The 288358-nt window shown below is 41.3% G+C and overlaps 1 protein-coding gene across 1 annotated transcript; it reads right to left on the reverse strand.

Annotated features, from left to right (window-relative positions):
- Window positions 1-28285: 28285 nt before the first annotated feature.
- On the reverse strand, window positions 28286-184180 carry ASAP1 (ArfGAP with SH3 domain, ankyrin repeat and PH domain 1). The gene is made up of 30 exons (XM_082499527.1): window positions 184077-184180; window positions 164505-164591; window positions 153153-153282; window positions 107660-107732; window positions 97858-98003; window positions 91330-91404; window positions 90906-90955; window positions 88548-88677; window positions 87695-87780; window positions 86223-86298; window positions 85019-85105; window positions 78458-78558; window positions 77991-78060; window positions 75147-75234; window positions 74006-74054; window positions 67908-68071; window positions 66214-66347; window positions 65043-65134; window positions 64055-64241; window positions 62615-62700; window positions 60083-60198; window positions 57407-57474; window positions 54748-54855; window positions 53162-53390; window positions 43225-43386; window positions 40010-40076; window positions 37762-37820; window positions 35000-35502; window positions 30962-31084; window positions 28286-28373 (listed from the first exon to the last, which is right to left on the reverse strand). The coding sequence occupies exons 2-30, from the start codon at window positions 164561-164563 to the stop codon at window positions 28299-28301; spliced, it is 3393 nt and encodes a 1130-aa protein (XP_082355653.1). The 5' UTR covers window positions 164564-164591; window positions 184077-184180; the 3' UTR covers window positions 28286-28298.
- Between the last annotated feature and the right edge of the window lie 104178 nt (window positions 184181-288358).

The following is a 288358-nucleotide window of genomic DNA, read 5'->3' on the forward strand; positions in this document are numbered from 1 at the left end:
TGAAATGAGGTTGTCACAGAAGCAGCTTGGGCAGAATGCCAGAAGAAGAGAAGTCCCAGTTCTGCTTGTGCTTGATTTGTGTGAGTGGGTAGGCTAAACTACGTGCTTGACATGACTTTTCACTTCTGCTACGGAAAGGGTTTTTTGCAGCTAGCAGATACAAATCTTGAACTGTCAATCGATGCAGCCTCCTTCCTGAGATGATGGCAGGCCACTACCACATCTACTTCTTCTCTGAAGCTGCAGACCTTTGAAAGTCTGTGTCCCAGGCAGGATGCAATCCAGGTCCCACTGAACTGAATTCAAGGGAAGCAGAATCATACTCTGAGTTTACACTGGCCTCGTTACCCTGTGGGCTTAATACAAACCTGGGGGCTCTCACCTCTCATTCTACAGAACTTTGTCCTGTTACGTAGAGCTACGGAAACCATACACCCAGCCTCAGGGATGAATGATCTTTGATGCTCAGAACATTAGAAAATGCTTGGGGCTTGGCAGGGTGGGGTGAGACAAGGAAAATTTCCTACAGAAACCATAAGCAGGTTTACAGTAATATTTACTCTTTAGGGCTCTCCAAAATTGTACGGTACCCATGATTTGGAGCTCTCACCTTTCAGATGTACCAGTAAGAATGCCCAGACCCTGAGCATCACTGATGCTTTCACAGCAGCTGTGTACTAAGACATCGACATCCCACATAATAAATGAAGCATAAGAAATTACGGAACACTCTGGAAAACGTTGCATGACTAAAAAACACACTGATTTTCTATTAGATCTGCCTCACAATTATTTCTTAATTGCGTCTTCTGCATAGGAAATTATTTTACCAGATTATTGCTGCGATAAATACAGAAAACAAAATTAGAGATTATATTTGCCAGATAGTATCATAAAATAAAGTAGTGGTAACAGAACATAACTGCTCTTATGCTGCTAAATGCCTGTGGAATGTTTTGCCAGTAGGAGTATTGCTGCCAGGTAGGTATAGCTGACACTAAGGAAAGAAAACAGGTCAGAGCATTTTCATAGAGCAAAGATTATTAAGCTCCAAATGTACTATTGGATGTATATGTATTGTATACATGTGCTTATATACCAGTGACAAAAGATGACTTTATTTTATATATAGATGGCCAAACAGGTAAATAAAACCACAGAAGCAAACCTGCCTTTAGGTGCCATGCACAGTTAGAATACTTGGGCTCCTTTTAAGCTTAATGGTAGCCTAGGGGAGAAAGTCCTCTCCCATTTGTACTCAGCGGGGACAATGGGGTGCACTGTCCGCTGACAACAGCCTTGTTTGTCTTGGGGGGGGTACACTAACTTGGGGGGAACACTAACTTTTCCATTATGTGGATGAAAATAGAAAGTAAGCATCCTACACCCAAAGATTATTATTATTTTTTTTTTAATTTTTTAAAGAGAGGAGATTTCTTACAGCAAAATGTCAAGAACAGAAAAGAGAGGCAGCTTTGTGGATCCCTTGTTACGCTGTTGTGCTTCATAGCACCTTTCAGTTCGGATAAAGCTAACATCAGGTTTTGCCCTCCCCCTTCCAGATTTCTCCACCTTCTCAAGTGCACGGCTAATAGATGAGGGATTGCAGAAGCAGTCACATTCACACTACAGTGCCCTTTAGGGCTTTCATTTTCGATAGTGCAAATCCTCTGATATAAATGTAGCTCTTCAGAAATATAAACATTTGCAACGAAGTATGAATGATCTACATAAATTTCGAAAAGCACAGACAAAACAAAAAGCCAAGGTCAAATCACTGGATGCTTACAAGGATGCCTGAAGTGCTTCCAGATACTATAATGCCAAACAATTACAATGTTTTATACTTGCATGGAAACAGGCACTCGCAATCTCAAAATGCCTTTCCCCCCAAAAAAGGTCATTTTGATATTTAGGTGGCAAGTGGGGAAATCAAGGCGCTTCAGGAGTTCATCCTTTTACTCTGAGAGACCAGGTGAAAGTCTATCATCTCCTCATGCTGTGCCCCAGTCACTTCACGTGACTAATTACATTAGTCATCTCCTCTTCTGCCACTACAAAGTCTGAGATTATTTTCAAGTTCTCTCATCTGTTGATGCAGTCGCTCCCCGCAAACGACCAGCACGGCCTCTTTGTATGGGGAGCAGCTAATAGATGCAACATGCTCTCAATTAAGGAATACTTCTCCAAGTCAAATGATGCAGGAGGGCTCAGTGTTGGACCGTAATCAAAGATAATGGTGATTTTACAATCTAAAGCTCTTTGGTTTTCACATTTTGCTGCCTTTCCTCAACAGTACAGCTCACCCGTAAGAGAAGGGGAAGCAAAAAGAGAAATGAAGAGAAAATGGCAGGTGTTAAGCCTGCATTAGAAAGAAGACTGCAGACCAGTAAGCATAAGGGAAGGTGGAAAGAGGAACTGCAGCTATTTTAATGATATTTTATCTTGATTGGAAAAAGAGACAGATAAATTAGAGTAGTAGACTTTTTACAGAATAGAGCAGAACATGGCATTAGACATCGAGATCTTTAAGCTGCTTATTAAAGTTTGTGAAATACGGAATTTCTTCAGTGACAACTGCATGGGCACCATGGCACTGAGAAGTACTTTGAACAATGGCAGTAGTAAAACCTATGCTGCTACCAAACAGGTGAGCTGCCAGCAAGAGAAGAGGCCTGCTAAAGCAAACGAGAGAATCCAGCATTACTAAGATCAGGAGGTCATGGCCACAGACTGCGCTGCCAAATGTATGGGACTCAGGTGAGGAAAAACCCAAGATACACCCATTCTTCGGCAGAGGTTTGCTCAGTGTAGTGGAAGAGCTACCATCGCTTCAGCAGGTGCTGGGTCATCACCTCCGCTCCTGTGAGCACCTTTTTTCAGCAAAGCTCCCTTGTATCACTGGATTTACTCACTCTGGGCAGCAGTTAATGCATGTAAGTAAGGGCTCCACTCAGGCAGGGGAGGCTGCTGAATGCAGGGGCAATGTAGAGTGGTGGATGTTGCACTTGACCTCCCATTAGCCCTCAGTCAAACCAGTTTATAAAACTAAACCACCAGGACCGCAGTAGGAAATAAACCATATATCTGAACTGGAACTTTCTCACAAGCTTCTTCCCCTTCTCCCCCACCCCCAAAATGTTTCAGATCAATCAGCAGTGCAATAGTATTCCAGTTAATGGACAGAATCAATGTTTCAGAGAACAGGGAAGGCAATATTTAAGAGGGCTAGACTGTTTCATTACTCTCTGGCAGAGAACCCAATTTTTTTTGTTTTGTTTTGGGTTGTTGTTGTGTTGTTTTTTTTTTTCTAAGCAAACACAACTGGGCTGCCCTGATGGAAACAAATATGCATCGATTTCATTGAGAATTCTGCCTACCTCAGGAGCATGAGACTGGTGTTTTACTTTGATCACATCATTTGTAGTGATGTAATCATTGGAGGTTTTTTGTTTATTGCTTTTTTTTTTTCCTTTTTTTCCCTAAAGTGCTTAATTCATTTGTTATTAGAAACTCTCAGAATAGCATTTGGCTCATAAGTGATTTTTGGGCTGTGTCTAGGTGTTGCCAAGGGACCTATTCAAGAGACCATTTCACTTTGTCTCAGCTGTTTCCTTTGCTACTTGGTTTCCTCTTCAGATCACAGGGGATGTTGCAATCTGTCGGTGGGGAAATAGGTAAGTTAATTAAGGCACCTCAGGGAAGGGCTATGGAGAGTGTCAGTCTCAGGGGCCAAATTCAAAATTCAGTGAACAAACACGGATTTCAAAAAACAACAGTGTTAGGCACCGCTGGGAGAGACACGAGCACGGACAAGCTGAGCCCTGAGGCTGTGTCCCATAGGATGTGTTCCTCAACCTCTGGTGGGACAACCGCGAGCTGAGGGTGCTCAGCACCCCACAGGGCTGCAGCGTCACTGTTGCCACTGTTATGTCCTTGCGCCACCGGTTTGGTCTGAAAGACCTGGCTCTTAGTTCCCAATCTGAAAACCAGAATTCAATTTAGCTGATCAAAACCTGGACTGGTTTTGCAACATTCACTTGAACTGCTATAAACCAAATTCATCTTCATTTGTGATTTAAGTAATGTTAAGTACAAGGCTACTAAATAATGACAGAAAAAAGACTATGATTTAGTTACTGGCTCACCAACTATATCTGTCTCTTTAAAATAACAGTTATGATACAGCCATCTGCTGTATCCCATTATAGTGTTACCTTCATGCAATTCCATCAATACGCTCCAAAGAGCAGCAGACATTACAATAATTTCAGTGCACCCAATTGCTGAATGTAAAGAACTTTGAAGAAACCCTTCCCCACTCATCAGTACATGTTTTCTTGTAGACCATCCAGTGACCTCATATGAAGTGGGTAGGTAGCCCTCTTTTTCTGTGGGATGAGAAACTCCCAGTCACCCATAACCCGCATGGTAGGCAAATTTGGTTTCCGAAGTCAAGTCTTTGGGAGTGATCTTTTTAAGAAGCCTGGGTAGCTAGAAGGACAAAAACAAAGTCCTTACTGCTCACATAAGCAAACGTTTCTCTAACTGCACAGAAGAGTTTGCTAGCAGAGGAAATGGGAAGCCAGGACTTTTCCCCATAGCGTAATCTGTGAGGGACAGACTGGGTGCAGATGAAGGCTGCCATAAAACAGACAGAACATTTAGGCGTGCACTTAAACACTTCCTTTGCTGAGCAACTGAAACACTGCACACCAGACATCTTTCTCTTCCTTTTTCCTGAGCATGAATATGGCACCTAGGACTAAATCTAGCACCAGATGCAGCTGTTTAATATTCAATTAGCAAGAAAAGGGACTGAAGCTGATATTGCACATTGCAATTACTTAAACTTACTCTGAGTTTACCCAACTGATGAAAAGATAATATTTTTTATGTCCAGCTGATAAACTCCATGCATGAGCTGGGAAACATTCTGTGCTTATTTATACCAGCCTGGAGACAGTCCCATTTGAGACATCTGTTTTCCTGGAGTCAGAGCTTAGGTGCATATTATATTAATGATCAGACTAGAACAAGCAGCTTCCCACTGTGACCACACTGCCTGTACAGGAATGCATCACAAACCAGTGGGTTTTTTCAAATACATGGTCATATACGCCTTAATAATAATAATAATAATCCATGTTCTAAATGATTCCTCTCTTAGGCAGTGAACAAGCTAAAAAGTGGAAGGAAGCAAAAGTCTTCTCTTGTGAGGTACAAGGCTGTAACTCAGAGAAGCTTAGACCATGTTTGTGGCCTTGGACTTCTTGTACGATGTCAAGCAAGACGACTAGGTAGCCTGTCAGTGTTACCTCCCATTCCGATAATTTCTAAGTGCCCAAAGTGATACCATCAAACTTCAATAACTTCATATGTAAAAAACTAAGTTGGAGAGATTTGCATGGTGCTTTCCAGAAACACTGGTGTCATTCCTTCTCCAAACAGCTCGCAGCTGAAGTCAAAGACGAGAGGAGAACAGAAATACTGGTATCTAGTTGTACACATTGTTTTTCAACCACTGTAGCAAGGTGTCTCCACATGGCAAAATACAATGTCCTACAGCAGTCACCAAGCTAGTCCTAGGCCAGCTAACCTGAGTACAAAAGCCGGAGCAGTACAGCGTCTCTATTATGTGCTCCCCAGGGAGACTGATCATTCAGAGCTGGCTCTAGTTTGCCTGTGAGCCCTTGGCCTGTGCCAGGTAGCAATTCTCCCTGTCCCAGGACGTATAGCTTGCTTTCCCCTGGAAATCTGGTTTGTGATGCTGGATGCTAAACAGCATGTGTGTACTGCCCAGTCAACCCGCATGTGTCATCTCCTGCCCGGCTGGAAAGCTGTAAAAGAGAGACTGGGGGGGACTGCAGCAGAGACACTGGGAGCATGGCAGGGAAGAGGAGAGCTGGGAACAGAGAGCAGCCTGGCGGTTTCACACTAAGAAAGCTCCCGTGGAAAATGCAGGGTGCACAGAACCCAAATCAGGAGAAAAATAGGATTCATTAGTTACACTGTTCACAGGACTCTATTTTTCAACTATACCTTCTTCTCTTCCAAGAGAAGGCAAATGGTACCTGCTTCTTCATGCTCCCATTATGTTCCTATTACTAGTTTAATCTTAATTTTTTACTTGTTGACTTTTACTTTAAAAGGATGGTAGGGACAGATGTACTGAATATAACATTTCTGTGGTTTGCTCAAAGAAGACCAGCTTAAGCAGGGATGTGAAAGGGCCTGGGGAGCCACGCGGGAGCAGAGAGAAACATAAGGGCAGTGAGACGGTCCTAAGTATGCATGCTTCTAAATGGTTTTAATGGGGTCACTTCTGTCCTAAGGCATAACACACTACTATTCGGATGACAGACTCTGGCCCTGAGCTCGTGAAAGGTTTTGCAGATGAGCGTGACAAGCTTGGGTTTAGTGCAGAGGGGACTGCACTCAGAGGATCTGAATGTGGCCAGATGACAATGAAGAGGCATGTGTCCCCACTGGAAGACTGAATGGCTACCATGAAATAAGGCACAGAGTAGGAGACTTCAGTGCAGAAAAAGACCTGTCAGACTGAAGCTTGGACAAAGGTTTAAGAAGAAACTGATTGTTTTGGAAAGGCTGCAAAGGGACAAAGTTACAATGTAATGACTGCTGGTGAGAAGGAATGGCTGCAGGTTTATTCTGCAATAAACCTTTAATTTGTTGAGTGCCAAACATTTTAAAACTTTCCTCATCCTCCAGAAGTACAGCTATTCCACCCAATGATTCTGTTTTCTCTTTTCAATGTGAAAATTTCTATTCTTGCAGAGAAATAGAAAATATACTTTTAAATTAGGAAACTGTAATTGGATAGATAATAAACAACATGGGGCAGTTAAAATACGTAGCAGTTTGGAACTCTCCTTGTTTACAGCCTTTCTTACAAAGGCATCTGTTGAAGCCTGTTCTCTCTGCACTACTGAGAGTGCACTACTCTCCCTGCCACGAGAAAGCGCAGGCAGTCCATAGAGAATTTTGTTAGAATCAACCACTGATCAACTTCATGTAAAGGCTTTATTTAATTCTGAAAGGTGCTAAGGGGAAAGCACATACACACACATGCACTCAGAGCTTTAGGATAAATGAATTAAAAACATGGTCATATAAGTTTCTGTTTCAGGGAAAAAAAACAATATAGGAATTTACTAGTCAATAAGGGGTTTGGGTTGGGGTTTTTTGTCTGTATATTTTTTGTAATCTTTAAAAATGTTTAATACATTGCTTGTGAGCTGCATGTTTTACTTAAATGCAAAGTTAACCATTGCAATTCATTAATTGACTTTTATGTTGCCATTAAATGTTGCAATCAATTCAGTCTCAATATCCTACACTTTTATCTGTGCTATAAAAAAAGTTCTATTAGCTTTACTTGGCTCAAAAACAATACAGTGAATTACCCTTAATTATTAATAATCTGTTTCCCCTTCAATAAAGCTTTTTGGACCTTTAGTACAGTCCGATGATATATTTATTTGGTGTGTAGGGTTCAGAGCAATACAGTGCACTCTCTCTGGGAAAGAACCCAAAAATAACTATCTACTTGATATCAACCCAAGGGATTTCCTAAGGGAATAAGAGTATCATTTCAGGGCCGGTCATCAGTGGTTTAGGAAAATTAGACAAATCTGTGTCTGGGGAACAGATGCCTCAGGGTTTGTAAATGTGCAAGAGAACCTTTCCCCTCTCGGTCACCAGTTCAGGTCCATCCAGCACAGCAGTAACTGGAAGCTATTAAACATCTAATGAACTTTTGGGGCCTCCTGAAACAAGGAGTGGGATTCCTAACAGACAGTTACTTACATCTTGGAGCCACTCCTACTCAAACTGCAGTCTCAACAGTAATACATAGACACAGAAACTGGGAATAAGCATGGCAGAGTAAAGAACATTTTATCTGCTAAATGCAGTAAGTCGTCTGCTTCTGGGCTGGCAATCCAGCTTTAGATTTACTACTGGTATTTTCTTGTTCTTTAAAAGAAACAAAACAATGTATTACAAAGCACTTTGTTATAACCTTTTCTCACAAACTCCATCAGAAGGGCCCAGAAGACTTACAAACCCACATTTGCCGTGTCTCAGACCTTGGGGAAGATAAAAGAGTAAAGAAGGGTTTGATTTCATGCTTGGAGGCCAGTTCTGGGAGTCCTGGGACTCCCAAAATGCTACATGCTGCACATCTAGCTTTGATGCAGGTCTGCTAGGAGAAAGAGGAGACAAATGCTGAGCATTACAACCACAAACCACAGCTGTTGATGGGACTTGGCAAAAGACCAGGGAATGCCGGGAAGCATAGATGGCCTGCAGCAGAAGGTAGGGCTGAGCAGGACTCTCTGACAGTTGAAGCTTTTTTACTCAGCTCCTGGTGCTTTTCCATCCTGGCATCTGTTTTCCGTGATAGCACAAGGGAGGGACAGTATGGTGCAATTTTATGGTATGTTCTCCTAGGTTATGTTGGCACTTCCTCGAGTAAACACGCCTTAGCGCAGGCTCAGGTTCACCATGCCCCTGGGTTCAAATTATTTGCAGCTATACTGTCCATTTTAGCTTGCTGATAGCTTGTTCCAGTTGCCCCCATATTTCATTTGAGGAGGAGGGGGTCGAGGCTTGCCAAATGTCCTCCTCCTTTCTTCTAACTCAGGACAGAGCCACACTGAGGAGCAGAGACAAGCTGTGGCAAAGCCCTGTCAGTCGGCATAGCCGCAACCAGAAGAGCATGTGATGGGGCTCATAGCTCTGTGGTCCAGCGCAGGAAAAGGTGAAGCTGAAGCCAGTCTTTGTGGCTCAGCTACAAGAGCTTCAAGAGCTACCCCGGTGCTCCCATTTCATCATGCCATTTTGAGTGGAAGCTCTTCAGGGCTTTCTTTATCCACTCATATGGTGCATGATTAAACTGTGCCCAAATTCAGACATGGGCTTCTGAATAGTGTCATAATATAAAGAGCATGCAAGATTTGATGGCTGAAGAAGGAGGAGGAAAGAGGAAAGGTTTTCTGTAATGGGATCTGCTGCTCACCCGCTTTTGTTACCAGCATGTGCAAATCTAGCTATTCCAGTCCATTATGTTCAACAGTCTTACACTCAGTGGCAGGTGAAATGTCATACCTCAGGGTAAATTTTCACTGCAGTAGGCAGAGAATTTGTCCTTTAAACACCCTTAGTATTAATGGGAAATTGATCCAGCAATTTAAACTCCAAGAGATGATACAAATGTCTCATGTGGGACCATTTTCAAATGTGTTGACATTTTGATTCACAAAATGAGACACTTTTAGAAACAAATGCAAATTCTTTTCATTCAGGATTTGAGGTCAGCTGGATACTGGAAGAGAAATGTGCAATGAATGTTTAGTACATTCATCTAATATCTTTTAATCTCTGTACACTCAAGGAATTAAAGTAACATCAGAGAAAGGAAGGGCAATTTCTAAAGTTCTTTGTATTAACCAGTACACCCTCTCATGGCGCTGGAACCTAAATTCACCTATTGCACTTGCAATAATAGTGTCTAGGGCAAACAGAGGCTTTGGGATAAGGGAGCAAGTTTCAGTGACCTCTGAAAAGATGTCTCTCGCGCTATTGGATATGCTTTCATCTCCGAAAAGCCCTGATCGTGCTGAGCTCCACCTGGGGGGGTTGTCAGTGTTTTACTGATGTCAGTGAAATTCATTGTAGGACCAAAGCCCAACAAAACAGCGCAGGAAAACAAAACAAAACACACCAAGAGGGGTTAGCTTGCTGGTTCCCAGGCAGAGGCTCTGGCCACTCTTCCAGCTCAGAAATTATTCAACACACTGTGAGAAAGACAATCTAAACAAACATTTAGGACACATCCACAATTGCTTTACAGATAATGAGTTCCTGGTAGGTCAAACCTTAATGAAACTGAGTGTCAGTTTGGGCTCCATCCTGCAGAAGAGGGTAGAACAGGCCTGGAGCAGCTTCAGAGAAAGACCAACTTGGCAAGTTGCTGGGTCTCAGCTGGGTGTTAACTACCACCACCTGCGCTTGGACCAAGGCTTGGGATGCACTGGCATGGCTGCAGCAGGGTACTGGGGGCAGAAACGTGGCTCACCTTCCTCCTCTCCCCCTGTACTTCAGCAGGTGGTACAGCTCCCAACAGAGGGGATTGGAAGGGGCATCTGCTCCCCATGCTGCCCTCTGGAAGGCAGGGCCAATGGGGGCTGGCTCCAGTTTCCCCCAGCACCAAGGACACCTTCTGGCTTCCCCAAAAAGTCTCCCCAGAGGCAGGGCTGAGGAGAGGCTGGGGCACGCCACACACGTGGGTAGTAATTCAGGTGTGTGTTATTATTTCACAGGGGGATCTCACAGGAAGCCCATGGCTCCCCTTGAGTCGACATGAGCATCCCCTGTTGCACAAACCCCATCTGGTGAACATCCCATGACAGAGGGAGCATGAGGAATCAGATCATCTCATGCACGAGGAACCAGGGGAGGAGAACAAACATAGGGGAAGTTCCTCGCCGAGATCCCCCCGCAGAGCAGCCTCTGCCCTTCCCCTTCCCCAGCAGGGTTGGCGGAGAGGGGAGTGCGTTTCTGGGAGCCACTGCCCAGGGGAAGTTACATGACTTTGGGGGCTGACTGAGAACGCTACTTCCCTCACAGACATACGTACAACAGCGCCCAACAGAATTAAGAGGAAGAGGAAAAGCCCAACCCCTGCGTAATATGGAAATGACCATATTCAGCTCTATGAAAACAACTGCCTAGGAACAGCTCCAAACCCACACAGCATTGGGCAACATGCTGATAAGCCACGATCGTTTTGGTGGCCTTGTATTGGATGGTCCTCCCCAAGGGCTCTGGATAAGCGCTGCAACCTGCCAGTGGGATCAACAGGCACACAAGGTTACCAGGATCAGTCCTTTTCTACATGCTCACTCCAGCACAGTATTTTCCTTCTGGGCCCCCACTCCCTCCTCTTGCTTCCTCAAACTGACTGACATGCTGCAGGAGTTGGGGGGGGGGAGGGGGGGAGAATTTACTGGTCCTGTACCAGCTACATGATCTCATGGCAGCCTGGTGCAAAAGCATGCAAGGGTTTGCAATCTCCACCTGGGTGGCATTGCCTCACAGAACAAGAGTTCTGAGTACATCCACCAACAGTTTCTTACATCAAGTAGTTTAATTTTAAGAAAAAGATGACAGACAAAACAGAACCTCAGTGAATAAAAAAGACCATTTTTTTGCTGTGAACAGCAGCTACAAGTCTTAGGCATAATCATACCTCAAATACATAAACATATTTTAGAGGCACTGATTCATGTTACATCCAGGCTTACAGCTGGGTAGCAGCAGACCTAGAAAATGTGCAAATGGATGTAAAGAAATTTTTGCTCATAAACCCAACGACGGTGATGCCAATAACCAGAATGTCCGATAAGCTGTGCCCAGAGAAGGGCAAGGAAGCTGGTGAGGGGTCTGGAGCACAAGTCTTATGAGGAGCGGCTGAGGGAACTGGGGTTGTTTAGCCTGGAGAAAAGGCGGCTGAGGCGAGACCTTATTGCTCTCTAAAACTACCTGAAAGGAGGTTGTAGCAAGGTGGGGGTCGGTCTCTTCTCCCAAGTAACAAGCAACAGGATAAGAGGAAATGGCCTCAAGTTGCACCAGGGGAGGTTTAGGATGGATATTAGGAAAAATTTCTTCACCAAAAGGGTTGACATGAATTGGAGCAGGCTGCCCAGGGAAGTGGTTGTGCCACCATCCCTAGAGGTATTTAAAAGACAGGTAGATGTGGCACCTGGGGACATGGTTTAGTGGTGGACTTGGCAGTGCCAAGTTTACAGTCCTTTCCAACCTAAATGATTCTATGATTCTGTCCTGGGTGCAAGAAGTCCTGGTACAAGTTTTGGAACTCGGAGCCATACCTAAAAAAACAATCTCCTTTCAAAGTGGTAATCCTGAGAAAGAAACTTGGTCCCAACCCTTAAATAGAGATGTGAGTGGCTTCTTCATTCACAGGGAATCCTACCAATGCTCTCAGTTGACAGATTGCTGTAGGCCACTGCGAGTGGGTATCCATGATACCCGGAGCGCACTAACACAAGAACACTGCCGCATAGAGTAAATGTTTCTTAAGGCTTCAAGATGCCAGACAGACCTACTAATGCACTGAAGATCATATTTGGTCATACGGCTAGTCCTTCGGAGGGAGTTAGGATTCACAGGCAGGAGCATCTGCTGTTCTCAGTTCTGGGACTGGCAGAACAATCTTGGGAATGGGGCTTATATTTTTTCCCTTTAAGTTTTGTTGACTAGTTCAGACCAACCACCATGAAAACCCAAATCATCCCTGGAGTTTGCAGATTTCAGAGATTCTCCCCATCACTCTACTTCCTGTCCCTGTGCCTCTGGCAAAATACTGAGTTGGGGGGAACATAAATCATCCATCATGTAACTCTACCCTGATGGCAGCAGCTGTCCACCATCAGGAGCACACCTCTGGATGATGACTAGAGGCAGGCTCCAGTTGTCCCTCCATGGGGCAGCTCAGGGGAGGCATGGCTCCGTGAAACAAGCCAACTCCAGGTCCTCTGGGGGCTGCTGGGGTCCTCCTGAGAACAGCCACGCGGCTGTTCCCATTGTGGGGTGGTCCCTCGGTGCTGCCTTTTGCCTGCAGCAGCCCAGGCACTTCACAAGCCTCCAGCACAATCCCCGCCAGAAGCTGCTGGGCAGCAACGTGCTTGACGCAGAGCAGCCCTCCCTGCTTTTGCACTCTGTGTGCTCTGATGGGAGCAAGGTGAGAGGGGTAGGAATCCAGCCCTGCCACCTAAGATGAAGCCCTGCAGTCACCGCTGGCTGCTGACAGCCCAACCAGAGCCCTCTCTCTTGCGCTCTTAAGGGAGGGAGGTCATCAGTTTAACCGCGCTGGAGTAATGCCAGCCCTTTGAGTAAACTTTTCAAAGCTGCACTAAGGCATTGTTTAATTTTGATTTCCAAGTGACCTCCAATTCCTCTGGATATGCTAGGAGTGGAAGAACTCCCAGGAATTAAATGATGCCAGGATGTAAAATGAAAAATGGACCTGCAAAGAACCAAACCAACCTAGAGTTATTCTTGTGATGTGAATTATTTCAGTGACTGGTTTATATTGCAGCCACACACTGCAACACAATTACAGTGGAGGAAAGTAAACCACAACTGGGGAGAGGAAACAAAAACAAGTGTCTTGGGGGCACCTATCTTGCTGAGGAAACAGTGGGAGGGCCCAGGCCCCCACATGGGACTCGGGCCACATCCAGGACTCTGACAATGAGCGACCTTAGCACGATGCATCCAAAGCTACATTTGCAGAGCCCAGCAAAGAAATTAAAGGACTGCAGTAAAAACACTCAGACTGTTGCTAAGATTGCATGGTGCTGAAAGTAGCATCGGTATTGGCACAAGGTTAGCAGCATCTGTACAGCTCTCTGCTGACTAGCAACTGAGCCCCACAGGGAAGAGGAGCTGCGAGGACAGGAGTGGGACAAGACGGAGGAAGTGCAAGCTGCAAACCTCTACTTGCCTTGCTCAGCATCAGATGAATATTAATTCTCTGCTGGTTTGCACTGCCACAAATAGGCCTGTTATTATTAATTTTATCAGGGCTTCTGACCTGGCTGCATTCTGGTCTGGGGCATGCACCTTCCTCAAACCCTACAAACGTGCCAGCCCTATGTGTCCTGCCATCTCTCAGCTGTGTACACACAGACATGTCACTGCGCCCCATCCTTGAGCACACACATAACCATCTGCCCTCTTCTACCTTCACTCCCACATCCACCCTGCTTAAAAGCCTTTGCTCCTCTTTCCCCAAAACACACCTGCACCCAGACTCCCCCTCTGTGCTGCTGCACCTTCTCCCTGCCTCTGCTTCTCCTCACACACAGATCTGTCACCCATCTCCCTGAGAGGTGAACACGGCAGATGAAGTGCTGAGCCTGCCCGCAATGGGCGGCAACCCTGCACATGAAACGTATGTGAAAAAGTGGTGAAGTGAGGAAACATTTTTAAGAGGAAGTGAGTGGGTGGAGGGAAAAGCCTGGAGTGAACAAAAATCAACAAATAACACATTGAAACTTGAGCACTGAGTGCCTGGACTGGGTAAAAGGAGTTTACAAAGTACTATGCAAATGCATGTATTCTATGCTAACATACGACTAATGTACGGTAGGGAACAAGAGGTGTACAAGTACTAAAAATAAAGAGGAGACTCAAAATAAAAAGTGTAAGAGCTAGTGCCCTAACAGCAGCACAGGTAGCTCCTGTGAGGGTGAGCAGGGAAGGCATCAGACCATAGATAATGGCCTCATTTTGGACGTGCATCTTAATGTATCCCAAAACCCAGCTAGTCACAGTCCAAATGAACTGATGGTGTCTCACTAAGCATGGACACAGAACTTGGCAGTTATTAATAGACTGCATGCCCCTGCACATTTTAATTTAGTACTTTCAAGTAAAGCACTTTAAAGATAATATTTTTTAAAAAAAGGAACTGTTATTTCTAGAACAATCAAACCGGAAGCCCAGCTCTGCTGTCCGTTTCTGATAGAGCGGTAGTTCCTCAGTTAAGATTTCTCCTTGTTAGATGTAGCAGTGCAGAGACCTAGGAATACGATTTCCAGTTTTTGAGCCTATTATTTGTCCATTCCCAATGTGTAAAACCTTCCTCCCTTCTCTAGCCTTGCAGAGCAAGATTGGCAGTGCTATGGTTGCAGTAACACACCACAGAAGATCTTGGTTTCTTTCCTTAAAGGACAACAAACTTGACTCAAGGGGGCCATACCAGAAGCCAGCCAATTTTGCTGTCTGAGAAGTAGCCCATGAAACCTCAGCTCACACTGGTGCCGAGTTATTTACACAAGTCACTCCTCTAACCACTCACCCATGAGTTGGTTGCATCCAAGTTGCTGCCACAGACAAGGTTAACGAGCAACTGACAGGTAAACAGCTATCACAACACGCAAGGAAAATTACCCAGCTTTGGTTGCATGTCATTTTCCTTCCCACACATTTCATACCAGCCTGTTCTGCAGGGATCGCCTGCAGAAGAGGATCACTTCCACACATAGTAAGACTGCCTGTGCCACTTTCATTTTAAAAGGAAAACAAAAGTGATCTGAGAGTTGTCTGTATATTATTCCCCAAATTTGGCAGTGGCAGAGCCCAAATGTACACACTTGGAGTGACACCGCTCCCTCTGAGGCTACGACGAGCGAGTGCTCTTGGAAAGCCATCAGTGCGTCCATGCCACGGGTTACAGTGATTGCTCCTGACAGGTTCTTCATGGTATCACAACAAATTAGGTCACAGATTAGATTTTCATAGCACAGATTACAACTAGTGTCTATATTTTTTTCTCAAATACAGAGGGTTGTGGCCCGGAGGTTTGAGCTCAAGATTGGCAACAAGGCAGATCAGGGAGGAGGGAGACGGACTAATTCTGGCTGAGAAAAAGGCTCTCTAGCGAGACTCAGATAAAATTCCTAGTTTTCTGCTGTAGTTGGAAGATTTGGTATTATTCCCTTGCTATCCAGCAAGCATTGGAGAAATAAAGAGTTTGTCCACTAGACACCTTGGAGCAGATCTTGCAGCATTGCTGCAAAGCAGGTATCAAACCCAGCTTTTTTTACAAATTGCATTTTTGATGACAGAAAAGCAGCTTGCATCATGTAAAAAACTGCTAGGAATGGAAAACAAAGCTACCTATTAGACTTATCCCACCTAATACCACAAGGTCACACATACACTCAGTCTCAGCATCTCTGGTGTAGAAAGGTCTTAAGGAAATACATTCATGTGTGCAGCATTCAATAACCAACAATAATAATAAAAAAAAAAAAAAAACAACCCAGCACCTGGGGGAAGAGTTTTAAAATATACCCAGTGAGGACAGTAATAGAACTAAGGTTCCAAAAGAAAAATCCAAGCTATATAAAGCTTCGCACAGAGCAGTGCAGAACAAAGGTTTCCAACAGCTGACTAACTGCAGGCACCATGCAAAGTGCTTTCTACCTATTCCGAGATACAGCCTGACTGCAAGTTTGAAATCCCTGCTCCAGCAACTGTATTCCAGCAGACTGCCAGCACCGCGCTCTGCTCCCAGCCGCCTCCTCCCCCAGAGCTGTGCTGCTGCAGGGGAAAGACGGCGCCTGGGAGCCAGGGAGCCTGATTCAGCTCCTGGTGGAACCGTGCAGATCTGCATGAGGGCAGTGATTCAGCAGATAAGCAAGCTCACAGACATGGCAAGCGCGAAAGGAAAACCTAAACCAGATGATTAGGGAGATAGGTCTTGGACTGAGCTAACCTCAGAGACAAGCCTTTCAAAGTCAAGGTTGAGAGAGTGCTACAGGAATGACCTTCGGCTTACAGCAACAGTCCTGATACCCATGATGGGATGACACTCTGCATCTACTTTGCTTGGGCAGACAAGAGACCCACAGTGGCTCTCAGCTGAGCCTCTGGAGCATGTATTTAGTCCATCAAGCAGAGCAGGCCAGTTTATACCTGCAAACAAACCAACCCGTAGTCTCTAATCAAGCTCTGGAGGCTGCTTGCAGGTAGAAGACACAGCCTCTCTTCCCGTTCCCAGTGAAGCAAGAGCAGCACATGATGCTGTGCCTGTTCCCCATTTGCAGGTTCAGACAGGCCAGGGCTCAGCGCCCTCCTCTCTGCCTCGGACCAGCTTGGCCAGCCCCAACCAGGTGCCAGTGCGGCTGGCCTGAATCACCACAGCTGTGACTCCAGCTCTAAAAGGATCTCACCCTTCACTTCAGCAAGTTTTTCACAGGAAATAAGCTTTTACTTTCAAAATACTCTTGGCCTTGCTCTTCTCCAACAAGCACCGGAAATATCTCAGTCAAACACCAGTCTTTATTCTTGTGAGACGCTGTTTATCCTCTGATACCTTTGAGTAAAAACAAATAGCAGTTAAGGGTGGCCGTGTGCTTCCACACTCTACAGGCGGCATAAGCTTTTAACTCTCCTCAGTGCATCAGCTTCTTCCACTGCTCTTACTGGGCACACTCACATTTAGAGGCACAGAATGAGGCCTAATTATTTTTTCCTCAAGCCTGAGCTGTGCCGTGTAGATTATTGAAAATCCATCGCACATGCTCCTGCCAAGCAGTCTGAACTATCGATCTCAGTTAGAGAAACAGATGCTCTAGACTTTATTGGGAATGTTTTTAAAAGTCTTTGGTAAGTGTTCCTGCTGGATCCTGAGCACTTCCTAGTCTCTGTGCAGAGCACTGCCTCAGACCCGCTCAGAAACTCCATCGTGCCGGGGGTGCTTCCCTTGCTGAGCTATGGAGGAAACTACACCACCAACCTCTGGTGTGCCCTGGGACAGCAAGTGCTGACAACTGTCAGAAAACACACTAACAAGGCCTCTGGGTTTGATCAGTGTTTGAAGTGAGCAAAAGCAGAGCAGCAGGTAAGAACTGCCACCCGCAACAGCAGCTTGAGAGCATCCTGCTGCCCAGACAGGCATGGGCTCCCGGTCCCTGACGAGCGGGGAAGGCAGCAGGAGCCATGCAGCGAAGCGTTGCCTCTCATAAGGCAAGATGACCCGAAGCAGCTCTTCGTGCAGGGTCGAGCACCAAAATGATCCAGGGTTCCTGTGTGCACCCAGGAGGGTCCCTCAGAGCTCATGAATGAAGCCCTGAATGCTTCCCCCATCCCTTCAGCGGCAGTACTGGCATCCTCAACATTAAACTGGCGGCAGCCTGCCAGCAGGCTTGGTTTCGGTCAAGCATTGAAACAGAGATGACGTTGCACTTCCAATGAAACCCCACATCTCTTCAAAACACTTCTCAGTTCAGGGTGCAGATGTGGGGTTTGCTTTGTTTGAAAAAAAAAAAAAAAAAGGGCCTCTCTCCTGTTTTACTCACACACCTAGCAAACACCAAATAAAAGCTATGCTCCTCATGGCCTTCTGGATCACGTATATTAAAGACTGACTATTAGAGATAAGAGTTCATTTTTAATTGGCAAAAGAGTAACGCCGCTCTAAACCATACAGCCATTTAATCTTCATGGGTTAGGGGTTGCTCTGTGCTATTTCCTCTCTATTTCACCACTGATCTTTTTGAAACACTACAACTTGCTTAAGAGAGAGGTAGTTTTCACATACAGTCATGATCACAACCACACCACTGTCCCTGCCCAGACGAGGAAGTACCACATCCTCCAGTCCAGTGCATTTCTGGCTGCTGGGCTGAACTTTTTAGATGTTTAAGTCAGGAGCAGGTGCAAGATTTGCATGAACAATGACCACTGAAAAGTCTGCAGCCTGGCACCTGTCCGAGCATCAGGGGACAGTCAAATGCAACGCACTCAGCTCAGCGCGCACAGCAGCCAGCTAACATTGTCACCACTGCTCCCAGGTCGGCGATAAGCAGCACCCATTGCGCAGCACCAAACCCTGGCTTCCTCCTGAAGCCGACCGCCCCAACTTACTGCTGCTCAGTTTCAACCTGGCAGCTGCTGGAGACCATGTTGGTTGGCGTGAGGGCTGTTACACCGCTGACTGGATCTGCCGCATCCATCCGCTGGTCTCAGAGGATCTCCCGTCCCCAGCCTGTCGCCCTTATGACCCCGCAGATGCGAGCGATGCGTCTCGGCACCTGCTGACCCGGGCGGCTTCACAGCCCCATGCGCTGAGGGAAACCGAGGTGGCGGGCCCAGCCTTCAGGCCCACACGGGGCTCGGTGCGGAGCTCCCCCAGGCTGCCCTTGTAGCCTGACAGCGGGCCCGGCGCTGCGGGCAGGGCCCGGGAAGGGGCAGGGGCGGGCATCCCGCGGGGCTGCGCCTTCCCGCCCTGGGGAGGGCAGCAGAGCCTTACCCCGGCCCCCCTCGGCTCCTCCCCGGCTCCCCTCAGGCGGTCCCCCCGCTCGCCTCAGGCTCCTCCCGGCTCCCATTAGCCGCCCATCCCTCGGCTCCCCACAGGCGATGCCCGGCTCCCCTCGGGTGCCCACCCCCTGGCTTCCCTCAGGCTCCTCCCGCCTCCTTTCAGGCGATCTCCCGCTCCCCGCAGGCTCCTCCCGGCTCCCCTCAGGTGATGTCCCATCCCCCTCCGGTGATCCTCCGCTCCCCTCAGGCGAACACCGTCTCCCATCATCCGCCCACCCCTCGGCTCCCCTCAGGCGATCGCCCGTTCTCCTCAGGCTCCTCCCGCCTCCCCTCAGCTGATCTCCCGTTCCCCTCAGGCGATGCCCCACTCCCCTCCGGCGATCACCGTCCCCTTCAGCCACCCCGCCCCGGCTCCCCTCAGCTGCCGAGGCAGGCGGGCACCCGCCGCCGCCCCGCTCCACGCTCCCGCCGAACCGCGCCCCTCCCCGCTCCGCTCCGCTCCGCTGCGCCGGCGGCGGGGGCGGCGGGCAGCCTACCTGCGGCGGCGGGGCGGCCCGCGGGGCGCAGCCTGGCCTTCCGGGTTGCCGGGCGGCGGCGTCAGGGCGGCAGGTTGGCGGCTGCTGCCGGCAGCGGGCGGCGGGCGCGGTGCCGCATCGCTATAAAAGGAAGCGGCGCGGGGGGAGGGAGAGGCGGCCCCGGCACCTTCGCCGCGCCCGGCCCCGATCCCGCTTCTTCCCCCCTCAGCCGCGGGGAGCAGCGGCTTCACCGCGGGCAGGGGGCACTCGGGTGGGCTGCCCCGGCCCTGCGGCCGAAGCGGCCGGGGAGCAGGTCAGAGCCCTCCGCCACAGCCCCTACCCGGGGCCGGGGCTGAGTGGCCGCGTCCCGGGGGGGCGAAGGGGGGACCCTTTGCCAGGAGCCAGCGGTGTCCCCATCCTTAGGCCTCGGACAGGCCGCTGCGGGCAGGCACGCACGAAGCGTGGGGCAAAGCAGCGGGTGAAGGAGGCTGAGCAGAAAAGGGAAGGCACCAGCGGTGTGCAGGAGCACCTCACAAACTTTTAAACGCGTGAGCACCAAAAACCCCCACCTCCAGCAGCCTCCTGGCCACAGGCCCGGCTGGAGCCCTGCCCGGGCCTGAGCACCGTCCCCCCGGGGGCCGGGGCCGGTGGCTGCGCGTAATGCAGGTGTTGGTCCTTGCTGCAGTCAGAAGCTGGTGATCCTGCTTGACGTTGCCTTTAAGACTGATCCTCCCAAACTAAAGGGGAAAAAAAAAACCCTCATCAAAGCTAGATTTGTCTTTCAAACCCAAACAGCTCCTTCCACTTCTTGAGCTGTGCTCGGACATCGGAGCGGCTGTGACATCCCTGAGGCACCTTCCTCCGTTTCTCCTCATCTCGTGTTGACAATTGACAGCATCTTGGTCACAGGAGGAGCGAGAGTCCCCCCAGGACACGGGATCCCCATCTGCCCACCAGGAAGCTTTCCCTCCAGCAACAGATGCTGTTGTTTGCCTGCACTGTCAATCCCTTTGAGGAAGGGATGGGGATTAGATGGGGGTAACGCATCTTAAGGTAATTTCTCTAAATGGCATTTTGCTGCTCAGCTTTACTGTCTGTCGCTGGCAGGGGGCTGCAATGCTCATTCTGCAGCCCCAGAGGCCCCATGCCACAGCACAGGTCTCACTGCAATGGCCACAATGGCTACAAGCCCCGTCTTTGGCCCAAAGCAGATGGAGACGTGGGCAGCAGTGAGGCTAGTGCAATAAGAAGTCAAGTACGCACTCATATGTAGAGTCATTACATACCTTCTTTTATATTACTCCACCTAGCTAAAGCTACAGCTCATGGGCACACCGGGCACCTGCTCTACAGAGAGGGAGGCAACAACCCCAGGCACACCCCAGTCTAAATAAACACTACCAGGGGCTGCATTTTGCATGAAAGACATTCAGGCAGAACACTGCCATGGGCAAGTGAGAGAAACAAAATTCTGTTCTCAAGGGGTTTTCCACCCCCAAATTTAATATTTTCATCTCAACTCTTTCTGCATCCCAGCAGGGAAGGAGGAAGAGAAGCTTTTCTGCTGGACCCGGACGCATCTCACTCAGACAGACCTGATGGGAATACAGGTGCTGAGTTAAAGATCCATCCCTAAGCAAACTGACCGTTCCAGACCTGCTCCGAGGAGGTAGTGAAGGATGCCAGAGCCACATCTAAGGTGGACCTGGGCCCTGTGTGGGGTTGCTGCCAGGGACTGGTCTGGCAGGACATGAGCACCTCCTTGTTTACAGCCAAATGCTCCTGCTCAATGGAACCTGGGCATGGCCCCTGCCTGCAGATCCAATGCTTATGCTGCTTCACAGGGCCCAGATACTACAGCAGCTACTAGCATAATAGTTTAATACCTTCATCAGTGACATAGACAGTGGCATTGAGTGTACCCTCCACAAGTTTGGAGATTACACCAAGCTGAGTGGTGTGGTTGACATGCCTGAGGGCTGGGATGCCATCCAGAGGGACCTGGACAAGCTGGAGAAGTGGGCCCATGTGAACCTCATGAGGTTCAACAAGGCCAAGTGCAGGGTCCTTCACCTGGGTCGGGGCAACCCCTGGTATCAGTACAGGCTGGGGGATGAAGCAATGGAGAGCAGCCCTGCCAAGAAGGGCTTCGGGGTACTGGTGGATGAAAAGCTGGACATGAGCTGACAATGTGCACTTGCACATTGACACATGGACCTGTTGAAGTGGGTCCAGAGGAGAGCCACAAAAATGATCAGAGGGCTGGAGAACCTCTCCTACGAAGGCAGGCTGAGAGAGTTGGGATTGTTCAGCCTGGAGAAGGCTCTGGGGAGACCTTATTGCGGCCTTTCAGTACTTAAAGGGGCTTATAAGATATAAGAAAGACAGGGACAAACCTTTTAGCAGGGCCTGTTGTGATAGGACAAGGGGTAATGGCTTTGAACTAAAAGAGGGAAGATTTAGACTAGATATAAAAAAAAAATTCTTCTGATGAGGGTGGTGAAACACTGGCACATGTTGCCCAGAGAGGTGGTAGATGGCCCATCCCTGGAAACATTCAATGTCAGGTTGGATGGGGCTCTGAGCAACCTGATATAGTTGAAGATGTCCCTGCTCATTGCAGGGGAGGTTGCACTAGATTATCTTTATAAGTCCTTTCCAACCCAAACCATTCTGTGATTCTGTAGTGCTGACCAGATGTTCTGACTGCCCTGCTGCCCTCCCTCCCCCATTATCATTTGGTGAGGTCTTGCTGCTTCTCCTGGATAAGGAACCTTCACCTCTTTGTATCACTTGAATCTCTGCATTATCTTGAGCTCCAAGGTGAGTATATGACCCACCTATAGGCACTGCTCACAAGAGAGCTGCTCACACCTTATGATTGATCTTCATATCAATGATGGAGTCGTTCATACTCTTTCAAAGGTGTCCAAGTTGTAGTTTGTGTGCCCCCATCCCCTGCTCTTCTCACATCTCCACCTTGTAGCACATGAGGAGTGCAAAGTTTTTCCTTATACTCTGCAGAAGACTCGAAAGTCCCCATTTTCCAGCATCACTCAGGGTAGGTTCACTTCACATGAAGCTCAATGCTCCTTGCGCTCCAGATGCCCAAGCTGCTGAACTTTCCCTTTTAAGCAGCCTAACAGCGCTGTGCACCCTGTAGAAGCAGGTTTAGCAGTTGTTCTCCTGTTTCTACAGAGGTCAGACCAGTTCCTGTAGGGGAACAGAAACTGAGGAAGATCCTGGGTCACAAATCTGCCCTTCATCCCCATGCTTCTACCCAGAGATCAGAACTACTGCAATGGTCCTGGAGTTGCTCCAGGTGATTGATTACAGGCAGTGTAATCTTTACTGATTTGAAAAAAAAAGTCTGCTTTTGTCTTTGAGGTGTCTTTGAAGCAGTGTGTGGCTACTGGTGTCACCCGGTCACTAAGGAAGTCTGCAGGCTTTAACAGAAAACCACCGCAAACCCCCTGCTTAACCAACAAACAGCTGCTGACCCTTTCTGTGCACGTTCAGCTCAGGAGGTAGGTTGTGTTTCTGCAGTCTAAAGTTCAGGAGCGCGTTTCAATCCCTTTCGATAAGTAAGCTTTTGACTTTTATTTAAGAACTCCAGCTCAGAGCCATGATGACACTTAGAACCACAGCAGGGATTTGGGAGCAGGAAGAGCTGAAAAACATTACTAAACTACTTTTGAGAGTAGCTTCAGACTTAAGCTATTGCACACTACTCCTTACTCTTGTGAGTTTACAGGCAGCTGTAGTAAGTTCTTCCTGTAGTACTCCCCCAGGGAAGAGAGTGAAGAAATTAATTAGCTACCAAAAAGCCCAAGCCTATTGCTATTGCTTTGAATTGAACAAAGGTAAATACAATGAAACCACCTCTAATGCAGCCATTCTGGAGCAGTCTAGTTTGAGTGTTCAAGGGTGATTCATCTGCAAAATATGACTGTAAGAGAAAATCAGATTTCTAAATTTCTGGTGGTAACTGAAGCACAAGAAGCATCTTCAAGCCTTGGGGAAAAAATCCCATGGGGGAACAGACTTAGTCCCACACCGCCTTTCAGTGAAAAGTGACAAGCACAAGGGGAGGGAATGTTTGTGATCAGACACTACAAGAACCAAGACCAAACTGGCAGGAACTGCAGAGTAGCATTAACACTGGATTTAAAGTTTCAGGTAAGCTTAAAGCTCATTCAAAACATTTTTCAGGTGGTACAACAACCAACCTATCAGCTTCTCCTCTCCTCTGACATGGTTAGCAGATGTGACAGCTGTCACAAATTGCTTGTCCCCTGCCCCTGCTGTTATAAAAAGAGACCAGAGCAGACATCCGCCACACTGCAGACAGGAGGATCTGTTCTGTAATTTACAGAGGAACAAGGCAAAGCCTGTACCGTGACACACTATCGTTTTTAGTGTTGCTCGAACAGCAGCTGACAAGAACTAGTCAAGACTCGCAGGTTTTGTGCACGCCGCAGCACAGGGGCTGTAAGCTTAAGTATGAGTTGACAAACAGCACTTAGCTTATCTCAAGAAGAAACTTGAGCACTCTCAGCAGATGACTGAGCTGTAAATCATTTTATGTATAGTCCTGAAAGTATCATTAGGACAACTTGAAATAGTTAGTTTGCATTAGATAAGAAAATTTTTGGCTTGCAGCTATATAGATGAAAACATCTTGGAGTCCTGTGTGAATTCTGTATCCATCTGAACAGCCTCCAGCTGTGTTTTAGAAGGGCTAGAGTGTCCGATAAAAGCACCCCCAGCAGCCTTAAACTCAACACTAAGTTGATAAGTTGTCTGTAAGAATTTAAGGTCTGAAGCTGAACTTTATTTACTTAGGGAGGTTTGCTCCTCTGTCATATTCTGGCTTCTTGGCATAGGAGCGTTACTGGTCTAGGGTGTGAATGGCCTGAAACTATACATTTATAACAGGGTAGAGTGTGGGGAAAGTACAGTTATTTTTTGTTGATGCTCAGGTGAACTGTCACACAGAACTACAGAGTCTGGGGAGGAGGGAAGCATCTGAAAACAATCATATTTATAGGGTTGGAGTATTTGACTTTTTGTTGGGTGGGGGGAGCTATTTCTGAGTTTCACTGATTGGTATTTAACATTTGCATCACTTCCACTGGTTTTGATTACTAATCAGTCTCTGTTCAACTCTGAGCTTTAAGTTTGCCAGGAAAAAGGGAAGCAGACTGAAGCTTTGAACAGCAAGGGAGTTCTCTGAGCGTGCGTTTGTCTCGGTCTCTTCTGCTCCAAACAGTATAAGAGATATCCACCTTAATTTCGACTCGCAAAAGGAAAGCAATACTTGCCACTGAAGAACAAGTGATACAAGCAGAACAGAGAACTGAGGATACGGGAATCAACGGATCTCTGAATGCTGTTGCCTGAAATACTGTGACAAGGTAGAAACAGAGCAAGAGCAGAATATTTAACCAGACTGCTTCCGCTGCCCCACGTCCATGTTTCACACACTCCTCACCCCATACATTTAGCCTATGTAAATTTAAAAGCCCAAAACAAACCAAGGAGAATATTCTATGATGAACCCAGGCTATGCCTGCGCTACAATTCAGCGTTCGAGAAGCTGTCTTATCACAGCGGTCTCCCAAGCGCTGTGCTGTTACTATTTTTGATACAAACCAGGTCTGATAACTCTACATTCCAACTCTTCCTCTGGCTAAAGGATGTTCTCATTGCTTTCCAGCAATTTCAAGTGACTTGTTCTTTTTGGAGCAGTTTTGAGAGGTGAGGGTGTTGACTGAAAAATTTCCAAGAACAGAGTCAGGGAAAAAATAAACTCTGCAAGCTGGGTTGGAGCTGAAAAATCTAAGCAATAAAGTCACCCCATCCAGGAAAGGTTAGTACTGCCCGAGTCTGTTTGAGAGCTGCTGTTGGGGTTGATAATCCTGCCCAGGGACGGAGGAGGGCCGTATTGGGGCCAGAGGGCCATGCTGAGTGGTCCTTTTCAACCCAGAGGGTCAGCTGTAGCAGACAAGTCACGCCGGGCTGGCTTTCCGTAGAGCCTACTGAAGCCAGCGAGAAAGCAATCGAAACTCATGGACGAAGTAAGTGTTTTGATGCTAACTTTAGTAAGTAAAGTTTTCCAGATAAAGGCAATGGCATCCATATTTAACAGCTGTTAAAGAGATACACACTTAGTTGCATTATATAAGGGGTGCTTTATAATGAAGAGAAAACATTTCAAGTGTTTTATAGTTCTACCTGTTTGGAATCCAGACTTTCTCCCTAGAAGATATTCCAGTTGACAAAAGGGCCTTGTTCAGATATCTGGGATCAACTGAATACATTTATTTAAAAGCAATTTTAAATATTAAAAAAGTAGAAATTAACACATACAGTACTCAAAAACTGTCACATTAAATACATGTGAATAGACATGTGTACTGATGTTTTACCTTAACATTCAATGAGAAGTCAAGATTTTAACTAGTGGCATGACCAGATCTGATTTCTGTACACGTTGATGTACTATGTAATAAAAAAATAAATAGCAACTGTTGTTCAACAGTAAATAAGACATCATCTGCAGAGCATACTTCCCCCTCTGGGGGCACCTTCCCCTGCCCCTCCCCCCAACCCCTTATCAGCTAATTTTCCATAAAGATTTAGACTTTCCAAATACTATGTCATGTACAAAATTGCAGACAGTGGCTCATTGAGTTCAAATATAATACTGTACTTAAACTCAATCAATATCATACATTTTCAGATTTCTTATGACCCACAATAAGCCAGAATAAACAGAACTATTGTTCCCGATGGAACTCATTTAATTTTATAAAATGCATATGTATACTATTTTAAAGAGCGTAGAAAAGAATAGACATTTGACTCTACATAATTTTACATGCCTAGGTTTTCTTTATATGATTTGCTTTTATCAGTTTATTTCAAGATCACTTAAAAATACAATTGACCACAAAAGTGAATAGGTTTTGTTCTTTAATGCAACTTAAAATATTGTAGTAATGGATAAAATGGAATGCTAAATAAATGCTAATCCTGACTTCCTTTCCATAAAAAACAGAATCAAGTCTGAAATACTGGAGCTGGTAATACTGAAGATTAGATGCCAGCAGGCTCGCTCACTCCTTGCGTAATTATTATTTTTCCCAATAAACTTTCGTTATAAATGATAAAACCATTAACAGTTGGTAAATGTTTTGCATTTTTTCTATGAGGGGTTTAGACTGATATTTGTTTCTATCTTAACCACAAACAGAATTAAATATTCACTGACTACAGGCTTGTAAAACTGAATTAAAAATGAAAGCCTTCAGAAAGACTGAGATGTGTTTTTATGAAATGTAAATCTTTCCATGCAGCCAAGACAATCTGCTTTGACATAGCAGTACCAGGTACTGAAGCCAAAATAACATTTAAAGCAAGTAATACAAAACTACATATGAAAGTCATGGAACCTGCTACGGACAAACTATGGGAAAAACACAACTGCGTTATGTTTCAAAGTTAAAAAATGATGTTGAAAGTGACATAGGAAATGAAAGTTTTCAATAATACGTTTAAGTGTTTTCTGGCAATGCAACTTTATACCAACTTTCAAGAAACCTCAGGTCAAATGCAGCCATCCAAAGATTTTTCTTAGAAATTAGCTTTATAACAGTATGTCTGTTACTTGGTGCTTTGAATTAAGACTATTACAGTTACAGTTTAGTGAACTCTACTAAAACCAGCCCGATACTTGTGATCTGAGTTCTACTATTAACAACCCGATCAACTGAACGAGAGGTCATCTTAACTTCCACTTTTTAGAGCAATTAAAAATAGTTTAAATTTATCCTTATATCACCACTTAAGAAATTTTATTTTAGGTAACTAACTTTTAGCAAGGTTGAAGACAGAGGAAAAAAAAAAAAAACCCCACAAAATCATTTTTCAAAGAGCCAATTTAGCTATAAACAAATACTGTTGCAAGCTCACATTAATCTGAATAGCAATTAAGTTAAAATGTTCTTTTCCTCAAATGTAGCTATATGACTACAGTACTACTTTTGTACAAAGGCAGGTTTCAAGTAAGCATCTAAATGCATGCATAATGTCAACAGTTAACATTTTCTAGTTCTTGGTTACTAAGAATTCAGTGAAAGAAACCAGCAAATTTCACATATATCTACTAAAGAACAACATGACTAACCTTCATTAAAATAAGTTTTTGAATGAAAGAAATTTGTAACTTTTTTATAGTGAGGTAATATCACAGGGGAACTGCAATCACAGTTTGGCATAGGTCCACATAATATAAACATGAAATGCCGTATGCACACCATAAAACATTACTGTTATCTGTAAAGTCAGTGAATATTTGTCTTCATAATTACACTTAACTGAGCACTATATTAAATAAATACTGAAGTGGGTTTTATAGCTGTAAACTGCATACACTTATAAACTGCAGACTGATTTTTAAATTGTCCAAAACCATTCACTCGTTCTAACTTTCTGCTAATTGTATACTGAATACCGAGTTATTAGGAACAGTCATTTCTGTACAGTTACATGGTTGACGGAGACCACCTATGTTTGGAAAGCTGGCAGTTCCTACGTATTCTTAACAGCATAGACAGAGATGTAAGTGCTAGATGCCAAGGATGGCTTCAACGAACCCAATAAGGCGTGCCAGGTTCCAAGGCTACCATAATACTGGCAAAGGCAGAATAACACAGTATATTTACAATACATATAATTCAACCTCATGAGGTGAAACTTAAATGAATTCTTAATTTGTAACAGCAGCTATATATACAATTGTGCACAGGATTACAGGGAGGCAGCAGCGTTCGCTTTTGCTAAAAAGCCCGTCTTGCATGAAGAATGTGCAATGCTCAAGTTTAGGATTGTTTGTTTGTACTAGTCTGACAGAATGTGCACAAAGGACACTGGAAAGACCCCTTTCCTCTCTGGCTGTCCTTCGATGTGGCCGATCTGCAACACAGGAGAGAAAAAAAACGTACATAGATACATGTGTACACATAGACCTCGTAGACTGCATTTACTTCATTCGGAAGCAGCAGAACTGCACGGATCCTACAGAGCATTTGCAAGTTCTTGGACCTTAGTTAACAGTTCAATTTGCATAACAGAACGAAGTAAAACCATACGAACATATTATAAGTAAGACAAATTAAGCCGACTAAATCTAAAGAGAACAAACCAACTACAATTGAATACGGAAACCTAGAAGGGCAACGTAGACCACTGAATTTCAAGAATCTCACCAAAACAGAAGCCTTACTTTCTTCTCTCTGATATATCTTGCTACTGCAAGTTAGTCTATGTCTTTCAACCCCCTTCATCTTAGTTACCTGAATAAATCCTAAACATCTCACTGGAGGGAAATGTCTGCTACAGTTGTGACGTTACTTATGATAATCTGCAGACTTCACTTGAAGTGATACAGACACAGCTATTGAATTAGTATGATTCCTAATGATTTCTGTGCATACTAGTCTTTATAACAAATCACAGAATCATCTGATTGAATATCCTTCATGTACATCTTCTTACAGGTTTTGCATAATAATAATTTTTAAAGAAACAGCCAAGCAACGTTAAAAAAAAAGGTACCTTCTATATGAACTTTACATGTTTAAAATGCATAATTATAAACAACTATCAAACTGAGAGCACTGGAGGACCAGCCTTGACTGACCACATAACCCTCTTCTCACCCTGCTACAGTGCTGCTCACTACTTTCAGTATAACAGTGTACCTCCTTCCTCTTCCACAACCTAACAAAATGGGAAGGGGAAACATGCAGGGCTGGCCATTTCCTCTTGTAGAGCCAAATTTTTGAAGCATATGAGTCAACAGCCCTCGTTTCCCTTCTCAGAAAGGCTCAGACTGGAACACTTCATGGAACTCGTCAGCCGTGTACCCAGGGGTCTTAAAACGCCACTTCACAAAACAGATTGAGCAACTAATGTGACCATAATTGCGGGCAGGATGCTATGGTTAACACAGCAGCTTTTCCCCGGGCATTGCTCTTTTACGACCATCTTTTCAGCTGAACATTTTCCACACTTAAATGATGAGGGAGAGGAAAACATGTAGCTGGAACCAAAACAGCAGGGGTTGCGCTGCACTTGGATTAGGAAATGATAGGCAGCATTGCGATAAGAGTTTGTTTTAATCAAAATGAAGTCTGTCTCATTTTCCCCAGGAATAATTCTTAGGTAGGGTAATATGATGTAGCGGGGCTTTGGAGGCAAGAAGCAGAGTGTCAAGGGAGGACTGGAGCCTTCAAGTGGGGTTGAGAAAAACCTGGTGTTAGCACTCAAGAAGCAAAGACAATATGCAGTCCAGAGGTGGGGGAGTATGAGACAAACCAGTGACAAAGGAGGGAAGAAGGGAAAGGAAATGTTAACAGCCTCTCATTTAAGGTGGAAAACCATCAGCTTACAGCACCCGTTACAAATAGTTTTTCAGACTTCCAGTAACCCCTGTAGGTATAACTTAACATTTCTAGTGAACTGAAGATAAGTACCTATCCCATTTTTCAGGAATGGTGTAAGCATGCTAAATGGCGTAAAAACTGCCACTTCTTCATTTAATGAAAGGCTATTGTTCAGTACTGTCCTGGTTTGAGCAACACAGGACTGATTTCTCTTCTAACACCTGGGAAGGCTGCACTTTTAGAAGACTCTAGTGTCTGCATTTGTGAAGATATTTACTTTACAGCCAGCTATGGAGTGTGGCTTTCAAGGTCTCAGTGTTTGAGGTCTCCAGGTGCAGGGATGAGGAGCAGTGAGACCCGGGCACTTGTTGACCCACACTGGCCAACAGGATTACTTCATACCATCAACATCAATTCAGTATAAATTAGAGAGTTTGCTGTGAAGGCTCTCCCCCTGATGGCTGCGATCCCGAAAACTTCTTGCCCCAGTGCTGGACCCCTGAGCCCTTCCCTTCCCCCCAAAGCAATAGCGCTCAGACATTTGCTGTCACTGCTGGAAGTGCACAGCTTCCTGCTGATAGAATGGGCTGAGTATAATCCTTGTATATTTTACATTGATATGGGGATCAATATTGGTTCTTTAGTGATATTAATGTTAATTATCTAGTCTTATTCTATTAAATCTGTTTATATTTCAACCCGTAGGTTTCCTTGTTTTTTCCCCCCCCCGATTCCCCCTTCCCAAGTGAGGAGGGGTCATCAGGTGATAGAATAATTGTCTAAACAACAATAAATTGTTATGGATTTCTCAAACTATAACAAAGAGTGACATATGTAAATATGCATTGTTAGGAGCCAGCAATAAAGCCAAACCTGGTCAGGATTGTTCTAGCAGACTCCCAGGAACAGACAGACCCTACTGGAGAAAGGGGGTGTTCTCCAGTACGAGTTTAAGGGCTGGATGTTAGCTCAGGCAAAAAACCTCCCCAAACCCAACAACATAAAAAACCACCACCCACAAACCAAAATAACACCCTCCCCAAATTTGGAAAAAGAGGTTTTCCTTTAAAAGTCATAAAGAAGTTATGTGGAACTGTAAAAGGAAAAGATACATACCCACCACTCTTGGTCCTCTTCACCAGTTACAATAATTACTTCTCCTTCAACAAACGTGAGCTCATCATCATTATCTGCCTGACAGTCATAAATGGTCTTGACTCGCCTAACTTTGTTTTTCCCCTAAAAATAGAATTGATGTTTTAGATGAAGGACACAAGGAACAGTGAAAGCATTTATTTGATATGAATTTTGCCTTTTAGTTATGTTTTATTTTACGAGAAGGTGAAAACTACCCAATTGCTTTCCGTTCAATTGGGGACATAAAAATGAAAAAGTCTCTGCTTCAACAAGGATATTAAAAAAAAATAAAATAAAAAAATTATCTACACAGGCATAGGTTTTCTTTTTCCTAAGATTCAGAACTCCCAAGAAACTTCAACATGTAGTGCACGGCTTAAGTAACCTGTGCTTCCTCCAGTAATGGAAGTTTAAATAACATCTTTACATGTTCCTGTCAACAAACACCCTCTTTCTCCTTTAATATATACTTCATGAAAAAAAAATCACCACAAACAGAAAATAAAATCCAGTCAGTCTCCTCTGAATGTTACAAGAGGGGTAAGGGGTGAGGAAAATGCTGCGTTGAAATCCCAGTATTCCCTACAGTTTTGGGTTTAGATATAGTCCAAAAATATAGTATCCTTTGATTTCAGATCTGCTAATAGTTATTTTTTGAGTGATTTTTCATCCGGAATGTTAGCAATTTCTTACCAAAAGAATCTTGATTTCAGATAGCAGTACTATTTTGTGATGATAATTCACAATAGATATTCTCACAGCTCTACCATTCCGAGGCCAAGTATTTTCTAGGTCATACTTCAGTGCATACTGCTAATTTATATGAAAAAGCCCGAGCCATGGGCTCCTCCCTGAACATATGTTTCTCACAGCAGGGAAAATGCTTTAAATTATTTTCAAATAGAGTAATGAAGCAATATTCACAGCAAAACACTCCTGCTACTTTATATTCCTGTATTTTCATACCCATGCTTCTTCAAAAACCGGTTACTACTTTGAACAGAAGTAGTCAGATAATGAGAATGCAAAAAACCAAGAAGAGCCCAAGGAGATGAGAAGCAGAAGGGCTACGAAGGAAAAAGTCAGCAGGTTTAGAGGAATTTGGCCAAAAGTTAAGTTCACAGAGGAAGTTTCCTAGGGAGCCTTCTCTGCTATTACCTACCCACTTGAAATACCTCTATGCTTTGGCAAAAAAAAAAAAAAAAAAAAAAAAAATATTTCCCTGCAGATCAACAGCAGAACAGACACACAGCAAAGAGCACTCATAGTACACTCAAGGTACAGAAAAATAACAGTTATAGAGGGATATAAGGGACGAAGCAGATAACATAAGACTGAAAAAAAAAAAAAAAAACATACTCCAGACAAATGAACAGAAATACCTGAAGTTCATATGAGATCAAAAAGGTTTTTACAGCAATGCTTTGCTGCATCAAGAAGTTACTTCAAAGAACGTTTTCTCTCTTTTTTTAAACAAAATCATATGATTTGAACAAAAATCTCAACTATCACTAGGGATTGGAATTCAATATTAATGGGTATTTGGAGCCAGTCCCAGCTTTCAACTCCAGGGAACCTTTACAAACTAAGAGTGCTTCCGATCAATCCTCAGTGATGAAGGGAAGCAACTACTGCCAGAAAAAAATTGTCTCATTCAATAAAAAGAAAGTTAAATTCCTCCAAACTTAGAGAACTGTATGCAACTCAGCTTGTAGGAATAAATGAAAAATCACAGCAATTGCTCCTGGTTCCTTCTGATTAACACCACAGATGACATTTTAATATTCTATTCCTTTCACTTAGGAGAGTGCTAAAAAGCAGAATTCAAGCCCAAGGTGTATTTAATCTTAGGAAGGTTTAAAAAAAAAAAGGATGGATCTGAAGAGAGAGTATAATTTCTGTAACCCAGTTTGGTGCACTGGTATGTAAAGAAATGGAAAGAAACAGAAGCAATTCTTGGAATTGTAATTTGTAAATAAATGTAAATAAAACAAATACCACCACCACCACCTCCTTGTATCCAACATTAGTACTTATTAAGAAGAGACTTCTATGCTTAAGACTGAATAATAACCAGCTGCTGTGATCATTAATAATCCCTCCACGTTCTTATTTACCTTCAACATTTTTTTTGTTTAAAAAGAAATACTTCGTGTGTAGGAGCAGGTGTTCCTGCTCCGACAGGGGGATTGGACTAGATGATCTTTTGAGGTCCCTTCCAATCCCTAGCATACTGTGATACTGTGATACTTTGACTCCTTTATAGAAAACACACACACGAACACTCCAGTGCTCAGTGTGATTTTAGAAACACTCAGAGCAAGTTTCGTTTCTCTAAAAATATCCTTTCAAGTTATTCTATATAACAGCATTGGTATTTTTTACCTTATAATTGCCAACAACTGATTTTCTGAAACTTCCAATAAAAAAAATTGCGCTCATGTGTTTAGTGGCTAGCGAAACCCACGAGTGAAGTACCCAGCGGGTGCTGTCAGGGGTCTCACTGTTGGGTTGTGATGTAGCATTTCACCAGTTTGCATGGAGAAGGCATAGCCAGAGGATGAAAATAGAGGCAAGACACATTTAAGAGGAATTCTTGCACATTATTACTTGAGCAAAAAAAGACTGCCGTGAACAAGAAGAGATACAAGTGTGCATGCAATGATGAGTAGAAATCTGGAAAGTGATTAACACAGATAAATCATAATTTTGATCACTGCAAAACAGCAGAACTATTTGATTTACTGCACATGTGAAAATGGATATATTTGGAGAATACTGCATTTTTCCTTAGAATTCTTCTGTATAAAGTAGGGTGAGAGTTTAAAAAAATAACCAAAACAAACAACTAATCCACTATTTGCTTTCTTCTTTAATAAAGTGACAAATAGCTGAGAATATCCAGCATCACTGGGCTGCTTATGCTCAAAAGTACATGAGTAAACAAATCATAGTTGCAGACACCTTTTAATCAGATCCCTGTATTATTTTATTTAACCTCCACAAGGCTCAGGAAGCCCAAGCAACAGCCTTCTTGTTCTCAATTCAGACAAGTCCATGACAAAAGCCAAGCAGGAATGATGGCTCCAGAGAAAGAGCGATCTTCCTCAGACAAGCACAAGAGGGAAAAACTCACCCTCTGCTTTCACTACAAGAACAGAAGTCTTATTTCCTTTTACTTAAGTGCTTTGCATAGCTAATTTGACAAGCAAAACCATCTCCTTTTTGATGTATTCTTAATGATGAAAATCTTAAGAGAGACCTCTGGATCCAGTTTCATAAAATGATTTCAATATACATATGCATGAAGAATCCTCTGTTGGACGGAAATTGCACTGGTTAGCAAGATGAACAGCAAGATGAATTGGGGGTTGAACAAGGAGACTTGGAATCTAGTTATAGTTCCAGCTCTGCTACTACCTACCATCCAGCAATGTCCATTTTGCCACTTCAGCAATAGATTGGAACCTTTGTTAACCACTTAGGCACGCCGACATTAAATACTCGTGACAGGAACATTTACTAGTTTGTCACAGTCGACTTGTACTTTAATTTTTTTTATCTACTAAAAGTAAGTCCAAACATTAATTCTTAAAGATTACAAAAATCAAATATATAAATATTCTATTAATCTAAGACATACAAAGCAGTGAGTAAAGACAGCAAAGAAAACTACCAATCAGTTATGAAGTATGCCTGGCACAGATTAAAATGCCCACGTTTCCTAATAAATCTAAATACACTGTCATGCTCCCAAGGCTACTGCTTGATGTTACTAGCATTTGTTTCAGCATGCAGGAGGCCTTGTAAAACCCCAGCATTTGCTGAAGCTGCTTGGGAGCACAAAAGAGCTCCTCGTTCCCCACCCCAGCCCATAAGGTTGTGTTGCTTTGTGTGTATAGCTCAAGGGTGGGTTGGTTGTTTTGTTTTGTTTTGTTTTGTTCCCCCTACCAGATAGTCCTACAGTAACTTCAAAGCCTTCAATGGAGACTTTCAACTAGCTGGAATAACACCTACCATATTTATTTTCCTGGGAAGTGGCACAGGGGTTTCTGGCAGGGTATGTGTTATGTCATTCGACTCTTCAGACGCTTGCCTTTGGACGGTGTCTCTAGATTGTACGTTTGGAGAAAGATCTAAGGAGTGAGATTTTTGATTTGCCTCTGAGGGCTGAGGCTTCGGTGATGCTTCTCCACCTTGAGTTTTCGCCAACAGCTCTCCTAGCTGAGGTTTTGGAGGAAGGTCCTTCATTTGCGGCTTTGGAGGTAAGTCTCCGAGTTGTGGTTTTGGTGGCAGGTCTCCTAGCTGAGGCTTTGGGGGCAGTTCTCCAGGCTTTGGGGGTAAATCTCCCACTTGAGGTTTCTGAGTTAATTCCAGAGGCAGAGGCTTTGGGGGCAAGTCTCCAGGTTGTGGTTTCTGTGGTATATCGATGGACAGCGAGGGCTTCTGAAAGATTTCCGTGTGTTGATGGGATTTATCTATTGAAAGATGATGACTGGTTTCTATTTTTCTTAGTGCCACTAAAACAAAAGAGGATAACAATGGTTTTTCACAATCTCATTTTAATATTAAAGAACTTAGGCACATATCAAAACTGCAATTGTGTAAATAACCACATGTCCACTGAGCCCCGATAACTGCCCACGTGTCCTCCTAGTCTATGACAATGCAAGATAATACAGCTTTATGTAACCCTCTTTCACTGAGGTCTCATTTCATTGCTCCTCCTGGGGGCCAGGAGCGCTTAATCCAACAGCTACTAGGTGTCAATTTATAGATTAACTACTTAAAATGAAATAAAGTGATCGCTTTTTGGTTCTAAACCAAAAATTATTAAATATAAGAAAAGGCGTATTTTGTAAAACAACCTATCAACCCACTGATGTGACTGCAATGCAAATTCTCTTTAATGATGATTAATCATATATACAGTTGAACTCCATACAAAAAAACCCCCAAGTCTCAGGATTAGCACCTGTAAAATCTTTAAAGAGAGCGAGTGAGCGTGGATGTCTATACAGTGTCTAGAATGAACCGCGTTATAGACAGTCAAACCAAAACTAATAAAAAATGAATTATTGTAAATATTTACAATTTAGTAAAGATGAAAAGTTTTAAATTGTGTATTTTGTAGATTTCATGGAAGGAAATTGAAAATAACTTTTCAAATAGTTTTTTTCTCAATGTCATGTATTGTTTCTACCGCTAAGTTCTCTAAGAAAAGTTGACTGAAATCCACCTTAAAAACAAAACCATAAGAACACAACAAAAAAAACCCAACCCCCTAAACAAACCACCCTATACTAAAACAGATGAAGGGGGGCAGAAAAGAAAAAAGTTACGACCCCCAATGAAAGCAACACATTTTGACTAGAAGGAATAATTTCCTATTATATTCAGCATCACTTTAGTATCATATTCTGCCAGCCAAAAAGGAGGCCTGACATTTTACTATGAAAGCAACAACACTCGCATAAGGTATCACCTACTGCAGTAACACTTCCACGCTAATTTATGGTTATTTATACAAAAAAAACACCACCTTTTCATAATTTCCATAAATTGTATAGCTACTATCTGATGCTTGATAAACTTTTTAAAAACTGTGTTGATATCTGTGTATAGCTTTGTCTTTTAGACTGATCCAGTAGCAAATGCAGAAGCACTGATCATCCACATTTACTTACGCCTGGAACCAATAATATGAATAAACTGATAGTAACCCTTATCAAAGTGCTTTGATTGAGCCCATCTTAAATTTTCACCTTTATCATTTTAAATCAAGGAAGTGTTGACTTATTTTGCAGTGGTACCCTATCACGTCACTGGTGTCTCTTTCAAAAGATGATACCATGTCATAATAATTGTAATTTATTAAAGCTGAAATTTCACATTTGCATTTTCTATTAAAATTATGTGCGCTCTCAATTTCAGTCATCTAGCTTCAGAAGTTTGGACAGGCTTCATTCCCTCATCTTCAGGGTCTGTAGGGATCATTCACTCATACAGATATAAAATATTTTTGATGGATTCTGTATCAGACAGAGCTACGAGGTAGGTCTGCTTTCAACTTTATAGTCAACTGCTGCAAGAACTCAAAAAACTAAATAAAACCTGCTGTATGAGTTTAAAGAGAGACTAGAAAAAAACATTTCTAAAAAGAAAGGGCCATAAGGTGTTCGCTGGGATGATGGTCTCAGCAAGTGTGTCCCCGATACACAAGTGAGCATGTAACAGTCCCTGATTCTTTTCAAAGCAGTTATAAAGAAAACAAACCTGATTACCAAAACATGGCAATGGACACAACTTGCTTCAAGGGTATCAAGAAATTGGACTTACGGATATTAGGAAGAAAAAAGAATTTACCAGCGAGAGTGGCCAGAGATAGAAATGGAAGCCCAGAGAGGTTATCCATGGAGATACTCAAACCGCGACTGGGCACGGCCCTGCGCAACCTGCTCTCATGTCAAAAAGCTGACCCTGCTCTGAGTGCGGCATCGGACCGGTTGACCTCCTGAGGTCTCCTTCCAGCTGCAATTAGTTTACATTTTTTTTTTAATTTCCTCTTTATGTTCCATAGGTCTAACTTTTTTTTTTCCAGTTTAATAAAAACCTTCCCCATCTTCTAAAATCCTTTCTGTTTTGCTAAGCTTTCATGGTTTGTGGCATTGTAGAAATAAAAATTCTGCTGAAAAGATCCATATATTTAAAACAAGTATCCACTTTCACACACATCCAAAAGATATCATTATGTCAATACCCACAAGAAGAACTCTTACCTTTTTGAGGTAGTTTGGGAAGAACTCTAGGGCCAAGTGCAGTCTTTGCGGTCCCAGTGCTAAATCAACAGATATGAATTATTAGTGCTTACAACTGTTAGAAAACATACTTTTTCTTTTCCTTTCTTTCCCCTCTACATATATATAATCTAAAAAAAAATAAAATGCACATTTATTTTGCTTCTTTTTTATAACCAATTTGTCATCTTGTCTGCGGATCAATCCCGAAACTCAAAGCACTACTAAGAATGAACTGCTTTTGCAGAGAAAAAAACCACACAAAGCCCACGCAGCTTTAATGCTACAGGGCAGATTTATTCTATGAACTATGGTATGTGCAAAAATGTACTCTGAAAATAGGTGAAGCTGAAAGACCAGCTCAGTGGGTAGATCCTGGACTTTAAGGAAAATTGGGTCTTTAAAATAACAATACTGAAGCATTCAAAACATAACCTGTCCTTTATGTCAGTGGTTTGTGTTTTTCCAGGACTGAGCCTCTACCTTGTAGCCTACGCATTAGTATGACACGCTAACCACAGCTGCGTTAGGAGACAAAGTCTCTGCTACTCTACGGAAAATACTGATAATTGTGGGCAAACAACATACTTTACTCTGACAATCTGTGTTACAGCCGTGTTAGCTACTCGTAGTGGTAAACAACGATGCAAGCAGGAGAGTTGTGAATAATTAATTAGAGCATAAAAAACTGACATAGTTGCATATTGCCAAAACTTTCCACCTATGCTTTCTGTTGTAGACATTTTTTTCAGAATTAACACCAGACTGGCTCAAATTTGCAAACATGACATGTGAGGGCAAAACACATTACAAGTTTCAGCAAAAAAACACGGAATTTCTTCCACCCAAACCACATCCGGGTCACTTTTATAGAATGGGATTGTGGAAGAAAATAAGAAAGCCAATTGATTTAAAGCATAAAAATCAAACAATAATCAAATAAAAATCAGTATCACCTCAAAATAATTACTCAAAAAACAAGGAAAAAGAAAAAACAAGTGAGGAAGTTACCAGATTACGTTCAGTAATGCAGAGTCTTCTGCCTTAACAGCCTTGATGCTGGTATTTCTCTCTGAAGCTAACTTTTCACAATAAGTATGATGAAACAACTTTTATCTTAGTTTCCTAGCTTTTTTTAAATAGTCAAAATATATCATGACACAAAAATGAAAGAACAGCCAAGCTCAACCTTGATTCAGTATATCAGCCTTCATCTCGTGCCATCGAGCAGGAGCACCACCACACTTTTACCCTTGTCTTACAAGTATCAAGTATGGCACCAGCTCTTTGTGCTGTAGAACATCACTGCCCTCCCTCTGCACACCCAGTGCCACTGGGATGGATTCAGCAAACATGGCAGGGCAGCCGTGCTACCAAAACCACATCCACTGCCTGTCCTGACTCAACAGATCACAGACCGAGGACTGTCCAGAAACTCGACCTGCACATCTTCGACTGTGATTTGTTTGACATTACACAGCCATCTCCAGCCATGGCCTCATCACGCACACTTGTGGTCGCGCAAGGTCCCCATCGTGTTGCCCGAGGCACACGTTTATTGGCATTAACGTGCTTCGAACCTCCTCAGGACTTTAGAATCACAGCACAGATAAAGGAGTAGCAGACACAGGAAGGTATGGCTATCCTTACTATGCCAGCTGCCGAAAAAGACACTCGTGACATACGGACCTGGAGAACTACGGGCTCAAAGCAGTTTGTGTTATTACAGACTGCACGTCAGCACATAAGCTGGACAGAATGGAAAACAGCTAAGCTGGAAGACTAAAATGAATTCTCTTTTACTGAGCTATCTTCGATGCCAGCCTAGACCCAGAGTGACACTTCTGCAGCTACAGGCATGAGACCTCACACTGAAGCAGATAAAACAAAATGCCAGGAGACACGAAAATAAAACTTTTGTCCTGCTGGACTGCAGTCTGAGGCAACATTCCCCAGCTCAGAGCGCACTTCTGTAGGAGCAGTAGATAGATTCCGGTACAAACCGTTCTGTCCATCCTGCTCAAAGGATGAATTGTGTATGGACAGCCACGAACACAGCGTAGGAGGCTCAGTGAAGCCAAAGTATTTGTATGGTAGAAAGGCATGCAGAAAACTAATGAAGAAACATAGCTAGGATTTTATTTCATATGAAAGGCAATTTTTTTCTAATTTACAAATTAGTTATGTTCCGCTAAATTTTCGTCTTTGCCTTCATATACACAGGTTTTACCTGGACTGCTGAGACATCCCCTCAAACTTGTTTGCAGCCTTAGTTGAAGGTGGGCCCAAATCATTACCTGAGGTAACCACAAATAAAAAAAATAAAAAAAAAAAAAAACAACGAAAAAGATCATTAGGATAACTGAAATACAATCAGCAGAGGATGCAACTTAAAGCAAAGTACACATTCTTTGAAGTGTCCTCTATACAACATAGAATGGTTTAGGTTGGAAGGGACCTTGAAGATCATCTAGTTCCAACCCCCCTGCCATGGGCAGGGACATCTCTCACTAGACCAGGTTGCTCAAAGCCCCATCCAACCTGGCCTTGAACACCTCCAGGGATGGGGCTTCCACAACTTCTCTGGGCAACCTGTTCCAGTGTCTCACCACCCTCACAGTGAAAAATTTCTTCCTAATATCAAATCTAAATCTAAATCTACTCCCTTCCAGTTTGAAGCCATTCCCCATGTCTAAAGATTTTAAAGATCGTTCTTTATTAATAATTTTGTAACTGAAAAAGCAGCAGGGACCATAATAATCCAACTTGATGTTTCATATAACTCATTTTAAAACACCTCACTAGTAGCCCAGATCTGCTGGCAAAGAAAGACTGAATGCCATTGCTGAGGTACTGCTGTAGGGCATTTTTAAAAAATATTGTGTTTCAATTTTCTCTACAGGCCAGTATCAAATAAATTTATTGCAGATGTTTACATTCTGTGGCACTTTTTTTTTTTTTTTTTTTTTTAAAACCATCATGAATTTGATTTTATTCACGAAACATCAAATTTCTAAGGACTCGTATTTTATCCTATGTGAAGAAGAGCCTTTGCCCAATCAGTGACTGAGTACGTTACCATAACCTGAACGTTAAGTGTTGGTAAAGATCCTGGGTACACTCAATTCTGGCAAAAGGCAGCGAAATCCAAACTCAGGTGCTTCTGAACTGCTCCAGCAGAAGGCTTCTCTTTCATTAACCATCACCATTCCCAATGCACAACCATTCTATTTCGGTTTAGTGCCTTTATCATTCCCCCTTCCCTCTTCAATTACAGCATGTCTAAACAATCTTAGAACCGACTTCAACAACCATTAGTAAATTTTGTCACTGAAATAGATGTAAAGTGACATTTAATGATCCCAGAACACAAAATACTTCCCATGTGAAAGACAGACGTTATCTGCCTAGATACCATTCTTAGTGCATTGAAGTCTAAATGAAACAGAAGAAAAAGCTCATGCTGAGCCTTGCTAAAAACATGTTTATATTTAAAAGTGGGAAAAAAGAAAAGAAGAAAAATAAATGTAAGGCAAACAGCAACTCTTCACATGTTGATCCTATGGATAAAGCAAAGAGAAATATCGCATGGTTGCTATGGAAATCTGAAATAACCTGAACAATATTTTTAGAACATCTTTGAATAGTAACTTAATTTGCGTAGACATAAGCTAAGAATTGCTCTGCTTGAAACTTCAATTAATGCACAGATTAGAAAACAAATGCTGAAATTCAATGTAACAAGAAATATAACACCACAGAAAAAGCAGCTTCTGAAAGGGAAAGCAGTGAACATCCAACAATATTCTTAAACCAAAAAAAAACACGCAGGCAGATACAAGAAACGCCCTCTTTTATAAACACAAAACTTCATACTTGCTTAAAACCCAAATGGACTTTGAAACAAGCTTTTGAGCATATCTCAGCTAAGAAAAAGGGAAGAAGAGGCCCCTCTTCCATCTACTGAAGTTTAATATGCACTGTAGAGCAGAAAAGAGTCAGAATTAGCAGTGTTCTTCTCTGGCCCTGCTTTGAGGAGCTATTCTACTGCTGTAGAATTCTTCATCCTCAACTCCACACCTGCACCTTTCCCAGATTTTCCTTTTCCTTCACCTGTTGTCTTGTATTTTTAAAGAAAAGCTGGCACCAGCTTAGCATCTGTTCCTACCCCGCTTTTCATTCTAATAGCATTACATTATATAGTATGCCAGTTATTTTAGGTGCTGTTTATGACTTAAATATTTGGGCTTTAAAAAAAATAATAATAAAAAAAAAATAAAGTCCAAGCTCTTCAAAATGTCTTTACTGCCTCTGAAAGAGTACAGGGCTGTTAGACTCCACAACGTAGGGAACGTTTTTTCCATGTCCCAGACATTGGAAAAGTAGAGAATTGAAGAGATCACCATTATTTGTATTCCTTGAGAAAAAGATTTTGCTTTTCATTGGATTCTGTACTTCTCTTCATATTTAATCCTAGATCAAATCACATATTCTACACAAGTACTCCATGATTTACCACATTTAACTCAATTTGTTGAAAAAATGGTGCTTTTAGGCTTGCAATTTTTTTGGGGCGGGTTGTAATTTTGTGTTTATATTAGAACAGAGAGAAGATAGTGCTAAGATAAGTAGTGTATGAATGACCACCCTATGTAAGCATTGGATTCCAGCTCTGGATTTTACAGATTTATGGAAATCCTGCCACCAAGACCGGAATTATATAAAATTACACGGGCCTGAGATTTATAGCTACAGTGAGAAGTTGACTGCATAGAGCAATGTTTATTGAGAAAAGGAGCAGTCCTTTCTAAAAAGCTTCTGTTGGAAACCTATCCTGTTTAAAAAAAAAAAAAAAAAAAAGTGCTGTTTCTGTATAAATTCTGCAGGTAGAAGGACGCAAACCTATCAGTCTTTGTGGATGTACAGACATCCCAAAACCCGCAAGCGTACCAAGACACCACATTCCCACCAGCGAGGCGTGAACGCTTTACAGGAGAGATCAGGCGCGGAGCCCAGGGAAAGCAGCTCTTCTGGCAATCAGGAGAACGGCACGGGTTCATCAAGGTCTATCTGCCCCGACTCAAGACCCACCCAGATGAATGAGGAGGAGCAGGGGTGAGGAAGCAGGTGAGGAGCAGATGCAGCAGATGAGGGGGCCGGGGTGAGGGCAGCCTGGGCAGCTAGGGTACAGAGAGGGAGGCAGCAGAGGAGATTGAACTGGGCCCCAGGGGAGCGTGGAATATTTTCAATTTTCTCAAGTGAGGCTCAGATACAGCAGCCTGGAAGGTAGAGTGACAGAAGACAGAACTGCCGGTTTATCTGAGCGGACGTTACATCAAGCTGCAATCATTGGAAAGCAAGCACCAGGTAAAAGAAATCAAAGATCATATATCATCCATCATAAAGGTTTTCCCCTGCCCTTTTGTTTTGCGTTTCAAAACTCACCCCAAGGAATTGGGCCCTTATTCTGGGGTCCATGAGGTAGTGGGCTTGGTGGGTCAGAGAGGGTTCTTTTGTGTCCTGGGGGTGGGGGAGGTGGTCTCTTCTTGGAAAGAGTGGAGCTGCCACTAGAGGTTTGGGTGCTTAGAGGGAGGGTTGAAGGTGGGCCTGCAAAATAACAAACAATCTTCTTACAAATACATGTGCATAAACGTCAAAGCAGCACTGAAAAATTCACAGTCAGACCCACAGCGAAGTGCAGCAAAAGACTAAAATAAAAAGACAAGCCATGCCAAAACACCGTTTAGATTAAACGACACGTTCACCACATTTTTAACCATCTTAGCTGTGGGAATATAAGCAACTTGACAATAGAATGACACATGTACTTATGTTTAAGAAATACAGGGTTAATCACTCCAGGAGTTCTAATTTTAGGCTTTTTTTTTTTTTTTTTTTAAGCATGAAAACTTAAAATTAAGTAATATTTAGCATGTGGGGTTGAAATTACGATTCATTTATACCAGAATGACACAGATTTCTAGATGCTCTATTACATGGGGATATTTTTCCCCTCGAGATCATTCCATACAAATTATGTTCATAAACTTGGGGGGCAGGGGAATAGAAATCTACAGATTTTCTTTGCATTTTGAAAATAGGACTGTAAGCTTAATAAGTTTTTCTGTAGCTATTTCCCCCCTTTTTTTTTTTCCTGTGGCGTAAGTACATCAGAATATGCATTTTTAGAGCGATGCAAATTGTTGTATGTAGCATGTATAAAATAAACATCAGAAAAGCCCTTTCTGAAGCTGAGATTAGATACTCAATGGTAGCATCACTTGTAAGAACTTATGCAGTTACACCTGCCCTTAAAGCCTTTATTTTGCCCTGCATCAATGTTGGCACAAGTATTATTCAACACAACACATGTCTTGCAGGATATGGGAACAGATACAGAGTAAAAGACAAAATAACCCAGAGGGAAGACGAGAGTTTTTCCTAATCAGCTTCACCATTCACCTTGTCTTTAATAAGGAGCTCGAGGAAACAGGCAGCGCAGGGCACAAACGTGCAGTGAGGGGACAACTGCTCAAATCAGCTGCCATTACCACCAAAAGAAATTACTTGTAACACTTATCTAAATTAGTTCTACATTAGGTTAGAACAGCTTTAAGGTTTTTTTTGTTGGGGTTTGGGTTTCGCATGTAAGAGAGCTTTGCCATCACAGACTCTGGATAAATGCAGATGATCGACAAAGTTTTAAATACAAAGTTTATTTATACCTGAAATTTCAAGTCTATTGTCATGTATTTTTCAGCACTATAGAACATACTTGCCTATTTTTGAAAACCTAACTTTTTTGAACAGTATTTCAGAAAAAACTTTGTTTTGTTAATCAGCATACACCATAACCTCCACACAGAACTAGAGCTGCCTCTTTAAAAATATTTATGACCTACCTGTAGGTAGGTAGACTGAAAATTACCAAAGTCTGCCTTTTTTCCCAAATTACCACATATCATAAAAGTATTAAAATCAGTGAAGAATAATATTTGCTAAAATTCCTTAGGTGAAATACTAAACACTGAAAAAAGTAACTTCAATTATCCTATAAGTGTGTGTACGTTTGCCAAATATTTTCAGCTGGTGACCTCCCTCTTTCTTCTTAACCCCAAAGAAAAGATTAATAAAACTGCCCATAATGAGTCAGTGATTCAATCTATTCTTTTCCAGATTCAAGCCTGGAAGGCCTTTTGCTGCTCAGGAGAATCTCTCAACCACAACCCCAGCCCTACTTTGGGCCTGGCTTTCAATTAATTGCTTACTCTTGTAAATCAAATTATGTATTTTGTGATTGTTCCTCTCAATTTACTTCCAAGTTCACCAAACCATTAATTGACAAGGAGTCAAACGGCAGTGCAAATTAATAAGATTGTTCCCCAATTTGTATCCTTTCTCATTTTAATTTCTTCCATGACCTTAAGAAAGCGAGCTAATTTAAACCATGTATTGAAATGTTTCTGCGAGCAAAAATAAAAAAAACACACCAATTTTTCTCATGCTAAATTTTGACTGACAATACCCTAGAATTTTGCAAGTTATAAATTCTTTAGTTCGCTTAACAAAATATGAATCAAAGAGTGTTCTATAAAACATAGGTCAGAGTATATCTAGGAACGGTGAGGGAAAAAGGAAAATTCAATATCCAGTCTTAACAGTGACATTACTTTTAAAGCATGTAGAAAATATACACAGTTTGTCAGTACAGTATTTTTTTTTCTTATCTTGACATCTCGAAAAAGAAGTTACACACTTCCAAAATGTCTGCAAGTGGGAATGGCCACCACGGCAGAGGTTCTGTCCTACCCCCACCTAGTGTCCTGCTGGCTGCACTGCACTACAGCCCGGCCACTCAAGGCCACCAGGATCTCCAGCCCCGCCACAAGTGACAAAGAGTTCAAACTTGGCTTACAGGGAGAAGAAAAAAAAAGAGTGGAGGAAATGCATTGAAATAGTATTGCACACTGACTGCGAAAATGAGACTTCAGACAGGAAGTAAAATGCGCACTTTTTATTGTTAATAGAATGAAAACACCTTCTCTACCAAAATAAAATTTAGTAGTATTAAAAACTCTTTAAATGTGGTTACGTGGACATATTTTATATTTCACACTAATACTGTATTTCCAGACTTCACAAAAGAGTTGAAAAACATTATCACTTTGTAGCTTTCAAAAGTTCACATGGCATACAACAGTTACAGGGAAAAGGTGTTCGGGTATTAAAAACAGTTCACCTTTTCAGACTCCTCACATTTGTTCCCATATTAATTTCATAGAAGGAATAAAAATGAATTTAGAAGTCATGCACTACTGATTAGATGGTTGAAATACAAAATAATTTACTTTCAAATAAACAGAAAATAAAGGAAAACTTCAGAAGACCTTTTAAGAAAGAGGTATAAAGTCACGTAACGCTTTGTTTCCTACATTTGCTTTAGTCATTCTGGAATCTAAATCAGTTTGTGGAAACAACTCATGGAATAACACAAAGATCTGATGACATACAAAGTGTAGTAAAATTATTATAAAATACTTGTATTACATATATAGATACAAATCTCAAAAGAATTCTTAAAATGGTAATTTTAACTATGCAAGGCTAGCCAGATATTTTTAAGTAATAATCCGAGTGGTTATTTTCCTAGATCAAAGATATTTTGTAATTCTAACCAGGCAGTAAGCCAACCGTTTCTTCTCCACTGTCATCTTAATGATGATTTCTCACACAGTTGTGAAGTTCACTTTTCATGTAAATAGTTTTCCCTCACACAAGCAAAAAAAAAAAATCTTGACCTATTTTTTTTTTTTTAATTTTGCTTCCATTGTGCTTTTTTTTCTTCAGTTAGCTGGGGAGCAGTTGCTTCCAGTAAGGCTGTTGTCATCTTTTATGACTTTTTTTTATTACAAAGATCACACTTTCATGTGCAAATATACCAAATAATCTCAAATTTGTTGTAGTAAGGTAAATAACTGGAAAAGATCTGCAATTAATAGTGCACTGCCCTTCAGCTTTCGTGCAGTTAGTATCGTACTATTAATTTGTGTACTTGTGAAACCATGCAAAGCTGTTACCATCCACACAAGAAATGGTGGGTTTAGAGTGTAAAAACCTGACATTGGTATTTATTTTTACCACTTAATGAGAGATATGGATCAACCAGTACCCCAGTTAATGGCAGAACAGGTACTGCAAAGGAAAGTAAGTTTATAATGAAAATACTATTTTTAATAACAAGTGTTGTTATACTTATTTTTCATGTTCTTATCAGCGATATTTTTGCAGAGATATTACTAAAAGCATTCTTCAGTGGCTTACTTCAGATCATATATATATTCAGTACTAAAAATAAGACCATAATTAAAGAAAAAATTATCACAATCACACTGAACAAGCAAGCTAAGACTATACATTGAGTCAACGTTATCATCTGAATTATATTCTATAATTAATGTTAACAAAGCCTATTATGGTACTAAAAACACAATGAGTGGGATAACTAGGATTATTTAACTACAATGTACAACACATTTATAAGAATTTTTTAAAAATTAAGTCTTTAAGTGTATGCAAGAGAGCTGTAGAATCCTGTAAGTGTTCAAAATAAACAAAAACTGGATGACAAAGGCTGAGGTAACAGAAATGGCATTAAATACAATAGTATATACAAAGATAAACTTCTAGACTAAAAAAGCATTTGTACTTCAAATTAGGGACTCCGGTTGACAATGGTAGTAAAGGCTACCTGTGTACTGCCTGATATGCCATAGTGCGATACAATCATGAAAAAAATAAATAGGCTGAAAGGATGCTATGATGTAGTATTTATTTCCAGCAGAAACAGCAAGGTTTTAATGCTGTCCCTACACTTCCAGTCACTTATATTTAAGAAAGCTGATTTAACGAGGAAAGGTACAGAGAAGGGCTGGTATGATGAAAGGACATCTTCAACGGTAAGAGAATAAAAACACTCTTCTATCAGGAAAGGTGAAAGATGCTTGGTTTGTTCAGTCTAACAAAACAGAAGTGGAGACCTGTGTGATTGCTCTCCAGGTAGTGCCTTCATACGGACGCCAGTGACAGACACATCACTGAAGCTAACTGACAACGCTGGGACAGGAACAAAGGAATTTAGCAGACTTGAGAAGATTTCTAATCCTGTGAGCAACACAGTCAAGACAACTTCTAGAAGTTACTAGTAAATGCAAATAAGCTAATTTGGTTAGAAATTGAGTCTGATCAAGTGAAGAAGCAGATTATATGACATGGCGTTTGCAGTAGCAGTGGACTGGAACCACCATGAAGGAAGTGCTTTTGGGTTTACGCACCTAACATTAGAGCTGTGCAAGAGAGTGTAAAATATGCAGACTTGTAAGTACCGAAGATCCCAGTAAGTACTGAACATCCATAAAACTGATCCCTGACCTCCATGTTCATCCCGTATGAGAGAAATAGGCAAAAGCATTAAAAATCATTCAGATTTCAGCTAAAATTAAGGAAGCTTGTCTTAGATTGCCTAACACTTCTACAAAACTAGTTAGCAATATTGCCCTCACATTGGTTTTGCAATTAAGGTTCTGCAAAGGTTTATTTAGCCACTGTGCTGAGTCATGCGAGTACTTAACATGTGGAATTTTTTTAAAAAGCTTTTTGTAAAATAAGAGGCAGAAGACGTGCTAGATGTCTGGAGCCATAATGCCTCAAGGTGTAAACTGGAAAGATTAATGAAAAGACGATTTTCAGAATGTTACAGACTAAAGACTTGACTGACTGCACGAGTTAAGTTGCACCTGAATAAGGTTAGATAAACTACGGGAAAAGGCATCCAGCGGTTGGCTTACACAGACACTCTGTAAACGTACTCTGTGCTTTTCATTCTATAAGAATTAACTAAAGCTGTAGCAGAGATGGCAGAAAGCAAGACTAAATCCACAAATGAACTGGTTTAGTGTATAGAAACACTGTCTTAGCCGATATTCATTATCAGTTCAGGCTGGCCCATCAGCCTTTGCACAGAGACAGCCGATCGGCAGGCACATCGTTCACCCTGTTGTTACAGGAACCTTCAACTCAGAACTGACAGCAAATACTAACGGAATAGTAGTAACTTAATCATCACAGCTCTGTGCTTTGTGAACATAAATAAACCAAAAGACAAATCTTCCTCCAGCATTTTTAAGATTTTTTTTTGAAAAGTTATCAAACTGGAAAATCTGAACTTACATTATAATGATATATGGTGAAACTTAAAAAAAAATTCCCCATATACACATGCTCCAACAATCGTACCTATGCAATTTTTACAATTAATCAAACTAATTTTTAGACACCACAGCCATTAAAAATCATGGGCAAGAGTGGTGCGCATTATGCAAATTGCTCTAAACTTACCTCCTTTCCCCAACACAAAGTTCAGACTTGGTGGCTTCCAGTCCACTGTGGCATCTCAGCAAACACCATGGAACCTCGCTACCAAGAACGTCACTGGCAAATGAAGCCAGCTTACACAGAGCTAGCGGGAGGTGTTTTTGTCTAAATATGCAACATTATTTTGAAAAGTTTTACCTGTATGTCTCAAAGGATAGAAAACATTATGAAAGTTTAAAAACCTCTGCCTCTTTCTAACATATGGATCCCAGCAGCTGTCCACTCCCCACAGACTGTCTCCATGTTCTAGCAGGGTCCCACAGTATCTGCTGGGGCCTCTCAGCAGAGCAGGGACAAAAATCGGATTACGTCTGGGGACAGAAGGTAAGCTTTAATTTTATTACAGATTCCATGCTCTTCTTACTCTTGGTATTTAGGGAACTTAGCATAAGATATAATACTATGTTTTCATATCTTAAATCAAATAGGTAGCTATTAAAATGAACTTTTCTAACAAAAAATAGCATTTGATAAGTAAGCTTCTATGTTAAACTTAGATGTAAGGGATATACTCTATTACTACCAATCTCAAAAGAGAATATATATTCTAAAGGATTATTTTCTTTTTTCTTACAGAAAAAAAATTATCTCAGATTGCTTCAAAATTAAGATGTGTCACCAGTGTCTTATGGAAGTGGTGAGTCTCTGCTTCTTTTTCTTTTAAACAATCTGTTTGGGAGCTGGAAGCGGGGCAGGGGAGGAGATAACAAGTAGCAGCACAGTTTATAATGAAGCATGAGTTTATCTGCAGTGACGCTTCTAGAGTGACTTTCCCATGCTGGTGGATGTTCTATGCACTCATCACTTTGTTCCCCTGTCATTTTGAGTCTGTTAAATCATTCCTGTATCACAGGCATGTATTTAATTGCAACTTCTAAAATCTGATTTAATACTTTACAATATTATTGAATGGAAATCAACTGAAAAACCAGCATCATTCACAGACTGCAGACTTTTGGTATGTTTGAAGCAGAGAAGCCTAGTGACTTTAGCAGAACAGTAGTTCCATTCAACCTCCCTCTCTGACTTACACTGTGAATCTGACATTTTCCACTCTGATCAATGTTACTGCTACCATTAGCAGGCAATAGTTTGCTGTATTTTGTGATAATATCATAGTATTTTGCTGTAATATAAATAAGGATTTCTTTTGCATAATCCTTGACACGACCAGACACAAGAACTCAATGTTTCATTTCTTTCCAAGTAGCTTTGGTATTGTGTGGATTCACTGATCTGGGAGTTTGCAGGAACACCTAGGAAAATGTCTAACATTCCCAGAATCACAGAATTCTCAGAGTTGGAAGGGACCTCTAGAGATCATCTAGTCCAACTCCCCTGCCAAAGCAGGATTGCCCAGAGCACATTACTCAGGACTGCATCCAGGCGGGTCTTGAAAATCTCCAGAGAAGAGCACTCCACAGCCTCCCTGGGCAGCCTCTGCCAGTGCTCTGTCACCTGAACCGTAGAGAAGTGTTTCCGTGTATTTGAACGGAACTTCCTGTGTTTTAACTTGTGCCCATTGCCCCTCGTCCTGTCACTTGGAACCATTGACAAGAGCCTGGCTCCATCCTCCTTCAACCCACCCTTTAGATACTTGTACGCCATTCTGAAACTTGAATACATACTTAGAATGAAATATACATGTAAATATTCCCCTTCCTGCAGAAAAAGACAATTTTCTGAATAAGTCCGTATGACAGCTACATGACAAAGAAATAATGTTCATTATAATCCATTGAAAGCTGACAACATATTAAGCAGTGTACAGAGAGATACAAAACACAAGCTCCTTAACCTTCTTAAGGAAATGGGATTTATCATTAGTTTCCAAGTCTTGAAACTTCACAAGAAAAAAAAAAGTCATCCTAGGTCAGAGCGAAGGAATGTCTAAGCCAATATTCTGTGTCTGACAATGGACAATCAGTAGCAGACTGTTAGAGCATGTAAAAAAAGATGGGGGAGAGGAAGGAAGAAGTTAGAATTTTGTAATGCCAACACGAAGGTCAATGAAGTTACAATGAATACAAATGAGTCCCCAAAGAAACTGATATAAAGCAACCTGGATTATGAAATCTCATGTGAAAAAACGCATACCCTAGCAAAATTGCGTTGCCTCTTAATGGAAAATAAACCCGTTTAAAAAAGGGACCCAAGGGATTAATTTGAAAGTTGCCAGTACATGACAAAGACTGATGGTGGACTGTTCTAAGCACAGCATCTGAACCATGTAAAAGCAGCCATCTGATGCCAACCCACTCTGTTCCGGCCCTTTTACTCTTTCATATTTTAGTGAGAGCATTTCTTCATTTTTTTTTTTTTTTAAAACAAAGTTAACTACTAGTTGAGCAAGTGAAATATAAAGTTATAGCAGTGCTAACAAAAGGGAGAATTAGCATAACTGCTGAAGCCTTAAACTATACTGTAGCCTTCATCGCAACTAAAGTTTTCTCTAACAAGTCTACCATAAAAACAAAATTTGGCTATTTTTAAATTAAATACATAAAAACAGGGAAAAGATGAAGGTTTTTTTTTTTTTCTAAAAAGTAGCTTTGCACAAATTCTAGTAAAGTAACAGGTTTTGTTCCATAAATACATCCCCTAAACTTGAAAATTATAGCTACCTAGGTCAAAGAACAACGATCCACTACAGCCGCGAGAACTTCTCTTCCCTTTCAAACACTACCAAGAGTGTAACTATTCCTATCATTAGGAAGAAAAAGCACCTCATTCATTTCAACTGAATGTAGATTGCAAAAGCGATCAAACTGCAGCACAAGCCTTGCTTATGGAGAATTCTACAAGAGCAAAACGGTGGTTTCACTCAGGGAAGTATGAGTGATGTTTAGATCTTCAGTGCCTAAGTGACTTAACTATCTGGCAATAGGCTTGGTATTTTTTCCTGCAGTTCTTTACAGCCCTCTCACTCAGCAAAATGGAAGAAGAGAGTGTTGATGCACTGAAAGAGAAGGAACTTTAATACCAACCTGCTTAGCACTTCACAGGTTATTCTGGTATTTTTCTTTTTCCAAACTGTCTGAGTGCAAGGAGAGGGGGTCTTCTTACACCTCCTCTCCTCCAAAGCTTTGTTTCCTCACTCTCTCTGCCAGACCCTACACAGCACATCATCGTATAGTGCTATGGACCATCAGCCTTTTTCTAAAGCATGGGTATTTTTGTGACTGTCCTGGTTTCAGCTGGGACACAGCTAATTTTCTTTCTAGGGGTTGCTGTGTTTCAGATTTGCTATGAAAGGAATGTCAATAATGCATATTGTTTTAGTTGTTTATATTTTTCAAGGACTTTTTCCAGCTTCCCATAGAAGGCGAGAAGGAGCCTACACAGAAAGATGGAATGGCCAATAGATGGTCAAGCTCAGTATATAGATGGGGTTGGCTGAGAGGGTGGATACTCGTGATCATGTTAATTCACCAGGCGGTGAGAGTGACTTGTGTCATTATTATTATTATTATTATTTTCCTTTTCTGTTATTGTTCTGTTAAGCTATCTTTATCTCAGCCCACAAGATTTCCTTTCCTTTTCCCCTCCTTTTCTCCCTCTTCTCCCAGCTCTTCTCAGGGAAGAGGGAGAACCGTGCGAGCAGCTGTGTGGTCATAGCTGCCAGCTGGGTTTAAATCACAACAGCGACTGTAAATGCTTAAAAATGCTTCTGCAAAATATGAACAGAACTTCTACATAAAATGATGCAACTTTTATTTAGCAGAGCATTACTCTATTTTTTCACCCATTCATGTACACTGTTATGAAGAAGTCCATTACAAAGTGTACGTCCCTTTTTTTATTCAGTTTTGAAAATGCATTGTACAGTACTACCACATCAATGTAATAAGAAAAACATGCTACACCTTGAAATATTGTAATGCATCTGGTTAAAGGAAGGACAACTGTGGAAAAATTACTGCTTGTAAGCGTAGTTTGAAGACAGACTTACCTTTGCCAGCATTTCTAGGAGGAAGAGGAGGAGCGTCTGCAGTTGGAGAGGTGGGTGAATCCGTGCTCGTAGAAGCAAAGATCTGATTGGTAAAAGCTCCATAGGAGAGTCGTTGCTTGTCTCTAGGAGTGCTAAATGAAGGATGAGTCAATTTGTCTTGGGGAGAAATGCTCGAAGAGTGACAAAAACTTTGGGGTCTCGGAGATCTTTCTTTTTTTATAGGACTAGGCTGTGAACAGAAAAACAAATACATTATGCAGCTGTCTAAATACTAAATATAGTTAATATGTCTGGGAAAGAATATAACGGAACATAGTCTAGTGAATACGAGCATAATTTCTTTATTGGACAAATAAGCCCACATTCCTCCCTTTCTCAACCATCCAACCTGAAAGATCCTCTCCTCTAACTGAAAAATAAAGACTGTAGCATCAACAAATCATCAGGTACACAAAGTTAGATTTATTCTTAAATCAGCAGACGCACTATAATAATATACTAAAAAAATATATTAATAAAAGCCTAGTATAGTTTTTACAATATAGGAGTAACTTTCAGTTCAAATAGCTCTACTCAGACCAGACAGTTCGCAAAGATCAAGTATATTACCCCACTGATGCATATTACAAGTAAATAACCATTTCTGACACATCAGATTTATTTGTCGACTGAACTAGCAGTATATTCAGTGGTATGTCTCCTCTTTTAAACATATATAATTGCTCTTTGAAGAAATTTTACACAGCAATTTTTGACTGCTGTATATTAATAGCTGCATATGGAGCACGATCTGTTTCAGTGCAGCTCTGGCTCAGACAGAGCTGTTACCTCCAATACAGCATTAGTCATCCTCCTGAGGCTCCTTGCACAAATAATCATTTTGTTCTCTACTGTCCTTGAGGACATGTAAATTATTTCAGTTTCTGAATTTTTCAGTCCCAAGTGTCACAGAAAATGAAAAGTTGACCACATTTCTTTCTACAGTACCCCTATTAAATAGGAAAGGTGTATTCGCTTTTATTGCGGAAGCAGAGCACAGAGTAATTAACTGACTTGCTAAAGTAGGACACTGAGGTTAAGTTTTCACGTGTTCTAGGCTGGCAATTATCCTATGCCCTCCAGTTTTTTCCTTCTGTTACTTCTTTTTTTAATAAGGAATAAAGTGCACGGCACAGTTTTTGAAAAACAGAGTTATTTATTCAACAGCTAGGTTTTTAATTAATTTATGGAAAAAATAAGTATGTAAGCTTTGGATTTCCTCCAGCTAAAAATGAACAGCCTAGAATTCAGACGGGGATAAAATGACAACAACTTAATCTGCATTTACTGATTTATATTACATTGTATGCCTTGTCAAAGCAAAACTTCTGAAACTCAAGTCCATAATAACTAGGTTGACAAAATGTATTCAAAAAGCACTTTAGCAGTCTTTAATACAGGCCTCAAAACTACACCCACCCCCTCACCCCCCAAAAAAATATCTATAAGAAAAAAAAGGTTGAACTGGGTCTCAATTTCCATTCATTTCCACAGAACAGGAAGTTTGACAGTTTTAGTGCAAAGCTGTTTCTGTAATTCATGCTTACCTTATCATCTAAGTCATCATCACTTTCATCAATTTCTTCCTGCCGAAGATTCCATTCATACTCTACGTGGACATGTGGGTTTAGCTTTCCCGCCTTGGCTTGAGAAAGCTGAAAGAAATAAGAGTTCTTGTTAGAATACTTGCTGTTCTTTTGATGTCAACAAAGTTAGTTTTGTAAAAGCAAGCAATAAACTGAAATATTTAGAGATTTAAAGCTTTTCCAGACATTAAAAAGAAACCATTTCAGGGCAATCACACAAACATCCTTCATTTATTTGAGGTATAGATAAACAGCTAAAAGGGAAGACTTTCTCAAAATGGGCAGAAGTTGCTATGTTTGACAAGCATTTGAAAAGATGACATGAAGAGAAGGTATCTGCACAAAAGCTAAATGCATCTGGAGGCCTCTTTTCCAAAAAGGAAAGGCAAAACCTATTTATAAATTCCAGTACATACAACTATTACCCCTCCAAAATCACAATCTTTGTGTTGGAATCAAAATAAAAGGTATTTAACCTTTATTTAAATATTTCCCTTCCCTCTCACTGCATGAGGCCAATGTGTCTTAGGCACAAAATTCCCCTATTTTGCCATCCCAAATAATGTATTCTTATTCTTTAAAAATCTACTACTTCAGTGCTCAGCAAAAAAAGAAAACTTCAATTCATGGTTATCCTTAGGAAATAAATTCTCCTTTTCAGTGCTTAGATTTCCCATCATTATTTATTCCTTCACATCCTTTGAAATGTAGTCTACGTGGTATTAGTTGATTCAGGAGAGCATTTAACCATCTTCCCGAAATAAAATTTGGAAGAAATAATACTCACATAACAGATTGAAAATAATTTAATGTACCCATTTGAGTTGACATTGAATTTAATTACACAGTTAAGACTCCAGCTATGCAACAAAAATCAGCTTAGTACATCTCCCATATCGCAAACATCTATTTATTTTGTCCTTTTTATTGCCCATGGTAAACAATATGCTCACTCTTATTTCTTTTTCACTCTTAACCTTATCTCATTGCCACTTTTGAGAAAAATGCAGAAATAATTTTCCTCTTCAAAAATGAAGAAAATAGAGCATTTACGCTTCTCCTATTATAGTTAAATGAAATACTCGGTCAGATGTTAGCAGAATTTCAGTTACAACAATTGAAACAATTAACTGCAAGATAAGATCACTGATAACATCCACCTGTTTTTGTTTGTTCCACAATATGATCAGTTGGTCCACATTAATGGCAGATGTTGCTTTATTAAATATATACTGCAAGGAAAAAAGCAATCTATACCAATTGTGTGTCGTACAGCTGATCTGTTTTTCAGCTGACAGAATACTTGAAACACTGGAAACGGCACTTACGCAGCAGACATGGGAGTAATTGAGAAGTCAGTGAGAGCTCCGCCTTATCAACCATAGCAAAATGTTGACTTGCATCCCCAGAAATATGGAAAATTATTCTGATTTGTGAAGGACAAGCTCTCTTGATTATGCAATAATTAATACATACATGACAAGAACTTTCAAGGAAAGGTATTAAAATTAACCAGCTGCAGAGAAAAATTAGATTTCCTCCTTGGAACATCAAAATGAGGCAAAATCGTTCTGATAAATAGAATCAAGCAGCAAGCGACAACTGTTTGGTAAATTCTTCTGGCTTTGTCTTGAATGAGAAACTGCCACACTACTTAGACTTTTTAATCCCTTGATAGTACTTGAATTCACTTGTCTACTAAATGCATGCTGGTGAGAGGCACCCTAGAGGGCTAAGAACAAACAAGATTGTTGGTCTCATGTAGAATCTTATTCCTGGCTAACTGCCTCAGAAGAGTATCTGGGGAAATCCTTTAATACCTTTATTTCTTGCAGTCCAATAATTTTCTTGAGTGGCGTTTGTTAACATCACTCACACATTCTCAAAATTCCAGAAAGCTTTTGCCTTCTAAATACACACAGAAGCTGGTGGTTTACATTTTTTGATACCCTAACTTCCAGACATTGCAGTTTTGCTTCCTTCTCCTTTGAGCAGGTTTAATTTTGAGTTGTTTCAATTCTCCTTGTATGCAGACTTTCACCATCTCTGAACTATCTGTCCCATTAAATAAAGTGGAAAAAGCCAAAGCAGGAAAAGTCAAACAAAGATCCAGACCTAAAAGGCCTTGACAGATTTAATATCTCAGGGCTCGTTTTATACTCCTGAGAGAAATGCCTCTAAGAAGAACTTTTGAGGTGATGAAGCTCAAGTTTCCTAGAATGATGCATAAAGAGGTATTCAAATACTTGATCCTCCAGTATTTAAGGTCTTCATATATGGTGGTTAAAATAAATAAGTACCTCCAGTGGAGGATCTTTTACTTAAACTATTACAAAGAAAATGACTGTTGTGTTGTGAAAGGCCAGGCTGGACGTGGCCTTGGGCAACCTGGTCTAGTGGTTGCCCCCCGTATGGCAGGGGGGTTGGAACTACATGATCTTCAAGGTCCTTTCCAACCTAAACCATTCTATGATGCTATGGTGGCACCTTCAGACTAGCATACAGCCAGCTGGCAATAACATCAAGTTTAAGATACAGTGGTAACAATATTCTAAGTAGATCACATCTTTAAGGACGTAAACTTCCTCCCCCCTCTGGCTTTTTCACCCCCAGTTCTTACCAGTTCCTCACACTGGACAGCTTTCGCTCTTTTTGCTGTGTCCAGAGCCGTCTCTCCAGCTTGGTTTACTACAAAATTAACAATGAAAAAAGAGAATAATTCTTTGACATGTCTAAAGAATCAAGTTTCACTATTTTTAGCAGAGTAGCTTCTAAATGTCATCAAAAACATCTATTTACTCTATAGCAGCTGCAGCTCTTAAGATTCCACTTTAAGTGGAATTACATGCATTTCATGTACCATCAGGTTCTTTCTGAACTGCAGCATCTGCTGGGACAGTTCCCATATCCCTCCTAACCATCCTAGCAGAGAATATAAAGAAATTTAGTCATTTCAATCTCTGCTCAACTCCTTTGCCAGTAAAACTCTTACATGAGTAAGCAGGAAAAGCAAGCAGACAGGGTAAGATAGCTTATGAAACTATTCTAAGATTTTTTTTTTTTTTTTAAAGAAAAAAAGAAAATGTTGATCCAAGCATGTTTTACTTTGATTAATACATAGTGGTTCGAAGCCTGAATTTGAAGACAGAAGTCCTATTCTAAGATGACATTTGAACAAGAGTAATTTTAAAACCTAGCTATTTTGTCTTTATAAAGGCTATAAAATGGTTTACATTTAAAAATAATGCCTGATCAGAAAGAAGATGGTATCCGAGCACTCTGGAACGTCCTCTGGCACAACATCCAATGCAATCCTTCCTAGATGCTCAATAGCAAATCTCAAAAAACAAAAACAACCCCCACACTCCAACCTTATGTCGACAAACCTTAGGTAAAATTTATTCTTACAGTATAGCTGTAAATGCCATGGAACTGAAAGAGTCTGCTCTGTATCGTATCCAGATTGTAAAGTACTTCTGTGATTGGGAACTGAAAACAGTCAAACTGAGGTCTCATAAGCAAATATGCCTATGTGTAATATTACATAAAGAATGCCAGTCATCAATTCTAGAAAACACAAAGTGGTCATCTAGAAAGGCCTATGAATTTGAAAGAAATAAGATCCCTAGGAGGAAGGCTCCTTATGGAAAGATCTGAGATAGTTCAGGAGTTTTAATATGAACAGAAATGAAAAGATAGTAGTTCTTAACTGAAGTTAACACACAGATAGCTTAAGAGACTACATAAATTCCACACTTTCAACCTTTAAGTACAAACCTGATGTTTCAAGGCCTAAGGAAGATATGCAGTTCATATTTGAAAGCATTAAAGAAAAAAAAAAAAAAAAAAAAAGACAGACCCAAAAAGGTAAGACTACTTTTCTGGCATCTACTTAGGAGAGAGTTCAATGGAAGGATCAGTAAACATGTTTAAGCTTGTTGAGATAGCTTTCCCATTTTCTTAATCAGGGACATATCTGAAAAAAAAGGTCACATCAAATTCTTTTGACTTCTGATAATATTAGACTATATTCTAAGGATGTATGAAAAGTCCAAGGAAACCAATGAACTTAAATTTATGCAACATGTTTTTTACTGGGCAGTGGAAGAAAATCATAGAATGGTTTAGGCTGGAAAGGACCTTGAAGATCATCGAGTTCCAACCCCCCTGCCATAGGCAGGGACAACTCCCACCAGAACAGGTCGCCCAAGGCCACATCCAGCCTGGCTTTGAACACCTCCAGGGATGGGGCCTCAACAGCCTCTCTGGGTAACCTCCTCCAGTGCCTTACCACCCTCAAAGTAAAAAACTTCTTCCTAATGTTTAATCTGAACCTGCCCTCTTCCAGTTTAATGCCGTTCCCCCTTATCCTATCGCTACATGCCCGAGTAAAAAGTCCTTCCCCAGCTCTCCTGTAGGCCCCCTTTAAATACTGATGTCAATGAGGAAAGTGGGAGGAATAAAAGGTTATACTCTTTGGTTTGCACCAACTGTTCAGAAAGCTTCCCTCCTATACCAAGAACTGACAGAATGCAAATGTTTTATAGACATGCGGATGACACTCAGCTCCTGAGTCTGACAAGCTGGATTCATGGAATATCTTCCTAACTCTGAAAACATGGCAGAGAAAGGAGAGCATTTAGTAATCAAGAGATTAACCTAAGTGTGCGAAAACAGTTTACAGAGATTCTATTTTTAATTACACTTTTTCTAAGCCATGACGAAAAATGGACTGATGTAGGCAAAGCAAGTGTTATATCTATCACACGTAGATGGCAAACAGAAGGCAGCTGAAAAGATAATCCCTTCCCGCATCAGCTACAGTGGTGGATAGAGCATGCTGGGTGAAGCCACAGTGCCAACTGACATTAATATTAAAAGAATTAACTGTTGTGTATACAAAACCTACATACATCTAGAGTGGAATTAATGTGAGCAGTCATTTGACGCATTATAACACACAAGTACTAGATGAATTTTACAGTATAAGCAACAAACCTACATTTCAGGACAATTACAATGCGTCAGAAATAAAACTCTGCAGAAAAACTAGGGTTTACCATTAGTATTTAGCATTAGAAAAATTTTGTCACTATTATCTTCTAAAAATTTAAGTTCTATTTTTTAACTGAATGCTTCCTTTAGGCTTGGTGGCGGTAAAGTCTTCATCTTTCTAATACAGTTTTATTTTTCCTTTTAAAATTTTACTTTAGACAGTGAGACATAAATGAGACATAAAATAATGGAACAAAATCTTAGGAGATCTTTATTTCCTAGTTTTAAATAATGAACTTACCCACATCAATAGTTGGCTTCCCCCTCAAAAGCAATTTCAGACACTCAGGCTTGTTATACATACTGCAGTAGTGTAGAACCGTATTACCCAATGCTGTCTGCTTATCCAGGTTTCCACTATGCGCAAAAGAAAAAAATAATCAAGGAAAGAAACTATAGTATGCTGTGCTAATCACTGCAGATCTAGCATCCTTATAAATACTGAATCTATAAATACTTTACTGGACAAACACGAAGTAGAAACAAATATTTTTACATTAAGCATGACTTTCAAAGACTATTAAGAATAGTTTCAAGCATACTAGAAATCCCTGAGCTGTGGCTGAAAAGGACTGAGCACCTACAGATGTTCATTCATTCAAAAAAAAAAAAAAAAAAAAAGGTAAAACTCAAAGATTCAAATCTAATCCTTTGTAAGGTCACACCAGTTGTTTTCCACCTGCCACTTTACTGGTATTTCTTTTTCAAACATGCTAAATTAGTCCAACAAAAAAAAAAATCTGAAAAATCATTTTCACACAGTTAGAATAGGTTATTAAGTCACACACATTCAAGGAACTATGAAGAGAATGGCTGTGAGGATGCACAGAAGTGGTAAGAAGGAATATAAAGATACACACTGAGTTAAGGAAAAACAAGGTGTGCAAAGGGGTTCACAAGACTTTTTAAAACTGCATTTCCTTTAACTTTCAGTTTCTAAAACAAGGTTTCTCAAAAAAAAGTTACTGACATATTTGGATCAATATAATACATTTATAAAAATGAAAATAAAAGCTTAAAAGATAACAGCTTTTCTTCCACTCAGTATTACCCAGGTTGCACAGTAAGTGCAGAGAGTCCATATGGTTGTAAAGATGCTCTTAAAGTTGAGATTGAGACAAAAATACAGACAGCTGACAAACACATAAAACATGATAGTTGTCTGAAGAAACTATGAAGCTTCATAAGTAAACAAAATCATTTTGAATAATCATCCAAAATAACAAATCGTTAATAATGTTCAAAATAATCATAGAATGGTTTACGTTGGAAAGGACCTTGAAGATCATGTAGTTCCAACCCCCCTGCCATAGGCAGGGACACCTCCCACTAGACCAGGTTGCCCAAGGCCACCTCCAGCCTGGCTTTGAACACCTCCAGGGATGGGGCCTCAACAACCTCTCTGGGTAACCTCTTCCAGTGCCTTACCACCCTCAAAGTGAAAAACTCCTTCCTAATGTTTAATCTGAACCTGCCCTCTTCCAGGTTAAAGCCATTAAAGTTTAAAGTTTAAAGCCAAGTCCTTTCCCAGCTCTCCTGTAGGCCCTCTTTAGGTACTGGAAGGCTGCAATAAGGTCTCCCTGGAGCCTTCTCTTCTCCAGGCAGAATTTGGGCTTCTAAAACATTTTTCAAATTATGATCTCAAACAGCCTGCCTTTATTAGTAGCTTATTTTTTATTTTATACTTAAAAAACACTCCTACAACGGTCAGCGCTCCATTTCACACAAGGGAGTAGTAGCAGAATAAAGTTAAAGTGAAGGTTACACAGCTAGTCCACATAGCCCAGGAGATGGTGCCAGAAACATTGATTTCAAGTCTCTGCTGTTACCAGAAGACCGAACTTCCCCTCTAACACTCTGTATATACAACACTACATAAACAGAGGGGAAGGGCAAAAAAAAAAAGTATTCACTGACTGCATTTCAATACCAGGTCTGACTTGCTATGCTGAGGGAAAATAAAAATTAAAAAATCCTCCAAGCAAGTTGTGGCAAGTCGTCTGTGTTTCTCCAACCCTCCTCTCTCGATGTTCTGCAAAACCCACCATCCGACACAGCAAGCGACTGCCGCTTCTTTCACTTTATAGCGATACTATAGAAGTGGAGTGGAATGGATCTCATTTAATTATATATTTCACAATATAAGTAATGAAGTATGTTGGACCGCTACACCACTTGATTTTTTTTTTTTTTTTAAGAAAACATTTTCATTAAGGTTTTTCACTTCTATGAACACTTCTCTTGACAACAAAGAATAGCTCAGCCAATAAACTAGATTGTTGAAAATTACTAATTAAGAAATTATGCTCTCAATAGCTTTAATACAATTTATTAACTATTAGAACACCTTTTTCAAAGTTAATCTAGCTTCTATTTATTTTTATGGGAAAGAGCCTTGTTTTCTACTTGTACAATTTCTTTGCACGTCCTATATTTGGAATGTTTGTCATCTCTCCTTTACCTGAGCTATTCATTTGCATTGTTTCATACTGCCATGTGTTCTAAATCAATGCTCCCTTTTGTTCTACATAGTTTTTCCTTTCATCCTCTTTTTAAAGAGCTCTTTCCACATTTTTAATCTACACTTCTTTCCCTTTCTCTACTCATTAGGAGCACAAAGGTCAACTCAAAGGTATTAAATTATGCTCATTTGAAACATATCTATGGAGAATGATTATAAGTGATGAACAATCACTACCCAAAGCACTGCAAGGATAGCTTTGAACACCTGCATTTTTCATGCACAATTTAATGAAAAATGAGCAATCCTTACCAGTTTTGTACAAGGAAGTCAACCAGATGGAGAGAGGTTTGGTCAGCAGTCCGGACTGCTAAATGAAGTGCTGTTTCACCTGGCTCCTAAACACATATAAATAGAAGTTAGATTTTTGTGTCTTATTTCTGCAAAGCTTATAATATCAGACCTACCGAAATGTAGGTCACTCACTCTTTTACAAAATTTCTAATAATATTTTTCCATTGAAAGACAATTATGACAAAACCAGTTATTTCCTTTCTGATCTCTGAAAGACACCATGTGCTTCAATGGAAAAGGCATCACACTTTCTGAGATCACAGCATTCCCGAAACCAGTCTTCCCTTTTTCCCAGATGGATGGAACAATCCTGAGGAGCCTTTAACCATTTTGGCTGCTAGTAACTGAAAGAGATCCTGTCAAGGAATACCGAGTAAGTTTACAGCACTTGTTGCTTTATGACACCTTGGTGAACACCAAGCACAGCCACAACACTATTTCCTATAAAACCAGGGAAAAAAAATCCACAAAAACCATAGGCTTACAAACATTAAATCTCTTACAGAATCACAGAATGGTTGAAGTTGGAAGGGCACTGTGGGGTTCATCTTGTCCAACCTCCCTGCCCAAACAGGGCCACCTACAGCCAGTTGCCCAGGACCATGTCCAGATGGATTCTGAATATCTCCCAAGGATGGAGACTCCACAACCTCCCTGGACAACCTGTGTCAGTGCTTGGTCATGCACGCAATAAAAAAAAAAAAAAATAAAAACTTTCCAGATGTTCTGAGGGAACCTCCTGTATTTCAGTCTGTGCCCACAGCCTCTTGTCCCGTCACTGCACACCACTGAAAAGAGCCTGGCTCCGTATTCTTTGCACCCCCTCTTCAGGCATTTATATACATTGATAAGATCCCTCTGTGCCCTCTCTTCTCCAGGTTGAACAGTCCCAGATCTCTCAGCCTTTCCTCATACACCAGATGCTCCAGGGTCCGAAACACCTTGTGCCTGTGAAGGCATCAGATTTACTCTTTCCTCAAATAGAGTAAACAGACTTGTATACAGTCAGTAAAGTGTTCCTTCAACAACTACTTTAAAAGCAGATATGATACTGTCTGTGATATCAGGTGACGCGGGGTTATCAAGTCAAGCCCTCTCTCTCTGGGCCTTTTCCTAAAAGGAACATACTGCAGAACAGGTGCTTTTCAACATACTATAGTTGCACCTAGAACAATGTATGATATTACTATTGCATTTCACACTCCTTTAGACCAATGGGTGACAACAGATACAGCCTCCTTTCCCTCCCCACAAGGATGCCATATTAAGGAAAGGAAGAAAAACCCCACCACTTTCATCTGTTATTTCTCTTGTGTTAGCATCTAAGGCAACAGCCCTGCATGTTTTCCAAAGAAACATTATTTAAAATATTCTGCTTTGTTTACCTGATAGTCTTACCTGTCCAGGTTCTAACAGTGGCTCCATTAGCTCTACCCCCTCTGCATAGACTTGAATTAGTGCAAGTAAATCCCTGGATTTGACAGCCTCAAGTAATTCATTCAGTTTAGCTGCTGCAGATGCACAAGTCTTCCTAGAGAACTTATGATCTACATATTTAGCAGTGATAAATTCTTTACGTGCAGTCCTGTGGGGTGTGAAAACAGATCTTGGTTTAGAAATTTTTAGAAAAATCGGTCATTAATTTAAATTTAAAATCACCTTGCCCAACTCGGGAGCTGAGAAGGGAAGAAGAAAACTATTTCATAAAGACTGTGTTATTTATTTTTATAATGCATGTCTTTCTTGCAAACGAGCCCAAAGATAAGGTACGTATTCAATTTCATCCTGCCTTCCTGTTACATATGAAAATTACTATGACTCTGGGGACTAAGACCAAAGCAAAAACAAAGCCTGAAATGTGATTTCTCATGGAAACACATCTACATGTTAAAACCAGGATAAGCATGAAAAACATGTTCAAAGCAGGATAAAAGAAAAAATATTGAGTCAGCTAGAAAACAGCACAATAGGTTAAAAGGTCTTCTGTGGCAAAACCACATCGGTTATCCTCTCTGTGCAACTCCTACACCAGGGAAAGGAAGAAAAAGCTTGTCACCATCTCAAGACAGTACCTAAAGCTAGTGTCATTTAGTCCAACTGTGTTTATCACCTGAGAATATAATACAAAACTCAAAAACATTCAAGATTCAGAACGAATCTTGAAACCCAAGCCTAAAGTTTTCTACACTGAGAAGCTGAGGTAGCTAAAATGCGACTACATGACAAGAGACTGAATTTTTAAGAAAGTCCACTGTTGGAGTAAAAAAAAACCAGTCTTTTGCCACGCTAGCCCTCCTCTGGCTTGGTTACTTTTTAAGACATTTTACATCAGATATATATTCCACAGTAAACTTAATGTTAAACCATTTAGAGATTTAAAACTTACATATCACTTGATGGACTGGGTTTAGGTGAAGGACTAGGTAAATTCCCCTCCATAATATCATTAAAACTAGTATTTCCTACATTCTTGGCCAGCTGCAATAAGAAAAAAAAAATATATATATGAGGGTGGGTTGTTTTTTTTTTTGCTCTAACAGCAATCTAAATATTGGAGTATTGATGTTCGTTTTCCACAATATTAAAAGATGGAACAAACAAGACCGTAAAAATTAAAGCATGATGATTACATTTAAATATAAAGCAATAAAAATATTTTGAAGTGTGAATCCTATCCTCCCAGAACTTGTACAATAGGCTTCACAGTCACATGTAATTTGTATTTCAAGACAATCTGTCTCCAATATAAAAACAGAATGAGGAACTAGCAACATGAACATTGCACCAGTGCTAGTACACTGATCAGGAAGTTACTTTTGGAAAGAAGCTCAGGTCTACTGGAAAGTCATGCTTAGTAAAATTTGATTTAAATGAATAGTAACTTTGCAAACCACTCAAGATTTCAAAAAGAGTACTAGTGCTAATGTTAAACCTAGACACAAATCCAGAACTGCCTTCTACCTTCTCTTACTTTTGCCATACAAAATCTCTGTAAGAAGTGCTGTCTCACAGGCCTAACACAGTTGGAGAGATAAAGCTGCTATAACTGGGTTTTTCTTGCTTGCATTTTTTTTTCTTCCTTCTTTTCCTTTTCAGTAGTCTCATATCAAACTCCTTTCACAACTTCAGTGTTACAGGATTTCTTCCATCAAATTAAAAGATTCATCCCAACACTTTTCTGTCAAAATTAGCAACAGTCATTCTCACTTGTCAAGTTAAATTAGCTTTCGTTTTTTTAAATCATATGACATTTTTAAACTGTCCTCATTTAGGGTCAAGATCAGCTAATGAGAGGCAACATTCTCACAGCACTAATCACAACATTCACTCTGCAAAACCTCAGGAAATGAACATGGGAAGCCACAAGTGGTCAAAAGCATCAATAATATGTTATAGTAAAAACCCTTCCTTAAGATACATAGAAAAATATGAAGATACTCTGCAAAACCCATACCTTGAAAACAATTAACCGGAAACTATACACCTGAATGTTTCCTATATACAGGTAAACACTTGACTAAAAAAAAAAAAAATAAATCCAAATTAAAGAAACTTACCAAGAGTTCAGACGTTCCTAATTTGTCTAATTCCAAAGACTGGATTCGAGAAATATGGACACCCATTTCTCTGTGTATTCCAGAACACTCAATGCAGGTTAAAATGCCCAAATTAGTTGATAGCCATGTTGGATCTGTAGAATTGAAAAACAAAATAATCAAAGTCCAAGAAAAGGTTTTCAATGGTGGTAAGAAATCCCAATGTATTCTGAAATGATTCCTCATTTAATGTTTTAACAAATGGAAACTTAAGAATTTTCCATACTTTTCTCCAAACTGCAGTGCAAATTTAACTGAAAATTGCTACCAATGGAATTAAGTTTCTCAGATTTAGGGACAGCCCCAAAGGCACTGAATTTAGACTTATAAATCCATATTGGATGACCACATTTGAATACATTTAGGATTTGTTTCTTGCAGAAAGAAGGCAAGGCTTTTGTTTCCTGTTTTTAAAAGGAACAGATCTCCTAAATTCCACTATTGGCAGCCTCTGAAGTTTTAATCTTTACTTCTTAAACTTTAAATAGACTTTTTTCATAAAGGATTAACTATAGCATTTTCCAATATGTAAAACGGTAATACGTTGTAGAAAATTTAAGGAACACTGGCTAGTCCAGCAAGAAAAAATAATAAATTGTTGTCTTAGAGGAGATCTGCATGTAATATTAGAATAGATCTATGAATGCTACATAAGAAGCAAGACCAGTTTTTTAAGGAAAAGAAAATGCTCCAGACGTATTTTGTATACCTACACGTCTTCAAATTAATCTCTTCCTTGATCTTAAATAGTGACCGATAAAGCATTAAGTCAAGAGTTTTAAAGCAGCAAGCTGGAGTGCAGAAGTGAAGCTTAAAACTTCACTATAAATTAAAAGATGAATGAGAACTATAATTGGAATTTTTTGTAGCTTTACATGATGAAAGAATTGAATGAACCAATTCCAGGATTTGACATAATGATATTCCACTTTGTATTTTTATCTAGGTATTTCTTACTTGGATCAGCTCTGTGTCAGTAAGCAGCTTGAAGATACATAATATCTACTCAGTTCCAAATGAGTATCGCCTTCTTGAAGTGTCTCTTTAGATGTGAAAGCTGTAACTGCTGCCAACTACCACATCGATTCAGTAGCTCTGTGACAAGTCGACTCTTCTCAAGCTCTAAGCGACATACAACTGACCTGTAACTCTACTTCTGAAGATATAATCTAATAGGATTGCAACTTTGGGCTTCGTTCTTTGCACAAGACTACTTATTCCGCCTCCGAATGTTTTTGATACTGCAATTCCAGTAGTCTCATGCCAAGAGAAAACCTCAGAGTAAGATCCTGGCCAGGTCAATTTTTCCACAACCATTGTCTAAGCATTACTCACTTCTACTTAGTAGCATGCACAGGATCAGTGATGCCAAGCAACTTCCATTCAAGTGCAACAAGCATCTAGAGACAGTGCAACAAGAACAGTTCAAACTCCAGAGGGGCTTGAACTGCTGGAAGTAAGCACAGACAACACACAAAAATATTTTAGTGAATTAAACAGAACTAACGTATGAAAGTCATATTTGTTCTTTTAAAAACAGGCTGAAGACTGATCAATACATCACTTAGAAAATTAGTTTGCACTCTACAAACACTTGTTTAAAGAAATTACTTTGCTCCCAACAAGAAGTTGATGACATGAACAAATTGAGATACCTGGTGAGCCACAATCACAACAGACTTCATTTCCGGGTAATCTCTGTATGTCATCAATAATGGCTTTTGTCAGATCCTCTAAACTGTTTTCCCCTGTGCTCTGCTCTCCACGGAATGCCATATTTAATGCTTCTTCTTTGCTGTTAGTCAATACTGATATCCATCTAGCACAAGATAAAGACCTTAATGAAGATCTGCATTTGCAAATACAAGTTAATCTATAAACTGTAGAAAGCTTGCCAGGAACAAAATATTAGTGGGAATATAGGGAAGGACTGTGTTGGGCGAGAGACTGAGTGGGGAAAACGCAAGAGACGGAAAAGAAAGTATTGAGAAAAGGAAAGAATGAAAGAATACAAAGAGAAAAAGTCTTAATTGTAACGTCCCTTTGGTGAACAATCTTAAAGTCAAAGCAATACAGTTCTCAGGTTCCTCAAATAAGCAAAAGCTGTGGAAGAGAAAGGGTGCAATTAAGCTCCTGTAAATTTAGCTGCTTTAAAAGTAGGTGCCCAAGATCTTCCTGAAGGATAGATCTATCCCATTATTAAAGGAGAAAATTATAACCACTGCTTGCTCCAAGGTGCATCTCTCTCTTCACAGAGGAGACTGCCAGCACATTTTTGAACGTGTTGATGTCTAGTTGCCTTTCAAAATGCAGGTCTCGGTTAACTAATCAGAGTCAGACTGTAACATCCAAATTAATGAAAATTGCCATGGCAACAAATGGGGTAAGGAAGAGAAGATGACAGGAGAGTAACGATATTGACAGCCAACATAAAATTTTAAGAGCAAATGTTGACTGCAACAAATCAAGACTCTTTAATGATATTTCAGGCACTAGCTCGCCCCCACCCAACAACTCTGCAAGTTTTTGTTTACACAATAATGCTGTCATTAAAACAAACAAAAAAGCCTCTCAGAGGCTGCTGCCCTACAGATGGAGGTAAAGAGGGGAAAGCAGTTATACTAAGGACAAGCATATTGCAGATGCAGTGTTGCCTAATTTAGAAACAAAGCAAGCTAAAAAAAAAATCCTCCCAGGTGTAGTGATTTTAGATGGTTTTAGATCTACTGCAATTACACATTTTTTACATAGAAATATTTTAAATTGGCAGTGTCCTCAATCCATTTCCTCTTTACAGAACCACAATTATCTGCAATCATCAATCTTCTGAAATGTGCCAAAATGGCTACAGTCATCTAAACAAATCAATAGAACTTCAGATCAAAATTCATAATTTCTCACTGAAATAATAATGCAAAGATAAACTTCAAAGTATTTCAGAGGGAAAATTATGTATATAATCTTGCAATACAGATTCAGAGCCTGAACTGGTACATGGGAACTGCTTATTATATACTTCATAGACCTATGGTTTTTTAAGTTTTTATGGGCAGACAATAATCCTAGAACTTGTAAAAATAAAAGAACTTTAAAAATTGTTTAAAAAGCAACTTTAAAGAGAAATTTAAAGATTTGAAAACAAATTTGCTCCATAGATAACACGCTGAAAACAATATATATTTACATGAATATCTCTCTCTTTAGTTACAGCATACAATATAAGAACCCACACTAGATGGCATTCTTCTGCAATCCTTCTGATGAAATCCAAGCTCATTAAAGAAAGAAGAGGTGGCAGTGTCTTGTTTCTAATATGATAGTAATGTTGTGTTAAACACACAGAGTAAAATAATCATTAAACTCAGACAGACGACATTTGTTGAGAATTTCTTTCAGGGTTACAATTTGATTAGTTTGTTAAAAAGGCAGAATTTGAATAAAACTCAACTATGCAGTAACAATTACAAAAATTATTAGATGCAATTAAAATAAACATGACATGACTGAGCCAGCTGTTAGTTTGATACAGATTTCCGTATTACAAGTTTCTAAACTGTAAGAGCAGTAACTTATTTTGACTGCGTTTCCTCATCTAGAAAGAGCCCACTGTCCAAGGCTGCATGTCACTGGCGTCATCTGTGAGACAGTCGGAGCGAGAGGCACCACAGTGACAGCTCTTCCCGGGCATCAGCAGCAAGGCCCATTTAACACAAGCGCAATGACTGGTGCTATTTATACAAATCCCCAGTTGGTCACCAGGCCTTCCTAGCATGCTGCACGCTCAGAAATAAACAAGGCACATCATTAAATAGGGCATATTAACACAGTGTCAACAATTTATAAAAATTGTCTTATGACTGCTGTTCTCCTTTTTTCTTATCTGCACTAGTCTTCTTTTTCTTCTTAAAAAAAAATAAATCTTTGCTTTATTTCACAATACCACCAGCGTCAAGCCAACAGCCAAAGCGCTTCTAGTAACACTTTGTACTGTTCTTTCAAAAAATTTAAAAATTACTCAAGTCTTACAGAATTACTTTGTCTTCAAAATGGGGCTTTGAGCAACCTGGTTTAATGGGAGGTGTCCCTGCCCATGGCAGGAGGGGTGGAACTAGATGATCTTCAAGGTCCCTTCCAACCTAAACCATTCTATGATTCTATCTAATGCAATGAGACAGCTTGTCCAATCTTCTACTACACTTTTTTTTTTATCTCAGCAGTTTCTTATGATCCTTTAAGCCATCTTGTTTGCTGGAGATTCCCAGTTTTGAAGAAAATCAGGAGGCTAAACAAAAATCTGGCAAAGGTGACTTCTGGATCCAATGAGCGAAACAGAAATATTCATTAATCTTGGGTGGGCCAATCTCTCTGATTCTTCTTATTTTTCTTCAGTATTTCTAAGCCAATACCCTTCCCTCCCCCTTTTTCAAATATTCGGAAACAACTTTTTTATATGGAAGAAGCAACAGAGAGTATCAAGACCTTCCAACTCAGTGTTCCCAAAGTAAAAAAATGCCTGAAGACTGTTGCTGAAATATTAGATGTGTGTTTCTTCAAAGCAAAACTTCTGAATCTAGCTGTGTTTATAATGTTTCCTACAGAAATGGATATACTCTTGACCTTCAAAAAGAAGGTAGAAAAGATCTAAAAGGTCATGTCCTGACTACGCTTGGCCCTATCCACAATTACCAAAAAGTAGAAAGCATCTATTATTGTATATGTTAAAAAAATAAATCTGGTTATTGTAGAGATCTGAAGTTATATTTCTTATAATATATACATAAATATATATATATAAACACACATATGCAGACACACTCCCCCCGGCTCCCGCACACACTGTACTTTATCTACTAGAGAAACTAATAATCCAGTGAGAATTTTGAAGGACAGTCAAGCAGTAACTAAAGGTCAACAGACAGCTGTCTGGATAAAAATCAAGAAATGCAATGGACTAAAGGAAATGTTTGTGGAGAAGCACTAATAAACCTATAACAGTATGTAGGCTTCAGTGATTTGTATTTTAAACTACCCACTTTTAAAAATTATTATTATTATTTTTAAGTAGGAAAATGTATGCAAGGTCAGTTAAACTAGAGTCTAAAGAAATGCACCTTGCTTTTTTCTCTGTTTAGATGTGATTCTGGAAGGAAAGTGCTTTGAAAAATCTATTTATGCATTTATTTTTCAACTGGGGCACAAAGGAAAAAAGAATAGAGGCAGCAGTAGAATGGTGGACAAAACACAAGATGGAGAAGAAAGGGTCAAGAGAGACACACATACACAAGTCAAGTGGAAATCGGAACAAGACGATGACAACTAACTGAGGAGCTACATCATGTAGTTCCTGCAGAACGCTTTTAAAATCAACAAGGCTGGAGGTGAAAGGGTGCTGTATGCATGACACCCTAGATAATAAAGCTGTTTAGGACCTACTCAGTGGCTGCACATGAAAAACAGAACATTTGGTTATATTGTAGTTTTACATCAATGCAGTAACAGTCATTCTGGTTGATGAACTTAAAGAATTGCAGAAATTTTCCCAAAGAAAAAACAAAAAAGTTTCCATCTGCATCTCAAAGTACATGTCATTACTTGGGTCACTTAAGTAATTTTCTGAAACAGAACACGTGCTGACTAGCAGGCACTACAATACCTTTTTGTTGGTGGCTTAAAGTGCCAATACAGGCAAAATACCCTTAGCTCTATTAGTTTGTTGGCATGTATTCCAACATTTCACAGAATCACAGAATTATCAGAGTTGGAAGGGACCTCTAGAGATCATCTAGTCCAACTCCCCTGCTAAAGCATTTGGATGCAACTAATGTCTCTTTAGCTAAAGGAAACTTTTAAACTTGCAAAAACATAAAAATACTCCACACCACTCTACACTGCACTGGTGCGTCCTCACCTCAAGAACTGTGTGCAGTTTTGGGTGCCTCCATATAAGGACATCAAACTATTAGAGTGTGTCCAGAGCAGAGTGACCGAGATGATGAAAGGCCTTGAGGGCAAGACTTACGAGGAACAGCTGAGGTCACTTGGCTTGTTCAGCTTGGAGAAGAGAAGGCTGAGGGGTGACCTCATGGCAGTCTACAACTTCCTCAAGGGGGGCAGCAGAGGGTAAGTGCTGATCTCTCCCTGGTGACCAGCAATAGGACACAAGGGAACAGAATGAAGTTGCATCAAGGGAAGTTCAGACAGGACACTAAGAAAACGTTCTTCACTGAGAGGGTGGTCAGTCACTGGAACAGGCTCCCCAGGGAAGTGGTCACAGCACCAAGCGTGTCAGAGTTCAAGGAGCACCTGGACAATGCTCTTAGTCATACAGTTTCGTTTTAGGTAGTCCTGCGAGGACCAAGGAGTTGACGAGTCTGTATTCCAGCACAAGTCATTTTCTCAGCCACTGGACTTTGAAGTGACAAACCAGACTTCAGTGGTAAACAAAAGGCTACTATGCTTCTAATGGGAAACAAAATCAGCCTGGAATTTCAAAATAGTCCAACAAGCAGCCAGATAAGCTAAATTTATTGACCTGCCAATCAGAAGAAGTATGTTAATGATGTATCCTCCCTCTACCTCGCTCATGCATTAAGACCAAAAAAACTTCACCTTTTAAACCAACAAATGTAGTGAAAACTAGTTTATGGCAGAGACACAAAAAACTTATGACTCATCAAGCATATTACTGATCAGAAATAACAGTATTTTCTTCTTGACTGAGAAAATTACTGCAATAATTAAGTTCCAGAATGAATGCAATAAGCACGACTAGCAAGTCAGCTTTGCACTCTAAGAGCCGACATAAAGCTGTGGGAGACTGGAAGGAAATAGCAGCGTGAAAAAATAATTCTCCAGCCTTCTCATTTCATCCATGCCTCCCAACGTGAAACTGCCAATGCCATTGTGTCCCAACACTACCAAACAACTGAAATACCCTACAAACACTCCCTGTACCTTTAAAATACACATGGAGTAACAGTCTCTTCTGTTAGAATATGGACACGTTACAGAATAGCACAACAGTCCTGAAGAACGAGGCAGCCTGGGAGGCTCAGGCTTGCTGCCCTCTTCACTAGTAACTTTATTCCTAGAATTGTCAGGTGATGAGCATTAGATTGTAATGTTCTGCACAACACACATTTGATGAAACCAAGAACAATATTCAGGTGGTAAAAAAAGTGGCACATGGTTGTCAAGACAAGAAGTAGTTCTGACATAGCAGGAAGAAAGATTGTTTTAAAGGAAATAAGCTGGTTGGAAACATAGAAACAGGATTCTTAAGTACACAAATCTCAGAGATATTTCCAGGCCCACGGTAAAAAAGATACACTGCCTCCAAATATATTCTATGTGTTACATGGAGATCTTTTACCTATTTATTGTTTTTAATTTAAAGGAAAGGGTATGATCAGGAAGAAAAGAAGTGCAAAATAGGATTGACACAGAAGATTTAAGAGGAATTTAAAAATATTTCATTTAAACCTTAATAACCTGATCATGCCAAGCAACTGCACACAATCTAAACGGGTTTTTGGTTGGCGCTTTTTTTTTTTCTTGTTTTTAATGTTACAAGGTTTTCAAAGAGCCCTGTGGTGTGACACAAAATAGTTTACATTTAGAGATTCACAACAGCAGAAAAAAACACAGTAGGCACTACTTCTGCATTAACTGAGAAAACTATTTCCACTGTTACGTGTGATTTTATACGTCTCTATTTGCAAAAGAAACTTGAAAAAAATGTAAACATTCTTACGCTACGTATTCCTGTTCATCTTCTGCTTGAAAGTGGTACGTTCTGTTATCTGAAATAAATAAATACATTCTTTTCATTTGGCATATAATAAATTCTAAAATATCAACATAGCCATTACTAAAACCTATTTGGCAACTAAAGCTTTTAAGAGCAATTGCTCTTAGCCAGCAACATTAATACTTTTCTCATAGCTATGAGAAACAATTCTAAAAAAAACCCAGAGAAAGATGAAATTGGGAATTTTGATTTACACCAAATGAACATGATTTCGGAACTCTTATGTTTAGGAACATTAAAGAAAAAAAGCATATGAATGAAACTTTGCCCTTCTGAAGTCAAATCTGAAACATAAGTAGCGGAAAAGGGCAAAATAAATTTGTTCCTATTATATAGTTTTCCCTCCATTTGGGTTAAGAAACTTCTTACTAACCAAAGGATGAGATATGAACTGGGTACTATCCCTCACATTCAAAGGTTTCATAGACTGTCCTTATAAATACAGAATGTCAGAACTGAACTGTTTGTTGTTTAATGCTATATGTGAAGACTGAAAACACTAAATTGGCTTATCGACTTCAAAAGTGTTTTTAAAAAATCAGACTGGATACAAATACCTACTATGCAAGACCAAAATGGAAAGGGAAATCACCGAAGCTTTAATGCTTAGAAGACAAGTCACTCCAACAGGAGCATATTTTAAAAGGAGGGTAAGAGAACAAAAGAAATTGAGTGGTCTTTGACTTCTTCACCCCCCCAAACAGCACTCAAAAAGCAGAACAACGAAGGAAAACCAAGATGAGGCCAAAGGTGTTTTCCTTTTCCACATAGATACAGCTTATGCATGTTCCACTAAGCTGTTGAACATCTCTCTGAACTTAGGAGAACAGCACATATGCTGCATTTCATGGCTCATCACAAATGAACAGTATTTATGTCCCACACAGAGAGAAAAGGTTCTATATTCATTTGTCCATTCAACCCATCTTCAAAACCAGAGAGATCTGAACACTCATGAGGCACTGCATGCATCTGGATATAGATCTGAATTTTTAACTGTAGCCTCATTTTTACTCGAAGTACCCTGTAATGACACTTTCAGAAATCCCACATAGTGCAAGATGGTACTTAAGTTGCTACATACGTGATATTAGATCAAAAGACTTCTTATCTTCAGCATTTGGCTTCACCTGGCAGGTCAGTAAATTCAGTTTAGCTGGTTGCCTGTTGGACTAAAAAGAAAATTTATTTTACTTTAAAAATGTCTTCATTTAGGATTATTTTTTCTTTCTGGGGAGTGGACATGTGTGATATTAAAGTGTGCACATGCATACATGTACACCTTCAAAACACTTGAGACCAGCATGACTTTGACTTGGTGCGTCAGAATGGACAGACTGCTAAATCTAAACTAAATCTAAACAAAACTAAAATCTTCACGGCAAGCCTTCCTCACTATTTGAAAAGGACCAAAGGAATAAACCTTTGTTTATAATATGCTAATACTGAAAGTTTTTTTATTGTATTTAATAAACAATGGTAAAACTATTATGAAATTTTTCATTACAATATGCCCATATTCTGATTTTCCTCCCATTTTAAGTAAATCAAAGATATAACCCTAAAAATTTAAAAGGGAAGTGGGACGCTTGAGATCCGGAGTTTCAGGACTTGGAATAAATACATCTACTAATAGTCTCTACTGTAATTAGGTTACTTAAGACCATAACAGGAAAGATGGGGACAAACTTTATAGCAGGGCCTGTTGTGATAGGACAAGGGGTAATAACTTTAAAAGAGGGAAGATTTAGACTAGACATAAGGAAGAAATTTTTTTACAGTTCTTTTTACAATGAGGGTGGTGAAACACTGGCACGGATTGCCCAGAGAGCTGGTCAATGCCCCATCACTGGAAACATTCCAGGTCAGGCTGGATGGGGCTTTGAACAACCTGATCTTGTTGAAGATGTCTCCGCACGTTGTAGGGGGAGGTGGACTAGATGGCTTTTGAAGGTCCCTTCCAACCCAAATCATTCTGTGATCATTCTATGATAACTAATAATGTCTTTAAAGTAGTTTGGGTTTATACAGGTTTATCAGGAACTATAGAGATATTGAATTCAAATTACAATAGCTGGCAGATATAAAGTGAACCTGAGATGTCAGTTATCAGTAAATACTTCTGAACTGAGTTTTGGAAGTTGCTCACATTAGAATCAAATATAAAAGTAACACAAAACCTACAAAAAAACCCAAACCGTCTAGAAGTGCATTTCCCACATTGTCAAATATTTGTCAGAACAAGTTTATCAACACAATATTTTTAACACTTAAGGAGCAACATTTCCTTGAAGGAGTAAATATGCAATTGCAGTCTCAGTTTTCAAAGGTTAATGTCACACAAACTATCATGATCTGAACTTTTCATCATTGAAAATGAGAAAATTACTTTCCTCTCAGCACTGCAACAGAAAAGAGCAAATGGACTGCTTTTACACAGCTACGCACAAAAAAAGGAAAACTACAACCAATAGCGCAATCCAAAGAATTCTAAATCGGCAAGTCTTGAGTTGGACAACACAAGTGTTTTTCTTTTTAAACAAATGGTGATAGCTGAATCATTACTAACCTAGGTATTACTAATTAATCATAAGTAATTTGACTAAGTGACTCCTCGAAGGAGTTGAGAATATCTTCCTAGCCATTAAAAAGAACCAACCGCCAGTACAGAATGTAGTAAGTTCCCTTTAACTTGCTCAAGATAGACAGTTAACTTTAGACACTGATACTTATGGCCATCAGTGGAATTTGGGGGAATTTGGGGGAAAGAAGGGTGATGAAATGGGAACATCTTTTTTTAACAAGAGTTAAGAGGAGTTATTCCTGTTTGCAACAAGCTTGTGTCATGCGGCCACAAGACAGTTTTAGGACTGCCTCCACCATGATAATGTTGTTGCTTCCTCATGATTTAGCATTCCTGGGAAGACACTTCATATATATGCCTGATTCCCAGAACTCAATATGTTCAAAACTTTCCAAAATTTCACACTTTTAGTTGAAAGCACTCAAAATATTACCACATTCACTCATCTGACAGACTCTATCAATAACATCTAATATCAAACACTTCCTGAGTTTCCAAATTACGTGCTTCACTGATATACCATGACAATGCTTATGAGCAAAATCAACTGAAGTATTCATTGAAAAGTCTGTTCAATATGGTTGCCATTTTCTTATCAAACTATTGATAAATACATTTAAGTATTAAATCAATTGTCATAAGCTATAGCGGGAGGTGAGGTGGGGCAGCGGAAAGAAAAATTTTAGAAGGCTAAAGAAGAGTTCGCTGACTTCATACAGACTACAAGAAGTTTCAAAATTAATTTCCAACCAGTCTTTATTTTCATTTTCTCACTCTGATTAGTTGAACAATTTTAATTTTTTTATAAAATGAATGTTTTAAATAGTTAACATCCTACATAGGAATAAAACATCTGCAATAGACATCTATGTATGAGCCAGTTATTAGTCTTCCAGTACAATCGACAGCCAGAATTTGAGCTTATAACAAGATATCTGACCAAATCTACCCAGACTCCTTTCACTACATTGACCAGCTCTCCAGTGGCTGAGAGAGGCGTCTACAGGATCTTGCTCTGATTCAGACAGCTACACTGTAGACCCTTCATTTTATTCAGATGAATTACATCCCATATCCCAAAGGCATAGTAAGAACAGGTGTACTGCTCCATTTAACCTGAAGCACTGTTCCCACTAGAGGTCAGCAGCAAGCAACTAGGAAAAATTTTAACAGGGCAACAAGCATAGCATTACTAAGTCAGTCTCCAACTTCTGATAATCCATAGAACTTCAGTCAGAAGCAGAAGGGGCATTTTTTTTTGTAATAGTGAATTAACACCAACAGATTCATGGGAAGGATAATGTTAATTTATTATTTTAATAAAAAGGTATAAAAATAACTTACCGTTGCATGTGATATGGTAAGAATTCCATTTTTAACAGTGCACTTCCTTCTTTGCCATACTTTCCTTAACCTAGATAACAACAACAAAAAATTCAGTAACTAGACATATTTCAAAACACGTTAATCCCATTAACATTTTGAGATGATTAGCTTTGAGAAACAGATGCAGTCAAAACTTTACTAAATGCCTCACCAAAAGTAACTTGAAAACTTATGACAGATCTTAATCACTTTTTAGAGACTTATAAAGACAATAGCTTTCTTTTTAATGTGACTGTTTTTTTTAGATTGCTTGTCATGCTTTTTATATTTACTATATTGAATTCAGATCTCTGTTCAGATCTGAACTGTGAAATTCTTGAGTACTTGTGGCACATGCATTAGGAGAATGGGCCTGAAGGACCCACACAGTACAAAACAATAAAAATCAGTGCAGTTCTCACTATGTATTATGTGCTCCAACATACCCATCGCTCTTCTTTAAAAGATAACCTTTCTTCTCACTGCCATATTCCTTATTCCCCTGAAGCTGATGCATACTGTATCCTCCTTGCCTGCTCTGTGAATCCTAAAAAAGGGGAAAACACCATTAAAGTTTCCTGATGTGCACAGTAAGTTTTCCTATCCTTTAAGCCTATTTTACTTTATTTCTCTTCTCAATCACAACTTCACAAATTAATAAGGATTAAAAAAAGAGAGAGAACTCCTAATGCATGTTTTACATCCATAGGAGAGCTTGCTTTTACATCACGTGATCCTGAACTGACTGCATGTTCAAGATTGAATTACTTCATCAGGTGTTTGAAGTATAGTATGGATGCAAATATGTATCTTAAAATAATGACTTTTAAAAATACAGAAATTTAATACTGAATAATCTTAGAATCAAAGAGTAAAATCCAAGACAAAAACTCAAAAAGAAAAAAATGTAATATAGCATGCATATGTAGAGAAACGTATATATAAACAAAACCAAATACTAATAATCACTATTTTTTAAAACCAATAAAAAATATGTATTTAATTGATGAGTTTTAGTGAATGAAGATAACTGAAATAACTTTTGGCCTGATCTAGTGAAACAATTAAGTGAAATGAATTAACTTTTTATAAGCACATCAGAAAATAAAAAAATCCCCAAAAGTTCATTAAAACATTGACTTACTCTCCTAGACTTCGATCACGAAAGGCAAAAGCAACAGAGGAAAGAGAAAGCAAATAATTTAAAACAAGAATTATTATTTTATTTAAAAAACATGTTCCTTGAACATAATTTTATAGCCCCCATATCTAGTAAAACAATTTTTCCCCCTTCTAACACCATCACTAAAAAGAAGGCAAGAATTACTTTTTTTAGGCACACTGGTGCTTTTTCTCATTAAGTAACAAAACATCATAACAAAATTCTGTGCAATCTTGCATATATGACATTGGCCTCAGAAAAGCAACTAAGATGACTACAGAATCAAATTTTTTTAAATGTCTTCCAGTCTATATTGCATTTAAATTGTCTGAAATGATAGCTATATTGCATCCTCCACCAAACTGGAGCGAGTCCTGAACTTCCACTGAAAGAGATCAGGCCCAAAGTTAACTTTTAATATTTGCAAGTCTATATATAGAAGGTATAATTAAGGACACGCTGATACAGCTTTAAATGTAGCTATGAAACAATTATCTGCAAAACATCTGAGAAAAACCCACAACAAAAAAACCCAAAAAACAAAAAACAAAGGGAAGCTCAATTACTCCCTTGGCAATAACCTTTTCTCTTCCAAAGTACAATTTTTTAAAATTACCACAACCAATATATATCGACGATTACTCCCTCCCATTGTATTCAGGGTCTTTACAACTCTTTTCCATTTTGTATCAAATTTGTCATAGGAGTTTAGAGAGAATTACTTTGGTAAAACCGGCAGTTGTGGTTAGAAGCAGCATGAAGGCTGCTATGTGCAAGTGTTTACAGCATCGCAGTAAGCAGCTGATCTGGTACAAGTGAATTTTGAACCCCCACTAGAATTAGGGTTCTATTTGCATTAGCACAGGAAAGAACATAATGAGATAGGACTCCTGTTCCAAAGAGCAAATCAGATGGAGATTTGGGGGAAAAAAAAAAAAAAAAATCAAAATGTAAAGAAATCGTTAACAAAACAGATACAAAACATGATTCTAAAAGACTAGCTATATTCAACATAAAGCTGTTAAGTTACATTTGTACCAATAATTAATACACAGAAATAGGGAATAGAAGCCTGTATTAAAGGCCTGGTTTCCTTTAAAATTTAAGCTTCTTAATACATAAACACTTTTCAACTTATAAAATAAATATGTTACACAGTTAAAATTACACTAGTATGCCTTAAAATATTTTTCCCCAAAGCTTTAAACCACACTGTATTCATGAAATCAGATAATTCTTGCACAAATTAACAGGCAAGAGGAGACATTGCATGTAACAGAGCCAGAGTAAATTGTACGTCCCGTAGCAAAGCTACGGCACTAGCACTTCTGCGCAACCCAAGATTCAAATATCGTCAAGATGTGCTTTTCCAAGAACCAGGTAATTGCAAAGATTACTGTAATAGTTATTTCATCGATGAAAGGACAGGTATGTCAGGAAAACGTGTAAGAGCATTACAGATGTCCATAAAGCTAAATAAAGACCTCGAGTGCATGCAACAGCAAAACAAGAGTTGCATTATGAGACCTTGAAAGCATTAAGGGAAAAGCTTAGCTCGTTTAGTAAATTAGTAGTTTTCTCCTAAATGAAAATATGGGTGCTGAAGAGTAATTTTTCCATACATACTGTTTTAAATTCAGAAAGATCCCAAATGCTGTAATAGATTTAACAGCCACACAGGAATCTCTTTTGTCATCTGTGACAGCAAGTCAGTCTGAGATGGGTAGGAAGTCTCACTTATCTAATGGCAACACCAAAGAGCTTAGAGGTGTAAGACCTTACAATATGGACAGGAATCACTAGTTTTAACTTCCTTCACTCGCACAAAGGGTCAAAGAAACTTAAAACTACACACAACCAGGGCCTCGATTTTATTATTTCAAACTGTTTCCCTGCCAAAGTTATTTTTCGTAAGAGTATTTCTGCATTTTTACAAATCCACCAGAGAAATTCCCACTCATTTCATATTCAATATTTCCATTAATCCATAAATTTTCCAACAGCGAGATTATAATGCGCTAATACAAGGAGGAGAATGTATTCTTAATCACAACCAACCAGGCCATCTGTCCCAGTAAGAAAGTCCAGCTTTAAATACTTGAAGATTTGGATATACACAATGATGGGGAGCTGACTGATGAAACTCAGGCCATGTGTTTGCAAGTTTCATTGTCACTTAATTAATGAGTAACGAATGCTGGCACTCTATTTCAGGATTAAAACACTGAATACTTAAATAACAGAGACATTGTTTTATCAAGCACATCAATATCTGCCAGCATCATTATGCTCTGACTCATGTAATGTAGCAGAATCACGAGCAAAAGTCCTCATGTTGATTTTGAAAGAAATACTTGAGCATCAATGTGATCAAATGCTTATTTTATCCAAAACAGTGGATTCCTTCATTAGATCTCTCTCCCATAATTTGTCTGAATATCTGAGAATCACAATATTGTTCCTTTTTTCTTTTAAGACACAATTTATATTCTCTTCAAGTCAAACACTTTATTTTTATATTTATCATATAACTTTTCATATAGATATCATACATACGCACACACTTTTTTCAAGAGTCCTAGGATTTTTCTACAGTATAATTAAAGTTAGAAAAGTTGCGTAGTCTATTTTGCTGATGCCTGTGAAGCTTCTTTATTACTATATGCATCTAAGTTTCAGAATCCAATTTGTTTAATTTTTATATTTTAAATGAGGTTACTTTCCACTGAAACTGAATATACTTTTTACTATTCATCCAGGGAACATGTAACCAAAAACTAAACACTATACTTCATTTGGTTATTCTACCTCATAATACTCTTTGAGCACCTTTTGAAACTTGACTTGTACTATATGTACAATACATGGCACCGAAGAAGAACAACGTGTTTGTCCTACTTTATTTCCAAGATCTGGCTGAATACCAAGTAGTTTGAATTTAACAACATAGGCAGCAGCCAGGACAAAAGGAAGTATTTTCTTTTGCTTCCCAGATAATCAGCTTGTGGAAAAAAAAAAAAAAAAAAGAAAAAAAGGTACCTGAGGAGAGAGCAAGAGAGCAGGTCTTGTTCCTCTGTGTTGGGAATCGATCCGTAAACACTTTAGAATGACAGACAGCTCTTGAAATCTAATATTCTCTGTTCAACTTTTGGGGGTGAGGATGGAGAACGAGCATGAGTGACCCTCAGAGTGATGTAGACACTAGGGAGACTACAGATGTAATGCATGCATGGGAAGCTCTGCAAGTACTATGGAAGAGGTCTAGTAGGTCCATGTGCACTTTGGAAATGGAAGGAAAAAAAATACCAAACAGAGCACTGGGAAAGATCGTAGACCATGAGTTAAGGGAAAACTGAGTACTACAAAGAGATGGCAATAAACTGGGATCTATTCAAAGGTGCTCTGTAATGCTCCTGTCACCTGTGACATCAAAGAAATTCTAAAAAACATGTATGGTGCGCTGTAAGGTTGTGTTGTCCTTTAGAACGATGGGATTAAAGATGCAGGGAGAGGAAAAGCCTTCTGGCCAAGGTTTATCTGCTATACAAAACCACCACTACACTGTAAGGAATGACTCATCAATCATTCCTTATTAACTGTGATTCCACCTGAAATAATGTACTAACTTTAAGCCATTCATCTGCATGCAATAGCCATAATTACAGTGTGCTCCCTACAAAATTACACAAGAGCCCATAAAAATACTTACTTGCCCCAGGTACCAAAATCCTATTTTTGAAGAAGTTCCAGAAGAATTCCAGGAAAGCAAAGATCAGTAAGCTTCACACCACATAAGGAACATTAATGAAAACTACTTCTAAGAGTACATTTAGTATTATAAATACTGGAAAATACTCAGGGCAGCTTTTGTACAGAAAGTTTACAGCTCAAAATTCTCCTGGAATTCTCTGAAGGAATCAGTAGTAGACATGTGAGAAATCAGACTGATACAGTCTACCGGGACTTTCAATGGGCACTTAGTGTTCCTTGTGGAAGGGAAAAGAATTACATTGCTACAGGATAAGAGGAAAAGCCCTCAAATGAGATAACAAGATAAAAGCGAAAACAAACAAATGAGTTTCACAGAAAGCTGTGCCAGCACATGCGGTGTCTAACAGTAAAACAATCTGGAAAAGGGTAAATGGTAAATGTCAAAGTTTGCTAGATGGTATTAAGTTATTCAGGGTACTCAAGAAAGGCTGAGTGAAGAATTTCTCTAGGACCTCACGATAGTGAGTAACTTGACGGTAAATGATAGGTGAAGATTGGCATAAACAAATGCAAAGTGAGGCAGAGGGAAAAAATAAGATATTGTGAGTTGACTATTAACATTCAGAAATAGGAAGATATGGTTATAGCTTTACAGCCGATTAAAAGTTTCACAGCTCCTTTCACAGCTCACTAAGCGCTTGTCAAAAAACAAGTCAATGTTAGGAAGTTTTATGAAAAAATAAAAAAAGATCAGAAATGATCTAGTCATGCTACTGTAAAATCACAAGCACTCCCATCTTGAGTAGGGCACACAGATCTAAAAGTTCAAAACAAAAGAAAAGGAAAAAGATTTTACCACACAACACGTAGCAATGGTGGGAAAGACACAGCTGTTAACAGCAGCTGATAGTTTACAGTGCTTCAAAAAGCAACTGCACAAATTCAAAGCAAGGAAATCCATAGGGTGGCAGAGAAACTGCAATGACAGTCAAACTACTAATGGGAGGGTATTCTGGGGAAGTATCACTGTCTTTTGCTCTGCGTTTTATTCTACACATCCATCATCGATAGTTGTTGGAAATTTGGCTAACTCGGTACATCTGGTTGTAAATTATATTCTTATATTTGATATTAGCAATACTGCCCAATCATATATGTGGATGATCATATACATGCAGCAGAATGGCATCTGTCTAATGTTTATTATTATTAATTCATATTAATAATAAACATTTAATAAGATGAGTAGGCATACAGCAAATACTACTGTTTTATCTACCTAAGAAAAAAAGTGAACAGATTGCAAGTGACCTTTTCCTACAGGAAAGCCGTCCCCTCCTGCCCACCCCCCCAACCCTCCAATTCACCACAGGAATTAACCACAGTATTTCTGACTCTCAGGCACTACGATTTGGAAAAAGTCACAATACTGTCTCATGTGAAAGCTGTGATATATACTACATCCTATTTCCAAGCTCCAGGAGTATTCCAGAACATCTGCAATGGGCATTGCATGTTGCCCCTTCACTGCTGATACCAGTGCAATTGACGATGTATTTTTCTTTTTAACTGCCCCGTCTCAGCCACTGCTATCTGGTTAACATAGAAATTTTCTTCCTTACAATATAGTATTAGCAAAAAGAGTTCGGGAAAGAGAATATCACCACAAAATCCATGTGATTTAGCAAATGAATAATAATAACAGAAACCATATGTAAAGCCAAGCCGCCAGTTCTTATTCTCGATCACCTAGGTCAGGAAAATCCTGAACACAATCTGGCTGGAAGATGGCAGGACATAAGAAGTGTGCATCGCATCCCTTTGTATTTTTTCCTGAACACTCATTACCACTGTCAAGGAGAGGATACTGGGCTAGATGAAGCATTTATCTGATCCATTACAACTGTTCTTACAATGCATTAAAGTAGTACACTAAAAAAACCAAAAAATTAATCTAAAACTATTGTTTGTTGATATGTGGGTTGAACATTCTAAGTATTAGTTTTGTCATAATGTTCAAAGTCCGACTCCTCTGAATCAATTAACTCCACAAATTGAGCCTCAATGAACCAATTTCTGAATACAGAATTCATAAATTCACATTAGCTCTAAGAATAACGTCTAAATTATTTACCTCCTTCTGATCAAGCTGCAGAGAAGATTTTATCAAATCACGAAGAGCAGTAAGTTGTTTCTTTTCTTCATCTTGTGTCTGCTTTATCTACAAAAAGAGATTGCCATTATATGCTTTCTGGATGCAACTTTAATTTTAAATTTTCATGCATTCCAATATACCATTTTAGGTGTCCTTAACAACTAGCTCAACTACTCTGCATTTCTGTAATATCTGAGTTTATTTTCATGGACTAATCCATTCTTACGTATTCACCTTCTTGGGTTATGCTTTCAACCTCATTTACTGCAATTACTTTTTAAGAAACCAGACTTTCTACCTTTTCTTAGGGTGAAAGAACAATTAGCAGAACACAAGAGCCTCAAAGTAGTGAGATGCAGCGTATTATAAAGACCATGAGCCAAGACCATACCCATCACCACAAGAGGCCTTTGATACTGCCTGTGTAATTCCCTTCCATGTAATTACATATGTGACCTGAGTCTGTGATTTCACAGAATCACAGAATTTTCAGAGTTGGAAGGGGCCTCTAGAGATCATCTAGTCCAACTCCCCTTCTATGCATGTATTACTTGAAAAGCAAGTTAAAATGAATGTACAACTCAGCATGCTCTGTTCTGTTATGCTTTAATGGTTCACTATACCTAATGCAACCAAATTTGTCTCTGAAATATTAATTGAATAACACCAATAAGCTTGACAGATGACCTAAGGAATGAAAATACAGTTTAATTTAGCCACAAACTACAAAAGCAAATGGGATTATTGTAATTCTGATTATAGAATACAAAAGCACTTGGGTGACAAGTGAGGTGTGATTCCACATTATTACTTGCTTTCAATGAACAACACAATTAATTTAAAAATTGTGGCTTGGTTTTGAAAAATGAAAGTTGCAGCTAAAATTGGCGCTAATAATGTAATCTGATTCAAAGATTAATACTTTAAATTACTTTTGTTTTTAATGCAACATTAAATTAGGATTAGAATGAGAGCTACTTTTCCTAATAACTCTAAAAACAGAATACAAAATTTAAGACAGTCAAGATGTTTTTTCCTCAGTCTACCTATATTTAAAGTTTCAGAGAATACACTTTTCATTTTTAAGATACAAATGAAATATACACCCTAGTAGTCATATCTAAAATGTATTCATATAAACAAAATATTTCCATTTTTAGACATTACTTATAAGTAAACTTACATTATATAAGTCAGCAGCCAACTTTTCAATGTATTGTTTAAGTTTATCAGCTGTTTTCAAGCCATCTTGGAAAAAACTAGAATGAAAAATACCTGTGATTTATCAGGAATACACATAATTCATAATACAAAGTAGATTGTCTTGTGGAGAAAAAAAGCAAAACCAATAAAACATATCCTACTCCTCCCATGTTCAGAAACAAACAAAAAAACCCTAAACCCACCCCACAGTAGTTTTAAAGCACAGTATCTTTCAACAGTGGAGATATACCATTGTGACTTTAACAAATATCAAATTAGAGAGATTATAGCTTAAAATCATGGACTGGTTTAGGTTGGAAGGAACCTTTAAGATTGTCTAGTTCCAACCCCCCTGCCATAGGCAGGGACATCTCCCACTAGACCAGGTTGCTCAAAGCCCCATCCAACCTGTCCTTGAACACCTCCACAGATGGAGCTTCCACAACTTCTCTGGGCAATTTGTTCCAGTGCCTCACCACCCTCAGAGTGAAAAATTTCTTTCTAATCTCTCATCTGCCCTATTCCAGTTTGAAGCCCTTCCCCCTCATCCTATCACTACATGCCCTTGTAAAAAGGCCCTCTCCAGGGATTTCAGATACTGGAAGGCTGCTATAAGGTCTCCCTGGAGTCTTCTCTTCTCCAGGCTGAACAGTGCCAACTCTCTCAGTCTGTCTTCCTAGGAGAGGTGCTCCAGACCTCGGATCATCTTGGTGGCTCTCCTCTGGACAAGCTCCAGCAGGTCCATGTCCTTCTTATGTTGGAGACTCCAGAGCTGGATGCAGTACTCCAGGTGGGGTCTCACGAGAGTGGAGTAGAGGGGCAGAATCACCTCCTTTGACCTGCTGGCCACACTTCTTCTGATGCAGCCCAAGACTTGGTTGGCCTTCTGGGCTGCGAGTGCACATTGCCAGGTCATGTTGAGCTTAGCTTATTTTATCGCTGTTAGTCAACATGTTTCCCCTTCGTAATTTCTAAAATCTTTTTCCTGTATTCAACTTAAGTAAAGTTCCTGTAGTTTGCCTCTGTGGTTCTACTGATGCCAAGGCCATATCTTGTCATCAGACCAGTTTTACCTCAACAAATTTAAAAGAAATTACTGGTTTTCACAATAGTTTTAAAATTTACATAAAACCCTAAACCCTATTACATAGAATAAACAAGGTATTTCTATAATTACATTCTAGATTTTAGGAACTAAAATTAATTTTCTATACCACATGCAGGGTTTTCCATGGGCCTCTTTCTCCATCACTCCTCTGCCCCACTCACTCGCTTTCATACTCTCTACTGAAAGACTACAGCCTAATAGGATGAAGTTGGAGCCACCTGCCAGATTACAATTATGATAAAAATTCCCCAATGTATCCAAAACAAATGCAAAACAAAGGGACACACTTTACACTTATGTAAAAAAAGACAATAATAACTAAAGCTTAAAAGCACTGCACTTACTTGCATTGTGCATGATAATACTTAATAAGGTTCTGCAGAAGGTCCACACCTTTTTTTGTCTTGATTTCATTAACCTTAATAAGATACTGTATAGACATTAAAAAAACATGGTGATAATCATGCCTCACAACCTTCAACTGTTTTCAATCAATAAAACATCATTTGCTCAATGAATTAATTATCTCTGTATTTAACCTGGGTGCTGACTTACAAGCCACCAGTCCACCACAGCTAAGCAAAATATAAAACACAGAACAGTGTATTTGGCCATTCCTAAAAAATTCAAACACTCCAAAACGTTAAAAAAAAAAAATCAGGAAAAATTTTAATCTTTTACAATTGTCTGAAGATGTCCCTTTTTAAATGCTACTGCAGTAATTACTGAAATATTCTAAAAATATAAATACCATGCAATTTAAAGTAATCACCACTAAAATGAAATAAAGGGAACTACTAATATAAAAAGCAGTTTTATGGAGCTAATGTATCACTATCATTTATCACTTTATTAGAAATTTTAGAAGGTTTCACAAAGTATGTGGAAGAAAGATATCAAAAATACTTCCCGAACAGCTCAACCATAAACTTAAAAAAAATAAGATATTTCCATCGTGTATTTTCAACCCGAGAACCTTACATACTAATCTAAAAACAAAGAAAAGGAATAAAACAAAAGGAAGCCAAGTTTTGCAGAGTTGCTAAAATAATTATCTTTGTATTGCTGTACTATGTGACATGGAAATAGTTTCTACCACAATTAAATGACGAAGTAGATTTCATCCCCTTTAAGTAAGGCCCACAAGGTACTTTTAAATTGTGGTATCATAATTAAAAGACAAAACTTGTTTCTTACTTCACACATCTGTAGCTGAAATAGCCGCCTTTCCTTCTCCATTTCCTCTGCTATCTCAGCTCCTGTTATTTCAGTTCTGATCATCCCATGCTGTTTTGCGTGTTCTCTTTTTTCCTTTTCAATTTTTGTGCTGAAATTTTAATTAGAAAACATTTTAGATAATTTCTTCTACTATCCTGTGATCTAGTATTATTTAGGAAAAAAAAATAAATCAAAGAAATACTAAAGTCGTTCCTAAGATGAGTTCCTCTATGACACCAAATCTTATGTATCTTTTTTTTTTCCTCTATAAGCAATGGAGTTATGAAGCTGCCCTTCCTTCCTTTCACCCTTTAACTCTTTTCTTTAGTTTGAGTGCTACTTGGGGAAAAAATAAAAAAAAAATCTCATTCTTTCTATATGATGTGCTCCATAACCTTCAACTCTATATACTGCAGTATAAAGCATACATATAAGAAACTACTGATTTGGCAGAACAATGGCAGAATATCTTAATCAAATATGCTTCATGCTTATAAGGCAGAAATTAAAAAAAAAATATGGCAGGATATGAAGTTTGCCACCTATGCTAAATGACATGACTTCCAGTCATCACATTTTCAGAGAAAGCCAACACTGAAATTCTGAAATAGAGAAATGCAAATATGGAACTAAGAGGCTGCCCGGAGACTTTAATTAGAGGTTTCCAGTCTGGCTGTCCTTACGTATCTGCTCTGCAGAATAACTGGATGCTCCATTTGTAAGCAAACTTAGATTTCCAACACAGGAGAAAAGTCTAAGCAATTTTCTCTCTTTTTTTTTTTTTTTTTAAAAAGTAATCTTTCCTCTCTAGCAGCCTTTTTGAAAAAAACAAGATTGAATCTGTACTTCTTTAAAACAGGTGACAAAGCACTGTGTGGTTATTAGACTGGTACTCCTTGCAAGGAAAACACCAAATAATTAAAAAGGATTACTTTATTTGGTTTTGAACTCGGCTTTTCTCCAGCTAAGAAAATATAGTAAAACATAAACATAAACACAATAAAACATAATGTTTACATGTAGAACAAAGCACTTTTCAGCACTGTGCCTCTAAACTGGACTTGATATTTGGTCTTGAACAAATTCTGGGAAATGAGGTTCTCGGAGAAATCTAAGGGACATCTCCCTCTTGGTCTTAATAAGCCCAAGTAAAATTTGCTCACAGGAGGGGGGCAGGGAAGAGTAACAAGACAACAGGCATCCTTCTGTAAATTTGCCATATTCAGAACAGAATCCCACAGATGATTCCATATATTGAGTCTGTACAAGATACCTCTGTCTCTTAAGTTCCGTTTAATGGCATTTCATATAAATAGACTGGCAAAGATATCCCCGATTTCACATACAGCAATTTGAGGGGAAGAACGGATTTTTTTTTTTAAACCAATTTGCTGCCTATAGAAAATTGTTCAATATATTTTTCAAAATATGCATTAAGAACTAAATAACTAAAAAGTAACAAAACCCAAATCTGCTTGTACATCTGAATGCTCTACTGACTATGATACTGTGATTCTGGGACAAGAATCTTTGTGCCTTGGATTAGTAATAATCTCATTTCTGCTTCAGTTGTTCACAAGGATTTTACACTGTAGTGAATTTTGAAGGAAAAAGTTACTATATGCAGGTAAGAAAATTATGATAAGTGTTTCAGCAGTCGTTAGTGGCCTGATTTTTCTTTCATTGCATTTTTTCCCCTCCTGGTTAGACATAAATGAAGCAAAGCTAATAATAGGATTAAAGAGGGGAATAAATGAAAGGGAAATAAATGAATTAACTCTTGAGAGCTCTTGAATTCTGATAAAGCAGCCGCCCATCACTTCCTTGAGAGTGTTCTGAACCATTCCACTTATGATACTACTTGTTTCCAAACTTCTGTTTTTATAAATCATTCTTTCCCCACAGAAGACAGCTATTATAGCAAGAAAGTATTTTTAATACCATAGATATTTTAGAAGTCACATCAACTGTACTAATATTCTTGCCTTGCAAAAACATACAGTTTTGCAATACACAACATATAAATCTTGTAATTTTTACTATCAATAGATTTTATGTATATGGTTCTAAGAATGTCTAAATGCCATCTGAAATCTCCACAATTCACTTTAAGATGTTCAGTATCTAAGCATTACCTTCCTTACACTAAAGAAACATTGGGCAGATGCATTTAACTACTTCACAGAGAATATAAAAATATTTTATTTCTTTTAGTGCAGAAGAGAGTTCCACAGAAGAGTTTCCCTGCTCATATTTTAATTTACATCTACAGATACAGGACAGTTTGGGACCAGGAGTGGAAATTAAAAAAAAAAAAAAAAGGAGAAAAATACTTACAATTTGGTTTCATAATCCTTCCAGGCTTTGTCAAAAGGCTTTTTGAGGTCCTTAGGAAAGAGAAAATTCGCTTAGAACATTTTTAAAACTTTGTTTTTACAGTTAAGACATCAGATTATAAATAGCAACAAAAAATACTATTTTCTTTTAAGACTTTTCAGACAGCAGCATTCTTCAACAGAAAAAATACTACTTTTGAATCTTGTAAAGTATTCCTTTCCTGTGCACCTTAAGACAGGAATTTAGACTGAAATTCTAAAGAAGCATCACAGTCATGCCAATTTTGAATTTGTTCTTTAGACCACATACAGAATATTAGTGGATGTCAACATAAGAAATAAATCTTATGGGTGCACGAAAAAGTCACATGACAGCTGAACTTCAAAACATTTCTCTAAATAAAAAGCTAATTTTCAACACTTACCCCTTTAACACCTTTCAAGTCTCCTTTTAAGAGAGAATCCAAAGTGAAAATAACATTGTGGCTTAAACCCTGGAGCTAAGAAGAAAAACATTATACGGTTATCATTGAAAAAGATTTATTATGATCTTATCAAACTACTGCCAACAAGTCTTTGAACTTCATTAATGAAGTTGCAATCAACTCAAAATTTCTAGATTAATAGCAAATTCAAGTCTGGGAAGAATTAATAAACGCTCACTTGGATCAGACACAGAAGCGTTATAATTAATCTTTACTTATAATATGGTGATATAAACCCAGAATTTTAAAAATAGCATAAGCAAAGTTCTGAAAGCACCTCAAGGTAACCTTCAGTTTCTTGAAGCAAACATTTGAATATTGCGTAGTTATTTAGGAAGCAAATTAGATTTGGAACAAATGTTTCTTATAGCCTCCCTAGCAAGAAGCAAAGACCTGCTGTGCTACAGGCAGGTAACAAACAAGGCACATGTTCATTCAGCCATGAACAAAAGGAGCGAAGAGAGACACCAGCTCTTTGATTGTTCCCAACTATTCGGGAAGACTGTTCCTTTCCTTGTCCAGCATGGAAATCTGACATCTGCTTAAACTCTAGAGAGTTTAAATTTCACCCTGTTAAGTTCATGCCTGGTTGATTACATATATGTGGAAATGTTCCGTTCGTCTTTCCCAGTCCGAGGGTAGAAAAAAATCTACTGCTGTGATCCTATCTGAACACGCATGGTGCGTACAGTTCCTGAAGAGTCATGACCACAGGAAAAAGATGTATTCCAGTCTGTTGCCTCTCCTACTCCCTTCGTTTCTCCCCCAAAACATTCCATGAATTCTTCATTTCCTTGTTAAGGAAGGATAGGGAGAGAGATGGGAAGGCTGCAAGACAGCAAATCTTCTGTTTGCAAACCAAAGCAGTAGAGAAGTGTTACATTAGCGGTTTTAATCTGCCATATATAGAAGAGGGGAGCTGGGCCATATAAGGTCTTCTGAGCATATTTTCGTCCACAAAACTAATTTAAGAGATTTTTGTGAAGTAAATGATCCATACAGATGAGAATATCAAAATGATCACTGAAGCTGATTCTCCACATACAGTGTTCCATTCACAAACCCCTTATATATTCAGAAGACGTATGAAAAATTAAATACTACATTTTTCTAAAGTGACACTTGGCAACTTTGCATACATGCATATAAAAAAAGAATTCAAAGAAATCTCACTCTTCTAACATGGTTTATTTCTTTCATAGGAGTAAAATAAAGTTGTGATGAAGCAAGGCATGACCTGCCTGCATTCGCTGCTGTTTGAAGAGCCAGGGTCTCTTACCAATTTACAAGCAGCTTTTCGTACCAGGTCATTCTTTACATTATCCACTATATATAAAATAGCGTATTTTCCTTCATTAGATTCACTATCAGTTTTTAACAGAAAAGAGGAAAAAAAAAAAACAAAACACAGATTTGCTTCATTCTCCCAATATCCTGGGCAGAAAAGATTCCTGTAAAGTGCCCTACAAATCACAGTTCTCGAACTTGATGTGCATTATCCTCTGGAAAGCACTGTGGTCTTGGCATGGCAGAGGGGAAGGTGGATCTTTTGAACACAGGTAATTATACAGCTACCTAATTATCATCTGATTGCTTGTCAGCCACCCTGAAGTTTTGTTATTTTCAGACAGCATGCAGATATCATAACTGGTAATTATTCTTACTATGAGATGGATTCAAATTCAGAAAACATGACACACGCTTGTATAATCGTGTTCAAGATATCTTGACAACTGTTTCATGTGCCAGTATTTTATACTTTAAATTCACAAAATCTTATATTCAAAATGTATTCAAAGCAAGATGAAGGACAGCCACTAGAACACCTTGAGCTGCAGCCTCAACAATAACATGAACACAGAGCAAAGGTTCTTCACAGCTTAAAAGGTCAAGATCTGAGAAGGGATTTTCTCCTTAATTGCAACAACACAATTAATGCTCAAATATTTTTTTTTATGAAACAAAAAAGCAACATGATCACTTTCAGTGATTAAAACCCCAAAAGACCTTTTTTCTTTACCTGGCTTCACTAAAGGAGTTTATAGTGGATAGTCTAAGCTTTGATTCTATTCAAAGAGCTAGGTTCTGGTTTTCCGTCATCTTAGCTTCAACATTTGCACATGACACCCTCTTCCCCAATATTATTTCATAACAGAAATAAAAGGAGACAGGGAATTTTGTAGAAGATTATACCTTTCTGCAATTTGTCATCTGTTGGCTTTTTGTCTCAATACATCACAACTAACAACTCTGTAGCAGTATCAAGGAGACAAGTATTGAAGAAGGAAAAGAACGATGACTATTAAGCCATTAAGTGATTAAGATACTACCTACTTTATCAATACACAGATTAAAGAAAAGGTATTATTGTTTTCATTCTCAACCACTTTAATCAGTTTCCACTTAACACTCTGAATTGAAGTTCATATCTCAAAAGTGAATTTTGAGAAAAAATATTCAGAAGATTTTAATCCCAATCTAGTTCATAAAACAGAAAGAACACAAATTTCTGCAATATGGATGGATATGGCAGACTTAAAGTAGTTATCAGTGCAGGCATGAACAGCAGTACACTACTGTAGCTCTTTTCATTTTTCCAAGTGTATCTGTTAAGGATAACCAATTCAAGCCATTAATACTTGGCTTGAAATTACTGAACAGTAGCCAGCTAGTGTGTCAGCTAGGAAAAAAAACCCCTAAATAACAGCATATGACTCCAATATAGTAAGATTTTGGAATCATTTATTAAGTAGTTGAAGACTTGATAAAACAGTGGACCAAATGAATTGGAAACATGTCTGATAACAAAGCAAAACAGTCACATATCTAGAGCAAAATAAAGGAAAAAGCCCTTAACAGATGGAAATACATATGATAATTTGGGGAGGAGGGATAATTTGCCCGCAAAGATTAGCTGAGGACATTTACAGGAAAGAGAGGCAGGAAAAAAACAAGCTTTAAACATTTGGAAAAAGCTAAGCATTACGCAAAACACACAACTAATCTGCAAGTGCTCCAAATGTTCTTCCGAAACCTCATCTAGATCAATTTAAAGATACCAACACACTCGGTTTCACATACATAGGTCCTCAAGCATGAATTACTGCATAAAGAATGAAACCTGGGACAGGAAAGGAGGTAGAAGTCTTAAAAAGCAGACAAACTGATTCTGGTGGGACACTCAGACATTGCTGAAAATGTAGACCAATGTTGACCATGGCCAATCACAATGTAATTTCCTTTACAAAATGTTACAGAAGTGATCATTGTTTGTCAATAAAAAAACCCCAAGACTCAGAAATAAAGCGTATAAATATCACGTTATAAGTTTCAGGTGTTACATTTAGTGATAACATCAAAAATTTATAGCAAAATTTGCATAGCAACTTGTTTTTGTTAAACTGATTAATGGATATATTTTTATTCTTAACCTTGTGCGCAGAACAATCATTTCAAAATCCTAGTTTCCAAGACTTGTATATGTAATGCAAGTTGTTGGCTTTACTTCACAGCAAGTGATCATAACAATTAAGTGGCTAGCACTCTCGAAGTGATCACTCTGTAATTCCTTCACACAGAAGAAAATAAATTATTCTGTACCCTCCTTCTCATGAAACATACATAATATCACAATTCACTGGAAAATATTCAATGAATCATAATTCAGGTTCAAAAGATTTAATAAAAATCAATCCAAATTTCTGAAGTATTTTTATTGCCTACTGTGTAGCTCTATTCCTTATTCCTCTTCCTGTCTTTAAAGACCATTCATTCTTTTATTGTATATCTATTAAATAAGACAGCAATAATCTGCTGTATGTAAAAAAAAAAAAGCCTATTAGCTTGCTATTCATCTTAATACCTACTGCCATTTTTTCCACTTAATTTTATTAACATAAGCCTCAGCACTTACTGTGGGGCTTTATCAGTGCCGTTATACAGTTCTCCTCTCAACTGCTTTTTCACTGGACCTCAGTGATATTTGATATTACAAAAATATTTCTTTCAGTGTAATTTTATTAATCAGAACAATATTTAAGAACAACAGTGGATTAACAAAGCAGAATTATCTATCTTGGAGAGAAGAAAGGTGAAAAGTAAGTTTTTTTTTTAAATGCTGAGACATTTGTAAAATAAGATCATTGTCTATTTGATGCTGCTGAATGAAGTAAATTAGGGAACAACTTATTTTAAATCCTGTCAACAAAAATTTAGACAGATAATACTTCATAGTCTAGCTGAAAGACTATAATGTTGTTTTGAATGAGTGTGGCTTCTTAAATAAAAATAGCCTTTTCCTCTCGATCAGCACTACTTTAAGTAAATAAATAAGCCCCCACTTCTTGTTTGCCAGTTGAAAGAAGTTAAAAATTTCTGTGGAAGCCCTGCAAGGAATGATGAGGTCCAGAAAGCTTCCAACAAACTTGAGTGCTAGTCCCAGACTGTCCTCAAACTGCACTTTAACACACATTTGAAAATACTTATTTTTAATTGTGTCTTAAATCAAGATTAAAGGAGGCCAAAATAATTCAGAATGACAAAAGTCTTTACAGAGGAAAGCAGGTCCCGCGCACATCTGCTGGTCTTTAAAACTGCCAACATTGAAACAAAGGATGATCCAGGTAATAGGCCAGCTCTTAATAGGCAAAGCTCTTAAAGAAAGCAAGCTTCCTTAGGGTAAGTGTGGTCATATTAAGCGGGTGACAAAGAAGAGGCAGAAGGCAGAAATAAGCCCAAGCATGACAGGTCAGAAGTGACAGTCCGTTTTCAGTGTTGTTAGGGCCTGTGCAGTCTGAGATGTTTGTAAGTGAATCTCAGAGGAGTGCACAGTCAGGTGAGAATGTCTGCTGACACTAAGCTATTTTGGGTAGTAAAGCAAAAGCTAGGTATAAAGAGTTGCATAAGAACCTTGGAAAATTAGCGCTGAGAGAGTGAAATTAAAGAGTGAAGTCTATGCTGAAAAATGTAGAGTGATGCATAAGGAGAAAAAACTGCATATAAAAATCACACATAATAAAATAACGATCACCAAGAAAAACGTCTCAAGGAAAAAATAACTTGAAGGTACAACACAGAATTGAAAACATCAAGCCCAATGCTCAGTAATCATAAAGCAATCAGCCTCTTCAGAAAAGGGAATAAGAGATAGAACCATCTTCACGTTTGTCCCCCTCCATTTCCAAAAGTACTAAGATACAGAAAGGGCAAACAAGAACAATTCAAGCAATGGAATAACTAAGACTCAGCTAGGAAAGTAATAGAGAAAGGGAAAGAAAGAATGATAGCTATCTGTTAGTTCCTGGGAAAAATCGGGAAATTCTTATATTTCTTGTAAGATATAAGAATCAGGGAACAATAAATGGAAGGATCGAGTTCAGAGACAGCAGTTCATTTTAGTGCTCTGGAGGAATCCACCACATTCTGTGCCAAGCATAGCACACATTTAAGAAATCCTTAGACAAATTCACAGAAGTAATACCTAACAAGGACTACAAAACAAAAGATACTGCCTCCAGCTCCAATGTTGTGGAGCTGAAGACTGTTTTCATGACCACAGTACAGAAGTTATCCCCATATGTCTTGTCTTCTCTCGTTTCTTCCCTAAAGATTCACTCTTGGGTGACCAGCAAAGCCAGAAGCCAGGGTGCTGGCTACATGGACCTTTGATGTGACCTTAAGCAGCAGTGCTCACGTTAGGGACTCTAGGAAAGAAACCCTGTAATATTGCTTATACTTTGCACACCAAAAAACTTGGAGAGAAGCCCAACTGTAAGAAAAACATAAAATTGAAGCTACCACTTTCTGAATACAACAGCTATCAAAATCATGAAACATTATTTCACAAGAAATGTGGCTTCATTACTTTCAGCAGTCAAAGATATTTGCTATAACTGCAGTTTTATTATCCAGCTTTCAGAAGTAAAAGGCCTAAGATGAACTTTAGATGAGACAACCTTTAGAATTCCTTCATAAGCCTAATATTTCAGCAATGGATGCTTTATATAACACGGGGGAATGGACTATTAACACCACTGAGCATGCTCCCCACATCATTATTTTTCTTCAAAAAAAAAAAAAGTTTCTCTTTTTGAGGTAAGACAAAACAGCCGTAACTAATGATACTGGATTTTTAACTTGAAAGACGTCAAGTTAGGGAACGATGTAAAAATTAATGCCCATAGGAAGAGATATATAACATTGTCAATCACGAGCGAATGATGCCTCAAGTGATGTCTGCACATTTATATTTTTCTTCTTAACTGTCAACTAACAATCAAACACAGTGAGTGTGTAATGACACCCTATAGAGATAATCTCTGCAAAAATTATTGTGTTGGTTTTTGAAAAAAAAACAAAACAAAACAAAACTGAAAGAGTCTCTAAAATTATCATCAGTAACTAGGATCATGACATTGTTGTATTGTATTTTATTTTGGGAAAAAATTAAAAAAGTTTGGAACTCCTCACCAGGTTCTTCAGCAGCGTTGATAATTCTTTAGTAAGCGTGGAAAACTTTACAAAAGCTGTGCCAAGATCTGGATTATCCCGACTTAAAAAGTTACTTCCAAATTTATCTAGTACTTGTGCATAGTTTTCTTCATTTTGAACATGATCTGCAAAGAAAAATTAAAAGTCAGAAAGTTTTCTGTAGACAGTAAATTATTATTTTAAGCTTATGTACTGCAATATAGTGACAAACCAACTGAAAAACAGTACTTTCAAAAAAGCTGTAAGTTAATGCATTTACTGAAAATTAGAATAATTTTAATATAAAAAAACTATTTAGCAATAGAGATATATATATACTTCTTTTAAACCAGTAACTTGAATTTGTAATACATCAATGAAAAAAGCTCTGTAGTTATTAATAAAGTAATAAAATCAATAAAAGATCAATCAATGTAAGTACATGTGCTCATTTTGGAAACAACATTGGAATTTATAATTGTCTACTGTAATACACACTTTTTTTATTGCGATGTAGGACACTTTTGCAGAACAAATAAAGTCAATAGTATCAGACAGAAAACTAAGGAGACCAAGTCTGAATCTGACTGCAAATTTAGAAGAAGAAACATGTCTTACAGACAAAGAATCCCTTTTCACCTGCTTTGTAAAACTGAGTTACCCTCCAGAATGGAATGTATATTAGTATATATCCAAACATTTGTTTTAGCATAATATAGAGAGGTCAGAACAGAGAAGATGAGACTGAAGCCAGTGCAAGCGAGCAAAGTCTTTAACTCAAGGATGAAGGATATTCTGAATTACAGAACACTGTCAGAACTGGTTTTCCTGCTTCTATAACTTTCCTTTTTGGCATCTGGCTTTTTTTTTTTTTTTTTTTATTATTACTCCCATTTTAGCATCTTTAAACAGAAAATTTGCCACTACAGCCCTTTGGGACACACTTTATCACCTCTACCTCTCTTAGGGGAATACTGTTGTTATTAATTAAATGAACATTTCACTGTAATGAGTTTTAATGAGTTTCCTAGTCTTACGATGTTGTTTTGTTTGTTGGGGTTTTTTTGTTTTGGTTTTTCTTTTTTTTGGTTTTTTGTTTTTTGGTTTGTTTGGTTTTCTTTTGTTTGTTTGTTTTTTCTGTAAGCCACAAACACAAAACCACGGAGCTATTCCAGCTAGAACAAGTTCTGTGCAATGAAAGGGGGGAAAGAGAGAATAGTTGTCAATAGGTATCATGTTTTTCACAAACGTTTTCTGTTCTTCAAGTTGTCATATTGCCTGAGAGCATTTCAATTACAAGGGGGGGGGGGGGGGGGGCAGGAAGAAAACTGAAAAGAAAGAAACAAAACCACCCAAAATGACATACGTTTCAAACAAGGTTTGAGGATAATGTACCACAGTGCATAAATCTACTTTTACATTAACTAAGAGCTGATGAAGAGTTAAGGAATAACACTTCTAAGGTTCTATGGGTACTCAAAACAAGGGTGCGCTAAAGCTTCAACCAAAAAAATGAAAAACTACTAGAAGACACAAAAAGAGTCACACTGCTTATTTACCAAAAACAAACTCCAACCCACACATCAGACAAGTTACATTCTAAAATCAGACATTAACACTGAGGTTTTCAAAATGCCAACTACTCAAACATATATTAATATGGAGTTGTAACTCAAACAGTATGTTTTTAATAGCAGTAATACTGTTTCAAAAGCATACTGTTTGAATCAAATAGCTTAACATTAAAACCAAGGAAACCACTATCTACTAATAAAATATGCATTTTGTTTTGATGTAAAAGCTGTTGCATAAATATACATAAATGACTTTATCTAAGACAGTGCTTTGGCTTATGCAGTCCTAAGCTAATAAAGCTCAGACTTATCCTACTGCTCTGAAGGAAACGGAAGGATAATGGAACAAGTTCGGAAAGAAATCTGCTAGATCATGGAAGCTCTGTCTTTGTCAGTGAAGCTCTGCTAACCCCACCATATTTCCTAGCATTTTGATTTTAAGTGCTCTGTTGTTTTATAGAGCATTTCAAAAATAGTTTTGTAAAGAGACTGAAAGAGTACTGAAGAAGAGAGTTTCCTTTATCAGTGGAAAGGCAAAAGAAATTCCCGGTCAGAAAAAGGAAGCAGGAAACGGATCATTGTCCTAGAACAATATATAGGAAATTCTCAAGAACCCCAGGTCGCAAATCACCTAAATCTAGACATAAGGCTTTGATTATGATGTAAAAGGAATACTTATGTAATTACTACACATACGCACACAAAATTAAAGTACTGTGTAAGAATAATAAATTTGCAATTTTTACATATCAACACAAGTCTTGTAAAAGGAGAAGAAATATTTTCTGTTGAAGAGGTAAGGGAGTTCCCTACTTGACCTTAAAGGCACATAGATGAAAAATTAAATCTGCAACGTAGTCTATGCTAAAATGCAACATATAAAACCCGACATGCTTAGAACGAACAAGAAGCTTTAATCTCCATGTAGGTGCATCATGCAAAACACAGAAATGACTTCCCAGCATCCTAATAAAATTTCCTTTGCATAAAGAAAACTATAATGTGCATGACTTGATGTTTACTTCCTTAGATACAAGTACTGTAGGAAGGACTTCAATAACCCTAGAGAGCGAGATATGAACTCTGACAGCAGTACATACAAATGATAATGTTTGCCTTCTGGAACTGGCTCTTGTCTTCTCAATATCGTAAACACAGCTGAGTACTGTGATGAAAATAGAAGAGCTTCCCCAGACAGATACCCTCTTCCTTCAGCAGCTCCCCAAGAGGTGCCAGAATCACGGACAACTGAGGATGTGCTCTGCACCCACTGACGAAGGCAGCTCCCTTCAAAGGGGCCACGGGCAGGGAAAGGGGCCTCACTAACCATCCCCTCCCCGATGGGATCTGGCGTGGTGGCCAGTACCCAAGCCCATGTTGAGGACCTCACTACAGAACGGCAGTATAGAGCAACATACTGGACTGGACACAGCAGTGGTATTTTCCAAGCTGAAAGATATGCATCTTCTCTTCTCCACAATTCACACCTTCAACTCAGAGAAACACTACTCAGTGCAGAAGTTACCTTTGTTTTGAGAAAACCCTGGTAGGGCCCAGTGCGCAGCGATGTTGTGGCATCCCTTACTGGTGTGCTATAACATGCATATTGAGGATCATGTATTAAGAGGAAATAATACAAACATGTCTGAAGATGCAGATCCAAGCAACTGAGGAAGGACAGACAGCCACAGCAGCTTACAGCAGCTTTTTGCTACTCCCCAGAAGCAGAGAGACGCTTACTCTGAGCCGCCAGCACTGCAGAGGCTCAGCCTTAAGGACTCCCAAGGATGAATCCCACCTTGTTCTGCTGCCCCGGGCAGTCACCTGAAGTTGTCTGTGCCTAAAGTTTACCACCTTGTGGTAAACTCTTCCCAGGACAAAGACAGAAGACTTAGATTCCCAAGGCATACAAAGAATTTGTACTCTCTCATTGAAACCCACAACGTTCGTGAAGTACTATGTTTCTTTCCCATTCAAAAGTTACCAGAATTTTAGTGTATGCTTCTGAAATCAGTGAAATTCACATCTACTTGTGCATATTAAGTAAGGAAACAGAGAAACAAATACTGTGAAGAGAGGTTAAAGAACGGCCTTTATATACACTGAAGCTAGAAAACACACCACTAAAATTAAAGCCTTACGTTTCCTTTGTCTAAAAGAGTTTTATTCAAATGTATTACCCTGCAAACACTGAAGAATAACAAATAAAAAAGTGTTAAATAGTTTATAGAAGAAAAATGCACAAACACAATGCTTTCATGTCACTGATAATATTTAAATTGTGCCCAAAGAAACCTGAACAATGTCTAAATTACTGAGAATTACTTCTGCATAACTGTTTAAGTCCAAAAAAACCCCAAAACCCAACCCATTCACATTCAGAATCCCGATCAACTTGAAACTATTTTTATAGTGCCCTTATAGAACAGCTTTGTTCCATGGGTAGCCAGAGGAAAAATAACCAAGGTCAGAGGGAAGCTGCATTTATGAATGGAAAAACATACACATGAAAAAAGACTCAGAAAGACTTTAGAACCAGCAAGAAAGCTGGCAAGGTTAAAAAGGATGGCAAAAGAAGTTATTTTAAATAAGAAAGCATCCTTTCTCATTTCATCCTTCACAAAGCTGAAATCTAATGAAAAAAATAATAAAAAAGAAAAAAATTGAGTACCATATTCTTATATGGACTTGATAACAATAATGCCTTCTGGGCTGAGATTGCTAAAGCGAGAAGTCATAAAAGCCTCTTTCATAGATGTCCAGAGCAAGGAGCATCTCAGCAAGTCTGCAAGGTTCTCCAGATCATCACAGTCTAAAAGCACTGAGGGGTAAACCAGCCCAGAAAGGTAAATGATGGATTTTTTTGCATCTGTGTTCATCGCTGATGTGCTTGAAGAAGTTCTTGTGGAATAATTTTTTTTTAAACTCTGCTTCAGAAGATTTATACCAAATCTAAGTGCTAACAGTAGAATTCATAAAAGCTGACAAAATGAGCAATGGCATGCCACTTAGACCCACATACAGAAGAATAAAATAAGCAAACTATAAATAAGGGGCTTTGCTTTGCAACTATATAACAGCCTCAATATAACAGGAAGAATAAGAAGCAAATATAATAGCTATTTTTAATAAGAGCTCCAGAGAGAACTGAGAATTCAAGTATGCACCGGTAGAGCAGTAATGCTTATATATTCCTCAGGCAATTTGTAGAAAATACAGCGCAGGACAGAATTGGTGGACATGTGGATAAATACAAAAACCTAAACAAGAAACACAGGTTTAATAAAAAGAAATTTTTACTTCACTCCCCCAAGGGATCAACAAGCATGTGGGGAGAGGAAATCCACTTTAAAAGATCTGGTTGGATTTCTGAGAAGGTCTGTCCCTCACCAAAACCACTAAAAGGAACTAAGCAAGTTAAGAGGGATTAGTCTCACACAGAGGAAAGACAGGTAAAAAAGATGTGGTGGGAGAAAGGAAACTCTCAGAGGGAGGTCACTAGTGAAGTCACGTATGAAACAGTGATCAGGCCCACATCATTTAAAAACATATAGAATCATAGAATAGTTTAGGTTGGAAGAGACCTTTAAGATCATCAAGTCCAACCATCAACCCAACAGTGCCAAAACCACCACTAAACCATGTCCCTAACCACCACATCAGCCCATCTTTTAAATACCTTCAGGGACGGTGACTCCAACACTTCCCTGGGCAGCCTGTTCCAATGTTTGACAACTCTTTCTGTGAAGAAATTTTTCCTAATACCAATCTAAACCTCCCCTGATGCAACTAGAAGCTATTTCCTCTTCTCCTATATATTTATGTATTAAATTATGTATTATATAAATTAGTTATGAAATAAGATTCATTGTGATAAACTCTGTTCTTCCTATCCATACAATACTATAAATTATTCAGGGCAACAGAAACAAAAGCTGACTCCTAAGGTGAGATTAATCTGCCCAAACACAGACTTCTACAACAAAAAGTTAGCCGTATTGGAGCTTGGGGTCTACCCTTCCTCTTACATTCAGGATAGGAAAAGTTACAGCTCAGCTCATCCTCATGTAAATGCAGAGGAAGTCAGATGTATCTCGCACTAAAAGTCTCTACATACATCCATAATTCTGCACAGTCTATGGCAAGAGGCTCCCATCTGGGTAACTCCTTGAATGGCCAATGCATCAGAGTGCGTGTGAGGCAGCATAACACACGAGGGAAAACACTCCTAACTTTAAGAATTTATTGTTTAACCAGACATTATAAAGAAAGGTTTTGGAGTTATATCACCTCCCCATTCAGTACCGAGCAAAACAAAGCTGAACATCAGAAATCATTAAGAAAGAAACAGAGCATGCGGTAGAGCAACATAAAAACATTACCACAGTGTACTTAAACCCTTAAATTTTTTGTGCAGTTGCTGTCCTTGTTGCCCAAAATTCACTCCTTCCCTTTTTAAAAAAAAGTCTATGCTGTCATTTTGGAGAGAGTGAGTAAGGGCGATTAAATGTATGTGACAGCTTCTGTAAGAAAAAAAAAACTAAAAACACATTTCCCCCCAAACCCCTTCTGGGTACTGAGTTCAGATGAGGGATATTGTGGAAACAACTTGATCCAGAAGTCTATTACAATAAATAGAATGAATGATACCAAATCAAGTTTGGATTCATCCACCAAAAAGTCCTCCAACACTACTCTACCAAGCCTTGGGACTTCAAAGCCCCCTACAGACCCTCGTGCCCCAGAACATGCATAAGTCCCTCAGTTTCACATCAAACGAGTCATTCTGGGAGGCTTGAGGCTAATCCTCTGGGACATGGACAGGACCAGACTCCTCAGAGGAGCTGAGGCCTGACAAGCATGCTTGGGACAACTTCACAGGGGAGCAAGGGTACATTTAATTAGATAAATGCAAGACTACAAATAATAGATTTATATGAATTTAAATTCCTTAGCCAAAATAAATTGTGAAAGTCCATTAAACAGTGTCAAGCATCACGATATCAGTCCCGACTCAGGTAATTCCTGGCCTTCATATCATTGTGAGCTGAGAAAGTGTCAAAAAAATGTAAAAATTTTAAAAATCACTCCATCTTTGCACCATTTTTCTACTCCTCAAACACCTGCTGTTGATCACTGAAGGAGATCACATGAACTGCGGTCCAGCTCAGTATCTTTGGCCTTGCATAGATTTTATGTTTTTATTTCTCTATTTTGTAAACTCTCTTGACTGTATTTGGGAGTTATACCAGGGAACTAATGAAAACAGAGCTATTAAAAATCTACAACAAAACTAATTGTGCAATCTACTGCTGTGTTACAATTCAATCCAAATGTTATGGGAAACCTAGTCAGAACAGATTGTCCATTAAGTTTAAGAACCATTCATGTAAGATGGGTTCCTAGTTACAGATGCAATCTATCATGCCAGAAATAAACAGCAAGCCAGATAAGACAAAACAGGGACTTTTTACAAGGGCACGTAGTGATAGGACGAGGGGTAAGGGCTTCAAACTGGAAGAGGGCAGATTTAGATTAGATATCAGGAAGAAGTTTTTCACTCTGAGGGTGGTGAGGCACTGGAACAGGTTGCCCAGGGAAGCTGTGGAGGCCCTGTCACTGGAGGTGTTCAAGGCCAGGTTGGATGGGGCTTTGAGTAACCTGGTGTCCCTGCCCATGGCAGGGGGGTTGGAACCAGATGATCTGTAAGGTCCCTTTCAACTCTAATCATTCTATGATTCTGTAAGGGGAAAGCGGTGAGAAAGAGGTATCAATCTGTACATCTCACTGGATTTCATAAACAGTACTTTCCCAAACAGTACTGTCAGATGGGGAAAAAGGGATGGGACCTTTCTAAGATTTCCACATTTCTGTGTTGGTACGTTTTCATTTCCACAGCAGTAGATCTAAATCTGACAAATGGGTGAGGGATGTGCACAAAAACCAAAAAGTGTTTGGGTGACATTTAAGTTCCCTTCATAACAGCAGAGTCCCTTGCAGTTCAGAATTCAGCAATGAAGAGGAACAAACCAACACGCCAGCGGGCCAGGGCTTTCTGAAGAACTGTATTTGAGACATTGCATTGTGCGAATGTCACTGTTCAAATGTTACTTCAGACAAAAAACAAAAACAAAACAAAAACACACCAATACAACCGAAAAAATCCTAGCTATGACTTTTGGTAGAGTATGAATTGGATTACTGAACTGCAGAGAGGATTTCTATTGCCCCTGAATAACCATTTCTCACCAGTCCAGCTAAAGTTCTCAAAGGATATTATGAAGCAGGGGAGTTTTAAAAAACATTTCCTACTCTAGGAGTCTAGATACAGTCTCACCTTCTAGCAAACAATTAAATTTGTAAAACAAAATACTGATTTTGAGTTCCCAAAATGTAGTCAGAGGCTTTCTTCTGAAATACAAAAATTGTCACCTAACTCCTGCTTGAACTGATAAATGACAACACATTTTACAGCTGGTTTTAGTACATTTTATGTGAAGTTAAACGTCAAGAAAATCTACTTTCATCACTGTAGCATGAGAAAATAGCTGGTTTAGCAATTCTCTTTGTACAAGCAGAGATTAAGTTTTAAATCAATCACTTTATTTTTATATTTATTTTTACAAGGTTTTTTCAAACGTATAACTTTTTTTCACATGTATAACACATGCTTTTTGTCTTGCTCTTACTAACCTTAGTTTACGTTTACCAATTACTGCATGAATTGCCTCCTGTGCATACCTTTTCAAATTATAACGTAGCCTATCACAACAGCATTCTGAAGAGGGAGCTAGAGTATTATTTGTAGTGCTTTCTTTATCCAATAGAATTTATACTAACTTGCACCTTTGAAAAAAAGGCTTGTTCAGAAAGAGGAGAAAAAAACCCAACCTAACAAAAAAACCCCAAAACCCTAGCTATCTCTGGTCCTTTTTAAGTACAGAGGCAGCCAATTAAAACAACCATTAACCAGTCTTCTATTGCTTTTACTCAATGTGACTAGTTCGTGATATAGTGTGGCCTACTTACAGGCACTGAAAACAATATTACTTTTATTACATGACTTAAATGAAATGATAGTTAAAATCCCTAGTATAATTGACATATTCCAAAACAAGCAGAACACCCTTCACGTGTTCTGCATTTTTTATCAGTTTTGAAATTCAGTAAGTACTTTCAAACGGAAAAGCTGCTTGGAGCATCTGAATACTTATAAAAGCATAAAACTAAACACGCGTGTACCAAATACTTCACAGTCTATTAGGAAAATGTTCATCAAGTGAAGTTACAGAAAAGCTAATTAAAACATGGTGCTAGTAGAGCAACAATATTAGTGATCGGCAGAAAGGTTAAGAATCTACAATACAGTAAAAAAAAACACATATGTCCATAAACATGGGGTAACGGGACAGCACACACCATACCAAAACAACACAGAAACTGAGGCCACTCAGAAGCTGTTCTGAATAAGGAAAATATTTGCTAAACTGATTATTACTGGTGGGGAATAGGAACTGGGATTTTCAAACCCCAGTATTTACAACTAGGTGATTACTGGAAAGTATACAGGTCTGCTACCATATTTGGCACAGTTTTAAGACTTTAAGAGAAACAGGAGTAGAAGCCAGGTATACTTCATAACATTTTAAAAGCCTAATTTATATATTGGCCTCTGTTTGATCATCATTTGTTACTGAACTCAAACTGATTATCAATTCATATTCCAGATTCCTATTCTCCCAGAGTTATTACTATAGCTTCAATAAAACACCAGCTGTGTCTTCAAAAAGCAAAACAATGATGGGAGAGCCAAGTATTGAAGCAACAAACATCTATCTGTAGATACTGGTTTTTATTTATTTTTTTAACAATGAGAACTTGTTAATAAGTTTATTTCACTTAGAACCACACTCCATGAATTCAATGTAGGACATTGCCTAGATCGAATAGTTGAAGGTAACTGCTTGAAATGTTATGACAGCAAGAAAATTTACCCATGTGAATTCTCCTAGAGGCCTTTGAGAAGGATTATGAGAGTGAAAGAACTGGAGAACACATTAATTTGATGTATAATCAGAAGCAAAGAAAGGAAATTTTTAAATTCAAACACTCCTAAACTGATAAGCATCTCTTATGGTACATACTTCAACAGGGTAAATTGCAAGACATTTCTCAAACTTGAAATGAAACGCTTAGGTTCTCATGTAAAACTGAAAACAATGTCATACCTTGCCCGGAATTATATATTGCTTTCACAGATTTTTTCACCTTCTGTAGCGCAGTTCTGTCTTGATCCAATGCCTACAATAACAACGAAATACACAAACTTTAAATATTTACTTCACTGTTCAATAGAATACAACATAACATTTAGAAAGAAACCCACAAAATAAGTAGTTTCACAGGCTGGAAAAAACTGCAGATATAACGTATTCGGTCTGCAGGAAGGTCTGAAGTCATTCAACCACTTCAAGACAAATTAAAGAACTGAGCTGAAAAAGTAGAGCAGCAGTGACAGTGCTAGAAGAAAAGCAGTATTTCAGTTTTGAAAGGGACAAAGCATTTATTCAAAATGTAATATATTTTGAAAAAAAAAAAAAACAAAAAAAAACAAAACACAACCAAGAAATAGTTAAGTAGATGCTTCTACTGCTATTAACTTGCTGGTTAGCTTCTACCGTTTTCCCACAGTAGTAGTCTTCCACCTACAGACACACATTATCTCACTAACCTCTTGTCCCAAACTCCACAACAGAATTTTATAAATACATAAGATGAAAAGCAGCAAATAAGAAAAGGACTAAGATCTGGTTTCATGCAATATAATGTGACTGAAAATAAATATTTATAATACTCCTCAAATATGCACTTGTGGGATTCTATCATTCTGAATTTCAAATTTTCTGCAATAGTTTCAAAATCCAGAATAAAATGGTATTAAGTCATGATGAATTCAGGATTAGATTTCTAGTTACCTTCTTTTTTAAGCGACGTAACTTCACCCTACCCACTTGCAATCTCATGTAAGAAATCAAATTAACATGAGAAAGAACTATTATCATAAAGCAAAACATAAAGTCAAAGTAAACATTAGTCTTAACTTGTGGAATTAAGAACCTTAAAAGCACCATACCAGTACTGTGTGCAGTGATCCAGTCAATTTCATTTCAGTGTGAGTTTTGGATATTCTGCATACTTAACGTGTTGTACTCTGTTCCCAGCTATCCATGGAGAACATACACAGAAGTGTTTAAATTATTTCCTGTACTTTTTCCAATTTAGATCACAGGCAATTTCCCATGACATAAGTAATGTTTGATCAGTAACCTCACTTTTTAATGAAGCTGGCAGTGTTTGCCATGTTATATTCATGTTCAAATCACTGAAAACTGGAGAACTTGTACTCAGAATGACTGCCAGGATAGCAGCCCAACTGAGCCTGTTAGCTATTGTAGACCACAAAGTTCCTTAGGTAGCCATAGTATCCAAACAGCTTAAAGCCTGGAGCTTCTGTGGGTCTGATACCTGAAGACTGGCAGACCAAGGCAGGATGGCAGTTATTCCTACAGCAGGGCGCACCTAAGACAGGGTCATCACCAGCAACACTATGAGTGTTCACCAATAAGTCGAGCTTTCACTCTCAAAGCTGAAATGACTGAATTATATTGCACTGGGCTCCAAAAAACCACAGCAGGAGCTCCAGGTCATCTAGAGTGTTAAGCACTGGAAATGGTCATACACGAGGGTACTGCTCCTAGGCAAGTTCAAAATGCTGAATGTTTTGGTGTATGCACACTTACAGTAGGAACCCATATAGAGAGAAACCAATTAATATATAATAGTTCTATTTCGGAGTGGCACAACTTTAACCAAGCAAAATATCATAGCTGAACAATATATGAAAGTCTAACAAAAGAAGATGTAGTGTTTCTGTTCTTTAACTGAAAACTACCATATTCTCAAATCATCACTTCTGTGCTAGCTAAAACTAGAGATTTTGGAACCACAGTATTTTTATATAAGTGCTTTCAAATGCTATTTATCTCTAGTTCTTCATTTGCAGCAGAACAATGGATTCAAATATTCAGAACTGCAAATATAATTTTTTTCTTTTGCTTCCCAGTAAAATATTGGATTTTACTTGACTTTCATTTTGCCAGAAAGAGTTGAAATTTTTAAATTTAATAAAATATTAGGAACTCTGTGTTCTTTTTCAAGACAGTGCACAGCAAGTGATTTTCCTCATTCCTTTGGAAACGCTGTCAAAAGCTTTTGCTTCTGCCTGCCTGCTACGCCAGACAGTTGTTACACATTTCTACTGAAGTTTCCCCATCTTCAATGACCAGAAAAAAATGATTCACTTGTCTCGTAAGAGTTTGAACACAGAATAGTACAAGAATTTGAAACCAGTATTTTGGAAAAAAGACAACAGTTAATATCGATGAGATTCAGACATAAAAGTTTGTAATATATTCTAATATTGAAGCAAACTGGACACTCAGGAGGAGAAAACAAATACAAAAACTCCAAGAAAGATGGTACTTGTTCCTAAAGATACTAATCTAGAAGACTAGGACCAATAGACTAGAAAAATCTTCCAAATTGGATTTGATATAGAATTAATTTTAATCACTAATATGGGAGCAGGAGGGAAGGGCACAGCCATTATTTTAAGAGAGCGATCACTGAGCAAAGCAATATTCAGAGATGACATCCACTGCCTGAAGGAGCCAGTGATCTAAGTCAGAACGACATCACAGGTCAATTTTGTATTTTTATATCTGCAAATACAATCTTTACGTGAACTAGTTCTTCTTAGTCCAAAGCTCCCTAAATGAAACAAATCCTCATAACTGTATATCCGGGCAGAGTGTAAAATGCCTACCGCAGTGGGAACCCAATCCTGTGTAGGATTCTGGGCATACAAAAACTGGTATCTAGGGTTCTTTTGGGTGGTTTTGAGTGGTGTTTTATATAACTGTAGGTAATCTCTTTACTAATATATTACATTCTTCTCTAATGTCTTTCACTAATAATGCTGTGCTCAATGCTCAATTCAATCATTATTCCAGAGTAATGTTTTAAGTATGTTAAACTAGAAAGGAACAGCCTTGCTTTCCCCAGTTCAGTGAAAGCATGCTTTTCCAGTATCCATTATTTTTATTTTCCAGTATTTAGAATACTAAATATTTTTACTCCTCATCTCAGAAAACACAAAATCTGACCTTCCAGTAAAAATGGCATACACTTATAATATTGAAAACCATTATGCCTCAGAGAGCCAAGGAGCCTCTGTGACAATCTGCAGGTATTCAGATGTGCTCCTTCCTACATACTAAATTCTTCCTCATCAGCACCCATTCCTGGAAAATGGTTCTTTCTTCATTTCTGTGATACCACCTCCCAGTACGCCCTTTTAACTTCCCTGGGAGAACTTTTTCTTACCTTCTTATGCATTCTGAAGAGAGCTTTGCTATCTCTTTGGCTGAACAGAGCTTTATTCTTGAAAACTGTCATATTGGAGACAAGCTCCACCTTCATTCAAAATAATGCAAATTTAGTGTTTGCAAAAACCTGAGACATTAGTGAAGAAATAAAGAAAAAGAAACCCACCATATTTAATATGCTTATATAAAATTAAACAAGGAAAGCTTCCTGGCCCTCATACTCAGCAGATTTGCTAAGCATTATCTCTGACATACGCCTTATCAAGGTTTTATCTTCCTGCATTCCCTTATATTGAAGTTTATGGCCAAGAAGAAAACCTCCTGACCATCGAAGATCGCTCTTCTAACTAATCAGTTGGGAATCCCCCAGACAGTCACCCCAGATTTAATCTCTCCTTTCTGCTAATATTTAGCTGCTTTGAACCTAGCCTGCAATTTCAAACCACCAAGCTAGTTCAAATCTGTATCACTAAAGAAAGTAGTGTCTCTCCTTCCTCATACCAGAGCATTCATGTTGGCTACATGGAGATCCAGTTCAGGAGCTGCTGTGGTGACCTCAGCTCCATGAAAACCAGGGGCTCTTTTCGAGCACTGCGGATTTATCTCCCCTTGCATCCGTGCACAGCACACTGATAGGAAGTTGTACTTAGAGTCTCCATTTCACATTCAGAGGCCAGACTGCTTGCAGCACCCTCCTTCTTTAAGATGTACATTTTCTGGCAGCTATTCATACCAATAGAAAAATTGGAAACTTGTCCACTGGAGGAAACAAAATCAAATTAATTCTGGGGTGGAGGGAAGGCGAGTCCTCCCAACAGATAATTTCACTTATGTAGATCACTGGGCAGCTGCAGGTACACTTTTACCGGCATAACACATCACACAAGTCAGTACTGGGTCAGAAAAGGTGTATGTTGACATGCCATAGCCCACACACCACAGTCTTCTCTGCTAGATGAGGCAGAGCCGTGCACCGCTGTTCACACAGACACTGCTTTTGCCACTCTTCAACCCTCTAGAACCTGAGCTCTGCTCAATAGAGGGTATTTCTATTTTTGGGCCATGCTCGGTTTTAATACCTACTAAATTTTAAGCCAGAAATTACACTACTGTGCAGTGTAGAAAGTGCTAGAATTTGGATTGCTATTTATCTTCGATGTACTAAAAACTGCCAAACTCCCATTTAGATAGACTAATTGTTTCTTTAGAACCTTGTGTCTTTTTATTCCATATATATATATATATATATATTTGTATGCATGCGTGTGGATGTAAGAGTCTGTCTACTGGAGATAATACATAATATCTGATGTACTTATTCCTAATAAACATGAAAAGCATGGTTTGAGCAAGGTAAAAAAAGACTTCCTTTCTTGAAGTGAAACTACTATTACAGAAACTGATCAAAGAAGTGTTTGTTACACATATTAGATATAGTTCTAGAAATCAGCATCATCCTAAAGGCACACACTCGCATAGAGGATGCTACGTCCCCCTTCAGCCCACTAGGTCTACTAAAACACCAAATATGTTTTGTGTACCTTGCAAAGACTTACAAGTTGAATAGGAAAAAAATACCCACTGATTTCTGTTTCAGCCTTACAATAATAAAAAGAGTGGCTCAAGACACTGGCAATCACATTAATATGTCAGCATACATGATTAATCCCTCAAGTAGATTATTATCCAGAGAAGATGTATTTTCCAACTGGAACAAACTGTTCATCCTATCAGAGGAAGAGAGATTTTCACTCCATTTTTAGGAGATTTGCCCTAAAAAATTCCATATCCTACCACTACCAAAACCCACCCACAAAAACAATACACCAAAACAGATGTGTTTTAAACAGTTACAATATCTTGCACAAGACTAACCCATGACAGAAACTTGAAGGCTAACAAAGCACGCACAATCTACGTACTCTTGACAAAAATCCCTCCATATGTTTTAGGAAATTATTTTCATATATTAAGAAAAAAAAACCAATCCATGCAGAGTATAAAATATTTGAGGTTATACACACAGATGGGTATAACGAATGCTTTGTAGTCATGCATGTATTGTCAGACACAAGATGAATTATTTCATGGAAAATACACATATGATCTATTGGCTTCGAGGAACTAAAAGAATTAAGTCTTTCACTTACCAGCTAACAAACTAATCCCACCCTGGCACAGAAGTGACTGACGTTTACTATTGGCTGTATTAGAAAATATACTTGCCACCTGCTGAAGTCCCAGTTACAATATCCATGTAACAAAGTAGAGCGATGGCACCTTACAAAGTTAATGCTGTTCAGCACCAGTATCAGTTTTCTTCACAATAAAATCCAGATTTCATCAGATGGGTAATAAACGCAGACTAGACAGGTTAGTAAGTTATTACATGCAACTGAAATTGCAACAACACAAACCCCCATAATTTCCCCAGTGAAATATAAACAAAAGAAGAGAGTCGAGTGTTGGTCTCCTGTAGCTTATCCACTCAGAAATGAGCAAACTACCAAACTCACTTATTTCTGTACATGGAGAAGTGATTCAAAGCACCCTTCCTGTCCTTCCCGCTCAGTTTGTATTGGCCCTGCCAGTCCCCAGTTTGAAGTCTGTTTCCAAGTGTTGCTTGCAGCACATGTCTACATGATAAAAATAGGGGAGTGGTTAAGAATTATCTAGAGACACATAATCCCCTCATGTAAAAGATGGATAAAGACAGGCACAGTTTGAATTTGTCCTGAATTACTTAAAAACTCAAAGGGTCCAAATGAGAGAAAGCAAACCAAACCAACACATCAACAAGGACTTAGCACTGTAGTAACTGCCACCAGCATCATTGAGGACACCATCATTTACCAGCCATTCCCAAAATAATAACAATTAAAAGATACTATTATTTTTTGAAAAATGTGGTTTCCCTGAAGATTGGAAACTTCAAGTGTTTTAACCACAAGCTAATGAAGTGAGCATCAGTAACCAAATTTAGGAAATAGGTTTTTCCAGAAAATACTTTTTTCAGGTAATGCCAAAGCTTAGCAGAGATCCCATCAGCTGAACTTCCCTCACAGCTCCTGCTGTTAGTTACATGGCCGGATGCAATGCAACAGCCTTTTTCCAAACTGGTGGACATGTGAAAAATCATCAGCCCTTCAGTGCTGTAAATGTCACATTAGATAAGCAAGCTCATTTGTGTAATCTCCAAAAAGAGTTGCAAAAATAATAGTCACTAAATTATTCTTCAAGTATTACTCAAATGGAAGCCCAGTAGACATTGCTTGAAATATCTCTAAAAAGTCCAGTATTGCTAATTGTAATTTGTTTTGGCAAATGATTTTTGGATCCCTCTTTGCAACCAGACCCCTACCCAGAAGCCTCTTCTACAAGGGCATGAAAGTAGACACTAATTGCTATCTATGTCTGATGGCTGTAGATAAAATGAAGTTAGCATCACGTTTTTCCTAATGAGCATGCAGCAGGTATTTGATTTCGTAAATGCGCTGACACCTTTGGGAATACTTAACAATATTTTGGGCAGTTCCTTCCTTTAAGTTCTCAATTGAGTTACATTGATATTCCTGAGTTTAGCTCATTTTGTGCAGAAGGTACATTTAGAGATAACTGAAAAATAAAACTATGAGATTTGTTTTCACATACGGTGATGACACAGATCAGATTCATTTTTTAACTGCTGTTGTGTAGGAGATGCTGAAAAGCCCACAACTCATGACAACACTTGAAAACATTGAGTGACAGATACAAAATTTTCCGCACAGGCTCTAAAACAGCCTCCACTGGGTAAAAACTAATCTTGGTGATAAAGATCACAGAATCACAGAATAGTTTGGGTTGGAAAGGACCTTAAAGATCATCTAGTCCAAACTCCTTGCGATGGTCAGGGACACCTTCAACTAGACCAGGTTGCTCTGAGCCCCGTCCAGCCTGACCTTGAACACTGCCAATGATGTAGCATCCACAACTTCCCCAGGCTCAGTGGGGCATCCACAGCTACTTAGTGCCAATATTCTTGTCTTTATACTGGCAACAACATACCCCGAACTAGGGACGGCTATCATTCACTATAACCAAACTCGCTTCATTACACTGGTCAGCTTTAATACTACTAATTAGAAACCCAAGACAGCAAAAACAGTGGAGAAAACTTAACCGTCTTCATGTCACCGCAGCACAATTTTACCTATTTCTTACTCCAGCAACGGATAAACACACTAGCATGATTAATGGGGTAAAATATGGTTAAAGCTCAGAAACCAGCAAACCTATAGCCATGCCCACAGCTCCCAAAGATACCACTGCACAAAATTCCCAAATTGCACACGCAAGTTTTGCCAGCATTAAAGCTGCATAGCACCAGCAAGTGGCTGCAAAGACCACAAATAGAGGAGTCCTCCTATACTATAAATGCTTCTGTGTTTAAAAATAAGTGTTTCTGTTACACTCTGCTTTTTAGCAAGTCATGGCATATTGTCAATCTTCCCCCCCCCCCAGTTGATCTTTCTTGTCCACATTAACAATCTGCTAAATACTGCTTTGAAAGCACAACGGGAATGATCTTAATCTAAGAAAGAGAAGCCTATTTTGTACCTGTGCTCTCGCAAATCCCTCCTTACACTTTTTTCAAAGTCCAGTGCAATACATTACTTAGAGTATTGGCTACCAAATACTACCCTCCAAAATATTTTTTTCCAGCATACAGTTCCATAGACATAGTATATAAATGAAATTTTTAATTAACTTATTGAAGATACATGTAATCTGAAAAACCCAATACACTATATAAAGTGCTATTCTCATTTAACAAAAATCTAACCTAAAAAGCTTATATGCAAAAGACATAACTAAATACAAGTCGAAAAAGCCTGAAATAGAACAAGGTTTTTTGATTGTTCTAGAAAATAAATAATAAATACATAAGACGACCATGAATAGTTGAGGTAAGGTAGCAAATTGAAGAGAAGATCACATGCACACAGCATAAACACAAATGCACTAAGTAGATGTGGCAGTAGACACAGATTTATTAGAAAGAAATGTGATTCTTAGCAACTTGAATAGGGAAAAAAAAAGCATGAGAGTCTCTGGAGAATTGCTCCCCCTCACCATATCTGACTGTAAGTTTCACTAACAGCAGAGCTCTTCAGTTGCCACACCAGTGTTAAATACCACAAAATATTTTCCTCTCATGTTAGCTCTTCTCTTTCTTTGTTTGAAACCACCAAATATTTTGCAGCATGCTCTGCATTTAAGCTGTTATCCCAATAACTCACAGGTGTTACCTAGTCAGGGAGGGAAGTTGCACCAGATCAGGACTCATGAGTTACGATTATTACCACCTTCTCAGGCAGCAAAATTCTTCAAATACTGTACACAGACTCTATTTATCCCCGAGTGCCATTTTTGAGCTTCATAAAGTACTCACTCCCTCATCCATTGCCAGCCTCACAGTGGTGTTGCAATCACCCATTACACTTACACCTCCTACCTCCACAAATGTCAATCAGTATTGCTATTTGCTGGTATATGGTATCAGCTGGCAGCAGAGATATGGAGGACATCAGAAATATGTTCATGTTAGACCAAGCCCTTTCAAAATGTTATTACTAATATTACAGACCCTTTTTTCTTTAAAAAAATTGCATCATCGGGGAGGGGATGGGGTACACATGGTCCCTTACTTGAGAACAGAAACAACCCATGCTCCTCCTCTTAGCCCCTGAAGAAATATTTAATGAACTATGAACAATTTAATGAACAATGAACATTTGGACAGGTAAGATGAAACAGTTAACCCAACGAAGGTTAAAATCAATAGCAATCCACATTCCAGCTGGTGTATTATGACCAGAAATAACAGGTCAACAGGCATCCCTGCAGGTTTCTGGAAAGCTGCAGTGCTCAGTTGCTCCACAGGACCCGAAAAACATGGTTTTCCTGTCTCCCTCTCCCCACCACTCATTGCCACTACCTCCTTGGTACCAACACACTAGCGTTCAGAAAACTAGAAAGTCAAGAAATTAGATCCAATGAAAGTTACTTTTTTGGGTGCATTATGGCCAGCACAAAGGAGGACAACTACACACGGGGTGGCTCTACCCCTTTCAATGGATGCATAAGTTTATACCACATTAAAATTGCCATGTGACCATAACCTGATAAAACAGATGTTATTTAATATTTCAACTACATTAAGTTCTGTTCCATCCCAGCTGCATCCCTTGCTTTCCACCTACTTTTGATCCATGAAGATACACTTTGAGACGGTAAAACTTGGACCCTTAGAAAACAACTCTGTGAAAAAGCAGCAATATTCATGCACGTAGGAGTTAAATTCAATTTTCTCTGTCAGCAGGGGTGACTCAGGCTACAGATTTCCTTTTTTAATCTCACATTCTTTCTCTTGATTTTAAAATGGTTATATCCTTCAGAAATTCAGTCAACTATTTAAAATACAGTAACTAACTGCAGTTCCTTATGCCTTTTCTCATGATCTTCACAAGCGCGTAAACCATTGCTGAAGTATGGACTGAAGTTTTACATTTGCCGCTATAGAGAATTACTGCACTTAATGATACCAATCAAGCAAAATCGGAAGAGCACTTTATGCAACTTTCAGTGTGCTGTATTATTAACTCTCTAGTAACCCATTATAAATACCTCCTGCTACTTTTACAGGACCATTTATCCCCTACACCACACATCACTCCAAGCACTCAGCACTTCCTCTCAGCATGCTTCTTGCTCAGAGAGAAGGCATTATTTAGTGAAGGTGAATTATTTCTAAAGGCTAGAAGCTACCTTTGGTAAGAGAACTAAACAGAAAGAAAACACTAAGTGATGCAACAAAAGTTGTAGGAAACTAACCGTAGCGTTTACAGAAATACTGAACTTGAATTTCCCTTCACAGAGCAGCCCCTTTAAAAGTCCCACCTATTCCTCCTTATTACCTGAGACACAAGGTGCAACCCTTCAGGTCTCTGCAGAGCAGCTACAGCAGGCACAAACTGCATCTCCAGAGACGAGCGCATGCCAAGACAGAGGCCAAGCACCCTGCCCATTCTCATAGCCCTATAAAAATCCCAAATGGTGAACCAGAGTGGATATCCAATGGCTGAACACAGTCTATTCCGACACAAAAGGCAGAGGACTTTAAACTAACCAGCAGGTAACAAATTCAAAATTAAAAAATAAAACTAAAAAATGGAAAAGCATAGTGCACTGCATATGGTAAGTGGTGGAACTCCTTGTTGATCATAAAGTTTTACATACTTAAAAAAAATATAAAGGAATAAAGTCATGGAAGAGAAATGCAGCATGACCATTAAACATAAAATTGACACCTTTGTTCTGCCATTCCCTGAGCTGCACATTACTGGAGACTGGGAGATCATACTGGAGAAGGTATCCCTACACCTCTGCCCTTTTCCTACACTCTTCCCTTGTCATCTGCTGTTGGCTAAGTCAGAAAAGAACCTAGGCTTTTATCAACTTCTGGACTATCTCAGCACAGCTGTTCTTCCACTCGCTAATGGTATTTCTGTTATGTAAGCTGCAATGAGAAGGAATTCACCAGTAGATAACCATATATGCACAATACCAAGCAACAGAGAAACCTTAGTAAAAAAAAATGGAAAAAAAAAAAAAAAAAACAACAAAAAGCCCTGAAGCAAACTAGGACGTTTTGTTTCTCTTCCTTCATATTGGTTTTGTTTTCTTCAGTTATCATTGCAAAACTCCCAAAAGCTATTTATATATAGAAGGGGGAAGATTTTCTGAAAGGTTTAGTAATAATTAAGTAGTAAGGTATTAACTGAACGATTATGCTCACCTGACCAGTGAAACATTTCATACAATTTGTTTTTTAAATGTACATAGCCCTTCAACATTAGTCCACATTTCAGAAGTTATACTGATGGGCTCTAGGAAAATCAAACTATTAAACTTAAAACAAAATAAACAGTTTGTTCAAATTGCCATTGTGTATTTTACAGTACATCTTAAACTCAAAAGAGAACAAAAGCTGGACTTTTTCATGTATAGATTGGAGAATCTTTGTTTTTACAGTCATAGAAAAAGAAAAGCTGTGATTTATTGCCAGTCTTAACAAGGACAGCTGTTTGATATTGTATCTTTTGCCCCATACCCAGAAAGAGTGAAAGTCAATTAATTTCTTTATATCGTTCCAGAACATCCAGTCTTTTATGCAGTGAATGGAAACTTACTGGACTAATGCATCTAACAAACACTAAAAGTATAAAGTCTTTTCAGAAAGCCATTTTGTTTTAATAAAAATCCATAATCCTCTACAGAAAAATGAACAGCCTGTTATTCAGCCAGCTCCTAGCCTTTTAAGAGCAACATTTTTAATATAGATTTTCTTTATACATACACTGCTTTGGAAGGAATCTTGGTGCATCAGACACTGAAGAAACCCAGCATGCTGAGTTCAGCCCTTTAGTGATCTCCTTACCAATGAGGGTAACAAGGTATGTTGCATTTGAGAAGTATCTCGCTTGACACAGAATATTTTGACAAAAAAAAAAAAAAAATTGTTGGTGAACATCTACCTGGCAAACCTCAGCAAAATTCCAGTTCACATCATCACAGGTTTAGATTAAATTAAGGGTAGGGAAAATAGAAATGGTAAAAGACATGGTAGTGATGCTGCCTTTAAGTCAGAAAGTCTTGGTTTAATCGCAACAGCTTTTATGGAACTCCAGCTCAGAATGTCCCTGTTCATAAACCGGTGGAACGGCATACCAAGACAAATATCACTGCATACTGTTTCTATACTCTTTCCACAAGTATCCATTTCCCACCTTGGTCAGAGACAGCTATGGGCCGAGCGAGCAAAGGTACATACATTCCCATGACCATAAATCTTTCCTTGTGAATTCACAAGAGAATATTGTAGGATTCTATTTCTGCCTTGGCTTATTGCAAGTTACCAGTAGGCAGCTAGAATGGAGTAAATCCTACACCTGGCAACTGCAGTCTTTCAGAGCTTTCATGAACGTCGCATTGTTCGGCTCTCTGGGAGCCAGCACTGCACAGAATGCTAAGGGCTGTATTCGGCAGGGCTGAAGGCAAGACACAAATAGAACGGCGCAGCAAAGGAAACTGTGTGCAATGATGCAAAAAAATCCTATTGCTGATTTGTATTCTGCCTGAATACGAGGAAGAAAGTAAGAAAATCTCCAGCTCATTCACATGAGGAATATAAATAGAAAACTCAGTAAAGAACTATTTTTCTAAGCGTTGGCATTTGGAACATATTCAAACTCTAGTTTTATACTGAATAATCATAAAATGCAACACTTGTTAATCACAAAATTTGAGAGTTCCAAAATTTGGAAATAGACTGATTTAATGCCAATGTTACATACAGTTTATGTAATGTACATAAGTAGAAATCATAGTTAAAGACACATAATACAGTAGGTGATGGCAACTGTAGATAACTATCTCCCATGGTAGATGCAATTTTATGGTACATTTCACAATAGTTATAAAAAGCTGAAAGGCAGAGCTTGAGGACCATAAACAAGAGATTATTTTACAAACATTCAACTGACAAAGTCATAGGCACTGAGGAAAAAATTGGTGTTACGGAAATAACACAGTGAAGCAAAATAAACAGCACAGTGGAAAAGCATTTAAATGTATACCACAATAAGGAAAAAAAAAAAACAAAAAACAAAACAAAACAAAAAAACATGAAGCAGATTTGCAATTTTGCAATCCAGAATCTTTTCAAGGGGTATTTTTTACTTGCAGCTCCCTCTTCAGGAGGGTGCACAAAACCAAAGCCACCTGAGAGGGCATGGGAAGGGAACTCCTGCCAGGTGAAGCTTTGCTGTTATTTAAAGGAGGAAAACCAAACAAAAAACCAACCCACACCATACATATTTGTGCCGTTTCACAAAATAAAGACTGTATCTCTAAACACAAGTAGAACATAATATTAGGATAGGACCTGTAAAACAAAATATACTTTATCCACATAAGATGCATTTCAGACAGGTTTACTCCAGACTAGATCTATACTGTTCTGTGCACTGAATACTCAGTAGCAGTTGGAATGCATCTTCCAGCTCATTTTCATCCAAAAGTAAACCAGTTTTGTCTACTATAAAACTGCTCCATGCCATGAGACACAGCATAAGAGAGGCAATGAGGAAATTCACTTCAAAACAACACTCATGCTCCAAACTAGAACACAGAAAACAGTGCTGAAAATTGAGAGCTCTATCAAAGACTTGTCGTCAGATGAGTCTGATTTTCAAAAGGCATTAGAGTTAGACAACCATATGCTTACTCATCCTCCAGTTCTTTAAATTTTGTGCTCATTTCTATACAAAATTGTACCCATTCATCGTTCCTTGGAAGGGGGAACTGTGCATTATTGGCTGTGCAGAAAAGGGCAGCTATCACTGGGCTACTATAGAAAGAGGCAAGAGGCCCCTCTTGATTTTAGATATGATCTTCAGAGAGCTCCACCAAAAAAGTAATAATCTAAAGCCAAAAGTGATAATTGTTACATCTCAATAAAGATTTGCTATCTTTAGACACGTAACTTGGTAAATAAACCTCTTTTGAATCAATATCCGTAAAAAGCCTCGTTGCCATGTTGAATATATCCCAACAGACTACCTTATACTATTTTTAGCCACAGCCAAAAGAAAGCAGAGGAAAAAGACAACCGGACACACAAACTCCATCCAAATGGGTTACGGGTTGCTAAATCCGGTAGCTCGATACAGGTGAGGTTCCATGTTCCTAGCTCCAGCCAGTACCAAGGTTGAGGTTGTATTTCGAGCAGACACACACAGCACGAAGGGCTCCTCATGCTGGTCTCCACTCCGGCTGACCAGGACAAAGGTACATTACTGCAGTGTGACATGCCTCATACAGAATCACAGAATTATCAGAGTTGGAAGGGACCTCTAGAGATCATCTAGTCCAACTCCCCTGCTCAAGCAGGATTGCCCAGAGCACATTACTCAGGAGTGCATCCAGGTGGGTCTTGAAAACCTCCAGGGAAGGGGACTCCACAACCTCCCTGGGCAGCCTGTTCCAGTGCTCTGTCACCCTCACCGTAAAGAAGTTTTTCCGTGTATTTGAACGGAACTTCCTGTGTTCTAACTTGTGCCCATTACCCCTCGTCCTGTCGCTGGGAACCATTGAAAAGAGCCTGGCTCCATCCTCCTTCAACCCACCCTTTAGATACTTGTACGCCATAATAAGGTCTCCCCTCAGCCTTCTCTTCTCCAGGCTAAAGAGTCCCAGCTCTCTCAGCCTTTCCTCATAAGGCAGATGCTCCAAGCCCTTAATCATCTTAGTTGCCCTTTGCTGGACTCGCTCCAGCAGTTCCCTGTCCCTCTTGAACTGGGGAGCCCAAAACTGGACACAGTATTCCAGTTGTGGCCTCACCAGTGCAGTGTAGAGGGGGAGAATGACCTCCCTCGACCTACTGGCCACACTCTTCCCTATGCAGCCCATGATTCCATTGGCCTTTTTGGCGACAAGGGCACATTGCTGGGCCATGGATAATTTACTGTCTACCACAACCCCCAGATCCTTCTCCTCCGAGCTACTTCCCAGCAGGTCCGCCCCTAACCTGTACTGGTGCCTAGCATTCTGTATGTATGTGCCATACACAGAGATGTACACATGCAAACACGTCTCTCAACCAGCCCGAGATCTCACTGCATCTCTGGTTGTTGGCATGGACCTGCTGGTCCCTCTAGCAGCCAACCAGCAGACCTGTTCTCTCAGTCTCTCCCAGATTTATGGCTGCTTCAATACCTGGCCCCCAAGCATCTTACCTGTTCTCGACCCTAATAATAGTCCTGCCTGATATTCATTAGCTTAATACTGCACACTGACATACGCAGCCACGTGGTATGCATGCATTCCAGTTGTTGGCACCCCAAGGCACACGGGTCCCTATGACCCAATGGTCCAACTCCAGTCTGGGTTGTGCTCTGACACTGGCACTTAGTGCTCCTTAATAAGTCCTGAAACTATTCCATGAAGCTCTTCCCCTCCATCCTATAATAAGTCTTATGGAACTGATCACCTTCATGTAGCAGACTCAGGAAGAGCCAGGTCAGGATGCTCCATTTCTCAGATTTTTAGGATTTCCCCAGCTATCACTGTTCCACTGGGTTTGTGGGGATGAACCTTTTATCACACAACCTAACATTCCCCTCAACTTAAAAGTAAAGCCAGAGATAATTGCACCATTGTACACTTTGTACCTCAAATACTCAGGAGTTAAGGTGCTGTGATATGAAAAAAAAACGTTTTTTATAAAGATTTATTTTAAAGACTGCATATCAACTTAGAAACTTACTAGGATGTACATGCCATTTTCTATCTCCTTAAAAAAAATGAAGAGATGAAATTAATTTTTAATGGCAAAAAAGGACTTACCTTGACCAATTAACGACAGCTTTCTCACAGATTATACAGTCAAAAAAAAAAAAAAAGGTTAAATTGTCAGCTTCAGCAAAGGCTGAAGTATTCTCACTTATATTACCAAAGTGCTCAAGCATAAGCCAAACTCCTTTGGGGTAAGAACTCTTCAAGTGCCAAACAAAGCCTCTGATCTGACAGAGGCAACACATGAAAGAAAATGACTATGCTTTCTTACACGAAGGAGGAGTACAACAAGACAGCCCTTGATAGCATGACAGACAGCTCTCTTTTCAAGTTCCTATTGGCATCATGAAAGAGAAATATGTAACATTTGAGCACACTCATAGGGAGTTCCTAGCAAGCAGAAGAGGTATCACAGAAGTCAAGGCAGCTCCCTTTAAGTCTACAACCAAATGAGCACAGAAGACCAGAGTCAAGGATGGACACAAGTGGAAGACAGCAAGAAAGAGACAAAAGGTTGAGAGAAAAAGTGGAAAGCTATAAGGTTACTCCTACCCCAAAGAAAAAAAAAAACAGCTGAAGATGTATATACAGGCAATCACAGCTATTTTAGAGGAAGCACAAGGCACCCATTTCCCATAGGAACAACCTTCAAGATAACACACATTCTTCATCTGTATCCCAGAGATCAATGAATTTTTCAAGTAGTGGATTAAAACAAAACAAAACAAACCTACATAAAAATCTCTGCAAAAGCAGACAATTTCACTCTCACCAAGTTCAGACCTTGGTCAGATCCACAAGTTCCAAGATGCTGCATTTCATGCACCTCTGGAAGTGCCTTGGTTTTTTGATGTCTGCTTTGCTGCATGCCCTTAAAGAAATACCACATTTGGTAATATTTCTTTTAACTTACTGACCTGAAAGATCTACAGCCCACATTGCATACAGACAAACCAAACAGTTGAGTGAATTCATAGATTCACGACAAGCTCAACATGACCTGGCAATGTACACTCACAGCCCAGAAGGACAACTGTATCCTGGGCTGCATCAGAAGAAGCATGGCCAGCAGGTTGAGGGAGGGGATTCTGCCCCTCCACTCCACTCTAGTGAGACCCCCACCTGGAGTACTGCATCCAGCTCTGGAGCCCTCAGCACAGGAAAGACATGGGCCTGTTGGGTAGGGTCCAGAGGAGGGCCACAGATGATCAGAGGATTGGAGCACCTCTCCTATGAAGACAGGCTGAGAGAGTTGAGATTGTTCAGCCCGGACAAGAGAAGGCTCCGGGGAGACCTTATAACAGCCTTCCAGCACTTTATAGGGGGCCTACAGGAGAGCTGGGGAAGGACTCTTTACAAGGGCATGGAGTGATAGGACAAGGGATAAGGGCTTCCAACTGGAAGAGGGCAGATTTAGATTAGATATTAGGAAGAAGTTTTTCACTGAGGGTGGTGAGGCACTGGAACAAACCGCCCAGGAAAGCTGTGGATGCCCCATCCCTGCAGGTGTTCGAGACCAGGTTGGATGGGGCTTCGAGCAACCTGGTCTGGCAGAAGGTGTCCCTGCCCATGGCAGGGGGGTTGGAACTAGATGATCTTTAAGGTCCCTTCCAACCTAAACCATTCGATGATTCTATGGTTAACTGACCACGAATTTAGAACAAATGAATATGATAAAATACAAACCTAAAAACTGTGCAGTTAAAAAAAGTCACTGTTCCCAAGTTAATATTACAAGCACTAATACCTAAATACAAGGGAAAAACGCAGAACTTCAAGTTTTGTTCAAGAAATGGTTTCCCAGTTATACAAACCAAATCCATACTGCTGCTGTGCCCTCCGCATGCACATCTGCATGTGGCACAAAAGAACTTGCAGCCCCAGGCAGCACTGCACCACTCGGGCTCATGAGGGAGAGCACCTTCACCTGGCCACAGTGCCCGACCCTGCAAGAACAGATGCTACAGAAACTTTGCCTGTCAAACTCTGAAAAACACTGATTTAGGTTTTGGCCTGTAATTATGAATTCCAAAAATAATAAGTTCAAACTTACATGTTTCATAATGCTAGTATTTACAGTAATACTTTTTCTTTAATCACTAAGAAATTTGATTTCCAATTTATTACACTAAACTACCTTGAGTTACCTTCACATGGCAACAGGGAAAGACTACACAGTCACTCAGGTAACAACACATGATTACCTGCTACAAGTACTGTGTACGTGCTCTTACATACAGAAATCATAAAATTAAAAGAGAACTTCACTGCAACATCACTATTTCACAGCAATTAGTAGCAACTTTGCTGGTCTTCTCAATTGTCCTGTGAGGGTAAAAACTAAAACTTTCTGAGCAACCTGCGGTACCAAGTAACTTTATAAATTAAGTACCTTAGCCAAAATAAGTGTTACTCCTATGATAAAGCGTCACCAAATTCAACTGATCAAGAAATTCAGAGAATCCTTGGTCTCATAAGACAGCAAGCCTTTCTATGATACAGCAGTATCTTCCGATCCCTACATGTGTCATTTAAAGTGAAGTAAGCTATCACAGACTCCTGGAGTTAGGTATGGGATTATAAAGTGTGTATTGGATGTCTTGGGAATCTTGGGGGGGGGCGACACATGGGGAATCTCAGTTATATTCTAAGCCTTGTGAAACTGAAAGAAAAAGCATACCAAAACAATTAGCTGGAGGCAGTTTTCTACTCTAAAAAAGGATTTTCCAAATATGCACTCATGAAGCTACCCAGAACACTCTTCCAGCATACATTTCCAAAACTCATCGCTAAAACCCAAATACCTTGTGCGCCTCTTAGTTTCACACTTAAGTAGTGCAACAGTTAATCTAAAATCCCAAAAGTAAAGAATTTTCCCCCAGTTCTCAAAAGGTAAAACTCAGTGCTGGTTCTATTGTTGCAATGAATCCAAAGTACCTTCCTACTTGGTAAGAAAACAGCTGATATAAATTTGACACTCCAAATTAAAACCAGCCTCTTATTAAAATACTTTTCATTTGAGAAAGATTGCAATGGAAGGGACAGTCACACGGCATCCTGCCTTTTTGACTATGGAAACTTGTACAGAGCCCTTATTCAAAAGCAAGGCTGTCAATACCATACCACTATTTGGTATACAGAAACAACACTATTTGAAATCAGCTTCTCCCCTTAATGTCTTATAGAATGCAGATGTCTTGGCAAGGTTGGCACTAGAAAAAAACCCAAGCTATTCAACCAGCTGCTTTGATTTTGTTATGCCTGAACAGTCACATGCTCCGTTGAGAACTCTATTCTGTTTATGCCTTGAGTCAGTATAAAGCTTTTTGTTGTTTATTAGCACAAGCAGCAGTTTTTAAACAATTTCTTGTGATACAAAGAAACAAAACAACTCCTGTAGAAATAATTCACACAAATTAATAAAAGCATGTCAATAAGTTTTTTAACAATGTATGAATGTCCGTAGACCATACAATGTCATTTGGGTTATTTTTTTTTTTCCAAACCGTAGGTATATAACCAACATACAGCATCTTAACAAGTAAAATTAAACTGAACTGTTACTAACTACCCCTGTGCATGCTCCTAGCCTGGAGCAAGTGAAAAAGTATCTTAGCCCGTATTTTTACGGGTTACCTTCCATTAACAGCACTGTACAATCATTGCAGCCACCTAACTTGCAGGCCTTAACTGCATCTGCACCACAGATTACAAAGGAGTATTATGACCAGAAGGTATGCTTCCCAAATCACCTAGCAGTTTCCAAGCAACTAACTTGTTAGGAGAAGCATTATTTTCAAAAAGTACCAAGAGAAACTAAAACATACATACCTTAAAGGTATCTTTTAGACACTCCAAAGATGAAACATAATTGTCAGCTTGGAGTCCAATCGATCCAAACTGTCTGTTGAAGAGGAAGAAAAACTAGCTGTCCATTCTTTTGCTTTGCCTATAAATACTATTGTCTGAGCCTTCTTAAGGGCTCTCAAGACCAATACATCTGTGTGGTCTTAACGTCAGGTAAGCCATCGCTGGTGCAGTTAGCATACTACTAAACTAAAAGAAATTTTTCACTTAACAGTGGCATCAGTAAACATAAAGGAGTAATTTTTTAAAAGGTTGTGCTACAACTCATTCATCCAAAATCACATCAAATAGGAAATATTTGCAACAAAATGTTTCTTAATATACAATATAAATATTTCTTCCAAATTGTATATCTTATTATACATTAAAAATACCCTTAAAGTATATGAGAGAATTCTTCAATGAGTTATTCTTTTCCAAGATGACGCTTTTGTTACAGTTGTTTTAAAAACAATTGAATACACCCAATCTTGAGAGAAGAAAAACAATTATGGATTAAAGCAATGGAGCTTTTTTGTTTGTTTTGCTCAAATATTCATTGAACAGCCCCCTTCATACTTGATAAGCATGTATGGGTTACCCTCTACTGTTATCATAAGCTTAGGAAAAACTTTGGAGGTCAGTTACCCCCAAAACTGTAAACTCCATTGTGGCTAGACTTAATTCAATGCCTGCAATGGTACATATTTATCCCATTCAGTAGCCTGTATAAAACATCATTGTTGGTGTACAGAGCAACAGGTCTGTACCACCAAAAATAGTTAAATCAGAAAGACTTCGCAGCGTAACATACTTAAGTCACAAAAAGGGACAGGAAAATTTTACCACACTCTCAGGCAAACGTCTTTTAATCAGCCTGTCAAATACAACAGACTCAAAGACAACAGACTAGTTAGCAAGATACCTTGACCCATATTTGCATCTCCAAGAAGGAAAGAAAAAATTGGAGAAAGATTAAAAGTCTAGAGCCTTCCCTTTTTTCCACCCACGACTTCAAGGATAAGATTAGTCATACACACAAACATTGCATCAAGACGGGTTGTGCTTTTTACCAGGTGCAGCAGGAGGCACTGATGAAAGAAAGAGTCCAGGACAGGCACTTCTCCAGCTGACTCAGTGCTAACTTGCAAGAGAGACCGAGAGAGGGGGGGGAAAAAAGCTGTAAGTGAAGTCAGGTGTAACTCCATGAAGTACCATTTTCCCTTTTTTCCTACATTATTCAGAAACATTTGCAATTCTGTTGTCCATTCTCAAAGTCATGATGAATGTTTTAAATTTGCACTCTATTTTACCCTGATTTGAGTTGACTGTGATTTTAAGGTAAAGCAATAGTAGGCTTTTCATCCCACCATGTACCAAATTACCAAAGAGAGGCATGCTACCAAACACTCCAGCTGCCTATTTTATCCTTTAGATGATTCAAAGGGTTATCGGAAGCACAAGTTCCCATTTCAACTGAATGGTTCAAGCAGTGAAGTGGTATGACAGGCTAAGAAACTCAGAAATTGTGTGCACACAAATTGAGGATCTTCTGCAGCCATCTAGATTTCCAGAGGTTTTCGTGACCTAATGTAAGTACTGGCTCACAACATGTGCAGCAGAAACTTCTACTGGCCTGTATATATTCAAGAATCTGGACAACAGCATCAATCATTATATCCATTCTGCAAAATCTACACGGCATGCACAGTAACTCCCAAAAGCACTGCATTTGTTATACACTTCCAGACCAACTCTACCAAAACCTTAGCTCTCCCAAAATTGTCAAACTTGCTACATGTGCAATAACCTTGGAGAACTGATTTAAGTGTCACGTACACTTATCAGTCAGACTAGTTCCTGAAAAATATTTCTAGGTAATTTCATGTTAAACAGTCTTAAAAGTATCGCACCATCAAACTGTGTGCTCATGTCAGGCACATTTTGATCAGTCTTTTGCTACTCTATTCTCTAATCCACTGCCACATGTGACAGTTGTTGTTACCACCATTCAGCTAAGTACATTTTCAAATTCAACATTAAAATAACTTTACTGCTAGGCAGATGTCCTACTTGGTGTATTGGATTTACATGGGAAAGTTTTGGTAGAGGGGCAGTGGCTGTAGGGGGAACTTCTGTGAGACGACACCACAAGCTGCCCCCATGTCGGACAGAGCCGGCTCCTATTCCACTAAGGACCCAATACACTTGGCAACACTTTTTCAGTTATGAGTGACTTTAATTTCTCTTTGACCTTGGGAGTATTTTTTTTTTAATGATTTTACAATTTCATTTATCATTCATTCAACTTTATCATGAAAATTATCACTTTCTTGCACTGGGTAAAGCTCTTCAGGTATGTTCCTTACAATCCCCTTTAATGAAACACCAGAACAACCAGTAAATACTATTCATTAAGAAATAGAAAAAATTTCACATGTGAAAGGCTACTGAGAATCCATACAAGATATGACTTCTCTTAGACAACCTGCAACATCTCAGTGGTATCACTGCTTGAAAACAACTGCTCTCAGCTGCCACCATGGTGCCCTGTGACCTCTTAAGACCAGCCTGGGTCATAATGTGACTACAGAGATAGGAATCTAGTTTATTTATCAACCTTCAAACAGCAATCCTCCTATCAGTCACACAAATTCACCTTGGTACATGTGTCTCATCTGCTTCTGGCCTAAGCTGAAACCTGGTAACTTCCTATACGTACTGTGTAGATGTTTCATTAATATTACTGCAATACTCTAACCACCTGTGCAAATTCCTTTTTCTATTTCAGTTTCTTTTAATCTGTTTAGTAAGCATGGGTAACACCTGGTTGTAGTACCAGCTTACCCACATTATTTGATACAGAAGTTTACAATGGAAGGACTAGAGAGGTTTAAATATATTGAGACTGGGGAACACAACAAAAAGCAAATACCAGACAAATCTATGCAAGCTAAAATTAAACTAACAGTTTCAATTTGCTGTAAGTGATGGCTTGCAGGGAATAACTACTCTTTTTCTTCCTAAACAGTATATAAGTTTGAATATGACACCAAATGTAGAGTTCTGCTAATTTTATGAAGTCATATCTTAAAACAGCAGAGTGATTCCATTACACTTTAACACCCCCCCCCAACATTTATTTAAAATTATCTGAAAGCCAAACACTGAAAGCCAAACACTGAAATATTTGGGACATAAACTGAAAAAAAAAAAAAAACAAACCTACAATTTACCATCTATTATAAGAAAAATTAAAAAAGCAAGCACAGAGCATGACATCAAGACTGTAATATTTTAAGTACTGGCCTTAATGACCATATGGGAATAACCTATCCATTCACATGCCATTATAATACTAACATGCTGTTAAAAAAAAAAAAAATTAGTGCTTTGTATATAACATAAAGAACATTCATTTAAAAAAAAAAATACTACGTTCTCCCTTGTGTTAAATTTAATCCCACAGAAGTCTGATAACCAAATTTTCTAAAGCCTAGGAACTGCCTGGGAAAGGAAAGCTAAATAAGAAACATTAGCACTTACAGGAAAAAGTATGAAACCGTAAGACTGCCGTTTGCAAAGGAAATGAAAAAAGCAACTGGATAAAGTAAACACTGCCTGGCACAGAAACAGAACTACTCCCCAATGAACATCAAAGGTCCCCGAAAAAACTATGCTCTCATTAGCTTCAGGTCTCAAACAAATTTCTTGTTAAGCCTAATGATGTATTTTGCTATCTCTGTAAAGAAAAGAAGAAACAATATGAGGAGAGTCAAGTGCTGAAGCTACCACGGAAGCATATTCCCCCACACTGCATGAAGAACTTCATTCCCCTTTTCATCCCTTTTCCTTTTTTTTCTTCTCCCAGAACTGCATCATTTTGCATTGCCAGCGCAATGCCACTCATGGGGCCAATGCGTTTTGGGTATTTTTTTTTTTTTCCACACTTAAAAACTGGCAGCCAAAACATCCAGCTCAGGAAACAAATACTATACTATAAAAGAACTACAGATGTCCGTTCAACAAGAATAAAATTAAGGAGAGGCAAATGAATTCATTCTAGCCCTTGCTACTGTACAGTCCAGTGCTGCCCACTCCCTGTTCCAGGCACACAAGCAAGTCGAGAAAAGCAGGCTGGGGAAGAGGGGCAATAGCAAATGCCACTCCTGCTGTACGCCCAACTATCACTGGCTAAAGGGGAATTGTGCAACGCCAGCATAGTGATTCACCTACCCTTTGATATAAGGATGTGTACTGAAACAAAGAACAAAGAAATGTCTTGGTTAACAAGTTAAGCCTGGAGGAGTACGCCCTTTACTTCTTCCATGTGTACTACGCAAGCGATCAAAAGAAGGAGATGAGAAAAGCAACCCCAAAGGCAATATGAAAAACCAAAGTTACCCTTTTCTTTGATTAACAATGTAACTATTAACAGTTGGCTACACATCTTTAAATCCTCAACTGATCTTCTCCACCTGAAGCTTGGTAGTCTGACCTTTCTCCCTCATCAACCCATTCAGGATGGGAGCAGAAAAGGTACATTCTTCCTGTCAAGAGGCAGAACTTCACACCAGCTGTGTCATCTACACAACCAACATCACAACTTCTCTTGCACTGCATGCAAAAAAAGTTTCCATTTCCTGTGCAGGCACCCGCGTGGTTGATGCAAGCTCCAGCAGCACCGGAGCAAAGACTCTGCCAGGCAGCAATGTGCTGAGGCACAGAGAGGAGAAAAAAGCGGCAGAAATCTTTTCGGTAAAGACACAAGGATGACTTTGTGAAAAACAAAGGGTTTTGTTTCATTTTTAATTTAACTCATCCAAGTAGGTAAGAGAAAAAGCAGTAACACTGTGAACCTTAACCCTCATTTTACAAAATTAATTATGCTGTTTTTAAGTACTATTCATTTTTTTTGTAGTAAACATCTACCCAATTCTCAGATGACGTAAGAAAGCACTTAAGACCATTTTCTCTGTAGCAGGATATTCTAATATTAGCTTCCCCACAGAAGTGCTGTCTAAGTCCCTGCTGCCACAGGGAAAGAAGGAAGTTTCCTGACATTTTGAATATCAGCTCAATGGACAGGGACAATGCATGGAAAGCAAGTTCACCGATCCCGCTTGCTAGGGGGTGTCAGAACCTCTTCAAATAAATAATAAAAGGAAATTTAGATGTTGGTGTCTTTAGCGTACTTCTAAGCTAAAATTCTTCCAAAAGTGTTCCAGTCTCACAAGTGCTTTTAGCCGAGACCAGCTGGTTAAAAGGTCATTTTCCTTTAAAATGTACTAGCATGGGCATTATTAACTCAATTGTGACAGTCTATTTCAAAACACACAAACTTTTTGAAAGTACATCATAATTAAGTTTAATGTGAGATGGTCTCCTGCTGAAACACTATAAATATTTAGTCGTACCAAATTAATACTCATATAATTTTCAGTATTACAGTGTTTCAGCAAGGTATGTTGAAGGAGATCTCCTATTCTCCCCGATATGCAACTTCAAGTCTTTGACAATAATATTTTAAGTGATTGCACCTAAGTAAATGAATGGCTGTCATTTCAGAAACATATCTTTTCAGAAAGACCACAATGACAAAAGAGCCAGTAAAGGAGATTACTAAAAGAAGACATCCTTCAACAAGTTGAAGTCATGGACAAATGAGGAAATTACACATGTACTCTTCAAATTAAATGTAAAAATCACAAAACAGGAGATTTATAGTAGCAATTTTTCTAAGTGCATAAAAATTAGTATATTTTTCAAATACATCCAAAGCAAAAAGCTTGTCTTAATTCTGCTGTGCATCTCCTCTCTCATTCACTCACCTCAAACTGACAAAGAAACTGACAAACCATGGGGAAAGGAGCAATAAAACTAACCCAAACCATGAGTTTTGTAAAGAGATCTCTCAAGATCCAAGTAATTTAATATACTATGTCCACTTTTTGGTGGACAAATAGGTTTGTTGGCAACCTATTTGATACATTCTATGTTAAATCCTTTGGGAAATTCATAATGTTCAATATGCAAGGTTCCTGAAAAAACAAAAACAACTGACATGAGATGAGGGAACCATTCTTCTGGAGCAGTAACTGTTTAAAAAGAAAGGCAATAGAATTAAACTGCCAGTTTTATCCTTCAAGAGAAGTCATCAGGAAGCAGCTCTATCATCTGTGCAGCTCAATGTATTCATACATTATCTAGAAAAGGATGTGAACAGTGACGTGACAAAGTTTGCTGATTATATAAGCTGTTCAAGTAAGAAAAATGAAAACTAGATGTGGAGAATACAGGTAACCATAAATACTAACTGCCCATTAAGACAGCAAATGAAAAAATATACAAAAGCATAAAGCAATGCACACAGAAAATACGCATTTTTGTAAATTTATATGTATAATGTGAGTCTGAATCCCCCATTACCAGAGTAAGCAAAAAAACATGTTGCAGTTTTAAGAGAAGTTTTCCTGAACTATCCCTTGAACATTCAAGAGCCACCAAACCATAATGCTGCAAGTCATCAGGGATGGAGTAAGAGCAGCACAGAGGGCATCATTGTACCAAGATGCACGTTCACAGTTGTCGTGGTTTGGCCTCAGCCACTGGGGTTTGAGTGGCTGCATTGCCTGTCACCAGGGTTTGAGTAGCCACAGTGCCTGCCACTGGAGTTAGAGTAGCCTCATTGTCTGCCACCGGAGTTGGAGTAGGCATAGTTAGTGCCTACCACTGGAGTTGGAGTAGGCTCCTTGTCTGCTGGTCTGGCTTTCCCCTCTTTCCCCTGAGGGTCCTGCATAGTACTGAGCAGTGTTTGGTAGATACTGGCCAGGGCCCAACACAGTGCCATAAGTTGTGCCTCTCTGGAATAGCCACAGCATTTTCCTTTGAAATATTCTATTACTTTATCAGGGTCCTGTAGTTGTTCAAGGGTGAAGTCCCAAACCATTGGAGGTGAGAAGTTCTCTAGATACCTGCCCATGTTCTCCCACATCCCATGCCACCCGACTATCTGGCCTTGGGACAGATTTCTGAGTGGTAGTCTTAAACAGCTGTTTTACCCTAAAAAAAACTTGAAAAACATTCAGGAGACATAGCAATAGGAACACGCTGGTTTGAGCATCCCAAGGATATTCAAAATTCTCAAGAGGTGTTATACCTGGCCCAAAGGAGAAAAAGGAGGCAAAAGAGCTGGGGAAAGTATCTCCCCCTGTTTCTCCCATAGATTGGGTGTGATTATCGATAACTTCTGAGAGACGGTAACCAAGGTATGGACAGGACAGCAATACTACATAGAAACCCCAACAAAGCCACTTGAATAGTGATGTTACCATATCATAAGCTGATATTGCACAGGACAGCAAAATTATAGTCCTGATCCCTCTCCCTGAGATAACAAACAGCATCACAGGGAGTACATACAGCATATAAGAATTTACATAACACAGCCATGTAAACAAACGAAGCAACATTGTAACCGGCAACTATTTAACTAATAGGAGAAATACATACAAGAAATCTGTTTTAACAAGCTCTGGTCAGATCTGTCGTTATTACAACCCTTCGAGCCCCACGTTGGGCGCCAAAAAGGACTGTCGTGGTTTGGCCTCAGCCAGCAACAGAGAACCACGCAACCGCTCACTCGACTCCCACAGCCGTGGGAAAAATCAGCAGAAAAGGGCAAAACTCGTGGGTTGAAATATTATAATTTAAGAGAACAGACAAAGGGAAAAAAGAAAGAAAAGAAAGAAAGAAAAACAATAACACCGGTAAAGGAATACAAGAACGCGATTACAGTACCGCCGCGAAGCGCACCGACCGGACCCGCACCGCCGCGACCCGCCCCCGAGTGGCGACTCACTCCCCCGCCCCGGCTAGCTCCTTTTATAGCGGGGCATGGGTCACGTGGTATGGAATACGTGCCTCCCCTGCCGGCTCCTTGGGGAAATTAACCCCATCCTTGCCGGAACCAGGACAACAGTACATCTGCATTTTGTTCTTTGTACCTCAAAAAGGTAAAAGATGGATAAATGAAGGCAACTAGCTTTACCTCAACTAAGAGAGGTGGGGTCACACAGACATACACTAAGAATCTTCAACCTGAAAAAGAAATGACTGATGTAGAACAAGAGGACTACAATCTGTAAGGAACAGAAGAAATAAACAGGGGAAGGTTACTTATTTTCTCATGCTATTAAAACTAGGGACATCAACCTAAATCTTCAGGATACGGGCTTCATTTAATAGTCTGCTTTTTCCCTTAAACATGTCCTAGGTAAGCTGCAAAATTTAGGTTTCCATGGATGCTAACAAATTCTTTCTGAACTCACATAATTAATGAGGGATATCCAAGACATCTGTGTGTTTCATAGTTCCTCACCTTCAGCTCAGAAAATTTCTGAGCTGCAAGTTGTTGGAAAAGTATCACAGCAAGTTTCCCTGGTCTTAACATTCTCCCCAAGGCATCTGTTATTGATCACTGTTAAAAGGCAGGATACCGGGTCAGGTGAACTTGGGGTTTGACTCAATGTGGTGGTAGTTTCTGGTGAAAAAAAAAAATTGACAGCCTAGAAAACTTTTGAGAATAGCTTGTGTACATAAAATTTTTGCTGTTTCAACCATAGCACACAATTCAACTACAGTTCTCAACCCACACAGTGTGTTTCAATTCCTACCAATTCACTTTTCTCATTTCTTAATACAGATGGTCATATTCATGTAAGCCAGGGAGTTTGAGAAGCTTTAAGCTAAAGCAGCTACAAAAATGGATAATAATAAAAAGTTATAACTAGTACAATTCAGACAGACATATATTGTCTTTTAGAACAAACTATCCAGAATCTACTAAGTTGTGAATAACAACTTTATTTCTGAAAAATAAAAGCACTTTTTATAGAAAGGGTTGTTACCTAAGTCTTCTGGAGATCTTGCCACAAGCACCGAGGTATTTAAAAGCCTTTCACACAGATTTGGTTATCCGTCAACATCAGGCCCCTCAAGAAGGGACAAGGTACAAAGTACAACAGAAGAATGAAAAGCTGGCTGGAAAGCATGAACACCAATGTAAAACTAAGTCAGCAAAAGAAAGGATTTTTCTGCTTGTAAGAATTTAATTTTTATACTCGGTAGCAAATATACTTAAATCTTAAGTAAATCTTGCAAGTAAACCTTATATCTGTAAGTAAATTGTTTACTATGGGCCGTAATTTAGTACCATCCAAATGTTCTGCTCAAAGTCAGAGCAGAAATTCATGTAACTTCATTATAACATACTATGCAAGTTTAATACCGCTAAGGTTTTTGAACATCACTTCCTCCTTCCTCACTTGAAATTAATAAGTTTTTTGCCTCTAACATTCTGGAGCAATGAGATGAAACATCACGCTATTCGTTACTAAACTATATCTGGTCCCCAGCAGTTCCTGGAACACGATCATAATCTTTCATCATCTAGCTTTTGCCTGACACTTCACCATAAAGCTCACACAATTTTTTGGAAAGCAATGTCCAAGACAGCACAACCCATTACACAAATATATCATGTGCACTTTAGGAGCACATCAGTTTGTCTGCCATTGAACTATCATTCTCTTGCCTGCATTTTTGTTTTTCTAGACAAATTGTCTTTTCAACCAACATATTCTTTTATTCCATTTTTTCAACTCTATTATTAGAAGAAAGAAAAAAATGCTTCAAAGGCTGCAAACTCAATGGGGCAGAACAGTAGATCTAAACCAGGCTGGAGGGGCCACCTACAACGTACAAAGTACACATCTGACCACATTTACTTTTATCAACAAGGTAGTAAGTAGGGCTTCTTCAAACTCAACTGAAAGCTTCCTTGGAAGACTCAAAATGGATCTGAACATTAATCCACAAAAAAAAGCCCAACACAAATAAAACCATTGATCACTGGGAGCCTGTTTGAGCCTACAACGTACTGCAATAAACCAATGTACTTGTACCATTGTATATTTTTTGTGTATATACCCTCACACAAAGGTAAAACAGTAAGATTAATACAGAACACATAAGCCCAACTGCAGGTTCCATTCACATCTTAATTGTTACTGTGTGTAGGACACAGACCCCTATGCTGCGTCACTAAATGACCATGTGTCTCTAGAGCCTTTTATTTTAACTTAGCCTGACCCACCTTGTATAAAGGCTGGGTGGTGCTTAATCAATTAACTGCTTTTAATGCATTTTCAGTCTGCTATGATCATACACTTCTAGGCTTGCATTCTTTTTCCTTCCTGTTAAAACTACATGCTGTTCAAACACCACTCTGAAAACAGAAATACTGTATTTCCTCTTGCAGTTTTATGAGACAGTACTAGAATCTCTGAGTTTTACAATACGAATGAATTTGCCCGCACTCCTGTCAAAAAGAGCAAGATGACAGATTACGGTCAAAATCTTCCATTAATGTTAAGTGCTCAATACATAAGCATTTTTATAAAATTTTATACGTTCAATGAATACACTCAAATGCCTTCAGGTGGAGACCTCAATATTCTCTTCCTTCAACTAGACTACTTGACTTCAAGGCAAACTCTCAGAAGCTATGAAATCTCAATTACTGGTCACCTGGAAAATGTGTTGTTTATATGAATTTTCTAATATCTCAGGCAAATTCATTAACTGGACAGGGACAAAATTCTCTTCTCTTGCACTCAACTGACAAAGATATCTTCAGTTCTTTTTCCTGCAGTTGTTCACTTGACATAACAGATTTTGAGGCCAGAAAGGAGATAACACTAAAAAGTCTTTCAACTTGTATAAGCAATAGTTAAAAATTCATACTATCAAAACCCAGAGTTATAAAACATTTAGTTCATCTAGAGTTGTTTTAAGAGTGATCTGATCTTTATTTAAAAAAATCTCAATCACGGTCAAGCTGTAACTTCCTTCATAAATTCTTCCAACAGAAGCACCAGAAACTCTCCACATGGAAGAGTTATTGAGGAGGTTGGTAGCACAGTGCATGTCGGTACTGACTGGGAAGTCCTTCAAGCACTGTGCTTCACACTCTGATGCTCAGGAATCACAAACAGATATCATGTTTCTTGCACCTAATATGTTATCTCCAGGTGCATTAACTTACTTTTAAAACCTCAAACAAAGCTCCAGCTCTACTTCACACTGCTTTATGACAAACAAAGTTCAGGTTTTCTTCCTCTAGCACAGATTATAGAATTGTTTCAGAATTAGAGACTCATATAGCAGCTTGATGAAAGATATTCCAAAATGCACTGTTGAGTAAGCCATAAGTCACAGCCTTCTGGTTTAACTTCTGGCAAATGGACAAAAGGTCCAGCCTGCATGTTTACAACGGGCAAAATCATTCTATCAGAGAAGTGGCAGCCATCCAAATACCTTTGCGCAAATACGTGTGCTTTCACCACACTACAACTACCAGCAGAATATCATCGCTCCATCCAGTAGTTCACCCTCACAGTCTAACTCATGAATCAGTGATTTCTTACTAATCCCCAAGTCAGTCACTGTTTCCTAGGTTTACAGCATGAACTATGCTCTACACCTTGCTAGACTGCCTGTATTTACTCTCCTTATTTCCCTTTGCTTTTCTCAAGGCAAACACACACACAGTGTTTCAAAGAAACAGCTGTATTGCTATAAAAATAATCACACTCTGCAATGCTCACTGCAAAACAAACAAGATGGTTTTAATAAATAATTCTACATGTCAATTTTATTGTATAATTATCTTAGGGTAGCAGTACACACACCTGGACCCAATGAATTAGCAGCATTACTTGTAGGAACGAGTTATATGACATGAAGCGATAGAGATAACAGGAAAAAAAAAAGGTAAGATAGCTTCTTATTGTTACCATCAAAAGACAGCAATGCAGTGGAAAATAAAAAATCAAATAAAAATGAAAAGGAATACACAGAAAGGCAGGTAATTGCTTTATTTGCAACCAGCTTTGGCCTTCCACACAAAAATTAAAGCTATAGAAAAATGTCCAAGAATTTTGTAAGATTCAAAGAGACATTAGTTGCTTCCCTATTTAGAATATGCACAATATACACTGATTCAATTTAAAGGAAGCTGCTTTGCTGCAACTTGTTGCCCAATTAAATAAGATGAGAAAAACAGGAAGCTATACTAAACTACAAATGAGTTCAGCAGATTAGGCTTTGCTGAAGTAAAGCAACACTGTTACAGATATTTTAACCAGAAAGTACTGTACCTATGGACAAAAATATTTTTGAAGAACCTATCCTAGACGTGGTGGAACAAAGCAAGCAAGGAAGCATTCAAAGCACTTCAAATTAAATGGGGAGACAAGGAAAGGTAGGCAATGAATTTGAGGGTTTAAGTCAGTAGCATCTATGACAAAGAGCTTCATTAACCTGCAAAATGTCAGCAAAGAAAAAAAAATTGTGTTTCTTCTCATTTTCCCTGCCAGTTTAAATAAGGTCTCCTTCCAAGCACTCCCTGTGAAAGAAACACTAGCTTGACAACAAAACTGCTGCCAGAGGACTATAAATATTTTTAAAAGAGATTTGAGAGAGAACTAGCATCTCTTTCCCTATAGCTGTACTAGTGAGCAGACAGTATTTTGGACACCCAAGCTTCTGTAGATGACTCTGTCCCAAAAGATGTTACTTCTCTTGTATGGTTAAGTCACATCAGTCATGCAACACCATCATTTTTTTCCAAATCTGTGTACAGACAGCCCTGGTATCACAACACTGAAAACGAATTTAAGTAGGTCTTCACATCAAAGAGCCTCTGCAGGCTTCTTTCATCCCTCCCAAAAGAGGCTACAAGGTGGGGAAGGGGAGAAACCACAAATAAACTCACCACGACCATCCCCCCAGAACACCCCCCCAAAAAATGACAGCAGCGCAGGTGCTGCAGACTGACAATATACTGAAAATTACAAAATTTATATATATCCCTGCCTTGCAAAAATCATTATTTTGCCCAACTAATATTTCCCAAATCAAGCTTAATTTTGGCAAGGCTTCATATGAATAACAATTTGCAAAAGAAATCAAAGCATCATTTAGAAGGTTAGGAAAATGTAGCGTGCAAGACCAGTTTTACGGTAAAAACAAACATCTTGTTCTTTAAAGTTGCTTTGAAGTTGCCTTGAATGTTTTGACAGTTAGTTATACTCGTTGTCTGTTACACTGAGTTCCATCTTAATGACTAATACACACAGCACAAACATTCTTATAGAATAAGAGGTTGGATTAGACAACAGACATAGTCAAGATATCCCACTTGCATTGTCATAGCCCTTAGTTTTACAGTTTTCCCCATAATTCTGACATGTAGTGAGTGAAGAAAAATACAAAACAAAACCACAACCAACGAGAATGTCAGTGTATCTACCATTTAAGCTACCTCCTTAAAAATTCTTAGTTAAAAGTCATCCATTCTGGCTGATTTCAAAAGCACTTACCATCACCATTGTACATTACATTATTAAGAACACAGGACTGGACCGTTATTGTCCTGTATGCTTACAACATGGCACAGAATTTGCACACTCTCTCATACTTTACAGACCACTTTTCTTGAGTTCCTAAACAACATCCTCAGCACAGAAGCAATGGCTTAACATGTCAAGGGACTTTAATTTCCCAAACCCATCCCAGCATCATTCAGCTTTATTAAAATTCAACAGTTTCATAAACTGACAATTAACAAATATCTTTTGAAGGTCCTAAACAGGCACTCTAGTCATCACTGAACAAAAGTGTACAAGTTTGTTTTAACATCACTGTTACATTTTTCTAACAGTTGTCTTCACTTCTTTGATACACACTAGACAAAACAACAGCTCAACTACTTTCATTGTATTGTACTTACAAGACAACAACATTGACATGTAGAAGCATTTATTAAAATAGTCTTGTTTGTTTTGCAGTGAGCATCACATTCACATACGTTCACTGTCATGTACTTTCATGTTATCTACCTTGACTTCTGTAAGGCCTTTGACATGGTCCCACACAACATCCTTGTCACTACATTGGAGAGATGCAGGTTTGATGGATGAACTATTTGACAGATAAAGAATTAGCTGGATAACCACATCCAAAAGACTTTGAATCAATGGCTCAATGTCCAAATGGAGATCAGTGACAAGTGGTGTCCCTCAGGGGCCCATATTGGTACCAGTACTGTTAAATACCTTTATTAATTACATAGACAGCGGGATTCAGTGCATCCTCAGCAAGTCTGTAGAGAACACCAAGCTGAGTGTGCAGTTGGCTTAATGGAAGGGATGTGTGCCCCAGCACAAGACATGGGCCTGTAAAAGAGGGTCTAGAGGAAGGCCACAAAAATAGTCAGAGGGAAGAAACATCCCTCCTATGAGGAAAGGCTAAGAGAGTTGGGGTTGCTCAGCCTGGAGAAGAGAAGGCTCTGGGGAGACCTTATTGCAGCGTTTCAATACCAAAATGGGGCTTATAAGAAAGATGGACAGAGACTTTTTACCAGGGCCTGCAGTGACAGGACAAGGCGCAATGGTTTTAGACTGAAAGAGGGTAGATTTATACTGGAGGTAAGGAAGAAATTTTTTTTACAATGAGGGTGATGAGGCACTGGAACAAGCTGCCTAGAGAAGCTGTGGATGCCCCATCATTGGAAGTGTTCAAGGTCAGGTTGGATGGGGCTTTAAGAAACCTGACCGAGGAAAGATGTCCTTGTCCACAGCAGGGGAGTGGAGCAGATGATCTTTCAAAGGTCCCTTCCAACCCAAACCATTCTATGATAACTAGCAAGCAGTGCTACTAAATGCTACATAGTGCTACATGCCACCTTCATGATTCAGAACTACCAAAAACAGCTCTACAAAAACACCGTGCAATCCAAATTTGAGTTCTGCAAAAGCATCACTTTTCCAGAAAATATGTAATAACCTAAATATTGCTTGGGCAAAAATAGTCTTCATTAACTAAAACCTGAAGCATCTCAGAAATCAAAGTTTCTACACCCAGAAGTAACACAACAATCTCCTCCTAAGATGACCTGAATACAACAAAACCAAATTCTGTTGATAGCATCAGAAGTATACACACTGAGATTTAAATACTGAAACACTTTCTCAGTGATATGCTTAATATCAAAATTTTTGAATTCTAAAATAAATGTAAATAATTAAAATAAAATGTGGAACTTTGTTTTTTTTATGCTCTGCTCTCATTAGATATATGTCAATCTCATTGTAATCATTACGGGGTTTCTGTCTTGTTTTAAAGAAACAAGGATGACCCTGAACTTGTTCGAGACTTGCTGCTCCAGCTGGATGTGGGTAAGGTAAGACTATGGGGTCAAATGGGATTCATCCCAGTGTACTGAAAGAGCTGGCTGATGTCATCCCAGAACCTCTCTCTGTTATTTTTCTATGGTTTGAAAGTCTGGAGAGGCCCCAGTCAACTGGAAGCTGGCAAATGTTGACCCAATTTTCAAGAAGGGTAAGAAGGAAGATCCTGGTAATTAGAGGCCTGCAGTCTCACTTCAGTGCTTGGTAAAAGTATGAAGATTGTTCTGGGAGTTATTGAAAAACACTTGAGACAATGCAGTAATTGGTCACAGCCAGTACGAGTTCACGAGGGGAATATCCTGCTTAACCAGTTTCATTTCCTGTTATGACAAGGTCACCCACCTAGTTGACCAAGGGAAGACAGTAATATGGTGGGTTTGAATTTTAGCAAAGCTTTTGACAGTCTCTCACAGTATCCTTCTGGATAAAGTGTCCAGCACTCAGCTAGGCATGTCCATAATACATTGGGTGAGCAATTGGCTGACAAGTCTGGCTCAAAGAGTTACAGCAAATGGGGTTACATCAGGTTGATGGCCAGTCACCAGTGGGGTTCCCCAGAGCTCAATTTTAGGGCCAGGGCTCTTTAATGTTTTTATAAATTGTCTGGATGCAGGAATCAAATGTACATTATGTAAGTTTGCCACCAATACTAAGTTAGGAGGAGCTACGGACTTCCTTGAGGGTAGAGAGGCCTTAGAGATCCGGATAGACTAGAGAGCTGGGCAACCACCAACTGTATGAAATTCAACATGAGCAAGTGCTAGATTCTCCACCTGGGACAGCGTAATCCTGGTTATACATACAAACTGGAAGACAAGAGGCTGGACAGCAGCCCCATGGAAAGATATCTGGGGATTTGGGTTGACAGCAAGTTGAGTATGAGTCAACAATGTGCCCTGGCAGCCAAAAGGGCCAACCATGTCCTGGGGCGCATCAAGCGCAGCATAGCTAGCCAGTCAAGGGAGGCGACTGTCCCACTCTGCACTGCACTGGTGCAGCCCCACCTCGAGTATGGTATGCAGTTTTGGGTGCCTCCATATAAGGACATCAAATCATTAGAGTGTGTCCAGAGCAGGGCGACCAAGATGGCGAAAGGCCTCGTGGGCAAGACTTACAAGGAGCAGCTGAGGTCACTTGCCTTGTTCAGCTTGGAGAGGAGAAGGCTGAGGGGTGACCTCATGACAGTCTACAACTTCCTTGAGGGTGGCAACAGAGGGGACGGTGCTGATCTCCTCTCTCTGGTGACCAGCAATAGGACACGAGGGAATGGAATGAAGCTGTGTCAGGGGAAGCTTGGAAGACTGGACGTTAGGAAAAGGTTCTTCACTGAGAGGGCAGTCGATCAGTGGAACAGGTTCCCCAGGGAAGCAGTCACAGCACCAAGCGTGTCAGAGTTCAAGGAGCATCTGGACAATGCTCTTAGTCATATGGTTTAGTTTTAGGTAGTCCTACAAGGAGCAGGGAGTTGGACTCGACAGTCCTGATGGGTCCCTTCCAACTTGAGATATTCTATGAAATGAAATGATTCTTAGGAATCTAACGAAAATAGGATATTTAAGTCCTAATGGTTTCATAACAAGCCACAACTCTGATGGCAAATAAATCATGCCACATTTTATTCCTTCTTGTCCCCCTCCCCCCCCCCCCCCCCCCAAAGTTTTTCTCAAGTGCTATGGAAAAAGACCAAGTTTTGTATCAAGAACTCTTCTTTAAGTATGTTTCCCTCTTCAATCCTAAATTCTGGCTTCATGATTCCATAAATCAAGAGACAATTTACCTGAAAAGTAAACTATAATACAAGAGGAAAGGAAATTAGTGTACCAAATTCAAGGTGGGAGCTCTAAAATTCAGATCATCTTTCTAATAGAAGTAAAGTTACTCCAGCAGAGATGTATTTAAGCTGTAACCCAGTCATCACTTCGCAGAATAAATTATCTGACTTTGTAGAGTTGCAGGTTGATAATTTTAAAAGAATCATACCTTTGTCAAACACTCAGTAACTGTTCAAACTATTCTTAAAAATCATGTAAAACCCTAAATTTGATAAACTTTCTGAAATGCAGATTTGTAAAAATGTGAGTAGTATTCCATTTCCTCTATTAAAGAAGTCTTTAATGGAAGAAAAAAAAATTTCAACTTTGCTTACATCAGTTTTACTAAGTTTAAACATGCTGTTTTTCTAAGAATAAGTTCAGCATAAACTTTTACCTGAAAACACAAAAAAATACATTCATGAAACTAAATGACCACTTTATTCTGCCTGCATATCTTCTTAAAGATTAAATTATGCAGTTGAAACACTTTTAAGAAGGACTACTTCTACAGTCAAGTGGAGTTTTGAATGTCTCCGTGGACAGAGGTTTCATAGCCTCTCTGGGCACCTGTTCATCAGACTCGTGGTTCAAAATGAACAAACAAACAAAAGAAACAACCCCAAAATTCTACTACTACTAAAAAAACCCCAAACAAATACACACACCCCCTCAAAAAAAACTTAAATCTAGTCAGAATTTCTGCCTTCTCAGTTTCCTCCCATTACATACTTGAAGAAGGCAATATGACCTTCCCTTAGCCTCTCTTCTGAGGTTGAAGAAATCCAGTCTTCCCTCCTTAAGGGACGTGCTCTAGGTCACTAATCATCTTTGTGATCTCACCTGGACTTTTGGCAGCACGTCATACCTTTCATTTATTGGTGAACCCCAAGTGCAGCACTTCAGATGTGGCCTCACAATTGCTGAATAGTGGGGAAGAACCAGTATTTTATGGCTGCTGGCTGCACTCTTACTAACGCAGTCCAGTATATGGCTGGCCTTTGTCACTGCCAACCCACATTCAATTTGTCATCCACCCAAGTCCAAGGTCCCTTCCTGGAAACCTGTCTAAGCCAGCCGGTACTGCTGCATGGGGCTACTCCATCCCTGATGCAGGATTTCACATTTCTCTTCACTGAACCCCACAAGGTTCCTCCTGTCACACCATTTTTCTGGGTCTGTGACTTTCAGAATGGTGATTCTGTCTGCCAGCGTATTGAGCAACTTGATATCATCCAAATACACTTGTTGAGATAACACTCCAGCCCATCATCCAGACAATTAAAAGACACCAAATAGTACTGGCCTGCAAATTGATCCTGAAGGGATGCCACTTATAATCTGCCACCAGCTGGACTTCACTGATCACCAGCCTCTGGGCTTGGCAACCCAGTCACTGTCCCACCCACCCTGCAGGTGACTTTATCTGGTCCACCTCTCACCAACCTCGATAGAAGACTACCAGAACAGACCACGTCGAAGGCCTTGCAGTCCTACAGACTTTTATTTCACAGCAAGTTATCTCCAGCACCATACTAGATTTTTAGCTCTTAGGCAAGGAAAAAAAACAAAAACAAAAGACTCTATTGGTATCGCAAATACCTACTTCTGCACCAGAAAAACTTCTGTATTTCTCATGATAACAAACGTAACAAGAGCAATAAAACAAGTAAGGTCAAGATAGAAGTGGCTATTAAAAAGAAAGAAAAAGCATACACCCTCTGGCTTAACCATTTTAACAACAGAACTTCAGGCCTGTCCTTTCACCAGTGAGTGAAGGAGACCAGGAGCCCGTGTGTGCATCCATGTGCACATCTATGTGTGTAAAGGGGGAAATGGGATACCAACAGCATTTTGTTGTTTTTTCACAGGAGCATTAAAGGAAAAGTTTCCCATAATCACCACAATCAAACCCACTGTCCTCAAAAATCCTACTTGTCACAATGCTTATACAAAACCTCAGCATTAGCCCACTGGTATTTAAAACGCAATATATATGATGCAGATCAATACTGTCTCTTCAGAAATATAAAATAACTGTTTGCTGTACTTCTCAGCAGGGAGTGTACTTCCAGCTGTACTCCTTCAGGAAAGGAAACTCATGCTATTATCTCAGGAATTTTCCTTCACACTCACCAATAAACTTTAGGCCTCTTGGCCATTATCAATCAAACCTGACAGAACAATCTCTAACAGGAGTACCATGGCATATACTATTAACTGGATTCTAAAAAGTTTCCCAGGAAATATAAAAATATATTATTGGTTTAGGGCACTTTTTTTAGAATGTGCTTATATTGGCTACCTCTGCACCTAAAACAATGCTAGTAATTAGCATTCTTGGCTTGATTCTGCCTAATGATTTTATTGCAATGTACTATTCTGTTCAAAGTAAGAAGTTATGATCTTTCTTACAGTTCTCTGTTAAATTTGTTTCATTATTAACAAACTATTAACAAACACCTTCATTCACATCAATACAAATCACAACAACAGTTATGAAAATTGAGTTTTACTCATTGGAGTGAGAAAAATATTGGAAGTCAAATCAACTGATCTAATTCTGTTCGGAATCATTCACCTGCAGTCTTTTATCTCTTTTTAACTACAGAAGGTATTTCCAGAGGACTCCAATCTAACCACTAAAACCAATTTTAAGTCATGTCACACAAGCATCCCTCTCTTCTCCATCAGGGCCCAAGTTCCCATGAATACATGGTACACTCTGCCAGGATTTATCTGAACAACAGAGTGCACCAAAGAGCACTTTCGCAGTTTCGTAACTGATGAGCAAATATGAAGAAGCCTTCTGGGAGTTCAAAACGAGAAGCAGTACTTCTCTAAAAAAACTTAAGAGCTACAAAAAAGCACCAAGTACTTTCAAAAATGTGTCTAAAATGAATACAAATTCTCAAAAGGCAAAGCTTATTAATCTGCTATGAAAACTGAAACTTTGAGCTACCAGTGAATTTTTTCTTGTTTTTCCTTGCATCACTCACATTTGGGTAAAAGCAGATTGCCTGCTTATTACAACCAAATGTTTCGACTGCTATCAAATGAAGGGGAAAACCAATTACATACTAAATGAATAAGTCCTGTAGCAGGTAAGTGTAAAAGCATCCTCAACTACACTTTTGTGAAACATGCTATTATAAATACAGGATATTGCTGTCAAGTCTCCTTCTTCATCACATTTTCAGTATCGTGATCAGGAGTCACCCATTAGCTGTCACTGCAGCCTCTGCATTTTAGAATGCTCACGCATTACGTCTTTGGTGCAATTTGCCGTTCAGTATAAAACCAGTAATAGTTATCCTGATTTTTATTTACTAGGCAAATAAACTTTTCTTGTCTGGTACTTTCAGGATGGTCTGCTACCAAAAGCATATTTCTTCGGAAACTGAAGATCGCTTGCTTGCTACTTAAGAACAAAGCTTAAGTACAAAGCTCTCTATGATCCAAGACTGTAGTAAGACTGCCATTGGTAACAGGATATAAGGTTAGATAAAGCTGGTTTTAAGTCCATTGCTGCTGGAGTCTCCTGGATTCCCCCCACCCCCAAAAAAATAGAAGTTTACTAAAAAAATAAAGAAGGATAAAGAATAGAATGTAATGATTTACCTGCCGTAATTATACAGAGGTGATGCTTCAGTGGAAATGAAGTGACAGAAACGACAAAGATTTCTTTCTCTTCAGACACACACACAAAAGAGATCTTACCAGTTTTCACAGCCCAGGCTAATGAGAAAAGTCTGCACATATTGCCAACTAAAACAAAAAACTGATTTAGAATGAAAGTGCTCTTGTTCTCTTGTATCGTTTCACCTGCCTCCCTTGATAGAATTCTTGGTCGTGGGAAAGGGATCTTGTGGCAGAAAGTGTATGAAATCACTGTAGATGAACTGACTGTATAGCGTTTTCAGTGCTACAGTAGTTTCTAGAAAATCATAAGGAGGAAAAACCCTGTCCCCTTACCTTTGTCCCAAAACTCTTTCCTCCAGTAGAAAAAGAAAATCTCATAGAAATTGAAGCATAAAGGGAAAGTTAGACACAGGAAACTGAAAATGATTCATATAAAACATATTTTCAAAGAAAATTTTAAAAAGGCAAAACAAAAAAACACCCATACTTTCCCCTTTCACATCTCTAATCTTAGATAAATGTCCATGACACAATGAAGAACATTAAGAAACTTTCCCCCTTCAAGTTATCTTAGATTATACCAGCCTTGCACTGCGAACGACAAAAGTTGTGTTTGGTTGAGCAGGAGCCAAACAGTCATTCTTTCACTGAAGTAGCATGCGTGCATCTGTTACGGGACCAGTCTAGACCAACATACCTCTAAGCTCGAGCAAATCAGCACAGTGAAAAAGAAAATGAGCAACAGCCATTGTAGGAATGGTGGTGTTTTGTTTTGGGTTTTTTTTTGTTTTGTTTTTGTTTTTTTAATTTAAGAAAAACACACAAAAAAATCCAAACGTAAGTGCAGCCATATTTTATCACACTCATCAGATAAAAATTTATTAAAAAAGAATGTATATGACAAGATCTAATTGGCAGAAAGCACTTTTTGAGTTTTCAACTTTTCATTGAAGAGCAAAAGAAATAAATTACATGAATCATTAAAGATGCTCAAGTATTACAAAAGTATAACTGTAAAACAGGCATCAGAAACAACTGCAGCTATTCTTTATTGTATCATCGGCTTCCAACTGTCCCTTCTTATCTACCAGCCTGCCTAAGGGGAATTTAGATGTTTAAGCTTAACCTCTGTATCTCAAGACAGTCCTGCAAAACATCTGCTGCTTTAGGAGAAAGACTCAGAACTGCCTGGTCATGATAACCGAGTTATCCCTGGAGTGCAAAGATGTCCTTTCAGCTGGAGCTGCGACACTGTGGAATGGTAATCAAGCCAGTCTTGTGGTGATCCCACATGTGCGCTACTTATTCTCAGAACAGATGTCATCATTCCCTAAAAATTCCAGCTAGCTCACACAGTAGTATCAACTCAAGGATTAGAATCAACTCTGCAAAATCTACTTGAGTAACACAAATCATGGAGGTACTGTGGATATAAAAGCATGTTCGATAAGAACAAAGCAAAGGCTTTAAGACACTGTACTAGTAATCTCTCTATACTATCTTAGGATTTAAACTTTTTTTTTTTTTTTAAGTAATTAACCACCCATCTACATACATAATAATCCACCTCTTCATATGACTATTATAAAAATCTTCTCCCAGTTTCATGCAGAAATATGAAGTTAAAAACGTCTTCTTTCCATATGTAACACGCTGAAGAAATCAACACGGAAAGAAGTACAGACTGCAAACTCTTAAACTAGGCCTAGACTACAATATAATGGTTTTGTTCCCTCCTCTTAAAGATTGAAAAAAAGAAAATAAAATAATTACTTTATCAATCAAATGAACCTTAAAATCTGTTTACTGAAGACCATTAAATAACACTCATACTTCAAAAAAACCCCTACAATTAAAAATGTAATCTCGCGGTTCTTCCGCAACTACTATATAAGATGCCTAAGCCTGGCTACAAAGATGACAGGGTCTTTTTTTGTCTGGTGTGACCAGATGACCAAAAAAAATATAAGTTTTGTCTCTTAAGAGGAAAAAAAAAAAGCTTGCAAATTTTCAAGATTCAGTAGTTTAAACAATGTAGCATGAAGCCTTTCTAATCAATAAACTACTACATGTCAGCATGTATTTACTATTTTCTCCTTTACTTATATTACAACATATTTTAATAAAGTTTGTGGTTTGGTTTGGGTTTTTTTTTGGGGGGGTGGGTGGGTGGTGCTTTTGTTTATTTATTTATTATTTATTTACCCACAAACATACAGAAGGCCTTTGGAGACTCCTTCCCAGGGTTCTGATTTTTTGAGTTTATCTTTGTATTTTGTTGGGCTTTTCTCTAAAAACTTACCAAATGAAAGTCATCAGAATCCATAAAAATGTCTGCTCTGATTTTTTGCCTGAAACTTGTCCCAAAATTGCATCTAACTGGATCCAAAGTCTCCTCTGAAAAGAACTGCAGGTATAATAGGAAAAGAGTCACAACTAAGAGAGAACGTATATCCATCCACCCAGCTGAACTAACTGTACTTCTACTGGAGGACAACCAAGTGAAAAAAAACCCCAGCAACTGGGTCCATCATCTATTTTATTATTTCAATTGTGATTAAGGAACAGTAAATTCACAATTCTGTAATGTCTTCACAGAACTACACAGAGACTCAGACACACTCACAAAACAGTCTGTTTCTTTTTTGTCACATTCTTTATGAAAGGTGGTTCCCATCTAACCACTGATCTGAGCTACAGTAGGAATTACGCCAGACTGAGAGGCTATGAAACAGATCTAACTTTTTTTAAATCTGTTTAATTTTCCTACCATTTCCGTTCAGAAAATAGTTCTAGTTCACAATCTTATTTGGAATAAAGAAAATAATTAGTTTAATCCACAAACCAGCTTACAGTCACTGAAGTAGGTGCAGGTTGTTGAATCAAGTTAGCTTTAAAATAATGACCTAAGATACTTCAGGCTGCAGCACCATAACAGCACAGATCTTGACACTGCCTGCAAAAGCCCAGTGAAGGCTCCAACCCACATGCAACATTAAGTTAAAAATCAAACAGCTGTAAGGATGGGATCACTCCCTTTGCCTTAATATAGTGGGCTCAAAATTGAAGTTCAGGAGCTGCTTGAAGAGCTCTTCAGTCATCTATGATGCATGGACAATAGCAGCAGTAATAATATCTACATAACAGGCACTTCAACCATTCAATTTCAATCCCCTGCCTCATACAAATCACAGCCTTCGGTAAGCAGATGCACAGAAACCTACCTAGCTTTAAAGTAGCAGCAGCAGAACTGTGCATGCAAGCCACAACAATAAAGACACACAGTCAAAGACTCTAATGGGGCACTTTGCCTACCAGATTCTGACCATCTGCATTTCTTCATGCAAATTAATACAAAAAAAATTTGGGAAAGTTGCAGATTTTTTGCAGTACGTAACAGTAGAGCATATTTATATCTTGTTTCCCATCAAATAAAGCTTTTTATATTTACAGATAATTAAAAAATAATAGAAAACAAGTCCAGAATAAATTTAAACTGCAAACAGTTTACATAGGGCACATAAAATAGTTATACAAACAAAAGAAATTGAAGAAATAGCAACACAAGCACTAGAAACTGTCACTATTCTCTATTCTTCTGACTTATTGCTGTCAAATCAGACATAAAAACTTTGAAAATGCACACAAGCCCCACAAATGGTGCAAAACACTGTGTATTTATCTTCTGTATTTTGGTTTTCTTTGGACAGACATTACCACACTCAGACTGTACTGATGTATCTCCCAAATCATGAAAGCATTATACTGTATTCTTACCCTAGAAGTCACCAGTGATGGCAGAATACATATTTTCACTTAACTCCATGAATGCTGTCAGCTGTACTAACAAGTATACCAATGGCTGTACCTATTCCACATAGTTAAGACCAGGGGGCAGCAATACTGTCAAACACAAACCAAAACAGGTTGATTTCTGACGAATCTAGAAGCAACCATGGCTTAGTTACATGCGAAAAAAGCAGTTATAATTATGGAAAAGTTACAGAAGTTAATTTAGGTTACATAACAAAATCAAAATATCTAATTTTAAGGGCAAGCTTACAATCATTCTATTACCTAGTCAGTTGCTGTAAACAATAGCACCGTTACCATTTTGAACATAGACAGTTTTTCTACCAAGCCAACATTAACTAAATTTAATCCTCTGCAATTTTATTTTCCATACCCAAGACTATCAGGAGAATGCCATGATTAACACTCTTTCCTTGCATACCAAATGCTTCGCTCATGTCAACACATTCGGCAAAACTAAAAAGAATCTATTAAATCCATCTCCTAGATATGCGCTGGCTCCTGAAGGACCAACAAATACTTGATGAACTAAGTGCACAATCCAAAACAACAACTAACTGCAATCTATGAAATAATAGCAGAAACCTGTCTTCTTTCAGTGTCATTAAGCTAGTACCTTCAGCCAAGCGCAGGGCAAGAGAAGAGCTACACACTGCCTTGTTTTAAAGTCATTTGGAAGACATTTCCTCATAACTGCTGACCTAGTCTATAGGAAATCGTACTGAAACCTTAAATAGGAAGCAGTGGACTAATATCCCATAGAAACCAGCTCTGAATGTTTACCCGTTTTCACACTCCTATTTCTTGATAGCAAAGCAGGATGAACATTTAAATGACGCTCATAATAAGCATTAAAAAAAAACCCAACACCGAGGCTACAAGGTTCAGATGCTGAGACTGTATAATCACTTCTGCGTTATTTTGCTCTCCTTCCACCACCTATTTTGTTTTCATGTTATTTTCCTCACTCGGCATTCATCCCTTCATCCTTACCTCATTTCTTAAACGAAGTCTCCCTTGGCAGGTTTCTGCAGTTAGAGTTCTGCACTGACTCGATCTAACGAGTGGCTGGGGAAAACCTCTGCTAATGCTCCCAAACACAACTCAACCTTCATCTTCCCTCTAAAAAATCCCAACATCCACACTTTTTTTCTACTGCAACAACTGACAACACCTAGAAGTACAACAACATTAAGTACACAGAAGTACAGCAATATTAAAGTTCAGGCAACTGCTTTACGCACTAATCTTTAAGAAGCCAGGGCAGGAAAGCTTTCTGTAACTAGCTGAACACAAGAGCAAAGTCCCACAATTAAAAGACCAGATTACATGCATACCAATGCCTCTAGCTCCCGTGAATTTGGGCGGGTGGTACTGCCCCGTCCTGATGCTCTTTCTCAAAGACAAAAAAAAAAAAAGGGGGGGGGGGGGGAAGGAGGGGTGATTTACCTCTTCCAGCAATGTGACCGTATTTCTGCAGTTCTGCAACCGGGTGGTGAAGCTGGAGGTGGTCGGGGAGTTGTAATCCTCTGTGGTCTCGGCGATGAACTCCGACACGGTGATCTGGTCCGGCATGATCCTGCCCCACCGGTAAAGCCCAGAAGGAGCAGAGCACACAGATCCGGGGGCGGGGGAAGCCAAGTTGTTGGTTTTTTCGGGGGGGAAGGATGGCGGAGGGGGGAGGAAGACAAGACAAGAGGAGAAAAAAAAAGACAGAGGGAAGATGTTACCAGCCAGCAGAGACCCGTAGCATCAGAGCAGCGGAGCCACAGAGAGAGGCTGAGGCTTCGCCCTCGACACCCAGCCTCTCCCCCGGCCGCCCCCTCCTCCACCCGGGCAGGGGCTGAGGGGGGGGGGAGAGGCCGCCCCCACGGCACCGCTCGGCCCCGCCGGTGGGGAGCGCTCCCTCGGCTGACTGCGGCCCCCCGACGGCTGCGGGGACGGGGCCGCCTCTGAGGAGCCCGAGCCCGAGCCCGGCCCCGCCGCCGGCGCTGAGGGGAGGGAGGGAGGGAAGGCAGGAGGGGAGCGGCGCCCGCCAGCCCCCCCCTCCCGCCGGGCTCAGCCCCTTTCCCCACCGGCCAGCCCCCCCCCCACCCCCGCCGCCTTAAACCGCCGCCAAGTTGAGCACTAACTTGTGCGGGCTCCGGCTGCGCCCCCCGGCCGGGGGGAAGGAGGGGACGGGCCGGGGGCGGCGGGGGGTGGCCGGGGCTGGCGGGGGCTCCCGCCGCCGCTGACAGTCACCCGGTGACTGACACGCGCTGCCCAGCGCCCGCCCGCAGCCGTTACGTGGGGCCGAAGAGGAAGCGCTCTGCGCAGGCGCCGCCGCCCGCCGCCCGCCTCCCCCTCCCCCGCCGGCCCCGCCCCCTTCCCGCGGCTTCGCGCGCGCCCCCCCCCCCCCCCCGCCCCGCCCCCGCGGGGTCCCCGCGCTGCTTTTTCATGGTGAAAAAAGGGCTTTTTTTGGTGGAAGCGTTGGGGGGGAGGCAGCAGAGGGGAGTTGCTGCGCTCCACCGTCTCCAGGCGGGAGACCGGGTTCGGCGTGGCGGTGGGGACCGTCCCCCCCCCCGTCCGCGGTGCGCCCCCGTCTCAGCCGCCGGTGAAACCCCGGGCGCGGCGGTGCCGCCGTTCAGGGGTTGTTGTTCCACACACACACACGCACCGCACACCCCTCCTTTCTTTTAAGGCCATCGCAGGCAGCCGAAGCCCCTTTGCATGGAGACCCGTGTGCTCCCTCCGTGAGGGCGTGAGGGTGGCGGTGCTGCAAAGCCGCCGCGCCGAGCGGTCCGTCTGCGGAGGCCTTTACCCTCCTCAGGTAATTCTTCAGACGCCTGGGTGACACCCTCGGAGCCGCTGTTCCTGACATGTGCCGCTAACTCTGCCCCTGAGCCGTCTCAGAGGGACAGGGGAAGGTGGCGGGTGGCTCTCGGGATGGCTGGATGGCGTTGGGGACAGCGGTGTCCCCGGTACCCCACCGCCTCTGTGGTGCTCCCCAGCCCTGCATGCTCTCACGAGCAGCATCTCCGAATAAGTCAAAATATCCTTTACCCGTTATTGCATCATGTAACTCTGGGAATTGTCAGGCAGCACTAATGAGTTGGGTTTTATTCCCCCCCCCCCCCCTTTTTTTTTTTTAAGCCTAGGTTTTGGGGCCCATATGTGCCTCTCTAAAGAAGGTTAGGTCTCAGGAGGCTCAAGTAATTACGGTCATCTGCTGTTTTGGTCTGATTTATTTAGTCATACTACGTGTTTTCTTCCTCTTTGTATTCGGGATTCTCCCCGCAGAAGCTGGGAAATTCAGGAATGGTAAATATGCTCAAATCTGAACAATTGAAAATGAACAATATCATATGGATGTGCCCATGTCAAAGGTTTTAACGTTCTGTATATAGGGTCCTACTCCTGTATTAGAATGCGCTTAGGCTTTTACAGGGGTTTGTATGTAATTCTAATAAAATGCCTCTACAACTCAAAAATAGTTGAAAATATCAACAAAAGGCTGCAACGCCTGAGTAAGCATAAAAAGGGAGACACCTGATTTGTGTGTACCCATAAAAAAACCTATTTGTATGCGGTTCTGCCAGCAAAAATATGACCAATACTCCTGAGACATGGTCCTGCCTGAACATGTTTCTTTGATTTCATTGCCTTAGCAGAAGCCCTCCATATGGCCATGTGATTGCTGCTGCTGCTGCTTTCACGTGATCCGGCTTTCCGGCACAAAGGCTCTGGGCTCGTACAGATGATTGTTAAACGTCATGAGACTCTGAAAGGTAGAGTAGGCAAGAGGAGTAGGAGGAAGCCAAGAAAAGAACCGTGTGGGAGTTGCACTGAAAAATGCATTTGGGGAAAAAAAAAAAATTGAAGCACTGAAGAAGCGACTGAAGGGGTAGGAAGAAAATCAATTGAGGTTCGTGTTCGTTAAGAGCAGTGGAGGAGGAAGAGAGATCAAGAAGATAAAAATGGCTGGTGGCATCAAAAGCAGTATGGAAAGGAGAGTGAAAAATTGTCGGGGGGGTTGGGCCAGGAAAGAGTTGTCCGTAGCATGGAAAAGAGCTGTGTTGGTGTGCCTAGCCTGCATGGAAACGGGATGGATTGGGGGCTGGGGTACGGCCTGAGGGCCAAACAGGACCTCTGTGGTCATCCCCTGTAATTTCCCAAAGAACATCGATCATGGGCTGTCACACAGCCGTTCCTGAGCCAGACCTAAGGTCTGTGGGTCAGCTACAGTGCTCACGTTGGAAAGGGACCTGACCCCTCTCCAGCAGATTGCAAGTGAGGATAAATCCATCGTACTGATAGGTAAACTGGTTTAATTAATCGAGTACTCTCACTGTTAAAGTTGAATTGTTCCTCTTCAGGCTGAGGTTATTGAGCTTGATCGCTAGTCTTTGGATTGTAAAATAACCTCATATGCTATCCTAAACAAATCCTGTGGACAAAAGCTGGACATATTGCTACAGACATGATTTCTTTAATACTATTTAGAGAAAATTTAAACTGCAGAGTTGAAAAGCATGTTCAGCAAAGAAAGGGAGGAGGCAGGCCAGGGAAACTGGAGCAGTGAAGACTGACAGAAATGAAAGCATAGCAGAGAGTAACAGCAGCTGAGCTTCTGTGTTTCCTCATCAGGATAAAAAACGATCTTTTAAAATAAAATATTAAATATATTAGAAATAGAATGAACACAGAAAAATCCTGGGGAAGAAAGAGAACAGCACAAGGCCTAAAGATGAAAAAGGAAGATCTACAGCTACGGATCATAATTGTCTATTGGTCTGTTGTTTTTGACAGTTCTGGAGTTAACTCTGTTAAGAGAATATAGTGCTCAGCTTTGCTGCTTTGAAGCAGCATTTCCTTTTCGCCTATACAAATGGTAGTAGAGCAAATAGCCCTATGGGCATGACCTCTTTAGGCTTGGATTATCTTCACTTCAACTCACTGGAAGCAAGATTAGTTAATTAATATGATGTTAATAAAAAATAAGTTATACAACTTGCCTGTAAAAATGTGCTTACATTTAAACTAGTCAAATTATATAACTGTTTCAGATAGCTTTTAGTGGATTTCAGATTTAACCATGTTTCCTGTTTTGAATTGTGATCAGTATCTGAGATTCACTTCTAAATGCGTAAGATGCACCTCTCTATAAATTGTCACTAACTGAAATCACTGTTTCACTTCACAAATGTCAAAGAATAATCAGCAGAGTGTGAAAGTTATATTTCACGGCGTCTGCTCTACCGCTATCTTAGTCTGTGCTAGATCCTGGGGGAGGCTGTGCCGCAGCCTTTTTCTCATGTAAGGCTTGCCAGTAGAAGTCGTGCTTATCTCACTCCTCCTGGTATTCTGATGTGAAATGCATCTCCGTGTCCATCCTGGGATGAGCTAGCACGGGTGGAGAAAGTCCAAGCAGCCCTGGAGAGCACGGTCCTTACTGATGGGACATTGCAGTCAAGGAAATTGTGCTGTCTTGCCCTCCACCCAGTGATTCAGTCTACAAATCCATTTGATTCCCTGGCCTTTTTTACTGCGAGTGCTAACAGCAGGCTTAATTACAGCAAACTGGTAATATTTCTGTGGTATTGGTGATAATGCTTCGGGAGAGGCTAAGGAACATAGCAACGACAGCACAAACTACTAACACAGGTGTTTTGCAATAAGCTGAATATTCACTATGGTATTTTTCATATGATAGTACTCTAGTCATATTTAGATTGAGATCATCAGTTCATTCACAAGAGCTAGGCAGTAGTCATCAGGTGATGATGACTACTATCATCACTGCGAACTTTCGAACATCACAGATATGTGCCAGAGGTGAACAGCTATATTGCACTCGTATAGCTTTTCTTGTCGTCAATGCAGCTAACTGTTTAAACCATACAGCAGTGAGGTAGAGAACAGCAAGATTATCTTTCCACTCCAGATAAGGAGACAGATACAGGAGGCTGTGGCCCTGCTGACCAAAAGCAGGGCTGTATTTTTGGCTGTCTAGCTTTAGTCGTGCAAAGTCAGCTCCTCGGGGTATCAACGCCTCAGCTGTGCCGAGGCCGGTGGTGGATCTCCCGTGGGATATGATTGCGCTGCCCGCACCGAGCAACCCCGAGGCCACCCCCCTGGCCACGCTGCACAGATAACGAGCTCACCGATACAACCACAAGTGTGGTTGCTGCTTGGTTTTTGGAAACAAGCTTGACCCAGGTCCCTGGCTGTGCACCAAATATGCTGTCAAGCATGCTCAGACAAGCTGCCTCCAGGGCTATTCGCAACCTGTCAGCCTGGCGGCAAAGTGAGTCGTTAGCTTAAGAAGGAAATCACCGTGCACATGGCTACTGCGCGGATGACTCCTCTTGATTAGTACAGACGTAGTCACGCCAGCATTTCATGTGGCAAATTTGGGTTTTTTTCTTCCCAAGTATGAAAGAGGTGATGCCACTTTGCAAATAAGGGTTTACACCTACATTCATTTCATTACTTTCAAGGTTCCCATCTTGGTTATTACTCCTGATAAAAGTGGTGTAGATCAGACAGTAGCATTTAATTAAAATATCAAATCATTGAAATACACATGCTTTTGTTAGTAAACTGTATAGTTGTTCTTTTCATGCTACTTAGCGTCTTCACAAACATGGAGAGTATCATCAGCTCAGCAGCAAATAGCAACAGAACTAGTGGCGTGCTAAAGCTCATCAGGAAAATATCCTTAGGCTACGCTGCTCTACTATACTGCTATTCTGAATAAATTTGTGGTTTCCATTTCAGCTAAACACAGAAGTCAGCATTATTTCCCATCCTCCTTCCTAAGCTAACTCACTGTATGGGCTCCTTGTATGGCATAAGGCAGCAGCGGCATTTGATCCCCGATAAATTAGTTTGAGATTCCCTGAGAAAACATCTATATGGTAAATTGATGTTGCTACATTTGTATAATTTCATTCTCAGATAACTTCTGACAAAATTAATGGGAAATGCTTATTTAAATTTATGGCCATAAGTCCTAGAATATCCACAAATATTTCTGAACATCAGCTCTTCTCATTTGAGTTGAATTTTGGGCTTAGAGGATAAAAGGAGCTTCAAATCAACAAGAATCTCAGCAGGCTGAGTTTGGCTTTTGGTTTTGGAGTATCTCATGCTAAAACTCGATAAACTTTTTTTGTTAATGGAACTCCCGTAGTTTTGTTTTGAAAAACAAAACCACCCCATTTATGTAAGGACATGTAACTTCATCACTTTGTACTTCAGCAGGAAATGTTTAGTCAGGAGGAGTTTCGCCTCCAGGAGCAGTGTCCTTTCAGAGGACGGTCCTTTCGGCTGACTGAGCCTTGTACAAAACGTAACAACTACATATTTTAACCTGCAGCATGTTTACACTTTTAATATCACACAAGTGCATGATGTACTCACAGGAAAAGGCAAAGTCTATTTTAAACACTGAAGCCTACATCGCACATTGTGACTGGTGCTAATTTGCTTGAAGGGAACTTATATGGTAAACTGCAAAGTGTTTCTGCTTGAGGAAGGCGGCTGTTGGATTTGACATTTGCAAGCAAATCTTTGAAATGATTGTTTTGTTGGGACAAAATGGTCAGGTAACTTTCCGGTCAAAAATAACATTCTTATTTAAATCGTATTGCTGTACATGCAGAAAACCAAAATCCAGATGCGGCAAACATGCTGCTTGCAATTCTGAATTTCTAAGTGACAGTATCTACCAGTCTGGCTCATGGACTACATGAGTTGCATCAACAGTTTGTGTTGCTGCTGGGACTGTTTTGAATACAAGGATCAGCTGATTTCAATTTTAATACTGGCATCTCCGAGCATTTGTCTTCATTTGGTATTTAAAATTAGATAAGAAAATGTAAGCAACTCTCTCAGAAACTACAGGATTACCTTAAAAGCCTTTTAGCACTAGCAATAGCGGCTTAAACAAAAGGTTCTTTTTGCATTCTTTCAATATTAATACCATAGCAAAAAGAAAACCCATTGTGTTCTCATTGTAAATGACATTTTGGTAACATTAAGGTCTTGCGGTTTTAACCCTATAAGTACCAAACAAAAAAGATTAAACCAAAACATCGGAAACATTCCACTGAACGATATATTTTGCATCTTATTTACTTAAATGTCCTGTGCAAGTAGCTTGATTGAATGATAGGTGAGCTCAAATAGCCATCTCAAAGGACAGCTGAAAATAATAGCACTGAAAATGAAGTGCAGCGTTGAGTTACACAAGATTAAGCTGACTAATCTGCTGATTCAGTTTTGCCTTTGTTTTTTGGTTTTGTCATGCAAGATCAAGAGTCACACAGACAAACACAGAATGGCATTCCAGGCTCACAGTAACAACAACAAGCAACGGGCTGTTCCCCTGCAACCTCTGCATCCTCCAATGAGGAAAACAGCAAAATGCTCACCAGCAGCAAGCAGCAAGACACAGCAGCAGAAGGACAGGGAAGTCGTGCTCTTTTTTTTCTTTTTTATTGCAGGTGTGTTGAATTTGGTATTTTTATTGCACAGAGGTTTTTTTGTTAGAGATGCTCAGTTAAGAAACCTTACTTCAGTTCATAGAAAGCGTAATACTGCACGTGTCAGAGAGATCAGATCCAAATAGATTCCTTGAAACATCTGCAGAATATAAAATTCCAGCAGTATATTCTTCTATAAGGATTATATTTTGGAGAGCCCAAAGTTATCAAACTCTAATGAATGTTGATGGATAAGAAAACTGTCAGTGGAGCCCCTGGCAAATTTAACCCTTGGCCGTGGTGCAAACGGGATCCTGCTCATTGCTCTCAGAGACAGTGGTGAAAGAGCTGCCAACCCCCCGAGAGCTGCACTCCCAGCGCTACCCACCAACGCCGTGTTGGTGAGGGTGAGGACCAGCATGGCAGAAGCCATGCGTGGTTAATCCCTGCATTGCTGACCCTCGGAATCCTCGGAGGACTGTTGGGAAGGGCACAGCAGAGACATTGGCGTGAGGTCAGGCCATGCTGGTGGGATTGCAAAGCACGAGACAAAGCCAATGTATCATGAAGGGGTACTCTGTGATTGAAACAAGAGAAATAGGAGTCCTTCCAAAGCAGGAATCATAGTAGCTGAATACATATTTTCTTTTTTTTTTTTTTTTAATATGAGAAATAGCAATGACTAAAATCCGAGAGTGATACTGCAGAAATGAACATGTTGCAGGGCAGCTGGCATAGCAGGCTCTCCAAAAGAAAAAGAGGATGAAATAAAGCCTCAACCCGCACTGCAAACATTTCAATATTTTCTCTTTCCCTCTGGAAACGATATGGCTGTGTCATTATCCAGGCACTTTTCTGGTTCTACCTAAGCTGCTAAATGTGTGCTGATAGCAGCATGCGTCTTGCCTGCAGTGAAACTGGAGGTTTGGGCCAAAATGAACCTGGGAAGCAGTTTGAGAATGAAATAAACGCTCTGTAGCCCTGGAATCATGTCCTTGAGCTGCCACTCACGGCTGTGACATGGCATTTGATCTCTGTGTGCATCGTTTCTCTATCTGTGGAATGCAGACAACTACATTTATTTTTCTAGGTGAAAGCACATTGGGCTTTTCCAGCTGAGTACTGCTATATCAGAACTAAGTATTTTTTATTATACATTTCAAAAAATAGTGGAAGGATGAGAAGGGCTCTCAGGCCAAACAATTTCATCAGCGTTTGATTGGATAGACAAAAAAGACTGGCAGGTAAATGAAAGGGTTGCTTTCTACTAGTTGTTCATGATGTGAAAATATAAAGCAGAGAGATCTGGTTTTGTGAGAGTTTTTTCCCCTCTATATTATGAATTTATTAGCATTAGAGCAGTATTTAGTGTAAGAAGCGGGACTGAAACCCCATCATGCTAAACAGATACACAGAAGTAATTTGTAGCTTTGTGCAAGCTTTTCTAAGACACAGTTTGCAGGTGTGCACGTGTATGGACCTACGGAGTTGAAGTTCAAAAGCTGGCTTACAGTGTTGACTGAGCATACTTCATTTCTGAATTTCCTAAAGAGCATCTTGTTAGAGAAGTGCTGGAAATAAATCTGCAGATGTTGGATGTTATAAAAAAAGCCCTTGCAACCACTGAACTTACCAGCACATCTGCATTTCCTTTATATAAGCCTCAATTTTCAAGGATGCATCACTTGGGCAGACTCTAGACTTGAACTTAGCATAGAAAAATTTTAAATTCAGGAGTGTCGTCTTTTTGGTGGGGTTTTGTGGGTTTTTTGGGGGGTTGTTTTGTTTTGTTTTGGTTTTTTTTGAGGGTGTTTGTTTGTTTGCTTATTAATTAATTAATTAAATTAATTAATTAACTAATCAATATGTTTGGCAATACATAAGACCTGAAACAATTTGAGGCATTTCTGCCTTAATGCTCAAAGGTTTGTCATCAAGCAAAAATTACTCACATTGAAAATTAGGATCTGAATGTTTTATTAAAGTAGACATTTGAATGTTGTAGTTGTGGGGTTCTGTTAACACCCAGGATGGCAGACAACCATCTGGGAGTTTTTGGAAACTGCTTTTGCTGCGTGGACCTAGTCACCGTTGGGTCAGTGTCTACATGGTGCTAAATGAAATAAAGAACTTCAGAATTTCAGTCTGGAAGTCCATCCCAGCAGCCCCTCTCTCTGATTACTCATTTGCTTCTACTTTTAAGCACTGAAATTGAGCTTGCTGGTTTCTAAGTTAACTTGCTCTCCATTGACTACGGTAGCGGGTCATCATCTGCTCATCTGTCCTGCCTCTAATGATGGCCTTCTGGCCACACTTCTGATGCAGCCCAGAAAGCCAACCGTATCCTGGGCTGCATCAAAAGAAGCGTGGCCAGCAGGACAAGGGAGGTGATTCTGCCCCTCTATTCTACTCTGGTGAGACCCCACCTGGAGTACTGCATCCAGCTCTGGAGCCCTCAGCACAGGAAAGACATGGACCTTGTGGAGTGGGTCCAGAGGAGGGCCACAAAGATGATCAGAGGGCTGGAACACCTCTGCTATGAGGAGAGGCTGAGAGAGTTGGGCTTGTTCAGCCTGGAGAAGAGAAGACTTCGGAGAGACCTTATAGTGGCCTTCCAGTACCTAAAGGGGCCTACAGGAAAGATGGGGAGGGACTCTTTATCAGGGAGTGTAGTGAAAGTATGAGGGGGAATGGTTTTAAACTGAAAGAGGGGAGATTTAGATTAGATATTAGGAAGAAATTCTTTACTGTGAGGGTGGTGAGACACTGGAACAGGTTGCCCAGAGAAGTTGTGGAAGCCCCATCCTTGGAGGTGTTCAAGACCAGGCTGGATGGGGCTTTGAGCAACCTGGTCTAGTGGGAGGTGTCCCAGCCCATAGCAGGGGAGGTTGAACAAGATGATATTTAAGGTCCCTTCCAACCTAAACCATTCTATGATTTTTTTTTAATGCATTGCTGATCCATGCAATTTTGAAAGGAGCAGGAAAGGTGTAAAATTTCTTCAGTTCCAAGAAGTTTTGTGGCAGAATAAAAATGAACAGAGGAAAAAGATGTTTATTGCCCCTACAGATAGAAAAGGCTCACTCTCATCTTGTTCTTTATCAAGAAAATCGGTGTAGAAGAAAGATCCCAGTCATGGGAAAAGTTTCACTGATGGTTTATACCTCCTGAGGAGCTGCAGTCAAGACACAGGTCTGTAGGAAATCAGGCTTCATTAATTTCAGTGATCTTACCACTACTTGTTTGCTTGTTGGTGGTTGTGTTTTATTTTATCTCTCCAAGAAAATCTAGGAGCAGTAGGACATAAAAATGTAACTGCTGTTTCAAAATCGAATAGGAATATCCAGCTTAATAGCTTCATACTTTTCAAAAGATGATTGTTTGACTTCTGAACTCTTGCTTATTTAAGGCATTGTGGACTTAAAAAGGAAAAATATGTGTAGCCATGTGACAAAGCAAATGCACCAAAGGAAGATTTATTCAGTTTGCAGAAGATCAGCAGCAGTGATTCACCCCTCTTGGCTGGGCTGGAGTGCAATATGGTCAACTGCTTCCCCCAGGGAAGAAGAAAAGATGAAAGTCCCACACTGCTGCGATGGCCACGCAGGGAGCAGTGACCTGTGCCAGGAGAGCTCCAGCCAGTGCACCAGGTACAAAGAAAACTTCAGCCTTATCCATCAATGTTATTGTTGTATGGCGTTCAAGTCAGGCAATCCAAATGTAGCTTTTAGTGGTTCAATGAAACACAGTAAAAACTTTAAAACAAGAGCACTCACCATCCAGAGACTGAATAAACAAAAGCATATTTAGACAACTGTGTGCTATTCAGCACTTTACATCACGAGAAGAAGAGAGTCCCTCCTCTTTCAAGCCCCCGCACAAATCTTGCCATAGATTTTTCGGGCTGATCTCAGAGATTTGTTGTTTTCAAAGTTAAAACAACATCAGTTACCAGATCTAGATGAGTTGAAAGGAGTTACAAAAAGTGTCCTGTTTATACCCTGCCCCCCTCATCCAGCTTTGAAATCTATGAAAGCAAAGCAAAATAAATAATAAATGTTAGTGTTTGTTCCAGCACTTGCTCAGGCAGTCAATGTTTTGTAAGGATTTACTGGTTTATTGGAATTTTTGATCCTTGGAAGGATCATTAGGTTAGACTTTTTCTGAAAAACACTCACTGTAGTAATGGCCAAAGTGGCATTAAGCAGAGAAAAAACCCACTGGCAGTTATTGCAATTGATAAAACCAATTTCTTTTAGGCTTAGTTTTCATAGATTCTGCTCTGATTTTTACTCTTTAAACCAGTTATTTATGTCTTGGTTTTTTTTCTTACCGATTCCATAGTGAATCTCTTGAAGAAAAACTTGAAAGCCTGGATGCTGAAGATCTCATGTCTCATCGGTCACGACCAGAAACCTACCTAGATGAGGAGAAAAGACCAAGTAAGTAAAACTGACCAAAGGTGTGGGAATGATAAGATCGCTTATTCAAACAGTCAGTTTGAAACAATGTCTGTTAATTCTTCAGTGATGGCAATTTATCAAACCTTATTTGATTACTGCATTTGCTATTGTGAATTTCATTGTGGTAAACTGATCCATCAGAAATCCCCAGAAAATAACACCTTGTTAAAAATTGCTACTCAAGGGCTTAGTTTAGCTGACTGGGAAAACTCTGGGTCTAACTCAAGGTGGCAACTACTCAGTCAGCTGCACTGAGTGCTGAGCTGCTAACATCTCCTGTCCAAGTTGTCTGACACTTCAGAAGACCCTGTTTGCAGATATAATTTCAGTCTAACCATTCAGGCTGAAAATTTCCATGTCAGGTGTATGCACCAGACTGATCTTTTTTGGAAGATGGAGATACGATTTGAAGGATAAAGAGACTGGGAGGAAGAAATGGTCTGATGGGGAGGAATCCTGCATCTAGGCGAGGGGAGGAGGGTGTGGGGAGACAGTCATATCAGGACATGGACAAGTGGTTTCACAGTTTTTCATGAGGCTTCTCCACCATTATATTACATACTATTTCCAGTTTAAGACTTGCATTGCTGCGGGGGAAGGAAGGTGATAGAGTTGTTGCAGGCCCTTTGGAGGAGGTGGGTAGGACTGGGACATACCTTTCACTTTGAGACCTGCTCGTCTGATCTCCACGGTAGGTCCAAAGGGACAAGGCGGAAAAAGATTGACCAGGGCTTGGAGCTAGATGTTGGTGCTGGGAAGGAGAAAACTACCTAGAAGGTGTTCCCTTTAAAGATGAGGTGGTAAAGCAAGGAGGCTGGGACAAGCCACACGAGACAGATAGATGTGGACTGGTAGGCTGGCAGGACAGGAGACATGACAAGGACCCATAAGGATGAGACTGGGATCGAACAGAGGGGCCAATGCAGATGGGGAGTGGGAGGGAGGCCACCTCCAGATCACACCCTTTGCTTAGCCAGCCTGCCCATTTCCATTTGAGCACACCACTTGACTCCACAAGGAAAAGCACATCTCCTCCTCTGAGAGTCTTTTTTTTTTTTTTTTAACCTTCTCTCAAAGAGAAGTCTTGTTACTTCTGTTGACCTATTTCCCCAGAGACTGCTGTAGTTTGTTTATGGCTTTTGTCCTGTTTGTTTTATGTTTCCAAATATGTCATGTGGGTCTGGAAATATGTCATGTGGGTCTGGAGGTTTGCCAACACTTAATATTAAAAACAACAGAGAATAATCCCTGTCTCCAAGATACATGGGATTCAATTAAAAATTGCAACATGAAAGTTTTTGGATGGGATGTTATTGTATCTCTTTTCCCATCTGTTTCTGCGCCTTTAGGATACTCTCCAGTGTTGTTGTCAAGAGCTCTTTTGCCATTAGGAGGGCTTGACATCTCTTTAACCAACAGATTTCAGATTTTTACATATGGGCTGGGAAGGATTTGAGATTCTACCAGGTATGCCACCAGCTTGGCAGGACAGGAGAAGAAATAGTTAAGGGCTCTGTCCATAAGGAAGAGGTGTGTTCTTTGGTATGAAGGCAAGGGTGTAAAAGGAGAATCATCTACCTTAAACCAAGAATGTTATGCTTGAATGTTACATTACATGCAGGAAAAAGTTATTAGAAGAAGACCTGAGTGGTTTTCATGGGCTGGGGAAGGCCTCCACCAGCAGACAGCCGAGTACCACAGTCTTACAACAGAATCACAGCCACTGGCAACCCTGGATCTGGCTCAACCCATGATGACATGTCTGCTTATTGTTCAACTTTACAGGACATCTGTTCCTTTTAATGATATTATCCATCTCCTTAGGCAAAACAGTCACCTTCATGATTATAGGTTTATGCTGTTCAAAGCAATGTCAGTTTAAAAAGTAAAAAATATATAATGTCTCATTGCTTTCTAAAATGAATGCTGACCTGAGTTCACAAGTAACTATGATTTACATTAGATTATGTCTTGAATTGATGGTCATTTATTTTTCATAAGTTCCAAAAAAGTCACAGAATCTCCTTACATCTGCTATGATAAGCTACTAAATGTTATTTAATTACCCATTTGCTATAGGCAGCATTACCAGCATTTGTAGTTAGAGCTCAGTGGCTCAGGATGATTATCCTGATTTAGTTGAAGACATCCCTGGTCATTGCAAGGGGTTTGGACTAGATGACCTTTAAAGGTCTCTTCCAATCCAAACCATTCTATGATTCTATGATTCTATGTTTCTATTCCCTTTCTAGGTCTCCTGCTCCTTTCCAGAAAAATATTCATAAAGAAATCAAGTTGGTTGAAGTTATCAGGACTGATTGATGAGAAACGACACTGAGAAGGAAACCTATGTGTTTCCCATTGAGAGATGATGCTCCCCTAGTGATGAAGATGCTCTAGTTGGTTCAACACCCTGTCTCAGTGACCCTGGACAAGTTATTAGAGCAATGTTCAGACGGCAAATTCCATAGTCTTACGCCCATGCAAGTGTTTTGTCTAGATAAAGAGTCTTTCGAGGCTAAATACAGCTTCTATGAAACTGTTGACCCAAGGACATTAGTAGAATTTGGGCTGCGTCAAGATGGCATCTTGACTCTGTTTCTCACCCGAAAAAAAAAGAAAAAGAGTGCTTCCCAACCGTCCTTGGCAATATGAAGGTAACACTATCAGATTTCTGTAAAGTCCTTATACATGACAGTATGTGAGTGGGAGCAGGGAATGAATAGTAGATGTAAAACCCCAGAACAGATAGAGAACAATGCAAACCTGGGGAAATATGATTGCCTTTTACCTAGGGACACCTACACCTGAAACGAGAAAGACTAGTTGGGGCTTAAGTAAGCGAAAGCGGCCCAGCTGAGAGCAGAGTGACATTAATGGCAGCTGGGTGACAATTCGATACAATACAATAATACAATAGCAAATTCTGTTATTCCTCACATGAGGAAAGCGTTTGTTCTTGTGCCTGATTATAAATACATACAATCATATTGAATTAATCGGTACAATCTAAGTGCTTGACTAATCCTAGCTCTTAACTAGTAAGTATAATGAGTTGAGTATCTATATTTTCAAGCTTTTAGAACTGGTTAAATAGTGTGGAAAACCAATGGATTCTCAGGAATGGAATATAAAAATTGCCAATATATTGGATAATAGTCAAGAAGAGAATCTTATGCAGAGATTTTACAGAGGAGAGAAAAAGATCAGGAGATATTTTTACAGATTTTAATTACCTGCATTTGATATTGCTTAAACTGTGTGTGATTTCATGTGTAAGTTGTTTAATGACCTATTTTGGTTTTCTTTTTGTTTTGGAGGATTTTTTTCCTTCCATAATAGAATACACAACCTGAACAGCAATAATATAAATATATATTTTGTGTATCTGATGAATATTTTAGGACAAATATTAACAAGCCAGTTTTCTTGTATGCTTGAACTGAAGTTAACCTAACTAGAAAAACTCAAACAAGCAAAAGTTAATATTGTTTCTACAGTCACTGATGTAACAATAATAGTAGTTGTACACCACCATGCTGAAAATCAACTCCCTTTATGTCCAAACAATAGCGTGAATCACAGAATTCTGACCTTGATATACAAATGTGATCATGTAGTAATTACAGCTCTTGTGCTTTCTGTATAAACAGACTACTTCATCTGGAAAAGCTGTAGGGTAGTGCTTCATTCTGCAATTTACTGCTAATGACTGAGCAGAAAGCTTTTATATCTCAAGAAGTTTTAAAATAAAGCAGGTAGAAAAATATTTTTTCCTGCAAATGAAAAAATTAAGCTCGTTATTTCAACTACAGGGAATCAAGTCATTGCTCTATTCTGTTGAAAATCATATCTTACAAATTTAAAGATTGTCTTCAAGATCACATTTTGCAAAGGCTATTGAAGCTATTTGCATAGGCAAAATATAGAATTAAATTACTCAGTCCGTGTGATAACTGACATGTTCTTGAACAACTGTGAGATTAAAGAAAATGTCTTTCATTTCGTGCCAAAATCTGCTTGTTCTGTTTGTGTCTGTGTTGGTATCATCCAAACAGGATGTGACAAACATATGTTCTTTGGCTTCACCCTAATCCATGATTTGGATAACGCTATTAGGATGTGGTCTAACAAACCTCAGTGAAGCAAATCTGAGGATACGTGTCTGTGAACAAGTCACCTCAGACTTGATTTTAGTATGTCCTAAGCAATAGAAGCTCCGTCCTGACCTCATCCATTTGCTGTACATGTTTTCAGTGCTTCCATAAAAATACACCATGACAATACTAACATGCTTATAGGCACGACCTGAACCCTGAGAGAAGTAATAATGGAAGAGTCATCACTGAATTGCAGTAACCCAGCATAAAGCCCAGGAGTGACCCTGAAGAGCTGACTGACATCCTCTTGATGATGAGTCTCTATTTATAATGGTTTCTGAGAAATGTCAATTGCTTAGTTTTTGATCTATTAAATAATTACAGTGATAACTTTAGATAACTCTAATTTCTTAATCAAAATGTTGTTCGGTGCCAGAAGTTCTACCAAAGTTCATAAGTATTACATCAATAGTCTAGATTTTTTTTCAGGAAAACTTAAAACCTCAAAAAATATCAGGATAGCTTTCTTGAAATAAAATATATATTCCTTAATTCCATCCTGATAGGAAAGAATTGCATAACTTTTCTCTGATTCTTTATTAATAGTGCCTGGAATTAGCCATTCCAGTGTTTTACACTGGATTGATGTCAGGCTGAGAGGGTTATTAATCCTCAGGTCATTCCACTGAACTTTTAAATATATTGGCAAAGTACAAGCTTTCTTCCATTCATTTTGAAATACCCACGGGTTTGAATATGTATGGAAAATCAACTTAAAAATTCAGATAGTTCATTGGATAGTAGTCTTAGAAATAACAACTGATTAAAAAAGAATCTAGTTTTAGGAGATGGTGTTAGAATGGAATTTACTGTTAGAATGGAAATTAGTTCTCCACCCTCATCTGATGATATGATCCTTATATGTTTATGAAATAATCATGATAGGATATTTGGGCTGTGCAAGTGCTATAGAAGAGTTGCACTGGACAGCTTAAATCTGTTTTAGGAATTTGTGCTGCTAAACATGACAATTCTAAGACTCAACAGTTTTCTAATGTATCACCGCTGTTGGTGTACGATGTTACAACACATTGCTATAGAGGGCCAGAGGGCTTAAGTGTATTTGTTAGGTAATTTTCTGCAGTCTCATTCAAAGGTGAATTTTCTTTAAGACTCAGATACATGACAAAGAGATTTGTGTAAGTATTTAGACTGAAGGACTCTCAAGCCTTTGAAGCCTGTCTTTTATTATTTTTCTCAGGGCTTCAGGATGATGGTATTGTGACTTAAATCTCCTTGGATCCATTTGAGAGTGACCTTTTTATCACTTCCAACTGCATCCATCGGCTGTTTCTTGGGCTCTGGGAAGAATTTTCATTTTGTGGAGGCAGCAGCTAATCAGAGTGTCTGCTGCCCGGCTTCAGACCTCTGGAGAGCTTTCACTGATCGTGTCAAGAGGATTTTTTTTTTTATTTGATGACAAGGCTGCCATCCGCAGTCCAAGATTTTGAGTTACTTACAATCCATTTCTGAAGACTGTGAGGGGCTAATAACACGAGAGGGTTTTCCACCTTCTCTGTAAGGCTAATCACTGCTTAATTATTTATTTAGTACGTAGTCTATAGCAAAATAGCCTGTACACAATATATGGATAATAGATTAATAATATAATCTGAACACAACATCAAGTCCTCTTGTCACTGCCCCCACTCATTCTCAACAGCCACTGATTGTGGGTTGAATTCAATATTAGATGTTTTCTGGACGTATTTTAATGAAGGAATCATTATAAAAATTGGAAACTAAACCTGGCGTAGCCATGTTTAAGATCAGCTTGTCCCTGCACGAAAAGTCTGGTGCATTCAGATATTCCGTGTCCTTCCTGCAGCCACTGTGTTGGCAGCTCTCAAGCAAAGTGAGCCACACTCCTTCTGCTTCTAGCCCTCATTGATTAGTCAGGCACTAACAAGGTCTGGCATTGTCCTTGTGTCTGAACACCTCACAGAAGTTAATCAATATGTTTTATATATATTTGTAGGATGAATATATATTCTTGTGATCAAAGCCTGGCTCTGTACGTGGCTTCTGCCATGAACCGGAGCCTGATGTGCTCATCTGCAGTCTGATGCCTCAAGTACAGAGCCAGTCTTTGATCACAAAGATGAGTCTTGTCTTGGGACTGCTATGCCCTTCAGAGTGCTGTGTTTTTCACATCTTCCCCTTCAACGTGTGCCAAGCAGTACCACTCTCCTGCTTAGGAGCCCTGTGAAAACATCACTTATTATAGCTGATATAATACTGCTAGCCATCCTGTCCTTCAGCTGAATGCAGAACTATCAAAGCATCTCTACAGAATATCCCAAAATACAAGGCACATAGAAACCTCAATACAGGAATACAAAGATGTTCCTAAGTATTCTTGTCTTTTGTTCTTCATGTCTGTATCTACCCCTACAGTGAGTCATGCCCAGATCCATGAGCATGCTCTTTGAAATCAAATGGACTATCTATATAGAACAATGAGATTAACCTGAAGTAAGTGACAGAACAGAGCCTTTAAAACTTGATCCAAACTCAGTCCATGTAAATGGGATTCTTCACATCCACTTTAGTGAGCTCTGACTCAACTCTTAGACTGTAAAAGTGGGATGTATCTGACGAAGTGTCTTTGCCCGGGCTGCTCACCCCAGGCTCCCTTTATTGTTACAGATGTCAATACAGACAACTGAAACTAGGTTGCAGCTCACCTCATCCTACAAAAGTAGATGTTTAAAATAGAGGTACTGAAGTAAATGTCTACAAAGGTCAGATGAATCACAGCCCAGACTGCCTCTTTCATTCTACTGACTGAAAGAGAGAGAGTAGGGTGCCGAGCCCAGGGGTAGACACCCAGCCCCAAAGATGCTGCGTGCCCTAAGTGCATTGCGGCAGGGCCGTCTTATTTCTGCCTGAACCTTACTGTGGGCGCATACAAGACCTCTAATTCTACATTCAAGAAGAAGCGTCAGGAGGAAGAAAACAAATTAAACCCCCAAAACTTTAAATGGAAATCCCCAGAAAGAAATATCTATTAATGCATTACCGTGGATGCTGGTATACTTTCCACTGGCAATCTCATGGGAAGTTGAGATGGTCTTTAGATTTTCTTGGATAGAAGAAGTTACACAAATAAAATACAATAAAATTATATGTCGTAATATAAGTTTTATATTTTTACCAGAAGAAGAATGATGCAGTTGAAAAAGAACCTTTTTTCAGTTTCATTTTATCAGTTTCCTGATCAAGCTCACGTGATGGTATTTGGACTTCCTTTCTTGGTGACAGCATGAATTTACACCGAGACAGAAGCAATCAAATCGTATAGTTTTCAAGAAGGTGGGAAAGCAGTGAGACTGAGTGTCTCCAGCCCCTGATGGTAGTGAAAAATACCGAATAACCCATATATTACACTCTCTGAACATCTCCTATTATTTAGTAAATCTCTTCATATATAAATGAATGTTACCAGTTTATTAATTAGTTAAACTGGCTAATAAGTTGCTAACAGCTCAGCAAGTGACAGTGAGATGACTATTTTGGATGCACTCAGATGTGTTTGGCTCACGTTATGGAAAGTAGTGGTGTGCATGGTGGGAATCATGAGGTTTCTTCTGTCCTTCTGCAGCTGTGGAGCTGAGCTGCCTGCTCGGTGAATACTTGCAAAGTGGCAGTGTTAAAAAAAGAGAAAAAAAAAAAAGACAGACAACTATTTCAAGGGCAATTATCTAAATGAGCTGGAGAAACCTGGGATGACAAAGCCCCCAGTCTCTGGAGAATTTGTTCTGAGCACTTTGATGAATATTAAAATGGTATTGCCTTCTGGGTTTTAATAACGCAGCCTTGCTCTTCTTCTGGCTCTAGGCAACTGTTGTTAAGTCCATTTTTTACAAAAGCCTAAGGAAACTGAGTTAATAAGGCAAAGTCACTAAACCCAATGTGCCAGGTGCCTGAGAGCAGGTGAGAAGGCAGATGTTTGTGTCACGCCTACCGAGGTGGGCCTTTTTTTCTGTCATGTTGGGGTTCTGTTTCACTTTTAGTTCACCAAATAAAATTAATTAAAGGAGGAAAGAGTTTCGGTATCTCTAGCACGATCAGTGGTAATTTATGCAACTTTGGTTTCCTTCCTCTGGTATATTCATGAACTGAGTATGGATCTTGACAAAACAAGAGACATCTCTGATTAAAAAAAACAGCAAGACCAATGGGAAATGTCAGTCCCCTTCACTGGTTTATGGGTTTAAGTCAGTTTCTTCAGTGAACAGCGCTAGAAGCACAACTGTTTAGCTGCTTGAGGTTGGAGTCACAAACAAATCTGACACCAAAACACCAAGACAGGTGTAGGTTTTGGGTGCCTCAATCCTTGGGATAATTCAAATGCCTGACTCAGCTGCCCATACGTCTCTTTAGCCAACACCTGGAAGGCTGGACACTTAAAAACGGATTCATAGAAGAAGACATAGTAAGAATCATAGAATCATAGAGCGGCTTAGGTTGGAAGGGACCTTAAAGATCATCTAGTTCAACTCCCCTGCCATAGGCAGGGACACCTCCCACTACACCAGGTTGCTCAAAGCCCCATCCAACCTGGCTTTGAACACCTCCAGGGATGGGGCATCCACAACTTCTCTGGGCAACCTGTTCCAGTGTCTCACCACCCTCACAGTAAAGTATTTCTTCCTTATATCTAACCTAAATCTCCCCTTTTCCACTTTGAAGCCATTCCCCCTCGTCCTATCGCTACATGCCCTAGTAAAAAGTCCTTCCCCAGCTCTCCTGTAGGCCCCCTTTAGGTACTGGAAGGCCACAATAAGGTCTCCTTGGAGCCTTCTCTGCTCCACACTGAACAACTCCAACTCTCTCAGCCTGTCAAGAAAGAGGCACCTAAACCACCTACCAAAGAACACTAGAGGTGCATCTGGACTTTGACTGCAGCCTTCCGGAATTCAGGGGTATCTCTGTGGCAGACCTGCAGTCATGAGCCTGCCCCTGGAGGTGAGAACTAGAACTAAGCCCTTCATATCTTGTAAAAATGCCGTGCCCCCTGTAACACTTGAGCAGTTCTTGGCATTGTGCTGGGGAGGCTCCCTCTTCAGGTCCCTCCTCTGCCTGAGTGAGACCAGGGCTTCCAGCCAGCACCTGTCCTCTCCTGCAGGTCCCTAAGGCCTTCTGCAAGGCCTAGAAATTGTTAGTTGTTACAAAACAATAGAGCTAAGCCTTCCTTTGTGAAAAACAAAACCAAAACCATAGAGCACCGTGAATCTAACTCAGATTTTTTCCAGGGAACATCTGATCCGATTTAATTCAGTAAGTCCCATTCCAGTCATTAATCTCCAGCCAAATTTTGTTTTTTATTTTATTGCACATTATGATTTACAGCGCTCTGTTCATTATTACTTAGAGAAGCAGTTGCTCAGATCCTCTTTCTCTTGATCTCTTGATCAGGAAAATGCTGCATAGATATGAACAGAAGTAAGACTATTGCTCCTCTGAGAGAACTCTTCCCCAATTAAAAATAGTGTCTGCGAGGGAAATTATGATCTTGCAAATAGCTTCTGCTTCTAAGAAAGACGACATTAACAGCACAAATGAGGCCAGGTTTCCTTACATCAGGTCTGCTATTTGCTGCAAAAACAGTGCAGTAACTGACACAATTAATATTGCACAAATATCCTGGGAGGGCTTAAAAATGTTGAAATCCCACACATGTATCCTTCAGTACTTAGAAGAACCTGATCTGCCCAGCACATTCCAGAATGAACCTATTTCCCTTTGGGAAACAAACATGTTGTTTGTTTTTGACATGCACAGGAAAGGATGAAGCAGAAACATATTTTCTCCTGTCGAAACCAGAGGGCGTTGCCAGCGTTCACACAGATGCTGCCTGGTCACCGTGGTCCTTCTTCCGCCTCCCTTGTGTTGGATCAGTGGGAACCAGGGCAAAGCTGGCTGCAGTTTGCATCTGGAGTGGGAGCTGGATGAGTCTGCTCCATTCTGGTGTTCGTGACCACCACTCATCTCCTGCTAAACCTGGTAAACTAATATATGTTGCAGATGGCTGGAGGCGCTAAGGAGCAAAAGCACTAACCTGTCCTTTCTGGGGATCTGAGTTTCTTTCCTGTCTAAGTTCACATTCTGGAGGGAGCCCGGTGTCTTTCTCTAAGACGCAAATTGACTTGTCTTCAACAGTCTGTCCCAGCTGATGATTTCTATTTAGAAAGGGCCTTGAATTATAAAAACAAATGTTCCACAGCTCAGAACTGAGATACTTTGTCCTGCACTGGGAAACCCTGGAGGAAGTGCTAAACTCTTGTCTACTGAAACCTTAATTAGTGGACCGAAATAACTGACCTCACTTTCAAAAGGACATTGCAATAATTTATCCAGGACTTTGGTATGAGCTAAGGCTCTGAATTTTAGGCAACGAGCTTTTGAAAATTAGTGATTTAAGCTTTTATCTACAATGGCCAGCTTTAGCAAGCAGGGTCCTCCTCTGGTATTGCTTGTCTAAGCAAAACGTTGCCGCTGTACTAGCAGCCAGCACTAGTATGCAAGCAATATCGATGTCAGGTTATTATTATCCCCAGGAAACGCTTTTCACATTAACATGGTGGTTTAATGGCCTGTGATATTGCAAGAAGGTATTTCGTCCAAGGAGAGAGAATTTAAGTACTGGGATAAATAACAACAGGTGTCTTTCACCTAATTGTTATTGCTCCTAAAGCTGCGCCGGCACACGCAGGTTTGCATGAACACCAAGAGGACTTGGGAGCACTGAAATCCCGCACGGGCAGCCTGAAGGGCAAATGCCTGTGGAAGCTTTTCCCCCAGGCTGTGAGCACAGCACTGCACTCCCGTGGAAATTCTCTTTTCATCTTACAGTAGTTGTGGCTTTTCCCTCGGGGAGGAGGTACTCAGAGGTTACAAATGGTGGGTTTTTTTCTTCTACCCATCTGCTTGTTTTTACAAAATATGTAGGAGCACTTGAGACCTCTGTTCCTCCATCTGTCTTGGTTAAGGGGGATTCAAAGTCACAGGGGGACATGTGCACACATAGAGCAATTGGCTCAGCTTCACTCGCAGAGACCAGGATACAAGTACTGCAGAGTTCTCAGTAACACGTTATTTAAACTCCATTTAAATGATCTCAATTTCTACGATATAAGTTCTTTTTTTCTCAGAATGTAAATCACGACATGAATAACATTCCCTTAAATGATAAGGTGTCCTTCAGCATCCAGCATCATGAAAAAGTGTTGTCTAACACTCCTTGTTTTCCTTAGGGTCGGGCTAAACCTGGTCTCACTGGTTGGGGTCATGTTCCCTCTTGTGCCTGATCTGTCTAATGGTGCAAATCTATTGCAGGAGATTTCCTGTAAGTCTAACTCCCTTGCTCAAGTTGTAGCAATTAGGACACTGCTGATATGACTCACAGGACATGGGCCTATTGCACATCCCAGCCTCGAGAAGGAGCTGCTCAGGGCCTTTGGGCTATTTGGGACATGAAACAGTCTTAAAACGGGCAGAATTAGTGTTAGAAATGATCTTTGGGGGAAGGAGGTTTCTGACTGAAGAAGAACCTTACAGCCAGGCTGTTCTCTGCACCTGAAGGCAACGGAAAAGACAAAGAATAGGAGTTTATGATATACCATGTGCACACATGTATATACCACCCTATAGGGGGGACCGCATAATTGCTGTTCTGACCTTCCTAGGAACACTGGGAAGAAAAACATAAATCTCAACAGTCGAGTGATTTCTCTAATTCAGCCCAGGTGCCAGGTAGGCTGTCGTATGGCTCCAGCAAACAGCAGCAAAACATGACTTACAATCAGCTTTTTATCCTCGTTCCTGTTGCTACTGAAGCCCTTTAAGTCTAATATTCTCAAAGGCAAGGAAATTTGTTTCAACTGAGCCAAATCCCATTTGTCTGTCTAGGTAGCGAGAACAAATAGCAGCCATAGATCATCTTGGGTCAGAAGTAGATTTTTAACCCCATCCTGGTCAACACGTGAACATGTTAGCTCCTTCTCAACCACAACTTCATAAACACAGAAAATAAAAATGATAAAGTTTAAATGACCAGTGAGATCTGGGATTCTGGCTAAGACCTATCTTACCATTGGTTAAATCTGGAGTCAGATTGTGATATTAATTCAGGACAAGTGTAAGATCAGAATTATACCCTGCTGGTTGATAATAATTTAAAAGATCTACATTTAATGTAGAATTATGGTACCCATTAGTTTTAATAAAATATCTTCAGAAATTATTCTACCAAGGTAGACATTCTTTTTGTTCATGAATATAGATAACTACTGAATTGTAGGAATTTCTGATCCTGACAAGCTTTGCTAAGTACTTAGCTACTAATTATGAACAGGAATAAAAGGACACATGCTGAAATAATTATTACAGGATATGCAGCTACAACCTGCCTCTGATCAGATGGATGGAGCCACTATCCTACATCAGCAGAGAATGCAGTCTTACATATTTTATGACAAATATACCATTAGGTAAATGATTACATGAGTAAGTGTACCAATTTGGGTGACTACTGAACTGCTTGGATTTGAATGCAGGATGAAAGTAGCAATATAGTTCCACGCTAAATTAAATAAAATAAACATTAGAGTTCCTTGGTGCTGGCAAAGATCTTATTTACACACAAATATATCTGGAATATTTCCATGACATTCAGTTTGTAGCACTACTATAAATCAGGTAGGAGACTAGGATTTGACCCTCACTGTCAGTAATGATTTAATAGCTGTAAATTCAAGGCAAAATTCCTTCCACGAAGTTGTCTACCCATTTTTGTCTACCAATTTGTTGTACCCATATAAGCCTTTTTTAATGGATGCTTAAAATATCTATTAGTTTAATTTAAAAAAAAGTTTACAAATCCATGTTGCAAATATCTGCAGGACGAGTACATTCTATGTATGAGCTCTGACTCAGAAAATCCTCCAGGTGCAATCCTGGAAAGCTGGGACCATAATCTGGGAAAATACCGCTACATGTCCTCCGTGTTCTTCTCTTGCATCCTACATGTCAGCCACCACTGGAGGCAGGATCCTGAAGTGTTGGCTCAGATGGTTTCATGCTTTAATATAGAACCACAGTATTATGCTAAAGGTTTGGTGTTATAGAATCATTTTGGTTGGAGAAGACCTTTAAGATCATCAAGTCCAACCATTAACCAAACACTGCCAAGTTACCACTAAACCGTGTCCCTCAGCACCACATCTACCCGTCTTTTAAATACCTCCAGGGATGGTGACTCCACCATTTCCCTGAGCAGCCTGTTCCAATGCTTGACAGACCTTTCTGTGAAGAAATTTTTCCTAATATCCAACCTAAACCTCCCCTAGCACAATTTGAGGCCGTTTTCTCTTGTCCTGTCACCTCTTACTTGGGAGAAGAGACTGACCCCCACCTCTCTACAACCTCCTTTCAGGTAGTTGTAGAGAGCGATAAGGTCTCCCCTCAGCCTCCTTTTCTCCAGGCTAAACAACCCCAGTTCCCTCAGCTGCTCCTCATAAGACTTGTGCTCTAGACCCTTCACCAGCTTTGTTGCTCTTTGGACACGCTGCAGCACCTCAATGTCTTTCTTGTAGTGAGGGGCCCAAAACTGAACACAGTACTTGAGGTGCGGCCTCACCAGTGCCGAGTACAGGGGGATGGTCATTTCCCGTGTCCTGCTGGCCATGCTATTTCCAATACAAGCCAGGATGTAAGCCAGGATGATGCTGAATCTAGATACCATAAAGCTTGTCCTGGCCAAAAGAAATTGCTTTATACGCGTTTGGCCAACTGCTTTAAAAAGGGCATGCAGATGTGCCAGCCTTGGCAAGAGACATCTCCCTCTTCTTGTCCCAGGTGTTTTGAGGAGCACATCAACTGTGTACCCTGCGTTTCCCCATCACACGCTCTTTTTTGCCTACTCCAGAGATGAACAAGAAGAAAGGAGGAGCCAGCCACGCTTCTCCTCATCTGCTGATCTGGGTAGTGCCATGCAGTGACTTGCTTGGGGTCACATTGTAATTCAGCACCAGCAGGTGGCAATCCCAGGGCCATGAGAACTAATTAAAACCTGATTTTTTTTCTCCTCAAACGGGAGAATAGATATGGAGAAATACATGTTGTTGCAGATCCTCTGAGGACCCTGGGGAACAGCTCGGTCTTGAGCTGCAATCCCACCCCATCCCTGTGCCACAAGGCCACAGCTCCAGCTGCCGTAACCGAGAGAGAAGACTTGGCAAGGCCTTATTTGCCCTTTTATCCAAAGCAGGTTGAATTTTCAACCTTAAGGCCACACTCCGAGTGTCAGTTGCTTTGCTGGATCAGGGGCCATTCTTGTGATTGTACAAATACAGTATTTTTACCTGATGAATTACAAATGAGGCTTGCAGCTGGGTGAAGATTAATTGCACTATTTTATTTGTGCAATGAACCCTTAGGAGCATGTCTGTTTGTAGCCAAGGAACGGCTCTCCTAATCACAGACTGAGGATGCACTGGAAATGGATGGAACTTAAAAGCCCGTGACCTTTGGGAGTCACAAACCACTTGCAGAATGTCTCACAGGCATCTCCTCCCATCGGGAAATGTTGCAATCTTCAGTTTTATTGGTTTCTTTAAGCCCCAAGTTCTTTAAAACTGGATGTTACTATAGCCCCATGGCTCTGTGATAACAAATGCTGTGGCACCATGCGGGTGTTGGGATCTTTACCTCCACAAGCACAACTGCTCACCTCCCGTTCGCACACGTCCTCCCTCCAACCTCTCCTCCCTGCCTAAAAAATTCAGGTTTGAGGGATGGAGGAGCTCGAATGGGGCGTTTTACCACCCCGAGCAGCGTTGCTCCTTGCCATCCCCGCTGGTGCATGGGTCTCCAGCCCCACGCTGACCGTCTTCCACCTCTTTCCCCGGGAATCACCCCACGCTCTCCAGCATGTTTGGCTTCGCAGCAAAGCTCCTCCAATTTGTTTGTTATTTTTCCTCCAGCTTTATTTATGAAAGCTGCGTGCTGAAACGCCCTCCCCTTAATCACCAACCCCTTTCTCTACCTTTTGTTTCCTCCCGGGTGTTTCACCCTGACACACCAAATACAGACACGAAACAGGAGGTGGGGAACATCTGGCCCCGGCTGCAGAGCATCGGCAAGAAGCTGATCTAGAGATAAAATAAGATTTTTTTTTTCCTTTTTGCGGGATCTTGCTGTGGGATGTTGAGGGCTTCCTGCCGCAGTCCCCGGGGCGGCCAGCAGCCCCCGGCCAGGGCTCCGCTCTCCCTAACGCAATTACAGTCTGCAAACGTTTAAAGGCAGTTTCTTTTGAGTTAGCCACATGCTTCAAATTGTTATGTGGTTAACCGCTGAGAACAAACCCCCACACAAATACCTACGGATCAACTTGCTCGAGCCAGGGTGGTAGCGGTGGGGGCGGAAGGGGAGGGGGGGAGGCTTCCTCATTTTGCTTTTGATGAGAAGAAAATAGAGTTTTCTTTTGACTTTTCCAAACTGCTAGCAGCCGCCGTGTCGCGGTACGCGCTGGTTGTTGTCATTTGCACATTTGTTCGCGTTTACAGCTGATGAAAGGAGCCTTGTTCGACAGCCGTGGCCATGTACACCATGGGCCAAGTCCTCCACTGGTGTAAATCAGCTCGTCTGGTGAATGGGAACTGAAAACGCAACCTCCTCTCCGTGCGTGCTGTGCAAACGCCAAGCCGGGGGAAGACTTCTGCGCTTTGACATTGCCCTATCCTATGTCCCTTAACTCTTATAAAAGCCGAATACTTTTCTGCTGACTCACAGAGGCAGATGGATTTTGTTAACTCCGGCAGAGATAGAGGAGGATACACGAAAAGCATCGCTGCCTCTCGGGGGAGATGAACCCGACTTTGGGGTTCAGGGGGGACCAAGCAAGGAACTTCACATCACACCCTGTTCAGCATGGATGGAGCTTGGCTCGTGGGTACCACATGGGAGGAGAGCGATATGTGGTCCAGGCTGAGCCCTGCTGCTAATCGGTGTCAGAAATAACGAACGGCACTGTTGTTCCCTCCCCCACTTCGTGCCCTCTCTCTGAGGCACTGCAGCTCCCCAAAGCCCAAGAGAGAGACTTAGAGCCAACAGCAACGAGAAAACAAACACCCCAAAACAAGCACAGAGCTCAAAACCCCTCAGTAACTCCATTGCCTCTACTTAAAGCTTCTTAAATTACCGAGTTTTTTAGTGAAGTAAATTAACTTCCCTTTGCTTGCATTGCCTTGTATTTTTGAGAGCTGCTGAGGAGTAAATTGTCTTACAAACCCAATCCTACATGGGCACCGTTTCCAAACACAGTTGTCATAGCTGTTCATGTAGCACTCATGAGAGTGGACCCAAGTGGAAATATAAATAATCATTTTGCTATGGGCTAACTTTAAGATCCATCTTAAGTTTATTTTCATTTATAAAATGGTGGAATAAAGACTCTGTAAAGTGGCTAGAAGAGTCTTGAGGGAAAAGCTGCAATCCAATGTGACCCACTTTGCTCAGGTACAACACAAAATTGCATTCTTTGCTTTTTGTGGAAAAAAGCACGAAAAGGAGGGGTTAAAAGCTTTGGATGTGGAGAACCGTTTCAGTGAAAGTGGTTTAGTTCCCCTGGTCCATTTATCGTCTGAGCAGAGAAACATCACTCTGTGTATGAAGTCAGCTCTGCAGGACTCCGTGCCTGTCAAAACTGTTTATCCATACTTGCCAACAACAGCAAGAAGGGCAGGAGGACTGGCAGTCATGACGGTGAATGAGTTGGAGACATGGAGTGAGGGCACATGAGTCGGACCTCCTCGCTGATGCAGAAAGGCAAAAAGAAGGAGGGGAAGAACACTAAAGCATGAAGTCTTAGAGAGTTTAATGGTGCAGTTGGTTACCAAAAAATAAGATCTTTTGCAGAATTTCTTCATGAGCAACTGAGTAGATAAGTCTTAGTGGCCAGTTAGTCCTCACGCTGCTGAAGGTACAGGAGTCAATGCCAGCAGAAACAGCTGCTGGGGCATATTGGCACATTGATGTTATTGGCCATAGGTAGTCGAGTTGGGAATATTGCACTTAGATAATTAAAAACTAATGTGATAATCACTTATTAAGGAACTATTTAGTGCTTAGTATAGTTATATGAAGAGGTATAAAAAGCTCCCACAGTCTAAATCAAACAGAATTTTAATCCTATGTGAGGGTTACCGGGCCAAAAAAAAAAAGGGGGGGGGGGAAGAGAATTCAGGTTTATAAAAAGAAACATGTACACAATGAGCTGAAGGTTGTGCTTCTGCGCTTCCTGGTCTGGGTGTGAGCAGAAGAGGAAATACCAAAATACCACCAGAAAAACTATTCCCACAGCATTTCCAACCTGACTTAAACCAGAAAGTTCTGACAAGTCCAGCAAAAAAAGGGGGAAAAAACCCCAATCGACCCAGTCCCAAGCCTCCAGCTCCTCAGACAGCCAACAAAATTCGCAAAGCGAGGAGATATGAGTAGACCTAGACAAGTCTTAGTGTTTCCCCTGAGTCCTCATCTGTACTCTGTATTTTCTGCGGTTCACCCATCATTAGTGATATTTTGACTCTTCTGCCAGCTTTGAGGGGAGCACACTTCTACTGTAGCCAGTTTAATCACATCCATGAGCACTGACCACCAAATTGCATGTTAAGCGGAAGGCAGGGCGCCATGGTCTGGTCTAACTCAGGTGAGGGGTTCCTTGTTCTCCCTTTTGTTTTTTGGGGGTCAGTCCCCTACAGTAAGAGTAAAAACCTATGTACACAGCAAGAATGGCATTTTAATGCATAGAATGCCATCAGTTTCAGTGTTGCCCCATGTTAATAATTAAAATTGAATTCCTGAAGCTTGCAGGCAGAAAAGACATGAGTTTGGTCTGGTTGGTCACACACAAACCTTCCACTGATACCAAAGAAAACTTTGGAGAAGAGCATCAGGATCACATTCAAAGGGCTGTGTGGAAATCCAACACACCAGGCAATTACTTTAAAACTTCAGATTTGGAAGCTCTGCAAAGAATTCAGAAAATGGCTCTTTCCATTTATTGGTATAAAAAAGGAAAGTATTGTCTCCTGCTAAACCCCAAGAATCTAAATGTTAAAGTCTCTTGATTGACGTGCAGTATTACACGCTAGGATTCAGGACATTTTCAATAGTGAAATGAAAATCAGGGCTAAAGTAGAATTTCTGTAGAAAGCTGTTTTCCCTATAGATGTTTCCTAACATCTAAGCAATTTCTGAATCAAGCTTTTTTTCCATAAAATTAGAGAACTGAATCCCTGGAGCAGCTCCAAGGAGCAGCTCAGGAATGTTCAGCGCAACCACAGCCTCCAGCTATGGGACAGAACAAAAGTTGCAACAGTGATGATGCTATATCTTCCACATTTCACTCCAACAACACTTCCGTGGGTGCCAGCAGTGAAATTGGTTTCAAAGAGGTGCAAAAAAGAAGACTTTTTCTTTTCACATGCTGAGTCACTGATTTTGAGACTGGTCAACTCATTGCATTTGTGACCGCGGTTTAACTAAAACCACGTAGGGCTAATAATGCCGTCATAGACTCTCACATCCAAAAATGAAGCTAAAACCTTAGCTAAGCCTCATGTCTGAATGCAGCTTTCCAGTTCATTCAGAGCAGCACAGCACTCAGCATTTTCCCTCCAACAGCAGAAAGCCCCTTTCTGGCCTCCCGGAACACTGCTGCATGAAACACGTTTTCACTCCTACTGCAAACTTATTTAAGACACAATAGGAGAAATAGTTGGCACATGGATTCTTCTTACAACTTAAATCTAGATCAACAATAAAACATAAAAGGCCAAGGAAGCATGCAAAGACACTCAGAAAAGTCTCATTTTTCTTTTAAGATTAATTTTTGCTGAGATTGAGACATTGCAGTTTTACTCAATGTGGGGCCCGTTCTGCAAGTCTTTTCTTGCATGAGCTCTTTTTAAAGTCACTGAGGTTGTTTATGTGAGTAAAACTTACTTACAAGAGTAAGGATTTGCAGAATCTGGCCTTATACATTTTCCTACACTGAAGCTTACCTGGACGTTATCTAGGCTGTAAAGCAGCGTGTATTTTTAGGAATTAAAAATGGACTTCAGTTGTTTTTTTTGGAAAAAGTTCTAACTTCAGCTTCACCCATCTGCTTTTTGCAGTTTGCTCAGCAGCCACATTGAATGGACGTGCTCAGCCTTTGTCCCCAGCTCAGAGCTGCTCGTTACCAACCATGCTCAGCCCCAACGCGCTGTAACTCACCAGGACATGTGCAGTCTGAATTCCCATTCCAGATCTGGTCCTGAAACCTAAGGCCATTATTCCATCTCAGACTAAAACATATTTTCCCATGGGCAGCTGAAAAAGAGCACGCTTCTTCAGGTTTTCTTGCCACAAAAAGATGAAATAAGGTGGAACAAAATAATAATAATAAAAAAGGAAATCCAATGTACGGCGATCCCCAGATTTCTGGAGTCTAAGAGTGTTGATCTGCATCCGTAAATGTCCTGACCGGTGAGGAGACACAGGCACTACAACTGGAAAGAGAGCAGGAAGGAAAACCTACCATGTGAGCAAAGTTAAAAAAAAAAAAAAAAAAAAAAAAAAGAAAGGGGAAAAAAAAAAAGTGAGAGAGAGAAAAAAAGGTCTGCTCAGTGGACAGCACTTGGGCTGATAGCAGGGATTTCAGGAAATCCAAACACTCAGACAGGAAATCTGAACACTGGATAAACATGCCATAATCTCCACAGATACAGTTAACGTGCTGCGTCTCCCGTTAACCCTTAGCCTGCCCATGGCTGAGCCTGAACGCAGATATGCAACGCCTGGAAACACAAGCTGCCCCGGGGGGCTCCGGAGTCTGAGCAGCAGCCCTGCGCTCAAGCCTGCCCTCTCCTTCCCTCGCTGCTCTCGCAGGGTATTTTCCTGCCTTTATTTCTACATAGTGATGCTTTTGTTCAAAAGTGTATGATTTTATCTCCTTGAGAAGAGGATGATATTGCGCCCTGAGCCCTGCAACAGCAGGGCAACCTGTCTGAATGCCTGTGTGCCACCAACCCGGGCTACCTGGTAGTCCTGAATTGGTTTTACCTGTTTTTCCCCCTCTCTTTTGCTGTAACACAAGATTTATATGGCTGTCTGTGAGATACTTGCAGGGTACCAGTGATGATTTACTCCAGGGCTGGGGCAGCAGGGTTGGGGGTGCACCTTAGAAATTGGAGGGAGAGTGTTCTTAAAGCCACAGAGGGATTCTAAAACTCCCTTTATGCCATTTTGTCAAGGAATTGAGGATCAAACTCTGCAGTCCTTAGTAAAAGTAAGATGAAGCATCCTTGGTTGCTTATTCCTGGAATATAGACTGTGCTCTTTGTGTCTTGTGGTTCACTCCCCAACATTAGCAGCATCACTCTTCTTTTGTCCTTTGAGCCTTCTTAATTGATTTCTTTTATATCTACCTTGGTTAAACTGTTAATGTAAAACTCTTAGCTAGCTACACCAGTAAGAAGAAGCAATAATATTTCGTAGAGCTGACCCCTTGCTCCCACAGATGTAATTAACAAAGTGACGTTCAGGTGACAGTTGTCCAATAGGAATCCATAGCACTACGAGCTCCCCCCCCCAACCAAGTCCCTGTGTATTTGCAGGATGGGGACTTCACTGTGTTTTCCGTAGGAGGACAACTGCAGGGTTCACCGCTTTTCAGAGGTCATTGACTCCTAAGGCAATGACTTAGACTTCCAAAAACGCTTCTTCCCTCTTAAAATTGGCTTTTTGGGATAGACCTGCCTATATAGCACATTGGAAAGAAAACACCACATCTTCAGATTTTCTGGTTCTCCTAGGACTTCACAGCGATAAAAAAATGATAAAAATTAGTACCTTGAATTTCACTTTGCTGTTTGCTGATGGAAGTGATTAGACACAGAGGTAATATCCACCAACTTGTGCCCTTGCTTAAGGCATTGGCAATTAACTCATCTGAAATAGCCTTAGTGTAAGTCCCACATGCAATATTAACCTATATCATTATATTAGGGTAGCCACCAGGAACAAAATAGGAGCATTATAGGAAAAGGCTTCCTTCAGCACCTTCTACTACTTACGGTGTGTTTCTGCTTACTATTTCAGAGACAGAATCTCTGGCCAACCAGCATCGGTTACAGCATTCCCTGGACGCGGCCAAGCTTGGAGATCACACCTGGTCTACGGAGATAGGTTGTGTTGGCCAAGCGACGTCGCAGGGAGCCTGGCAGCAGAGCTGGGGTGGAAAACGGGGCTTTTGGGGCATCCCTGCCTCAGGAAATCTCCTCTGGTCTTCAGCCCAGTTCTGAGTCGGGAAACATCTTTCAAGTTGGGTCCTCATGTTCCCAGTCATTCTCCTACTACTTTTTAAGGTGTATGAGGCCAGGGATGGAGGTTGGTCCCTAGGAGCGTGGCTGGAGTGCTGGCGGCAGCATCTGTGCAAATAGCTGGTAGAACAAAAGCTTGGCTTTAGAGGCATGAAGTCATTCCCCTTGCCTAGCACGTGCTACATGAAACAAGCACCGAATGGTTGCTTGATGATGTCAGGAGGGAACCGGTGGAAAAACAGGGAAAAATTAAAACATGTCAGGGTTGGACTTTCTTTTTTTCTTCTTGTTCCATGTGCTTTGCCAGTGAGCTATTTCAGTTATTCACTTTTTTCCATAGGAGTTCTTCTGTTTTCACGTTTTTTTTTTCACCTTCCCTTTTCTTGCATTTTCCCCTTAGTGCAACTCTTTCCAGTAGCAAAAAGAAAGCAAAGATAGAGGAAAAGAAAAAAGTGCAGCCTTTGCTTTTCAGTATAACTGGAAAAAAGAGAAAATATTGATAAACCCTCAAAATATGCACTTTGAAAAAAATACCTTTTAAGATTGAGAGACTTTTCATTTGAAACCATTCGAGCAGCTCTAGAAAAAAAAGGAGCTGAGGGAAGTGGGATATAATTTATTACCACTAACATCTGCTGTAAATCAGTTAGAGGTAGGCAAACATTCCCTGCCAGGGCACAGTTAGGTCAAGGTGAGAGGGGATAAAGCAATAATTAAAAAGACCAGCGTCCTCCAGCTACCTTCAATAGGCTGTAAGCAGAAGAGCAAGGGCTTGCTGCAAAACTGGTTTTTGTCTAGAAAAGTTTCAAAGGGGGGGGGGAAATCATTGCTATGTTCAATGGAAAACTATCAGTTTATAAAACAGCTCCAACAATTTCCCTACCGAACTACAAAAAGTATAATACTTTTCTGTTTTTCTAGTTAAAAAAATGACAAAATGTTGTGATTATTGCAAAAAGTTTCATTTGATGAGAAATCTCTGTTGAAAAACTCTGTAGAAGAGTGTTATTGTCAGTCTTGGTAAACGGGAGAACAGGGACAACATGGTGGGTAGAATAACAAAGCCGACAAAAATAAACCATGAAGAAACAGGGTAGAGAGAAAACTTCAAGCTCAGGCCAGCAGAGTTATCAAAGCTAAAAAGTGGATAAAGATTCCCGAAAAGGCACAGCAGCTGCAAAAAATCCACCATCACCTGAGAAAAAAGGCCAGGGCTTTACTCAATACAGATGTGAAGATGCTTGCTTTTAAATTGGAAAAAAAAAAAAATCTTCCACCACATCCACCCTTGATGTACCCACAGCAGCTGAGCTTTCTGCTCACTACTTCTATATCCCCGGGATGTCACTTTCTGTAGTCCTAGAGCTGATAATGAAATTCTCACTTCTTCCACGAAAAACTCTACAGCTACTGAATTAAGACAAATTAAAGATTAAAAGGGTTTAGCTATGTATGTGAAAGATAAAGCACATGGAATTATAATTGAGACTGTGAACAAAATGCTCGTGGAAGGGTTATCATTAACCTACGAGGCCCCAAGCTCTCTTATTTTTCATGTTTCAATGACAAGCCTTATCATTATAAATAGTAAGGAATTTTTTTTCCCAGTATAGATTTGAAACGAAGATGAGTTCTTTAATTTTCACCACCCTACTTATTGGATTTGGTAAAGTCTTCAACACAATAATTAAAACCTTTGGAGAAAAAAAAAATATGCAGGTCCCAGTTTTGTCATTCTTCACCCTTCAGTCACCCTGGGGCTTTACACCCTTGAAAAAAATGACTTAATATATTCACGTGAAACTAATTTACTTTCCCTTTAGAGCGTGGCCAGCCCTGTGTGCTCAGCAATCCCAGACCTCTCAGTAGCTACCAGAAACTGGATGCCAGAGAAATACCGCGACACGCTTAAACAAAGTTCCCCATTCACACTGTGACTCTCTGGATTTACAACAACATATGCTAAAACTTAGCAAACATTATAGAAAATGAGTAGAAAACACTAACCAAAACACTAACCATAAACACTGACACGACTTACCATAAGCTATAAACACTGTTTTTCTCACAAAACTTCAGCAATTAACTGATTTAGAGACTTCTTGCTGCGCTACAAAACGTATCTCTTTGTGCACTGGCTTTCAATTTTAACATGTTTGCTTGGAGATCCCTGCCAATTTTATTACTAGTCCGCTCCTTCCTAAATGAGCAGTCAAGGAGGTTTACTTTTGAGATCAGCATTCCTGCTGGCAACGTCGCGTTAGGAAAAGCACCGAGCCCCCTTCATCCAGCGGCAAACCATGCGCTCTTACGTTACACAAGAAACATTGCCACTTTCCCCACTGTTCATTCAGTGAAACACAGCAGAAGCTGTGTTCTAACAGGTTTAACGACATGTTTGTACATTTATTAAGCAAATAGCACCTCTTGATGTTACAAAAAGGTCCAGGCATCAGAAACTGCCTTGACGAGAAGCACTTGACCCTTGGTGGTAACTACAGGCTGTACCAACGCGCAGGAGGCTGTGCACATTTCATTTTCAGCTGTTTTTATTTTTTCATAGTTTTCTTTTTTTTTTTAATAGAAAAAAAAACCCCAACCACTGAAGCATTTCCTTTTTTGCCTTTCCTTTTCATTCATCCTTCCTTGTTGAAATGGAAAAAAAAAAGGGATTTTTTTCATAGTTCTCTTTTTCTCCCTGAATTTTTTTTTTTCCGAGGTGGCATGTGAAAAGACAAAACCAAAGACATGTCCAAACAATTTTTTCTAACCAGCTCTGCTCAAAATATGCTGCATAGATATATAACCAGTAAAAGGCACGAAGGAAACCAGCTATCAACTAAAGATGTCCCCATGGTGCGAGGGTAGTTGCTGGCTCCATTGTTTGTCAGAGATACATGGATACTCCAGATAACATTCAGAGACAACTGTAAGTTGAATTATATACCATAAATATCAGTAGTAATGAAAAGCTGATGAGTGAGGAAAAGGCTGCAATTTGAATTTCTGAGTGTCACTTTGCATCGTCTCTACAGGTTTTCAGGCCGTCAGCCGTGCTGAAAGGGCTGGGTTAAGGAGGACACCTTGGACTTGCTGTGAGCATCATACCCGGCTTGTTCTCCCTTTGCCACTAAAGTCTTCCTCAGCTTCCTTTGTGAAAATGGGTGAAAAAGATGCCTCCTCGGTGTGTTGTCATTGGTTTGTTGCAAAAAATTCAGATGACAAACACAACACGTGAATTCCAGACATTAATAAACACTATGACAAATCCCCAGATGATCACCAGATTGGTTTAGCAATTATAGGATTTTTTTTTAAAAAGAAATGTAAGCTTCTCATGATCTGAGTCTTTGTAAGTCATATGAGCAATAATTTTAAGCCTTTTTTACAAATGAAGACTAGATGCATACATAACATTTAGTGCTAAAATTCTTGTTAATCCCTTATCATCAGGAGCTGAAAATTTAAAAGTATGGATGGATACCATGAGACTTGTCATAGACATTTGAGAGCCAATACTGATATAAATGCTGCAAACTTCATGTGCTATAGGCACTGTATATTTGTATACAGCATAGACTGTATACAAAAGCTATTAGCCCAGGGAGTCTTAGAGGGGTCTGTATATCAAAAGGCCACAGGAAAAAAAAAAAAAAAAAAAAAAGAAGGTATTTCTAATTCCAATTACAGCTTTTGGAAATAGGTGACGACCATCATGGCAATATGCCTACAACAAAGAACTCAAAGCCAAATCTTCCCCCACAACTGTAATCTTTTAGGCCTGTAGCTTTTTATGCGTATGCAAACCCTCAAACGCTGTCGAGGAAACAGGACCGAGAAACAAAGCAGCATGGTAAATCCTGACCTGTTATGGCCCCGAAGTGTGTAAGTACAAATGAGGTGGCCCAGCAGCAGGTTGAGACTGCTGCAGGAAGATTGGACTTTTGCAAGGAGAATCCAGGATGGTGAGGAGAAAATGGTGTGGTTGCCTCCATTAGATCCGATGAGTCAGAGTGCCATACTCAGAAGGGCTGCAGTTTCTGCCCTCCACTACCTAAACACCGGGGACTATCACCAGAGAGGTCTGATGGCTCTTGGAGAGAAGAACATAATGACTAGAGAAGACTCGTTATTGTCACAGAAGGACTGCAGCACTTCCCTGAAGGAATAAAACGGTCTGCAGATGTCTCATTCTCATCTTTCTCCCCATCGCATCGCTGTTCTGTCTGGTTATGCTCTTGTTATAGGCCTCTCCTTGGGAGAGGCTCCTTCAGCTCTTCTGCTGGAGGTGGTAGCCACCTCCATCTCACTCTCACCTTGCTGCAAGTCCCTCTGTGAGTGCTCACTGGCTGAAGCATTTGTCCTGGCTCAATCAGGGTACCTCACTTGAGCTCTGATGTGTTGTCATCAGAGGTTTTGGATGCGGCAGTGTATTATGCTGACCACACATCTGTTTTAGGGCTACACCACACATCCGTGGAGGAGGGTCATACAACACCAAACATGAATTAAGCATCCAGCTAAATGACTCTTTTAGGGGTAAACATCTTGCTTTCCTATCTTTTAATTGCAGCACATACTGCTCCACTAGCTTTGTGCTTCAGAAGGAGGTACCTGTATCTCCTGGTGTTCAGGGCAACCATGCAATAGTGTTCATGTGGTGCTTCCCATACAAATGAGGGATTGTGCCCTTTTCCTCATGTGGAGGTCAGATGAATGATCTGCTATGCAGTCTTTGGTTACTCAGTGACTAAAAGCCAGGGGTCAATAACCTATTCCTAACACCTCAACACCTTCAGACCAGCCTTTCTGCTGCTTAGGGCCCAGCGGTGCCCATGACGTTTGGGGTGGCTTGCTCCTTCTGATCCCTTTCCAGTCCTTTCCCCATACAAGGGAAGCAGATTGAGTTGTTAATGAAGATTCATTAAGCAGAGTTATGGATAATGCTGAATTCAAGCCCTTATGCTGCCCTAGGGCAACTTACCCAGGCTTCATTTAAACTGACAAACCTCAAGGCACTTTCAAACTGCTGTGTCCAGTTGTGTTCTGGCTTCATCCCTACTTGGACCAGGACCCAGGGATGCTCACTAACCCCACTTCCCTCATATGCTGCCCCACACCTTCTGCTCAGGTCTCTCTGGCTGTGCCTCGTATCTTGATGAACTATGCCTCAGGGTGGGGTCCATTTTCTTGTTAGGTGTTTGACGGTTTTTTTTGTTTGCACTGTCTGTAGGTACTGCATCTCAATTTGCAGCTCTGTGCCTGAATTTCTCTGAGCGGTGAGCCCATGCTCTTCCCCAGGCCAAAGCCTGAGTAGAGGCCAATGTCTCATTGATGCAGATGATCAATAGAATAGAATATTTCAGTTGGAAGGGACCTACAGTGTTGATCTAGTCTAATTCCCTGACCACTTCAGGGCTGACCAAAAGTTAAAGCATGCTTTTAATGGCATAGTTCAAATGCCGCTTAAACACTGATGGGTATGGGGCAGCCTGTTCCAGTGTTTGATTACCCTTTCTGTAAAGAAGGGTGAGCCCCTCACTACAAGAAAGACATGGAGGTGCTGGGGTGTGTCCAAAGAAGAGCAACAAAGCCGGTGAAGGGTTTAGAGAACAAGTCTATGAGGAGCAGCTGAGGGAACTGGGGTTGTTTAGCCTGGAGAAAAGGAGGCTGAGGGGAGACCTTATCACTCTCTACAGCTACCTGAAAGGAGGTTGTAGAGAGGTGGGGAGGTTGGTCTTTTCTCCCAAGTAAGAGGTGACAGGACAAGAGGAAATGTCCTCAAGTTGTGCTAGGGGAGGTTTAGGTTGGATATTAGGAAAAATTTCTTTGCAGAAAGGTCTGTCAAGCATTGGAACAGGCTGCTCAGGGAAGTGGTTGAATCACCATCCCTACAGGTATTTAAAAGACGTGTAGATGTGGTGCTGAGGGACACGGTTTAGTGGTAACTTGGCAGTGTTTGGTTAATGGTTGGACTTGATGATCTTAAAGGTCTTTTCTAACCTAAGTGATTGCATGATTCTATGAAATACTTCCTAACGTCCAGTCCAAACCTCCTCTGCTGCAGCTTTGAACCATTCCCATGTGTCCTATCACTGGATACCAGGGAGAAGAGATCAGCACCTCCCTCTCCACTTGCCCCGCTCAGGAAGCTGTAGAGAGCAATGAGATTGCCCCTCAGCCTCCCTTTCTCCAAACTAGACAAACCCAGGGTCCTTAGCTATTCATCACAGGACGTGCCTTCCAGCCCTTTCACCAGCTTTGGTGCCCTTCTCTAGACACATTCAAGTACCTTCACATTCTTCTTAAATTGTGGGGCCCAGAACTGCACACAGAAATGTCAAATATAAGCTTGAGCCCTAAGCCAACACAGAAGCACAAACATATGTCTGCCTCAATTCTCCATGTATAAATGGAGGAAATTACAATTTATGACCTTACAACACATGACATGGATATCCTACAGGTCACAGGTTGCACAGATGCTTGAGGGATGGGATTTGTAAGACCTAAGCATGAGTTTAAAGACAAGATCCTATCTAACATTTCTGCTGTTATGGCTCTAGTGGTCAAATTGGAATCTTCACTGTACAGGAAACTAGAGAAAATGTCATACAAGGCGAACTGGATGACATCAGTTTTCCCTTTGTGGCTTCAACACTTTATATACATTCCATATGAAAGCTTGGTTTTGTCTTATAAGACGTACAAGAAATTTAGAAGAAAATAACATTCTTGTCTGGGGAGCTCCAAATTAAATGATTTCTAAAATGGGCCTGAAATCAAGAGCCACTGCTGTTTGCTGTGTGAAAGATGAGACGAATATTAACTTCTGTGGGAGGAGGAGCTGTACCTTAAAAAAAAAAAAAAGTTGCTATTGAATGCAAAGCTGGTTTGGAAAGCTCAGATAATTGGAAACACATGTTCCTGGCTGCAGGCATACAGCACATAAACTGCAGAAGAAAAATAATAATAGAAAAGACATAGAGTATTTGAAAATATTGCAAGAGAAGTCAACATTTTACAACTTGTTAATATTGACTATACCCGAAATGCTGTTTTTCTTTGTTATTGGCCTTAAGGACACAAATATCTATGTAGAGTTTCTGATGTACACCAACTTTAAAATAGAGATCCCAGGTATGTTGGATGATAGTATTACATAAGGAGAGTATTTTAATAAACTATCTGAGCAAAGATGACTCATAATGATATAGATGAATATTTTATTTTAAACACAAAATGTTGTGAATTACTTAGCACCTAAAAATAACACGCCCCCCTTTTAACTTTCAATGAACTGTGTTGACGTTACGGGAGTTTCTAACTTTGTCAGTATGGCAAATCATCCATCTTTTGTAGTCTGTTAACGCAAATATCTCTTTTCAGGCCAAAGCTGCAAAAATCAAAGCACATGTAAACCCCCTCACACCCACACTCCCTTCAGTTTGCAGCTTTTTGTTCCGCCTCTCTCCCTTCTTGGGTAGTAAAAGCCACAGGAGGAAGGAAAGGCTGTGAAAATCTGCACAGAAAAATAAAAATTCAGTATATACTGTAGAATATATCAGCCAAACTGTAAGGGAATGCACATCGGTCACATAAAGATGTGTGGGTGGAGCTGTTGCCAACCTGCCTCTTCTCCACTTTTGGCCACTAAGTTTCTTCCCATCCCTGCTGGTTATGTGGATATGTGTTTCTCCCTCCTTGAATCATCCCTGATTTGCCCTCTCTCACTTCTCAGCAGGGGTGAGTTTTGGAGCTCTCAGGTGTCTGCGCACTGGCCCAGTTGCGGTCTACGTCGGTCCTGCTCAGCTCTGGGCTGGCAAATCCTTTGTAGCAAAGGTGTCTCAGGCAATTTTTGTCATTGAAACCTAGTTTTTTCTACATTCATGCTGGCTTTCAAAGATGTGAAAGGGACACCTCTGTCTGAAAAGCCATTTTACAGTCAAATTTCAAGTTCTTCTAATGGAGGGAAAGAGTGAAGTTTGATGAACTAGGCCTCCACAGTGCTGTAACATGGGGGTGGGGAGAGGAGGTGGAAAAGGAGCTTTCCCTGCAACTTCATCATCGCAAATGACTCAAGCTTTTAAACTTCCAGATAGAAATAATGATTTAAAACAAACCTGCTTGAGACAGACAAGTAAGGTAGAAAATGTGGCACAGATAGGTGCAGCTTAATGAACTAATTTTCTTAGGGCTTTGATATGGTTGAGGCTATTTGAGTAATCGATGGTGCTTCCTGAAAAAGATTGTCATCCAAAGGCCACTGGAGTCAGCAGAAAACCTTCTCTCAGTGTCTGTGATCTTCAGTTCACACATCTGAACCATTCAGTGCTGTACTTTTTTATTATATTAATGAGGAATACAACATACATGGTCGTCAGAGAAAATACCTTGGTGCATCAAAAGCCAATTCTACCACTGCATCTCAGGTTTAGCATAACCTTGCATTTCACACGTTTCATTCCCTCACTTTGCTAATGTTGCTTAGCTTCTTTTCATTATGGGCCACCTTAACTGTGTCGTTTAATGTTTTGGTTTTTTTTTTTTTGGTTTTTTTTTTTTTTTTTGCTAGAAACCAGGTAAATTATCTCGTCTGTGAAAGAAAATGAAAGGATCCTTCAGAGTACAGATAGAAATAGATGTTGTATGCTTGAAAAGCAGTGACCAGGCTATATTTTCTTCCAGTAAGAGTAGAAACTTAATCCCACACCTACAGGTGTTTTCCAGCTTTTCTGCGACGAGCTCCGCATCTCAATAAAGAAATTGCCTCATGGGCACTTATCCTCCGAGTCATTGTGTAACATCCCTGTGGCAATTTACATTACATGGGAAACCATACTGAAAAAACATTTGTGCTTCTTTTTAAGAGGTCTTTAGAGGAATATGGGTATTGACCTTCCTGTAAAAGTTGACCATGGTTTCTGCTTTTGCTGTTTATCTCATCTCTTCTCCTTCCCTTGGCTCTGTTCCTCTCAACTGAAGTCCAGGATGAAAGCCAGCATACCGCAGGCACAGTGAGCTCACCAGCACGCTGTGGACCACAGCTAAGGAATCTCCATCCCAGTCCTTTTCTAGTGTGAAGATTCAGTGTGACATGCAAAGCGCTAACAGGATCACAGATCATATTTAATAAGCAAAATAAAAGAAAGACAAGTCAACACCCCCAGTGATTACTTAAGAGGGAGCTTTACAGCCAAGTATAACACCTCTCCCTGATGCATTCTGCTGTATTTTTCCAGGATCGTTTGCCCTGTTCTTCCAGAAACAACAGGATGGCACTGGGACCTGAACTCTGACTCTCTGCTGTTTCTGCTATTCTGGATGCTGATGCTGCTCTTTCACAACAGCTGAGTTGGATCCAGATGGAAATGTGAGTTATCTTTTCTTTAAAGAAACATTAACAAACCCCCTGACACTTTTATATAGTTAAGAAGTTGCTTCTGTCGTTTCTTGTCATGATAGATTGTAGACTATTAACATAGTCTAATTGCTTATGGAAATACCAAAACGTTTCTTGTTAAAGTAACAGATTCACATCAATTCCCACTCATTTTAAATAAATGATTTTCAGCACTTTCAGGTAAAGTATGTGTAAAGAGAAGGACTTATTTATTCTTGGACTTGCAGAGAGGGGCATGTTGAAAATTTCAAAATGCAATGACAAATAAAGGTGACATTAGTTATGACTGCCCGGGAAAAATATTTTAATACCTGGAAATGTATATAACTTTTGTGAACATCGTTCTCTTTTTACAGGAAAGACAAATCTTTAAAGACTGGTCTATTCTAAAAGGCTTTTTAGGACCTGTCAGATGTTTGCTCCTATCATGCCATGTAGGACAATCTGGGATAAGAAAATAATGTGACAGTGATTAAAGGTAGAAATACATGTAGCAGCATCAGGAAATCCCTATTAGCTGATGTCTATCCCAGCTCTTCAGCTGCTTATTGTCAATTTTTGTTGTCAGATTTTTAATATTTGTTTATGTTTTCAAGAAGAGTTATTGAACCAGTCAAAACATGTATCTGCATGAGTGGCATAAAGCAAAAGCTGAAAAATGAATTGCTGGGAGCAATCAAAAAAAAAAAAGAAAAAAAAGTCAAAGCTTTTTCATTTGGGACATTGTCTGTAATTGAGAGGATTTCCATGATTTCATACTACTACTACGAATAATAAATAATATGAGGAGGTGTCATCTGAGCATTCTTGATCTAAGGAATGTTGTGACAACTGCCTTAGAAGAAGGTTACAGAAAACAGGAAAAAGGAAGGAAACCATGGGTAGCCTTAATTTCAGATAACCTAAAACTTACGTGTCTGATTCCTTATCTGACCTTTTCCTTTCCAGGAGCTCCTGATGCTCAAGATGGGGTGTGCCACAAGGCATCAGGCGATGGCAGTGTTCACTCCAGAGCACTGGAGGAGGTTGGCCAACACCCAAGAATCAGAAGCCTCTCAAGCATGCTGCGTGCTGATAACAAAATGCAGTGGAGAAATTTTCCTATCTTATGTCCATAGGCAGGAGAACACAATACGTGCATTACTCGCATAAGATGCTGTACCATGTTCTCAGCTTTTCCCAGAGCTCAGTGTCAGAGCTGAAGCTTTTGATGGGATTAAAAGGAACCATTTGCATTTAGTTGTTCCAACATCAATGGATGCTGGGGAGCCACTTCACTGGAGCCAAGCATGCTGAGCAATATCTGATTTTAATGCAAACCGAAGCACTGCTCAGTGCAAGTGAAGAAGGCAATGTTGTTTCCTTGCATCATGCTCATTCTCTGATGGGGCCTGGGTCATCTGTTGTGTGTACAGAGGAGTCGTCCCTCACCCATCAGAGCTGCAGCAGCTGCTTGTTGGTGTTCAGAAATCCAACGGAAGCTGCAAGAGAGCAGGAGCTTATGCTGGGAGGGTGAACAGAGACCTGAAATTACAGCAGCTGGATCTGGGCCAGAAACACCAGAGTGAAAAACCAAACTCTCCAAAAGAGCTGCTGAGACCTTACATAGTGGCAGTCATGGGCAGGATATTTGTTTTCCATCTCCTCCAAGGGACGGCACAACCGGCTGTAGTTTCCCATCTTAAAGCTGTGCTGGGACTTTTGTTCAGGACTGACTCAGAGGAAAGGGTGCCACTCGGTGAATCACTGCGTGACTTCCCCCAGTTTGGGGTTTTTCCTTAGAGACCTTACAGCTCACTCTGGAGCCGTCCTGTCCGACAGACGGGAGCTGCCGGGATGGCACAAAGAGCGTCGCCCTCTGCAAGCGCGCTTGTCGCCCGGGGCCTGCTCCAGCAAACGCATACACATATGCTTAACTCTACACTTTTGAGGCATAATCCCATTAATTTAAATGGGATTACTCATGGGCTTAAATTCCTGCAGGATCATCACTGAGGTCTGTTGCTGCAGCTGCCGGGGGCAGCACAATTAATGGTGTAACAAGAGTTTTGCTTGTTCTATGACCAAGGACTCACTTGCTGAACATCACCACAGTTCATATCCTCAAGCCTGAAAAATGAGCCCTTCCTCAATTCAAAGGTCTCCTGGGTTTTAGTTTTGCTTCATCTTCCTTTACCCGGAAACCAGACTTTCCTAAATTGAACTCTCCTGTGGTTTCTGCCTCTTCTTCGTTGTCCCCAGGCTGCATGGGGGATTTTTGTGTCTACCACTGCTCATGGATCGCCTTAACCGCCTCGATTAGTACAGTCCGACGAACTCCTCCCCTCTGCTTATCTTCTCTAAACAAGCATATTTCCTCCTGCTTAGCATCTTTCTGCTAATCTCCTCCATCCTGCTGGAGCAGACTGCCTCTTAAAAGAAATATTGTCTCCACTCACCCTCAGGTCATTTTGGTCACTGGGCCCTACTGTCAGCCCAGAGATAAACCCATTGTCTGCAAGAGGAAAGTTAGTTAAAGCTGGGGAGGAAAAAATGTCCTAAAAGTGCTGCCCTCCCCACTTTTTACATGGAAGGTTATTTTATTTTCTAAGTAGTTGCTGCTTTTCTATCTGAAATCACCTGGTTGCTTATATTTTAAATGAATCAATAAGGCTGTGAAGTTAGTGATGTTTTTTTAATAAATAGCTTAGTAAATAAATGAATTAATAGCTTGCTTTTGAAATCCCATGCACAATGCGTGTACACGTAAGTACGCCTAACACATATAGGGAGAGGCAGTCTCTGAGGGAAAGTGAATTTCTTTTGTTTAACTTTAACATTTTGGTTTTAGAAAAAAAAATATATCTCCCACTGGAGACCTTTTATGCCAAGTTTGAGCCTGGAGCAACTTTTTACGGCTGAGTTGCAGTAACCCCTTGAATATAGGGGTTTATAATGGAAACTCTGACGAACCCTTAGCTAAAGCGCTTCTAACAGATGTTTCTGTAATGAAAGGGCTGTGCAGAATGGGCAACGGAGAGCAAACTGTACTTTGTATTCTGCAAAGATTACAGATGATTGTGCACAATTTATAAAACGATGATGGCTTTAACCCAAAGTTGCAAGGCTCACACCAGGCTGTACACCGTGTGTGTGCATACTTTAGCGACATAGCGTTTTAGTAACGCAACCAGCCGTTGAACGTAACTTGCTGCCTCTCTTGCATAAATTTGAAAGTACAGGTCACTTTTTGCTCTTCTGAACAGTGATTTGACCACCTGGTAGTGGTGGTGGTGATAGGTATGCTTTTCCTCAAAGTGTCCTGGAGATGGATGCCACCAGTGCTTCATCAAACAACTGGTCTGAGAGGAAACTAAATGTAGTCCTCCATAACTGATAAGAGCTGGTTTGGCCCCTCAGGGCTGTGTTGGCCATCTCCCTACCCTGTGGCATCTCCAGGGGACCTAGACGTGGCAGACTGAACCTCCTGGTCTCCTTCCCTGAATGAAAGCTGAGTGCCTGGGGTGTGCTGCGCTGGTTTGTGCCTGGCTGGCTGGTGGGCCCTGGGGACAGTGTGGATTCGAGCAGGTCTCTGGGGATAAAATTGGGCAGGGACTTGGGGAGCTGTGTCCTCACAGCACATTGCTAACCCCAGAGACCCAGATGTCTTGGCTCATGGTCATTGGAATGTTGAAGTCTGTCTTAAACCACAATTATTAAGAGAAGAAAGAGCTCAAGCCTATAGCTTCACCAGAAAAGGAGGTTTGATATCTAGAAATGTTACCAGAGGGTATTTTGGTTTTTGTTCTAATCCCCCTGTCAGCACTTCTTAAGTGGGGATCAGAGTCACTGGACCATCATCTGAGGGTGTGCTTGATGGCACTGTGGAGACCTTGGCAGCCAGCTGCAAGCCACGAGGCTTGCGGAGCCTTCATAGGCAGGATGCAAATGGCACTTATGTATGTCACACACACATCGATTCGTTCCAAATGCCTTCCTTTTTATGATCCTGTTTTGCCAGGCTGAATTCCTTTTGGGTGAGCAGCAGCGACAATGTGTAATTAACGTTCTCCTGGTTAATGCTCTGTTAATGCGCTGTACCCAGAAAAATGTCGTCTCTGGGGCGGTATTCATCACTGCCTTGCAGGTAGTTTGGAGTAACCGTGTTCCCTATGTGAAAACTTCACTCTCCTCCATCAGTACAATGAGCAGAGGCATGAGTTAGTACTGAAAGACTGAAACTGTGCTTACAACATCCTTCAAGCAACAGCGGAGAAAAAAAGCCCCTGGATTGACTTTATCAATTCACTTTTGATACCACCGTCCTGTTATTTTTAGGGCTTAGTTCACATGAAAGCATGTGGGTTCAGGAGTTCTTGTTGGACGGGGCTCCTCCCTGCCATCGCGTTGCGTGCTGCAGTGGACCCGAAAGGACTCCAGCTACCTGCTACCATGAAGCCACTTTACCTTTGCAGGGTAGCTTGTGGCATCAGCACGTCATCCTCTAAGTTGAGACGTCCATTTGTAAGTGTCTGGCTGAGTCCTTTTAACTTCTTGGTGATTCACTCCTTGGATATGGCTTGGCTGCAGCTCTCTACCCTTTTCCTGACTTTCTTTGTTTTGTTTGTCATGGTCCTGACACAAATTGAAGCAATGGCCTTCTTCTCAAAGAAGAAGGGATGCATCAGAGCCGAAATGGTGCTTCGGCTGTTCCAGGCTCCTCGAGGAGAGCACAGCCTGCCCTGGAGCAGGGGTTCCCTCATCGCCTGCCTGTCTCCTGGCTGTTCATTCCCTTGTTACGAGAAGCTCAACATTTTCACCAGCCTGCCCTTATCTTTCTGTGGTGGAGCTACCAAGAAGCAACAGATATAGCTTTTTTTTCTGAGCGAAACCAGTAAATTTGTCGTAATGGATTCAAATGTGGGAAAGTTATGTTTATCTTAGCTGAGGGACAAATAACCATAAGCACAGAGGAAAGGAAAAGCGAAGTGCAGTGCAGGAGCGGTCCCAGGAGAGCACTCTCTCAAGCTTGCCCTTCATCAGTCACTGTGGCTTAAAGGGATAAACATTTTATGCCTTCCTTCGCCTACGCCACAGCCGCCTCACCTGTTGGTGAATTTGGTCCTGTGCTTTGCTATCCTTAACAGACCCCTAATAATCCTCCTCCTGAGGACCTGTTTTGATTTTTAAAGGAATTGCATTCAGAGGGAATGAGCTGTAATCGAGAGTTCACTGCTTGGACTAAGGAACTGCTGATCTCTGATGTGCCTGCCAAAACTGACTTGGGGCAAGGCACAGACGTGCAAATTTTAGTTGCCAAAAATAATCAATGGCTATTTTGGACTGAAACTTTCACTAGCTCTGTTTCCGTAACTGTAAATGCAGACAGCCAAATTTAAGATCATGAAATTATTATGGTCATCAAAATACACTGGTGCTACATAAATGCTGTGTATATTATTTTCATAGGAGAGACTTGACAGTGTATTCTACTTACTCTGTAAGTGAATCATAGTTGCATCCGTCCTGAGTGATCGATACTAGGTCAAATCCGACCTGTAGCAGTGAATAGTGAGTAGTGACTTTCACTACTTAAATACGAATATTACATTTATTTCACCCACTGCAACGCTTTCGCCCGTGCTCAGTATTTTAACCTCCTCTTCCACTGTCTGGCTTCTTGGCAGAAGGCTGTGCAGGTTGACAGAGGAGTCTGAGTGAACTCATCCACCCATTTGCTGGCCATTTGAAATGCTGGATGTCTCCCAGTTATTTATCTGTTCCTCTTGCTAAGGCTCGTGTATGAACAATAAATTAGCTGAGAGTGCACAGTGACATACGCTCAAACTTTAGATTTATGTGTGCATTATTTAAGAACATCCATAAAAAGGCATTAGGATATTGCAGGAGCTGAGGGTGTGTTGCTGCGTTCGGTCTATACAAAGGGAGTCTAAGGTGCCGAGTGGTAGGGAATCAAACCCTTTTAGTGCCCAACCTTTTAGATTATGAATGGTAACGATAGATTTTAATTAGCGACATCATCTTGGTTTGTGATATCATTATCTTCAACAATTTATTGTATCGATGCAATTCATGGTAGCAAAGTGGCTATGAAAAATGAGGACCAAGGGTTAATTTCTGGCTGCCTTTAAGTTGATGGCAGAACTCTCAATGACTTCAAAGGGTGAAGATCTCACCTCAGTTTTCAGCTGGTGTAAGTTGACATACCTCCATATACTTCAATAAAATCAATGAAGCCTTGATGATTTATTGCAAGTGAGAGTCCAGCCCTAAAGCTATTAAGGCCTGTAATTTATAAAGCTATAATTATGGAACCATAATTCCATCAAGGGCTTCTGGCGATATCATGGACCAGAGTTAAGTGAATTGTGCAAATAAATGTAATGGTCTTGCAGTGCAGTGGAAATACCCCTCTCTCTAGATAGGATTCTTAGCACAAAGATATTAAAATATATTTTATCCACTCAAAGCAATAATTGGAAAAGAAATATTAGCTGCAGACTTGAGACTCCCAGGGCACTGAATCAAAACATGCATTTTGCAGCAGCCACTCCAAAACCGTGGACGGTACCCTGCACTGCCGTGATAACTCAAGGCATAAAATCTCCACTTGAATCTGATTTTTATGTTGGTTATCATTATACACTAGCTTTGATAGCAGGGCTCAAATTTCAAAGTTGGACACATCCGGATAGCACATAAGTGTTTGGGCTTGTATAACCTAGCGATGTAAGGTACCACCCAGGTGCGTGTGAAAATGCACCTGAATGGCAGAAGTGGATGGAGCCCAACACCAGGGAGGGGACAGTGGAGCCATTTGGGATGCAGGGGCATGGATTGCATATGATGGAATTGATAATCCAACCTTCTGCCTCTTTTCAGCCCTCTTTCTCCTTTCTTTTTGATAAATCTGTACCTGGATAATTAGTCCCCCAATTAGAAAAAGGCATATACAAATACTCAATCATGCTGTTCTTGCATGTATGAACTGAGACTGTAAAGATATTCGTGCACCAGTGGGTCTTCTCTTATTTAAAAATCTGCCTCAGATGGTCTCTCTTCTTCCCTTTTTGGTTTCTGAAACTGCAAGGAAACCCATGTGTAATTAGTCTTCATTAGGAAAATGCACCTGAATCACAGCCCTGAATCTTAAACAGTCTGGGACTTGGAGGAAACACATGGATCAAGGTTCAGTGTGGACCAGATGTGATAATTTTGAGGATAAAGTTCTCTCTGCACTAGGAAAGATGCACTTTTTGTGGCTCAGCCTCTTAAAATCAAGGCAGGCAAACGACGAAATGAAAAAAACCATGCAAAAGTAAAAAAATTTGAGTATTATATTTTCTCCTTCTCATTCACTCGTGTAACGGGATTTTTCAAGCAACATACTCAGCTGTAGGCGTGAGATATCAGTCAGAGCTCCAGAGATTTGTAACGTCAAGTGACTGAAAAATGACTTCAAGTCTCCCTTGTGCCACAGTAAACTCTATTTTGTCTATATTTGCTCTGTCAGGACTGTAAAGAAAATAAATGACAGATTTCCTCTGTGGAAAAGTCCTGCAGAATTTAATACTGGTGAAGCCATGAGGATCTTCCAGGATGAGGGACCATAGAAAAATCAGAACTAGCCCTGAAATTCGGTGGATTTCCTGTCTATTCTATAGCATTTCATATGTAATTTCCTATTGAAATTTAAATGATTAAAAAGCCCCAAACTAAGCATTAGAAGGCTGGAATTCCCTATAAAGTTGTGTAGGACTTTTCTGGCGGGGCTATGGCAGGTTGACTGTGGCAGCTGAGAGACAAGGCTCTCGCGTGCGATGGACGGAGTCGCGGTGAGAGCATCCGCCCTGGAAAGGCAGCGGCTATTTAGCAGCATCACTCCATGCAGCCCCTTCTCCAGTTTCTGCAAATGAAACGAGTGCAGCCAGGCCCTGAATCAGCAACACGCTGACCACGTCCTCAAATCAGTCTCTGGAAAATCTCATTTCTGAGTCTTGTTAAAGTCACTGAAAATGAGGCACACGGTCAAAGTCAATTACTTGTTTAAGCAGTGCTTTGCTGTGCCAGGCTTAGGCCTGACCCTAAAATCAAAGCACAGATTTTCGCCACCTTCAACGGACTCTAGGGCAGGTGCTATGACAGCATCTCCCTCACACCAGGATATGTAACGTGCTATTCCTCCCATTGGATTTCTCGCAGGATGCAGAAAAAGTGAGCGTAGCTTAAGCCCGAAGACGTATGCATTAGTGAGATAAGGATCATATCTGGGAATTTGCAATGAGACTGCCCTGGTTTATACAGCTGAAGATCTAATCCTTGCTATCTATGCTAAAGGAACCCCAAACTGTCAATTAGCTCAGTTTTTTAAAATATGCCAAGCATACATTTTAGATATCCGCATATAATTCTAGGGAAATGATTCATAGGGATGCAGGCAGACCTGCTGTGAAAACCACCTCAGAATAAATTGGACAGATGATAACATACATCAGTTCCTTTTAGGAACAGAAACCCAAGTTTTATTGAAACCCCAGAAAAGGAAGCGTCTTCTTTATATGGAAATCTCACCAGAACTGAGTGGGACTGCCTGCTTTGATACAGACTCGTCAATGAGTTTCTTTTACCATGGTATACATTACCGCATACTGTACCACACACTACATCACTGCTTACTGTAACATTGTTGGTTTAATTGCAACATGTCATCAGATTTATTAAGCTATGATGAGGCATATGGATACTTAACCAAAATATATTAAATTTTAAAAAAGCTCTAAATAAGCCTAAAGACCAGACTCCAGATACAGATTTTCTTAGCATTTGGAATAATCTATTTTCCAGTATAAGAAACAATGCGGAATGTTTGTGGGCCAGCTTTGCTTTGGGTTTCTCTTCAGCCCGTTCACGGGTCTAATGCCCGGTGAGTGCGAAGGCAGTCGCGCAGGCAGAGCAACCGGGCGGTGTGGAAGGAGAGGGCGCATCCCCTCGCTGACGCTGCTGGCGGGCGTCCGAGGCGCTGCTGGCAGCATCCCAGCGGGGCTGCGTGGGGAAACACCTGCGGTCCCTGGCGCTGGCTCCTTCCTTCGCGTGTGGGGAGGCGGGCTGGGGGCAGGGAGGTGGGAGGGCAGCGGCGGTGTGGGATGCAGTGTGGTGCTCAGCAGATGGGCAGACGGGCACTGAGAACCCCACAACCGCTGGCTGGGGCAGATGCGGCGGATGTGAACATGCTGAATAGACTCATGCTCAGATTAGTAATGGCTTTGGCTCCAGCGGGGATTGCTTTCCCCACAACAGCAGCCCTACAAAATTCTCCTACACTGTCTGGGTTTCCGAGCGGCTCCTTCAATCACAGAAGTCCTGCAGTCACCCGGGTATACTGAAGACGTTAAATCCACGTCTTGGCTGATAAATTAAATAGTGCCAGGGGATTTTCCCAAGCACTGGAACTTGTCTGCACTGTTATATTTTTAGAAAGGTCCCCAGCACGGCTCAGGAATTAGCATGGGTCAACCACCTCTCCCAGTAGGCAACCGTGAAGAGTTTACAGTGTTTTGGAGAGCAGAAAAGCTTAGGAGTATGGCCTCATTGCCAGACGAAAGTGCTGGGCATGTTTAATTTGCTAGCACAGGGGCAGCTACTGTGTCCCCTGGAGCACTGCGCATAGTGAGGAGCCCTGGCAGGGCATGGCGTGCAGGTGGGCATGGGGTGGACCCCCACCACAGGGCTAATGGGGACCAGTCACCATAATCCAGCTTCACAGGGGCTTCCCCATCACTCGCACACGGTCTTCTGTTCTGCAGCCTCTGGCTCAGGGTGGGACACCCCACAGAGGGCACAGGTAGGTGCAAAGGCATGGAACAGCCTGGCTGCAGTGGCTTCAATCAGTGTCATTAAACGAAGCTGACACAGGGCCAGGCGCAAGGGCGGGACAAGCAGATTTTTAATGAGGGAGCTCATGTGGGGCTCCACGCTGTGCTTCAGGGCGGCAGCACGGGCATAAGGTCTGGCAGGCAAAGCCACCGCAAAAGGGGTGCGCAGCTCATCCCGGCACCTGTGGGAAGATGGGCTTTCTGCTGGTGTCAGCCTTGCGGGAGCGCTGGGGGATTAGCCATCCCCGCTTGGGCGGGAGCCAAAGGTCGAACAATGCCACCCAAGCCTGTTCGCAAGCTCAGGCTGCATCCCTTGTTTAGTTTTTGTTTCTGCTTTTGGAGGATTAGGGAGGATTTGCCGCGGTGAGCGGCGCTAGTCTCTCCTGCACTGTCTGGATACACACTGGCTGACACGAACCATCTCTGTCGAGACTTTTGGGTCACTGCACAGCTCCAGCAGAGCAGCGTGGAGACTTTTCCCTTGCTGGGCAATCCCTTGCGAGGGGCTGAGCCCACGCTTGCCCTCAGTGTGAGTGGGAGCTCGGGGTCCTCTGTCCCTGCCCCCTCCCCCTTGCTCCCCTTCTCCTCCTCTCTCGCTTTTCTCATCCTCCCCCTGCAAGGCTGTGCTTCCAGTACAGTAGCTGTCTGCGAGCAAACCAAGGAGAGATTTTGTTTTTAATTAGTGTTTGATACTAATTGCCTTCAATGAGGCTATTTTCACATCACAGCTGACCAAAGACAGAAGACGTTAAGTCTGTCTCCCTAATAAATCATTCCTCCTGCTCCCCGGGGTTGGAGATGAAGAGTGAATAGGCAGCGTACACTGCATTGGCCTAATTGTCTCCTAAAATATGCAGGCAACTCCCACAGCAGTCAACAGAAAGGCACGTGTGCATCTAAGGGGGCCTTGTGTTATTACCGATGCTCTCACACCAAGGGAGCCATTGTCGGCTCCCCCCTCCCCCCCCAGCCCTGGCAGGGAAGCCTCCACGCCTGCCAGCCAGGAGGATGAGCTGGGAGCAGAAGAAGAGGAGGGGGTATCTCTTTAAAGTCAGACACAAAAAACCCCTCAGCCCTCCCCTCGTCCCCTTCTCCCTCCCCCCTCCAAGCTGTAAAACAAAGGCTGTGAATAAATATTCTGTTTCCGCCGACTGGCCAGGTTTGGAGAGAGAGATGGCAGCTAGAGATCTGTGAAACAATTAAAAAATAAAAAGGCTTCTGTGGATAAACACTGGTTTGGCACTGCAGCCTGACAAATCCTTCCCTAATCCACGCGAAACCTCCCAAACCAGGCAGGGAGACGCCTAGGGAAACTCGACTGCTCTGAATTTGTCCACCACCTTCACTGCATGTAGCCCGACTCCACCGGGAGCTCCCGGGTACCCCCTCCATAGCTCCAATCCCCAGAAGCCCAACTTTGTCCTCAAAATCCTGTCTGAACCCAGCTGCACAGCCCGGCGAGCCCTCTGCTCCTGCAACAGACATTGCCTGGTCTTGGCTGGTATAATTTTTACCAACAGGGAAGCCTTGATCCCTTGTTAAATAACAGACATCATAGGAAAATAGGGCAGGGAGGGACTCCAAAGAGCTGTCTGGTCTCTCTCCGTCGCCTCCAGTTAGCATCAGTGAGAGCTAACCTGCTCCTGGCAGATATGTGCCCAGTGCCACCGAGGTGATGCCCCATTGAGCCGAGCCGAGCGAACGCCTTCCCTTTTGGCAGCCTGCGCCGCTGATGGGTTTCTCTCTGCTTTGTGATAAACGTATTTTTCATCTCTGAGTGCTTATGGTAATTAATGAAGGCTGAGGGCCAGATCCCCACCTGGTAGGAGTTGGCAGAGCTCTGCGGAAGGCAGCGGAGCTCCGCCGGTTTAGATCAGACGGGAGCCCGACTGCGCTCCTGAAATCCCTGCAAGCCCCTCGAGCCGGTGCCGCTCCAGGCTTTGCTCATGCGTCCGTAGGAACTGCTTAATGCAGGTTCACCAAGGAGGAAGAGCACGTTAGGTGTTTAACAGCACGGCTGATGCTGTGCTCCACTTTGGAGCAGGAACTGGATTAGGGCAGGGAAATCAAGGAGAACACTTCTTTTCCCAGTCTCCTCATTTAAAATGGAAAAATATAAACCTCCTTATTAAAGAGACGAAGGTTAAACACACTCACACACACACACACACAGAGACACACACAAAAAGAAATATTAAAAGTACCTTTACATTTTCACAACGGTGGGGTTAGATTTCTGATTCTCTTATTTCACAACACTGCAAAGGATCTTAAAGGGATTGATGGCTCTGCAAGGCAGAGGCTGTGCCTCTATTTTCTTTGGAAAGTACCTCGCTGGCTCTTGGTTCTTGCTACCAGAGAGAAATAACAAAAAGCTGAAGGGATAAGACAAATATGCTCCTTCAAGAGTTTCTAATAAAATGATAACGTTGAGCGAGGCTGCCAGTATGTTCTGTGTCCAGATGCACTGCAGCAGAAGGGAAGAATTTAACATGTTTTGAAAATGCCAATTGTCTGTTGCCAAAGATGCATATGATCCCACTGCCAGCAGGGTAGGCGGCGGGGATTAAGATGTCAGAGGAGACGTCATTCTACCTAGGCAACGTTGATTTCACTGAAGAAGACAATGCAAAGACAGTCTTGTTTCCTGCAAGGAAGATTCCTTTTTTTCCTCATGGTTCATTCTGAATTCTCCACTGTGTCAAGGCTACTTATACAGAAGCCCTTTGTAATCCCTGGAATGTCATTGCGGTGACAGCAACCAGGATATAGGATGGAGGTACTTTTCCATCTTCAAAAAGGACCTCTGTGGCCCCTCATGTCTGAGAGCATCTCCTGGTCCTCCACTATCATGTGGTAGGCTGGGACAGATACTAGGGTCATCGTGTTGCAATGGGAACATAGCCCAAGGTAACGTCCAAAGCTTGAGTCAAAAGAACAAATGGACCTTGTGAGTCCAGGGCTGGTGTCCTCAGCATGCACCTGCCTCAAGCCTGTAAGCAGGAGGTCCACGTGGGAGTGGTGAAGCCCCAGGTGTCATTAACTCCTGGCTGTGCTGCTGCATCCCAGGGAGCTGTGATTGCCATGCATGTCTTGTGGTTGGGATCAAACACAGCTTGCATTTTTGGCTTTCTGAAGTGTCTCCAGACAATCCTGCTCTTTTCTTCAGACTTTTTCTTCCCCTTGGGGGTCTCCCTGGCACATTTCGTAGAGACTGGGTGCAAGTTTGGATCCCTTGTCTGGTCAGCCCAGACTCGAGGCCTTTTTGTAACCCCTGCCCCCAGTTCAGAGGTTTTAAGCGTGCGTCTGAGTCCCTCCCTATTGGGGCCAGCATTAACCACACGCTTAACCTGACACGTGTGATTAGAAACCATATTTCAGTGGGAGTTAAGCATATGCTTAAATTCTGCTCTCTTCTAAATGGATACTTTCTTGAACTGGAGCCTACATTTTTTTTGAATGATCCATCTTTGCTCCTCTGCATACCTTTACTGCAAATTATTCTGCAATACACATATGGCTCAGTAAATATATTGCTCTGTGGCTTTCACACAAAAAGCCCAATTGATACATCACATACTTAACCTCTTGAACAAAGGAGTTAACTTTACAGGATCAATTTACATGCAGGGGCCAAAGCTTTTGGATGGAAACTAGCTGTCATGTGGCGTGCAGTCGAAAGAGCAAACAGCTTATTCATTATGATAGCATTGGATTCAGAAACAAAACACAGACGGCAGAAAGAGCCTGCCCAGATTTCCAAACGTATCGCCTGTCCCCACACCGAAGCATGTTTATTTAAACCCTCTCTCTGTGCATGCAGTCAGTTGTTAGACTTAACTCCCAATCTTCTCACGTTAGGTGGTTTGACCTGAACCCTGCTGCTGACATTATGGTCTCCATCATGTAAGGGCAGCTCTTACCAGAGTGAGCAGGAATTGCACTTCTTTGTCAGCAGTACAGCTTTGACACCAGTGCTCAAATGGAGATCAAACACTGGGCTCCTTTGTCAGCGTGACGTGTTTGTGCAAGAGCACACGCCACTCATCGGATCCACAAACTCCCCAGCTTTGAGCGTGACTCTTTGAACGACAGTCCCATGCTCTTCATATGGTGTCTTCACTTCACCCGCTCAGTTGTCCGCCTTTTTTTTTCCCCTTTATTAATCATTCTCATCTCCAGGCACCCAGATGTGCTCATTTCACTTTCAATATAATGGATGCGCAGGCTATTAAGATGATGACTTAAGTCTGTTAGTGCTTGGCCATGCAAACTTAACCCCTGTCGGCAAATGCTCAGTCACAGAAATGGTCTCATTAATCTGTTACTGCTGTGTGCAAGTCCTTGCTCTGTAAAGCTCATGTGGGCTAATCCCGCAGGACACGATCCAAAATTTACTAAAGTGAGTGGGAGTTCTTCTGTCAATTTATTGGGCTTGGCACCAGGGTTTTAAGGAATAAAAAAGCATTATAAGAATGAACTCAACTGCTTTAGGCAAACGTTATTTATAATGTAACATGGCATCATCAGTTGCCTCCAAATTTAATTCAGCAGGACACCTACAATTTTTTGCATATCCACCTACGGTAGTATCAATCGGAAATACAAACCCAGAAATAAAGTAACTTTAGTAAGTTACTTTCCCTGTTTTTTGAAATTGGATTTAGGGAGATTTCTGTCCATTTCCTTTACCGTGTACCTAGTTTTTTGTTATTGATTGGTACTGCTCTGCAACAGCGCGTTGGATCAAACTTGGGTATTAAGCCCCACATTTATGGCTGTACTGCCGTGTCATCTGGAGTCAGAGCCGCAGTCAGGCTGCAATAAGGAGGGAGTCACAGCCGGGTGAAGCAAACACATGAACGGCAGGGAGGGAGCGACAAAAATAGGGAAAACATGTTTTATATCAAAACCAGCCATCTGGGCTCACTGCCTGTCCAGTGGAAAGGGGCTGTAAGTGGGACAGTACACGGTCTCCAGACTCCCTTACTAACTACGGGGGAATTCAGGTCCCGTTGGGAATTCCCAGTTTAGACTCACAGGCTCAGCACAACCCACAGCGCTGAGAAAAGTTAGCTTTGGACTCCCAAGTCCAAAGGGCTTGAGTCCCAAGTCAGGACCTTTGGCTCCACCTGGGCTAGTGACCTAAACAGGGCTGGAGCACAGGCTGGAGACCCTCTCCGTTGATTATTAATTGCAATCCTCAAAGGATTTGGCCTGTCCCAACCAGCGTTGTTCCAGATGCTGAGGCACAGCTCAGAGGACAGTACGGGCCAGCAGGCAGCAGGGAGGAAGCTCTTCTGGTTTGGGGGTGCAGAGCTCAATGGACTTAAACTGCATCACTTCACTTGCCCTTACGAACATGCGAAGTGGCCTGGCTTGTTTTGTTTACCAGTAAAGGTTTTTCCCTTCACCCAAGCATTGTTTTTTACATCTAGGTTGTGTGACAACACTGCTTCTAACTGACACAGTGGGGTCTGGCTCGTCCACTCAGGCTCATTAGCAGGAGCGTCCCATCACGAGGAGACAGACCAGGAGCGATGCGTTGCTCCCTTTGACCATGCCACCCTCCTACTTGCGGTGGTCATCATCTGCCTGCAGGTTCAAAGCACTGGCACTGTTCCTGCTCATCATAAAGTCCATCGCTCAGACAGACAGTTTACTGGTAGCACAGACCTGGGTCAGCAAACAGGCTTTCTGCTGCTGCACTGGAGGTGTAATGCAATAGGGACGAATTAGCCAGTTGGGTTCTGCTTCCAGTAACAGCACTTGGGATCATCACTAACAGATGGAAACCAACTTAAGATGCATCTATGCATTTCTCTTGAATGCCAGATGAATATTTATCTGTATCTGTAGCTTGTTCTGTTTTGGGATCTTCCTCCCGCAGAACAAGAATCTCTGCAGTGATTTTGGCACAAAGCCGACATGTATCTTGCCCTGGGCCAAGTGGTGAGCAGGGACATAAGCGTGCTCACAGAGGGCAGTTCATAGTGTGCCTGACAGTGTCCTTGCTGCACGCTGTGTGTGGAGAGCCTTTTTTCTTAAAAGTGGGCATAAGTAGAGGAATTAGCCTTCATCTCTTCCTGAAAAACCTCAGGAGGTAGGCACCTAACCTCCTTATGTATCTTTGAAATCCCAGCCACGGTACTCAACACCACCACTTTGACCATCGCTTGTAGCACCGTGAGAGGTGGTGATCAGATCTCTGATCAGATCAGAGGTGGTCAGATCTCCCTGGGTTGGGAAGTGCTACAGACATAGCCAAAAGCAAAATAACAGCTGTAGCGGTGCTAAAAGGCATAACTGCACAGGGTGAAGAGAGACACCGAGCCCTGTGCGTGACGTGCAACCTTGCTCTGCAAGCTTCAAAATGCTGCAGAAGGTAATGGGGGAGTGAAGCAGGAAACCACCTCTCAAAGCAAGTCTTCTGTGGCCAAGAATGGATCGGAGAAGTGTTTTGGGTCTTGCGCAGGTGGAGTTTTGCTGCGGCAGTCTTATGCGGTTAGAGCTTGTACTCCGGGGTGTAAACTGTGTGTAGCGCGCAGCAAGCGGGGGGCTGCTCCGTGTGCTCAGCGGCCGCGTACAACACCGTCCCCCAGCTTTAGCAGCAGCATCGCCCCCGTCATCCTCCTCTGGGTGAGTGCAACTGTGCGACTCGGTATTTCTGAAGGCTAACAGCTCAGGTACTGCCCCATCTCCGTGTTCTTTGTCCTCTGCCGTACTCTGCGGCAGACATCTTTGCCTGGCAAGGTCTACTGCATGTGAGTGCAGAGAAATAAAGAGAGCCTGAGTAGGCTGTTGTGGTTTCTGATTTGCTTGCCTAGATATTTAGAAATTATCAGTGTGTTCTGAGCAGATCAACATGACTCTAACGATCGGGATGAAAAGAAACAAACTCCCGTCATTAAGCGCTAATCACACAATTACTACTTTACATAGTCAGACCTGGCAACGAAATATCAGTCTCACCGGCTGCAAAGAGATCACCAAATCAATTTTTTGCATTAACATTTTATTCCTTCCCATACTAGGCATTTGTTCAGCTTGTTTATACTCACACCACATGGCCACAAGCTGTGTAGTCAGTAATAAATGAGTGAATACATTTATCTTTGGAAACTTAGGCCAAGCCAAAAAGTTGATAGCTTGTTTCTCTCGGAGAATAACACATGTGAGGTTTGCTCAGATAAATCCCATCAGCGGTAACGGGATTGCCTATGTTAATTGTCCACATAATAAATTCCGATAACAACAGCTAGGATTTTACAGTATACAGTGGCTTTCTAGCATTCAATAACTGATGTTCACAGCAATGTGGGGCCATTAAGTCTGTCTAAACAGAGTCTGGAGCTGGGTTCAGCCTGTTGGACACCAACTTCTAAGGCAACTTCTGCTAATCTCCTTTGCACTCAGGCGGTGGAGTCACAGCCGGACTGCCACCTCCCTGCCTGAGCACCTCGGGACCTATTGGTATGAGGATCCCTTTACAAAAGGGTGAATTTTTTTAGCAATTCCTACCCCCTCCTGCCAAACCATGGCCATGCTTAAGTCCACTGATGAAGGCTGACTGCGAAGCCATGAGAGGCCACTCCCAGGGGTGACAGAGTGTCCTGCTGTGATTGTTGAAGCCTGTTAACCTTCTCTGCTCTCCATTTTTGACTCGCTTTGCTGTGTATTTTGGGTCAATTCAGGACAGCCCGCGCATTCGGCGGGTGATGGCACCACCAGGTATGTGGCATGTGTGTGCCCACCCCGTGGTAGTCTCCCTGCCTAGGTGAATGGACGGATTTCAGCAATGTTGTGTGTGAACTGATGACACACAGGCTGTGCTTCTGCTGTGTTCCCCCCAACCCCCCGTTTCTCCTGTATCCACAACAGCAGCTCCCAGGACCCTTTTTCCCTTCTTATCGGGCTCGGCTTCCTTGTTTACTTCTCTGGCCCTGTCCCATGCAAAAGGCGACTGTATATGCACGAAGCAGGAGGTGTTCAGTACATGTCAAATACTGAAGCTTATGAGGCAAACGGGTTACGCAATTCTCCCTGCCTAAGCTGCTTAAACCTTACGAGAACAAAACATTCCAGCAACTTTTTTTGGAATAAAATCCTGTGATTGAGAGAGAGCACAATAAGCAGTTTGCGCACGCAGCCCCCGTATTATCTCCGAACTGGTTATTTTGCTGGAGCGCAGTTGAACTGAGCCCTCCAGAGCCAATGTGTCTTTGGAGGCACACATCTCTCCCCTTCTCCAACCTAAACCATTCTATGATTCTTGCAGCTTAGAACAGCTAACCTAAAACCTAATTTCCTGAAAGTCGCCATTCTCACAAACACGACCAGGGTGCCCACTCTACGACGAATCTATTTGTATCTCCAGCCTGAGTCATATGAAGCTACTACTCTAAAATCTATAAGGGTAAGTGGATCCGATACTCACGTGGACATGCTCCTTTTCTGCTGGGAAGCTCTTACACACAGAAACGTTAACAGGATTTACAAAATCCATCTGTTTGCCAAACCCGCATCTCGGAGTGCATTCAGTGCATTGAGTCACAGCAGGTGCACAGGCTGTGGCTGACTCACGCAGCGCGCAGCTAGCCTAGCGCTGCTCCCCGCTCCCCCTCGCTGACAAAGAGCACGTTTTCACTCCTCGGATCATTGTGAGAAGCTGATCCGAATTTGCCGAGTCAGAAAATTCAGAACTCGAATTATTTGAATCGGTGGGATCAGTCGGGAAATTTGGAAAGTCGGAGCACAGCAATAAGATACAAAGCATTTCTGCTGGCGATTCCAGAGCCCCTTATGGCTGAGGATCTCTAAGCTCCTTATAGAATTTAATGAATTAAAGCTACAGCATTCCTGAGTGCCGGGTAATTTTATTATCCCCTCTGCTAAGAGGGAAGCTGAAACACAGGGAAAGTGGCTGGCCTGCGGTTTGTCTGCTCAGCTGCTGGAGGAGGCGGCTTCAGGATTTCAGCACAAACCACATGGCAGCAGCGTTAGAGGAAAAGCTGTTGGCTCTTTCAGGGAGCGGGGATGGTATCTAGTGAGTAGTTCTCCTCTTGGGCATAAATGCAACATATTCCGCCTTTGTAATGGCACCAGAGGTTTTCTCTCTCCCCTTCCCAACCTCCCTGCCACTGGGCTTCCCAAAGGATCCCAGTGGGAGAGCAGTTGGTGCAAGTTTGCTCAGTATAGACTCCTCAGAGAGGGAATAAGGAGGGGAGAGCCTCAGCTGGCATTTATTTGGACTTAGTTCTGGTATGGCATAAAAAGAGCCCTTTCCATGTATTCAGCACTCCAGAACTGACCAGGGAATTTATCTTTGCAAACACAAGTGTGAAAAGCTCAGGGCTGCCAAGGCGGTTTCATTTTGCTGTTTTTCTGAACAGCCTTTTCTTTCCCCTCTATGTCTTTCCATTGACGTTTCTTTCATCCAGCTTGTTTTCATGTTAGATTTTGGATAGGTGTCCCATGCCAGCCCCAGCAAAGCAGAGGAAACCCCAATGCTTCAAGAAATAAAATAATGAAAAATCTTCAGGTGTCAGAAGAATTAGGAAATTATGAAACCAGACCAAATCTGACCAGTCTGGCAACATATTTCAGTTCCCCCAGTTGTTCAGTGGCTTTGATTTAAATGGAAATCTCGTGGCTGGCTTCATTCAGGGAACCATCAGTCGTGGACCTGGGGCTCAGTGGTCTCATGCACCAGCGGTATTGCAAAGTGTGCCAGCATGTAGGAAAGGGAATGGTCCCCTTCTGTTTGACATCTGCACCTGAGCTTGTCCAGTGTCCTCCCTGCATCGCCAATGGGGAGACATTAGCCCTCCAAGCTCCCCTACATCTGTTGCCTGCTTTAGGAGGGGTGAATTATCACCTCCAGGTGTCGGTTCCTCTCGTCTCATTACTACAAGAGACTCAGTGATGAGGTGAGATGCACCTCTCTATATTTTAATTACCTTTATCTCTTTGGATGAATCCCACTCTTCTTTTCCAGATAAATACCTGCCAAACCAGGGCCCAAATTTTAATTTACTCCCTGTCATGGTTTCAGCTAGGATGGACTTAACTTTCTTGCTAGCAGCAGTGTGGGGCTATGTTTTGGATACGGGATGAGAGCGGGAGGAGGAAGAGGAGGAGGAGGAGGAGGAGGAGGAGGAGGAGGAGGAGGAGGAGGAGGAGGAGGGAGATTCAGAATGATGGCATTTGCCTTTCCAAGTAACTTACATGTGATGGAACCCTGCTGTCCTGGAGATGGGTGAACACCTGCCTGCCAATGGGAAGCAATGAATGAATTCCTTATTTTGCTTTGCTTGTGTGTGCAGCTTTTGCTTTACCTCTTAAACTGTCTTTACCTCAACCCATGAGTTTTTTTCTCACTTTTACTCTTCTCTTCCCCCATCCCAACTGGGAGGAGCGAGTGAGAGGCTGCGTGATCCTAGCTGCTGGCTGGGGTTAAACCACGACACTGCCAACAATAGTACTGGTGAGATATGGTTCTTCATGAGTGCTGCTCATGTGAGGGCTGCAGGCAGTGAGCTGGGGCTCGGCAGATGTATTCAGCTGAGTTTCACTTAGCTACTAGCGGGATATAAGCTGCAGTGACACAAAACTTGGAAGCTCATTTACCCTCTCCCTTGGATGCTTTTTTGCAGGTCACTAAGATGTTTGCAGCGTGAATGTGGCCTGAGAGATATCTAATTAATAGTAGTTTCCTGGATGCTGAGATTCACCGTCCTCTTGCAAACACTAACTCACACTGCACCGTGCTGTTGTCTGTATTTCCGAGGCTTCTTCACGACAACCTTGTGTGACGATAGCATAATGAAGATTTGTAGAGCTGTCTGTAGCAGTTGTTTTTACGTCTTCGGTACTTGCTTATTTTCCTGCTGTGTTTCTGCGGTTTTCTTCTCGCTGTACATCCTTTTTTTTCCCTCCTACTTATTCTGGGAAAGAGATCTGTGAAGAAGGTGAGTCACGTGCCACGTGCACAGGAAGGGTCATGCTTACAGGCTCATTCTGTTTTCCTGTCAGGGGGGTTGAGTCAAGAAGGAGCTTTTGTCTGGAAACGTTTTATCACCAGCAGAGCTGGGTTAGCGAGTCGTGAATGGAGAGGCTTCCAGGCAAGAGCAGATCCAATAGCCACCTGAAATAGATTGGAAATGTCAGACCGCTGGGGTAGTAGCAATGACCTAATATGAAGGGTCTTTGGCTGGGCTGGCAGTCAGTTTGCTCCTCCATCTTTTAATTGTCATGGTCCAGCACTTGGTGCCCACTAGTTCATGTTCCCTGGGGAACACGTGGCATTGACACATTTGACATCCGTGCCACGATGCGACATGCTGCTCTGGCATGGTCTGGTCAGACGGCTGGGATGCTGTGGTCTGGTGTCATCTTTAGATGAGAAAAGCAAAAGATGGTGGTTGTGTTGGGACTGTGGAGCAGCACCGGTGGCTTCTGCTGTCCCTCTACCTCCATACCAGGCTGAAACCTGGACATGAGTGCTTAACCAGCCTGCTCTGCTCTGCAAGGAAGACACGTGGAAAGGGCAAAGAACAGAAAAGATCAGGAAATCAGGTTGCTCCACAACCACAGGGCTCAACGTGGTTTTGTTTGGCCGTGGCCAGTGCGTGCAGCCTGACAGACGCACCACCAGGACCTCTTGTGCTCTCAGCATGACCCAGCTTCCCATTCAAGGTGAAGAGGGGTGGTTTCTGGTCGAGCTGAAGATGGCAGTGATGGTTTCTCAGTGCTGTCCTGCATCCACGCAGGATGAGCCCAGGCCGCAGATGGCCTCATGATGATCTGCTAGCCATCAGAGGAGAGGCAGATGCCTCTGATGGAGGAAGTAGCCCTGTCTGGTCTGTGCCCCATCTGATATATCTGTGCCCCATCTGATATATCTGGACTCATTTTGAGGAAGCTGGTTTTCATCTCGCTGTGGCCTCTGTGGTGCTTTACATGCTGTACTTATTTTTTGGATTAAACAGGTGACACTTGAAAACCAAACAGAGAACTAGTGAAAGCCTCCTTCATTTTCTATTGCACTCTGCTAGATGCAAATTAGCTCTTTGGGGAGGGCACCTCCCCTTGGTTCTCAGCAGATGATTTTCCAGTGATGGGGAGGAGACAGATGCAAATTAAAGGTCTGTAAACCCTTTCCGCAGCTGTTAGCACTGTCTGATGTGCCACCCACATGAGAATGGCTCTGCCTCTGTGTCCCCTCCTCACTGCAGTGCCTGGAAGTACCACAGACTCCCCAGTTTGATTTATTCTAAGCTGCCCTAAATATTTTGCTTTCCTGTTCTGTTGAGTGCAGTATTTTTTTACTGCAGGCTCATGGCAACATCACAAAGATCTGGGGGAGCTGGAGATTTCTGGATGTGTGAATGCAATGAGAAGCAAGTGGGTGCTGTGGAATATGCCCATGATAATAATAATTACTGAGAGTTTTTTGTTAGTTTGGACAACACAGAAGTAATTAACAGAATTTACATTTATGTTAGATGTCATGATTAAAGTGCTTTGGCAACTTAAGGTTTGATTACAATGAGGTTAAAGGAGGAGAAAATATCCCTTCTGATTACAGACACAGCCCCATGACAGAGGTTCACATGTGAAATATTTTCTTTTTCAGCTGCTTGGGCTAGGAAATTGGTTTCTTTAAAAAATGTCATGCTTAGATTCTGAAGTCCAGGTCCATAATTTGATATTTTCTGATAATGTCCCAGGCCAGGGAACTGCAGAGCAATGAATACAGCAAACTCCCATATTTATGGAGTATTTTGCCCCCACTGTTGTCCTGGACTTTATTTTAAGCAAAGAACTTAAATAGTGACCTGCAAAGAGGGGAGCAAATAAGTCAGCCTGCACCTCTACTTGCAAGGAGGATAGGGATTTGTAATCATATTGCAGTGGGACTTCAGAAAACACAGCACTGATCTGTTTTTTCTTTCATTTGTGTTGGCCTGAGAGTGGTATAGCCCTAAACTTTTCCCTGAGGGTTTACTCCAGCTGAAGTACTTCCTAGGTGAACTCTATCTCTCTGGTGCCCTTCTGTCTGCTTAGTCACATCAGGGCTCGGTGCAGAGGACTGGGAGTAACAATGCTGCTCTCCTGGTCCCTGTTATAGATGGTGTTACCGGAAAAATCAGTTATTTTAAGGGTGAAGGCTGTTTCCCTCAAGGGATTAGTTTTATTATACCAACATAAAGGTAACTTTGCCAGTGTAGCTGCCAGTCTAAGAGGACTTGACCAGCAAAGCACTCCTGGGTTGAGGTAACCCAAGACCTGCTTCTCTTACAGCAAGGTGCACTGCAGGAGCTTTGTGAGGACACAGGCAGATGTTGAATGTGACTGCAATGGACACAGAGTATTGCTCAACCTTAGAGAATTTTTCCTTATGTTCAGCATGGCTTATTTTGGAGTCTACTGTTGCCAGGAAGAGCTGCAGTGGGGCAGATGTGGGGTGGCTTCTACCAGCATTTTGCTTATCTAATGCACCACCTGGTGTCGGACGTGATTTCTGAGGGTAACCTTTCTTTGGTCTGGTTATACAGAACTGTATCAGCCGTAATTTTATTTGGTGAAAGTTATTTTGCCAGATGAAAATTATGGCTCAGGCAACAAGTGATGGATTGTTTTTTTCCCTCTGTGTGTGTGACAAGTCCGCCCAAGGCTATCTGGCCACACTTCACAGCACAGCAGAGAGAACTTCCCTCTTCTCATGAATTCATCCAGTTGTCCAAGTTCTTCTTGTGTTGTCCCAAGCTCAAATGCTTCTCTTTTGTCTTCTAAGGCAGGAAGACTTGCCAATTCCCCACATGCATGTGCTCACATGAGCACAGAGAAAGCACTATTTAATACTCACATGCATTATATTTAACAGCTGCACAGCTTTAGCAAAACAGGAGTCAGACCAAAATGTAGCTCATTGTTTTTAATAAAAGGAATACCAGTCTTGCCAGATGTGGTGTATGCTTTTCCAAATGAACTAGAACAGTATCCACAGCTGAGTATGATATGGGCTTGTGCAATAACATCACTTGTTTTTGCATGCCCATGAATGGCAAGGCACAGACTGATGTTTAATCGAAGACACAAAGGGTTTTCCTCATGACAACAGAATGAACTTGAGGGAAATAGAGTACAGGCTGTTTGCTATACTGTTAGCTCTGCTACAGCAGTAGCCAACCCATGGATCAAGAGAAATTTCTCCCAGCAAATACAAACAAGGCTGATGGTCTCCTTTATGATGGCTATTGTCATGTCATACTACTGAAAGGTAATGGAACTGAAATATAGAGAACAAGCTGATGTGGAAGATGGAGTTGCAGTCCTTGAGGTGGTTGCTGTCCTCTTCTTGCAAAGATACGAACATCATAAAATGACCAATGTACAGAGCACACAGCAAAAAAGGGAGCCATGTAGGCTCAGATAGGTGTGTGAAGTTGAGCTGATCAGAGCTTTCCTCAAACAAAGAGAGGAAACAGGAAGCATCACGGATGTAGCACCTGGTCTCCACCAGGTGTAGACTGTAGCAGCATCATTGACTGTGCCTTGATCTTAAAGTACCATAGCGTTTCTAAAGCTTTTTCTCCTTGAGCTGTAGGAGAGGCAAAGGTTGCCTTGACACTCTTTGTATGACATCTCTAAGTCATCCTGGAGCTCAGGTTGCATCTCCGTAAAGAATTTCTCTCCCAACACCAAGGGTGGACGTGTGATTCCTTCTGTGTGACTATTCCTGCTACCGTTTGACATCTCTATCCACTGACAACCTCTGACATCTGGAATTTTCTGGGAGAGAAAAAACAAATATTCTTACAACACATCACCTCTGAAAAGGTAGGGACAGTCATTCTCTTTCTGGTTTGATGTTAGGGTTTTGCTAAATGGAGAGGAAAGGAAGGATGTTTGGGTCAAGCAGGCTGCTTGTATTCACCAAGCAGTGTAGCCCCCATGTTGAGCTCTGCACATCACAGAGCAGATGGGTCCTGGAAGAGGGAGTATGTTCAAGGGAAGTCTAGGTACTACTGTGCTTTAAACAAACTTCCCTTTTAACCAGCTTGTTTCAGTGCTGGCTCTGGGTAAACATCATCTTGTTTTAATCACCAACTCTCATGGCAGCAGCAGCACTTGCTGCAGCCACTCCAGGTCTCGATCCTGACATCATAAAAAAAAAATTTTCCTCTCCTTGCTGGTAGAGCGGTTCAGACTAAATAACTTCACAGCTTGAGAATGGATGCACTTAATTCACGTGTAGCTGGGTTTATGAAGTCAATATGCTAATCTGGTTATTATCATCGTTTTTTTAAAGCTAGTTACGGTGAGGGCAGCACAGGCAGGCCTGGCCACAGTGATTTCAGAGGCAGAGGAGAGTACATCCTAGCTCAGGCAGGAGCTAATTTCTTTCAGGCAGCCCCACTGCAGCCTGTACTGGAACCTCAGGGTCCTAACTCCTCTGGCTCCCCAGGCCTTCTCCAGCACAGCTTGATCTCCAGGATCAGCCTTTGCATTCTGTGTACGTCTGTGAAAGCCATTCAGTGGATGGAAAAGAGAAAGGTCCTATTTAGTGAAGACAAGGTCTTTAAAAAATGGAGTTTTGGAGGGAGGTTTCCCTCATCTGGGCAAAGGCATTGGTTCAATGTTTGGCGCAGGTGAGGGTGAGGCTGGGAGTTCAGATTCTGCCAGAACCAAGTAATTCTTCATCTGGGGTTTAAATGCCACTGTGTTATCTGAGATCTTTCTCAGAATTGCCATCGGAGGCATAATTAGCAGCAATCACATGTGATCCATCCTCCGTTCTGGTCCCTTGGGGAATTTGGATGGGTGCTTTCCATTGCTGTCACATCACAGACTCATTCCGTACCGAGGCAACTTCAGAGAAGTTTACCAGGAACAGGAGTGTGGGTTTAGAGACCCTCAGTGGCCTTGACCCCCAGGTCTTTGCTTTGAATGCTTCCGTGTAGCAGCACCAGGGAAATGCTGTTGCCACACCAGCTTGCTGCCAGTGGAGAAGTGACCTGGACTTTCTCAGAGGAGGAAAAAAAAAAGGGTTATAAAAGCTTGGCTGTTCTCATTGATGCTGAAGTCCATGGAGTTTTCTATATTCATGTTGTTTCCTCTGTCTCTTCATTACGGTGTGGCAGCCCAACCTTCAGGTTTACAGGACCTGCAATGCCTTGAGAGCTTCTTCAGTCCCAGGATGGATGAATCTGCCCTTCCCCACCTTCATTTTTATTCTGCAAGCTGATAAGTCAATATAAGAAGATTTTAGTTTGTGTTCAGGACCTGGAGGTAGATTTTGAAATGAGTTGCATACAAGGCTTTCTCCATAGTAACTTACCCATTGTCCGGTGCAGAGCAGCATTTAGCCTTAGGTTGTGTATGTTCCCATTTTATAGCAATAAGAGAGTCGTCAGTGTGAAAAGCTACTAAGAGCTCTTTAGAGCAAATGTTTCATACTTGTAGGCCATGAAAAAATAAAAGTCACTAAAAAAATTCAGACTGCACAATTCATAGCTCAGAACTCAGCAGCTACAAAACAGTGAGAATTAACGTCTCCTGCACAGGCAGCAGGCTGGTGTGACTGAATGATGACATAAACACAAAATAGTAAACATATTGCTTTAGTTTAGCTTCAGATACTGCTCAGTAGAGTTTTTCCTACTCTTTTCACTATGTTCATTGCCATAATAGTCAATTATCTGATTTTTTTCCTATGTTTTTCTTACAAATGTACTAGTTTTCAAGGCACAGTATTGGAGTCTATGATTACCGTTCATCAATTTTTCACCCAGAAGACCACCCTTCTTTGGATTAGTCCTGGAGTGGACCTCTGCACCTCAAAGGTATGTTATATCTTCTTCAAGTATAACTCTTGACAAACATTTAATCTATGGAAACTCTGTAGGAGAAATAGGTCCATTGTTCTTATGTGCTGGACGTGCAAGAGGGAAAAGTATGACAGGAATACCGCTACTATCCAGGTAAAGCGCATGTATGTAGCTATAAAAAGCCACATTTATGTTGATACCTCAGGCATCTTTACAGCAACTGCATAATTTCTTCTAAAGAATGTAACAAAACAAAGCACGAGAAAATTTCCAAAGAAAATGTACATAGAATGAAATGCAACTCTGCAAGGAAGCTCAAACCGAGCTCCAGGTAATGTGTGAAAATGTAGGTAAAGACCAGGCCATCTTATTTACCAACACTGGGCAGCATTGAGAATGTGCAGCTAAGCTTTATTTTTATGGTAGTCTTAAGGTAGTTATTTTTAATTATTCAGCTTAATAGCTCATTGTTTAAAAATGAGTTAAGTATTTGTAAGTACTCCTGATTTTACACCACCTTCTCACAGAGCTTTCTCACTCTTACATATCTGTATGGATTTTTTTATAATAAAAAATGTAAAGCTGCTGTTGCAACTCAAGGAAGAGGTCTTGGAGCCATTCTTGACAGCTTTCTGAAATAGCTGACTTAACGTTAAGAGGAAAAGAAGAAAGTCAATAAAATGCTGGACCTCATCAGGAAGGATATTGCAGTTATGACAAAGAGCCATTTTTCTGCTACATTTTTGGTGCTCCCATGCTCTGAGTCTTGTGTATGATCCTGGTTTCCACATGTCAAGGACATTAAAGAGTTAGGGAAACAGGAGGAAGATGGCCAAAATAACCTAGGGATTGAAGCTGCCTTATGAGGAGGCATTAGAGAGGCTGGGTCTTTTCTGGCTGAAGAGAACGCTGAAGGGGGGATACGACTGGGATTGACCACCTAAGGTGGTGGGCAATGTGACTGCAGAATGGTTACTGCCCACATCCCACAGTACTGAAACTACCCGACGCTCACTGAAACCAGTAGAGGATCTTTTAAAAACACATAAAAGAAAGAATTTCTTTACGTAGGGTGTACTGGCATTACTACTACAGGAGACTGTGAAACAGGCCATGACCAGCAACCAGAGGGAACTTGAACATCCCTTTTCCAGTGAGTGTCAATGCTGAGGGAGTGTGAGGGAAATGAACCACAGATAGTATCTGGGCTTGTGTGTTCTCCTTAAATAGCATCTCCTGCTGTCACTGGTGGAATAGATGGATGATGGATCTGACACAGCAGGGTATTTCTAATGAGCTTATGCTCTTATGCAGAGACAACTGATTCATTTTGACTTCTGAAGAAAACCAGGGAAACTTTGAGCTAAATGGAGAAAATTTCAGGGAGAATTTTTGAGAGATATTGATGACTTTAAATAGAAGCTTAGTACTGAAAAAAAACCAGGCATCTTTAATGAGCATGTTACTTCTTAATAAACATGCTACATAACATACTTTTCATTTTTAAATATCATAGAACCATGGAGTAACTGGGGTTGGCAGACACCTCTGGAGGTCTCTCAAAGCAGGGCCAGCTTCAAAGTTAGATCAAGTTCCCTGTTGTCCCTTTGCAGTACACCTCCAAGAAGTCTGGCTCTGTCTTCTCTGTAATGCTCCTTTTAGGAACATAATAATTCAGCGAGCAGGATAAAAGTGATGTGAAATTTTTTCCATGTGTATTTCAGCAATGGGCTGTGACCTTGCATTAATACAAGCTTCCTGTGGATGGATGTATTTTCTATGAGTGTTCCCTTCCCATCTCTCTTCCCCGCAGGACTTTATCAGGACAAGTGTTGAGTGTACAACTCATTTCCTTGGAAAATACACACCCCATTTTATAGGAAATTCCTATAGAAACATAAAGAGGAACCTCAGGTCTCAGAACTGCTTCCTCTTTTCTCCCAGACTTCTGCTATAAAGGTGGTGAGAAAACAAAGACTGATTCTGATCTGCTCTGTACTCTCCTCCTCCAGGTCCTGGAAATGATGATGCATGTGCATGGGCTGGTTCAGCGCATATGTAGGAGGGAAAACTGCCAAGGTTGTTCTCTTAAATAGTGCCCTGACAAGGGAGAAGTGGAGCTGCACCTTCCCAGGGTCTTGCCAGGATATCAGTGCAAACAGGAGTTCAAGGTAGCTGGAGAAAGGGGAACATGCAGGCTGACCACAGATCACGTCTCTTGAGTGTAAGATGTGATGACGGCTGGCTTTTGAGTAAAACAGGCAAGGAGCGAAAAAGGCTTTTTATGACTTTCTACTGTAAAAACACACATATGGACTTCTGCAGACAAGACAGCATTGTCCCAAGGACTGTGGGAAAATACATAAATTGCTCTGTGTCATTAGCTGCTGCTGGGGGGAGTTCAGAAGCAGGTATTATCGACCCTAAGCCCCTGCTTTCTATGGCCAGGCACTAGAGATACTCTGTAGCAAGCCACCGTCATGGCAGAATTCATACATTCATCACCTGAATACAGCCACCACCTTAACATATTAATGTCGCTAGACACCTTGGCTGTATAAATTCCATGGGGATATTATACAGGGTCCAATTACACAACAAATTGAAGGTGTGAGAACAAAGGCACATGGGGCAGCTAAGCTGGGTGACAAGAGTAGTGAGACAGGATTCGGTGTATTCTAGCAACTGGGAGTTGTCCCTCAAGGGTTCCTATTTGGTCTGTTGGCTCCACCACCATGCGGTCTTCGGTGCCCATGCTCATGCTTGCTGGATCAGGCCAGTATCTCCAGCTCTATGGAGAAATGCCGCTTGCTGAAGCAGAGGGCAGAACGTTGCTTTGAGGAATGTGGAGGCATTGCAGAAGCAACGATGGCCCTCTCAAAGTGACTGCTTTCATTCACTGTGGAGCAGTGCTGCTGGAAGTAATAACAGTTATAGCACTGACACAGCACTTCGTCCCAACATTGGGTAATTAATCTGCAAAGCAGCAGGAGATGCTCTTTGTGACTGGTTCTGTAAGCACGACTAACGGACTAGAGTGAAGAGAGCTATTAAAAACCATGCTCACATCCAAATTGTCCCTTGGCAACTAAAGAAAAACCTCCAGAACTTACCATGTCCTCTTTGTTTTATTAGCCCTCTTAATATTCAAATGAAGAGAAAGTTTTCCAGAGACAGTCCTCAGCCTGCTCAGCTTGCAGAAGCTTGGCAGACTTCAAAGGAGCTGCAACAATTTATTGTGGTTCTTACTCCAGACATTTTGTGAGGATGAATACATATTCTAGCTGGAAAACAATTTGCTTATAAAGATTATAGTATATCCCAGTTAGCAGAACACTGTAGATTGTCTGTTTTAATAGCTTTACCCCCTTCCCTCCCTTGACTCTTTGCAGTTTAAAAGTTTGGAAACAAAATTACTTTTGCTACTGAGTTCGTTTTCCATTTAGCGAGCGCTGACTGCTTTTTTCCCTCCCCCAGTGAAGCTGCTCAAGAGCAGCCGTGGGAGGAAGGAAGGAGAGTTTTGTGGTTACGGCTCAGATTTGGAAACTGGGATGCCAAGGCTCTGCTGCTGGTCCTGTCCTCTGTTTCCATACCACTCAGAGCAAATCATGTAACTTGCTTTCCAAAGCACTCTGTAGTATTTGCTCAGCGCACCACGTCACTGCATCCCGTGACTGCATCCTCTGACTGGTATTCAGGCAAACAATTTTCACTGTTTTTATATAAACTTCTCCAAATGACCACACCCATGTTTTGAAGGCAAAACATGCAGGGAGGGTAACTATTTGGCCTCCTATGGAAATGTTGGGTTCTCTTTCTGGTAAGGGTGCTTCCTCAAGAGTCTGAACTTTAATTCCCAGGAGTAAAATCTGGACTGCTTTAGGTCCAAATCCTCAGCATCCAAGGGACGTGGGTGACTGTCATTGTGCATTTAGAGCACCAAGTGTAGCTGAGGCAGCCCTTGGTTTAGGGACTCCAACTCTTTGTGCCGTGTGGGCAGGTATGAAGAGACAAGTCCTGGAGCAGAGCATTCTCAGAAACTGGCAAGATTAAGCCTCATTTCTCCCTGGTGAGGACAAGTCACTTCAGGCAAGTCAATCATTTTAAAGAGTCTCATCCCTGAGCTTCCCGGGGGTGTGTGGGTGGATAAGCACTGACTTGCAGCACAGCAAAGGCTCACTGGAAAGAGAAATAGTAGGATCTCCAGTACCTAAAGGGGGCCGACAGGAGAGCTGGGGAAGGACTTTTACTAGGGCATGTAGTGATAGGACAAGGGGGAATGGTTTTAAACTAGAAGAGGGCAAGTTCAGATTGAACATTAGGAAGAAGTTTTTCACTTTGAGGGTGGTAAGGCACTGGAAGAGGTTGCCCAGAGAGGTTGTTGAGGCCCCATCCCTGGAGGTGTTCAAGGCCAGGCTGGACGTGGCCCTGGGCAACCTGGTCTAGTGGGAGGTGTCTCTGCCTATGGCAGGGGGGTTGGAACTCGATGATCTTCAAGGTCCTTTCCAACCTAAACCATTCTATGATTCTATGATTCTATGATCTTTGCTCCAGTATCATAATGGTATAGGTGTGGATCTGGGGCAGATCCCTGCATCAATGTGTGTCGTCGCTTTGTATAGCAGAAGTGCTTCAGACAGGAGAGGTGCAAGTCATGCCATCCTAGAAAGCTTTATATCTGGCTGCTGTGGTTCTCTTCTGGATGGTGGGAGATGGCAGCTTAAAATCACACAGTTAAACTGGCAATAAGGAAAAGTGTCAACAAAGAGATTTCTGCTGTCTGCCATAATGGCAACTCCACAAGCCACTAGACATTACCAGGAGGAAGGTTTCTCTAAGGGTTTTGTTTCTTAATGTCTTCCTCTGAAGTTTAGCTGCTTTCCAAGCTCCACCCTGAATATGTATTTTCCTTCTGTTTGTACCTGTTATACCAGCAAAGCAAAGCCTTTTCTATACCCTTTCTTGGGGAGGATATTTAGAGATTTCAATAATCCTGAGTTAGTCTCTTTTGGTCCCTTGTTGTTGCTATCTTTTTCTGAATTTGTCTCTAATATGCCAACATTTAATTTCTCTATTACAGCTCTAATGATATCTAGCACATATAATAGTCAGCAGAATAATTCAGGAGTGCTTGTTCCCTCCATTAATCACCACACCCAAAAGTGGAAAGACACCTTCCCAAAGGATGTCCCAGTAAAAATGTGGAGTAGCAAAGACAAAGTGCTACGCAGACCATTATAAATGGTCCTGGTGCTCCAGTGACAGCTGAGAGAAGGTCATTGAGGTTCACGGAAAAACTGAGCTCTGAAGGAGATACAGAGCAATGGAGGTCATCGGCGGTTAGCAAGAGAGGGAGAAAAGAGACGAAGACCAGTTAGGATTGTGGTCGAGATGCCAATCTGGATGAGTGTTTGGGCAGCCACAGTGAAGCACGGGCAAACTACATTTTTTTTAAATGTGAATAAATGGGAATGCACTTTAAAAGCAGTCCCCAGGGTGTCGGTGAGGGAACGGGGACAGGCTCAGCTGGGCGAGGTGAGGAGGTGCAGAGAGAGGTGAGGCACAAACAGGACAGGTTTTGCTTGGCTCCTCTTGCTCTCAATTCGCCTTTTTCCATAATGCATCCAGGACTGTGGCTAACATCTGTCACACGCTCTTCCCTACTCCTGCTCCCCGCGGGGACAGAGCTGCATTCCTAGGAGTGGAGTTTGTTGTGATGGGTTTCCTGATGTCCTTAAACTGGTTGATTTTATCCATGTAAATGTTTCATATTCTGTTACTTGCTGTTTCTTTAAGGAGAAAGCTATCTCTGTGGTTGCCATGGAAAGCCCTGCATATCTCATGAGACTGAACCACAGAATATATAGTGCAGCCGCAGAAAATATCTGGAAATATGTTTGCCTGAGAGCTGCAGTCCTCAGGAGCTTGGCAGCCTTGTAAATGGAGATGCCCCAGCTGGGAAAGAGAATTTCTTTCCCCCAGGCAGTTAATGTGGGCATGGGGATGGGATGGTGCCTGGAAATCCTTTGCCTCTGTTAGGGGGGCAGGAGAGAGTTGCGGAGCAGCTCAGGGATGTCGGGGTGGCATGGTGCCATCACTGCTGTGGAGCAAGCCAGCGGCCGGGCGAGGACGATGGCCACCAGTGCCTCTGCACCCCGCTCACCTCTGCCAGGCAAACACTTCTAAAGGCTGACAACAAAAATGCACAAAGACAACGTGCTCAAGCCCTACTGCTCCGACCGCTAGCTAAAGAGCTGATTCCCACACCTCCCTCTAATCTAAAAACCACAGTTTCCCCTCTCTCCAGCTGCCAAAACCTACAAGTTCCCCCACAACTTCCTTAACACAATGCCGTGTTTCATGCCGAAGTGAAACTTGGAAGTGAAAATCAATTGGGATGAATATTGAATTAAAGATAGCGCATTGATTGAACTATCCATTTTCATATATTTATTTATTTTTTTAAAAAGGCCATTAAGAATGCCTCAATCAAGGATAAGTTTAAGGGGTCTGGAACAGAACTGAGGCCAACTGAGGCTTTAAGACTCTCAAACCGTCCTCCATACTGCCAATTTTTTATTTTTTTTTTTAAGTGAACATTACTGGCTTGTTTTTCCAACCCAAGAGTTAAAGAAAAAGTTCAGGAATAAAAAAAAAAAATAAAAAGGGAAGAACAAAGGCTAAACATTCACATCTCAGCAATCTCTTTGAGGATGGATTCGTTAATGTTCTGGTGTCTCTATTTTGGACAGCAAATAAAATGTCATTTTTATCCACAGATTTGCCCAAGAACACTTTGGGGACACTGAATCCCCTTCTTTGTTTTTGAGCTCAAAGGGCTCACAGGGCTGGAGCAGTTTTACAGCCTTCTCCCACCCCTACAGTACAGCTGCCTCCAACCATGCTGTAGCTCAGGTTACCAAACATTTCCACTGTAAGACCTGGCTTTTAAAATACAGCAGTTTTTGCTGAGGGTCTATCAAAACCAGCATTTTCTAAAAATGACAACTAAAGTAATTCTGCTGTTCCCAAGAGTGAAGCTGGTACACACGGCACAACCTGGGTGCACTTGGCAAAGGTTTCTGGCCCCTGGGAGTTGCTTGAGATGACTCATGTGCCCCAAAATGCTCAAGCATGAACCAGGACCCCTCAACGGGCAGCTTTGCAGGTCTTAAAGGGACCACTTTGCTCAGAAACAATGCAACTTCCTAGTTCTGCAGTGTTCAATGCTTTGTACACACTGAATAACTTCATGTGTGAAAGCGCCACACACAGGCCACCGCTTTAGGGGTGTTGGGGAGTCACTGAAATTAGTTGTAAAAGCCGGCAAAGTCCCCATTACCATTCTTATTCCTTATCTTAAGCCAGCTGCTGGGCCTTTCATACTCACAGGAAGGTCACATTGTGGCTTAGCGTCTCCTCAGCCCACATCAGCTCCTGCCCCAGTTCTCCTTCTGCAGAGGCTGTAGCAAATGCTTTGGTAAAAAGCAAACTCTTCTCACTCTTCAGCCAAGTTGACCAGGCTTTTCTGCTGGGACTTCTGCCATGCTCCTACCTCCACATGGAGCCCACACATACTGTTGTTGGTTCAAAACTCCCTGCAGGCCCTCAGAGCCCCTGACCCGCCTTGCAGCCCTCCCCGTTGGCTCACAGCATCTCATTGGGATCAGTGGGCCCAGCTTCTGAACACGAAGGGTCTGTTTTAATTTGCAGTTTGAGTTACCCAGTTTCTTCTCCGGACTGAGTACAGTTTCCAGAGTCCTAATTTCTTCTTCGGGACTTTCTCCCAGCCTGGGCTGGTGGTATTTCCAGCTAGACCTCAGCAAGTAGAGCCTCCCTCCCAGCTCCATCCAAGGCACAAGTCTTTCTGAAAATACCCGCCCTGTACTTTCAGGATGTTATTCCAGGACCATGCTGATCTGCATCAGGCTCTTCCACAAGTGCATTTCTACTATATTAGTCAGAAAGGACAGTTTTTGTGGGCCTAAGAGAAAAGATGACAAAGCTTCTCTTTGGTCCACTTTAATCAGGTCCTGCTGCTATATGATGCCTCATCTCTGGCCCAAGCCCAAACTCACCAGCTGGAAGACGGGTGAGTGGGCACAGATGGGGCTGGATGCTGCTCTCCCTCCAAGGATCAATTTATGCAGTGACACGCTCACTTACTACCTTCAAGTTTTGGAAAGTTGAGGAAAAAAAATTAGTGTTCTGAGATTGGCTTGTGACAATGCACTTTCAGTTTCTAAAGAGTTTCACTAAGAAAATACTTCTTACTGAACCTGATAATATGACTACATTATGAATGAGGCCTGAAAACCATCTTCAGGAGTGCTTTGATACCACTTTAAGAGGAAACTGAAACAATGCAAATATTTTGCAAATAGTATCATCAAGTTCTTTGCAAGTGCTCTGTGTGGAAAATCTGTTTTGTGCTTGAGGCCAAAGATAGTCACATAAACCACTACTTGGTAGCCAGAGATCCAGCTACACCCAGCGTGGTGCACAGGTTCGCCACTTGCAGGTACAGGCTCAGGCTAGGAAATTTTGCAAATTGAGTATTTTCCTTGTTTTGCATTTCAATGAATCCCCTTCCTGTCTCCACCTTCTGGGTTTGAGGGTGCTCATGGCCACCACGTGTAGATCAGAAACTCCCCCTGCTAGAAGCCTTTTCTTGCTGGTTATTTTTTGGCTGTGTTAAAAGCCATTTCACCAACTTGCAAGCCACTCACTCTTTTTTAGTAGCACTGATAACATCTTGGTACTCACAGCAGTGACTAGTGGTGCTGGACTGTCCCACTCCCAGGTTGGACAACAGCGTTACCAGAAGCACGCTGCACAGTGGAATTCAGCAAAAAAGCTCCATATGTTGGATGCAAAAGAAAACATTACTTTTGGCACAACTTTTTGTGCCAGAAGCCAATTGCCACCAGAATACAGATGCAGAACTTGCCAGAACAAACCTAATTGCAATACTTGGGAGGTGTTTTATATTTTTCTTCCTAACTGTGTCCAGGTGTGCTGAATTGTTTGAGGGAAATTCATGGCGTTGAGAAACAGTGAAATGTTTAACTGATGATGGGAGCAATACATTCTGCTGATCCCGAATCCCTGAATTGGTGTTTTGCTTTGTTGTTTCTACTTTAAGTAGCATAAGTCTAAATAAATAACATTACATGTAATAGCTACTTCTGAGATGCTCACTGTTGGAGTTCATCGATACGTTAATATATGAATTAATGGATTATTTTTGAGTAAGGCACCAATAGGTAAAAAGAAAAATAAGGGCAAATAAGGTAAAGATTAAATGAAAAATTTCCAAATACTTTAAATAAGGCTTTTAATCAAACCCAGATATTTTCAGGATTTTTGGTCCACAAAGTATTTTCATTATTTTTACTTTTCATCTTGTTTCAGTATATTTTTTCTGAGTTCCTGAAAATTTTTGAGGGAGAAGAAAGTTTTATTCTATCACTTGTAGCAGTTATTACAAATAGGATAAAAGCAATGAAATATGCTGCAAGTAAGATCCATTTTTTCAAAGTCCACCTCCTGTAGTAGTTTCTTCATTGGTAACATTGAGATAACCACAGTCTTTTTCCATTGCCAAATATTTCGCAATTTGCCAGCACACACAGACCTCTACTTAAGAACTGAAAAGTGCTGTTGTTGCCAGCAATGCCTGAAGAATAAAGAATAGAAAATGCTGTAGGATGGGTGAAAAGGAATAGCCAAGGGAAATGGGGAAGGTAGCTGGGCTTTTTAATTGCATGTGGATACATGGTGGCGGTGCACACACAGGCACTTTTCACAAAGCCTATTCAATCACGTGAAAACCTCATTGAGTTCAACAGCTTATTTCAGTTTCATTTGCTACCAAAAATGCATGCATGCATCTTCCTAGGATGGCCTCTTCAGGTATCAAGAAGCCGTTAAAAGGCAGTTCCTAACTCTATCAAGCAGGTATTGAGATTTTTAAACTGATTATTCTCTTTGTTTACCTGTGAAATGCTCTGTTTGCAGGTGGCATTGAAATGTGATGTGGCCCTACATATGCACATCGGTTTTATCTCAGAAATCATAGAATCATAGAATTGCTGAGGTTGGAAGGGACCTTTAAGATCATGAAGTCCAACCATTAACCTACCCTGAAAAAAAACACTTCTAAACCATGTCCCTAAGTACCACATCTACCCTTTTTTTAAACACCTCCAGGGATGGTGAATCCACCACCTCCCTGGGCAGCCTATTCCAATGATTAATAACCCTTTCAGTGAAAAAGTGTTTCCTAATATCCAATCTAAACCTCCCCTGACATAACTTAAACCCATTTCCTCTCGTCCTATCACTTGTCACCAGGGAGAAGAGGTCAGCCCCCACCTCTCTACAACCTCCTTTCAGGTACTTTTAGAGGGGGATAAGATCTCCCCTCAGCCTCCTCTTCTCCAGGCTAAACAACACCAGTTGCTTCAGTTGTTCCTCATAAGACTTGTCCTCCAGACCCCTCACCAGCTTTGTAGCCCTTCTCTGGACACGCTCCAACACCTCAATGTCCTTCTTGTAGTGAGGGACCCAAAACTGAACACAGTACTCGAGGTGCGGCCTCACCAGTGCCGAGTACAGGGGGATGATCACTTCCCTAGTCCGGCTCACCACACTATTCCTGATACAGGCCGGGATGCCGTTGGCCTTCTTGGCCACCTGGGCACACTGCTGGCTCATGCTCAGCCTGCTGTCCACCAACACCCCAGGTCCTTTTCTGCCGGGCAGCTTTCGAGCCACTCCGCCCCAATCCTGTAGCGCTGCATGGGGTTATTGTGATCCAAGTGCAGGATCTGGCACTCGGCCCTGTTGAACCTTATACCATCAGCCTCGGCCCATCGGTCCAGCCTGTCCAGATCCCTCTGCAGAGCCATCTTACCCTCAAGCAGATCAACATGCCCACCTAGCTTAGTGTCATCTGCGAACTTACTCATGGTGCATTCAATCCCCTCATCCAGGTCATTGATAAAGATATTAAAGAGAACAGGTCCCAGCACCAAGCCCTGGGTGACACCACTGCTCCCTGCTCCCTGACAAGCAAAAGAAGAAGAAATCAACAACCTCCAATGTTAAGACACTGAATGTACAGGCCTGGACAGAGAAAAATATTTTGAAAGGCAGTGAGGAACTCCCGTTTCCTCACAGATCAGGGGTGGGTTTGGTTGTGTGCTGTAGGCAGAGAGGTCGGTCGCAAATAAAGCCACGGACCTCAGCAGAGAAGCGGGTAATTGCCTGTTGAGTCTCAGAATAGCTTGTCTCACAAAATGGGTTACGTGACCACAGGGAGCCGAAACGGAGGAAAATTGCAGGCAGAAATGGTTAAAAAGCTTGTTTGAGTGAAGAGGGATCTTCTGCACCCGCTCTGTCCGTTAAGCTGCTGGCTGCGTGGCTCCCATCGCCCGGCTGCTGCGTCACGGTCAATAGGACGCTGGGGAGGGGGATTTTGCTCCATGCGGCGCCAGGAAGGTGGCACTCTGCCAGCGGACACAGCCCTGGTTTTCATACCTGAATTTTCGGGGGGGGGGGGGGGAATCCCAATCGCTGAGGGACTGTAGCAACCTGGCACATCGCTGCTGTCCCTGGTTGAAGCAAGTTAATGTTGTAGTGACAACGATTGCTTGTTATTTTGGCATTGGTTCACTTTATCTTTCTAAAGCATTCCCTGGGAAAAAAAAAGTAATTCATCTTCAAACCACAGATAGAGGTAGGAAAACACAGAGACCGCAGTCCCACTACAGGGACTGTGCATTAACGTGTTACCCAGCAGCGCTGATTTTGATTGAGGCCGGGCATAATAAAACAAGTCTGAGAACCACTTTTCCATTGAATCAGGTGAACACCCACCATGAAGTTCAGACCGGGTCTGTGTTTTCATGCTGGGTTTAAGCTTGGCTTTGGGATGAGGTCCGTCATCAATTTAAGCAGTAGAAGCAAGTCGTAACTTTTTCCAGCCTGAAGCTTGTCAGGGTGAAATCAACCCGTCCACAGTTTTTGAACAAATTTGAGATGGCAGGGTGAGGTTTTAGCAGATGTGTTTTGTATTACAAAGCTGCCCTGGTCTGTATTTGACACCAGGTGTCCTAAAGCCAGATTTGTTGTATGGTGAAGCCTTGCTTTCAGTGATTTCCATGTCATTTGTGGCTTTTCCTTGTAATTCACAGAGGTTTTGGTTTCCTCTGAAAGCTGAACCAAACCTCTGGTGCAAATACATGACAATCCATTTCAGCTTGTTAGCTCTTACAGTACTGACTCTACCTGGTTTGGAAAATGGCATGGCAAAGTGATTTGTTCAGGAGTGTGTTGCCCAGAGAAGTTGTAGATGCCCCATCCCTGGAAGTGTTCAAGGCCAGGTTGGATGGGGCTTCGAGCAACCTGGTCTAGTGGAAGGTGACCCTGCCCATGGCAGGGGGGGTGGAACTAGATGATCTATGAGGTTCCTTCCAACCTAAACCATTCTATCATTCTATGTTGTTGGGCAGAAGCTGTGTTTGAAGGATCGGTGCCTGTGATAATCCTTCCTGTGGCAAGATGGAAGGGTTTCAATTGCAAAACTGCCACTGCTATGTTTCTCTATCATTAAGTCACTTAAAAAGACAAGCAAAATATTGCTTCTAATTTTTCTTAAATACAGTTGGTGCATTTATCACAACATTTTGCCTTTTCCTCTTGTTTGGTTTCGTTCCACGTCTCCCTTGGTTGCGTGGGTTTCTGCATTTCTACGGGCTGTCCTTTGACTAGTGCTGTCACAAAAACTCCAGCTCATTCCTCCTTCAAGAATAGCTTCAGATATTTATACCATAAAACAAAGCCTATGTTGTGTGCCATTTCTACCTAATGTGCACAGTGCTGAATCAAAGAATAAAGATTAATGTTTTTTATTAGACATTCTGTGCAATTATATAAATCAGATGCAACAAATTTTTTTGGTTTTTTTTTTCCTCTTTTTTTTTTTTAACCTTTCTTCCTAAACCCAGCATTTCCTTTCCATTTTCACAGGAAAACTCTCTAGGAGAAGGTGAACAAAACCCCAGCTGTCTCCTGTGTTTCCCTGGAGGGCCTAAACCACCATGGTATTTCAGCTGATGATACTATGGTAACATCTAAGATGATGTTAGGATCTAGGCTGGCTGAGAAAGACCACGTCATTCTCAGTCTGGATCAGGCTTTGGGGCTCCTCGTTTCCAAGAAGCATCACCAGGGATGACCATTGAAGGCCAGGGGTGAGACCCTGCTGGTGTACAAGCACAAACAATGGTCCAGACCAAGCTGTTTCCCTAGAGGGATGTGCAAGCCAACTTGTAGATCCACACTGTACCTCCAGAAGACCACTGTGATGTCTCTTTACTGGCTGCATGGGCAGCAGCAGCACAGAAGGAAGGATAACACAGAAAATCAAAGTTGAAGTACCCATGGAAACACACTGAGATCTTATTGAAGGTATCAGAAAACCACTGTGATGGAGATATACACAGATTTTTGAGATTGGCAGATGTTCCTCAGGACACATCTTCATGTTGTTTTGTTCCTTATCTGACAAATCTTTGAGGCTACAGAGTTTCCCCTATCACTCACTCAGGGTAGCACGGATTGAGTCAGTGTTTTTTTTTTTTTTTTTTTTTTTTTTTTTTTCTTTCAAGCTGTTTGCCCAAATATTTGAGAATATTTAAATGTTCGCACTGCTGCTCAGGCTTAGCATCCAGGATGTGAAGACAAATAGGCTGGAGAATAACTGACTTTTAAAAAAAACAGCCTGCAATAATTTTGTGGATGTGTGATTTGGATGCCCAGACTCACATCCTCTCTTTTACCACTTTATCAGCGCCCAGGCAGAACTATGCAATACTACCTTAGAAGGAAATGCAAGCCCTGGGGTGATGAAGTAGCTGGAGGTGAGACAACAAGGAGCACTGGGCTTTGGAGGAACTACCTGCAACCCTCCTCCCCACTGCCTTCCTCTCACCCCAGCGGCTCCACAAAGTGGGGTGCAAACAGTCAAGGGCAGTTATGAGGCTTAGAGGGCTATAATCTGCAATGGGTCTGGGAATTTCAGCAATGTTAAATGAGAATAAAACCAAAATGTTAGCTGAACAGAAATATCCATTTGTCACCCTCCCTAGAAAGGTATCTGAAGAGCACGTTTCCTCTGCACAGAAGATCAGGAAGCCAAATGTCATCCCACTGGAGAAAACAAAATGAAATGTCAATCAGATAAACCCAGATAACTACAGAGCCAGAGGTGACCCTTGGTCCTTAGGTGCAGGTGGAGATCCCTTAGACCTAGAGGCTGCTTGAGTGGCTGAGGGGTTGAACCTTGTGTGACAGACCCTGGTCCTAAAGAGCTGATGTGTGACTGTGTGGGGCATGTGGGGAAGGAGTGCTGGAGAGGGCTGGGAAGAACCAAGTCAGCTCTCACAATCACAGGTGCAGTCACTTGTAATAGGGGTACCTGGTGGCTCTGACTTCAAACGACTTTTTGAAAGCAAGTAGTTACCTCATGATCAGAAATTCCTAAATTCCTCTTCTGCCTTGAGGCTTATTCATGTTCATTTCTTGATGTTGGTTCAAGTATTAATGAGATCTCCCTCCTGTATCCAGCAAGGGCTGAGCTTGCTTTGCCACCTTCTCCTTAGCCGAGTCTTTCACCTCCAATGTGTCTAATTATGCAGTCACCTTGAGGTGTCTTGCCCCCTCCCAGATTTGGTTGAGAATGGCCTGTGGGCTCAGAAGACGCACACAGAGACACATGCAGATGGTGAGTCCAAGCAAAGCTGTGTCTTCAGAAAATCAAGTGATAGCTGTTAAACAGAGCTGGTTGTTACAGCAATGCCAAAGCCCACTGGTTCAACCAGGTTCCACAGGAAAATGCAACAGAGCTGAGTGTTAACGGGGAAACTGATGGATAAAACCAACCTGAAGGTATGGATGGAGGCAGGGATGATGTAGGAGCAAGGCAGGTCAGGTCGAGGTGGGAGGCTGTGATCTTGAGCTGTGACCCCATTTCTCACTAATGCTATGTTCTGCCTCGGCATTAGGTTGCCCTCTCCATGGCACATTGTGCTCCCTTCTCTGCGTCCAGTGGGCCCCAAAAGCTGACAAACGGGGAGATGAGAAACTGGTAGCATATCAGCAACATGAAAAAAGAGTATGAGCCCACACAGGGGAGCGAGAAGGAGGATGCGTCAGGAGGGAGGGCAGGGTTTTGGAGCTTGAGTTTAATGCAGGGAGGCAGGAAGACAGAGCCGTGCGACCTGGCGAGGTCTCCTGCATCAAACTGCCTTGTTGGTTGCTTCACTGCTGGTGTGAGAAAAATGTGAATGACACAAAAATGACACCACCTGGGGTAGTGTCCTGATCTGTTCTTTGCACGCTGAAAAACACTTTCGTTTGGGGTCGGGAGAGGGATCGGGAAGCCTGGAGATATTAATTTCTATACAGCTGCAATCACAGTAGCTACTTAGTGGAAAGTGGTGACCAAGTACACCTTTGGATCAGTGGTTTGAAGAGTACAGGATGACCTTGCAATGTGGGAAATAACCTGCCAGAAAAATGACAAAGCCATGGACAAGGCAGTGTCTGGAGCAGCCTTTCATCTGCTGCACTAAGAGAAAACATGCAAGACAACCAAAATAACATCCTTTGGCATTGTGTGACCCAGAAAGATTGAAAATAAAGAGAGAGAGAAATGAAATGGAGACAAAAAATAGCAGTGTTTTTGAAGATACTCATTAGTGGTGACTTTTGATAGTTTTGAGCTGCAGACAACCCTATGCTTACACATCTGGGAGCAGAGGCTGCTTTGGGAAGCACACGCAGCTGCTCTCAGGCTCATTTTCCAGTTCACGGTTCTCCTGTTTCCCTGTGGTGCTCAGAAGCCCAGATCATCCGCTTTGGGGAGCAGGTCCGCTGCCTGGGGCACATGGGACTGGAAAGGGATTTGTTTGCATGGGACAACTGGCATCTGACTAATCTGTTCCAGTTCACAGACCGGTGCTTCTCGCTGGGCTTCTCTCTGAGCATCCTGGTTGTGCAGTCTGCAAACGGTGCCTGAGTGAGCCTCTGGCCACGAGCTGCGTTTCCTCCCCTGCTCAATGTTACTCCTTGGCCTCGACTTGCTTCACCACCTACCAGCTGGCCAAATCGGCAGCCGACTCGTTAATGCTGCAGTGATTTTCAGAGGACCGGACACGAGAGCGGCAGGATCTGGTCCTGTGGCAACAATAGGAGCTGCTTCATTTTCTTTCCCTTAAGTCAGCCGTGCTCTTGGCATCTTCGAACCCGTCTCTCTTGACCATCATTACAGTGATTTAACACATCATGGAGTGCTTACCGTTGTGCCTTGGGAGACACTTATTTCATAATTGATCATCACGGTAATAAAGCAAAGCAGAGCGGCCCCCTCGCTGCCCGCCCCGAGGCTTTATGCGCTGCTGGGAGCGCAGCGGGGAGCAGGGATATTTGTGGGAGAGCTGCGGCGGGTGCAGAGAGGCTGAGAAAAGCCCTCTGCCTGAAATACAGACACGGGGATCGCTTCCGTGCAGTTGCTGATCCCACATTATTCTGACCAAGAGCAGCCAGGCATTTCAGACAAGTACAAATGTCTCCACTTGCATGTGCTGGGGCAAGAGTTTTGTCAGGGGAAGGGTCAAGTTCCTGCCACACTCCAAACAAATTATGGTGTTGAGGGTAAGAGCTCATAGATGTAACCACGAGGACTAGAAAGAGCATTTCAAGCCTTTTTATCCCAGGGCAGTAGAGGCTTGAGGGACAGCCTTTCATAAGATTTGTGCCAATTTCTTCTTGAGGCGGCATCTTATTTTTGACAGAAGCCAGTCAGTCTCCACAGCGCAGCTGTACCAGAGCCGTACCTCCGCTCTGTCTGCTGGACCCGAGCCCTGTCGCTTTCAAAGCCAAATGCCACATCAGGCTGCCTCCTCTCCCTTGCTGCCGCCTCCGAAATGAAAATGCTGGTCTTTCTTGAAAATAATGGTCTCATCCCAGAAATGCGCATAGAAAGTGACAGCAGTATATAGATTGTGACAAACTGAGTTGTTTTCCAAATCACCTTATTGGAAATCTTTAATAAGAAGCAGCTGTTTCACCGGTAACATCAATGACCGTTAGCATGAGCATGAGGTGGCCGTTGGACGCGTGCTGTGGAGACCCTGGCCACTGGCTCTGCTCTTGAGGACTGCAGGCAAACTGCCGGGCATGGCGGCAATTTGTCAAAACCAGAAAATATCCTGAGTTAGTCACAGCAGGAAGACAGACAGCAACATCAGAGCACACTGTTGCATCCAAGTGGTTGGTGACTAGTACAGGCTTGACAGTCTTCCAGAGCAAAAAGCTGTATGCAGCAACAGTGCAAGCCCAAGACAAGGAAAGCAGATGTTCCCGGCTCCTCCTCCATCCTTGTTCCCATATGGTGACTAAGTAGGTTTTGTAAAACAGAACGTGCTGTAAATCAGAGCTGTGTGGAGTTCCCCAGTTGGGTTAAACGTGGCTTTTAGGGTGCACAAGTGAACCACTATTATTTACAACTAAGGAGACTACTGCTTTAAGCTTTCCCTGAATATCATAGGCTTCACTGGACTAGTGATTACTCTTTCAGGATGATAATTTTATGTAATCCACATTTTCTTGGATTACCTGTGCATAGGGATCCCAGTTCGGGGTCAGCTGAGCAAGAAGTTTCTCAGCTAAAACTACTTCAACCTTGTCCTTTGTGTTCACTTCCATGGCTCACAGTGGTATTTTTGCAGGATCAAACAGTCTCATTTTGACCATTTAGCACCAAATAGTACACGATGCTGTGATTTTGGGGAAAGCCAAATTAAAGCCACAGTTTGAATGAGGATGTATTCTTAGGATGTGTGTATTTGTCTCTCTCAAAACTAACAGTTTACACTGCACAAGATGATTTGCAGAAGGCTGAGTTTGGATTGCCTAGGGATTTTGGAACAACAGGAAATATTCCCATGCAACCGTAAGTGTCTGTTAAAAAAACTTATTTAGTCGTTGGTTCAGTGTTCAGGAAGCTGTTTCCTCTTGCACATGTTACTTGAAGTCTTTAGGTTCCTGGTGAGCTGCTGTACCGCTCTGCAGCTTGGCCGTTCTTCAAGTAGTCCCAGCTCCATCTCGGCCGAGAGGGCTGGAGGGGAGGAAATCCCACCCATGCAGAATAGGCAGGGACAAGCCCCATCAGGCTGCTCCTGGCTTCACACAGACATCTTCCACAGCCCGAAGAGCTGTTCTCACGGCAGACCTGCCTGGGTATGATGCTGGAAACCCATGGCCTGGTCTTGCAAATCACAAACTCGAAAAGGTTTCTTCCTTCTAATACATTGACTCAAGCACTTTATTAAGATTTATAGTCCTGTAACAAATCTATAATTAGCAGTTGAAAGATAACTTCATAAAATCAATATAGTCTAATGTAGTTCGTGTAATATACAGCCTTTTAGCTGTATATGGATTTTCTTTCTTATGAATGTTTTATCCCTTGTATTTCCCTTTTGCGCAGCTTAATTAAAAAATTAGAAACTTTAAAAATTAAAATTTACTCTGGAAGGAAAATCTTGTATTGGAGATAAAAGTGGGCTTGTAAGCTTCCAGTACACCTTTATTATCTGATAGACCAACTAGAAAAAAAATCCTGTTTTAGTAAAAAAAGGAAATAGTTCATTTACAAGTGTCACATTCAAAAAAATATCAGATTCAGAAAAATCTGTAGGAAAACATGCTGAGAATGAATTATTTTAGTCAAAACAACTTATTTTTTAGATTATACATTTTCATAAACAGCTAAGCAATATTAAATTTTAAATGAAGTATTTCAAAGTTACTGAGATCCGGGAACACATCAGATCAAAATATTTTTTTTACGGCACTTTAGTGAAAAATTTTGGAAGTCCTGTTTTTTTCTTGCAATTCAAAATGGGAACATGCTGCTGATTCTCATGAAATGGAATATCCACTTCTATGCCCAAATTAGATTAAAAATTCTTTCTTTTACTTCCAATAGGCCAATAGAAACTTTTATTTACAGTAGACATTTTATTACACTTAATACAAATTAACATAAATTTTCATTATGGAAACAAATAAATGATATTTTAAATGGTGAATAAGCATTGCTTTACAATCTTAACATGCCCCGAATCACAGCATTAGGCCAATGACTGAGAAACAGAAATCTTCTCTCAAACTGACTGCAAGCAACTTCAGGAACGGTGTCCGCGCTGGCTTGGAAGTTATTGAGACACAACAAAATGGCCCTTTATGTTTTGAATAAAGCAATTTTTAAGGGTTTTTCCAGTTTTTAAAGCCAGTTCACACCCGAGGCACCCGTCCACACACTAGTGTATAATTTGTTCACCACCAACGTAAGTATGAGAATCAAATATTTTGGCCTGCCTGACCGGAGGACATTGGTGTCCTGATGATTTGCGCTGCAGGGCCTGAAGTTTGGGTGTGAATTCATGGGTTGAGGAGGGCTCCAGCAGAGGTGAGGGACGCTCCTTCATCAAGATACAGGGCAGCTGGCATGCTGAGGGATGGGCGCCCAAACCAGATGTAGGAATTGCACAATGCTGGGTGGTGTCTGAAGCTGTGACACACCTAAAGGGTGGGTAAATTGAGGCTGGGTTGGGCTCTGCACCCTTCTCTGTTTGTGGGCTCAGGTATGTGTATGCAGTTTTTCCTCTGGAAAACAAGGGGGTGGGTGAGCATCAGCTCCGGAGTGGTGGAAGAGTTGCCCAAGAGCAGGAGAGCACATTGACTGTGGGCTCCAAAGTGAGGTTTTTACCTTAAGCAGTGGTATTTAATGCATTATGGTCTGTGAAAGAGTGAAACACGCTTTCTCCTCCATCCTTGGCATGTGGGGAGGAATCCAGGTCTCCTCGTGATGGGATCCTTCCCTCACTCCCCACAGCATTGCTGAAACATCATCCTGTTCTCCTGCAGGAGGCTGTCTAGAGCCTGCCCCAAGTCCTGGGGTCTGGGGGTTGCTATTTTAAACCTGATCGTGTGCCTCATGACGTGCCGAAGGAAAAAAAAAAATCAATTTCTGATAATGAATCTTGTTATTTTCCTGTACTCAGAGGAAATCTGCAGCACAGCTGGCGGTCCTGGAGGAGAGTGAAGGAATACTGCTTAATGAGAACCTGGTGGGTTAATTAGTCCGTTGTATGATGTGGTTAGTCAATAGGAAAGAAACACTTGGAAATTTTGAACAGCGGAATCCTGATTGACCTTAAGGTAGCGGTGGCCTAATAAGCAGTTAAATGTGCCTGAGCAATAGGGGATGTTTGAGCAAGAGAGGATTAGGAGGAACTGTGCTGATGTCTCTCTGCACAGTTTGAAGCAGAAGAACTGCAAAAATGAATGTGTCAGTGAGGCTTTTAGCAGCAGAAAAGAGACTGCAGTGTTTCCAGCTCAATACATGGAGTCTCCTTGGTGTACTGACCCACAGAGTTTGTGGGAGCACACAGAGGGGCAGCACATATTGCAAGAGCTGGGAGGGGATGTGGAAAGGAAAAAAAAAGATAGGGATCGGAGCTTTGTGTTTATGCTTCCTTTTGACTTAGTCAGAGGTCCCAAAAGAGTTTTGCCTTCCTCTCTCAAGCTCAGCACCCCAGTCATGTGCACCCAGACTGCCTCCTCCAGTGACTCCTTCAAAATGCATGCTTCGCAACCTGCACTTCTCCCTTTCGGCTTTATGACAGTCATTGCACTAATTACTCTGCTTTTTGGATATATTTTTTTTTAATTTAAAAAAATTGCTTGCTGTGGCCTGCTAATATCACGTGCAGGTCTTTGAAGAAAGCTGCCACTACCAGAGCGGTCTAGTGGGAGGTGTCCCTGCCTACGGTGGGGGAGTTGGAACTCGACGATCTTCAAGGTCCTTTCCAACCTAAACCATTCTATGATTCTGTGATGATTCTATGAGCGCAGGATTTGCCTCCCTGCTGCCCTGGGCAGCTCAGTGCAGTCCTCCTTAGGGTCTTCTTCTCTCATACCTCCCATTGCTTCTGATTCAGCTGACTGCTGAGTGTCTTGCAGTGCTGGCAAGAACCTGGCCTTGGCTTCGGTTCTACAAGGGCTCCATCTCCCTGCCGTTAGTCTCCTGTTGCTACTGGTTTCATTTCATCTGCTGTCCCGAGTCTGTTGCTATTTCATATAAGCCTGCCAGATTTGCCTGCATGATTGTTCTTTTGTCCAGATGGATGTTTAGCTCAGGCTATTTAGTGCTGATCTGGTTTTCCTATTGCTTTGTGTGTACCCGGGGGAAGAGGTTTTGTATTAAAATTCTCCTGGAGTGCTGAGTCACTTGAACTCTGCTACTGTGTCATGTGCTCAATTGTCTGAGTACGGGACCTGGTTATGTCATATCTTGCAAAATGTGTTTTCTGTTTCCCCATCGGAGCTTTGCCTGAATGGCTTCCAAATTATCCACCTACTAGAAGCTGGGAAAGTTCTCTCTCATGATGTAATTCCCCTCTTAAAAGTCTGTTTTGGTCTTTTCCAAGAACCTGGATGGGATTTGATAGCTGGGATAAGTTTTTGCATGCTTTGCTCTTTCTGTATATCGCTGGGCATTCAGGAGGATTGACTTCTTGTGATTCGGCCAGCCACATAATTCCCAAATGCCAACTGCTAATACTATTGTCCCATCAGATTAGAGCCCCGTTACTGTGTGCTTAAAGAGGTTTCCCAAATCCGTCAAACTCTTGATTGCACTCCACGAGACACATGTAAAAGTTGCTGGTTGGGCTTCCACTAGAGATTCAGTGTTCACCAGGCCCTCTCTGTGGCTCTCTGATGCTAAATTCAAGCCCAGAGAAACTCTTTATCCACAGCACTTCCCCAAAAGAATTCCTCTCAATGCAACGGGCAGAAGACAGTTTTGCCTTGAACAAACCAAGTGGTCTGGCTTCGCTCACTGGTAATCAGCAGTGACACTTTTTTTTTTTTTTTTTTTTTTTTGGTGATTCTATTCAGTGTTTTTGGGTTGATGCAGACACCCAAGTATCTGCAAGGCTTTCAGTGCTATTAGACTAGTCAGTCAGTCTGTGCTAGTTTCCAGAGATGTAACGATCCATTTTCTTTTGAGGCTTGTCACTTCCTTCCTTAGTGACTGCACTGCGCATTTCATGTCTCCTGTCTCATTGGCTGCAGAGAAGCTTATTTATAGCTTCACTTCCTTGTCTTGTGCCCCTGTCCATTAGAGGGCTTGACCTACAGCTGGCTGCTGTCTCACCCTGAGGACATTCTCTGGCTCTGCCTTTACCAGATTGGGGTTTACATTGTCCTGCCTCCTGCTGGGTCCTATAAACCCCAGGCAACGCATTTTGTAAGATTTTCTTATTGACGGTCTGTATTCGTCTGATGGTTTTAGCATGTTTTTTTGTATATCACCAACAGGTAGTCCCATTTTTGCAGCCTTGTACTGATGTGTATTGTCGCTGGGCTGAGCACGGCAGATGACACCACTGTTTGCATGGAAATGAATGGCTTGATCCTGCAGCCTCGCGGTGGGTGTACTGGTTGTGTGGCCAGCAGCCTTCTTTTCCCGGCAACGTGAGGCCACACCAGGCAATTGAATTGACACAGGTCTGTATTGTGTTTCTTCACTAGCTTTAACTTTAACCTATCTGTGCTGACCTCGTGGCTGCTACTGTCTGATCCTCTCCCTTCAATAGATCAGCAGCCCTCACGATTTTCCAATAATTGCCCCAGATTTAGATTTATTTCTCTAAACTTTTGTTTCCTTAGGGTGAGTTCGTCTCAAGACTAAAGCACTTAAATGCACATTACCTGTAGGGGTCTACACCTGCATGTGGTGTCTAAGCTTACATTATAGTCAATCAAGGTCCAGTCCAGAGAGTTGAAAGAAGAACACAACTGGTCAACTTTGGGTGCCTACTTTGAGGCAGACTAGCTGAATATCTCTCCATTGCAATCTCCATTGCCTGTAGTGACAAAGGAGGAAACACTGTTGTTTAAAAGAAGTCGAGTGCTGTTTGAGATCCCCTATGATATCCGAGACATCTGCGGTGGATGGCCAATGTGACAAACAGCAGCACATAGAGACCAGAGCAGATACTCCACAGAACCTAAAATTACACTGGACACATCAGCCTCCACAAACAGGACTTTAGACATCTGCCACACATGTAGACACCTAAGTTTGGCTATCTCGCTATCAGGAAAGTGTCCAGGGCTATTTGAAATGCCCTTGGATGCCCTGTTTGGCCTCCAGCTGCTGTTCCTGGGCATCTCACGGGGCACACAGTTTGGGCAGCTGCATCTATCTCATCATGTTTACAAAGTGCCAGAACATTATCTCAGCTGACTAATTTGCCACATATCTCCACGAATACTGTTATTTGTTTCTGTGCTGTGTTGTTTCTTCCCTTTTCCCCAGTGAGATAATGAAGGAGTTTTCCATGATTTTCTCACCAGTATTCAACAGTCAGCTCTGAACACAGCTTTCACTCTTCATGCTTGTGCTTCTTCATTGTGCCCTCATATTTTTGTTCTAGAGGTCACAGCTGTTCCTGTATTTTTCTGTTTATTTCTCATTTTCTCCCCATTCAAAATGAAATGGCCAACGAAACCTCACCTTTTTGTGCTGTGTTGCAACTAATAACATTTAGGCTGCCATAGCTCTGCTGCTAAGAGGTGTTTGCAAGCTCTTAGTAGCAGACCTATTTAAGAGTGCAATTCATATTCTACCATATGTGCTTAGAGAGGGTTAGGGATAACTCTTCCAGACTTTTTTCTTCTTCCAGTCTGTATTTCGTCTTCCAAGATTCAAGTACACTTATGAAGGGGTAAAGTAGAAACATTTTTGTTATGCTAAAGAAGAAAGAAAGCTGGCAAACATCCTGATAGCCATATTCATGAGGATTATTTCTCACTGTTGATCCTGTGGCTCCATGTTGCATGAAAATAAATATTTCCTAATTATAACACATACATAGAAAACATAAAAATAAATGTGTATATCTAATGGTTGAACAATCAAGTATTTTATTTGATTTTCAGTTGTGTCAAATGGAGCACTTAATTGCTCCAGCCACTAGCTTCAGTCTCTGACCTACATTTATGTCAAGAACTGCATTAAAATATACAAAAGTAAAAGACAGGAATGGTTTTAGGCAGCTTTTCCCAGTTTTTATCTGATAATAAGAGACTGTCTCTGAATTAGAGTCAAGTGTCACCCAAGGCCAGATCTCCAGTATGTGTAAATGTGGCCCACAAAAAAGAGGGCTGAAAGACTTCAGGTAAACGCAGCAGCCTGCCCCACCTCCCCAGCCCACTCATGTATGTTAATTTAAGAAAAGCAAACATTTGTAAAAGAAAGCCGTCCAGCTAGAAATGTTGAGAACATGTGTTTTCCTTGTTGCAGCACAGCCAAAAGAGACAAAGTTCCATTTACACAGTATCACATTTTGCCAAATTAACAGTAACAGTACTATTAATATTTAATATTTATATGGCACTGTCATCAGGAGGGCAGTCGAGTCTGATCCCTACTGTGTGAGATGTGCAGGCACTGAAAGTGACTTACATTATTTTTATTTATGTTGAGGAACCATTGTAATGTGTTGCCAACTCCATTGTGCCTGCCAAGATGTGGGCCTTACGTCCATTTTAAGGACAATTTGCTTTTATAACTGTGAGAGTTTCAAGTAAAATTTTTTCTTCTTAGTTTTTTGACATACCATTAAAAGCTGAGTTTATATGTTGAGTCAGTCAATTATGGGATCTGGTTCTGGTAACACCTTTTCAGGATGTTACTGAGTAGTGTCATTTCCCATGGCTGGGATAGAGTTGCGGAAGGAAAGGTGTACGCGTTTTTGTTTTGACATGGAGAGCTTGAGCATCATGGAGTTTTATCTTTGTGTATGGGTATAAAAACATATTGGTTTGAACCTCCAGTGAAGCTGGTGAGACGTTTTGGTTTACCAACGCCATGAATTTTTCAAAGGATTGGATAACCTCATAAAATGAGGTTCCCTGAATATTGTCTTAGCCCTGTGAATGCTCTGTCTCCCTCAATTTAGGCAGTGCAAGGCATGAGCTGTTTGCCAGTATATGAACGGGGTCCTTCAACACAGCAAATAAATAAGTAAAGATCATAATATTACTTCCACTACTACTACCGCCACCAGTTTGCCATCAGACATCTCTCAGGTCATTTTAATATCCTTAGCTTAAATTTTAATAGCTTCTCTTTCAACATACACAGGTTTGATCTGAGGTTCATCCTTATATTAACTGACCAAGAGGGCTACTCTCTGGCCAGTTGGAATGGCTGAGCCACCAACTCCACATAGCTGTATAATCCTAGCTGAATATCTAAATTGCATTTTTAGTGTGACGAAGTTACTCCAGCATTAGTGCTATTTTGGTAGAGTGCTTTGCATGAATGAATTCACCTGCTCCTCCCCAGGGAGGGACCTTGAGCAGACACCCTATGGTTGTTTCTCCCAGCCTGGAGCCCATAACACTCAAGCTGCCATCACAAAAGCATCCACGATGGCTCACAGGTACCATGGGAGCTGCACCTGGGACTGTAATCTGCTCTGTGGTCCTGACTTTGGTGGCTTGGAACAGTCTTTGGTTTTATCTACCGTTGTAAGAAAGGAGACTGGAGTTTTCTATGAAACACATGGTGTTCTGAGTTGAGTGAACAGTATAGAAATAATGGGTTTGAAGTCAGAAATAAACACGCTTTTAGGTTCAAGCTTTGCTTTCCTCATTGTCCCCACTCCCTGTATTTTGATTTGCATCATTTGTCTCAGAGTGCATGAGCAAGATCCCTTCAGATGAAAGTAACCCAAATGATGTGCTCCAGGCAACCGAGCACCTAATGTGCTCTAGCAATCAACGGGAGTTCTGTCCTGAGGACCAGATTAGAGCTGTCCTGAAGTAAAACCACGAGGCGTGCAGAGTAGCTGTTAGGTCCTTAGTGTAAATGGTTTTGCTGCTGTTGCAATCTGCAGTAGGGTAATCCGGTGCTCCCGTCGTTACCACTTCACTTGCAAATGCAGACATAGCCCAAATCTGTGTGTGCCTGCAAGGAGCATATACGTTCATGCAAGCTCATTGCCTCTACGTGACAGCCTGTCTCCCAGAACTTCAGTGATTCCCCTGGTACTTAGGAGCCTGGGGATTCTTCTTTGGTGAATAAATTGCAGTAGGAAGATGTGTGTGAAATTTCTATCATCTGGGATCCTTAGTAAACTCTCCTGTGACAACTGCATTGAAGGAAACTAGGTGAACATATCTGGAAAGCGTTTCTTGGAGCTATATACAATGACAGTTCACTGCATTTATATCATTCCTTGCAGAGTTATTTTACTTGCATTACTTCCAGAATGCTTGCTACAAAACCAATTCAGGCAAAATAAATACTATAAATAATATAATATCATACAGAGATTTTCCAAACATTATTTCTCCTAGCCAGCTAAAAAGGTATTCTCAGCTCTGAAGACAACAGAAGAAATTTCATCCTGATCCAAGTATGCCCATCATTCGGGACTCGGGGAAGCTAAAGCTTTGAACATCCAAAGGCTCTGCTAAGTCCTCAGCTGTTCCAGTTCTTACCTGACTTTATTCATGCCCCCGAGTTATACTGTATAGACATAAAAGCAAATTTCACAATCAAATTAAATGGTTGGCCTAAATTCTACTCTCTCAGGCTAACTACTTTTAGGTAGGAAAGGAGCACTGTATTCCACATAGCTTGTGAAGAAATACCATGCTGTGCCTTTAATGTGGACTCATACATAATTCAGGGAGCCTTGTTCACCAGAGCATGTTGCTTTTGGTTTTTTTTTTTTCTCTCTCTTTTTTTTTTTAAAGATAGCAATGTAATAGTGATTAGGACTTTTTTTGAGGCACTTCACAAGAATTTTACCTTTTCAGCTACCAATGCTGTGGCTTTAATACATCACAGACCAATTCCAGCCTCTGGTACAGTTAGTAGCAACTTTCAAATGTAAGACTGTAATCTTGTAACATAGGAATCAGGTGAATATTTTTCATAAGTGTCAATTCTAATAGATCTCTGTTTACTTACAGTAAGATGTATCTGGGTTCCTATGAACCACTTTCCTTCCCTCCAACCCATCCAATTTTCCACCAAATCAGAGATTTCCACCTCCAAATGGAAATGATCACTTACCAGAGGCCCCTTCTGGACCATTTTTTTTCCATCAATTTTCTAAGTCAATCTGCAGTGCATAGCAGATATGGAGTAAGAAATTGTCCAAGTATGAAGAGGTGTAGAACGAAGCCAAAACATGATTTGTTGTAATGCTCGAGTTGAACCTAAAGCTGTGAAAAACATATAAATAACATAAAATATGCTCAGGTTTGAGTAAGCTTCAGTTGTTAAATGTTCTGCCCAAAAGTGGCATTTCAGTGGGCTTAGAACTGTTCCAAAAGTCAGGATAAATTTGTCATTTTTGAAGGTGAGGTGGAGAAAAGAGAAAGAGATACATAACGATAGATTACTGTATTTAAAAGCCACCTGTCTCCTTTCTTTCAGTAGTTCATTTGGCAAAGGACATATTCAAAATGCAGGAAATAAGCCTTTAGTTTCCTCATCTGCCTGAGGAGATCTGAGCCCACCTTAATTTCCCAGGAATGTTCCCTAATCACCAGACCATTCAGTATCTCCCAGTGCAGGAGGGAGAGAAGAGAAAGGTTGTTTTTTCAATACCTCCAATAGAGTATATTCTACTTTGTTTACAATATTGAAATATTCATGAGAGTCATGTCCTGCCTCTCTGCTGCAGAGCCTAAACACCGTGATATAGAGTTGTTCTCTCTGCTTAATGAATATTTCAATATTCTATATACAGTGGAACAACATCACCCAAAAGAGAAGGTATTTCCCAGCAGAATATTCCCCTGTGCAACAGCTGTAACTTCCTTCTCCAAGTTCAGCTCTCTGTGTGAAAAGTGGGAACTGAACCCATCTCCTACCTCCTGGCTGGACTCTGCAGCCACTGAGTAAAGAGGTGGCAGTGCCTGTTTGGAGCATTTTAAAAAAGTATTATTTCCATGCTTTTTTGGTTTTTCCCTTTAAAAAAGGCCAAAATAGAAATGCATTGCTTTTTTTTTTTTTTTTTTTCCATTTAATTAATAAAACCTGTAAATGCCTCATTGGATCTCATACGGTTTTGTTCCCAAACTCGAGAATTTGGTAATTTGCATGCCTTCTGACCTAAAGTTGGTGGAAAAATATCAGGGGAAGGTAAGATGATTTTGCAGCTGTCTAATGTGGAGATCAAAAAGCACCGGTTGGAAATACGATGTTAGCAATTTTGGAGTTGCCTTCTGATTGTCTCCTGATGGTATAAGATCAAATATGATCCATTTACAAATTAAAAGAGCCATGGGCTGGATTTTTTTTCCCTTTCCTGGTAGATACAGAAATTCCACATAAAAGCTGTTTGGTCCATGAACATGGGGAGCAGATCCTTCAAAGAAGGACTATTTCTGAACACATGCTTTTCAGGCTACTGCTGCTCTTTTAGAAGTGACTTGTTGGATTTACTTCAAACCTTAGCAGAAAAATATCTCTCCTGGACGTACACCAAAGTACCTGAAATTTCAGGCTGTCAGTGGTTGTCCTGGCTCTATTTTTTGATCCAAGTGGGGGGTTAGAGGTTCACAATCTGATTTATTAAGAACAATGTCTTACTGCTTTAAATGTAATCCTCTTAGTTTTTTACCGTTTTACCTTCTTGGTCAGGATGAGTTGCAATTCATGCCAAAAATGCCCTGCCAGCACTAAGGCTCCTGTTTCATTGCTTTATTAGGTCTTGAGCTACATGATTAGCCTGAGGGATAGATTCCCAAATAGCAGCTGCTCAGCCGGGGTGTTTCCTTAATCCATGCCTCTCCTTTTCGGAATCAAAGCCGCGCCGAGGTACGAGAAAATTATCTCTACCCTACAGAGCTCTACAGAGCGAGTAGGGAAGCGAGTAAACGGGCACGTCTGTACTGGAAATCTTGTAGAGGTTAAGATGAGGCAACTGCACTTCAGTGATGGAACTACTCTCTGTTGACACATCTAATCTAAATTAATTTTTTCATCTTTATGCAGCAAACTAAGATCTAAACTGTCTGGGGCATTGGAAAAAGCAAGCCCCAAAAGATAGCTGTAACCTAAGTGCTGTGTGAGCAGTACCATGGAAATGCTGAGAATGTTTTTAGTGCTAATTATTGTACATACTAAAACAAATTTATGTTCCTTCTTAGGAAATCCTGTGGATGTGCTGCATTTTTCCATTCCTACCTCTCTGATGCTTTCCTTCATATATACTTAGTAACATTTTTCATGAGGAAAATTATAATAAAATATAACATATGGAACTTGGTTGTTTACTTATTTACTTTGGCATAAATAGCAGTAGTTTCACTGAGCTCAACTGACCCAAACCTCAACTGATAAATTCACTCTGGAGTTATTGGTTGCAATAGAAACCTACTCATTTATATTAATTGAAAAATTGGCTAACTGAAGCTAAAGTGGTATGAAATTAAAGTAAATGAGAAGAGAATCAGTGCCATTTGTTTATTGTTTTCATACCTACTGTGGTTTTCTGATACTGTTATGTGAAATAATTCAACGAGTATCTTACAGCCAACAAAGTAGAATCTGATGGCAAAAAATTGTCTAATTTCTAGCTGTAATGAACAAAATTACTTCAATGCTAAGACCATTCTTCTCTGTCTGAAAGGTTTTGGATGTGTTTGGGATATATTTTGAGACAATAGGAATTACCATGATAGTTGCAGAAAGATTTTGTCACTTTATTAGCCTGAGTTTTTGAAGTCAGGCCCATAGGGTAAGTAGGGCTGCATTAAGAGGTGAAATACAAAATCAAAGGCAAGAAAAACATGACTCTTAATTCTCGGGCTATTGGACTCATGTGGGTATGTACCCTCCACGCACACGAGTGTGTTTGTACATAATTGGAGCTCAAGAGAAGGCTGAGGGAACAGATGCAAGATAAATGGTTCCTATAAGAGCAACATGCCCGGTATTTTTTGTCATTTTAAAGGATCTCTCTCCTCCAAAGGAATTATTATAGTTATTGTCCTTTCATTACTCTAGAGGTCTATTTCCTGCAAGGATTCAGAATAAAATATGCCACTGCTAGTGAGATAAATAGTGCTTTATTTCTGCTAGCCATGCAGAACAGCACTTCAAGGAGAGGGATGCAGGATTCTGCCCTTCCTTTGGCCTCATGGAGGGAACATCTGACTAGTTTCCCATCAAGACTTCACTCTGTATAGCTATAAAAGCAATGGAATTACAGAGTTGTATTTCAGATGATGATTTGAAGCTTTGCACAGGTCAAAGTCAGGCCATACCCTCTGTCAGCTCTAAGGGAGATGGGTAGGAACCATCACATATCTGAAAGTCTGAGGTACGCTTGTAGCGTCTGGGAAAAGCAACTGCAGAAGCTCACAGACCTGAAGGAAGGCTGCGTGCCCACCAGTCTGCCTCCTTTTTACCCGTTATTCTAACTGGTTTGATAAAGGATATAGCTTCTGCCTATGAAACTCAGTATCACTTGCCTCCTGTTAGATACACAGATTAAACTTTTCTTCCTCAAGACATACTACAATTTTAATAGCTGACTGTTATTTTTAATCTTTTCTTGGTATTTTCTGCAGTTCCTCATTGATAGTCAGGTTTGGGTTTTTTTAGTTTGAGGTTAGGTGTTTTGTTTTTTTATTTTTCACTATGTCCCCGTCTCAGGAGCAAATACAGTGCTTGCCTATTTGTCTTCTGGTGTCATTAATTTGGTTGTCACAGCTTGATGCTCAGTGATATATATGTGCCTGACTCTGTGTGTGGTACTCATTGTGCTAATTGCTTCTCCTCTGCATGAAAAGAGAGCTTTAGGTAACTAAGTGCTGCCTCAGAGATGCAAACGTTAAGAAGATCCAAGGTTATTCTATTTTTAAAATTTCATAGCTCTGAGTTTGTCCATTGAAATAGAGGAGTCTGAAGGTGATGCTCTGGGCTCACTGATGGCAGTGGGAATTTTGGCATTGGAGTTAATAAGGTGCAAGACTCCTTCTTTGAGAGCTCAGGGTAGTCCTTGCTGGATTTTGGGTATTTACACAATGAGAACTGGTTTAAAGATAGATCTGTTTCTCTGAATACTATTTGTTATAGCCAGGCATGAAAAACAGAGGGACACGGAGCTGGCACATAGCTTACAGCACGCACCTCCCTTCTGCCCTGCAGCACCTCCACGGGGGAGCTGTGGGTCTGTATGGGCATATGGCAAGAGATTGCCTTCTTCAGTGAGGCTGATTCACCTAATCCTTAAGTGAAATAACACCACACAGAGCAGGCTTCTTTAATCTGCATACTTGTTTTTTACTTTACAGTTTACAATTATAGCAGAGCATATGGCAATGCAGATGAGCAGTCAAGGTCCGGACCCCTGGGATGAGTAGCTGCAGTCCTACCTCAGTGAAACCCAATGACTTATGCCAGGGATGACTCTGGTCCCAGGAGCCATCTGCTTCCTTGCTGGGGGAAAGCTGTGTTGGCTGCACGGAGCTGGCTGATCAGAGATGCAGAGCTCAACGCCCAGCTCAGACATGCAGCCAACTGCGTGCTCGGAAATGCAGGGAGCAGCGCCGCCAGATCTGCTTCTGAGTGCCTGCAGTAGCGCCCAGAAGTAGTTGAGCCCAGGCTATATATCACTAGTTTTCTGCAGTATCCCGAGGCAGGGGAACGAAGGAAAACCAGCTTGTCGTCCGAACGGTCACATTTCCTTGTTCTTCTACTAAGCGATCTTGCCCTGGTACTCAATGTGCTGCCATCCCGTTCAGTCCGGGAGTAATGTGGCAATAAAAAAAAAAAATAAATCTCAGATCTATGCTGCTGGTTGGGGACATTCGGTTAGACAATTTGCATTTCAAAAGGTTGTTTGTTCTAATGCTTACCTTTCAAAGATCTGCCTTTGGAATGGTATGTACCATAAATCTATCAGGTGAAAACTCCTGGCAGAGGTTGCCTGCCTGCCTTTGCTGCCTCTAAGAACTGTCTGTTAGCTCGGTTTCTCAGGACAACTTCTAAGTTGCCACGGTTTTGATCCCCCAGTGCTGTTTCTTTGTCATCTGTTCACTCCTACTACAGACATCCCTCTCCTATCCATATTTAATTCCCGTGCAGTCTGTGGACCTTGTTCCTGTGCCACTTGCCCCAGCACGTGTCAAGGGTGACACCAGTTGTGCCAGTGTGGTAGATCTGTTGGCCAGGGTAACTCCACACTCCTGGTCTGAGGGCCTGATTTTCCCCCACCGCATGTCAGGGAGGAAGGAAGGACCCTCAGGTGTTTCTCCTGCACTGTGTATGGTCTTACGACTGCTTTCCTCACTGCAAGTGGCTGGTGAGCTGCACCAGTGTAGCTGAGTGCAGCTGTTTTGAGAAGGACCATCACAATGTGGAATTTATCCTGTGTTTATGTAAATGGCAGCAACTGCTCGACGTTGCTAAAGGACAGAGAGCAGCATTTTCAAAGGAGAAGGTTGGTATGACTATAAATCCTATGGAATAATGGGATTTGTATGGGGGAAGTGTCTAATCCCTTTCATAATAAACAGATTTATGAATGACAGATGTGGGTAACTAATGAATGCTTCCAATTCAGGATCAAGGATTGAGTGAGCACAAGAAAACGTGGTCGCAGTTCTGGCTGAATTTTAAACACCACATAAAATCTCAGAGTTCAGCCGTCAAGAAGACTTATTTGATCACTCGGTTCTGCCTGTGCTCTTTACTTCATTAGTATTAAATACTTATAATTCTGCAGACACGACTAAAAGCTGAGGTGGGCTGAGAACAGAGATGCAAATAACTAATAAGATTTCATGCTTTATCCAAAGTGTTCTTTAAAGCTGTTTCCCTATGAATACTCGAGCACAAACAGTAAGTGTTAATTGAATTGAATTGAGTGTGAATGCACACATCAGGCTTGTCAGCAGTAATAAGGCCAAAGAGACAACAGCGAGGGATATTATATCCAAAGAAAAAATTAGTTCGAGAGGCACTCAGGGCTGGATAAGTTCTCCAAAGCGTGTAATGTGCTTGGGATCTGAGCACATACGGTAAAGTCTTAATACAGAAATTAGGAAAGGAAGTACCTTTTTCTTACTAGGTCATCTACCCAATCTCATCAATGTAGTATCCTTCTCCGAGGTATTCCCTTCAGGGTTAACTTTGTAGTGTTTTATTAATTCTAATTTCAGCATTTTGTCTGCACTGAACACAAGGAACTCCTTGCTGCAGGTGAGCCTCGGAGCAAATTGCTTAGTTGTTTTTTAAAAAAGGCCTCGATGCATTTGTTAATAGCATCTGTACCTGCGCTATTGGCAAATGAAACAGCGACTATCAATCTGGCAGTATCTGGTCTCAAGACAATTTCCTTAATGGTATGCTATAGCTGGTTTAGAAGACATTTGTATCAGCGTCTAAAGCATCTCTCTGTTCACTTAGAGACAGGAAATCAGGTTTTCTAACTGAGCTAATGTATCAGGTTTGCTGGGGCATCCATCAGTAATGTAGCTAAACTGCCTGTGTCAGTGCAGCAATAAATACGAACGCAATCATGTTAAAGGGTGCACGGTGTGATTAAAGCGGCTGCACGCTCAGCACAAAAGATGGCCTCAGACCAGTCTCTCAGTGGATGGGCCACGTCTGCCCTACGCTATGGCAGGGAGATAGAGAGAGGAACGCTGGCTGCGGGTGAACTCCTCCTGGGCGCGTGTCCGAGTGCCTGGCTGTAGCTAGAGCATGGTGAAGGGCCACATTCATACCGCTAATTTAAATGGTGTCAGGAAACATTTCTAGGAAATGGAACTGGATCATTTGTGCCGTGAAAATACAAGCCCAGCCCCTGGCACTTGGTATGGTTTCGCTCAAACTGGCTGCCTCTTAAACCTTCCCTGGGCATGGTCTGGGGGCTAGCACGGGACCTTCTGCATTGGGTGGTTTGAATGCGGCCACCCTACTCTGCAGGGCAGACACGGGTTGTTCTACAAAAGCTGAGAAAAATGACCCTGGGCACATGCGACATGCTGATACAGGTGTGGTTTAGGGTGCCCCGTCCCCACTCCTGCAAACAGGGACCTGTGGGCTTGGGTCCAGCCCTCGCACTGCTCACAGCAGGCTCGGAGCAGCCAGAGGCAGGGCGTGCGAGAAGCGAAGCTTATGAGAGTTCATAGGAGGATTTTGGATGTGCTTGCTGTCAGGACGATGTTGGCACCCTGGCATGCAAGGTCCCATGTGGTCAGTTCCTGCCTCATTGTCTTTTCACAGAGCCTTTCACACTTCCTTGCCTGCCACAACAATCTGCATCACCCTTTGTAGTCTCCAGGCTTGTACCCATACCGCTCCCTGTGCCAAAAAAACCTACCACTGTTCTTCCTTTGCGCTTTTCCTTGGCCATCCCTGAAATGAACCCTTTCCAAAAAGGCCTGTGCAGCCCAGTTCCCATACAGAAGTGTGTAACTTAATAGTCAATCATGTAAAAACAATTCATTATAAAATATATGGTCTGCATGTTTATCTATGGATGTGAATATATGTGTGTATGTACCTCCACTGGATATGTGGATATATATCCACATATATCTCTATATATGGGGAGGTATATATATATATAATATCTATATCTATATCTATATCTAATCTATATCTATATTGGGAGGTAAACGTCAGCCAAAAGGGCAAAACTAACTATCTGAGGTGTTTCCATTGCCCTTCTCTCCTATAACAACTGAAGTCCTGACAAATTTTGTGTTATCCCAAAAATGCTTCTGTGACAAGAGCAGAGGAAACAGGCAGGAAGAAAGACAAATTGGTGGAGGAATGGGGATTAGATCCAGCTTGTCCAAAGCCTGGTCACCAGAGCACTGCAAGTGGTGTGTGCTTGACCCACATACTCCTGGGTGTTGTAACTGAGGGAGCAATAATAATAATAAAAAAAGCCACGCATCCAGAAGATAATCTTTTACAATTCATTTCAGGGGATTATATCTGAGGTTTCTATTTAATAAAAAACCCTCAAACCTAACGTCATGTAGACTGATGTGCAGGACTAGGAAAAATAGTTACCACTGAAGTGATTTAGGGTTAGTAACCCAGACCACCTACACATTATTGGACTGAAAAATGTCCAAGTTCAGTTTTCAAAATGCTTCTCTACGAGTAGCCTGCATGCCATATGTCTGCAAATGTTGCCTTCTACAGTACGTACAAGGAAATCCAACAGCCTTGGAAAGCTCATATTTCATTTGATGCTGCTGCTGTGTTTATAAGAAACAGAAGACAAATAATGATCTGATGGCAGAATATGATTTATAGCTTTATGCGTAGGAGTGGGATGAAAACCCTGCCTCCTGGCAGACGGCCTCTTGTCCTGCATCTTTCCAGTGGATTTCAACTCAGCGACAAACATCTAAAAGGAGTGGAGTTAGAGCTGACTGAGTTTTCCATTTAGGAAAGGCTGGGAAGTGGCCAGATACCTAAAAATGATTTTTGACTGAATAATCTAGGAGCAGACAGAAGCATTTCCGTTAGCCTTCTGCAGCGCATTTTACTTTTAACTCCATTTTGCTTTTGGTTTAGGATGTAATTGCTGACTTTCTGCAGAGCTAACAGAGATGCAAAGTCAAACCAGCCGCCTGGGTCGGATATTTCACGTGTGAAACTGGCATCAAACTTCAAAAAGAAGCAAACACAGGGAATCTGAGTGGCAAACAGTGACCATACAAGTCCCTAGAAGTCACTGAGAAGTCCAGCCTTGAACCTCTGTCCAGAAAGGAGGCCAGTTCACAACAGCTGTGATATAAGAACATGAAGCTGCAAAGAAGATAGGCTAAGCATCTCCACTATGGATGATGAAAATCAGAGGGGCTTTATTTTCAGTTTTCCATTGGAAAAAGTGTGAGGGACATAATTTTAGCTCAAATACCAAGTCTTGTTGACAGCAGGATGATACTACTTAAATGGTTTCAGTCAGGATGAGTAACTTGCAAGCCCATTTTTTTTACTTTGAATAAGATGTAAGATCTAAAGTCTTTGAATTCTAGAGTTTTTAGATTTTTAAGACACCCAGAACCCAACTGCCTTCAAATTGCTTCAGTGGGAGTTGGATAGATATCTGGTTTTGAAAATCCGGCTGAAGTATATAAGTATATATGAAGTATACAAAAGTGATATATAAAAATGAGACCAGTTCTGAAAGATCTTCAATTTTTTTTTTTTTTTAAATCTATTTCTTTTTCAAATTGTGTAGCATGTAAATGTGGTTTGGCAAAACTTTGTCATAAAATGAAATCCAAGGATAACTTTGGATTTTATTTTTTTCATACTTTCCAGCATCAGTGGTAACTTTGGTAATTGGATATGGTCTGGCCCCATTCCTAATTCTAACACAGAGCAGAGGGTATTTGATACAAACCCGTGAACTATTTTTAGAGAATATAAAAGAAATTAGCCACACAAATGGCTGCTGTGCAGCAGAGTGCACTGAAGCATCTTTTACAAAAATACGCCAAGTCTGGAAGAGGGAGACGTGTTTTCATGACTTGCAATCTCAGTTACTGCAAGATAAGCTCTCCCTTCATATTTCTTATTCAGGCCCTAAATCAGTGACTCTCACATGACCGTGCATATCAACAACCACTAGCAGATGAACAGGATGATTCCTGAGCATCAGCTGAACTGATCTGTCTCTATGGCACAGTCACCGCTTTCTTAAAGTCCAACCATGAGTGGTTCCCTTTTGCAACCAGTTCCCCAAACTGCCCTTCACAGAATTATCAAAACAGAAAAGAAAGGATGTTCAAGCATCCTAGACATAATTTATCTTTAATATTGATACTCCTGAAGCCTCGAGCCCAAACACAGCTGTGTATAAGGTGCGAGGTATGAGGCCCTGACCTATGCTGATACAATGCATCTAATGCACATTTCAAGACCAGCAATGACTAGAAATATCCATCCTCAATTAAATCAGATCCTGCCTCAGATGATATTGTTGACGACTGTTCAACGACCTCTGGTAGCTGATCAGCTCTGGTAAACCTCTACCTAAATCACAGATGCTGTCATGTTTAGTGGTATAAGCCGCAAGACCAAAGACGTCAATGGCTTGAAGGCAGTATTGCTATTTTGCTGCACTGTGGTGTTTTCTGTAGGTCAGAGTGAGGGTGTATCAGCATGGGCAGCACGGGTCAGTCGCAAGCTCACTAAGAAGCAGTTTAAGCTGTAGCAAAACCCTTGTAAAGGCTGACTGGTGTGGAGTATCGGAAGGCATTTCTGCAAATGCTGTAAACTTTATTCCCACCCCATCCAAAATCCTCCTCCACAGAAACCCTCAAACATGCAAGCGAGCAAAACAGGAGCAAAATAAAAGTAACAAATGAATGTTTAACATTTAATCTATTTTTTATTCAGTTTGAAAAAACATTGCTACAACATTGCAGCAAACTTTCTGTGAATATTTTTATTTGTATATTTTGTATTTTGTTTCCAAATGAACAGTGCTCCCTTTAATTAGCCAGGGTGGGAAACACTGTCCTGAGGTCAGAGCAGTGATAAAAAGTGCACAGCTCGAGACTCTGTGATGAGACCCACGTCCTTCATCTACCAAAACCACTACATGTGGTATTAGCGAACTTTCTTCACAACTGCCCTATGCCTATGGCACATTTTTTTTTCTCCAGTGTTTATACATATACTTGGGGAATCGGAGGAGTCCTGAATTACAAGCACAGCCTTGTATTTAAATAGTCACAAAAATATTAATGGCTGGTATTTGAGCCACTGGTCTGAAGTTAGACAGGTCCGACCTTTTAGCATTTAATAGCGAACTTTAATAAACATGGAAAACTATTTGGAAGAAGCAATTTTTATGCAGATGAACTATAATGGATACCTACTGGCCCTGGGCTCCCTGAACTTTTGGGAGGGGTCTTCAACAATTGTCAAAGGTAAAACACAGGCCAAAACCACAGTTCAAGGAACACTGTCACCAGTAAAATAACAGTATCTGATTATATGACTCGGTGGTTCAACTAACAGGTACTTTAAAACAACTCAGATAAATGACCATGAAAATGAAATAAAGAAAAAAAAAAAGGAAAGAAAGAAAGCAAAGATGTCAAGAATTTTTCTTGTTGCTGTCAGAAGGTGTCTCATCTTTTTGGTTTAACCTGAGACCTTTCTGCCTCTGGAAGACACCAGCATCACCCACCAGCGTTGCTGAAGCGACCGTCATGCCTGCCTTTCCATTATAAATCCCTCCGTCTCTCCCCCTTCTCTCTCTTCCAACCTCTTTTTCTTCCCAGAGTTTTATAACTCAGCTGTAAGAAATTGCTTCTGGCTGAAACTTGGCAGCAAAAGTCTGATTTCAGGCCAGGAATGATCCCCCTCCCCTCCTGATTTTCAAAACCCTTTTCTTTTGGACAGATTTAAGCCGCAGAAGAGCAGAGCGGAGCGGGAGGGCCGCGCAGTGGCTTCGGCACAGGAGCTGGCTGGCTCTGGCTGCTTTCATAATGCTTCAGTGGCTCTTTATTTTTCCAGCTGAAATAAGGGCGATTTCTGCATAATGTGGCAGGGATATTTTTGTGTATGTGTTTGTGTTTAAGCGGAAAATGGCTGAGTCATTTCTGCTCGAAAGCGTTTTTGCTGTGTGAGCCGCTTGCTTTCTTTCTGGTTCTCCTTCAGTTTGCTTTGTGTTAACATTTAAAAGGAAGGTCCAAAATAACGCACTCCTCTGGGTCAGCAAAAAAACGCCTTCACAGATGCTTGTGTGTGCCTCAGGAGTGCTGCTGTAGCGTTGGGGCTGAACAGAAAAATTGAAATGACAGTAGTGATACCATTGTAACAGTGGTGACATAGTAAAGACCTGGGAGTACTTTAGATGGTGTTCCTTGGATTACAAGGGAGCTTAAAAACCCAGAATAAAATCATGTCTCATGCTCAAAGGCAGCAAGGATTACTCCTGATTTAAAAGCTAGCAGTCAAAAAAAACCCAAAACAAAACAAAAACGAGAGGCAAAATACAAGGAGCAGAGATGCAGGGGCTCAGGGCTGTGACCTCCATAAGGTCACCCAGTGGCTGTTGGCACATTTGAGCCCAGCAGCAGCAGCAAGGGGAGCACCGTAACACAGCCAGGGGCCCACTGCTGCTGCGTGCTTTGTGCTGATGTTATATCCACGACTGCGGTGCTAAAGGAACGTGGCCACTGCTGGGTGGTGCTCACGAAAGGAGAGGTAATGCCCATGTTGAAGATGGCTGTGCAGCCTCTTCTCAAACACCTGTATGTGGGTGGATGAGGCTCCTGTGCCGATTCTCTGCCAAGTCCCAGCAGCTAGTTTATCTGCTCTGGGTGGTTTGTGACCCCAGTACTGAAGGTGGACCACCCAGAATTTCAAGTGACTTGAAAATACCACTTTTCTCTGGTGCTTCTATGAGGGTTTGCTAGAAGGACATAATTGCCCAAAGCCTGCTGTAACATGGAGCGCGGTGCTTGAGGAGGGTCAGCCTCATGCATCAGGTTGCCCCATAGCGTAGCACCTGCTGGCTTCAAGTGCATACGTTCCTCTCTGGACCTGGGAGTATTAAGCCATGTATCTAACAAAAAACATCAATTAGAGACTGGTTGTGAAAATACAGGAACCAGTGATTTCCCACATGCTGTCAGAGGGCAGGGGAAGGGCCCTGCCTTGCTGCATCTGAGGCTTTATTTTTCTCAACCATGGGAGCATCTTTGCTGCTGCTTGCACAGCTCTGCCCTGTTATCCCTGCAGCCGTACCCTGCTGTATGAGTGGGACTGATGAGGACATCAGCCTCTGTGCCCAGCACCGCACCCGATCCCTGCACTGAAAATGATCCTTAGGCCCCATGGAAAAAAATAGTATGTGGTCATCTAATTAAAGACCCTATCATAAAGCTTATGCAAAGTGGGGCCAATTATGGTTGCCCTGGCAACTTTAATTCTCATATTTCCAAACTTCAGGCTTTGGGAAGTCTTTTGCCTCTGTTCAGCCTCTTGGTTTTGGTTGGTTTGCTTCTACGTATCACCCTCTGCCTCTGATCACACCACCCTCCTCCTCCTAAACATCCCAGTGGCTTCTGAAACCTCTCTTTTTACCTTGCACCTACCCACATCCCACAGGGCTACTGCTGCCTTCTTCTCCCTGACACTTGGGCATGGAGAGACACGTGGTTCTTGCTTCCAGTATTTGGAACCACAAATATTTGGGGTGGAACTGGAGAGAATAGTTTGGTCAACTCCTGCATCTGCTGCCCAGAGCACAGCCTGTGTGGAAGGAACCGCTGCTGAATCCAGATGACTCAGCAAGTCTGAGAGGAGTGTGTGCAACAGGAGATGTTTTAGATATTTTCATGGAGAGTAGCAAAAAGCATATTCTTGCTATCTTAGTGACCTCTGAGCCAAAGTCCCTGCTTCTTTCTGTGAAATAGTGTAGTTTGTGGTTTGAAATACCCAATGAAAAGGACTTTTTTTAAAGGTACCTCTGTATGAAGTCCATGTATTTGTTAATGAATATCTGAAGGAAGGTGATACTTTTTCTTTTTTTTCCTGCACACCACCATGATATCCTGCAGTCACAAGGGATGAGCATGGGGAATATTTTATTTCATGTGACACACTTTGCAAAATAAGATGTGTGTGTTGGGTAGTGGATTATCTACACTCTGCTGTGACTAGGCTCAGTTAGCCAAGTGATTCTTGGTTGTAGAATCACTCCAGTATTGCAGTCCTCACTTTTCCAAGAGGCAACTGTTGAAGACATAAAGATTCAGCCTGGATTCATCCAACCTGAGTTTAGGCACTCAATTAATATGACTAGATTAGGGTTGTGTTCATCAGAAGGCTTCCTATACAGGCAGTGGAAGCATCTCCAGAAAGTAATTTACATCCTGGAGAGACCTCTGCCTCTCTCTTTAATGATTACATATCTGCAGCTCCTCACTCAGCTGCATTTGCTAAATATTTGCAGAGCCTTCCTGCCCAGCTCACACAGTTGGACACCGATGGGGAAGGGGACCGTGAGCAGACACAGCCTGACATTTGGTTTCAAAGCATGCAGGGTTTCAAAGCATCCCCGTGGACTGAAGTTTTGCATAGGTCAGGGATGCTGTTGTGTTCATTTTGCCTCTCAGAACTGTTAGGCTTCTCGCTGGCAAACCTCCCCTTCTTGGGAAGCAGGACTGCCAGCCTCAGGCACTCAAAAATCATGAGTCGGGTATCAGAAAAACTATGTGACGAGATTAAAAGCAAGGAGGTATTAAAAAAGAAAATAAAATAAAAGAGAGAGAGAGGGATATGGTTGGATTCTTCTGAATTTCCTTCTGGTTTCTGAGGCTTTTAGGTTTGACTAAGATCCATGTTTTCCAAACCTTGTCCTGCAACAGTGAGGTCTGGAAACTTAATTTTCTTCAAGAGAAAGCTGAGATTCTTGTGCAATGCTTGTTTCCAGGAGCAGGGTCTTTAAGAAAAAAATGAAATAATGTGAGATGTAATAAAAAACATTGAGGTTGGCAGTACTGCAGAAGAGATGGTAAGCTGTGGCTCTGTGAGAGCAGCAATGATGAGGGAAGCATAGAGTGTCGGTCTGAACTTGAACTCTTGTGCTTATACTGAGCTGAGCTATGTGTATTATGCCAGACTGGGTCCATAAGAATGTTGAATTTCCTCTTTTTCTATGTATTTAAACCCCTGAATTTTCAATCACATCCCACCCAGAAATCTCAACACTTTGGTTTTGGTTATTTAAAGAAGAAAAAATTGTCACTAAACCAGTGCTGCTCTACGTGGACAACTCAAAACTATTCTTTCTCCCTAATTAATTAACATTGGCATCGTGTTTATTTGATGTGTTTTGAATACTCCTTCCCCCTTTCTTTTTTCCAACAGGAGTGGCCAAATCAGCTATCTTCACTCAGCTTGTGTGTCATTTGTGGGTGGAAATTTACAGCTTCTGAAGCCAAGCAGAGGTGAGACAGCGAGAGAAGAAGTCTGGACGTAGCTGGGAGATCATGTCTTCGTAGCAACTGCTCTGAGCCCCAGTGCAAAACCCGAATGTCCCCAAATGTGATCTGCACTGCCTTGAGCCCTAGCCTGCTGCAGGACAAATTTTCTGGGCTCGGGAGAATAAAAGGACGAAAAGGTAGTGGTTTAATGGGATTTAATCTTTCCATCAGCAGTGCTCAGTGCAGTGCGCGGTGTGACGGGAGAGGTAGTAAAGCTGCACAACCCCCATGAAGTTTGCGGCTGCATCCACCCCTACAGCGCAGTACATCTCTATAAACATCTCTTCCCTGGCTTCTCTCAAGCAGTAATTGGTAAAGAGCACTTTAAACCTGCTCCAACTGGCAGTGAAATCCTACTTTTAAAATGTTGGCTGGGGCAGCTTATTTGTATGTTTTGAACAATACTGCACGAGCAACTGTAGATGCTTTTGAGAAAAATTACATTGTGAAAAAGCCCCAGAGAATCTCTTCGTGACCATTAGGATTTAATTGTGGAAGGCAGAAGAGGAAAAAAGCAAAGGACAGCAAGTAATGGATCGTTATGACTCATGTTGCCTCAGAGGCTTTTTTTTCAGCTGGTGCTGTGTGTATGGTTATTAAGTTATTATTAAATTTGGACTGACTTCTTATGGTAAATTTGGGCTTAAAAATTACCAGCCTGGTACCCATGAAATGCGTGTGAAAGGTGCAAAATATTGATAAAAGGATCCACTAAGGAGACTAGAAGGGTTAAACTAATGTAGAGTTAGTTTTTACACATGTTAAACCTAAAGATAGATAAAACCTCAGGGATTTACTGGAAAAAAAATAAATCTCTTTACCTAAAAGGCAAAATATCCTGCCTGAAGAGAAATAAAAATTAAAAAGGAACAGATTTGTGCCTTCTACATAAAAAACCCCGGAAAACATCAAAACAAAACAACCCCTCACCCCCACCCAAACCAAATAAAAAAAAATCGCAAAACACAAGGAAAAAAATCCCTCTAAAAATTAGGAATACTGAAATCTGGAAGTCCTATTTCAGTCTCGATCTGTATGTAACACTTTGCGATCTTACCACTGTTTGCCCCTCTCTGCCTCATTTCTAATTTTAAAGCATAGTTTTTTCTGTCTCGATGAATCTTATTTGGTGTCCTTGATTATTATTGCCCAGCATGTATTTGCCATTCTTTAGCCTCCCCTCTGAAGCTCAGACTGTAAATTTTTTTGAGGAGAGGGACTGCCTTTCATTATGTGCTATGCAGACTTGAGCACCACAGATCTCCAAAGGGTCTAATTCCCAGGGAAAGATGCTGCCAAATTCGTTGCTGGTGGCCCACTTCTGATTTCAGATTTCAGCTTGGGACTTCATTCCTTGCTGCACATCCAACTTGTGGAACTATCCTCAGGCTTCCCAGGAATTTTGCGGCCCCAATGATGAGGGGTGGAGGTCAGGCTACAGGCAAATGGGGATGAGAGAAGGCAAAAAACTGAAACAGAGCTGTGGGAGAGGCTGGAAAAGCTGTACAAAGGGGATGGAAGGAATGAAAAATGGTAGATCTCCCTTCTGGGACGAGACATTCCTCCCCCTCATCCTTCTCCCTGCGTAGTAGAAACTACCATCTTAGCACCTCCCAGATCCTTCTTGGATGCATTGAGTAATAACCGTAATAGCAGTAGCAGCATGAGCAACAGCAGCAGCAACAGTAGTAATTAATAGTAATAATAATAATAATAACAATAACAACAAATTATCTTCTTTTCCCTAGAGGCAATCCATTATCAGGCAAACGAACCCGAGTGGACTCCCACTGTGGTGCCTTCTGAGGACCTTCTGTATAGTGCCTTCATAATAAATCTTTGTGGCCTGTCTTATCTGTCACTCTGTCAAGTAAAGGCTACATCAGTGCTAATATCAAGGTTAAAAGTAAAGAAGGGAGCAATATCTCAATTATCATTCCAGGCACATGGTGTAATTGTGCTGCTGGCTGCCGGCCATGCAGCTTTTGTAGTAGCAAACAGTACTTTCCCTCAGCAGTCCCAGCCGCCCTGTTTTCGTATGGGCTGGGAAGGTCAGAAAAATCAATTAGCAATATGGGATGTTAACAAAAGCCAAATCCGAATGCAACTTCAGAAACACTTTTCTGAAAGATTAATGTATCTTTAAAAAACAAATGGACATTTGTATCATTTTCAAAAGCTGTTTCTGTTTGCTGCTCCGACTAGAAAAAGCCAATGTTCTCACTCTGTACCGCAACACTGTCACTGTCAGGTGGGGATTGCTGAACTTGGCATTGTCCATACAAAATCCACAAAAATTACCTCATCCCCAGCTGAGATGGGGTTTAGGAAGCTTTCAGACAAGGTGCGACTGCAGGAGCCAGCCTCCTTATACCCTGTGATGTGCAGGTCTGACAATGCTGCCAGACCCCAGGGCGAGCACCGAGCTCACACAGTTCAGACTTTATAGTTAGACCAGGGAATAAACCTCAGACTTCTGAGGTTTACTGCCAATGTAGTGCTACCTTGGGCGAGTCACCTTCCTTTTAGTGGTCTCTAATAGCAACACCTGGCAGGGGCATTGTAAAGTTTAATGAAGTGCTTCACCATCCTACTGTTAGAGGTGCCAAAGCCTGTAAAGTATCATTAAATTAATTGTCATCTGGCATGTCAGTCTTCAAATAGTTTAATCTAAATTGCACCTCTGCTTTCTAAAATAAATATTTTATTTCTCTCATGCAGGAACGTACAAAGTGAAATATAATCTTGCTGCCCACAAGCCCTATTTAAAGTCATATATAATATATTTGTTAGACATTTGTAATCTTTTCCTCGCAGTTTCCTTTTCTCATTATACGGAAAATGATTTAGAACTACAAAAGCTACTCAAATTGTCCCTTGGGCTCATCTCTGAATTTTCCTACCTAGCTGTGTCATTCAATTAGAATTTTGCTCTTTAATAGGTGCTTTATATTTTAATGTGATGAATACTAACAAAACCACACTGGGCAAAATGACAAGTTCTGATGATTCTCCAAGAAAACAGTGCTACATTTCCTAGGCTGGGACCATGGTGGCTACACAAACCACACTTGCTCCAATGACATCTGTGCCACTTGCAGAGCATGTTGTGTAATGAAGACAGTAAAAGGTGCCATCCAGCTGATGTGCTGTTTTTTCCAGTTCCCCTGAAAAACAATAGCAAAAAATCACTGCAATTGTTTCTGTAATTGGTGGCAGTATGATCTCGAATGAAATGAGAAAGGAAGGATCAAGCAGGTCAATCATGGACCTGTGAGGACCCAACCACAACCTTTTAGATCACGGAATCACAGAATCACGGAATTTTCAGAGTTGGAAGGGACCTCTAGAGATCATCTAGTCCAACTCCCCTGCTCAAGCAGGATTGCCCAGAGCACATTACTCAGGACTGCATCCAGGCGGGTCTGGAAAATCTCCAGGGAAGGGCACTCCACAACCTCCCTGGGCAGCCTGTGCCAGTGCTCTGTCACCCTCACCGTAAAGAAGTTTTTACGTGTATTTGAATGGAACTTCCTGTGTTCTAACTTGTGCCCATTGCCCCTCGTCCTGTCACTGGGAAGATCCCATCGTGCTGAGCAATGGCTGAACATGCCCACATAAGAGGAAGCCTTCTATTCAAAAGTGGAGTCACCAACCACGCTAGAATTAGGATTTCTTACTTGGAAAGGAGTAAGCGTTATCCAAAGCACCTGCTCTGTTTGGAATTGACTTGACCTTTCTTCCTCCAGAGCCTGGGAAATGGTGTTTAAAAAGTGTCACAGACCAGGAAGGGAGTATCCATCTTCAGATGCATCCCCATTCCTCCCCCACCTCACTGAGGATGAAGGGCATGTAAGATAGCTTGGCTAAAGCAATCTGAAGAGTAATTCTGCAACCTCAAAGGAGAGGAGTGTGCCCTTGAGCATTGCATTTTTAAATGTGACTCTGAGTGAATATAAATTCACTGAGCACTTGGCATGGCCTAGACAAAACTTGCTTAGGGGAAAGTTTCATAGGAAGATCATTAAGAGTGACTATTAGGTGGAGGTTAAGAGTATTTCGTCTCCCTGGAAAGCTTTTTCAAAAGGATTCTTTCCCCTTGTTTCTTGATCAGGGAAGCATAAAAAAAAAAAAAAAGGAAAAAGGAAAAAAAAAAGAAAAATAAAAAGGAAAAAAGAAAAAGAAAAAAGAAAAAATTTCTTGTCTTTGAACCACTTGATTACCATCATCCAAATAGATTGCTGTCTCAAGATGCTCAAAAAGCACTAAGCCTCTTTCTGTCTCAAAGGCTGGAAAATGATCATTAGGAATACAGCTCATTTCTGTAGTGTATGGCCAACCCTGATAATTTGTTATAGATGACATTATACTGGCTGGGAAATAAGCAAAAAACTGCATACGACAGCTAATTATCTAAACACTATTTGAAGTTAAATATTTTTTCCTTAACAATCACACAAATACAAGGAGAGAGCATCAGACTAGGAAAGAAACGCAGCAAAAACTGAAAAAAAAAAAAGAATTATTCCATTTTCACCCAGTAGGGTACAGATTGCCAATCTTTTTTGACATCCCTGGTGCAATTCGGTTTTGGTCAGTCCAGTAAAACAATCATTCCTTTAACCATAGCAAAGAGCAATTTACCGATTATCTGTTTCCTAAAAGCATTGAATGCTGAGTATCCTGTTCCATTTCCTGTCAGATATTCACATGCAATTAGATACAGGCAGTGGGAATGTAATGTGAAATGGGTATTTTGTTCTGAAACATGGCACTGTGCCTGTGCTCTTCCCCATCTCCTTGAGCAAAGTTCAAGTGCCAAAATGAAAGGCATGTTTAATGCCAAAGGTGATTCAAGTTCAGGCCAAAAATAATTCCAGACAACTCAATTATGAATTATTTTCCTTCTAAACATTTTTTTTTGGGGGGGAAATGGAAATACTGCTGGGTGTTTGAGGCTGGGATGCTAACAGCAAAAGCTCTTGCAAGCTATTCAAATGTCAGCCACTATTGTGTATAAAGTCTTCCATATCACTGTGGAATTTGGAAAAGGAAGCCAACAGAACAGCCAGATTTACTGTGTACTTGCAGAATTTTCCAGAAACACTAGTTTTCTTTTAAAAAAACAAAAATGCTGTGAGAATGTACTCCTCCTATAACATTTTTGTCCTGCTTCCAGGAAACAGGTTGCCCACATAATATGTATTTACCGATATTTGATTTTGCAAAATTGCACTTCAGGAAGAATGCCCTAGATAGCTTAAACTTAAAGTTAAGAAATTATGGGTTAAATATTGGGTGTTAAATAAAGTTAATGGAAAAATCCAAATTAGTATATTTGAAGGGTCTTGCTTTTCTTGTATACTATTGCAGAACACCATTATACTTTTTCTCCTCTCCTTTTTGCTCTTATGTAGCATTTAGTCCAGTTATTTCAAATGGCTTCTGAGGCAAAGCAGGGGGATTTGTTGCTCACAGTGATGAAATTTGAACTGTGTGTCCAATGGAGATGAAACATGAAGCCATGGACTGGTTTCTGAACTCCTTCAATGTGAATTTTTGGATAAGTCCTTCCATCTGAATAGACTCTAAAGACAGAATGGCTTTGGAGACAGGGATGCGATATGCGATACAGGCTAACTATGGTTCATGGAGGGCCCTCAAAATTAGATTTGGGATTTTGAATTAAATTAGATAGTACCGTGTTGGAGTCATGAAAAGGGTTGACAGTGGGTTTGGCCCTAGCTGCCAAAGAAAGGTCCTGATGAAGGTGATATATATGAAGTTTTCTGGTCAATTTATTTGACCGCTGTGCAATGGAATATGGAGCACAAAAATGGTGGGAAGAGAAGAAAACACAAGAGTTTTTAGCAGGTTCTTCTCTGGCAGGGAGAGGTGGACCCTTCTGCCCACCTGAAGAGATTTTGACTACTACTTATTTTGTCTGAAATGCAAGAATAGCCAGAATCCAAAGATTTTGCACCTTCTCAATTGCAGTCAAGTATGGAAATAAAAAGGCACAGAATCATAATGGTGAAACGGTTCCTTCCAAGGACTTTGAAGACAAATGCCCTTGCAGGCTTCTTGGGAAAGAACAAACCAAAAAGCCAGAGGTTCAAAGACAAAGTGTTAAATAAATGTAAACTAGGTCTGAATATATATATATAGAGAGAGGCAGCATGCAAAAAACGTTCTTGAAGTAACCACACCTAACAGAGACAGAAAAGCTGACAGAGGGATGGCCTATGCAATGCTGCTCAAAAAAACCCTCTGGTCCTGAAAGCAGCTCCAGATGTTATTCAGTTGCGGAGGTTGAAAGGACAGTGGAGATTTCCATCTTTGCTGACACCAGAGAGCCTAAGGATTAGGTGGCTGCGAGGACAGCCATTTCTCCAAGGATCCTAGCTCTGAGATGAATGCCATGGGGGTGGAGTTGTGCGATGGGTGCAGAGACACACGCTCACTCTGACATTATTCTGAGCTGGTCGCACCTGAGCTACCTCCGGCAAGAAGCTGTGGAGCTCTGTTTGATGCTGTGCTGAGCCTGAGTGAAGACGCAGTATTGAACACTTGTGCTCCCGGCAACCCCAGTGAAAACAGCCAATTTGTGCGCTGGAACCAGCTTCTCTCTGGCTGGCTAATGTCTTTCTACTGTCATCCTTCTACTTCTCCGAGACGTACTGTCAAAGAGTCTCAGCAGGGAGACCTGTGAGAAAGCTTTATAAATAATAATCCATGAAAGAAAGATAGAAATCTATTCACAAAAATGGAACAGAGAGCATGAAACAAAAATTCATTAAAAATGTATGACCAGAGTAATAAGACTAGCTTTGTTTTGGCATTGGCAGCCTGCAGAAAAAAAAAAAAAAAGGACGGGGAGAATCATATTACACAGATGAAAAGGGAGGCAGAAAAATGGATTAAACAGATATCTATCCACTTTAGTTTTAAGGGTTATCATCAAAAATCATATAAATCTGAGAATGTTAAAAATCAGGAGTGCCAAGAGGGGCAGTTGGATGATGCAGAATTAATTCAAGAGAGAGAAAGACTAAGACAGAAACTGCACTTCACAGAAAACAGAGAAAGGAGTGTGAAATCTGCTGACTTTGGTGAAATCAGCATCTGGATCTCCTTGCCAAGAGGACAGAGGGAAGAGATGTGAGCAGCTCTTTGGAGACTCTAGATAGACTATATGGCGCTGTTACTCTCACACTACTCTTGCACAGTCCTGAGCAATGTTTCCCAGTCTTTTGAGAGCTGAGGCCCCCTTCAGGAAGATGTAGCCACCCACACCCCCACGTTATAGCCCTGCCAGGTGTTGTGCCAGATGTTTTCCTATTGGCATCTGCCCTAACCACTCTTTCCTTTCTGCTGCGAGGAGGGCTGGCAAACTGGTTGAAGGTATTTCCAGATTGTGACACTTGCTCTGATATTTTTAGGACAAGTAAATAACTAGTTGTTTTTAAAAGAAATAGCATAATAAACATTCTTTTTCCCTAGATGGGAAGGTCTTTAAGAACCTCCAGTCGAACCTGGGGCATACTACAGGCCATGAAACACCACCATTTCTGCACTATGTACACCAGTGCTAACTGGCATCTTCATTAGCTCTGCTCTCAGGCTCCTGTTTTACTTCTGCCTCTTTAATTCTGTACAGCGGAGCAGGCAGACCCATTTTACATGGCAAAAAATCAGCTCCAAAGGAATTGGCCAGTAAGCCTGGATTATAGCTATTGATGAAATGTGCCAACTGGTGGCTTCTGGAGAACTTCTTCAGCCGCAGTCACTATTAGTTTGTAATGCTCCCTGGTGCTCTGAGTAAAGCAGGGGATCATCAGGTGGCATTTGTGAAGGCCTTGAGGGTCCCCCATAGGTTTGTCTCTGAAAGAGTGTGGAGCGGAGAAGCCTCCCCTCCCTCCAGGCTGCTTCCCTGCTTCCCAAACTGGGAGCACCCCAGGGTGGGTTAACCACCCAGCATCAAGGGCTGAAGTGGTCAGACGGTGTTGGTGAGAGGTGCAACCTCCGCTCACTCGAGTAAGCCTGTGATATATGAACCCGTGGTATTAAATGGTCTGGCAAATAGTGTCTATCCTTCTCTGTTTTGCTTCAGCAGAATATAGCACTGCTGTGCCCTTTGCTGTCCTCTCCTTCACACAGCTCCCTTCGCTTCTGAGTTTTGTCAGGACGGTAGATGAATATTTTCTTAATTAAGCCAGAGCCAAAACCCAACTTTGTTCACATGGACAGAGATGATCAAAACAGAACAACTGAGGTTAATAACACATTACCTCGGTGTGAACTTCAGAAATGAGCTTGCTTGATTCCAAAATACCTCAGTAATTCTTTGAATGGATTACAGCTTCCTTTTAGGAGAGAAAACAAACCCAAATCCTCCTTGGCTAGGTTTAACTCTCTGTGTCACATTCTGCAATCTTGTATTGAGCCAAAACCCATAGGTTTGCTGTAGTCGGATTACAGAAACTAGCTTAAATTTGGACCTGGGAGCTGAAGTCACTGTGTGACTTTGAGCTGACACTTGACAGCGCAAAGTAGCTGAAGGCTGGGGAATGGAGAACAGAAGCAAGGCAGGTTTCAAAAGCTGCAGCAGAAGTCAGTGGTGAATCCAAGGATAACAGTGCCCGTCCTCAGATCTGCTCTCGCCGACGCTTCCCCTGCTGCATGTGAGGCCAACGTTAGCAGTTATCTGCCAAAGTATTCTCAATGAAAGCTTTTTGGACTGACATGAGCTGTGTTTGGAGGTCGGCAAAGAAAGACTGCATAAGATTTTACTGTAAAGGTAAAAGGTCCTAGAGTCTGTGTCTAGAGGAAGAAAATCAGGAACAGACTGGCTTTTAGGTTTTTAAATACCTAGGAACTGCCACAGTAACACTAGCATAGCCAGCACCCAGCTTAATATTACACGCTCAGGATTGTCTTAAGAAGCGCGGATCCATTAAGGTCAACTCCAATCCTCAGGTCTGTCCTTGAAACAGAGAAGTAGCATCATTAGTCTTTCCTTGCAGTCAGTCCTTGTGACGAGATGGCACCAGCAGCCTTGTCTGGTTGGGGGATGTTTCCAGTCCCGACTCCATGGGTTGCCAGTACAGCTCCCACAGCAGCAGACACTCAGAGTACCTCCGCTGAACATGTCATGCACATCATGGTCAGTGTCCAGACAGCTGGTTGGAGACAGTTAGAAATAAATGCACAAAGGTATGATTTTTTATAAAATAACACAGGTCCGAAGCCCAAATCCAAATCTGGCTCCTGTTTTGCTGTGTATACAGGTATAGGTAATCTTTATTTTAGAAATTAACTTCCAAAATAAGCAAGGCAGGCAAATGTTGGGGAACCAAGGTTTGTTTTTGTTGTCCCAGGTTAGGAAAGACTGAATGTATTGTTTTCCACCTTTATTTCACACTGTTGCCCCAGCTATAGGGCCTCAGACCATGACGGTATATTGTTTTTGTTCCAGTTTTGCCCATGTAAAGGCTTCAAAGTCTTTTCAGAAAAAATCAGTAAGATTTCTTGTTAAGTTTACATTTTGATGAAATGACTTTTTTTTTTTTTTTTTTTTTTTTCAACAATGAGAAAAACAAACAAACAGAAAAAGCAGAACCCTCAGTCATCTCTGGCCAAAGCTCACTCTGTGCTACCAGCTTGATTTAGATATGTTTCCTGGAACTCCTCCATTTCTGCTCTGCACTCTGGTGCACGGTCTCCTGTAAGAAATATGTTTGCTCTCCAAGAAGTTTTAGCTGAATCACAGCAAGCATTTTTGAGGCAGGACTATAAAAAAGGAGAGGTTTTCCATTCTCTTTTTTTTTTTTTTTTATTTTGGAGGAGGGAGGTGAAAAAGGAAGGAATTAAAATTCTGGGTCTCAGAACTAGGGTAAACTAGCCTAAATATTATATATATATATATAAAATATTTACTTCATTCCTGGCTAAAATCTTCAACCATTTACCCAGGAGCCAATTGATTAATTTTGATGCAATCTACAGCAAATATTTGGACCTCTGAGAATTTCTTAAAAACTCAGTAGTATTTACAAACATTTTCATAGCTCAAGACTTGTGGAGTTTGTAATTGCTGCTGCGATCTCTGGAGGAATTTGCACGTTCTGCCAGATGAACTGCTTTGAAGCTTTAGAGCTTACTAACATAGAAATCGAATTAACTGTATATAAGGTCTGGTACTGATGCCACCCATGTAAATTTTGTAGCCATGTTTGAATACAGTGAAATTAATCCTGATTTATTTTCATACCTGTGAAATAATAGCCAGGCATTTAATGGTACAATATTCACAGCAATTAATTATTTCATCAGATCTTGCTATAATCAAGAAGTAAGTTAGGGAAGGAAGGACTGTGTTGCGTTTTCTGTTATACTTGCAAATGCAGCAATTAGTAGAGACAGAGGCTCATGAATAAATAAAAATTTACTGATGGCCTCTCATCTATACATATTTAAGACCATTTTATGATTTGAAGGAAGCAATTGATTTGGACCCAAGTAAGAGTCTGTGTTATGACCACCTCTGAAATGTCTGCAATGAACTTCCAGCTCTACTCCAATGTGCAAAGTGATTAACCACAATTTAAATGCTATGTTGCCTTCATTCCAAAAACATGTCTACGTCTCAAAAACCTCATCTAAACAAACACTTTTTCCTTTGTGTGATGACTTCTCAGGGAAAGAGAGAAAGACTGAGTTTTCTGAAGAAAAACAGTGCGTAGATATTGGTACCTCCTGTGACAATAATCTGTGGCTGTTGCCCTTCCACTGAGGCATCACGTTCCCAGCGGGATCCTGGGACTCCAGGTGTAGTTGCAGTCTGCTGGGGAGAGATGAAAATGCTTTCGCTTGCATTTCGGGTCCAAGCCAGATGGCAGAGTGATGCGTGGGTTAGGCATGATAAGGCAGCTGACAGTTTCTTGCAGCCACTTACCTACCTCAGCTCCATGGCCAGTGAGGGACTTCAGGACAGGTTTAACTCTTTGCTGTTAAAAGTGCAACTTAGGTATGCACTTAGATGCTTTGTTAATCAGGATTGGATTTCATTGCATGCTTTGCTAAGCTAGTGCCTAAGATCTTTTGGTTGTTGTCGATGAGGCGTTGTCTATAAGCCATGCAACAGAGGCCCAGTCCTTTGAGACTCTTGTCATGCTCCCTCCCAAATGACAAATGTCCAGATTTCTCTGGGACTGTGATTTTAACCTTTCTTTTTGTTTATTAGATGTTTGCAACTCTATGTAAATGTAATAAAGCCTGGGATTACACCATAATGATCAAAACCATAAATATTTAAGATGTTCATACTGCAGAAGACATTCATCGTGGTGGAATTGCAGTCAATTTTTATTTCGGTACAGGTCATCTAGAAACTGGTGGCATGTCGAGGATATATGTTCATCTTATGCTCCATAGATTGCCCCAAACTAATGCCTTAAAGTGAGCTGTTTGCTGGATAAATATTCTTTATCATCTGTTTGTTTTGACAATGTTACTCTTTTCATCTTCAGAGCTCCATCTGTCTGTCCTCTATTAAATCTACCAGTGGAAAAAAATCAATAATCTATTATTCTTCTGATGACCTCTTTGTTACATTAGAAGGAAATGTGTGTTTGTGTGGATACACAAGGGGGTGAAGGGTGTGGGCATTTGAGATTTCAAAGTTGCCAAGTGCCAGCAAGGTATCACCTGCACCATGTATGCCACCTATAATTCAGCCTTTAAAGAAAGACCAACATACTGGTGGCACTGTGAAAGTGAGAAATGGCAGTGATAGTAACCAGTGTCTTAGTTTGCTTTTACCTGCAGGGCCATGGTGGACTTCTTTGGCAGCTGTTAGTAAAGTGTAGAAGTTTTCCCACAAAGACTTTTCTTTTGGTTATCTTCTGTCCCTTCCTTCACCCTTATCAGCACCCTTTTCTCCCACAACTTCCAATTTGCCTAAGCAAATCCCAAAGCTCTGCCTGCATCTCAGGTCTGGAAATGGCCACATGATGCAACGGGGCAGAGGCAGTTGCTGTGCAGCTTCTTTCTCGCGCTGTCATCTCATGACCGGGAGGATGTCAAGTGGTGTAACTGGAAATTAGACTGGGGAAACAACTGTTGCAGTCTTTACACTTCCCCTTCCTCCCCTGCTAAACCTACTCTTTCTGACTCAGCAACAGTGAGAACCTGCTCCTCCTCATAACTGAGTATATAAATATACTTTTTCTGCCTCGATTCAACACACTGGGCAGTGGTATATAGAACAAAAAAGTTTCAGCTAATGTAATCTTCCTGTGTACCTGTTCCTACGTAAGCCAAAGCATTGAGTCTTTAGATAAGAAAACAGAGCCTATTTCGATCATCCTAAAAAATCCTGTTTCTGCTGTACCTCAGAGATCCCTGATGGATCATGTACTTGCAAATAATGTTTACTCCATGGAGCAAACTTAAAAAAATTCTCACCGATTATTATCCAAAATTAGGTTACTTCACTAGCTCCGGTATAATGAAATGCTTCTTGGTTAAATAAAAGAGATCTGCTGTTTTTGTCTGCTCAGATGACATTAAGGACATAAAACTGTGGAAATTTACCAGTAAAAAAAAGCCAGAAGTTCGCTCAGCTGGAGATATCAGACACAAGCCAAAACCAAAAGCTGATATCCAGCACCCCTCACTGAATTCAAATAAATAAGACTTCTCTTAATTTCAACAAATCCATTTTAGTATGTGGATCCAAACAACCCTACTAAGTGTCTTCCACTGTGCTCCATGTCCTTAACTCCTGTTGAGGTCAACATCTGCATTTACTGTCTTTGCTGAGATGACACTTAGTCTGCAGCCCAAACCAGATGCATTCACCAGACCTTCACTAAGGACCTCTGCTGGATTTAGGTGGAGCTGGGATGTGCCCGTCAGAGCATATGGGACCACGCAGGCAACTTTTTGGCACACATGTTGCTGCTCAAAACTTTTTCCTCAACATGCAAGCTGCAGGCTAATCCACAAGGTTGCTCTGTGGGTGGAAAGCAAAGTAGACATGGATATAAACATAGAGACTGTTTTATATATGCAACTTTACTGTTGCATAGACACGACTAATGAGACTTGGGGGCACACAATAAGGCCAAGTGAGGAACAGCTATTCAATCCAATGACTACATTTCTAATGAATAAATAATATTTGGCCAGGAAAGGAGAAAGAGCTTGGCTGAGTCTCAAGCCTTGTTGTTTGGACAAAGGTTCAAATTCCTGCACCAATAATTATTCAGCGAATGCAAAATAGGTTTTATAGGAGATGCTGAAACACAGTCATCTGAGAGCAGCAAATGGGCTGCTTAGTCAACCAGGTAACTGGGCAGCCAGGTTCAAAGCTGTGGTCTGGGTACGGATTTGGGGCTGGATGTCCTGACCTCAGCAGGTGCCCTAACAATAGCATATTGGCTTTCCTAAAGGAGGGAGAAGCGTCTCTCTTTCTCTTTGGCATTTTGACCAGAAATCCTATCCTACCATGGAAACCTTTCTTATGAAAATTTCATCAAAATTGGCATATTCCCAAGAAAAATCTGCATTTCAACAAACCGACATTTTCCAATGATAAACTATGTTTCTGGAAAATACCCAAATAACTCTACTGCTTGGCACCTGAATAAGTTGCTAAATATTCAATCAAGTGGTTCACATTACCATGGAACACCATAGCTTTTTTCATTATATGATACTTGAAAAAAAGGCAGTTATATCAGAGGGGATTTTTTGCTGGAAGTCTCTCTTTTGTAGTACTGAAGAGCATTCTGAGCAGGGATGATCAGACCATTAAACATGTGAGACTCCCACTTCATGATCAAAACCCTGAGGCTTTGGTTGCCCAAGATGAAGCACTGGCCGCAATGCCTGCCCAAGGCATATCTGTTCCTTTTTTGTTCTCACTCCCACATAACGCTTGCCACGTTTCTGCACAACCCCGTGTGAAGAATGGTACTAGGGAATTTACACTGGTTTTAGAAAAAAGTCTAATATGTTTCTGTGAAAGTGGGTTTGGTCCACCACAGCTTCACAGACAGTTCTGCCCACACAGCTGAGAAAGCCCAGGAACAGGTTGGGTACAAATGCAGGTGTGAAAAGGGGCAAAGCAGCAGTATGGGGGTCTCCTGGGTGGTGGCAACCAGCACGTCTGTGGAGCAGAAGACCGATGATGATAAGTGTGACATTGTTCCTACCTCAAGTAGGTATTTGATGCAAAGATCTTTTTTAGCCTCTGCTTGTAGGCTTGATCCAAAACCCACCAATGTTCACAGCAGTCTTTTTAAACGACTTTGAGAGTTCTGGTCTCTAAAGTTATTCTGTTTTCTAACCTATCAGTAAGAGCCAAACCAAATTATGTTTGCTTTTGGTAGGACAGAAATAGCAAATCCCTGAGGATATTTTCTTGTTTTCCTCAGAGATCATGAAGATTTCTTACTCGGATGTAAACCTCAACGGTGAGATTCATCCTAATTTTAGGTATTTAATGTCTTTACATAACTAATGATGGGACATGATTAATCTCAGTTACCTGAGATATCTACTTTGAAATGAGACGAAAGGCACCCCAGGCAACATTGATGCTGTTGATTACCTCCTGTCTGACCATTACTGGTCATGGCTAGTCTGAAATGCTTATTTTCTATCTGTTTATGCACACATACACACACAGAGCTACTTAAAATACATCCACGCAGAAAGTCCATTTTCTTCCATAATCTGCAGACTCTCCACTACAAAGACTCGACTCCTTGATGCCTGGCACCCTGTAGGGTCACTTACGTGACTGCAAAGTGGATGCTTACTCCTGTTGTGAGTTTTACATCTGCTTAGCACAGCTGTGAATGGCCACATTTAGTACAGGCTGGCAGAGAACTGAGTCCTCAAGAGTTTTATTCTCCTTGACTGCAGATTTCTTCTCCCCTCAGTGCACAGCTACAGCAAGTAATTTCCAGCAGTCAATCAAAATGTGTGTTTAACCCAATAAAAATCTGAGGAAACATTCCCATTGACAGCAAAACACCTGACTAACTCAGGGCAGGTCTGACAAAATCATCAAGAAATCATGAGATGCATAAATACAGGTGAATTTCCCTCCTCCTCTCCCCCATTTCAACAGCTACAAATTACATGTAAATGGTTATTTTTAAAAAAAATAAAAATCCTGTGTGACATTTATTGGCTGTAGGGCAGTTGGAGGCTAGAGTTTTCTATTTATTCCCACAACATACGGAAGACAAGCATTGGCATGGCAGGACGTGGTGCTGTGGAAAGACCCCCTGCCATTTCCAGCTGGTATCCTGGATCAATGCACATTCATTGACCTCTCTACTATGGCTGTTAATGTGACTTCTTGTGATGAGGGTTCCTATTCACTGGAAATGGGACTTTTCTCTTCAGGGTGGCATATTCTGTAGTGTTAGGACACCCCACCAAGCAAGAAATAAATGAATGGCTCTTCCATAGTTTGTTCTCTCTCCCTGCTGGTGGGATAATTATAGTTTTAAATTACTGTTATTACGTTATTGCCCTGTTGCTTGGTGAGGAGAATAATGTGAGGAGATTTTTATTGGTACTGGCAAATAGCAAGTGTCCAGTCCACCCCAGATGTTGGAGGCTGCAGAGACATGGTTTGGCCATTGAGAAAGCCCTCATGCTGGTGAACTTTCACGGTGGGCAGGTTTCTCATTGCCTTGGAAGTTTTCAGGGGCATCCTAAAATGCAGAAGTTAAGGTCTAGTAGATAATATAAATCTTTTCTGCTTAAAGGGTGTAAACACTGAACAATTCAATTCCTATTTAGGAACTTTACCAGAGAAATGGATAGGATTTAGGGCTGCCGGTAGAATGGAGATTTAAAAAGATTTGTTTTCAAAGCTTTGCCAGTATGTTTAAATTTGGGCCAATATTCAACAATAAGGCCAGAGTAGCACGTCTGCAGAGAGCTGTGAGGCTGAGAAGATCCTTGTGCTCTTCTGTACCCAGGAAACATCATGGGAAGGTAAAAAGCATTGCAAAAGGTCATTTAAGACATGGCAAAGTTGGGGTTCATGTCAGCTGAATCTGAATGTGGCACTTGTCTTATGCCACAGAGAGGTCAATAACTGGGTTAGTCCTTGTATCTTGACAGGTTTACTTTCCAGCTTTGACACCTACCTATTCCCAGATGCCATAGACTGCCCCGTGGAAATTCCCATTTCTCCCTACTGACTAGAGAGAGTCTGAACAGTTCATCTGCAGACAACTACACTGCAGCCCTGATACTAGCCAAGGGAACATTTAATATAAGAAGATAGCAGAACAAGTAGCTTATAGGGATGGGGACAGGATCTAAGTTAACACTATTAGCACCAACTGCTCAATGAGACCATGCCGCCCCTTCCAAAGGAAACATCGTTTTTCACTACAAGAACTTCATGCAGAAAAATGCACCACTCTTGCAGCTGAAATCTCACAGTAGTTCCCTGCAATAGTATGTGGATAATACATCAAATGCCGGGAAGGGTGGAGTCTGTGGGGCTCCCAGAGGCAAGTGAAAAGTCACTTTCTGCCCATCATTTTCTGCAAAGATTCCAAGCCAGGTTAATGATTGGCTTGTTTCCAGTTAGGAATTTGTAGCAGTTGAGTCATTGCTGCCAGGGCTAAGCCTCAACCTGAGGGAAGTATTTTGGGGAAGGATATCCTTGTCGGTAACTACTGAAAAAACTCGGTGCCAGCAAAAATAAAACCTAATTTCTGTGGGGAGAGCAAGGGTTAAACACACATGTGGATAGTTCTTTGTCACACTGCTTTCTTTGTTACTTTAATTTTTCCTGCCCTTTCTAAGGCTCCCTTGGGAAGGACTAGATGCATTTTCCTTGGAAGTCAAGGCAGAAATGTGAAAGTATGAGCATAAAATGAAAAGCTCTTCAGTCAAAGGATTAGGTCACAGTGAGAGTGAGTAGAGTACATCCTAAACATATGAATATCAACAAGACCTCTCTAATATGCCTTGATATGCAGTCGTACACCATCTATCAAAGGTGTTAAAGAGATAGCTAAAGTGAGAAGAAAAACCCTTAAGTTGAATAAAGTAAAAGTCACAGATCAAACCTTATTAATGCCTGTCACTTACAACACCCACGTCAGAGGAAGAAATTAGCACTTCCTGACACAAATCCCACGTGTACAAAAAAACCAAGTAATGCACACGAAAAGGCACAAAAAGGGATGAATATTAAAGCAATCACTCAAAGGGAGGATTCATCTCCTTCTCCTAACTACGCATGAAGCAAAAAATAAAATGCCTATAGAGAAACTTTACAGGCAGAAAAGCAGCTGGGTACACCAGGGACCAGAGTCAAAGCATGGAAGCTGTGAAGAGCAGATGAAGAAGAACTCAGTTTGATCAAATGTGGATGAATAAATATCAGCGAACTGAGAAATAATGAATACTTAGATGAGTAATGGGGGTAAACACTGATTTAAAACTAAGCACCTGTTTAGAAGGAAAACCAATTCTTTTAAAGTACCAATAAAAAGCAAGAGGCTGAAGCCAGAGCAGTGACAAATACTGCTGTGACGGAAAGCCCTTACGGTACTCTGGTCGGATAGAGATAGTAGAGGTAAATAACTTTAAAGTCATGAATTTAAGGGAGGTGTGTGTTTGATTTTCTCTGTCTTTCAGTACAGGTCAAAAGGACTGGAGTTTGCGATCATGCTGATGGAAATGAAAAGACCAGAGCAGAGCTAGGGAAAAGGAGAATTGTTCTGCGTCTAATTTACTGTGAGGTGAGGGAAAACATAGTGATGAGCCACATAGTCTTGTTTAACTGTTTTGTCTCTCTGTACAGCTGCACTAGAAATGTCTGGTCATCCATTAACTTCTAGTGTCTATAAATATACCACTGCTCTTTGCTGGCAGCAATGATCAAGTCTCTGAAATCCTGATCTCTAAGAGGACTACTCCAGGGGTATCTTACTGCTGCTGGTCACCCCACTTTGATTGGCTTTATAGCCCCCAATGTAAGAACAAATCAATGTTCTATTGAGTTTGGGGACATGACAGCCATCGGGGATCTGCTTTTCTAGCTTACCGTGGCTGGGTTTGCTGGCAGTCTCGCTCACCCAGAGCACGGTTGCTTCTCCTGGCCATGTGAGGCCAAGGATGAGTGTGTGGGCATGTATATATATCTATAAAGGGAAGGCTGGGACTGTACTTTATACTGCGGGAGTTACAGATGCTGAAGCCTATTCACTCTCTCTCTCTTCTCCTCTTATACTCCTACTCCCATCAGGAGCTAGAAATACTCCAGAGACTGCAATAACCTACACTGCCTGGGAATGGTGCCAGAGTGGCTGTTGGCTGAGAGTTGCTGGAGTCTGCTTCAGCATGGCCTTTCATACCCTCTGCGCGACCCTCCAAAACCCTGGGGGATTAGTACCCCCCTGAGCCCCATTATACCATCTGTCAAAGAACTCCCCATATGAGGGAAAATCTCAGCTGGCCAAGGAGAGCTGGAGGCTGAGCAGCACAAAGAGCTTCGTTCACTCCCCAGCAGAGGCTGTTAATTTTTAGACTCGTTGACTGCATATATACAGCATGAAATGCTCAAAGTGACTACTTCCTGGGATTAGGAATTAAAACAAACAAGTAAACAGAGAAGCAATGTTAGCTTGCTTCTGCCCTACTATTAAAAACAGTTTTATGACCTGAAAATTATACACCAACTGATTTTGGCAGTGATATGTCAACTAATCTAGTCTGCACGTATACGCATCTGTCTTCTTACTTACAACATTAGCTGTCACCACGGGACTTCATTTTCTCCAACAGATTTTTAGTGGGTCCTTCAGCCCTAAAAATAAACAAGCTCTCCCAGGGTATATGCTTGTTCCCTCAGCTCCCGTGTGCGGGTTCCTGCATGATTCCTGCTGGCTGTATAGAGATTTATATCCCAGAGCTCTGTACAGACCTGCCATGTGGCAGAATGGGAGTGGAAGCCAACAGATGAAATGCAGAAGCTGCTGGGTGTTTGCAGCAAAAGGAACAGTGTCTTCCATAGAAACATGGGGACTGATCTTGTTTATCCTTTCGCATTTGATACTGAAATGATCAGTCTGGTTTGGGGTACAGGGCCTTCTACACTGGGACCCGCTTGACCTGGCCTTGGGACCAGCTCTGTGGCAAAACATAGTGAAAAACAAACTGACCTGGATCACTTTATGTGCACCTGTCTTAAATACGGAAAGTCATTCCTTTTTGCATGCACCTTCACTTCCCTCAGACTGTGAAACCCTTTGGGCGTGCACAACTCAGAGGATTAGGAAACAGGCTACTTCACCGTCTGAGCCCAGTTGATGGATTTAGGGGATTTAATTTTTTTAATTACTGCACTTGGAGAGTTGGCCTACATGAAGAGCTCTGAATCACAGAATGACAAAAAAGTCAAGGCTGGAAGAGACCTCTGGAGGTCATCTGATCCAACTTTCTGTTGAAACAGGCCTTAGATTAGTCTATTCAGGCCCTCACAAGCCATGCCTTGAATATTTCCAGTGAGGAAGACTCCACTGCTTCTTTGGGCAACCCGTGCCAATGTTTAATTGTTCTCACAGTGAAGCATATTTTTTATATCCAGGTGGAATTTCTCTTGAAGCCAGTTGTGCCCATTGCCTCTTGTCCTGTCACTGTGCATCCTTGTGAAGAAAGTACCTTCATCTTCTCTGTAACTACCTTTAGGTATTGTAAGACAGCGATTAGATTTCCCCTAGCCTTCCCTTCTCAAGGCTGAATAAACCCAGTTCCTTCAGCCTTTCTTCATATGTCAAGTTCTCCAACCCTCTGATCACCTCGGTGGCCTGGACTGCCTCAGATTTTTTAGCGGCTCCAAGACAAACTACGTTTGTCTTAATTTCTGTACTCATCTTGGCACTTACTGGCTATTTTGGGCCAGGCACAAAACGCAGCCATTCATGAATACGCCACAGAAAATGACTTGCCTCCTCCTTTACAGGGCCTGAGGCACCTTTGCAACAGTGCTGTAAGGCCGCTTCTCTGGCTGTAAAGCCTGCTGTAGGTCTGGAGTGGATCAGTCCTGTACTCATGTCTCTGAGGGTACACAGTTCATCTCTGCTAAGCATACTTACAGACACACACGCACACATGAAGTCCCTCTCTCGGAAAGCTGGTTTAACTGATCTGTTTGGAATGCTTAGGCCATATGGTTCTGATTATTTATATAGATAAGCGTGTGTATTTTTCTCTGCCTAAAAATAACCAGACTTAGGGAAGGAAGATGCTTTTGTGTAAATTATTTAAAAAAGGGAAAGTGCTAATCCCCTGAGAAAACCCTCACTGGTGTTGTACGCAGTGCCAGGAAGCCCCTGAGACGACAGGGCGTGGGGCCTGGCTGCTCAACCATGCTTCAACCATGTCCTTTTACACCCTCAGCATGACCACCCCGGCTGCTCCCTCTTGAGTTAGTGCACATTCCTGCAGAACAGCTGATGAAAGGCAGCTGCAGGGCAAATATAACTCACGGCCTTCTGTGTTGTGGCTTTTTTTCTCCCTCTGCACTCCGAGTTTTCAACAACCTCCCTTAAACTCTCACCGAATGAGGCTCTAATGAGGCTGGAAGGCTGAATGCTAACATCTGTGACTGCTCATGTTCTAAGTTGCCATGGTGGAGGTTGCTCTAAACTGCCTAGCAGCCTCAGACAGAATGAGCTACGTGGATGTACGTGGTGAAGAAATTCAGGTCTAAGCTGGATGGGTCTATCTAAGGTCTAAACTGGGTTGAATGAGGGGACCCCAGGTATGGTTGAAGAACATGCCCCATCCTCCTCTTCTGCTGCTCCTTCTTTGAGTCCTTTGAAGCTGGTGTCCTGAGCAGGGCAAAGTATTAGCCATAGCTCCTTGCAGTCATCATGTTCCCTCTCCATCTATCCCATCCTTGGCTGGCTATCCTATCTTGGCATAAGCAAGGAAGGCAGTTAGGCCATGGTTGCTTTTTAACTGGGGGTGTTTGCTGTTCTTGGCAGTTGGCTGTCCTAGAAATGGTGTCCTCCAACTGTACCTATGCCTACAGAAGGATTTCATGAGGTTAAACACACTTGACAAGGTCTCAGATGCAAGTGTGAACTTGATGGAAAATGTGCATACTGTTCATTCTAGTACAAATAAAGAAAAACCTAAACTTTGAATTTCTCCTCAGTTACAGCATCATTCCTTGTGACATTCTTCACAGAACAGTGTTGCCTTTTTGCTGATGCTGAGCAAAAAATCCTCTTTACAAGATTTAGATTTATATAGAGTGCTCTCTAACAAGGACTTTCTATGGCACAATTCACAACCTTCCTTCACCCCTTCCATCCCCAGTCTCATCTTGTAAGAAAGTGTTTCTTGAGGGTGAAATTGTGAGGGGACCAGCTATTTCAGTCTCCCTGACATTTCTCATTACAATCTTCCTCATTCCCCTAAACGGTTTGTTTCTGACTGTCAGCATTGCACAATTTCCTTCATGACAGTAGAGGAGATCTGACATTCAGCTGAGCTTTGCATTGGTTATTTGGAAGTAACAGTGCTTTGAATGGTTATTATTAATATGATATTATCATTTCCTGCAGTTGCTGTAGGAATGTAAAAAGTCATCATTCTGTGTCCCAGTTCCTCTCCTGTGGTAAGCGTTGGCCTGGCAGACCGCTGACTCATGTTAGCTCCCCCCAGTTTCACAGAAGATCCAGACTTGTGTCCCATCCAGGATTTCAGATCCTACATGCTTTTGTGGCTGTCACTGCTGCACTCTGGGACCACCTCCCCACTTCATCCTCCCAACACTTCTATGAAGCAGGGAAAATAGACTTAGACCCATGCTGTACATGGGGACCTAGAACATAAGTAGACCATATTAATTTGTCTTTGATTCCACACTGGAAGTCTGTAGGAGGTCAAGAGCTTAGCTCAAATTCCCCCCTTGGAAGCAAGCAGTCTCACCGCTGGATGACCTCTTCATCTCTACAGCTACCTCCTTCAAGCCTACGGGGACCTCATCTTTTGCTTCTGTTTCTCAATTGGTGTTTTCACAGCAGAGCTCAAGCTCGGAGCTTTGCTCTGGGCTGTATTACAGAGCACAGAACTGGCACTCGGTTAAGGAGCTGACTGCCAAGCAAGCGGGATCCAAAGCCTCTCAGCAGCCCAGTGGATGCCAGCCAACCCCAGCCACGTGGCACCTTCTTCCTGTACTTTGGGATCAGCGAGAGGGCATTAGTCTTCCCACTTTATCTTCAGGTGGCCAGCAATATGGAATTGATGTCACTCATGTCTCATGAGAGACCAGATCTCCTTGTGCACCCCATCAGAGCTCCCTGGGTTCAGGTCCAGCAGATGAACAACCTTACCATACCATGGGGATATATACATGCATAATAATGATTAATATGGTGCACAGAATTTTTGAGATAAAAATCTCAGCCTGTGGCTTGATCTATGTCAGAAGATACCAAGAAGTGTTGAGTCAGGATACTCTGCTTATTCAAAACAGGGTGACAGGGGAAAATGTTCCACATTCCACCTTCTCTTCCTCTGATAGTCCATGTGATTAGTTACTGATAAGGAGTCAGAAAAAGAGATTTCATCTCTGCTGAACAACAGATAGACTCTGTTTTCATGCTAGTGGCAGATCTGGTGTTATTGCTTGAAATCCTCCAAGGGTATACACTAATTAATAGCAACAGTGAGTTCCACAGATCCAGTGCTCAGCCCTGACCCATTTCTCCAACACAAGGACTGTCACTGGAAGTTCTCCTGGGAGAGTTTAAAAAAGCCCCAAACAAAACCAAGCTTTCGAAGTAACTTGTTGCAGAGATACGTTCAATGTCACGAGGGGCAAGTGTTATTTCTGTAGGGGTCTAACTGAGAGTCATTCTGGAGCTAAGAAAGCATTACAAAAATAAAGATATTCCTTTGAGACGACCTCCTAGTTACCTTCTTCCATCACAAGCAACTCCTAATTGTCAGAAATCATCCTTTTTTGTTGTTGCAGTTGATTTCAAGGGCTAAGAAGAGTAAGGAATTTTCCTCCAGGCAAAGAAAGGTAGCTGGAGATTTACACATGTTTTCAGTGGAAGTACACTAAATCCGTATGTCTACATTTGGAAGCACTCTCTGTTGGTTTTGGACATGAAAATAATGAAGTTAAGCTTTCTGTTTTACAAAAAAAAAAAAAAAAGTCTAATGGAAGGAAATCAGTCCACAGAGCCAATTTTGGATTTTCTCAGACAATTTTTTTAGATTTAAAGAACTTCGAAATGAACGTTAACTCCAGCCCAGAGGAGATGAAAAACCTGAAAAATTCTTATTCCCCTTTCAACTAACTAGGAGAAAATAGGGCTGCCATGTTTCAGGTTTGTTCCCAATACATTTCCCAAATTCTTGTTTTCTCATATATTTTGGGATATTTTTCTTGCTTGAATTTATTTCTTTGTAGAAGTGTTAAAGCCTATCACTAGATTCAAAAGTAGTATGGGATCCTGCTGCCCCAGACAAGCCTCAATAGCTTTACTTAAAACTTCTCTGTAAGGGCTAGGGAACTGCAGGGTCTACAGGCTGGGAAGAAAATATATGCAGAAGGATTTTTCAGAAAGTATACCAAGAAGTCAGGTTAGAGCTGGATTTAAGCTCTGCGAAGTGAAGATTCAAACCAATAGAAATGTTTCCGTATTTAAGCATTCCAATGAAAACAATTTTGATTGGAATTATTCCCTTGCTGGGTTTGTAAGCCAAACACTGCATCATTTTGCTAGAAAAGAAGAGCTGGATTTGTTAACTTCCAGTAAGTTTCACAGTCTATTTTCATTCTTTATGTGGAGTGAAATACACAAAATAAGTATGGAATGACAAAAATTGAAATGCAAATTAA

The sequence above is a fragment of the Vanellus vanellus genome, assembly GCF_965231255.1.
Source record: "Vanellus vanellus genome assembly, chromosome: 2".
NCBI classification, from domain to species: domain Eukaryota; kingdom Metazoa; phylum Chordata; class Aves; order Charadriiformes; family Charadriidae; genus Vanellus; species Vanellus vanellus.

Excerpts from the sequence above, each read along its gene's own strand:
- ASAP1 (XM_082499527.1), bottom strand. The coding sequence starts at position 164,563 with ATGAGATCTTCAGCATCCAGGCTTTCAAGTTTTTCTTCAAGAGATTCA. Across the intron at positions 78,559-85,018 it reads TGCAGCTTGATCAGAAGGAG|GATTCACAGAGCAGGCAAGG; the intron begins GTAAATAATTTA and ends CCCCTTTTTTAG. Across the intron at positions 60,199-62,614 it reads GACTTCCTTGTACAAAACTG|TGGAAACCTGGATAAGCAGA; the intron begins GTAAGGATTGCT and ends TTTTGCGCATAG.